This window comes from Amblyomma americanum, chromosome 1 (genome assembly GCF_052857255.1).
Source record: "Amblyomma americanum isolate KBUSLIRL-KWMA chromosome 1, ASM5285725v1, whole genome shotgun sequence".
In the NCBI taxonomy this organism is placed as follows: Eukaryota; Metazoa; Arthropoda; class Arachnida; order Ixodida; family Ixodidae; genus Amblyomma; species Amblyomma americanum.
In genome coordinates this window covers 76,192,955-76,481,312 of record NC_135497.1, presented here as the reverse complement: position 1 = coordinate 76,481,312, position 288,358 = coordinate 76,192,955, and the positions used below count along the sequence as shown (strand labels likewise).

The following is a 288,358-nucleotide window of genomic DNA, read 5'->3' as shown; positions in this document are numbered from 1 at the left end:
TAAACATATTCATTTTATATTTGCCTAGATATTGTGGTTTTGCCGTGGTCGTATTTATGAAAGTCAGCGGTATATAAGATCGCTGCCAAATATTAGAAAATTTTCGAATATTCGGAAATTCTTGAATGGGAATATGAATTGAATGTCTAACATATTCGATCCATATTCACAATTTCGAATATTCGTGCACCTCTACTTTTGGCTTGAGCAGCAGGACTAGATGCCTTAAAAAAAATTTGCAGGCACGTACACCCTTCATGTCAACATCAACTGAAAAGTTTTACATTCAGTGAACCTTGTTAAACTGGTCACCAAGGAATGGAAATCATGTAGTTATTAAGAACTTTTCATTGAAGTATTTTTATGTCTTCTGCACATTGGGCATACATATCTCACACATAACTTTGTACTTTGAAACAAGACAGACCTATATGTGAAGCATATGGAGACAAGCTCACAGTCGACCACATCTTATTGTTTTGTGCAAAACTTAAGAAACTAAGAGAAAAACATTTATTACACTTCTATGATGAACACATCCTCTGCCACCCTAGCTTGCTACTAGGAGAAAATACCCTTATTGAGTTTTCACATGTTTGCACATTTTTATAAGAAGCAAAACTTCTAAACAAAACTAACTCTACACTTTTTAAAAAAGTTAAACTCAAAAACACTGAACCTTGTGTTCGGCACATGGTGGCCTTAGTTCCTTATGCACCATAAAGCCCACGACAACACATTCAAATTAAAGTCTGCAATGTCCTGTTTCCCAGGAGCACATCAATTTTCAGTGTAGTCCTCACCGGCAATGAATGCACATCCACCTCTCGTACTCTTGTCTCTGCATGTCATCTAGGGACCATGAAAGTAGCTGTTTGGGCTCATCCTCCTTATAACCTAGACCTCACATGATCACATTTCTGTCTGTTCCCCATGGTAAATGAAGACTGTGAGGGTGTGCACCTTGTGTTCGATAGCAAAGATTCTAGTGCGTCATTACTGTCATCAGCAGTCACCCTTTTTCTTGTGTGACACCATGCATAGGCTAGCGCAGATTGGTGGAAGTGTACCCCTCATAATGGGATTTATTTCAAAAGTGATACGCTCCTAGAAAAACAGGAAATTCCGTACTGTCATTTCAATGCAGCATCTTTCATTTCGATCACTTGACCAAAAGGTTACAATGAGACCAAGCTTTTTGAACACTCCTCATTCTACCTTTACCAAGACAGCACTGGGAAGGTGGATTTTTTTTTAATGCACGAAATGTATTGTATGGTCACATTTGGCTTTCCCATGTCTGATCTGCTGCCCTCTGCTCTCCCTCTGTCTGGTCTTCCATGTTCACTCTTTTTTGTCCATCCATCCATCCATCCATCCATCCATCCATCCATCCATCCATCCTTCCTTCTATGCAGTCACACATGTGCAAAAGTCATTTAGCACTGCACTGCACCTGTGCTTATCCTGTGCACCTGTGTGGGTGCAGAATAGCAGTCCAACGTCCCTATAATATAGCTAGCACTATGATACATGGCCTTCACTGGGAGCCCACCTCACCAATACTGGTCTCAGATCACTTGAATAACAGAGCAGTACACATGTATTTAACAAGTGTGGATTATAGCCTTGAAAAATATATGGGCCTCTATGGGAGCTCCTTTAAGAGAAGTGCACTGAGAAGGTACAGTCGCACTCATTATGACCTGCAACGTTCTGGTGGCCACCTTATCCTCGTTTCCACTTGATAGCAAAGTGAATGCGCCACGCTGCACAGCACCAAGTATGCGGGCACACCGCTGGGCAGCTATGTACAGAACTTGACAGCAGTGCCTGACTCGCATGGCTTCATAATGTGAGCTGGTAGCGCCTGATGCTTGTTGCAAGTCATACCATGCGTAATAGTACTTAGTGCAAACAGGAACATGCTACAACTGCACTTCATGCAGTAGAATAACCTATGCATAGCTTAGATTAGTCTACAAGATCCTTTTCTTCCTTGTCCAAAATTATAATGACACTTTCTCTCATTTTCGTTCTGCATCTCCTGCAAGTGTAGCAAGTGGCATCCAAGCGTACTGTTAAGTCTTTGGTTGCCTTTTAACTCTAGCGTGCCTTTCTCACCTTTTGCTTCACTTCATTTTTTCAGAAGCTCGACCTGAATAAGGATGGTGTTGTCACAATTGACGAATTTATGGATTCTTGTACAAAGGTAAGGATGTGCACTTTTAGCTCACTGATCTTGTTTTGGTAGAAAATGCATTCATCTAATTGCACTGTTCTTTTGTTTGGCACTATCATTTTTTCCTAAATATGGTGTGTTAATTTGCCTTACACAAAGTACCAGGCACTGAGAGAATGTAGAACAGGATAATCTGCATGGGTATTAGGTAGTAATTTATTGTTAGCTATGTATACCGTAAAGTTCAGAGAGAACGCGTACCCAAACTATGGAGATATCAAGGAAAATAAAAGCACTGGGCGAACTTTTGGGTAAAGTGATTAAAGCTACAAAAAAAGTGGCCAGATTGACACATCAGCAGTACATCCATGTTTATTTTCTCACTCATCATCACTGAACCCATCGAAAGGCACCTCACTCTCAGTATCAAAAAGGGGTTGCAGCGCTTCATCCACCATGCTTACCCGAGCTTTGGATCCTATCACTGGTTTGCGGCTTACAGAGGCCAGGCAGTAGTTGAATGCCCTGTCTTCACAGCGTCTGGGGATGCCGCACCACTTAAAGCATGCCAGGACTGTATCCTCTGAAAGAGCTGCTCAAGCCTCAGACAAGAAGCTTATAACATCCTGGCATGACGGCTTCTTAAAGGGACCCTGAAATGATTTAGATGGACATATTCTAGTGCAACAGACCTGCAAAGGAGGTCTTTGTTGGTATTCGAGTCAAATTTGAAAGCTCTGCGTGAACCCTATAATTTAGAAATAAGTTTTAAAAATTGCTGCTCGCAGTAGCTCGCAACCGATTAGGGCGACACCTCACCGCCGTGTGTCCCATACCCCAATGACGTCAGTGGGCAGACAGGGCGAGCTTGAAGGCAGGCCCGTCTGCCCACTGACATCATCAGGGTAGGAGACACGCAGTGAGGTGTGTCGCCCTAATCAGTTGCGAGCTACTGCGAGTAGTGACATTTTAAAATTATTTCTAAATTATAGCGTCCATGCAGAGCTTCCAAATTAGACTTGAATACCCGCAAAGATCTCCTTTGCTGGTCTGTTGCACTAGAATATGCCATCGAAATCATTTCAGGGTCCCTCTTAAGTTCCTTCCCGCAAGAACGGGGCCAGCAACTAATCATGCCAGTAAACTTTCCTTCCCTTTATAGGAAAACCAATACACCCCCCCATCTTACCACTGAAATTGAATAAGTAGTAGGGTTGATGCTGTCAACGTTTTTGTTCGAAATGAGTTGCCGGCAGCGTTTGCAGGCAGGTCGTCTCGGGCCATCATACGTTTTCGCAAAGGGAGCTTCCCGGGCTTCCGAATGGATCGAAGTTTTTAGGGGATGGGTGATGTTTGAGGTCTTTTAGTAAATTAAATATTTTGCCCCAGAAGGTGGGTGAGCGATATTTTGGGTGGGGGCATTGTCTTGGAACTTTACAGTAATTACTTGCCTTCAGTCCCACAGTACACATTTACAAAGATCTTGTGCAGAGGTTAGGCTTGTCACTTTTTGTGAAGAAAATGCTTCTCTTTTGAAAATACAGCTTATAAGTTCAAGTGACTTTACTGTGAAAAGCTGAGCAGTGCAGCACTTCTCCACTTAATAACTCGTGCATCAGAGATGGCGTGGCTTTTATCAGTACTCCATCACTTGTTTGCTTGAACAGTGCAGGGCACTGTACAGCCTTCACGTTTGTTTTTTCTTCATGCTTCCTTGGTCAAGCACATTTTTTTGGCCTCGTAAGTGGTGTCAGCAGGTGTTATCATTGTTGCTGAGTTGTTGTTTGGCCAATTAAGTGTTGCCAGAAGCAAGCCCTTTATTTTTCCCGAAATATTTCTCTGTTCATTTCGATTGCTTATACTTTTGTTAATGCAGTCTGGCACCTAAACTAGTAGAAAATGGCTTAGCTGTTAGGAAAGTCAGTGTCGTTATTAGAGAGATCTGTAGGCATCAAAAGTGAGTTTTAGACATGGAAAATAAGCACTGAGCACCTAATTTCGTTCAGAAATGTGATGGAGTGATATGAGAAAAACAACAGGCATATCCAAGGCGTGTGCATATTGCTACGTCACTGGGCACGTGAAATTCCATGGTACCAGCAGTTTGCACATTTCAGCCAGTCCACTGTTTGCATAAGAATGTGCTGAATAGAACATCACCAGGGACTGCATCTTCAGTAGTGCTCCACTTGCCAACTTAGAAAGTCTTAGAACTTAGAATGTTCAGTTCTCATTTTATCATTTGGATCACTATTTGAAACTGTACTAGAATTTCTATAATCACAAAATTGCAGTTTCTTTTATTTCAAATCTTTTATTCGATATGACATTTCAATTTATTCGATATGACATTTCAAATTTTGTTATTCCTTTCTTTAGGACACACCAATTGTCACAAGATATTCTTCTTGCATATCCAGTACTTGTGAGTAGTGGTGCGCGAATATTTAAATTTTTTAATATTAATCGAATACGAAGAAAAAATGCCTTCGAATGTCGAATATATGTTCAGTATAAAGTAATCATAATGTAAAGAAGAAGGTGACACAGGCAAAGCAGATGACTCGTAACAAAGAAGAAGGTGGCCCTGCTCCTCAGCGGTATTGCCATCGCCACGAATGTCTGCGCCCGACATGGCTGCCCTCGTACTGTTTTCACCGCTGCTCCCGTCCTCCCAGCTCTTTTCAGTACCCCCCCCCCCCCCCTTACAAGAAAAAGATAAATAGGTAAATGTTTTTGTTGTTTGTTTTTTCAATATAGGGTATGGTATTTGCGATTGCAATGAACGAATCTAGACTGACTCAGCACCATACAAAAAAAAAACGACATGCAAAGAAATGTATGCTGTTTGATTAGACAGCATAACAGTAGGCAACATGCACTGTGGTCATGCAGAATGAGTAATAAAATGAAATCCATGAATGGAAGCATCACTGGCAACTAAAAATAACATGAGGAGTAGTAAAACCTCATTAATGCAAACTTCACAGGACCGGAAGAAATGCCCCAATTACCTGAAGGTCGAGTTATTAAATGCCTCCCACCCAAGAAGACAACAACTGCCGAAAATTCGAAAATGCAATGAAGCCTTATGTGGAGGCTACATCGCACAAGCAGCGAAAAGCCGGTTACGAACACATAGTTTCGGTGTGTTGGAAGAACAACGTGGACGTAAGCAATAAGAACGCACGTTGGTGTCGGAATGGCCAGGCTGTTTCTAAAAATAAACATAAATAACCAGTAACGCTGCAGTGAGTGCCTGAAAGCAGTGTGCAGATGGGTTCGGACAGCTGGTGATTGCACGGCCTACAGCCGCCGTTGTCGCAGGCTGACGGTGAAGCTCAGAAAGCAAAACTAGGAAGCCAGTCTATTTTTTGGCTTGGCGACATAGGGGCTCTCCTATCGTTGCCATGCCTGCAGTTACACGCACGTCAAAAGGGCACGGGTTGCAATACACCATGCAATAGGTGGGATTTTTACACAATAGCTTGCCTTGCCGGTGAGACCTTTTCTCCGCCCCCCCCTTCGGGAGTCTCATGCAAAATTCCACAAGTGGGCTTTTCCGCATATCAAAAGTGGCCAAAATGAGTTGGCGGAGTTCATTCTAGAAAATTTGTGAGGTGTGACAGAGCAAGTGCCATAGATGTAGGCATTATGTATGTAACGCATTATGGAAGGGCCAGGCTAACTAGAAAAAAAACTGAGTTTTCGTATCGATTGTTCGAAGCGGGGATCAGCCATCTTGTTTTCATCAAGCATGGAATTTCGTACACGAGATCCAAGCCTATCAGCGTCCGAATGTGGCTGGTCTATGCTACAAATGACGGAGAAGAAAGCGAAGAGGATTCCCTTTGTACTGTTTTTCTTACACTTTATACTCAATCCTCGGATAATTTGCCTATATTTTGTGGTTCTGCCGCTGTCGAATATTCTGAAATTTTCTAATATTCGAAAATTCTCGAATATCTGTTTTTCGAATCGAATATGAACCACATAACAAACATATTCAATTCGTATTCTGAATTTCAAATATTCACGTACCACTAGTGTCATGGCTTTGCAGCTCTGTCAGCCGGGAAACAGCAGACTCATTGTTACATATTTCACACCTCAGAATATCAAAAAATGACACTAATTGGTGGATGCTGCCAGTACCAATCTAAGTAGCGAAATTCTAGCCTTACTGTGAGTTACCTGCATTCTAGCCAGTTCGCTTTCACTTCTTCCAGTAGTGAACCAATCATAAAAAAGGGAATGCCAGACTTTTTGCAGTTCAAAGGTAATGACATTAAAGCATAAGTAAACAAAATTTCCATCGTACATCTAACGTTGCAGGTTTTCAACGGTCACGGTGCTTTGACACTGTGCAATACACCCTCGCATGTGTAAAGGGGGTATTTTTGCATTAAAAACCAGCCTTATAAACCTGCCTGTTTTTAGTGTTTGTTTCATTTGTGTAATCTTTAGGGGACTGAGTGCTGCTACGAAATGTTGCCTGACTGTTCAAATGCATGTAAATTAAGAATAGTCTGTAGGCTTGCAGCAGTGTGCTGTGCTGTGAGTGCATCATGAAATAACCAAGCCTGCATATTCTGAGTTGCATCTCTTTTCACTAAAAGTACGCATATTTGCCAGCAAGGGCTCATACAATTTATTCCTGAGCAGTGAGCCTATTCTTTCTGACCAAGACAGTCTGAAACTTTACATGCCAGTAAGGGCTTCGGCATTCTCTGGTGCCACATAGATGCTCATTACACACCTGTTGCAGCATTGGTTCCTGTGATGGAAGACTAGATACGTGTAGGAAGTATAAAAGTGATCCTGGAGATATTCCATGCATAACCATTTGGCCGCTTGGCCAATCCAGGGACATCCCTTGATGTCTGCAAGGAGCTTTATGGAAGTTGCCTGAGATATTATCTGGTCAAATGTACAGTTTCAGGAAACAAATTGGGGTGAGAAAAATTTGAATTTATGATTGCCAAGCACCAAGAAAAAGTGATCGATAGTTGCCCGCAAGTTCTTGCGCTTTGGTGCAATTACATAGATCGGCAAGTACGCATCCCATCTTCTTCATTATCTGCCTTTATTGTTGTCCGTGTTCTACCATCAGTCATGCCATCACTGTGCAGAGAATGCAGCATGGCAACCACTTTCATGCTCTCATGTTTGGCAGCTGCACCACTGCACTATCGTCAGCATGTTGGAAATGAGAACATATGGTTGTCCCAAGTCCAAATGGGAAATTGAACACACTGTGCAAAGGGTCTAAAATGGGAAATCAGGGGCCGTGAAAGAAATTAGAAAACAGAGCTGTCAAACATGCCTTGGCAACCACTACAGCTGCATTCACTTTCATAATATAATTTGGAACCAATCTTGAAGCCAGCAGTAGGTTAATATTTACGCATTGTGATTCAGATAAGAATGTGTAGCTGACATATCGCCGGAGTGGGCAAGCTGTTGGTTGGAGTTACTCTTTGCACTCGCCGTACTCTCATTCTTATGCAAGAAATGGTTGCCAGTAGAACCGACTTGTTCATTTTGTGCACTTTAATGGAACTTACCAAGGTGCCTTATGACTCTCTGCAGGATGAGAACATTTCAAAGTCCATGTCCGTCTTGGACACTATTCTGTGATGCTGCAACTGCATAAAGAAATGGGCAGCTGAATCCTTTGTTCGACAGCGAGTGAAGGGTGCACACGAGAGCGGACGCTGCAGGCGGTCGGCAGGCACAGCCCATGCCCTGGTGGCTCCACTCATCGGGACCCACTCCCAAGCCTGCACTCCAGTGTAACGAAAGCAGCAAATGGCAGCCCGTGACTCATACCTCCTCAAGTGCCAAGTAAACATTGTGGGTCTCTGCAGCGGGCTGCTGTGTGTCTGGGGACAAGATGAGGCTGGCCGGTGCCTGCTGCCAAGCGTCCGAAGCGTGTGGAACTGTGTACGCTGTTCTCGGTTTTAATGTTGTCAGGGTCTGAGTAGCCAGATTGTGGAACTGTGACAAAACTTGCCAAACAGGCAGGCTTGCAGCCAGCCTTGCTTGGTGGGGCAAAATTTCTCCTGTGCAAATTTTGTGTGTGCAACTTTATCTGTGGACTTTTGCTGTTTGCCATTGTCTTCTTGCTGTTTATTCTCATATTGTTTACTCTGTCGTGAAATTCTATCATTTGATTATGCATGGTTCTGCTTTTTGTTAAATTGACAGCTTCAAACATTTCTGGCAAATGAAGTTTTATTTTTACTACCAGGCCACCAGGCTCACAGAAACCATGAAACGAATAATGGTGGCTGGTATTTTATGTAGTTACTAGCAAGCGAAGTTATTGCCATTCGAACCAGTGAAATTCAGCATGACAGGAAGACAACATCCCGGTAAAGAAAGTAGCGAGTCCTTGTACCTGATTCATTGCATATTCTACAGTCACCTGCTGCTCGTGCTTCTACAAAGTTTTCTTTTTGGCTGGCAAACATATGCTAGTTTTCAAGAAATCGTTGCTGTCAGAGAACACAAGCATCAGGTGCACCTAAATGCTTCACATTGGTCGGGGACCCTTTAGTAACAATGACTGTACTATTCCCCGCTTTATTGTCAAAATCTAGAGGCAGTGATTGATTAGTATTTTCTTTTCTTGGGACAGCACTAATGATACTACACAGACTTTTTTTATTGAAATACATTCCATGCATTATATGCATATTGGTATTGCTTTACTTTTCTCCCAAGTTCTACCTAGATGGGAATTCACTGATGAAATTAAAAAGCTGCCAGTCCCTTTATAGAGCTTGCACTGCTGCCTCAATTCTACATGTTGTTTTCTCTTCTTAAGGGACAACTAGCAACCTTTTTGGGACTTACTTATTATTTAACTGTGAGGCTTTACTTATATGCTAGGTGGCATGCCATCGCATGGATGTCTTTCATCCTGCACACACGCTACGTGTTCTCTGGACACAATGGGAGCAGAACCCGCTCAAGGTGTCTTCACATCTGTTTTCTAGAAATCACAAGAGACTACAGGCAGTCCTGACAAGGTTTGTCCCGGATTAATTTGTGACCTTGCTTGGATTACAGTGGGCTGCCAGTAATAGTTCCACCAAACCAAGCTGGTATTTTTTGGCCCTTGTTATGATTTGAACACTGCTGTTATGTGCTGCCCACTTCCTTCTTTCTTTTTTTTTCTTTTTGTGGGCAGCTCTGTTGTACTGAGCCATTAGTATGTTTCTCGGTACTTGCATTGTGCTGTTTTCTTCTTCACTTATTCTCTGGATGTGCATAGCAGTTGCAGATCAGTACTTGATGCTTCCATGCTCTTTCCTTTGTGAGGGCCCCACTGAGATGATGTCAGTGCTGAATCCATGTGCCATTTCAACCGAGCAAGCCCATCAGTGGTGGGCGTGCGCATCACAGGCGCTCTTCTTGATAGCTGTTCCTTGGGCAGCATTGCACACTCTACATATCTCACTTTGTTTGCGCAAAGTTTGCTGGATTGATGTATGCAGACGTGTTGACACCAGCCAACAGCTGGAGAGCTGCAACACATCCTTCTTGGTGATTTTCTCTGTCAAGCATGTTGAAGTGCAATGAAAGGTTGGCTTGACAAAGTGCAGTGTCATGACTTTGCCAGGCAAGCCTTTTCATTTGGATGACCCTGCAAATACTCTAGTTTGTTTCACTTCCATTTTTAGACTTTTAAAAATTGCTTTGATGCAGCTTTTACGCCCAGCTCAGCATAAGAATGAAAGTGTGTTGTTACAAATGACCCAGCAGCTGTTTGCTGATACATAGTGGTTACATTGTTTTGAAAGCTCGAATGGGTCTTGTTTGTACACACATTGATATATATAAATATATATATATATATAAATATATACATAGCAGAGCAATCATACAGTGGGCCAAGGACTTTGTTTGAGAGAAGAAAATGCCACTGTCTGCCAAATGATGTTTCTCCTGTGAAATACTGGATTCCAGTGAAGACATGTTTTATGTTTTGCGCGTAGATAGGTTTACAAATGTTCCCCTCTTCAGCCTTGTGAAAAAGTTGGTCATCTGCAGATCTGATTTGCAACTAGAGGTGTCACTGCTGTTGGAGGACCTCTCATGCCATGGAGTATGTTTGTCATAGTGCAGCTGTTACAGTGTGAATGTCATTTCCCATGTTTCGTCGGCAATCAGGAGTACATGCTCCACTCTTCATTAGCCAATTTTTACGTAAAGAGGTTGATGCGTATAAACTGCTCCCTATTTCTCTCTTATATAAATGCTAAATTTTAGAACTTTTAATCTTTTTAGCTGTAGGAGAAGACTTGTTTATTTCTATGCTTCGTCTATCCAATGCAGCCTTTCTCAAAGCTGGCTGGCTGGCTGAATATAACCATTATTTTTCTGTGCACATACCTTTAACTCAAGTCTTGTGCAGTGGGTCAGCTGAGAAAAGCTGTACGGGCATGCTTTTCATGTTGATACCATATGCTCAATTAAGAATTATGTGACTTCTTTTGATTTCTTTTAACGTGCAGGAAATTGGCTTGATTCTGTTAAATTTTTTTTCCTCTCTTCATGAGTGTGAAGCAGTCTCTAGTTTCACACAGACGCTCACTTGAGATACTTTTCTTGCGAGTGATGATGACAACACAAAAACTGGAGCAGTGTTTCTTTCAGCACTTCAGCCATTTGTATTCGGTACATTTCAATTGTAATAAATTCAAATGTATATATGATACAGCTAAAAAACAGACTGCAAAAACTGTGTGTGATAAACTTGTCTTACTTGAATAGTCTGTGGGCTGCCACTTAATGTTTCTAGGGCATCCATGCTGCCTCAGTCTGCATGCTGCTCCAAAAAGGTATGTCAAAACTGGTCTTTCCTTTTCTGTCCAGGCACTGGTAAAATGATTTTTTCACTAATGTTGTGCTCACTGCGCTGGGTGCAGTGAGAACAGCATTAGTTTCTTGTCTTCCTTTAATGCAATAGAATTAATTCATTTTAAGCTGCTTATTTGAAATTGATGACACTTGCAAAAATCTTCCTTAAATTTCAAGTTTTGTAGCGTTGAGGACCTCTCCCATCACCACACATCAGCTAGTTACACCAGCATTTACCAGCAAAACCCAATTGTGTACAATAATTTTCTGCATCATCACTCAACTCTTCACATATGTTCCTGTTTTAGGGGGCTACTAAACAACTTAGGAGGGCATAGTTGCAGGCCAGGTGGGACATGCAAGCCATTTGATGGGACTGCCCTATGTCGTCGCCTGCCTCTGTTCCGCCTCTTTTTGCGGCTTTGTTCTTGATAATACTAAATTCCCTGTGGTGCTGCTTTGTGTATGTGCAAGGCATTGCAATAGCACAAGTTTGTAGAATTTTGGGAGTGCCTTTTGAGTTGCTTTATTGAGACTGTTGAGCAATCATAATTGGCTTTCATATCTGCGCAGTGTAATTTTGGAGGCACGTTTGGGTTTCAGTGCGTGCGGCAGCAAAATCTTGGAAGCTGCAAATTAGCATGGCCGTAACTATCCTTTGGTCATTGCATATTGAACTGGAACTGCAGTGCAAGCATGGATTTAACAAAGAATGTGGCAGAATTTGATTAGACAAGCAGCTGCTGATCATTGTGCCTCTGAAAAAGTTCTGTAAAATGACAATCTTCAGTTGATTTCTTTATTTGTTTGACACATGCCAGCTCATCAAGAGCTGGCATGAGGTGAACACCTGGCTTGTTACACCTTGCAGAGTTTGATGGGTGAGAATTAATGCCATTGCCAATAGCAGGGACCACCACACAATCAGGTTTTCTCTTCAGCATGTGCTCCAGAACTACTGCATGGTGAAGTAATGATAAATGTGGATGTAGGTGAGCAGACCAGAGAAGGTGGACTGGTCATTTTTTCAGTTCATTTCAATCAGTTGCTAGTAGCGCTGTATAGAAGAAAAGGAACAAATGTAAAATTGAACAAAGAGGATACTCCGGTCAGGACAGGAGTGATTACAGAAGACTACATGTGCAGAGAAGGTTCTCAGAATCGAGAAGTATTCACAGCTTGCAAATTTTTTTACTCTAATGTCGGCTTCCCTGCTCAGCGAAAAATCTCCACTGCGGTGGCATGGTCCGACTTGGGGCTGAAGGTGCAGCATTAGAGAGCCAGATATAATGCCGCACATCCTTTCCCCGAGCTTACATGCTAGAGCTGTAGTTGTTATGCACGGAGTAAGCACAGATCTACCAAATCATTCCTTGGCAAGTGCATGTTGCAGCAAAAAAATGTGCCCCGCCTCCCTGCATGCACCTGCCTCATGGTGCAGTCGCGACGGGGGAATGAGCAGCTCTGCCACTATCGGTCAGCAGGTGCATACAGAACACTTGCAAGAGATGTTGCCAGTGCTGCACCCAATTTCTGCCCCAAGGACAGGCTCTGCCGCCATTGTAAAGGGATATTTGCTTTGCCGATAAGCCGACTTTCAGAGTTTTAAGTTATAAGCTGGTGAAGTCATTCGTATAAGAGCAGCAAGTGTTGACCAATTCATGGTGAAAAATTCAACTCTCAGCAGTTTTAACATCTTGTGGCAGGAACAGCCCAGCACAAGACAAAGAAGGGACAGGCGGGACACGACGCTGCCTGTCCCGCGTCGTGTCCCGCCTGTCCCTTCTTTGTCTCGTGCTGCGCTGTTCCTGCCACTAGATCATGCACCAACCAGCCCAATTTTTCACCTTGCTATTTTAACATGTTCTTTTAAGCTACACTACTACGATGATGCATGATTACAGGCCACGCACTCATTATATGTGGGATATGTTACTGCAAGGAAATCACTCGATTCTCAGATACAACCCATCATTATGTCTGGGGATAGTCTATAATCAAGGATAGCCAGAATTCGATATATGTCCCATGAAATGGCTTCTGTGCTCGATTTTCAGGATCTCACCACGTCAAAACGCGGAAGCATTTGTTTGCTCCTTTGCGAGTGCTTCGTCGGCACGCTCAGACGTTGCCAGTTCTCCTATAAATATATAGGCGTTTTTCACTACGTAGCGCCACACAGAGCGGCCGCGCTGCGATCCCGTGTACGGCGAACTCTCCCGACAGATTCGCGTTGCGTGCTGTTGGTGCTGCGTATCAAGCACATTCGGATGTCGTCCCCGGAACGTCATGCAAAAAGAAAGCTCGGCAACACTGCTGCGCACCTTTTGTACGTTAACGTGACGGAAAAGCCGGGAGATATAATTCCATTGCTTAAACTCTTCTGTCAGCCCAAAGACGGCAGCTTTGGGTGCAGAACGTGCGGATTGGCAAGCCAGTCACAGCGTCGATGGCCGTGCGTTCGCGGCATTTTCAGATAAACTTCGTTCTTCCATATAAGAACTCGGTGCCATTATAGATTTCTTCGGTTTGAATCGGACGACTAGGGTGTCAATCGTAGCTAGTCGTAATTGCGGCCACGATGGAACCGTATACAATGCTCGCAAGATTGTACCTCGTTGCAACCCAAGCCGCAACTAAAGAAAATGAAATAATAATAATAATTGGTTTTGGGGGAAAGGAAATGGCGCAGTATCTTCCTCACATATCAGTGGATACCTAAACCGCGCCGTAAGGGAAGCGATAAAAGAGGGACTGCATGAGAGAAGAAAGGAAGAGATGCCGTAGGGAGGGCTCCGGAATAATTTCGACCGCCTGGGTGGTCTTTAACGTGCCCTGACATCGCACAGGTCTTTAACGTGCCCTAACATCGCACAGGTGCCTGTGCGATGTCAGGGCACGTTAAAGACCACCCAGGCGGTCGAAATTATTCCGACCGCCTGGGTGGTCTAACTCGTCTAACAGCGATGTCAGGGCACGTTAAAGACCACCCAGGCGGTCGAAATAATTCCGGAGCCCTCCACTACGGCATCTCTTCCTTTCTACTCACAGCACACGGGCGCCTTAGCGTTTTTTTTTTTATGGAGGAAAAACGCTAAGGCGCCCGTGTGCTGTGCGATGTCAGTGCACGTTAAAGATCCCCAGGTGGTCGAAATTATTCCGGAGCCCTCCACTACGGCACCTATTCTTCCTTCTTTCACTCCCTCCTATATCCCTTCCCTTACGGCGCGGTTCAGGTGTCCAAAGATATATGAGACAGATACTGCGCCATTTCCTTTCCCCAAAAAACCAATTATTATTTATCCCTCTACCCGCCGCGGTGGCTCAGTGGTTAGGGCGCTCGGCTACTGATCCGGAGTTCGCGGGTTCGAACCCGACCGCGGCGGCTGCGTTTTAATGGAGGAAAAACGCTAAGGCGCCCGTGTGCTGTGCGATGTCAGTGCACGTTAAAGATCCCCAGGTGGTCGAAATTATTCCGGAGCCCTCCACTACGGCACCTATTTCTTCCTTACTTTCACTCCCTCCTTTATCCCTTCCCTTACGGCGCGGTTCAGGTGTCCAACGATATATGAGACAGATACTGCGCCATTTCCTTTCCCCCCAAAACCAATTATTATTATTATTATTATTATTATTATTATTATTATTATTATTATTATTATTATTATTATTATTATTATTATTATTATTATTATCCCTCTTTTATCGCTTTCCTTACGGCGCGGTTCAGGTGTCCACTGATATGTGAGGCAGATACTGCGCCATTTCCTTTCCCCAAAAACCAATTATTATTTCATTTTCTTTAGTTGCGCCTTGGGTTGCAACGAGGTACAATCTTGCGAGCATTGTATACGGTTCCATCGTGGCCGCAATTACAACGACTAGCTACGATTGACACCCTAGTCGTCTGATTAAAATGAAAATAAAAATTGGTTTTCGGGGAAAGGAAATGGCGCAGTATCTGTCTAACATACCGGCTGACACCTGAACCGCGCCGTAAGGGAAGCGATAAAGGAGGGACTGAGAGAAGAAAGAGATGCCGCAGTGGTGGGCTCCGGAATAATTTCGACCACCTGGGGATCTTTAACGTGCACTGACATCGCACAGGTTCCGGAGCCCACCACTGCGGCATCTCTTTCTTCCTTTCTTCTCTCAGTCCCTCTTTTATCGCTTCCCTTACGGCGCGGTTCAGGTATCCACTGATATGTGAGGCAGATACTGCGCCTTTTCCTTTGCCCGAAAACCAATTATTATTATTATTATTTCATTTTCTTTAGTTGCAGCTTGGGTTGCAACGAGGTACAATCTTGCGAGCATTGTATACGGTTCCATCGTGGCCGCAATTACAGCGACTAGCTACGATTGACACCCTAGTCGTCCGATTAAAATGAAAATAAAAATTGGTTTTCGGGGAAAGGAAATGGCGCAGTATCTGTCTCACATACCGGCTAACACCTGAACCGCGCCGTAAGGGAAGGGATAAAGGAGGGACTAAGAGAAGAAAGGAAGAAATAGATACCGTAGTGGAGGGCTCTGGAATACTTTCGACCACCTGGGGATCTTTAATGTGCACTGACATCGCACAGCACACGGGCGCCTTAGCGTTTCGCCTCCATCGAAACACGGCAGCCTCGGTCGGGTTCGAACGCGGGTACTCCGGATCAGTGGCCGAGCGCACTAACCACTGAGCCACCGCGGCGGGTGCAACTAAAGCGCCGATACTTAATTTTTTTTTTCTCCCTCTGTCTTATATTTTCGTTTTGGTATCTGTCCATCCTAAACACTCGTGTTTCACGGTTCGCAAATTTTTCAGTAGGTACGGTGTTTCACGGCCAATGCTCGCGCTGAAGCGCAGCTGCATAGAAATGAAAGCAAGAAACTAGCACAATGCCCTCAACACAGCACTTGAGCGCTGTGCATTTGTTCCGCACCGCACCGCTCCACGCTCTAAACAAGCTTAAGTCTGCTCACGGATGGCATTCAAGGACGTTGCATGCTCGACCCAAGTGACATGGCCACATGTAAATGCTACTGCGGTTCTCAGAAGGTACTCAGAATATCCTGTTCGGAATGAGGTCGTTCTGATCATTTGAGGACGTCCTCAGGACGTTTGATGTTGTCTGGGAGGCTTCAGAACATTCTGTCCGCTATAGATGCTGAGGTGTTGAAGTCCACACACACGCACACGCGCGAGCGCGCGCGCACGCGCGCACACACACACACACACACACACACACACACACACACACACACACACACACACACACACACACACACACACACACACACACACACACACACACACACACACACACACACACACACACACACACACACACACACACACACACACACACACACACACACACACACACACACACACACACAACACACACACACACACACACACACACACACACACACACACCGAGCTTCGCTGGAGTGGGCGTACCTTGAACTTTTATCTCGGATTAAGTTCGTGCAGCAGTAATATCACGCTTAGCTGCGTATCGCGAGGTGAGCGCTGGCTTGAATGATGATCGCGTTAGCACCTGATAACGATTGAGAGCTCAAAAACAATTTATTTCTTGTCTATGCCGTAACAAGTCATATTGGAGTCAAGCAAGCGCGGTCGGTAGCTGCAGATTCATTGTGTCGAAATAGAGCCCAAGACGATGTAGTGCCTATAGAACCTCCTATAGGTACTGCCTCCTATGCGCGTTCAAAGTTCGAATTCCTGGATTAAAATAAATTACAAAGAGCAATACACAAGAGTTGTTTTTGCACATGAATTATGCGGCCAGGAGGACGCGAACTGTGAGAGTAATTTCCATCGTAATATTAGTAATTAGCTGAATTCAATAATTAACTTTTTATTCACTGCGGTTAGCATATATGTTTATATTGAAAACTAAGAGGCAGTGGTATTTTATGACTATTCTATTTCGTACACGTTTAGTAGCACGCCTGCGTCCTGAGATATGCACGTCTGAAATTTGAGCCTAATCCGTTAATTATGCACGCGAGACAGCGGCACACGATCGGCGTGAAGCTTTTCCCTATAGTGTGACGCAGCTGTTGTGTATGACGCTCCATGTGGCAAGAAAGTGGAGTGACAGACGGCGGTGATTTCTTTTCGTTCTTGGCCGACGGAACTGAAGAATGACTGTGCGGGGCGGCTTGGCCGAGCACTTTTTTTTTTATGGACGTCTTGAAGAGCTGGCGACGAGGCCCAGGTGGTGCCACCGTATACTGCGGATGCGATGAAATGCAGGCACACATTACTGCCTTGTGTTTTTGTTGTTTCTGAAGCGGAAACTGTAGAAGCTTGGGCAAGTTGGTGTGATCTCATGAATAATAATAATAATTGGTTTTTTTGGGGAAAGGAAATGGCGCAGTATCTGTCTCATATATCATTGGACACCTGAACCGCGCCATAAGGGAAGGGGAAATGAGGGACTGAAAGAAGAAAGGAAGAAAGAGGTGCCGTAGTGGAGGGCTCCGGAATAATTTCGACCACCTGGGGATCTTTAACGTGCACTGACATCGCAAAGCACACGGGCGCCTTAGCGTTTTTTCCTCCATATCTCATGAAGAATAATAATAATAATAATTGGTTTTGGGGGGAAAGGAAATGGCGCAGTATCTGTCTCATATATCGTTGGACACCTGAACCGCGCCGTAAGGGAAGGGTAAAGGAGGGAGTGAAAGAAGAAAGGAAGAGAGAGGTGCCGTAGTGGAGGGCTCCGGAATAATTTCGACCACCTGGGGATCTTTAACGTGCACTGACATCGCACAGCACACGGGCGCCTTTTTGCGTTTCGCCTCATCGAAACGCTGCCGCCGCGGTCGGGTTCGAACCCGGGAACTCCGGATCAGTAGTCGAGCGCCCTAACCACTGAGCCACCGCGGCGGGTGTCATGAAGAGCAAAACCGCAAAACAGGACGGGACTGAGGCAGGCGACAACACAGGGCGGTACTGACAACTGAACATTTATTGTAACACAGCAGAGCTTATAAGGATCAGCCGCGCGTGTAATCTGGACAGCAATCATAAATCATAAAAAGAAAATGAAGCATGTAGAAACAGTTCAATGACAACCATGACGAAAACATGAATGAAACCGAGCAAGAATGATACAACTAACCTGCGCAAAACCAAGCAAAAAACAACCTAGTGAAACGCTGACAAAAATGCTAACTCTTTCTGAAACATAGACACATAAGGCGTGCTGGCACACTTATCTGGCTCCGATTCCAGGATGGCAACAGCCTCGACAATTTCCCTTTCCAACTACCCCTTTCTTCTTCCCATGATCTCTGTACAATTAAGCTTAGGATAGCAGCCCTTACAACTGCGACAATGAACGGGCAGGGCAGGTACGCCGGGCCTACTCAAGGAGCGCGCATGCTCTTGCAGACGAATGTTTAAACATCTGCCAGTTTGTCCGATATAAAATCGACCACAGCTGAGGGGAATCTTATAAACCACCCCCGTCGCGCATGAGACATACTTCTTCGAATGCCTCATGCCGCAAACTACATGCGTTGAAGTCTGCTTCCTCACCAAATTGAAGAGTTTTGAGAGCTTGCAGGGCGCAGACATGACCACGTCAACGCCATATCTGCCTGAGATCTTCTTAAGATTGTGGGAAATACTGTGAAGATATGGTAGGACAACACACTTATTTCGACTAGGTGGCTCATGGGAAAAGGTGTCTTCTTGTGCCGTCTGGCAAAGCTTTTTGAGCAGCGATTCGGCCACAGATCTTAAAAGGGAGCTTGGAAAACCCGCCTTTTCGAGTCGCTCAAGTTGAAGAAGAAAACTGAGCTGCACTTTGTGATGGCATGATTTCAAAAGCGCAGACCTAAAAAAACAAGAAGCCATGGCCCGTTTAACGAGCGTTGAATGGGATGAGTCGAACGGCAATAAAGCTTTCTTCGATCTCGGCTGAAAAGCCCAGCATACATGGTCATGTTGATTAAAATCTAATTTTAAGTCTAAAAACTGGATATATCCATCTTGCGGAAGCTCAAGGGTAAAATTTAGAGAATGTGAACATCCAGAGAACACAGCCAAAAGCTCATCTGCTACGTCAGCTAATACATCATTAGGTGAAAGTTTTAAAAGGAGAAGAAAGTCATCTACGTATCTAAAAACGCTATAGATATGAAGGCATGGGTCAACTTGCGTTTCAGCACTCGATCTAAATTGGCCAGAAAGATTTCGCACAACAGTGGGGCAACGCTGGAACCAATACAGATGCCTTTCTTTTGAACATAGTGTTTACCATCAAAAGAGAATATGGTTGAAGTTAAATAGAACCTGAGCAGCTCCAAGAAGGAATCCACAGACACACCGCAGGAGTTCTGGAAATCAACCACGTCACCAGCTTCGATGAGCTCCCTTACAACACTGAAAAGTTCTCCATGCGGAACAGAATAAATTAACTCTTCGACATCAACGGACACCGCACAATTAGCACCAGGGACGGCTGTTTTTAGCAATTCAACCAAATGATGAGATCCGTCAATCTTGAAAGGGTCTTCAGGCTTTAGGTTTTTAAGATGGGTTTGCAGAAACCTGCTGACTTCGCCCTGCCAACTTCCTCTCTCTGTAACAATCGCCCTGAACGGACAGGCATTCTATGGGTCTTTGCCGTAAAAAAGATGTTCAGGACATCAGACTTGCTAACCAAGACCTGCTTTTTCAGCATCTGCAGGTTCAGTCCATCTAACATCGCACAGGCGCCTGTGCGATGTTAGTGCACGTTAAAGACCACCCAGGCGGTCGAAATTATTCCGGAGCCCTCCACTACGGCATCTCTTCCTTCCTTCCTTCTCACAGTCCCTCTTTTATCGCTTCCCTTACGGCGCGGTTCAGGTGTCCACTGATATGTGAGGGAGATACTGCGCCATTTCCTTTCCCCAAAAACCAATTATTATTATTTCATTTTCTTTAGTTGCGCCTTGGGTTGCAACGAGGTACAATCTTGCGAGCATTGTATACGGTTCCATCGTGGCCGCAATTACAACGACTAGCTACGATTGACACCCTAGTCGTCTGATTAAAATGAAAATAAAAATTGGTTTTCGGGGAAAGGAAATGGCGCAGTATCTGTCTCACATACCGGCTGACACCTGAACCGCGCCGTAAGGGAAGCGATAAAGGAGGGACTGAGAGAAGAAAGAGATGCCGCAGTGGTGGGCTCCGGAATAATTTCGACCACCTGGGGATCTTTAACGTGCACTGACATCGCACAGGTTCCGGAGCCCACCACTGCGGCATCTCTTTCTTGCTTTCTTCTCTCAGTCCCTCTTTTATCGCTTCCCTTACGGCGCGGTTCAGGTATCCACTGATATGTGAGGCAGATACTGCGCCTTTTCCTTTGCCCGAAAACCAATTATTATTATTATTATTTCATTTTCTTTAGTTGCAGCTTGGGTTGCAACGAGGTACAATCTTGCGAGCATTGTATACGGTTCCATCGTGGCCGCAATTACAGCGACTAGCTACGATTGACACCCTAGTCGTCCGATTAAAATGAAAATAAAAATTGGTTTTCGGGGAAAGGAAATGGCGCAGTATCTGTCTCACATACCGGCTAACACCTGAACCGCGCCGTAAGGGAAGGGATAAAGGAGGGACTAAGAGAAGAAAGGAAGAAATAGATCCCGTAGTGGAGGGCTCTGGAATACTTTCGACCACCTGGGGATCTTTAATGTGCACTGACATCGCACAGCACACGGGCGCCTTAGCGTTTCGCCTCCATCGAAACACGGCAGCCTCGGTCGGGTTCGAACGCGGGTACTCCGGATCAGTGGCCGAGCGCCCTAACCACTGAGCCACCGCGGCGGGTGCAACTAAAGCGCCGATACTTAATTTTTTTTTCTCCCTCTGTCTTATATTTTCGTTTTGGTATCTGTCCATCCTAAACACTCGTGTTTCACGGTTCGCAAATTTTTCAGTAGTACGGCGTTTCACGGCCAATGCTCGCGCTGAAGCGCAGCTGCATAGAAATGAAAGCAAGAAACTAGCACAATGCCCTCAACACAGCACTTGAGCGCTGTGCATTTGTTCCGCACCGCACCGCTCCACGCTCTAAACAAGCTTAAGTCTGCTCACGGATGGCATTCAAGGACGTTGCATGCTCGACCCAAGTGACATGGCCACATGTAAATGCTACTGTGGTTCAGCTTAATAATAATAATTGGTTTTTTTGGGGAAAGGAAATGGCGCAGTATCTGTCTCATATATCGTTGGACACCTGAACCGCGCCGTAAGGGAAGGGATAAAGGAGGGAGTGAAAGAAGAGAGGAACAAATAGGTCCGTAGTGGAGGGCTCCGGAATAATTTCGACCACCTGGGGATCTTTAACGTGCACTGACATCGCACAGAACACGGGCGCCTTAGCGTTTTTCCTCCATAAAAACGCAGCCGCCGCGGTCGGGTTCGAACCCGGGAACTCCGGATCAGTAGTCGAGCGCCCTAACCACTGAGCCACCGCGGCGGGTTGGTTCAGCTTGCTGATTTGGAATCCATACACACGACGGTTCAAAGCGAAACCATCGCTAACCATTCTTTCAGTGCTTTCAACGATATGCAATGATTCGCAGAGCCCTGCTTACCTTAATAATGCAATAGGAAACTCTAGACGTGCTTGCATTTTTCTTACTTCACGTCCTTACGCGCCGCGGTGGCTCAGTGGTTAGGGCGCTCGACTACTGATCCGGAGTTCCCGGTTTCGAACCCGACCGCGGCGGCTGCGTTTTTATGGAGGAAATACGCTAAGGCGCCCGTGTGCTGTGCGATGTCAGTGCACGTTAAAGATCCCCAGGTGGTCGAAATTATTCCGGAGCCCTCCACTACGGCACCTATTCTTCCTTTCTTCTTTCACTCTCTCCTTTATCCCTTCCCTTACGGCGTGGTTCAGGTGTCCAACGATATACGAGACAGATACTGCGCCATTTCCTTTCCCCCAAAACCAATTATGATTATGATTATGATTACGTCCGTGTAGGAACTCTCAGCGCTCGAGATCTTGACACCACTATAAATGTCACAGGGTGGACGTTTGCAGACAGAGGTAAACGATCTCCAATTTTTCATCGGTTCTGTGTTTTAGACCGACTAATACACAGTGTTTAGATAAAACTAGGCGCTCACCTTCAGTGAAAAAAAAAAAAACGTGACTCAATCGTGCTGTCAAAGAGTCCTCTTTACGGTTGCCATCTTGGCTCGACTGCGGCTCCGCCTATATTTCGTGAAAATCACCGTTAGACAAGATTTAATAGCTAACAGTTGCAGTTAAGTGCCGGCCAGTAATTACAGGTGAGTAGCTGCCTGTTAAAAATTCTGCCCTTTTCGGTGTGTGCCAAATCAAAAGCACGTGGCCTTTGAGCACGTGTAGCCATGCACACCCACAAGTGAATGTCGCTATAGGTGGCCCACGCTTCTCTCCCAGTGAAGAAAGGCACGTCCCAAGGATATCCCACAGATATCTTATCTGGGCGGTCAGATATCTCGCGAGGTGCGAAAATGTTACCGATGATGTCCTGCATACCTTTATGGCCCCTTAATGATGATGATAATGTATTTTATTGCGCAAGGACAGCCTCGATTGGCCAAAGAACGTCATAGCACAAGGAGTTTTTCGTCTAGTAAAGGTGGGGCAAAATGCTTTTTTCTTAAGCACTCTATTCCAAAGATGCCGATCACCAGGCAATGGGAAAGCTTGTACCCAATGTATCACCGGTGGGTACCCGGCGGCGCTGGGTATCGAACACCGCACCCCCGCATGCGAGACGGATGCTCAAATCACTAGGCCACAACTGCGTTTTTTTTTTTAAGGTTGCTTGCCGCGTTACCCAGGAAGATCCGCACGGCACTGCACAGCGATCAGGGAAACAACGCATATGTTGGGGCTGTATATTGTTTTTTTACTGTGAATTAAGTTATGCCGCGCGGATATATTACTAGTCTCGAAGCTGGGGAAGTTCTTGTGTCCTTTGCCAGAAAGTGCACGTAATTCATCAGGGGACGTATTCCACATGTTTTCAGAACCATTAATTGACACACAACACAGCCATCACGCGGCATGAAATAGGCTTAACGCCCGATCCTTTAATTCGTTCAGGTGTTGTGATAAATTTCGCTCCGGAAATATCAAATAGGAGACAATAAAAGATGCACGGGAAACTCATTCGGCGATCACAACACGGACGTAGCGTCAGCGGACGATGTTGTTTCGCCAAAAGCTAAGTATTATCCCCTTAAAGGGTTAGTGAACAAAAGATCTGCCGCGGAGATTTCTAGCTGGTCCAAATGATAGTTAAGCCCCTGAGAGTGACCAAAACAACCCTCTTTTGAAACGGAGATGAGCAGAAAGTACTTAATTTAATGAATATTGCTCAAACCTTCGTACCTAGCTGCTGCAAGTGAAAGCTCGCACAGTATGGGATGTGACGCCCGCAAGAAAGTGAACGCCTTTGGCGTGCTTTTGCTTCACTGTACAATTCATTTCATTCAGCTTCCTCGTTTCCATGCTTCAAGATTCTCTGCCTGCATCTTGTGGTTGTATATTCTGGGTGACTACTTCCCTGATTCGGTCAGAATTAATCGCAAATCCCCATCGCCTTCAGCAACAGCGAACCAAAAAAGCAACATTTCGCAACAGGGGCGCCATCTTGTTCCCGCCAGAGGAACGAGAGGACGGAGATTCTTGAACTGCGCACTGCCAAGCCAGCTTGCCCACGGCGCTGCTGAGGGTAGACGTGACGTCATGCCCGCCAACTCATAAGCAAGCGCTCACTGAGTGCGTCCCGGCAGCCGCTCTCAAAACGCCAAAAATACAGCTTTCCGCTCAAAAATAACCGGAATGATGACTGTATACTTGTGTAATCGCATCTTGAAAATGAAAATCTAGCGCTTTCGCAGTACTTCCAGATTTTTATTCAGTACCCTTTAAAGGAACTTTGAAAGCCGCTCTTAATAAAGTGTGGTGTTCCTGGGATGCCAAAGATGCTGCTTCAGGAATATCGTCCAGCAAGAATTTTTTTATTACGTTTTGTATAAGCTGCGTAACACCTTAAAAAATGTAACCAATACCCATCTCTGAACAGAATTACGCAGTGCCGTGCGACGGAGGTGGCCCCAACATGAAAAAGTGGCCGCAAAGAACTCGCCAACATTCCCGCGCGATTGTGGGTTTTCTGCTGCGTGTAGAAGTGCATTATTTGGCTCGGGTGTTTATGATGAAAGAATATATTGATTGAGTGAGTTTATGTACTCTCCTGAAACGGTGTTTCAGAGTCCCTATAACAAGGGACCCGTAGTGGTCCCGAAACGTCATATTTTAAAACCCATTTTTGGCGAGTGTACATTTTATTTATCCACTATGTTTCCCCCTCGCCAGACAGGATTCTGTCGAACCCTTGACTGCATTCCCTATAACTCCTCCGACGCCGTGACGTCATCACAAAAGCGTACAAGTCCTTTATGGCAAAAGCCATTATACCATATGGTTATACGGAACCCACCCTGGGCCTTCAGGTGGATGAAGTCAGCAGAATTTGGCATCTGCCCGGAAATTTCTCTGATCCGTTTGGGTTGCGGTGGGGTGAAGCACAGACAACGCAAAGATGTCCTGAGTATGACCTCGGGACGTCCGTGTCAGGATATTTAGACGTCATCAGGTTGTCTGTAACAGCTCCTTAAGCAGTCCAACTGAAATCCGTTTGTCTATCCGCTGCGCATACTCAAGATGTCTTGAGGATCATATTTAGGGACGTTCTCGGTACTAGTTCAGGTTTTGTATCAATACCTTTTTTTTTTTCATGGGAGTACCATATTCAAAGCTAGTGTAATTCTACTGCCTAAATGGAAAAGATGAGTGGCCAGAAAATCAAAGCAGTCCAACCCCATCAGAAGCATGCGATGCACAAGAACAGGCGTAAAAGCAAAAGTATCTTAAGATATATCTCCTCAGGGCATATAATTTTTGGAGTCACAACGGTTTCCTTCATTAGATAACTATTGTACACACATATCGTTTAATAAACATTCAGTTTATAATTAGAGTGGAGTGCGAGAGATAATGCTGGCTTTATCTCATATCGGTTCAGCAGTACTATCCTGCGATAAGACGATTGTAGGACATTTGAGGAATTTTCATCCTCGAGCCGTCATGCAGAGTACGAACTGAGGACATCCTCATGAGGACATTTAACCATCGGTGCACTGAGAAGGTACTCAGAATATCCTGTTCGGAATGAGGTCGTTCTGATCATTTGAGGACGTCCTCAGGACGTTTGATGTTGTCTGGGAGGCTTCAGAACATTCTGCCCGCTATAGATGCTGAGGTTGAAGTCCACACACACACACACACACACACACACACACACACACACACACACACACACACACACACACACACACACACACACACACACACACACACACACACACACACACACACACACACACACACACACACACACACACACACGCACGCACGCACGCACGCACACACACACACACACACACACACACACACACACACACACACACGCACGCACGCACGCACACACGCGCGCGCGCACGCACACGCACACACACACCGAGCTTCGCTGGAATGGGCGTACCTTGAACTTTTATCTCGGATTAAGTTCGTGCAGCAGTTCGTGCAGCAGTACAAAGGCACAATCCAAGATACAATACAATACCAGACAAAAACCAATTAAAATATCATACATCTCAACAGGGTAGTTAATCATGTTTTATCCAATAAGAAATTTTTAACTTGTCTTTTAAAACTATTTACTGAGTTGGAATTACAAACTGTTTGAACTATTTCCTGAAACATGTTTAAAAGTGCAGGTATTTGAAAGTTAACCGACTGTTTCCCATAAAATGTTCTGATCAGGTTTGAAGTAGACATTACATTTCTCAACTCGTAGCCACAGTCTGCGCGTTCATATGTTGCGAAAAAAAACTGGTTGATCACGTTTGATTTCGTTATATATTCTTAGTGCTAGTTCTTGGCGAAATATGTTAGTAAATGTAAGAATCTTGTTTTCATAGAAAAAATCTTGAGTATGGTCACGTGCTGGTAGTTTTTCAATAAATCGAATCGCTTTCTTCTGCATGATATGAAGCCGTTCAAGATTGCCCTTTGAAGTCGTGCCCCATACCAATACGCAGCAATGTAGTCGTGAGTAGATCACTGCATAGTACAACTGTCTTTTGAACCACGCGGGCAGTATGTACCTGAATTTGTTTAGGATACCTAAGGTTTTCGATATATTGGTGCAGATGCTATCGATGTGTGGTGTCCAGTTTAGGTTTTCCTGAAAGGTCACGCCTAAACATTTCTGCTTGCTTACTTGCGTTATCACTTTTTTCTGAAATTCCAGCTTTAGATAACAATCTGCTGCCTTATTTTTGGGTCGGAATATCATGTAGTTTGTTTTTTTCTGCGTTGAGGACAATCTGATTATGATATAACCAGATAGATAATTGTTCAAGCCATGTATTTGCCTCTGTTAATATGCTCATTAGGTAGGTTCCTAGAAAAAAGATATTTGCGTCATCGCCGTATAAAATAATATCAGGAGTTCGAGGAATACATACAATGTCATTAATATACAGAATAAATAAATGGGGGCCTAAGATAGATCCCTGCGGGACACCATACTGCATCAGTTTAGACGTTGATGTGAAGCTATTGATTTTTACAAACTGGCAACGGTTATGCAAGTAACTTTTAATTAAGTCAAGCGCGATGCCACGGATGTCATAGTTATAAAGTTTATTATATAATATATCATGTTTAATCGAGTCAAAAGCTTTCCTAAAATCTAAGAATATGTCTACCGTGTACATCTTATTCTCTATATTAGTTATTATTTTTTCTTTGATGTTCAGCAAGGCAGATTGAACTGTTTTTCCTTTCTGAAAACCATACCACTTACCACTTCTAGCACCTCGCTACCAATTGTGAACTGCTGTTCCCTTGCTAGACTGTTGAACATTACTTTGGTTTTCTGCATGTTAATTTTTAGACCCACCGTTCAGCTATGCCTGTCTAACTCGTTGATCATGCTGTGCAGTTCATTTCCTGAGGGACTTATCAAGGCAATGTCATCAGCGAATCGAAGGTTACTTAAGTATTCTCCATTAACTCTTATCCCCAACTGATCCCATTCCAGGCCTCGGAATGCCTCCTGTAAACAGGCGGTGAATAGCATTGGTGAGATCGTGTCTCCCTGCCGGACGCCTTTTCTTATTGGAATTTTATTGCTGATTTTACGGAGGACTATGATAACTGTGCAGTTGCTACAGACATCTTCAAGTATTTTCACATAAGGCTCTTCAACACCCTGATTCTGCAATGCATGCATGACTGCTTAGGTTTCCACAGAGTCAAATGCTTTCTCCTAATCAATGAAGGCTGTATATAGAGGTTGGTTATATTCTGCGCATTTCTCTATCACCTGTTTGACAGTGTGAATGTGATCTAATGTGGAATATCTTTTACGAAAGCCTGCCTGATCACATGGTTGATTGAAGTCTAAGGTTTCCCTGACTCTATTAGCGATAACCTTAGTAAATACCTTGTTGGCAACGGACAGTAAGCTGATCGGTCTGTAGTTTTTCAAGTCATTGACTTCTCCTTTCTTATGAATTAAGATGATTGTAGCAGTGTGCACCGTCAGTTACACGCGCGCACAAGGCGGTCACTGCGCATGTCTCAGCTCAAGAGCTGGTGGTATAAATACTGGCGCACTTCGTAATAAAATTCATTCCTCGTTCCCACATGCTTGCGTGCTACATGGTGTCAGAAGTGGGGCGCGGTTTCGTACCGTAGTTTGTATGGCAAACGTAGCCTCGCAGTCTGAAACTGTCCCAGCAGGAACGACCGCAACAGTTGGAAAAGAAATGGCGTCATCGATGCTTCCCCCACCGAAACCGCTTGACACAACGGGAGACGCTTTTTACAGCTGGACCGTCTGGAAGAAAGAGTTCGACCTATATGCAACGGCCACGAAGCTGAGAGAGCAAGCAAATGAGGTTCAAGCTGCCACGTTCCTTATGGCAATTGGCGAAGAGGCCAGGCGATTGTTCTACACTTCACGTTTGGGAATGACGCCGACAAGCACGACATCCAGATTGTCACGCAGAAGTTTGAGGACCACTTCAAGCCAACAACGAACCTGACATTCAACGAATTTCGCTTCGGCTCCAGGAACCAGCAAGAGGGTGAGTCGTTCAACGATTGGCTCACAGAACTTCGGACCCTTGCAGAGCAGTGCGAGTTTGGCGCACTAGAAGATGTCAAAAGTCATTGTCACGACCGCGCAACAAAGGACGAAGCGTACAAGAAGTTCACCTAACACAGGACGAAGAACTTTTTCTTCAAACGCTTGAAGTCCGTGCCGTAGATCGGGATGATCGCTGGTCTTCAGGAGTCGTTATCGCAAGCATGTATGTAAGGTGCAAGATTGACACCAGTGAAAACTGCTGTGTAATGTCCGAGGCGATACTAAGGCGTATAACATCCCAGCCTGCGCAGCTATGCTCCGCTACACTGCGCACGTTTTCGGCCACAAACGGATTGCATCAAAAAAGATTAAGCTGCCCGTTAGCCACAAAGCACAGAGCACTGAAGCATAATTTTATATCGTCAAGCCTGAGGTCCCAGTGACACTGAGCGGCTGCGTTGCTGAACGTCTTGGACTGATAAGCCGCATAGGTCATAGGTTCAATTGATGCGGTCGGTTGTAGTGACCCCCAGGAATTTGAAGACGCCTTTCTAGGCCTAGGAGAACTTAAGGGTGTCGCCTACCACATCCAGCTGAAGTCCGGTGCTCAAGGCACCGTTAAACCCGCAAGAAGAGTCGCTCTTTCACTTCAAGAACGCGTGAAAGCAGAGCTCCAAAGAATGGAAAGTGAAAGAGTCATAGCAAAGGTAACCGAACCAACTTCGTGGGAAAGCCACATGGTGGTGGTGGTGGTGGTGGTCAAAGGTGAAAAAGTGCGCATATGTCTAGACCCATCAGATTTGAACAAGGCTACCCTTAGGGAGCATTACCAAATGCCAACCCTGGAAGACATAGTACTGCGTCTGCCTGGAGCAAGGTACTTTTCTACCTTGGACGCGTCATCCGGGTTCTGGCAGGTGAAGTTGGACGAACCGAGCTCGCTCAAATGCACTATGAGCACCGCGTATGGCAGATATAGGTTTTTGCGGATGCCGTTCGGCATAGCGTCGGCTCCAGAAGTTTTTCAACGAGCAATGCACGGAGTAGTAGAGGGGCTTGCTGGTGTAGCCGTTGTTATGGATGACATTTTAGTCTGGGGAAAAACTCGCGAGAAGCACGATAGCAACCTGTCAAAATTTCTCACATGGTGCAGAGAACACAACTTGAAGCTGAACAGAAAAAAGTGTCACTTCTTGCAGCCCCGAGTACGCTACATGGGCCATGTACTCACCAAAGAAGGACTCTGCCTGGACCCTGAGCGGGTGGACGACATCCTACAAGTACCACCACCAAAAAATCTTAAGGAGCTTCAAGTGTTTCTCGGCATGGTGAGCTTCGTGGCCCGTTTCGTGCCAAATATGTCCACTCTGTCTGCTCCACTTAGAGAGCTTTTAAAGAAAGACATAGCATGGATTTGGTCAGACCAACAGGAGATTAGTTTTCAGCAGCTTCGTGCCAGCCTCATGCAAGCACCAGTCCTAGCATACTTTCAGCAAGCCCAACCTGTGGTATTATCCGTTGATGCTAGCCAATACGGTGTGGGGGCCGTGCTTTTGCAAAACGGACAGCCTCTTGCTTACTCATCCCGTTCGCTGACCGCAGCCCAACAGCGGTACGCGCAAATCGAAAAGGAGACTTTGGCAATCGTCCATGGCTGTACAAAGTTTCAAGATTACATATTTGGACGACCAGAAGTAACGGTCGAATCGGATCACAGACCACTAGAAATTATATTCAAGAAGCCTTTGTGTGAATGCCCGATACGCCTCCAACGCATGAGGCTAGTACTTCAAAAGTTCCCAATAATCGTTAAGTACAAGCCAGGCAAAGAACTTCTCTTAGCTGACGCCCTCTCACGTTTTCCGAGTAAAGTGGAACTGGTAGAAGAAACTGAGCAGTTTGAAGTCAATGTTGTTTCTTCCCTGCCGGTTGCAGACGAGCAGCTGCGAAGCATCCGGGAGGAAACCGAAAAAGACTCACTTATGTCGCAGTTGCTTTGTTACTCCAGCACAGAGTGGCCCGAGACAAGGCTACAAGTACCGGATGCCCTGCGACCGTTTTGGGCCTACCGCGACGAACTGCATGTCGAGAACGGCCTACTGCTTCGGAGCAACAAGCTGGTCATCCCGCCAGCCAAGCGCCCGGAAGTCCTCCACTTACTGCATGCGGCGCACGGGGGAGAAGAGAAAATGAAGGAAAGGGCCCGGCAGGTGATGTTTTGGCCCAACATGAATTCTGCTATCCGGGAGATTGCACTTTCTTGCCCCGTATGCCAGAAATACAAAAACAGAAATGCAAAGCTTGCAATGCTTAGTCATCCAGTGCCCAATTTACCTTGGCAGTCTGTTGACATGGACTTGATCTACTACGGGGGCAACTAGTACTTGATTCTAGTAGATTTTTAATCGTTTTTTTTTTTCGAGATACGCAAGCTTTACCACACAACAGCGCAAGCGGTTATCCAAGCATGCGTGGAAGTTTTTGCAACACACGGGATACCTGCCAAGATATGGAGTGATAACCCCCCCCCCCCCCCCCCGTTCACCAGCCCAAAGTTCAGGTCATTCACATCTCATTACCACGTCAACCATGTCACGTCCAGCCCCCACTATCCCCGTGGCAATGGCATGGCAGAGCGTGCCGTTCAAGAGGCAAAAAAGATGCTAAAAAAAATGCTCGTTTGGCACGTTTGAATTTTGCAGCGCACTGCTAGAATGGAGAAATTCACCGAGAGACGACCTTCTGCAGTCCCCAGCCGAAAGACTGATGGGCCGCCGCACCAGTACGAGGCTGCCAGTGCTGGACTGTCATCTGGAGCCAAAGACTATTCCCACCGAAACAGTCCGAAGCCGTCTAGCAGACATTAGGAACCGACAACAGAAGTGCTACAAGTCGACCAGACATATCCCGGATCTAGACACAGGGTCTACAGTGTCCGTTTATGATACTGTGCAGACAACCTGGGCCCCTGCAGTGGTTTGTAGGTACTGCAAACACGCCGCGACCCTACATAATGGATGCTGGCAGCGGACATTTGCGTCGCACAAGAGAACATCTAAGAACTACGAAAGTAGAAATACAGGACCCTCCTTCAGAAACGGAACCACCAGGCGATACTTCGATTCAGCCGGTAATGCCTGAAGACGGCCTTCGTAGAAGCACTCGACAGCATGGGGAGCCACAACGGTTTCCTTTGCCGGAACGCCGAACATAACCTTCTTTTTTTTTCGGTGAAGAGAAGATATAGCAGTGTGCACCGTCAGTTACACGCGCGTACAAGACGGTCACTGCGCATGTCTCAGCACAAGAACCGGCGCACTTCGTAATAAAATTCATTCCTCGTTCCCACATGCTTGCGTGCTACGATGTTAGCGTTCTTCCAAGCTTCTGGTACGGTTGAGGTCATAAGGCATTGCATATGCAGGGTGGTTAGTTTTTCTAGCGCAATCTCTCGTCCATCCTTCAACAGATCTGCTGTTACCTGATCGTCACCAGCTGCTTTTCCCCTTTGCATTGCTCCTAAGGTTTTCTTTACTTCCTCGTTCGTTACTGACGGGATGACGCATTGCTGTTCACTGCTGTCTCGCTCATTAACGTTCCGATTACATTGGCTACTGTATAGATTTGTGTAGAACTCTTCGGTTAAACTATCTTATACATATTGCTAATTACATTGCTCTTCTTGTCTCTTAACGCATACATCTGATTTTTACCAATGCCTGTTTCCTCTTCGCCGCTTTTATGTTACCTCCGCTCTTTAAAGCATACTCGATTTTCCCCATATTAAACTTCCTTATGTCCGCTACCCTTCCGCTTATTTATTAACTTCAATAGCTCTGCTAGTTCTATTTTGTCTCCAGGGTTAGACGCCCTCATGCTTTGGCATTTCTTAATCAGTGACCGCTGATCCGGGTCATGAAAGGGAAGTAACTAGAATAATAAGAATGGGGTGGAGCACCAAGGATGTTACGGGGAAATACTATTTACATTTATTTACAAACGTTGGAGGTTAGAATGAAGAGTTGCTAGCATGGAGCACCAACACGAACAGGGAGCTGCATAAACCTCTTCTTCTTCGTTCGTCCTTCCACGCGAGAGGCCACTTCGTCTTCCACTGCCACTTCGTCGTAACATGCATGAATGGCAGTTTACCAACATCCCTCAAGAGCAAAGTATACAACAGCTGTATCTTACCAGTACACACATACGGGGCAGAAACGTGGAGGCTAACGAAAAGGGTTCAGGTTACGTTAAGGACAACGCAGCGAGCCATGTAAAGAAAAATGAAAGGTGTAACGTTAAGAGACCGGAAGTGGGCATAGTGGGTGAGGGAACAAACGCGTGTTAATGTCATCCTATAGTCGAAATCAAAATCTGAATATTACCAACCCAAATTTTACAACTCTTTGTGTAACCCTCAGAAAGCTTGGGAAACGTTTCGTGAGCTGACAGGAAATAACGCTACTTCCATACCACCTGAATTAGAAATAGATGGCACACGCTATTGCGGTAAACCGTTAGCAGATATATTCAACACTCATTCTGTGGAAGCAGGCGCAGGAAACTCGGCACCTCCTCCGTGTCTCTGTAGTACATTAGAAGAGTATAGGAGCAAGCATATTCCTGATTCAATTTTCTTGCCCCTACCTCTCCCGAAGAAGTAAATGCTATACTATGCTAACTCGACAATAGATCAACAGCCGGCTATGATGGAATAAAAGCAGCACCGGTGAAGGCCGCTTCGCATATCTTATCTGAGCCACTGACGTATATCTGTAACCGCATGCTTGAATCTGGTATATTTCCTGACAAGATGAAAATAGCCCGCGTTGTTCTAATTCATAAGGGAGGTACGTATAATGACCTAAATAACTATAGACCCATTTCGGTCCTGCCGCTTTTCTCTAAAGTAGCGGAGCGATTCATATACAAGCGTTTAAATGACTTCCTTCTTTTGAATCATGTAATTTCAGAGCATCAGTACGGTTTTCAGAAAGCAAAATCGACGGAAAAGGCGCTACTACTAACAAAAGATAAAATTATCAAAAATATCGAAGATTAACTTTATACAGTTGGGATTTTCTTAGACTTCCGTAAAGCGTTCGACCCTATTAAGCATCACATATTGATTAAGAAGCTTGATGTATATGGTATTAGGGGAATAGCCCTAGCCCTTATTCGTAACTACCTCTGCTCAAGATTTCAGTTTTGTATATTACATGGTTCCCAATCTGACATGCAACTTGTTAAATACGGCGTGCCACAAGGATCAATAGTAGGTCCCTTGTTGTTTATACTATACATAAACGACATTGTTAACATTCCAATGACTCAACAGATTGTGTTATATGCCGATGACACTAATGTTTTTTTTTTCTCTGGCGCTAATCTTAAAGAAATAGAAGTAAAGTCAAACGCTTCGCTACACGAACTAAATACCTGGTTGTATATAAACAAACTTCAACTGAATACAAAGGAAACAAAATTTATTCTTTTCCGTGCCATAAATAAGCCGACTGGTTATGATATCACACTGTGCTATGCGTCGACTACACTAGAACAAGTGGACAGCCATTCATTTCTTGGCGTCACTTTTCACAGAAATCTAAGCTGGTCTGATCACATAAACAAGGTTCGTGTAAAAGCAGCACGGTCTATAGACATGATATATAGACTTCGCTATCTTCTACCCACTTTGTTCAAGAAAGAACTGTACTTTTCGCTTGTTCATTCATATTTCAACTACTGTTTATTAGTTTGGGGCACCTGCGGCCGAACTGAAATGAAAAAATTGTTAGCGCTCCAGCGTAAAGCGGTTCGATTATTGATGCCCTCCAGAACCTACATCAGCGCAGGTGAACTAATGAAGCAGCTTGCTATACCACCTGTTACAATCTCCTACACTATCAGATTATGCCTTTTTGTATACACAAAAGTAACACAGGACTACAACAGCTTCTATAATCAATACCTTAGCAGAGATACATGTTACTTTTTCCGGAAAAACCTCAGTTGTAGTAGAGCGCCCTCGTACAATTTATTGCAAGGAAACTGTGGAATATCAAATCATGCTAATCTGTAATGCACACCCTAAATTGATTGATATTGCAAAGAAATGTAAAACAGCTCGCAAATTTAAGCGTGAATGCTGGAATTTCATTTTACTGTCTGCATGATTTTTGTAATGCGCGGTCTTGTGATCTTCTCTCGTTTTTCTTTTCACTTCTTACTGCCACCCTGAACAGAGCATTCTTTTCACTGATTGCCTTTAAATTTACTAACCAACTTTTTTTTACTTTCCTTTTGCTTTTTTCACAGCACTGTTACATTATGTTTTTCGTATGTACATTCTGACACACTACAATATTCTGGATAATGTTGCTTGTTCTTGTATAACTGTTGCTGTGGAGAGCGACAGCTGACGCGCCACTGTTGCTGCACCGTCGGTGCCCTCCGAGGCCAGGGCCTAGTCAGGAGAATGTGTTCCCTCCTTTTGCCCTGTCTCAAGGGCAAGAACTATGTATTACCTCAATACACCTCAAACCTCAACCTCAAGAGGAAGAAATGGGTTTGGGCAGGGCATGTAATGCGAAGGCAAGCTAACCGCCGGTCCTTAAGGGCAACGGAGTGGATTCAAAGAGATGGCAAGCGTAGCAGGGGGCGGCAGAAAGTTAGGTGGGCGGATGAGATTAAGAAGTTTGGGGGATATGGTGAGCGCAGCTGGCAAAGGACAGGGTTAACGGAGACATGGAAGAGGCCTTTGCCCTACAGTGGGCGTAGTCAGGCTGATGATGATGATGATGACGACGACGATGATGTGAAGCCACGTGATGACATCCGATGGGGGCGTCGTAAGACCATGCGATACCACGTCATAGCCACGTGGTCGTGTGGGTATATATATAACGGCTGTCGCGAGCGTGTAGCGGAGGTGCCATGGACGAGCCTCAGACGCTTAGCAAGCGTCCTTGCTTTTCGCTGAATTCCAGGGTTAGCCAGGTTAAGCCACTGCCATTTTTTTTATTCTGTGATTGCGCAGGCTTCAGAGAACAACTGAAAATCTTGCAAGCGCGAAGCATAAAACGAAAGTGACAGCTGCCAGGCAGCACCTTATAATTAGCAGCTTGCGGAGTTTCAGGGGCGGCGCTGTGCATGTCGGTAGTGCGTAATATGAGGGCCCGGCATTGCCTTCGCCTGAGAAAGTCCTGGGAAATCTGAGAACGACTGGGAACTGGCGTGCGGACTGCGCTTCATTGTGGCATCACTGACGATTATTTTTCTTCGCGGTTTCGCGAAACTGACGAACGGATCGGGCATCGTCTTGCAAGCGGATCGCGTGAACCTCTTAGCTTCCCCACTGTGTGTTTTTGCCACTGACTGTCTCTATTAAGCGGTGCCATTGTAAGAAGCAGGCGTCGCATTAGGACCTTCTCCGTTGGCTGGCTGGACTGGATCACGGTAATATCCTACCACAGAAAAGGCAGATGTTGTGCTGTCAATGGCCGCGAGGAATGGCAGCGCATCATTAGCAACGAGTCTCTGCAGGCGTCTCGCCATCCAGATCGGCGAGTTCCAACGAGACCAACATTTGTCAGCATTTTCAGACGTTTTCGCACAACAGCCTCTGTTCATCAAGAAAGACAGCCCAAGAAAAGCATCATCGATGAGGACTTTGAAATTGACGTCCTTGCCTGCTCGCACGTAATGCCAAATATAAGCATCAGATATATTTCTAAACGATGCGGAAAGAGCGTGGGAACATTGCTCAATGCTCAAAAAATGTACGAATTTCATTCATACCAAGTAAACCTTCACCGGGGCCTAAATGGGGCAGACTTTGAAAAGCGAGCAGACTTCAATAAATGGGCCCTAAGAAAAATTGACCAAGTTAAGGATTTCCTACAAAAAGTTATTTGGAGAGATGAGGCTTGATCTTACAGGAGTGGCAGTAAACATTCACAACGCTCACTACTGGTCGCAAGAAAATACTCACTGGCTGCGGCAACACAACCAACATATTCGCAGGGGTGTAAATTCCTGGTGTGGCATACTCGGGGACACAATCATTGGCCCACACTTCTTTGAAGATAACCTGAATGGAAAGAAGAATGTGCACGAAATTCTTGCTGGTGTCGTCGAGACATTTTCCTCCAACCTCCCTCTCAACGAACTGCGGTACGTTCGGTTCCAGCATGACGGAGCCCCACCACGTTTTTCCTTCAATGCAAAGAGCTGATTGAACAGTAACTTTTCACGGCAGTGGATTGGACGCGAAGGAGAGATGTTTTGGGCGGCGCGATTACTGGACTTCTTTTGCTGGGGATATGTGAACGATAACGTTTACGCGGTTGAGCCCACTGATGTCAACGACGTGAAGAACATATTAGTTGCCGCCTGTAGGAGCATCGGCCCGGAATTGCTGCGCAGAGTCGTCGATTCGACGCGAGAGCGGCTCACGTGCTGTGTTACGCCTGAAGGCAAGCATTTCGAACATTTTTTTGAACCGTTGGTTTCATGAAAAGTGTAATAATTCCAAGTCGAGTAAGACTAAATAATGGTATCTTTTAAGCAAATTTGTTGAATATTTGTCTGTTTTGTTTGCACATAGGTCATGGACTTGTACCACACAAGTTGTTTTGTTGTTTTTATGCCCTCTTCCCCCACAGTAGTGCCGTAAATGGAGCTGTGGGTAACTAACTAAATATTAGCTTGTGCCCTTTGGCAGAATGTAGTGCTCCCTCATGAGCACTTGTATATGCGTTTTTACTTCAGTTAAAAAAGATTACATGGAGAATACGGGACCTTCATTCCAGGGTGTCGAACAAAATTTTTTTCTGGTTCGGTTTGTGTTCGGGTTCATGCCTTTGGGGTTCAGTTCCAAGTTGGGCTCTGGATCGGCATTCCGCACCGGTTCGAACCGGTTCGAAACAATTCGAACTGGTTCAAACGGGCTTACGACAAAACAGAGTTCTGAAAATATATGGGTTTCTAATCAATCTGGTTATGCTGTTTATATTTCCGTGTGGAAATGGTATATAAATCAAGAAATACTAAAATTGTTTCAAGCCAGATGATTTCACACTGCCCGCAGCAAAAAAAGGTAGAAAATTACGGCAAGGGCTACAAAATCAAATTTACTCAAAATTAATGTAAATCGGCTATGTATACACTAGAATCCATCTGGTTAAGGACATAAGATGAAAAGCTGGTGGATTTCGCATCTACAAAACCTTCCAGCTTCAGCAATTTCGGAGAGTCCGCTGCGCGAGTGATGGGTCTCCCCTGAAGCTTCCGCAAGTCGGGAATCTCTCTCACGCCGAGTACTTACGAGAGCACCGTTAGAACCGCCGCATGCGCCCTCTATCTTACCGCACACTACGAGAGGAAAATTTGTCCTGCAGACAGGCACTTTTCTGCCCCCCCCCCCCCCCCTCACAAAAAAAACCAACTGCCCTCACCGCACCGCCAAACCCCAATATATATCGTTTGCGCAGCCCCTTCCCCACCCCCTACCCCATCCCTCCCTCGACCCTCTACCACATGGCATGAGAGTAGGCGAGCTCCACCTCAACCGCCCATCCCGCATCCAACAAGAGCCTCGTGGGAACACTGGCTCTCCCTAACAACCAAGAGCTTGCCAAACATATTTTTCTTAGATCGCCTGTTCGACAACGCCATTGTAATCCGTTTTTCTCGAGCCCCTATCGCTCACTGCGCTGGAAAACAGCTAATCATGGCTTCTTACTAGTGCAGTGTGATATTAAAATTTTGGCCTATGATGATGACGTCGCCCTTTTGGATGGCTTCGGAGCACTTCGTGTCTGCACGGCCACAAATTTGCAACATCTTCGTTGCGACGTTTTGTTGCGACGCTGTGCAAGTGCTGCATTGTACGAGAAAGAAGGTGCATAGAGTTTTTGTGGCTTCTCAAAGGGAGCCTATGCGTCGACAGGTTTTTATTTTCTGTCGTGATATATACAGTCTGGTGTATCTGTCAAGCCCTTTTTGTCCCGCAGCTCATTTTAGGGTTTTTTTATTTTTCGAACCTCGACAGCTGTGATTAATAGGCGATTAAGTACTGATCTGTCGTTCCTGGACAGGGACGTGAGAAAGTTTTGTGCTCATGCATTCGGTTTCCTCAGCCTTCGCTTTTCCTGTGAATATCTGTACGGCCTCTCTATAAGGCAGATGGCAAATGTTCTGATCAGCCATTACATCTGCTGCCCATGTATCTGCAGCCTTACCAGCGTATTCCAGCTAGTTCAGCGGAGGTGTGTTCAGTTGTCCGCAAAAACCTTTTTTAGACACTATAGGTGGACCTTACTCGTTAAGACGTCCTTTCACGCCCACCCACATGTGCTTCAGCCACCATCCTCTTCAATTCACTCACCCACTCACTCACCCGCAAGGGGACGTTTGTGTCGTCAGTGAATTGTTACTAGTGCAAGCAAAGAGAAACTATTGAACAATGCTCTCTAATGAGTGGTGATGCTGTGTTCTTTAGAAACATACTTCAGCAGACTCTTAAAAAAGACATTGAGGTCAGGCTTTTTACATAAGACTTCTGCCTGTAATGGAAGATTGCGCTCATAGAACTGTTTAATGTTTAGAAAAGCCGCACGATTGATAAACTCGCAGAACCACAATATTCAACGAACTCGCTGTTCAGAGAACAGTGCAGTGCAGTGAACAGTGTAACCTCCACGGTGGTTGCCCTTTCTTGACGTGACGAAAGAAGAAGGCGCCGACCAAAAGAAAAGAATGGAATGACGTTTCGCCTCCCGGATTTTTATATGCGGGCAGAGTAATGGATGGATGATGGCGCCAGGCCATATGCCCAGATCGCTGCATTTGACCTGGTCAAGCAGGGCACGAAGAATGTAAGGGAGGTTCCTGTTATTTAAATGCAACAAGATAAATAAGTAGCTTCGGTGGTGGCTGAGTAGCCTGAAGCATCGCCTAATGAGCTTCTCTGTTTGCGCCGCCACTGGTTCGAGTATCTTTCATGGTTAGAGTGTGTTAGCTTTTGTTTCTTTTTTTTCACTAGGATAGCAGAATAGCCTTCTTTCCGAAAACATGCATGGTGCGTGTGCGTCAAATAAGCGAAAAAAAATTAATGTAGATTAGCCCAGCTAACCCAGGATATACGAAGGAAAGCGAGATTGAGGTCTCCACTGACCCACTGAGCCGGTTGTGCGCCTTTCCTTTCGGGAAAATGAACGGTCTTTGCAAAGTTGTCAACGCCAATGAACTCTATGAACGCCGTCGGCTCACTTGTTTTGCTTGGTTTTTGAGGAAAAAAATGGCACAGTAACCGTCTCACATATCTCGGTGGACACCCGAACCGCGCCGTAGAGGAAGGGATAAAGGGGGAGGGAAAGAAGAGAAAACTGAAAATTGAAAGTTGCATTTTGAGGAAAGGCGCGGCGCTGCGCAGCGACGGAACACCTGTGGCTCGGTGCTATATTAGTGGTGCATAAGCAGTTGGGACTAGGGAGCGAGAGAGAGAAATGCGCCGTGTGTCGTCACTGCTTCTCAAGCATGCGCAGCACGGCTCTCCAGGAATCACGCGAAACTGCTCAACCTGCTGCCAGTAAAGAAGCGAGATACATCATCAGTGACTCCAAAGTTGCCATACTAAATTTCAGCAGGGGCCGGGTCTCCCCTCTAACGAATACAATTCTAAGCCGTCATGTAATAGACCGGAAAATTACGCTAGTCTGGACACCAGCACATGCATCCCTGCCTGGTAATGAGACGGCCCACGAGTTCGCCCGAGGCTTTACTTTCCGGGCGGACCCGAGCGAGGTGGTCTTTACGGACAGGGATCGCATGGTGACCTACAGAGAAATTACACAACACTATCGTTTGCAACGAGCTAGACTTCCTCCAGCGGATAGATCCTTGTCCAGATACCAAGCCATCAACTGGCGCCGGTTACAAAGTTACACATTTCCAAACCCGGCCCTCTGGAGTCTTATGTACCCAGGGCAATTTTCAGAAAAATGCGCGAACTGCGAACTTAGGGCCACCTTGGACCACATACTATGGGAATGTCCTCATGCTCCCCGGGAGGGACGAGGTATTAACACAAAAGATCATGGGAGACCTTACTACTGAGCTCCGACCCGGCGACTCAGTTACAACTCGTCCGACTGGCCGAAGCCGCCGCCGAGAGTCAAGACCTTTCGGCCGTCGTCTAGGCGGGTAGCCCTCTGGCTACCCTCTTTCTGTTGGATATTAAACGTTTTCCTATCCTATCCTATCCTATCCTTTCGGTTTAAAAGGACTTCACTTAGCACCTTGAAACGTTTCTCACGAAAACATTCTGCAATGGCTGGATGTCGCGGCATCCTGCGCTTCGGACTAGGAGTAGCTGCGGCAGTTATCACACAGCCGCCAGCGGCGACGTGGAACGTAACTGGCTAAAGGAAGGAAAGGCTAAGCAACTGTCGCACTCTCGGTGCACACCAGAAATGGCTGTGAGAGAAGGGATGAGGGATGGAGTGTAAGAAAGGGGGGAGGGGGGGGTTCCGTGCGAAAATACTGGTTCGGTTTCGGTTTCGGGCTCAGGTTCGGTTCCGATTCGACACCCATGCTTCATTCGCGTTTCCACGGCAGGGACATAAAATTACCTTTGCGCATGTGCACGGCGCCCCGGAGAACTTCAGTGGTTACTGATCTACTGTATGGCAGCTGTCACCGTTGCTTTATGCTGTACTATCGCGATCAAAAGTTTACGGGAGACGAGTGTGCGGAAAATACTTTTTTCGGCGCACTGACATAATCCAGTCGCCTGAAATGTCCCAGGGTATGTGGGGGCATGTATGCTCTATCCACTGGTAACAGTACCACGCGTCCCGTAATATTTTTATCGCGATAGCACGCTTGCATTATTTTCGGCCGTTCTGCAATTCCGCAAAGCCTCTGTGGTTCAAAAAAAAAAAGTAGTACGGTATCGATACGCTTAACCGCTTGCGAAGTCCTAAGCGGCACAGCGTCTTATCACTCGCTCTACTAGGAATCGCTTAAAAGAAACGGGGCTGGCCTCACGTCGCTCGCATAGTAATTGTTCGGTTTCGCCGGCTCAGAACGAAACGTAATCATCGTCGCTCCACATTCTTGTCAGACGGAGCGTCATACGCAACACTGCGTCACAACAGGGAGGAGCTTCATGCCGAGTGCCGCACTCTCGCATGCGTAATTAGACGGATTGGGCCGAAATTTTAGACGTGCATATCTCAGGACACAGGCGCGTTACTAAAATTGCACACTACAGAATAGTCACTGCATCTTTAAGTTTTCAATATAAACATGCTTGCTAACTGACGTGAATGAAAAAGTTAAGCAGTGAATTATTCTCTCAGATCATGAGTGGCAGTTTACCAAATTCCCTCGAGAGAAAAGTGTACAACAGCTGTATCTTGCCGGTACTCACCTACGGGGCAGAAAGGTGGAGGCTAACGAAAAGGGTTCAGCTTAAGTTAAGGACAACGCAGCGAGCCATGGAAAGAAAAATGATAGGTGTAACGTTAAGAGAACGAAAGCGGGCAGTGTGGGTGAGGGAACAAACACGGGTTAATGACATCCTAGTCGACATCAAGAGGAATAAATGGGCTTGGGCAGGGCATGTGATGCGAAGGCAAGATAACCGCCGGTCCTTATGGGTAACGGAGTGGATTCCAAGAGAAGGCCAGCGTAGCAGGGGGCAGCAGAAGGTTAGGTGGGCGGATGAGGTTAGGAAGTTTGCAGGCTTAGGGTGGGCGCAGCTGGTATAGGACAGGGTTAATTGGAGATACATGGGAGAGGCCTTTGCCTTGCAGCGGGTGTAGTTATGCTGCTGCTGATGATGATCATATTCCGAAAACAATTATTCTCACAGTTTGCGCCTGTCCGGCCGCATAACCCATGCGCAAGATTGCTCCCTGTATTTGTTTTAAAAGTCCAGAAAGTCTAACTTTGAACACCCTGGATATGCGAGACGCCCCTGACTGGAACATCCACAACATGTCCCTATCAACTGTGCTGCGGTACCAGTACATTCGGAGCTTTTTCGGATATGCGTTAGCTGCTCACTGCTCCAGCTCTGCAGCGTTATGCAGTCGATTCGATGCCCGAGTTTCATTCTGGTCTGGACAGTAGCGAACGAGAAATTCGAATTTAATGTAGCACTGGTAGCGCACACACGTCTCCAAGACATCCCCGTGAAGGCAGTTTTTGACAGCAAATGATGCGAGTCCGGATATATCGAACCCGGATATTCCGAATTATTCACTTTATCGAATGCACAGCTTATCCCCTTGAAAATCTTGTGTAAAAGTATAGGCAAGTAGAACAGTATAAGTCTAGTTTCTCCGTTGATTCGATGTATCGGACTGCGCGCCGCTGCCCCTGCAAGTGGCTCTTCTCCTAATGGCACTCTTCGACCACTTTTCGCGCATGGATACGGGTCGGCTGCGTGGTCTTGGGCACCTTCTGGCAGCGCTATAGAGCTGTGAAATCGTTTGACGGGGGGAACGAAGGGAGTGCTTGAGGGTGGCCGTCTATCTTGTGTACTAATTTTTCACGCCACGTCGCTGTCATGAGGTGAAGCCAACCTAACTAAAGCCTAGCGTCGGCCCTCAGCTGGTATACTTCGCTCGCTTCGATGCCGAAAGCGCTGCGTAAACCAACTGTATTTTAAATTATATTCAGCGATTATTCTATTTGACCCGCCGCGGTGGCTCAGTGGTTAGGGCGCTCGACTACTGATCCGGAGTTCCCGGGTTCGAACCCGACCGCGGCGGCTGCGTTTTTATGGAGGAAAAACGCTAAGGCGCCCGTGTGCTGTGCGATGTCAGTGCACGGTAAAGATCCCCAGGTGGTCGAAATTATTCCGGAGCCCCTCCACTACGGCACCTCTCTCTTCCTTTCTTCTTTCACTCCCTCCTTTACCCTTCCCTGGTTAAAATGTTCTCCGATATGTGAGACAGATACTGGCATATTTCCTTTCCCCAAAAACCAATTTTCATTTTATTTTTTTTATTCTATTTATAGTGTACTGGTAGCAGGATTATACATCTTATGATAGGCAGGGGCTAATTTCAAAGAGCTGTTCGCTTGACTAGCGCACCTGTGAACTGCCAGCGCAGCTGCCAACTGGGCCATTTCCCGTGGTCGCATGCTATCACACACCCCGTCGACCAATCAGCGCTCTTCGTGAGTACAGAAGTGCCTCTTTTGGAATTCGTCGCCGTGGTAGGACTGCTTTTTCCAAAGATGTATTAATTCAATGATTCAGCCACTGCTGCGCTTATGTGGTTGATGAGTAATTCTTCCCTTATTCATTGATTTCTTCGAAGTTAGAGCCGCCACTGTAGCACAGTCGGCGGAACATTTCAAGCCACATGCGTACATCACGGGGTGTACATCCCTGCTTTCCTTCAGTCAAATTGTACTGAAATATTTTTGTCTGATAATATGACTAAAAATCCCCAAGGCTTTTCTCGCTTCCAAATACTATTGGCTTCTTTCGTGTATAGGGTGTTTCACAGAAGACTTTACACAATTTGTAAAAATAGGCTTATTGAGTTCGAATAACGCTTCTTTCAGTACAGCACTGCCAGCGGTGTAGTACATCAGAATGCATCTAAGACATGCTAACTAGCAGGCTGGTTAACTAATATTGAACAGTTAACTTTTAAACTAGTATAGTGTTAGGCTCCTTAATTATCGAGGGGTGTGCAGCGGCACATAAGTAATGCCTGTATCAGTTTTTAGGATTTCGAAAACGCGGTTACCCTCGGCGCTATGACCCAACAAATTTCGACTTTTTTGACGAGTTACGTGCACTGGAGAGGTTGCTTTGCCTGCAAGCTTTTCGAAACCGCATGTATTTTGGCGCGATGTAGCCATGATTGGTTGGGACACAGCGCCGAGGGCAACCGCGTTTTCGAAATTGTAAATACTGATATGGATGTTACTTAATGCGGGCTACACGACCCTCAATAATTAACTAGCCTAATAGTAATAGTTTAAAAGTTAACTATTAAATATTAGCTAACAATCTTGTTAGAGCCGCCGCGATGGCTGAGTGGTTATGGCGCTCGGCTGCTGGCCCGAAAGACGCGGGTTCGATCCCGGCCACGGCGGTCGAATTTCGATGGAGGCGAAATTCTAGAGGCCCGCGTACTGTGCGATGTAAGTGCACGTTAAAGAACCCCAGGTGGTCGAAATTTCCGGAGCCCCTCACTGCGGCGTCTCTCATGTCTGAGTTGCTTTGGGACGTTAAACCCCCGTAAACCAAACCAAGCCTGTTAGTTAGCACGTATTAGGTGTATTCCGATGTACTAGACCACTGACAATGCTATGCCGAAAAAAGAGCTCTTTTAACTCGAAAAGCCTATTTTTAAAAATTGTGAAAAGTCCTAGGTGAAACATCCTGTATACCTGATGAGCACCTCGGTTACTCTATCCCAGTCTTCACTTGAAGATGGGAACAGTGTACCGGGCTTTTATTTGCGAGCGCTACCAGCCCCATAAAAGCAAAGCACTTCAATCTGCGCAACTGAGCAATGCCATCTTTTTTGGCACAGTATTTGTGTTCTTTAAAGGGCTACAGATGGTACAGACACAAAGTTTTTGAGTGTTAGTTTTTTTTTTCGCCTTAATTGAAAGAGGTCTACGGGCCTAATAATCATGAAAATGAGCTCAAAACACCTGTGCGCCGCGTTAATAACTCATTACAAATGATTTTGTGCCTGCAGTTCATGTCTCGGTGGGAACCAGCGCTGAAGTGCACCTTAACGATACGGTCGACCGGCACCACACCTGGACTACCAAAATGCCGATGAGCCTTATGGGGAGTACGATCGAGGAGAAAAGCCTTTAGGACCCGCAGCTGCCGATCTTGGCGCAAAGATGCAAAGTGTGCCAATGTCCTTAAGCCCACCAATTAAAATGCACCTCCCGGCACCCACTGGTAACAATGCATCTCCAACGTAAGATGTCCAACACCCACAAGTAAAACTGCCTTTTCGGGCGCCCGCCGGTAAAAGCTCAAAATGCAGCTTCGGCATACGGGGCCAGCACAACCCACTACCTCCCTAAAACGATGCGAATGACGTAACGCTTACGCCACTGCTGCGGTGCTTTTTTAGAGGATCCACTTGAACAAATCAGCTCTAGTATGTCTCCATTCCTTCGCGATTTACAAGCCAGCAAATTATGAGTCATTCGCGTTATGAATTCGTAACCATCTTGTGACTTTCTGGAATTCGCCTCCATCGAAATGCGGCCACAAAGGCCGGCATTCGATCCCGCGACCTTAGGCCAAGTAGCTAAACGCGAAAGCGGCGGGTGCGCCATTGGCCGGCGTTATACACACGAGCATGCAAACTCGTTCGCGCCATACGTCAGAACATTTGACGTCACTGTAGGGCGACGTCGAAACCAGTGCGTGCTCTATACTGTCACACAAGGCGTTACAGCATACGCTGTTCGAACCACCGGCCCTTCCCCTACCGCCGTCTTCGCTACGCAAACATGGCGCCAAGCAAGCGCTTCACCCTCTCGCCTGTGCTATTCCTTCTCACCCTCCTCATTTGGCTCCATCCGTGATCTTTGATGCGATCGAGGATGAAGATTATGATGTGTCTATTAAGGGGAAAGCCTTTAATGGCTCATTCTCCCATCCAGCGCCTGGGGTGACTCATCGACGAGCGCAGCTGCCAAAACATTAAGGCGAAAGCCTTTAATGGCTCATGCTAGCGTCCGTCTGTCCGTCCGTTACGCTCTTCAACTCGATAAGAAAAGAAATCTTTATGGACGATGAGATTCGAACCGCCATCCTTACGTTCCGCAGCCGAGCGTGCTAACGACTACGGTACTACCTGCGAACGCACATGTACCTCCTTGTCTAGGGCGCTGGAGAGTGTTTGCGGAAAGACGTTGAATCAGACGGATGCCTCCCAAGCGCCCTCCAGTGTCTCCAGCATTTAAGATTCACAAACAATTGTGTACTTAATTAAACATCATCACCCCACATCAGTGACACAAGCAGCAACACCGCGTTTTTCCTTTTTCAGCGGGTGGGCACAAGTTTTGAACTCGACGGACGGACGGACGGACGGACGGACGGATGGTTTTGGATGACTGGAGCGCCCGCAGCTCCGAAAATTTGGACCAGCGCATGCAAAAAAAACCGTGACTGCTGCGACGCGTGGCCCTATAGTGATACGCCTCCCATAAAGACCCTTCGCTCCGAAACTATTAGGTCAGCTATACAGCAAGGCGTTGTCATGTTTACTTTTCATGCACCTTGCCTGTCCTTTCTCTCTATGGCTCCTGTCTGTACTTCACCTCGATACCTTCTCCCTGTCCCTCTTGTTTCCGCCGGTCGCGGCTTGAATGCTTAAAAAGCAACGCCGGCGTTTTTTATACCTCCTCTGATTTTATTGAAACTTTCACGGCACGTTCTCCTCAGTTTTCTGGCCTTTGTGCCAAGTTTATCAGCAGCAGGGCTTTGTTTTGTTGCAGCGCAGATGAATTTTGAATATTTTTTTTCATTGCGTGTCCTCAGTCGAAGAGATTTCTACGGGCAGCCTTTAGTGTGTGACGTCACTGTATGCACGGCCACCAATATTCGCTTCTGTATTTACAGAAGAAGATTTCGAGCTGGCTTTTGGCCATTTCAGATAAATAATGACCCAAGCTCTCACTTGCAGTCGCCAGTTTAGCCACTCAATGCGCACACGACAGGTTTTGTGACTATATCCGTGATGCCATAGGACGGTCTATAGTGACGTCATCGTTTGCTCTAAGCCAAGTTTTGGTTTCGGCTTCCTGGTTTTTGATGTTTTTAAATGTTTCTGCTTGGTATTATGAAAAAGTTTTTTTTTTTGTACCGGAGCGAGGGGACTTAAAGAATGTGATGTGATTATCAACTGAAAATGTTGCCTCCCCCCCCCCAAATCTAGCCTTTAAGACATTAGTAGGAATTGCCGTGGTCGGCAACATGTTATTATTCGGTTTTTATTTTGATTTATTTATCAATAAACTGATACCACCGTCACCGCTGCAAATCTCGTCAGAGCAGCGCATTCGACGAAGAAAGGTGCTCTTCGGCGGCTCCTTCCGGTAATTCTGTCTCTTTCCTTGCTCGCTGCTCTTTTCAAAGGGACATTGTGGACAATTCAGACCAGTTTTTGTTCTGAGTGAAATCTGACTGGCTTTTTGTGGCCTTGTTGACGTTCATTCGACAGCAAATGACGCTTTTATTACTGAGAAATTTGGAGTCGACAATGGAGAATTTTTTTCCCGCCCCTTGATGCGAACGCGTGACACGGACGCCGAAATAGTTATGCAGTTATCGACGCTGGTCGACTAAAGTGCCACGCCTAGAAAGTTATGCACTTTGACAGCTATCTAAAGTTGCTTTTCGAGACAGTGCCGGAAATAGCGCAGGCTCTTCCGTGTACGCTCCGCGAGTTCTACCTTGAACGATTAATAACTGGACGCCCCACTCCAGTTGTAGCCAACACAGTGCTGTGCGCGTGTGTGATTTAATTCCTCTAAAATGAACTAATCACGCGCACAACCTGGACACATTTCTTGTTGTGTAAATAGTTTGTACATATTACTTCTCCCCCATCCTCTCTTCCTGTCCCCTCACCTCTTTCATTTCACTTCTCCATTCTGCCTGCTATCCTTTATTTCCGCTGCCCCAACTCAGGTGCTTCAGTATTAATGGCATATGCCGGGGCTAGCAAAAATCTTTTCCTTCCATTTTACTATTATTTTAATAAACAACCACTACCAGCACCATCTTTCGCGTGTGACAATGTTATCCCTCTTTTTCAAAAAAAAAGGAAGTAATTTATGACGTCCAGGCCTGCTTTCAGGCTCGACAGGATTAGACTCGCACTTGTGCCACATGCCAAGATACAGACTACGAACAGTGAAACCCCTTATGAAGGCTTTCGTGGCAAATCCGCCTTCACGAAGCTAAAAAAGAAAAAAAAACCTCGTCAAGCTGCCCTGAAGCACGCCGTGTGCGAGATCATGGTCTGTGGATTTTCCTTTTTTTTTTTTGCCTGGACGAATATTATTCTGGCATTTCAAAAGTCAGTCGCCCACCGCAATGGTTTTCCCTCACAACTGGATCCAGTAAGTTGAGTAGGACACCGATGTTATTTAAGGTATTGAATGCGCTCAATGGGTTCCTTTTGTTCATCTCACGCGCCTGTCAATATGATGCGTTTTTGGCGCTCGCGCTGCAACGCCCATCATCACATGTCACTTTGTAGCGCACGTGCCACGTGACCCTGCCTATCCGGTCCGCGTAATCGCGTTTTCGAAATCCTAAACTGATATGGATATTATATATGACGGCCAGCTACAAAACCAGCCGCCTAACTGTAATACTTAAAATGTTAGGTAGTTGGAATTAGTTAACCAACTTAAAGCTGTTGTTTACATGATCTCACTTGTTCTCTGATGCCCGCCAAGATTAGTATTGCTGTGCCTCGGAAGCCATCTTGATATTTCATAAAGCCTGTTTTTAAACATTAGTGGCGGGCTTCGCTTAACCACCCGCGGTGCACTACACAGGCCACAACCTCTAGGACGTCTAAATCACTCCACTAGACAAGGCACGCACGCTGGTGGGTCTTGTCTGGCACACAACGTCGCCGAAGCCAGTCTGACTTGCAAGTCGCGCAGTTCGAGATAGGAAATCGTCATTCACACCATCTTCATATACGCAGCGCACACAGAGATTATGCAGCGCTAGTCGTCTCCGAAAGTCTGCCCTCTTGGTTCTCAAGCAGTTGACATTCCACAGGAGCGCTGCAACGTTGTGATAGCGGCTATTCCAGAGAGCTTTCCGTAGGGACGACCCAGGTAGCTGAGCCAGCAGAGGTTACATAGACAGCAGAGGTTTCACGTCTGCAATGTAGGGTTTTTTACCGGCGGGAGGAGCATTTTATTTGCTCGTACTGCTGCACACGGTATGAGCAGCACAAAAGTGTGTTGATTTGTGCCAGTTGGTGTAGCATACTTGACAGGAAGCAGTGCAGAATATATCAACGAATGAAGAGGCTAGCACAGGCGCTACTACTGAATACAACAGAGATAACGAACAAGCTGCCTGCTCCTCATTCTTCTGTATCAGTTTTCATGTTCCTCTTTTGCTGCATGAAGGTGGAAAATAGCAGGCCTACAACGCACGTAAGCTTTTTAGCTATCAATCCAGACACGCCGCTTTATTAACGAAAAAAAAAAGAGCTAACGCAGACTTCACCACTCTTGCTAATCACGAAAGCTTCAAAAACCTATTGCGTCCCCTCCCCACGACGCCACTTTAAATCCTCCGCGTCATTAAATTCAGGCCTACAACAACGTTCCTTCGAGTGGGCACCCAAATCGCAACCCATACCAGATGTTAACGACTTGGCGTGCTCTTTCAAGCGATCGCTGGCACATCTGCGAATTCGGCCAACGTATACGTTTTGTCGCCAGAAAACAATACTTCATAAACCGATGATCAAAGTTCAATAAAGTGAACAGCGATTTGTTTTTGTCTTTTTCATGCCAACAGGTTTTGAAAGAGAATTTTCCGTTAAACTGTCTGCGCAGGGCGTTGAGCTTGTATGGCGCAGTGACTGTTGCATATAGATTCCAGCTCTCGCCGCTACGTTCTTCAGCGTATGGAATGACTGCCGTCTGGGAGAGTTGTTCTTTTCTCAGCTGCACGTGAAAGATCTTGCGAACCGCAGAGAATAAGGTTTCCGTCAAAACTGCCCAGGAGAGTTAGCGAAAACCCCGCAGTGGTTACACGCGAAACCTATGTCCGGAAACTGTGATAAGTATGGTGATAGCACGAACTGACTAAAGCTTTCTTAAGCGCAGAAAAAGAAATATTTTGCTAAACTTTTCGTGTCTCTGTGAGACTCCCATGGCGCCCCTAAAGCTCTTTTTCCCTGTAAGACAAGGAGAGCGTTCGCCTTCACCTTTCAAAACATTTTGGTTTCAGGTGTGTCGAGTGCACCATAAACGGCTGAAAAAAAATGGGGAGACCGATTACGATAGTCGGTAATGCGGAATTTGAGCGCAACTCTTGACGTATATTCACGCACCACCTGCCAGCGCTGGCAGGTGGCGTGTCACGCTGTTAGCCGCCCTCCTGGATCTTCAGGTGGCAGCCAACTTCCGGTTGTCCATTCCTCTTCTCTCGCCGTGGCAAGTGGCGTTTCTCTCTGCTACCACCTTCCAACAGGCCACCTGTCACACACCTACACACGCTGTTAGGTGGAGTGTTGCGCCGAATACGCCACGTGGCCTGAAAATTTTTAACCGCGGCTGTAGTTCTCAGCATCACAGAACTGCATGGGCTGTCAGGCTAGTATGTGCCGCCGATCACTAGTCAACCAGCAGAAAGCAAGGTATAAGTCCTAAGTAGCAAATTCCTTCCTTTTTCCACTGAGGTTCATTTAAGTGAGTGGCGATTGGGGCATGTCTTGAAAAGCGAAGGTGGAAATTGCTGAGTGTCACCTGGGAGAACAATTCCGGCAAACATTACGTTAACACAGGAGCGAGAGGTGTTTCGTAAAGTTTAGGACACTAATACACGTCCATTTTCCACAGCAGGACATGCACAATAGAATAATGGCGTTCTGGCGTGCTCAAGCAAGAATGTGCTCGAACTATTGGCAAAAAGAAGGGGTACATTATTTGGTCCTGACTTATATGTCAAAAGTAGCCAGAAAGTAACCAAGTAGTCGAGTTCAAATTTTTGTCGCCCAGAGGTCCCAAAAGTAACCAGACCTGGCAACCCTAAACTGTGCGACTTCACAACGGAAGACCGAGCGTTGACCGTCGCTCTGTGTGCGCCAGAGACGTGATCCTAAAAACATGATTCTCAAATAGCACTACGCAAAAATGGAAAAGTCATATCGGGAAGGAATGGTTCCATGATAATTTTATTAAAATGTGGTAGTATCCATCCGGATGCCGATGCAGGCACAGTCCAAGGAGGTTTGGCACAGTCACTATCCCCGAGGCCGATAACATCGGCAATATGAATGAATTTAAGTTAGGCGTTAGTAAAAAATAAATGGCGATTGAAATATTGGTAGCTCAAGAGCAAGTCAGTAACGTAGAGAAACAAGCTCAGAATTTCAAATAGGGGTTGCATAAAAGTGAATGAATTTTTTTTTCATTTTAGAAGGAAGACTTTCTTCTTAGTACCTCTAAGCTGGACAAGTTCGTTAGATGAATATAAAGAAAAAAATGTGCATGATGGCGTCCGCCATCACTCCGTCCCAAAGGGACGCTCCTAACATCCGTACTTTTCCTTTCGGCTACCATGAATGGCCGGCCGTCTCGTTGCTGGAAATTCTCACTGGCCGACGCTCGCGGGCCGGAAAATTACGCGTGGCGTTCCCACCAAAATTCGGTCAGGCGACGGATGTGGCACGTATGACAATTCGCCTTCATCCCATTCTGTTCTCTTCTTATCATCCGGCTTTCTTCGTCGATACCAACGGTACTGGGGTAGTGAACTGCACTGAGTAAATAACGCGAGGCAAAAAAGAAGCAGAATTGAATAGAGTTGGAATAGAATCATCACCTTGCTCTCACACAGGTGTGCCCAAACCAGCAGAAATGACACGCGGAGGAGCTAAGAACGTCGTTATTGTGTGCATTTGCTTTGTGTACTCCGCCGTTTAATAAATCAAAAACTTACCTAAACACTTATATACATTCTTTCATAATCAAATCAAATATTTATTCAGAGAACTTGGTACAGTTAACTAGAGGGCTGGCAAAAAGGCACAGACATGACTGACAAGTGTCAGCCCCCCCCCCCCCCCCCAACTTCTCTCTCCATATGGCAGAGCACTCGGTATATCAATGTACAGGAAAGCCGAAAAGAGAAAGTGAAACCTGAGTACAGAGGCTAATGCACAACCTGAATGCAAAGCCACATGCCAAGCAACAAAGTTTATAAAACCGGACTTAGGCAGAAAAGAAGCAGGATTAAAGCAGTGATTAAAGAATACAAGCAGAAAAACTTCGCAGTATATATGGCTCCAACTTGTTCTTTTGGAGGGACAATAAATACACAAAAACTTTCCATCTAAAAGCTTGAAGTTTCCTTGATCGTGGTGAATATAGCAAGATGATTGTTCCGGAAGTCAGAGATTTAATATGTCAGTCCCTACCATAGTTTGTTCGTACTCTTTCTTTTGCGCAAGTTTCGTATCGCACATTGTATTGAACCGATGTTCATCGTAGAGGTATTTCCAGGTTCACAGCGCTTTTGCATGCATACGCACAGTCGCCAACTTCGTGTGCTTTCATTACAACGCGGGAGATGCTCTAAAAAAATTTACTATTCTCGGAATACGCACCTTCACGCATTTCCTTTGACATTCTTCCACACGCTGAATGAAATTACTCGGCCGCCTGGACTACGCATGACAAGGCCGTGTTAATGGGGCTCATCTACACCTCGTGCAGACAGCGCAAGGGAAACAGACGTCCCCACGCTTTGAACACTCCTGTGCCTACGCCGCTGAACTTTTCCGACGCATCCTTCGGTGAACCACTCCAAGAGCGCCTCGTTGCTGTTGCGCAACTCCCCTCGGAAAGCGTCTGCGATATCACTCTTTCGCATCATGGCGCGCTCAAATGAAAACCAACACAGCTTTTGTCAAAACGTAGGCGACGCGTAATGTCAGACGGTGCGTGTATGACGTGCAAGAATAAAGCATCCGTACACGAAAGCAGGTCAGTCGTCACGGGGACCACTCAGTGACGTAAATGGCACATCTTACGCGTTCCTCGGCGCGAGAAATGCTACAAATCTGCCTCTTAGTCGCTCAATCGACCAAAGGGCAAGAGTGCACGCGATAGCACATTTCTATACTCGGCCAAATGGCCGCTCTCATCTTCGGCCCGGTGGGCCTCGAAATAAAACGGGCGGCCCGCACTGCGGCCGAGGCGTCGAACCGAGTCGCGGGCACGTCCGGCGCCCACGTTCGAACGGCTCTCGATCCCCATCGAGCCAGCGGGGCACGCCACGCGGCTCTCTTCGGCATCACTCCGTCGGCCCCTCGCCCTCGCGCGCCGGCGCCAAGTGCTCCCGCCGCTGGATCACGCCGCGCCGGTCTCCGGGGCGATGCAAAAATATCGCCGCCCGGAGGCTTTCGCTGGCGCCTAATACCTGTCGCCCCTGAAAAAGCACACTCCGGCCGCCGCGCGCTCGCAGCCGGCGAAAAAAAGGAACGTTGCGCGACTCGCATTAAAAGTCACATGCGCGCAGACGCTGCTTGCAATTATTCCGGCGTCGCTGTCTCCCGGAGGAAAAGATTGCTGAGGGTTGGAACGAAAATAGCTGCGCGGTTGTCGAGGTGAGGGGTAGTTGCGTAACAGTTCGGTGACGTTTGCACTTGACGGACTGGAATATGTGTTTGGACTCATCGGAAAGAGCCAGTGTCCACGGCTACTCGTACCCTGACACTGCGCGCTGATGGCTGCTGATTGATACACGAACCAAAAGACTCGCTGTGGTGGCTCAGTGGCTTTGGCGTTTGGCTGCTGACCCCAAGATTACAAGATCGAATCTCGTCTGTGGCAGCCGCAGATCGATGGAGGCGAAATATAGAAACGCCCGTGTGTTGTGCGATGTCAGCGCACGTTAAAGAACTCCGGGTGGTCTAAAGTAAACCGAAGCCCTCCACTACGATGTCCCCCATTGCCCATGAGTCGCTTCGGGACGCCAAACCCCAAAATCTACAATTTATAACAAAGAGCGCGTGTAACAGCTGTTACGTAGGCGCATCTCATCTCCCGCTCGTCCGTTCAGAAGTCGTCCAAAGGAAGATTCCTTACGTCTGCTTAGGAAAAGAGGCATCGGAACCGAAAGAAAATTGCACCGAACACTCCGCATCAACCGACCACGACGACGACTGGGGAGGGCACACGGGCTGGCAACTGAAAACAATCTGTTCCGTCGCCTTCCCCTCGAATCAGCATTCATTCAAACGACCACTAGTCACACCCTCAGTCGCCACACTGGAAATCTGACCCCTGTATACGCACGCTCCCTGCGCCCTCTTTTCAAGCGTGTTTAATCCCGATGCACTACCTAATTCTTCTCATTGTGAACAAGGGAGCCTGTACGGGAGCCGAAAAATCGTTTTTTGTTTGTTGCTTTTTCCTTTGGTCGGCGTCCATTTTTAAGTTTTAATAAGCTTGCATGTGCTTCGGTTAACGGTCGTGGGTCAATTTGCGCACCACGGCTCGATGTAGTTCACAGACTACCTCATGAAGAATTTTGTAAAGGAAGTACCCCAGAAAGTCAGCACAGGAGTTGTGTTAGGAGTCCATAAATTAAACAAATTACTTCGTCAGAAGCGATAATTTCACATTCAAAATGAGTACAGAAAAAAGTAAACGAGAGCTAAAAACAACCAGCAACATCAGAACAATGCGTCCAAGTTGGTATACGTTTTTGTTATACTACTTAGAGTTGAACTGTTCGAAGTGCTAGTTTGTATGGACAAAACGATGTATCCGAAGCAACAATATGTGGTAGCTTATTCCACGGCTTTGTTGCAGAAAACGAAAATGAAAACGACCAGCAATCTGTTTGAATCTGTGGGGCAGATGAAGTGGTGGATGAAATTGACCGGAGTGCGGATGTTCCTGGGTGATTTGTGAGCGTTATGAAGGAACTGCTCACAGTGCGATGAATGAGTTTGTGAACACTTGTAATGTTGTCACGTGTACTGCTCTGTGTCGCTTCAGGCGCGTCCTCACGTCGTTGTGCCCCTGCGGCGGTCGCATGTTGTTAAAAAAGACATTTGCACGGAATGCGAGGACAAATCTTGTAATTCCACAAAACCTACGTGCAAATACCTTGCACGCTTTGCACGACGAGCTTACCTCTGGACACCTTGATACTACTGGCCGTGCTTAAAGGCGGACGTTTTTCATTATCTCAGAAGCTGTCGGGCTTGCCAGCGTCGAAACAGACCACAGAAAACACCAGGCGGACTCCTGAACCCTATACATTCACCAACGTGGTTTTTCCAGGGAGGTTCCAAAATTCACCTTTAAGGCCCGTTCCCTGCGTCAGCGTCCAACAACAAATGGATTTTATATTGTAGCAACAGACTACCTCAGCCTTTACGCCTGGCTACTGGCCGTGACAATATCTCACATGCCTTGCGATAACGTACGGAGGAAAAGTGTGCGCAGAAAAAAAAACAAGCCCTTAAGAAGGAAATGGGCGTTCAGGTGCGCAGCCACGATTCTGCGATGAGGAAAACGGTAGCACCTGCGTGGCCATGACAGTTTGCCACAGCAGCAGCAAACACAAAGAGAACCAGGAATCGCTCGACACACTGCCAACTCTACACCACGCAGATAGCGCTGCAGGTCATCGACAATACACGAAACACTGTGAACAACAACGTTCATGTATACAATGACAGCATCAAGTTTCGGAAACTTCTAAGCGATCGATCCCACAGGAATGCCCTAGCTCATGCAATCAAGACGATGTGCCAGAATACTGAAATATAGCAAAACATAGACATCCTCGTTCACCGGACGCCCGGGTGCAATCCTCACAATCTGGGAAATAGGGTCGCGCACGAAGCATCCGGATAGAGAATGCAACGAGGCCGGCAGGCGCGTCGATCTGAACTGACGTTACTCTGTGGCCATTCATACACGCACGCATTTAAACCAGGCATACCTAACTTGATGATTCGCGCCGCCAAGTTTATCCAGGAACAAGAGTTCAAAGAGCACATTCTCCTTATAGAACCCCCTCTACCAGACAGACTGCCCATGGCAGCACAAATACTGGCCCACAAGGTCAGAACAGAGGTCGCCCTGAATACCCGAACAAGTTTTTCTTGAGTGTTGGGGGCAGGGTTTTATTTTGGAATGTCCTTCAACCGACTTTAAAAAGGGCTTGCCGTTGGACGCCCGTGGCATCAGGTTTCCTTACAGAGAAAACAATGACGCGCACCTTCCGACATTAGTTGCTGGACTTGCGCAGCATAAAGATAGCCTATAGCACGGCGACATGCTGATGCTGACAGGTGTCTGGTGTGTAAATACTTGTTTTGGTCCATTTGCGTTGTTGTGGAAGCGCAAAGCTCTAAGCGCCGTCGCGGTGGTTAAGTGGTTATGGCACCTGGCTGCTGACCCGAAAGACACGGGTTCGATCCCGGCCGCGGCGATCGCATTTCGATGGAGGCGAAATTCTCGAGGACCGTGTACTGTGCGATGTCAGTGCACGTTAAAGAACCCCAGGTGGTCGAAATTTCTGGAGCCCTTCACTACGGCGTGCCTCGTAGCCTGAGTCGCTTTAGTACGTTAAACCGCTCATAAACAAAGCTCCTAGCGGAATGCGTCTGACTGGTTTCCCCTAATAAAGTGTTTTTCATGTGAGAAAATAAAGAAGCGCCGACTAAAAAAGGTGTAGTCAAGATGACGGAGACGTTTCGGTGACAGAGACGGTGAACAAGGCTTCCGTGTGGAAGTCGAAACGTCTCTGTCATCTTGACTACACCTTTTTTTGTCGGCGCTTCTTTATTTCCTCACATGTATTCACCCGACCAGACAAGATTTCGTCAAACCTTAGATTTCAAAGTGTTTGTCACGTGTAAGCAAATTTTGAAGTTCTGCCAGCAAGACGTTGCTAGCAATTTGTGTAAGCTGCAGGTTATGAGTAAAACCGGTGCAACAACAAAATGTAACAGCGGCAGGATGGGTAGAGCAGTGACATATCGCAGTTCCCTGCAGTCAGCGTGCCTGAGTTTTAATCCAGCACGTCGATGAGCGTTTCTAAACTTATATATGCTTTTTCTTTTTTCTTTTTTGCCGCTGCATATTTACACTCGGGATTTTTTAACGTTCGGCCGTAAGAACTGCCGCGCCGACGGGCTTGAAGGTATCATGACTTGCCGTAGTCAGAAGAAAAGAGGACTTGGCGCCTGAAAACGCCATGACAGCAAATTCCATCACCTGCAGGGACTTCCCATACCGCAACCGACTTCGAAAGCCTCTGGGCTTTCCTACAAATATCATTGCTGAAAAAATTATTGCCTTCCGTTTATCATGAGTGTCCATTCACGTTGCCTCCGTAGTTCGCTGTGTCAATTACGCAGAGTTTAACCTGACACTTATAATAACGACGTTGCAAAGGCGGCTAGACAGGGGATCCACGGATGTGACTGCAGTGCGGGGAATATCATTCAGGGCCAACCATGAAGGTTCTAAATTCAATGGCGGGGTAAGGAGAATCGCGGTACTCTGAAAACTTATCCCGTGGCTAAATGACTCGAGGCGCCATCTTTGGGAAGAAAAAAAATCCCTCCGCGATTACGCTTTTTCGTTAAAGCGTTTGACGAGCCCAGCTGTTGCCCATTGCGTCATCCAGGTGTCGTTGCGCCCCATGGACCTCTTTTCTCCTGTTCTTACCCCGTCTTGTTGTCCTTCTTTCAGGATCATTTTCTTCAGTGCTTCCTTTTCGTACGCATTCTAATCGCTCTAGTAGGCGACGCGCTTGCGTTAAGCGCAGCTTAATCTTTCAATCTACGTTTTCCCTCGCGGCGCGTCTTCTCGAACGCCGCAGAAGCAGTGCGTATGCATACAGGCGGCTATAATAAATGAGGTTTGAAAGACTCGCGTGAACATGTTCTCATCGCAAACATCGGTCTCGGAGGGCTCGGGAACCTGTTTTGTCAAAAGCAATTTGGCCGCCCGCAAGCGACCCTTTGGTGGAACCTCCGCTCGTGCGGCCGTCTCTCTTTCCCGCTGTTTCTTTGCCGAAGCGGGCGGCCCGAAGCGAGTGACCGCCGCCGGAGCGGTCGGGACGCGGTCACCCCTGCGCCGGACGGTGTTGCCGCTTCGGTCGGGCTCGCCGCGGTGTCTGCGTTCGCGTCATCTACGCTCGCGACTGTCGGCGGCCGCCCGAGGCGCCTCCCTTTCCCCCTTCGGGACCACCTGGGCAGAGGAGGGCCGCACGGATTCCAGGCGCGACGTAGAAAAATATGTGCATTCCTGGCTTTACGTGTTTGCCTATATTAATCATCGGGGTGCGCGCTCTTTTACATCCCCATGAAAAACGCCGCCGCCGAGGGTTTATCGTCCCTTGCCGCGCGCGCGCCAACTTGCGCCGCGGTCGCGCGTCGGAGCCTTTAATTTTACAGCGCCAGGTCCGACTTTATGTGGACCCTTCCTGCGGCAGCCGTTCCCTCGCACGCGCTGCGTGTCGCGCGCTGACCAGGCATGGCGGTCACGTGCGGGCCCGACGTGTCGGGGTGGAGCAGGCTCGTCGTAAACGCACGGGGTCGCGATCGCTGCGCGAGACGGGTCACGGCGCCCGGGAACGCGCCGCCGTTGACGCAGCCGCGGCGCGAAACGTGGCTTTTCGGAACCCGAAATGTCTTAATTCTCTGCGGTGCATCGATTCAAATGGAGCAATGACAGCTCGTCTGGGCTGATACTATACGCCCGGCTGGATGATGACCAAATCTAGTCCGCATTGTTCATTCGTCCGTAGAAGGCCAAGTCTCTATCTTAGTCAAGCTTCACACGAAGGGTCTGTATCGTGTACCACGTGCGATCACTCGGACAGCACGTCGGCCTGCGCTTTCCCACGCAGTAGCGTGGTAACCAAGGTAAATTGGCACGACGGCTTTCAACAAAACTTTCTATTGTTTGCTGTCCCAGCGACAAAAATTAAGTTGTTTTTCTCGTGTGGTATACAAACAGCCCAGTGGCATCTTAGCTGCGGCAGTCATATTCCTCCTTTCGTAGACTGACTAATGAGAGCAGGGGAGAAGGGGTTGGCGGCGTTACGTTGTGTTGTTCTTGTAACAAAACTTAGAATCTGTTCCACCTGACAGCACAAGTGGCGCAACGCATCCCTTGGTAACGGCAGACGCCTCAGTAACGTTTCGTGCCATCCGTGCCCCGCGCTTCTCCTTTTACTTGCGAAGAACGAGAGGCGTCGTTGAGATTTTCTTCACGTATCTCTGCTTACTTCTACGTGTACCTGATACATGGGGAGAGCAAGAAAAGTGCAGAATTAGCTGGCTGCTTCTGGGGATCCAGCCACTTTGTCGTTCTCGGTTCAAATTTTTTCTTTGATATACTTCACTCCATCGTTCGCATCTGGCGGAATCGATGAGCTAAGACTGCAACAGTCGAAGGTCCGCAGGTGATGACGCCGATACACGTGACGGTGCTCTTTTATTCACTCGGAGGAAGGAACTTCTCGCACTGCTACTTGGTATTCAAACGTGCCTCACTCCCTTGTACAGACAGCCGAAGGCCTCCGTCCTATCACTGCGCCTCAGTCTTCAGATGCAGCGCACGTAAGACTGGCAAGACCGGAAATATTTCAGCCCGCGTGCTACGCTATCTCCGTGCATTCGTGCGGGATGAGGCGGGCTAACGGGTTTCGCCTGTTGACAACAGACAGCGAGTGCGTCATGGTGGAAGCACTCGCAACACCGTCTGCACTTCCAAGACGACTCAGCCTCGTCGCTGTATCGTGAATCACGCTGTTCGGGACTGCTGCCGAAAGGAAACATGGTTCCACTCTGCGAGCGCGAAAAGAATGGCTCGTCGGTGTGTATTTGCGACGGCCGAATGACGTCACCCGCAGGGCCGCTCTGTCCACTCACCGCGACCCGGCGTGACGGCGGCGGCGTGCTCCGCCGCGGCGCCCGAATCCAGCGGCGCGATCGTGTCCAAAATAAAAGGCGTCCATTCAATGCACTTCCGGCTGCGGCAGCCGTGACGCGGAGTTCCCGAGCGACCTCGTTCCGCCGGGTGACGTCACCGGGGGTATTCCCCGCTCGTGAGCCGCGCTTATTATGCGCTCGGCTTCGTGCCGCCGGCTGCGGCGGCCGTCTGGTGCCTCCGACGACCAGGAAGGAGCGCGCAGTCCGGCCCTAATTGCCGCCTGGGGGGCGCTCGGATCCTGCCCGCGTCCACAACTCTTCGCAAAGCCACAGGGACGGAGGATCCCCTCTGGGAATGCACGGTCGCCTTCAGCTGGTCTATACAACTTATTGGACGGGTGCATTTTCTTCGCAGTCATAAAAGGGTGCCACTTTTATTAATAATGGCATTAGAGTCCAACCGCTGAGCGTCGCACTCAAATGATGCGCGAGAAGGGCTACTCTGAGGGCGCCTTCTGCATGAAGCAGAAGTAACGATTTCACGGCCGCCATCTGAAGTGCAAGCCACATTGCTCAAAAGACAAAACGTCGGAGATGTCTTACTTTTTAGATATGCAGACCCAGGACGAGCTAACTCGGGTGGGCTATAGAGCCACTCGAAGTTCAATGCAGCCGAGCCTATCATAGCAGTACGTCTCAACAAGGCGCTCACTATGCGACGTGCTTCGCGCCATCTCTGCTGGTCAGGAAAGACTGCTGTCCAGCGGGAAAAGCGAGCGGTCTACTTAGCGCGGGTTTTTCTCGCGTCGACCACAGGACTTGAAACACTGCATGCAACTATTCCGGCAATCTCCCGACGGCTACTGAAGAGCAACCTAAGCGCGGGAAATAGCGAGCACCCTGAAACGTATCTTTTGCTTGGTTTCTTTCTAGAATTGAATCACGTTGAAAGATCTTTGAAGCAAACGTGGGCACAATTATGAGGCTACGACCTCACCAGGTCGACATCAACTTGTGAGGGGCCTCAACCTCAAGCCATGCAGTTAAGACGAGGAGTCGTTTGGTTGATATAATGTGACTAAGGCCAGTGAATGCAACTTCATTTAAACCCTGTGAGGTTGATGCCTGTAGTGATTGTAGTACTCTGAAATGAGGTTACCTGAACAGAGCTAGCCCTCAAACGATAAAGTTGAAGTTGAGTAAATCAAGCTTGAGTTGAGGTCGAGCGTTCGAAGTTGATTTGTCCGTGCCTTTGCTTGGAAGTCGGTTGAATAATATACCACTGCTGCACATGCACTGATAGTTAATCAAGTTAACGACAACAGGTAAAAACAAATGCTGGTGGTTTAGCATTGCTAAGCGCGAAATATTGTGCGAGAGCTGTTGTTTTTCTTTTTCTTCCAGGTGGACACCTCCGCCACGCGCCTGAAAGCACGATTGAGATGTCGACTGACCCAGGGAGTTGGTGAAGATGACGATGTGCAATCCACAGCGCGAGAGTGTGGCAGTTTAGCACGAGGTGTGATACGCTGCGGCGATAACATATATTGCTCTTGTGCAGTGGCCAGCGTAGCTGGTCTGTTCGCGCCGCCCCCACGGGTTCGAAACCGAGTCGCGGCGATATTTATTTTATTTCTTCAGGCATCTCAGAGGCTTTAGACGGACATCGCTTTTTTTAGGATTGCTATTGAAGTAGTGCTTTCGCGCTGAAAACACACCGGCGTGAGCACGGTTCGAACTTCTTGATCGGCAGACGAAGGAGAAGACCTCACCATAATTCTTTCTCATTCACGAGCTGCAGTTGGCTCTTGTTCAGTCACTCGATATCTTATTAAAGGAACATTTCGTCCTGACGCCCGTCTACAATCTCCGACGTTTATGCGAAGGCAGGGGGACCCTTGGTCCACTACAAGGGGCTGAAGCCCGGGAGAGACCTTCACGACGGCGATCTAGCTAAGCGACTAGCTCCCGTTTCCTGAATATCCGTGACTCTTGCATCCTCGGCGTAGAGGAATTGAGCTTCAGCGGAGAGAATAGATCGACTCCTTGGAAGGCGTCAGAGTCTCCGCTCTCAGCTTAATGCCATCTTGGGCGAAGTGGATTGAGCGCTACGACGGGCACCAGATCTTCCTGCTGTCGGGGTCGAAGTTCTGCAAGGAAGGCTTGAAGCTAGCGTTGTGCCGCCAGGTTCAGACGCTCCACGAAATGATCCTCAAAGAGGCGCCAGGCAACCTGGTCAAAAGAGAGACGGTCGAAGCTGGGACAGCGACTTGGCGTTTCAAGTTAATCCGACCGGCGAACCCCAGCGCCTTGGCATACTATAGCGACCGCACCACGGCTCATGGCAAGTGAGCAAGACCTTGCAGCTAGACCTCGTAAACTTCGACGGGAACCGCAAGTCTTGGGAGTGTTCTGATTGCAGTTCAAATCGGTCATCCACGAGAACGACGCGCCCAGCGCTGCCGATGAGTTCGGTTGAACAGCCGTGTGACCGCACATGCGGAATCGGCCATTTCAGGTCTGCAGCTCACCGAAGCGTGCTATAAGGACGCCATTGACATTCTGCAAAAGCGCTTTATCAACAGCTCATCATACAGCGCCATCTTAATAGCCTATTGGACATGAAGCCGGTATCCTCGTCACCTGACGTTCGACAACTGCGACATCTGTAAAACCAGGTTCAGGTGCTCATAAGAAACCTGCAAGCCCTCAGCACGTGCTCAAGCATGTACTCCTCAATGTTGCGCGAGATCTTGCGAAGAGCTCTTCCGATAGAGCTGGACATCCAATTTCACGAGAGTCGCATGTCATCGAGCTGCATAGCTACGACGGAACTGATTCGCGAGAAGAAGGCAACTGTATCGAGCGCGGGACACAATCGGAACAAGAGCCTCCGAAACTTTTGTAATTGGACCACCAGCTACAGTGCAGAGAGACTCTGGCGGGAAACCCACAACAATAAGGGCAGCTGGTCGTCGCCAGGACATCAGACACCTGATTCCGCATCAGTGTAGCCCTTCGAGTGCTGCCGAACTTCATAGTACATTGGGTAATCAGAAGCAATCCTCATTTTGTAAATCAGACAAACGCTACGCAGACGATTGCGACGCTCACAGAATAAGCGTATTCAATAAGAAGGAGCTTCTCACTAAGACGGGCCGCTGTTTTCGTTGCTTAAAGCGAGGACACCTGGCGAAGGATTGCAGAAGCCACCGGAAATGCGAAAAGTGCTCGAGAAGGCATCTCACATCTATGCGCACGTCTGACACCGCCAACAGCGAGAGCGAGAAGGTCACGCCTGCGCCTGTCAGCCTTACCTCAATGTAAACTGGATAAGCTGTGCTCTTGCAGACCTTGACTGCCAAAATAGCAGGGACCATACCATTTGGTCTTTATCGAATCATCTACGATGGAGCAAACCAACGTAACTTCATTACCGCTGATGTTTCACAGAAACTAGGAGCTCAATTTTGAAGAGTCATTAAATAGCTATAGCACATCGTTGCCGTGTTTACGTGACTGTTTAGCGGGCTCAACTGACGACATCTGCGCATGCGAGGCCATTACCGGGGTGCGAGCACTTAGCGTAGCCGATAATTAGCGTTCACGCGTAAACGAACATGGCGGAGCTCTGCACGGCCGCTTCGGATAAATACATCATTGCATTGCTTCCGCATTCTTCGGCATGATTTCTCGCTATAAATGAAGGCATTTGTTTTTAATTCGCATACTCTCACTCATACGTCGAGGCATAAGTGACAACTACCCGATTTGTTTCAGATAATATGACAATTTTTGAGCTGTTAAGCCTTACTGTATACCGTGTACGTCCAGTGTACGTCCTGTACATAGCTAAAATAGCGACGAGAACCGTTCAGCTTTGTGCCACCTTTAACATTTTGCTCTATTTTCATAGTTTTCTTCTTTGAAAAAGCAAAGGCCGGTAATGCTTTCACCTCATTCACCAGTAAATGCAAAAAAAAAAAGTTTCTTCAGCCCAGAGTTGAAACGCTTTGACTTTGACTGCATGACGTCACTCTGTTTACATCATGCATCCAAAAAAGTGGCGCTGCGGCACGGCGAACTAAAGGTGTCGTAGTTGCGCTGGTCACAGCGTTCGCAACTAAGTGAGCGCTGTGTACGCAAGCTAGCTGCATTCTGCGTGCTGAAATTGTCTGCTTGTCAGGGTGGGCGAGGTGGCTACCTTCTCCGGCTGCGTTTGAAAAGCCGCTTAGCCGGCTGTTGGCGGAAAGGCAGTGGGTATTTCTTCATATGCAGAAGTAAAGATTATTAAAGTGCGTGTAGCGTCTCACTGCATGGAAATGCTTGCAATGCTTGTGTATTTATGTCTGCAATAAATAGTGAGGCATTCGCCATCGTCACCACTCGTTTTCGCCTTGCGGTAACTTTTTACGGGAGAAACGCTATGCTGAAACGTCTTCTGGCGTTTAACAGCGCTAACCGGAAACTCTGGCGTCCGGTAACATGGTAAACGGTAACGTAGACACGGTAACGATATGGTATAACTCTCTATTGATTGTCTGCGTTTTTGGAGGTCTACACGAGGATACGGTGCTCATAAAGGTAAGGGTGCTCCTTTTTGCAACCATAGCGAGTGGCCCATACTCATCGAGGCCTTAGAAGTGAGAACTCTATGCAGCGAGCTGATCCCCATTCCAGATGACCGCGTCATTCAAAATAATAGACAAGATGGGCTTAGACACTCGAGCGCTACAGAGTCAATATAGGAAGATGGCCAATTATCGATCCTTGTTGGCGCAGACATTTGTTGGAACGTCGTGAAAGGAAAAGTTAACCCTGTCATGAATCTGCTAAAAGCCATCGAAACAAGGTTAGGATGGGCTGTTCAATGGCCGTTGCCTTCACAAGTTACGGTGGTTCACCGCGCCAGAATGGTTGTTTTAAGATGTGACGTTCCTTGTGTGTGCTACGAGCGTCCGCGTTCGACGGCGCGGCGTAGACGGAGCCCCCAGTGGCGGCGAAAGCACAACCGGACCCCCTTTCATGTTTCTACTGTATATGGCTGCAAGCAACTTGAGTGGGATTGCTTTCGGGCCTGCCGCCGTGGCCCGCACGGAGACGACCAGAACGAAGGGGTTTAAGCACAACCGGACCCCCTTTCCATAGTGTCGGCACGAGACGAACGCCGCCGCCGCCGCCGCCGCCGCGGGGAGACGGGCGTTATCTTCCCCAATTGCCGTGGCCGTTCCAAGGGGCCCCTCGTTTCGGCGGGCCTGGCCCCGTGGCAAGACGGCGGGCATCATCAATCAACCCTTCCAAGCACATCCCAGGACAAGGGACCACTTTCCCGGCCTTTTAGTGACCTCGCGTTCCGGCCTTGAGGGGGGAGTGTCATTTGATGGAGAACGGAGGCCGGTGACCCGCGGGAACAGTCAGCGGGCCAGAGCGCGCCTTACCACAGCCGACGCTATGCGCTACCTCGACGACAACCTTCTTTCCCTCGGACTCAACACGTGAGGGGGGGGGGGGCGAGATGTGTTTGTGCGCCCAAGTGAAAGCCCTAGGCCCCCCCCCCCCCCCCACTCCGGCGTGGGTGTCCTCACCCTAGGGAGTGTGGGGAGAAGAGGATATAAAAATCGACAAGCAGTACGGAAGAAGGCACGCTCAGGACGACATCGTTCGCCAAGGGGGCCTTCAGCGCCGAAGCCCGACGGCGTGCAGCTTCTGCCAGCAACCGTTCGAGCTCAACTCCGGAGCCCCTCCATCGTCCCCATGAAGTCGTCGGCACGTAAGCTCGGACGCCCCAGCCTCTGATGTATAATCTTAATCATGTGTAATTATTGAATATATCTGTTTGTTTAAACTGAGCCATACGGTGTCTCTTTGCCTCTCCGTCCCGTGTGGACCTGCGCATTATGGGGGGTCATCACACTGGTGTCAGAAGTGGGGTCTCAAAAGCAAATGTCCTCTGAATGCTGCGACATTCATGACTTCAAAATTGTAATCAAAAGGGAATCACGGGACTGGTTGTGGGACTTTTACTCCCATTTGAGAGGCTTGAGGCACCGGAGGGCTTGATCGAAAAAAAAATGTCTGTATCTGAGGGAGCTCCCACTCCACAGCCGTCGCTCGGAGCAAGCATGTTGGCATTAGGAAGCGTCATTCCGACGTTTACGGGAGATAAGACAGGGGTTCCAATCTGCGATTTCTTTTCCATGCTAGAAGAGATTGGGAAAATGGGGGGATTGTCCGATGCTCAAATGCTGGGAATGGCGAGGTGTAAGATGGCAGGAGCTGCTCATGATTTTGCATGGCGAGACGAAAAGGTAAAATCCACAAAATCATTTGCGGAATTTAAGAAGCTCGCGTTCGAGCATTTCGACACTGAACCACGTCATGTGCGGGTAAAGAGGTACCGTGACGCCGGACAGATGGTAGGGGAAGACGTGCGAACGTTTGCGTCGCGGCTTCAGCGCCTAGCACGCGATACGTTAAGCAGGGAGGAGGAAGGGGACCAGCTAAGGAAGAAATACGCGGAGGATCTTCTTAAAGAGGAAATGACCGCTTTGTTCGTGGCTGGTCTGCAAGACCCCGTGCGCCGGTTCGTGCTCCCGCGCAAGCCGAGCAATTTCGACCAAGCCGTGGCGGCCGCATTGGATGAGGAACGAAATGAGGCGTTAACGACAGCCGCAGCGAGAGTACGCGTCATAGAGAGAGCGGTGCTCAACCCTGAGGTTGCTCTCTTGACAGAGCGGTTAGATCGCTTAGAACAGCTGCTATCTCAGCAGGTGGAACGCCAGGTTGAAGCGCGCGCTCAACAGCGCCCATTCGCTGGAAACCGGAGACCGCCACAAAGCTACAGGCGCGGTATGCGAGATTTTGAAGAAATCGTATGCTTCGCTTGCCAGGGTCGCGGACACATCGCCAGGTTCTGCCAAAACGTGCGCCGTGGGGAGCCACAAAGAGAAGCAGGCGAGACACGCCCTAAGCAAGCCTACAGCGGGGCTCCAGATACCGAGACAAAAAACTAGATAGTCCTCCCCATCCTGAGGAGCATGGGGAGGGAGCAGTGGATGATGAGGTGGTGGTAGTTTGTGTGGCCGACGAGGCATGCCCTGTTGTGCGTTGCAAGTTAAATGGTTGTTGCATGGAATTGTTGATAGATACGGGGTCAAAGGTGACATTGCTTAAGGAGAGCAGTTTTAACACGCTTCGAAGGAAGGGGGACCGTGAGGTATTGGAAGCGTCTGGTGGTATGGCAACCAAATTTGTAGGAATAACGGGGGATCCTCTTGGCATAAGTGGACTCTACCGGTTACACTTCTCTCTCGGCGGAATTGCATTGGAGCACCCCTGCTACGTATGCCCGGACACGGTGTCTCTGCCAAACGGAGTGTCAGGTATATTAGGGCAGGATTTTTTCAGAAAAGGGAAGGTAGTAGTCTCATTCTCTGAGGAAGAGGTTTATGCGGGCGGCTCAAAAGTTCCGTTTTTGAACAGGAGAGGGGCTGAGATTCGCATTACCGATATTGACACCCGTCAAACAGTGGGATCATTGGAGAAGGTATATTCGCGGTTTGCCGTCAGGCTGGTCGATGAGGCGGTCGTCCTTCCTTGGTCGGAGCACATTTTGTACGCGTTTGTGCCTTCAGATGTAGAGAGCGGCGCCGTGGGAGTGCTTGAGCCGGTCGACTCTCTCAGCAATGGCCTGAAGGCAGCCGCGTGCCTCGTGACAGTTAATGACGCCCACAGAGTGCCCCTACGGGTGGTTAACTGTAGCCAGCAGCCACTGAGCCTTCCCAAGAACAAAACATTGGCTTTCTTCACCTCTGCGATAGAGAAACATGAGCCCACCGATACGGTACTCGCAACTGTAGAGCATGCTAGTCCTTCGGCTGCTCCAAAGGTGTCGTTCGATCTTTCTCACGTAAAATCCAGGGAGAGGGAGGCTCTGGCTGGTTTGCTGAACGACTACTCGGAGGTATTCGCCGCGTCCAACCTGGATTTGGGCTGCTGTGGCGTTATAAAGCACAGGATAGAAACCGGCACTTCATCGCCCGTTTACCAGCGTGCGTACAGGATTCCTTACTCCCAACGTGAGGAGATGGAGCGGCAGGTGCAGGACCTGATTGATCGCGGCATTGTCGAACACTCAAAGTCACCCTGGGGAGCACCAGCACTATTGGTGGAAAAGCCAGATGGCTCGTATCGATTGGTAGTGGACTACCGCAAACTAAATGCCGTAACTCGCATCGATCCATACCCCATCCCCAATATACAGGAGACGCTTTCTCAGCTGGGCTCTGCCAGGTACTTCACGGTAGTGGACATGGCGGCGGGATTCTGGCAGATAGCAATGGATCCGGCAGATGCCGAGAAAACGGCATTCAACACGCCCTCAGGGCACTATGAATGGAAAAGAATGCCGATGGGTCTGGCCAACAGCCCTGCTGTCTGGCAGAGAACCGCTGATGTTATCCTGGCAGGTCTTCTGGGGAGGCTGTGCTTCGTGTATATGGATGACATAATCATATACAGTGACAGTTTTGAGAACCATTTGCGCGATATTGAGCAGGTTTTGGTGCGACTAAGAGGAGCGGGTCTCAAGCTGAAGCCCTCTAAGTGCCAATTCCTCAAAAACGAGGTGAAGTACCTCGGGCACGTTGTTTCAGCTGACGGCGTGCGACCGGACCCTGAGAATCTAAGGTGTGTCTCGGATTTTCCATCCCCGACTAGCGTCCGCCAGGTCCGGCAGTTTTTCGGCCTGATCGGTTACTACCGAAGGCACATAGAGGAGTTCGCCAAGCTCGCTAAGCCGCTCACCGCCTTAACAGCCAAAAATGTCGCCTTTCGCTGGGACGAAAACGCGGAGGATGCTTTTGGGGCCCTGAAAAGGAAGCTAATGAGTGCACCGCTGTTGCGCCACCCGGATTTTAATTTGCCCTTCGTTATGGCCACAGATGCGTCAAAGTTCGCAGTTGGTGCCGTGCTATCTCAGGTTATCGAGGGCAAAGAACATCCCGTTGCTTTTGCTAGCCGACAGCTGAGCCCCACAGAGCAAAAGTACGGAGCTACGGAAAGGGAGTGCCTCGCCGTTGTCTGGGCAGTAAAGCACTTCAGATGCTACCTTTACGGCCGCAAATTCAAGCTAGTCACAGACTGCCATCCTCTGAAATGGGTGATGAGTGTCAGGGACCCTAGCTCGCGACTCGCTAGATGGAATCTACACCTGCAGGAATACTGCTTTGAAGTTGAGCACAAGTCAGGAAAGACACATCTGAATGCTGATGCACTCAGCCGCACAGCTGCCGTGGCAGCTATAGATGAGTTTGTCCCCGTAGTCGACCCCGCCGAATTACGCACAGAGCAGTGCAAAGATCCTGACCTGAAGCGAATAATTGAAAGCTTAGAGGGCGCACCGTCTCACCCCGAACAGCTAGGTTATTTCATTGGCAAAGACGGCACCCTGTGTCGGAGCACGAGGCCAACCAGGAAAGGGAGACCAGAGAAAACCCCTTGGGAGAGAGTCGTCATACCTCGGTCGTGGACAGAAAGGGTTCTTCGCGCGTTTCACGATGCGCCATGCGCCGGTCATTTTGGCGTAGCGAAGACACGCAGGCGTGTCGAGCGTTTGTACTTTTGGAGTGGCATGCGACAGGATGTTAGAGACTACTGTGCGAAGTGTCATTCCTGTCTCGTAAGAAAAACACCCAAGGGACGAAGACCAGCTCCAATTCAGCCGTTCCCTGAGGTTTCGGCTCCCTTCGAGCGGACAGGTATGGACATAATGGGCCCATTGCCCACGACCACTTCCGGAAACCAGTACATTTTAGTATTTGTCGATCACCTTTCAAAATACGCGGAAGCGGTAGCACTCCCAGATCAGAAGGCAGACACGGTTGCAAGAGCATTTGTCGAACAGATCGTGCTCCGACATGGACCCCCGAGGCAACTCTTGACAGATCGGAGAACGAACTTCGTGTCGCAGCTAATGAGGAGAGTTTGCGAGCTGCTTAAGATCGCTAGGAAGCAGACAACACCGTACCATCCGGCTTGCAACGGCGCGGTGGAGCGACTGAACCAAACCGTGGCCGGATTCCTGTCGCATTTCGTTTCGCGCGACCAGCGGGACTGGGACTTGTGGCTCCCGTATGCAATGTTTGCCTACAATTCCGCAGCACACGAGAGCACGGGCGAATCGCCATTCTTTCTTCTCTACTGCCGAGACCCGGACCAGCCTAGTGAAGTGCCAGAGGGCCCCGTCGTGTCCCATACGCTTCACTGGACGACTATAAGGTTGAGCTAGAATCGCGCTTGCAAGTGGCGAGGGACATCGCAAAGGAGGCCTTAAAGAAAGCGGCGAAGCGCAGGAAGGAGGTGCACGATCGCAGTGCTAGAGACGCGCCGTTTGATGTGGGGGACAGCGTGTACATTGAAAACTGCCAAAGGCAGATTGGGCTAGCTCGTAAGTTCCAGACGAAGTGGAGAGGACCGTGCGAGGTTGTCGAGAAGCTTTCCCCGGTAAACTTCAGAGTCCGAGACGTGAACCGGCGCTTGATAAGGATACACGCAAATCGCCTCAAGTCGGCACCGGTTCAGTATTCACGAAATGAGGAAAGGGAAAGCGCGGATTTTGATGGGGACAGAAGTGAAGCGGAGCGCGCAGATAGTTCGCAAGAAACGCCCTCTCCTGCATTTGTTCGGCAGGCGCCAGAGGTGACGGCCGGAATGCCACCGGATTTACTTCATGCAGTGCTAGAAGAAGAAGCGCGCGAGGTTGCCGCGCAGATAACGCCAGGAGAGGCTCCTGCCACGAGCCCTCGCGAGTCCCAAAGCAGACAAAGGGTCACAGACTTACTTAGTATGACTCATGAAGGCCGATATCCGCTGCGAAATCGGAAAGCTAAGTCGGACTAATGGCGTAAACAGAGCGGAGTTGTGAGCTGGTTAGAATTGTGTAATGCCGCAGCTCATAACATTGCTACGTGCTTATGTGTTAAGTTATCGGAGTTGGTAGTTAAACCTTTCTGTCATTAAGTAACACCTTCACAGGAGAGCATGCGGAGCGCAGGCAGAACCTGCCCTACTTCCTTTCCTTATCTATATTTTTGTCTGTGCCGTGATCGTGCTAGAAGTGGGAGCTCCTTTGTAACTGTGGTAAATTTATTTCGTCCAGTTTGGACTAGAAAGGAGAGGCTTGGGTGCTGAGTTTCATGTTTATTTGTAAAAGAAGATCAGTGCTGCCCCTGGAGACGCCAGTTATGACAGCGGAGGCATATGGTGTTGTGCAGTGGTGTTGAGTGCAGCGATAAGTGTTTTGTCGGACGCACTGTGCGAGGCGACTCAGAAAGACAAGGGGAGCTGCATGGACTCAAATGTTCGGAGAACATTCTTCTGGAGGGTGAGCGAGTGTGACGTTCCTTGTGTGTGCTACGAGCGTCCGCGTTCGACGGCGCGGCGTAGACGGAGCCCCCAGTGGCGGCGAAAGCACAACCGGACCCCTTTCATGTTTCTACTGTATATGGCTGCAAGCAACTTGAGTGGGATTGCTTTCGGGCCTGCCGCCGTGGACCGCATGGAGACGACCAGAACGAAGGGGTTTAAGCACAACCGGACCCCCTTTCCATAGTGTCGGCACGAGACGAACGCCGCCGCCGCCGCCGCCGCCGCCGCGGGGAGACGGGCGTTATCTTCCCCATTTGCCGTGGCCGTTCCAGGGGGGCCCTCGTTTCGGCGGGCCTGGCCCAGTGGCAAGACGGCGGGCATCATCAATCAACCCTTCCAAGCACATCCCAGGACAAGGGACCACTTTCCCGGCCTTTTAGTGACCTCGCGTTCCGGCCTTGAGGGGCGAGTGTCATTTGATGGAGAACGGAGGCCGGTGACCCGCGGGAACAGTCAGCGGGCCAGAGCGCGCCTTACCACAGCCGACGCTATGCGCTACCTCGACGACAACCTTCTTTCCCTCGGACTCAACACGTGAGGGGGGGGGGGGGCGAGATGTGTTTGTGCGCCCAAGTGAAAGCCCGAGCCACCGAGCCACAGCCAAGGTGAGCATCGTGTCTGACGCTTCTTCACATGAGAAGAGTGCAAAGTTTGAACGAGAATCTGAAGACAGGTCCTAATCTAAATCCTGACGTCGTGACGCTACAGCTTCGGTTCCGACGATACAAGATAGACCTGACAGCCTGCGTTGAGAAGGCCTTTCTTCTGAGATAGCGTTGCGTTTGCTCTGGTTTAAATCTCCACCAAAGAGCAGCGAATGCCTGCCCGACCAAGAGGCTTGGAGGATGACCTGAGTTCCTTTCTGAGCCACATCAAGTTCCTGCTTGCTCAGTGCTACAGCATGAAGCATCACTTCCGGTCTGTTGAGAGCCGCTACCCCAAAACAGCGCGACTACAAGATTCCATCTACATGGACGATCTTCTTATCAGTGCTGACACTTCTGAAGACGCAGTTCGAATGCAGGAAGAAGTCATCTTCCGGTGATGCGTCTATGAACATCCGGAAGTGCATCTCTAACGACTGCGACATGATAGTGACTTTACAAGAGAAAATGACGTCACAAGAAAAGGTAGTGTGTTTCCCATCGGAAAATTGAAAGTATTGGGACTCGTCTGGAACACTGCGACGGACACGTTCGCATTCAAGCCTCACAGTAATCTCCGTTTCATGGAGCAACACCAAGTCATACAGCGGTTCGCACTTCAGGCTGTCGCCAAGTTTAGCGACCCGTTACGGTTTCTTTCCCCATTTCTTGTTCTAGCGAAGATCTTTGCGCTGTTGTCTCTGTTCATGTGAGCTAAACCCAATCGACACAATTCTGTCACAACCACGGTTGTTCGCAAACTGGGGTGCTCTCTTAGGAACGGCTCTCAAACAAGGAGCTGTAACTATACCCATAACTGTACCTTTCGGGCATAAAAATAAAGTTGGGTCTGTTTCTATGTTAACACCTAGAAATGCAGCGCGACACACGAAGCAAAGACGAAGGAGGAAGGCACAACGAGCGCGGACTACTGAAAATGTCGTCGCTGGTCTGCGCTCGTCGTGTCTTCGTCTCTGTCTCGTGTGTCGCGCTGAACCTCGAGACGCTCGAGGATTTATTTCTGCCACCAAAAATCACCTGGCTATGACGTCACGTTTTAATGGGAAAGCATTACTAGTCCCACTACGAGAAAAGCCTGTGGCGTGTGTATGTGTGTACCCTCAGATGGCACAGAAAATCCCAGCAATGGAAACAAAAATAGGGTGACGCCATAAAGCGGCCGTATGACGCACACAGCAAGTCGAGCACCGCCACTTCAGACAATCCTATACATGTCTTTCGCCTATATATGCTGGCCACTGGCCGAACTCTATGTACAGCCAGTTTTCTCGACATTCGTACCAAAATTGTAACGTGACGGAACCGTTTGTCGTACAGCGTTATGGGTGATGTCTTCCGACTTCTTGTTGCATGTCGTTTACATGTGCTAGTCAAGTTATAGGCTAGCTTGCGTCAAGGATTCGAACCGATGACATATGCACCTTCATATGTATGCCTTCCCAGACTTTTCGCCTCTTCCCTTAAGGCGCGGTTGATATGTCCATCGACATGTGAGACAGTGACTGCACCACTTCCGTTCCTCAAAAGCAATTTTCGTATTAAAATTGTGGCGCAGCTGTTGTTGTGATGTAAATTGAGGCTAGCTTGCGACAGGGATTCGAACCGGCGACATGTGCACCTTGAACCGTATGCCTTCCCAGACTTTCACATCGAAATTGTGATGCAACCGCTCGTCGTAAAGCGTTCCGGGTGGTGCCATACGCGCGCCCGTGTATGTGTGTGTGCGTGTGGGCGTCCCAAACAACCAAGCGTCTACGTCTTGCGTCCACGACACGCAAACTCGGCCGACCTCGTCGCCTTGCAGCGAGAGGGTCCGAGCGTTTGCGGTGTGATGAGCAAGCAATACGCAAACACACAAACTCGTAGGAAAGAACTTTAGTGCATGAACAAACATTACGCGTAACCAATGCACCCAGAGACAGTAATGTTTTCGCATTCCCACACGTAAGCAGTCTTAAGTGGCTCTGCCGAATGTTTTTAATTATGACGTCATTAGTCAGTTGTCCACTGACTTCGAAGAGGGCGCTGGCTCCGCAGGGGTACGTATGCTGATACATCAAGGAACAAATTGGCAAAGAATAAAATAAACTTGCAAAGAACATGTCGGGGTATCAGGAATATTTGACGGTAAGGGTCGGGGTATCAGGAATATTTGTCGGGGTATCGGGAATATTTGTCGGGGTATCAGGAATATTTGCCGAATATTGCCGGAAAGGACATGGCTAGGGGTAGTTTATTTGGGGACAGGGGAAAAATGCAGGCAAGAAAACAAGGATACAGTTAAGTGTCTCAAGGCGACATAAAAGTTTGGAGACGGTGCCCATATTATTCTGCTGGGTGACATGAATTGCCACATCGAGGATCTGGACGGATACACAGATTGTAACGGGAAGTTAATGCTGTACTTCTGTGAGCCACACAACCTAGTTATTGTAAATAGAGAAACTAAATGTGAGGGACAAATTACGTAAGAATCCCGTAACAGGCAGACGACCATTGACTATTGCATAATGTCGCAGGGTATCTATAGCAGGCTCGCAAAAATGGAAATAGACGAAGATGGGGAGTAGAGTCCGGGAAGTGATCATGAGCGTATTAGGCTACAGTTGGCAGCCCTGATCAACAGAGAAATGCAGAGAAGTAAAAAAGAGAACGCAAAATTAAATGACGAGCAAATAGTGCTAATAGCAGCAGGTGTTGAGGAAGCAATAGAGAAACGCCCCATGGAAAAGCGGTATTATAATCAGAACTACTCATCAGTACGGAAATCAAGCAAGTAAAACGGTAAACCTCTGGAAAGGAAAGAAGAAGCCACGAAGTTGGTAGAATAAGGAAATTAACGAGGCCATCAGTTGAGTTTCCCCTTCAGGTGGCGATGAGAGGAAGCACCTTGTTGATGATGAAATCGGGGTTTCTTGATGACTTGGTGGTTGTAACTCGCAAACATTCACGTTACTCGAGGAAAGGAGAAGGTAAACTATTTATTTACAACAGAAATAAAACAAGAAGAAACGAGCAAGGAGAAGGCTATATACAACATGGCTAAACCGTTGATCAGACGAATGCATTCCCGGTTCAACCCACAGAGCGCTTACTTTTAACCCCTCTCTCTCCGCCCTCAGCGGGGACCGCAACCAATAAGGTAACAAGCGGCTCTCCTCACCAATCAATGGCTAATAATAGTAATAATAATAGAGAGAGAGAGAGAGAAAGAGAGAGAGAGTTTTACTTTCACGTACGTAGAGGCTTCACGTACGCAGAGCTCTTACGGGTGACTAGTACGCATGCGCAGAACGCAAAGCGTATGCGCGAGTCTCAAGTACGGAAGTGAGATTCGGATTTTTACGTTGCGGTCTTTGCGTTGCTTGCGTACGTGGCATTGACAAACATGGCGGCGCCCTGCCCGCCGCTTCACAGCGATAACAGCTTCGTCGCTAAGCCCTCGACGCGATATCGTGTTCTAAACTGTTGTATTCGCCTTCGATTTGCCCATTCTTACCCTCGCATAAAGTCTCAAGCGACAAATAGCTTTTGTTTTTCAGGTATAAGGGCGATTTCCCAGCTGTTAAGCGTAACGAAGCAGCGCTCAGGCGCAGTTTGACTGGCTTGGCTTTGACTTCTCTTGTCTTAGAGTGGCTACAGCAGTGTCTTCATCTGTCATTCTACTAGATGGCGCTAGGAAGAACGCGCGGCTAGTGTTCCTATATATGCTCCCTGCGGGAGCATATACAGGAACACTACGCGTGGCTAGGGTGCCTCGATGCCCGCTCGCATCAGCTTTCAGGGTGAGGACACTGTCCGCGGCGGCAACTTGTTGGGTCACACTCTCCCGTTCGGCTGCATAGAGCGCAATGCGGCGGCGGGCCGTTCGGAAGACAAAACTGCCACTACCGCGTGAAAATCCGGAAACCTGGTATTCTAACAAGAAAGTGTGGTACCAGAGATGTTTCAAACAGTGAATCGGAGTTAGTTAAGCTAAAATATGCCATGTTTCGCAGCTCATCTGCTAAGAAATTCGGCGCCTTGCGAACATTCGTTACATTCTCACAGCGGTTGTAACATTTCCAGCGCTATCTGTACACCCGGATACTCTGCATCTCGATTGCTTTTCCAACAGTCAGAATTGCTTATTTAGAGCTGGAGTTTCATAATCGCCAAACACTGCCACTCGGGCACTTCTAATGAGAATATCAAGCTTTCCTGTCAACGACAGTTTCGAGGATGTTTGGGCATTAACTTGCTCCTCTGTGGCTAATGCGACAAAGCGGTGGCAGTATATAAGAGATAAATATATGAAAGCATAACAACTGTCAGAAGATTTTGACGTACACTGATCACCTCGTGTTTGGGGTGTTGTTGAAACAGACCAGTGAACTGTGTAGGAGTCTCGCTGTTTAATGGTAGCACAAAATTGACTCACATTATTTTATAATTTGTCTTGCTTTCAAGAAATGTGTGAAACGGTCACCTTTGTCGAATGTGCTACTGCGTGGTTTTCTTTCGTAGTCTACAATTAACTTGTGCATGTGTATGACTTTGCACAAGAGCGTGATAGCCACAACCACTGCTTATTCGCCGTGAAATTTTGACTTCAGTTTTGGGAAGGTTCAAGGCAATGCCAGCTCGTAATGACCAGCCTGTCCACTTCAACAAAACCAAATTAAAATATATATTTTGTGTGTCGCTACTCCAAGCCTCCGCACTTTTCGCCATCGGAATACGGCGGACATCAAATGCACTGACCATAGGAGTCGGTGTTGCTGAGTGAAACACAGCCCGTAAATATCAGAACAGCAAAGAATAATTCATTTATTTACAATATACATAATATTGAATGTACACATTCCGCTCTGCGTTCGAAAACAAAAGGCAACTTGTATTTACTGAAGGCCTGCGCCTGCTACTGTTTTGCTTCCATAGGATCGATCAGGAAGTTGAGGTGTGTTCAGCCATCGTGCGAAAATACGAAGCCTAAAGGACACAAAACGGTCAAGTTTCTGAAAAATTTCTGAGTGCTGTGTGCACGAAACTTGTGGGAGGGCCACACTACTGATAATCATTTGTGTTAGTGTCTTCATTGGCTTTTTGACACGACTAATATCCCTTGTTTCAGAAAAAATTTAAATGTCCTTTCGCACTGCTCAACAATTGTCAGAACTTCTTGGCTTGCGTAAGTTAAATTTTTCCAACCTTGTACAAACTCTTTCAGCTGAACGAGTTTGTGCTGTTCGCCGGGCTCTTCCGCGGTCAGCATGCGCATGCAGACCAAGCAATGTTCCATAGTAGACAAAATTGGCCTAACTAAGAATCCTGCTAAATGAGAAAGTATGTCGCCCTCGATAGAAGACACTGGGTGCAGATCGACATTAATGACTTCCTCATTTTCGTCAGATTCGCATGCTGTATTTCTGGAGAGAGGAAATCAACTAGATAATCACTGTCGTCAATTTCGTAGCCAGATTTTTTTGGAACTTTTAGAAACTGGCTCACTGACACAATTTTAAGGGCATTTTTTAGATCATATGAGCTGGGCACAGGCGCCCGCATTCGGATTACGGAAAAATAAATTCTCCATGCCGTCTTGGACAAGCCTGCCAGTCAGGACAAATTTGTACCCGCAGTCTTTCAGGTGGTAAAGGTGTAGCTTCAGCACAACATCTGTCGACATGACTACGCCTGACTGGCAGGGCTTCCAAATTTTTCGCACGCCGATGCCCAGTTCCGAGACAACTTCTGGCGCAAGGTTCAAAACTGAAACTGCTCGCTCATACTTCTCTTTGTCAATCATGCTTAAGGCGGCCAACGGATGGCGAGCTGTCATTATCGTGTACCACTTGAATAAAAGTTCAAAAAACCAAGCAGTGGTTTCAGCTTCCGATGGTAACGCTCTTTGATCTGCAAGGTGCCTAATTCCTGCAGGGGCTTCTCTGAATAGCTGCACAGCGATTCCGACCTTCATTTTTGTGAAGTGACCATCTGAAAAATGAATTTCACCGAGGTTTGAAGCAACCTTGAGCTGTTCGTCGTGCTGATTCTCAATCAAATTCTCAACATGCCCTATCAAAACTTAAGTGCTCGGCAAATTAAATCTTGACACAATCTTTTCACTAAGATGCATGACCTCCTTCATCACAAGATGTCCTCCAATATTCTTAAGTACATGAGCAGGGTCGGGCATAAAGTAAAGCTCTCTTGCATGACATCCTTCCTCACAAGATGTCCTCTAATATTCTTAAGTACATGAGCAGGGTCGGGCATAAAGTAAAGCTCTCTTGTATCACAAGGGTGGGGAACACTGCACACAGTCACCGAGTTGCGTTAGCTCAACAGACTTAAAGACCTCCACATGGCTCGGTTGGAGGCACCCATGTCACAGGTCACACAGAGTACGCGAAGAGAGATCTCCGAGCAGAGTCGTATGAGTTAAAACACAAAATCTCTCAACGTGTCACCAGAAATGTAAGCGCCTGTGAAATGATAAGCTATCATTTGCTTCCAACGGCTGTTCATGCCTCCAACCATGAACACAAGAGCATGATTAGTTGGAAAAACATCAGAACTGCGATCTAGCTCTAGCCCTTTTCTGATCTCCATTTCGTCCAGGAACAATATGCAGTCTCTTTCAATATCGGTCATCATGGATACCTTGGTATTCATTATTTCAAATATTTCAGTGAGCACGCCTGGTTGAAATGGAAGATGCTGTAGCCTTCTGCAGAGTGTTCTCCTTGACGGCAGCGGATTGCCTTGCTCAAGCAGAACATCGTATCCTGTAGAGCCACAAGCAAACTTCAGCTGCAAAGCCTTCTTTACTGTCGCTGGGCTCCATGAACAGCCCTTTCTGTTGTGCTTCTGAAGGGCGACTTTTTGATCTTCGTTCAGGAAACTGAGATTTGAGGTCAAAGTAGACATCTCTTTCTGCAGGCGTTTTGTAGTTCTAATTTTTCTTTCCATCTTTTTTTTTAGTCAAGGATCATGGTTCCTTCAAGATCTAGTTCTTATTCTGAAGGTCCTGAACTTGTTTCACGAGCTCAGTTGCGGACATAGAAAACACACCTGCTGTTCGTGCTCCACTCTCCCTTGCATCTTGATGCTCTTCGCTCACATCACTGTCAGCGCTCTCAGAACAGCATACTTCTGCGGCTGATGAGCTCTGGTCACTATCACTGACAATGGTAGCTGGGAACGTTCGTTGACGAGGCGGCTTTCTGTATTTAGGTCGAGCTGAAAATGTTAAAAAACAGAAACAAATTACATTGAGGACACGAAGCACTGAACTTGTCTTGAATTTCGCATATGCTTTTAAATGGTTCCCTTCATCGGATTTCGAACGACATGCGTAAGCTAGCAAACACAGATCAGTGATCAGGACCCGACATGCTTAATTCTGCCATCTGAACTGGAGGAATATGGGGCAGATCAGCGAGAAAATGTCACTATTATTTCTTCCGACTTTTTTATGCCATCAGCATTTCGTCATAGAATCCTCTCGCAGTACATAAAGACACTGCTTGGAGAGTATTTAAATAGCATCAGCATAAGTAGAGGTTAGAGACCCGACGTTTCTGAGTCGAAATGTTTACTTTCGAGAAAGTATATACCGTATTTACTCGCGTAATGAACCCACTCGCGTAATGAACCCACCCCCCACTTTCTTAGACGAGAAATGAATTTTTTTTTTCCGTCGCCGAAATAACGCGCACCCGCGATGATGATGATCGTGCACGTTGCCGAGTGGCTTCCATGAAATCGAAAACGAAACCTCTGCTTATAGCGCCATGCCTGCGCTGCGGCGGCAGTGCGAAGTAAAGACAAACGCACTTCAACGGCGCTGGTCGCCATTTCGCTAGCACTTCGCTTTGTTGCTGTTGGAGTTGAGTGCGCGCTACGGCCTTGGCGTTATTTCGTGCGTCCTCTGCATTTGCTGTGCGTTGTGTACGGCCTTGGCGTTATTTCGTGCGTGCTGTGCGTTGTGTGATGGGGCGTTACGCTAGTTACACGGCAGCTTTCAAACTCAAGGTTGTGGAGCATGCCTTAGAGCATGGAAACCGTGCGGCTGGACGGCATTTCAGTGTGGACCCCGTGCGTGTGCGCTACTGGAGGAACCAGCAGGACGAACTGAGAGCGACGAAGAAAGATCGCCGCGCCTTTCGAGGGCCGAAGCAGGGCAAGTTTCCTCGCGTGGAAGAAGAAGTCTTGAATTATGTCAAGAGGCTCCGCAATGAAGGATGTGCCGTGTCCCATGAGCTCATACAGAATCACGCGCGGGCCACTGCAAGAGGCCATGGCATTCCCGCAAATGAATTTAAGGCCAGTTTTGGCTGGACGACGCGTTTCATGCGACGGAACGGGCTGTGCCTCAGAAGGCGCACAACGTTATGCCAACGGCTGCCGGCGGATTGCGACGACAAAGTGCGTGATTTCCACCGCTTTGTTATTCGTGTCCGTGAGGAGAAAAAGTTTCTGCTCTCGCAGATCGGGAACGCGGACCAGACGCCTATCTGCTTCGACATGCCAAGAAACAGCACGGTCGATACCAAAGGTTCTAAAAGTGTGCTGGTGAAGACGACGGGCGCTGAGAAGCAGCGGTGTACCGTGATGTTGGCGATAACAGCGGACGGCAGGAAGCTGCCTCCGTTCGTTATCTTCAAGAGAAAAACTCTGCCAAAGGGAGCTCTTCCGGCTGGTATCCACGTTCGCGCACATGAGAAGGGGTGGATGTCGGCTGATCTGATGTCCGACTGGCTGAAAACAGTCTGGGGACGGGGGCCCGGAGCACTGCTTCTGCCATCGCTGCTTGTTCTCGACAGCTTCCGCGGTCATCTCGAAAAAAATGTCCGCCGCCGAATGACCGAGTTGCGCACGGACCTCGCTGTCATCCCAGGTGGCCTTACATCACTGCTGCAGCCCCTTGATGTGTCAGTGAATAAGCCCTTCAAGGACAACGTGCGGCGGCTCTATGCTGAGTGGATGGCCGCGGGGAACCACGACCTGACTCCCGCAGGCAAGATCAGGAGGCCCACCATCGACATGCTGTGCCGATGGGTCCTAGAAGCGTGGAGCATGATATCCACTGAGGTCATCATCCACAGCTTCAAAAAGACCGGCATCTCAAACAGCCTTGACGGCACTGAAGACGACGCACTGTGGGCCGACGCCGATGCTGACGATGTGGAAAGCGACATTAGTCGAAGTGACTCAGATAGCGAGACCGAGTGAGGTCTTAAGTAGCCAGAGGCTTGTGAATAAAAATGTATTTTTTATTCACATTCATCGCGTACGTGTTTGTACTATAAAGGTAAGGTTGTGACCGCGATTTTCCTCAATGTGACATGAAATTTCGACCTTCTCAAAAATTTCGAAAATTTTTTTCCCGCGTAATGAACCCACCCCCTAAATTTATGTCAATCTATGTGGAAAAAAGGTGGGTTCATTACGCGAGTAAATACGGTATTTCCTTACGCCTGAATTCAAAAATCATCAGCACAGCTGTGGATTTAAGCAGGCGCCGTCCATCCTGCCGATTGGCTTCATATTGGCCTTGGTCAAAATGAAGCTGAAATAAAGTAATGCATGGTAATACGAGGAACCGGAGCCTTTCATCAGTCAGATGTAAGGCTCGTGGCGTCATCAGCTCGACAAAGGGCAGTGATGCCCAGCAGCAGTTGTGATAAATATAAATAATCTTAGGGTATCGTGCCAAAACGCATGCAATAGTAAATTCATAAACAGTACGTTCACTATTAACAGATATATGCACCACCTTGACATGCTCGCAACACACACACACACACGTGTGTGTGTGTGTTGCGAGCATGTCAAGGTGGTGCATATATCTGTTAATAGTGAACGTACTGTTTATGAATTTACTATGTGTGTGTGTGTGTGTGTGTGTTGCGAGCATGTCAAGGTGGTGCATATATCTGTTAATAGTGAACGTACTGTTTATGAATTTACTATTGCATGCGTTTTGGCACACACACGTGTGTGTGTGTGTGTGTGTGTGTGTGTGTGTGTGTGTGTGTGTGTGTGTGTGTGTGTGTGTGTGTGTGTGTGTGTGTGTGTGTGTGTGTGTGTGTGTGTGTGTGTGTGTGTGTGTGTGTGTGTGTGTGTGTGTGTGTGTGTGCGCGCGCGCTCCATCCCCTGTTCTTTTGCTTCGTTCGCCAAGAAATGAAGACCGACAAGTCGCCTTTGACGACTGCTTACTTCAGTAATTATGAAGGTGCAACTTTTCAGCTGTGCACTATGCCTTCGCCCCAGCAAATGTTGTTCTGAAATGGAAGCGTTTCGCATGCCTTACCTCGCATACTTTGGAGTTGTCTGTTGGCTTCCAGCCGTCTCGTTTGACCTGCGTTTCCCACTTTTTTCTGCGCGCACTGTCTCGAGGAAAGCGAAATAGCCGCTGTCCTTTTCTAGTGCTGGCAGAACTCCCGGGAACACAACAGCCCGTCATAGCTTGATATGCGACTGCTTCATCACACACACAACACGAGCTCACTTCAAGCAGCTGGATCGGTTGTGCCACGAACAGAGCAAGGCCCCATCCGCTGACTTTTAAATCGACGTCTCCCGATTGTAAATACCGTGGCGCCAAAGGGGCGCAACATGACGCGCAAAATTTTTCACTACCCCCTTGGCTTAGCATGTTTCCAGCATTCCCCGACCCCTTTATCCTCCCGATTAGAGACGCCTCGGTACAAAATGCACCCTCTACCCCACTTTTTCGGAACTCACTTTTTCGAAACCCCCCCTCCAACCTCCCCCCCTCTCGTCCCATCTACTTCTTGGCGCCAGTTCACCCCGAATATCCCGACGCCGTACCTACCTTAAGCGCGTCAGTAAGCAAGAGAGCATGCGTGACGAATTACGCTGTCGTCAAGAAGAGGAGCCTTATTTTTGGTATGGCTTTCAGTAAATCCCTACTGGGGAAAATATGCTACTTTGGTGGCCGTCACGTATAGCCACGAGATAAGTAAAATTCGTCACGCGTGCTTCTGGGCAGGCATATCCTGGAACTTACTTTTTTTTTCTCTTTCTTGATGACAGCAGCGGGGATGAGAACTTGCCTGCCGCGCGTCTTTCTGCTCAACATTAGTCAAATCCTCTCCTCATGTCCCTTCACCTCTTTCATTTCTCCATTCTGTCTGCTATCCTTTATTTCCGCTGCCCCAGCTCAGGTGCTTCCGTATCGATGGCAGATGCCGGGGCTAGCAGAAATATTTTCCTTCCTTTTTATTATTTTAATAAAACCACTTACTACAACTAGCCCGGACCAGTACCTAATGAGAGGTCTACTACTGCCTTGGCCAGCGACTATGGAGTAAGGCGGCAAGCGGCCCGTGTTGCTCCGACTCCCCTTAGTTGAGTTTGGCGTGAATAGTGGCATTGAAATGAAGCCGTAATCTAGAGTTGAATTTTTCAGGTTTCTTTGTGAATCGGTCGCTTTTATTGTTTCTCTTTCATGCTTTGAACAGAAGGAAAAACTAACGCTTTTGTATACTTAGCAACTGAAATTTGTTGTTGCTATGTTGCCTTATTCAATTACAAATTTCACTGAACCGTTTATTTTTAATTCTTTCGAAGAAAAACCAATAAAAACGACAGATGTCTTGCTGAATAATCAGCCAGGTGTTGCATCGTACTATCAATCAACGTCTATTCAACACTATTCAGAGGGAAGCTCTGACCATGTGCATATTTTTTTTTTGAACAAGCCTTTAGCAAACGAGAAAATATGAACGTATTGTTTCAGACATGTCCTCAGTTGTCCGCCCCAGAAGAGTGTGGCGACGGATCCTTTAAAAAAGATATTTCCTACTACTGCTTGGAATCCTTTACATATGGCGGAGTAATAAGACAAAGTCATCCCAGTTAATGTTGGACAAGTGGGTGTTAACCATCATCCTCCGCGCTGCTGGCATACCTGAGAAACTTGGGATATAGTAAACAGTTTTTGCGTTAGAACAGCAAATGTAGCATAATCCAACAGCATTCGGCGACCCTGATGCTGTAAATTCCGACCACGAAGGAGGCGCCAACAACCGCAGGCTCTTTTTCAGTGCAGCCAGTGAGGGGGGAACGGAGCGGCCAGTCATAACTTTTCGATCGGCGTGCATTCGCAGCGACTGCATCATGTAAAAAAACATTCAAAACAGGCAGAACATTGCTGCCACGAGCGAAACAACCATGTAACGTCAATTTCCAGTTTATTCGCATCATTGTAGTCGCCACGCAACCGCACATAAACGACGCCACATGCATAGCGCGCATGACACAACATGCCGCTGCGAGGGGGAAACGGCGGCGCGGGATGCTACAAAGGGTGTCCTCACACTGAAAGCAGAGGCGAGGCGAGCGGGCACCGAGGCACCCTACATACGTGCAACTAAAAATGTTTGAAACGGCATGCGCATATGCTACGTAGTCTTCTCACGTTTGCGTACGTGAACTCTGTACGTACGTGAAGCTAAAACTCTCTAATAATAGTTTATTTCCAGGCAATTGTACATGTAAGTAACCAGCCCGCTTAAGCACTGATACGTGTGAGCGTGGTTGGGCAGTATATGACTGCACCAGGACAAAGCCGTGCACAAAACAAAAAAAAAGAAAACACAATATTGAAAGCTCATAAATGTTCAAAAGAAATGAACAAACACATGTATGTCGCACAGTAGCGAGGCTCAAAACTAGGTATTAGTACTGGCATAGTATATGAACAAGATTGTATTTTCCTCAATACACATAAAAAAAAAAGACCAGGCAGGGCATTTTTGCAACTGAATTATCCTTTGAGCAGTACATACCAATAAAGGGCATTGTTCCAAATGAATTGTCTAATAAGGGCAGCATACGAAAAGCACATGGTGTCATTCATTTGACTGCACAAATGACCGTATAAATGCCTTAATTTTTCTAACAGAGCTGAAGGTGTTGACGGTTTCAAATTTGTTGAAACATGAAGGTACATCAAATGCGCGGGTTCTCTTTCCATAATTTGTGCACACACGTGGAATACTAAATTTCTCTATATGGCGTAAGGGTCGTGGTTTTATATTTCCCATTTTGAAAAACATGAGAAATAATGTTTGTATAAAATATCAAATAAAAACTGTTTTTCTATGAATAACATATTAAAGCGATCCATGCAAAATAATACATGTTCACTATGACACTGTGTACCATATGACAGGCTTCATGCAATTTTTTAAACACTATTTATTACAATTAATTCGCATGTGAATGCAGAACCATAAATCGTAAGACCATATCTTAGTATAGATTCACTTAAGCTCTTATACACCATTTTTCGTATAGGTGCATCACATAACGGCCTCAGGGAGTAGAGATGTGCACATACCATTCTTAGTTTCCTTGAAACTTCTGCGATATGAATATTCCAAGATGATGTGCTGTCGAATGTCATTCCTAAGTATTTTGCGGTGCCTATTTGTTGTACTGGGATACATGAAATTGAAGTAAATTGGCTTGGTATTTGTTATGACTTTATGAGGATTGTGGAAACATATAAGGTCTGTTTTGGCTTTGTTAACGACTATTGCACTGCTTGAAAACCAAGAGAGCACGCGCGCTCTATATCTGTTTTAAGTATACCTCCGAGTTCATTATAAGACGTTCCTGGTAGCACAAGGGCCGTGTCATGTGCGTACAAATACAGCTTGGATTGCAGCGGTAGACTGGCAATTTCATTCAGGGAAAGGAAAGTAAGGTTTCCGCCAACTAATCACAGATTGGGGAAAGAATATCGACTAAACAACGGTCGGGGAAAGGAAAACCAAAACTCTGCAACTCTCTCGACCAGCCAAACATTTGGGAAATGAGAGGCTGCAACCAAACACACAAAACAGCGCAAACACCACTGCCATTACCCACCGCACAGAAGTTACTACTGCTACTACATTGCTAACTGTGACATTTGTTTTCTCTTTCGCACACGTGCATGCGAGACAAATGTATGCCGAAGGAACGATCACTCAAGACGTTCAGTTCTCTATACAGTCAAGAGAATCAGCGCGTCACGGTCTCCTGATCCCACGAGGCGCCTCTGCCGCATGCCCGAAGCCTCGGCAACCCACTGGCGCCGCACACATGTCGACCGCCGTACCTGCCTAAGCTTCTTCAAGACGGGTTGTGCCCTTGACGGCGCGAATGATACAAAGACATCCGCTGCAAGATGGGAAGATGGGGACGGAACGGGTCCCTTTCTTGGCGACGCACTGACCACAATACAGCCGACGCCGAGCTCCAGTCTGGCGTCCCTCTTAGGGACTCCGCTGGTGCGGCATTCCACGCGAGCACAAGACCGACTGGCGCCACGGAAAGTTCAACGAACTTCACACCATCTAACAACGACGGGTGGCTTCTTCAGAAGAACAGAGAGAGGCAAATAGGGCGCAGTTATCTCAAGAGGAAATAGACCAAATGCAGGAATCTTATCGACAAGAGAAACTGGAAGTACAGGTCCTCTTTCAGGGTAAAATAAAGCACTCCACTGATAGCTGGACGGCTGAAGTTCGCGATGCAACTTTACAGCGATATTAACTGCTTGGGTAAAATAATCTAAGAAAGCAGGAACGGATTCAAGATGCCGAGGAAAAATGTTTAGGAGGCGTCGCTGTGAACTACATTACACGAGTTATAGCTTAGTCATTTAGGAGCAGCATAGGGTATTCTCCCAAAATTAGGGAGCAACACAGGACCGAATGATAGAAAGCAGCTTAGAGCGCAGTGGCGAACGGCGGCGGCTGTGCGCTTCTGCTCGGGCGTGCGGTAGAAATGGCGCCAGGAGTGCGCGCAGCTATATCAGCGCGCTGCCCCGGCTGCGGAGCTGGCTACGAGGGAGAACGGCGACGCCGAGAGACGCAGGAGCGGGCGCCAATGAGCTGCGCTCTAAATCTGGATCAGTTCAATGGAAAAGGAGGCAGATCCGGAAAAATTCGTTCTATGGCAACTCAAGAGGCAGTGCCCTCTCTTTGAATCTAGAACAGTGTGTCTTAGAACGCGAAACTACAAAAAGAAATTTAACGAAGAGGACGACACGTGCAGTGTGTGGCAAATAGCAATTGAGCACCTTATACTCGATTGGGGTGGCATTCATCCGGATGTCGATGCAGGCGCTCTCACTCTCCCTGTGGCCAAAGGTTTACTGATAACAAAGGGTCATGAGAATCAATCTGCGGTGGAACTTAGCAAAAAGCGACTGGGAGAGTGGTAGCTCAAAAGCAGAGAGGCGACATAAGGTTAGAAGTGTGCAGCTAAAAATGTATTTAAATAATATGGAGAATTTATAGACTGGTTTATTGCACTGATAAATAAATATAAAGAAAAAAAGCGAAAAAGGGTGCAACTCCCACCACCCCGTTTCAAAGGGGACGCTCCCATCCATCCATCCATTCAACGTCCATACGTCCATCCATTCATATGACCATCAGTCCGTCCGTCCGTCCGTCCGTCCGTCCGTCCAGGCCTCTATGTTTTGAACGCATGGGCTTCATGCAAGCTGCGCTACCACTCTGCATCTACCTTGCATGCACGACCGCTGCTTACGGCACCGTCCCTGTAGCGCAGTGGATAGCGCGTTGGACTTCTAATCCAAAGGCCCCGGGTTCGAATCCCGGCAGGGATGCATGTTTCCTGGTGAACGCTGTTTTTGAAGCAATTGATTGTTTTATTCGAATGTGACAGAATTCAGCCAGATATCGATACAGGCACAGTCGCTCTCGTAAGGCGCTAGGGTTTACAGGCAACAATGGCGAAGTGAATTAATCTGCCGTGGAAGGTAGCAAAAAGCGATTGGAAGATTGGTAGCTCAAAAGCAGAGAGGTCTCAAAAGGTGCACGGGCGTTTCGAATCCCTTTGAACCGAATGTCATTCGACTCGACTGCCGAACTGTTTTTCAACGGCATTCGATTCAGATGATATTCGAGTCGACGGAATTTGGCATGCCTTCGAAACGCGAACACAGCCGTAACCGACCAATAGGCGTCGCCGCCGTCATCGCTTCGCCCCGCTCACAGCCCCGCGACTGCTTTCGGTTCTGTGGCTGCTCATCTCGATACCCGCTCCTCGCTTTTTCTTGATGTTTGTTGAGCAAATTGCCCCTCTTCTGTCTAAGTAAGTGCTTGCAGATAATAGTACACCAACGAACATTTACCGCGCGAGCATGAAATTTCCCCAAGAGTGCGCCGAAGAGGACGGTTGGGTGCACTGATACTGTTGTTTACATCGCTGCGTACGAACAGCTAGCGCTTGTTTGCATGACATAAAACGCATTCTGCGCTTTAGTTCTATTAAATAATCTCTTTTCATTTGTATCGGTTGTGGCCGTGCTTGTTTACGCAGTACGGCAATCTGTGGGAAGCGCCGATACGATCGCTCGCCTGAGAAATACTTGACAGCCGGGCAGCTGACATCGCGTACGACCGGCGCTTGTCGCTTATTGTCCCGACTTCTTCCGGCGTGACCAGTACTTTAGTAGCGCACTCTTGGGGAAATTTTATGCTCACGCGGTAAATGTTCATTGGTGTACTATTATCTCCAAGCACCTACTTAGACAGAAGATGGGCAATTTGCTAAACAAACAGCAAGAAAAAGCGTGCAGCGAGTATCGAGATGAGCAGCCACAGACCCGAAAGCAGTCGCGCGGCTGTGGGCGGGGCGAAACGATGACGGCGGGGACGTCTATTGATCGGTTCGGGCTGTGTTGGCGTTTCGAAGGCATTCCAAATTCTGGAATGTCTCCGCGGAGCTCCGTCAACTCGAATGTCATCTCCTCTCTTTCTTTCTTTCTTTCTTTCTTCCGTCCGTCCGTCCGTCCGTCCGTCCGTCCGTCCGTCCGTCCGTCCGTCCGTCCTTCCTTCCTTCCAAGGCTCCATGTTTTGAACGCATGGGCTTCATGCAAGCTGCGCTACCACTCTGCATCTACCTTGCATGTACGACCTCCGCTACGGCCTCGTCCCTGTAGCGCAGTGGATAGCGCGTTGGACTTCTAATCCAAAGGTCCCGGGTTCGAATCCCGGCAGGGATGCATGTTTCCTGGTGAACGCTGTTTTTGAAGCAATTGATTGTTTTATTCGAATGTGACAGAAGTCATTCAGATATCGATACAGGCACAGTCGCTCTCCCAAGGCGCTAGGGTTTACAGGCAACAATGGCGAAGAGAATGAATCTGTCGTGGAAGGTAGCAAACAGCGATTGGAAGATTGGTAGCTCAAAAGCAGAGAGGTCTCAAAAGGTTAGAAGTGTGCAGTTACAAATGTATTTAGAGAATTTATAGTGCGATTTATTACACTGATAAATAAGTATAAAGAAAAAAAACGAAACAGGGTGCAACTGCCACCACCTTGTTTCAAAGGGGACGCTCCGATCTTTCTTTCTCTCTTACTTCCTTCCTTCCTTGCTTCCTTCCTTCCTTTCTCTCTCTCTCTCTCTCTCTCTCTCTCTCTTTCTTTCCTTCTTTATTCCGTCCGTCCGTCCTTCCTTCCTTCCAAGGCTCCATGTTTTGTACGTATGGGCTTCTATGCAAGCTGCGCTACCTTCTCTGCACTCTGCATCTACCTTGCATGCACGACCGCTGCTTACGGCACCGTCCCTGTAGCGCAGTGGATAGCGCGTTGGACTTCTAATCCAAAGGTCCCGGGTTCGAATCCCGGCAGGGATGCATGTTTCCTGGTGAACGCTGTTTTTGAAGCAATTGATGTTTTATTCGAATGTGACAGAAGTCATTCAGATATCGATACGGGCACAGTCGCTCTCCCAAGGCGCTAGTGTTTAGGATTATTACAGGTATACTGTGAATGAATATTCGGTAGACGTTAGCAAAAAGCGATTTGAAGATTAGTGGCTCAGAAACAGGGCGGTGACGTAGCGATGCAAGACCGGAATTAAAAATTTAGATTGCGCAAAACTTCACATAATTTGTCTTTATGCGAAGAAGAAAACACACACACGACACAGTTTGCGGTTGTGTCGTGTGTGTGTGTTGTCTTCTTGTGCCGCTTTTAGCGCATTCCTTCGCATAATGATCAACCAACTGGCCCCGGTAATAGCTTAGCTATAATTTGTCTTCCTTTTAATAATAATAGCCTTTATTGCCCTTTTTGTGTTCATGCATACGTTTTCTATCACACCTAACCTACAGTGCTTGTGGATGGGTAGGCAGGTCCGCGGGTACGTACCGGGCAAACATGTGTTATATAATGAAATAATCACAAACAAGACCCAACGCGGATATGAAACAAGATTTGATTACACTTGTAACAAAAGCAATCACAATCAACAGTAACCGACGATAAAGAAACAGGCACTTTCCCGATACAAAAAGCCAACACAGGAAGGACACAAATGCATTAGTGTAAACAGCACTTACATAGCCATGAAGAATGATGGTGAAAGAAGAAAGCTTCAATTGTTTAGCACCTTTTTCACCTCTTTGATGCTGCTGAATTCCATGTATTCTTTGGGTAATTTGTCGAAAAGGTGGGGATTCTAACTCCTCTCCCATCAATTTATTTATTCGTGTATACTGCAGCCCCGCCTGAAAAGCGTATTATATATGGTCATACATGCAAGCGTGCATACATAAAAGTACAAACAAAATACACTATAAAATTAACAAAACAAGATGTCAGTAACGTTCAATGGCAGCCAAAAATTGCGGAAATGGAAGTGAACGAATTTCACCGGACAGGGAGTTCCAGCACTCGATAGTACTTTGGAAGAAGCTGTATTTATATGTGTCAGTCCGCGCATAAAGTGGAGAAATGTTTAAACTGTGTTGGCGCCTAGTTGATAAGGGAGTAGAAAAAGTTGGTGCACACTCTGGAAATATGTTATCTTTCTATTTCTCGTAATGTTCTTTCTTTGTTGACCGTTTTTCTGTATTCATTATTATAATATCGGGAGGTCAAAACAACGCAAACATACAATTCATAAAAATTTAGCGAGGAAGTTTTTTTTCCATTATTTCTTTACGTGCCTCGTGCAGGTTTGTTCTATATACTATAATTTTACTTATTCTGTGAAGACATTTTTTAATTTTTGTTTGTCGGTGGAGTGAACAATTTTCATATACAGACAATGTCGAAGAAAGATCTCTCCTAAAGATTGATACACTTCATAACGGGATTGCATATTGGTTGGTTTGGTTTGGTTTTTTTGGGGAAAGGAAATGGCGCAGTATCTGTCTCATATATCGTTGGACACCTGAACCGCGCCGTATGGGAAGGGATAGGGGAGGGAGTGAAAGAAGAAAGGAAGAAATAGGTGCCGTAGTGGAGGGCTCCGGATTAATTTCGACCACCTGGGGATCTTTAACGTGCACTGACATCGCACAGCACACGGGCGCCTTAGCGTTTTTCCTCCATAAAAACGCAGCCGCCGCGGTCGGGTTCGAACCCGGGAACTCCGGATCAGTAGTCGAGCGCCCTAACCACTGAGCCACCGCGGCGGGTTAAGGATTGCATATTTGCAACATCACGTATTTTTTTTTGTAAATGCATGCTGCTACGGTTCTTAACCTCTTACACATATGCATAGCGTGTTCTTCCCAAATGAATAATTCATCTATATAAAAACGTTAATACTTTTGAAGTATACTCTAGCGGAGGGTACGAGCAGTTGTCTCTGCATTTGTTATGAAGGAAGAGATTTCAGACAAGTTTAATCTGTTTATGTAGGCTTCTAAAACGCATGATGCTGGTTTTATTTTGATTACAAAAATATAGTTTCGATTCATCTAAGATACAATGTTGCTTCAGTCCATTTGCATTCTTTCTGGGGCGGGTTTGTAGACTTTTCCTTAAGAACTAATACAGTGTCATCGGCTTACTGAAAGAGGTGTGATAACAGCGTAACAAAACTTGGGTCTTTTGTATAAATTGTAAAGGGAAGTGGGGTGGTACCCGATTATTCATTATTCTTTATTCAATGATTACCCCGCTTAGCCTGAAGATACTACAGCAGGGGGGGGGGGGGGGGGGTTGCAGAGTTGAAAAAAAAATACGCATCTTCATTTACACAACACCGATTCCATTCGCTGATGGAATGAATAAAAAAGGAACTGACATACATATTAGTTATGGAACGATATTCCAAAATCCTAAAAAAAAAAGATCAGTGCGGACAGGTACATAATGTGGCTTGTGTAAGTATATTTCCTTTCGAATGCCGGTTTTATCGCTATATATTTCATACAGGAGTTTCAGTCGTTATTTCCTTCGTAGAGAGGTAAGAGCTTGCCGACCCAATTTATTTATGTCGGTCCACTATCAGTTCCCCAGTACCGACACAGGAAAAACCTTGCTGCTCTGTTTTGAATTATTTTTTTCAATTTTATTTCTCAGTGTTATTTCCCAGGGGTCCCAAACGGCGCAAGCGTATTCGAGCAGTGGTCGAACGTATGTTAAGTAGGCTTTTCATTGCGTAACTTATGTTTCCAATCCTTACCATTTGATACCTATCTGTGAGATAATCTTGAAGCAAGACTGCAAATAATCCTCAAAACCCCATTGTTCTTAGCTTTTCCATCAATAATCTGTGGTCAACTGTGTTAAAAGCCCTCGACATGTTCAAAAACAGTGCCAAAGCAATAAAGTACTAAAGCTAAAGCAAAGTATCGACACGGGTTCGATACCGGCCGCGGCGGTCGAATTTCGATGGAGGCGAAATTCTATAGTCCCGTGTACTGTGCGATGTCAGCGCACGTTAAAGAACCCGAGGTGGCCAAAATTTCCGGAGCCCTTCACTACGACGTCCATCATAGCTTGAGTCGCTTTGGGACGTTAAACCCCCTAAACCAAACCAATTCCATTGGTATCAATAACAGTGCTAACATTAATGAAGTTTTCTAGAAGAGTTATAGTGCTTTACTTTTCCTAAATCCAACCTGTGACTTAGAGATTAGCGAATGTTTTTTGCAAAATTTTACCATAACATCTGACATTTTTTCCATTATGTGTGTAAGAACTGATAAGTATTGGCCTATATTTATTTATATCACTTTTTTTGCTGTTTTTATGTATTGGACGTATTATGGACATTTTCATTTGTGATGGAATTTTGAAGGTAGTAAACACGCCATTTATAAAGCGAAGTACTGGCACTAGTTTCCCGATTTTGACTCGCAGATCGCGAGGCCTTATACTGTCATATCCTGAAGGCTTACTATCGGGGAAAGTCGATATAATGTACGAGAGCTCTTTATTATTTCAGGCATAAATAATGACGCTAGAATAGTTGGTAAGGATAATGTAATGTTATTAGCGTCTTTAATTCGCTTCCTTAATTTTAATCGTACAATTATAAATGCAGAATTAAACTTTTTGCGCAACGCCGGGGAGCCGTACAAGTCAGGGAAACCTCTTTACAATGATCTGTCTGAATCCCTGTCGGAGTTAGAACCATTAATTCATTCAGGTAGGACCATGTCTTTTCTGCATTGCCTCCTTCATGACCTAATTTAGCTCACAAATTATTTCGCCTTGCTGTAGACGGATACAACTTAAGAACGCAGCGGCTTTTCCCCGTCATAGGACCTCCTTCCAGCCAATGGCGCCGGCCGATTCTCATTACCCTGCTAGTGTGACAATAAAGGGAGTGGCAGATGAAAGGAGATAGTCCCCTCCCTCCATGGTCGGGAATAGATTCCTCTCTCCATTGCGGGCGCCGCTCCCTGCATTTCCATAATAGCAGGGTCGTGATAATCGGCTGACGCCATTGGCTGGAAGGAGGTCCTATGACGGGGAAAAGCCGCTGCGTTCTTATCTTTCCTGTTCTTGATTGCGGAGCATACAAAACTCCTCTAATACCCCTGTCACACGGGCACTTGTAAGGCCTTAGAAATTAAGGTCCTTTGCCCCAAAGGCGCGTGACGCGCATCTACACGGCAAAGCGTCGAGGCCTTTGCGATAAAGTTCCGTAGCAATAAAGGCGGCCGTCAGCGGCCTTAAAGTTGCTTAAAGGAGCAACCCAGACGGCAGCGCCAGCTATCGAGCTCAAAGAATAAAAAAAATGACGCAATTTTTAGTTTTGAAACCGTAAAAAAATATCTAATTTATCTTATTCAATGGTTAATTTTGCGTTACAGTGCACTTAACCGTAGAGGAGGCTATGACTAAAGACATCCACACTGCTAAAAAAGGACTTGAACGCTTTTCAGCAGCCGCATCAACACACACGTGCTTGCGCATCTCGCTTTGCCGTTTTTTCTTCGTTTGCTCTTTGTTGAGTGCGTGTTTTGAGTTTTCTTGTGTGCACAAAGACACAAGCAACAAAGCACGCTTCTCGAACACAACAAGGAGCCGAACGGAAAAGTGCGCCTACCGTGGTCGGACCGAGAACGATGAAAAAAAAAAGAAACTTTGTTTCAAAAGATCCGTTTCTCACCGTCAGAACGCTCGTTTATTATCGTGATAGCTACTTTTTCCGACATACACGAATGCACTCTTAGCTGAAGTGCTACCGTCTGCTTTAATTTCATAATGTTACTAGCGCCGCTTCACACACAGCGGTGACTTTTGGCATTCACGGAGGCCGCGTTCTAGCTCCTTTGGATTTGCCGTGTAGCAGCGTCGCTGCTCTTTTTCGGTTTTCCTCCTTTAGTGCAATAAGACAACTTTACGGCAAAGGCCGAGAAAAAGTCCCGTGTGACAGGGGTATAAGATGCTTATCTTCTGGATTCGGCTTGCCTTTTTTTTTCCCCGGCCTCCTTTTTTAAGCAGCAAAGTTTTAATTCATCCTTACATATCCATTTGTTTTATGGATTTCTCTGCTTTACCTTGATGTTCCTTTTCGACCTTTGATATATGTTATTAAATTCTTCCAACGTTAATTGATACGATTCTATATGATTAGTAGTGGAAAAGGAATCCCAGTCGTATTTTTGGATCATATTATCCACCTGCTTCTTGCCAATAATGATAATGTTATGGTCTAGGACTAGGAAAAACATTAGCCCCGAGAACTGCCGTAGTAGCACAGTAATGATCCGCTAGTTTGCTCGTCACTGTGCCTAATATTTGCGTCATATGATTAGTTCAAAAAACATTGTGATGAATGCATGATTTCGTAAGCTCATATTTTAAAATTTCAGCTGTAGTCATCCCTATAACAGCATTTTGAAGGCAAAATGCAGCCATTATATCTATATAAATCCCGACTCATGTTTTGGTTGGATTAAGTGTATACCAATATTCAGTTCACCGGCTATTATTAGGTTTGTTGTGCTGCCAAATTTCTTTTAAAATGCTTCGAATTCTAGGAGGAATTCATTTAAAAATCCAATTGGTGGAGTATAAATTGCGCAAAGCTTTTGCTTTGCTCGACATTTCGATAACTACAATTTCTGCATTTTCACAGGCAACTTGCACTTGCTCAGTAATCCAGGTTTCTTTTGCATATATAACGACACCACCTCCTCTTCTTGCTTCTCTACAATAATAATAAGAATGATGGCCTGGCAGTATGTACGTCTCACACGCGGCTTGATCAGTATTGGTCTCAATGAAGATGAGTATATCTACATCTCCCTCAGACTCGGAGGAGTGGACAATTAATTGGTTCCAATGTTTTCTAGTACTTCTTATGTTAACGTGTATCCCTTCGATGTACTTTGTGCACACCTTGGTCTTTAAAATTTCATGTTAGAATGGGTAGGTGATGTCCTCTCTGACAATGCAAAGCTTAATTTTATCTGCTTTCTTTCGTCTATCAGGAGCAAAATTTTATATACAGAAATGGGAGAGAACTGAAATTTGTCCAAAGCGTGTTAGCATCATCCGAGTCGAATGAGCGAATGAATCTTCTAAATAATGGATAACTCTTCAATTATTATCCAAAGTTTCTTATGGTGACATATTTTAGGCAGCGGGGTTTAGAAAGTATCCGAAGGAGACAACTTAAAAAAGACTAACTTATGGTCTAACAGTCCTTTGTATGCCTAGGTATTATAGTTTTGTATAGTTTTGTATACTGTTTGAACATAAGACAGCATGCAGAGTAGAAACCTCAGACACGGTTACACGTGTGGGTGAAAGAACTGTTTGGGTAAGATCCAACTCGGAGAGCATGTCAAACAAAGCCTCTTCACTTTTAGTATCATGGGTTCAAGAAGTCACTCAATCCCAGCTGACATGTGGCAGATTGAAATCTCCAGTTATTATGAAACTATGCTTTTTTAATGACACATAACAGATCGTAGAAACGGGACATGCATCCATGATGAGCACCAGGTGTCCTGTATACGCCTACAACAATGACATAGTCTCCGAAGAAATAAACTTGACACATGACATTTTCGTGATTATCCCCAACAAAACAGCGCTGACTGCCGTCGCGCAAACTCCGGGAAAAACTAGGGTGAGCGCAGACCTCGGGGCCCCTTGCGTAGCAGTCCAGTTCATAGCTTTTGTGACAACAGACTGTAGAGATGAAATAGCGCTGTGTTGATTATTGGCTTGTAGTACGAAATAAAGCTAGTAACACGATACTGTAATACCCTCGCGCCCGCCGCGGTGGCCCAGTGGCTATGGCCAGGGGCGTAGCCATGGGGGTGGCTTACGGGGCCTAAGCCCCCCTCGAAATTTTTTCGTACTGTTATGCATCGCCGACCAAAACAACCACCGGCGCTGGAAATCATGCTGGATTTTGTCTACAATGTCTTTTTCACACTCGAAATGACATTTCGGCGCGAACATTGCGAACTCGGGCTGTATTTCGTGGCAATTCACGCCCATGCACCTGGAGTCACATAATGCAAAGAGCCCCTTCCGAGCACACAGTTTGAAGGGCGTTTCGATGACGAGCAGGCTCGTCGCGGCATCTCGCGGCGGCCGCGGAATCTACGGAGGGCATAGATTTCAATTCCGAAACTTTGTGCTATAAATTTCTCATAAAATTTGTCCTTTACGTAGCGAAGCAGCAAAACCAATGCAAGCAAAAAGCCCGGTTCGTTCAGGTCCATAAACGCGTAATTAGGAAAGCGTATGAGTATTCATTAGCCTTTAAAACCGCAGAAATTTTTCCCGTTTAGTTGTCCCTTTAAATACGAAAATTACGAGGACATCAATAACCAATATGACCGACTTTGCTCATTGAAAGCCCAGCCCACACGGCGTTTCCCAAGAAATACTCTCTGATATTTGGTAGTTCAACTTGTCGCATCATCTGTGGCTTTCGTTTGTCTTTTTCTTTCCTTTTTTTAGCTACTGCTTTTGCTTCTTTTTTGAACCAGACCAATACCCTTCTTTAATTTTCTGTGCAGAATAATTGTTGCCACTTTGCAGGCAGCTAAAATACACATTTTCGTATTGATTTCTGCATTCTTCCTCTGTTATTTTATCCATATTGTGCTGTGGCGACCGCAGCATGGCCCAAGTATACCTTACGGTTTCTGCGATCATAGTTTTATTCTTGCAGGATAGTCCGTCTTTCTATGCGTAAAGGTAACTACCTCTGATTGCGCAACATGTTTATTTTTCTTGTTTTACATATTACATAGAGCAACTTTAACTTAGGTATGTAGATTTATTAGAGAATATACGTTTATTTAAATATCTTCTTGCCATGTTTTGTGTATGCATGCAGTGAACTTTGTTTCCAGCGGCGCTTTTTTGCCCTTTCTAAAGCTGTATGTTCGGATTTGCGGTATTCCATTGTATCTTCGCATTTCTATTGTACATTTTGCAGAACCCCTGCTTTTTATATGTGCTCTCTGTTGCGACTATAATTTCGGTGCAATTACTTACAACACTCGACCGTTGACAGTTGCGCCCGCGCAATACATTGGAACGAAGGACAGCGTCACTGAGATTTTTTCCTGGCCATTGCATATGTAGAAAATTGTAAACAATGTTCTTGAATGACAATGATTTGTAAAAATATTTGTCCTCAACTTAATTGATTATTCATATCAGGGACATGCACTACTTTGGTGGTTTCCAACTGATATAGTCCTAAAATTCCTGAGACATTTTCTGTACTTCTTAAATAGACTAAAAAGATGGCAGCATTGATATCAGTTATTTCTGCCACAATTTTTGTGGCATACGAATGTATTATTTTATAAAAAAAAATACATATTTTACTTGTCTCGACAGTGCCTAGCGTTCAAGAATTCGTTTGCAGCATCTAATACGCAATAGCATTGGCAATGGCAATGCAATTATGATTAATTTATTCGATACCTCTACAAATTTTATAAGGAGGAGGCCGCGCTGCAACATGAGCCCCCCTCGAACAAAATTTCTGGCTACGCCCCTGGTTATGGCGCTCGGCTGCTGACCCGAAAGACGCGGGCTCGATACCGACCGCGGCGCTCGAATTTCGATGGAGGCGAAATTCTAGAGGCCCTTGTGCTGTGATATGTCAGTCAGAAAATATGTCAGATATGTCAGAAAATGCAGCGATGGCGTAGAGGTAGAACATCCGCCTCGCGTGCAAGAGGACCGGGGTTCAAATCCTGGTGCCGCGCAATTCTCCACCGGGTTAAAAAAAAACGCGTGTCGATGGAATTGCATAACCAGGCCCGGGGTGTGGCCTGATCTCTGTGACCAGAATTGACAACGCACTCCCTCACCAGAACAGGACTTGGCCACCCTTGTGTAGTACTTGGCCACAACCTTCTGTGAACAAACCAACTAACCCTCAGTCCCCAGCGGCTGTGGAGCAACTGACCACGGTGGCGGTCAGACCTGTGACGCAGCGGAGGGTGCTAAGAATTTCTGGCTCCGGACAGGCCGCCATTGGAATCTGAACCTGGCAACGTTTAACGCTAGAACTTTATCTAGTGAGGCTAGCCTAGCAGTGCTGTTCGAGGAACTAGTGGGAATTAAATGGGATGTGATAGGGCTTAGCGAAGTTAGGAGGACAGGTGAGGCGTATACAGTGCTAAAGGACGGACACATACTGTGCTATCGCGGGTTAGAGGATAGACGAGAACTAGGTGTGGGATTCCTCATTAATAAGGATATAGCTGGCAACGTAGAGGAGCTCTACAGTATTACCGAGAGGGTAGCAGCTATAGTAATTAGGCTGAATAGGAGGTACAAGCTGAAAGTGGTGCAGACCGTTGAAAGTTTCTATGAGGACGTAGAATCGGCAATGAATAAAGTAAAATCGCAGTACACTGTACTGATGGGCGACTTCAATGCGAAGGTGGGCAAGAAGCAGGCTGACGACCACGCGGTAGGTGACTATGGGATAGGCTCTAGAAATAGCAGGGAAGAGTTATTAGTCGAATTCGCGGATAGAAACAATTTACGGATCATGAATACCTTCTACCGCAAACGAGAAAACAGGAAGTGGACCTGGAAGAGCCCCAATGGTGAGATTAAAAATGAAATCGACTTCATACTATGCGCGAAACCTGGCATCATTCAGGATGTGGCCGTCCTCGGAAAGGTGCGTTGTAGCGACCACAGAATGGTAAGGTCTAGAATTAGCTTGGACTTGAAGAGGGAACGGAAGAAGCTAGCGAAGAAGACCGTTAACGAGTTAGCCGTAAGAGGGAAAGCACAGGAGTTTAGGATAGCGCTGCGAAACAGATATTCCGCTTTAACTGAGGAAGATGATCTTGATGTTCATTCAATGCACGATAATCTGACAACAATAATTACGGAGTGCGCAGTAGAAGTAGGCGGTAGGACAGTTCGACAGGATACCGGGAAGCTATCTCAGGTGACGAAAGATCTGATTAAGAAGCGCCAAAACATGAGGGCATGTAACCCTACAGATAGAATAGAACTAACGGAGCTATCAAAGTTAATAAATAAGCGCTAGGTAGCCGACATAAGGAAGTTTAATATGGAGAAAATCGAGCATGCTATAAAGAACGGAGGTAGCCTAAAAACAGTGAAGAGGAAACTAGGCATAGGTGAAAACCAGATGTATGCATTAAGAGACAAGCAGGGCAATGTCATTAGCAATATGGATAAGATAGTTAACGTAGCCGAAGAGTTCTACACAGACCTGTACAGTAGCCAATGTATCAGAGCGTTAATGAGAAAGACAGAAGTGCACAGCAATGCGTCATCCCGCCAGTAATCAAAGATGAAGTAAAGAAAGCCTTAGAAGCAATGAAAAGGGGAAAAGCAGCTGGGGAGGATCAGGTAACAGCAGATCTGTTGAAGGATGGAGGGGACATCGTGCTAGAAAAACTAGCCACCCTGTATACGCAATGCCTTATGACCTCGACTGTACCAGAAGCTTGGAAGAATGCAAACATTATCTTAATTCATAAGAAGGGAGACGCCAAGGACTTGAAAAGTTACAGGCCGATCAGCTTACTATCCGTTGCGTACAAAGTATTTACTAAGGTAATCGCTAATAGAGTGAGGGCAACGTTAGACTTTAATCAACCAAATGATCAGGCAGGCTTTCGTAAAGGATATTCCACAATAGATCACATTCACACTATCAATCAGGTGATAGAGAAATGCGCAGAATATAATCAACCTCTATATATAGCTTTCATTGATTACGAGAAAGCATTCGACTCAGTGGAAACCTCAGCAGTCATACAGGCATTGCGTAATCAGGGGGTAGAAGAGCCTTATGTCAAAATAGTGGAAGATATATATATAGCAACTGCACAGCTACTATAGTCCTCCATAAAGTTAGCAATAAAATTCCAATAAGGAAGGGCGTCAGGCAAGGAGACACGATCTCGCCAATGCTGTTCACCGCATGTTTACAGGAGGTATTTCGAGGCCTGAATTAGGAACAGTTGGGAATAAGAATAAATGGAGAATACCTAAATAATCTGCGATTTGCTGATGACATTGCCTTGCTGAGTCACTCAGGAGGTGAACTGCAAATCATGATCAATGAGTTAGACAGGCAGAGCAGATCGATGGGTCTAAAAATTAACATGCAGAAAACCAAGGTAATGTTCAACAGCCTAGCAAGGGGACAACAGTTCACAATTGGCAGCGAGAGCCTAGAAGTTGTGACGGAATACGTCTACTTAGGGCAGGTAGTGACAGCTGATCCGGATCATGAGAGGGAGATAACTAGAAGGATAAGAATGGGGTGGAGCGCATATGGCAAATTCTCGCAGATCATGAGTGGCAGTTTACCAATTTCCCTCAAGAGGAAAGTGTACAACAGCATAATCTTACCGGTACTCACCTACGGGGCAGAAACGTGGAGGCTAACGAAAAGAGTTCAGCTTAAGTTAAGGACAACGCAGCGAGCCATGGGAAGAAAAATGATAGGTGTAACGTTAAGAGATCGGAAGCGGGCAGAGTGGGTGAGGGAACAAACACGGGTTAATGACATCCTAGTCGAAATCAAGAGAAAGAAATGGGCTTGGGCAGGGCATGTAATGCGAAGGCAAGATAACCGCTGGTCCTTAAGGGTAACGGAGTGGATTCCAAGAGAAAGTAAGCGGAGCAGGGGGCGGCAGATAGATATGAGCTAATAGTTTGAAAAATTATTTCCCCCCCCTTCAAAATATTATTGCAACCTTGGCAAAACATTTTCGAGAAGGGTACGCAGGAAAACGCCAGGCTTATAACGTATTCCAATAATATCGCACGTATGTGGAATGTATACTTTGCCGGAATAATTTGAAAGTCATCAGTTTCTTAGCTTTTACTATTTTTTAAAGCCTAGTATCAACACAACTTCGCCGTTTCGACCACAATGTGCCTGTTGGCTGATTTATGAAGTTGACTAATGCGTTAGCCTTTAGTATAACACATCTCTTGTTGAATATTTGACATTTCAAGGAAGTTTATGCTCAAGTCCTCTTTTAGTCTAGTTTATGATCATTTACCCAGATAAAGTAGCCTTTTAGAAAAGAGAGAAAGCTGTGACGCTTCCGCTGGGTGGGCGGTATGACACTGTAAAAACCAAGGAACTGGACCCCAATGAAAGCACTTTAAATCATCAATTGCAGCAGAGAAACTCTCGTGTAATTCGCAACGTAAATACTTTTTGGAAAGTATCGCAACCGCCTCGTACCTTAGAGACACAGTTAAGCAAAAATTTTGAGTAACCGGGTGTATTAAGGACATCAGATTGGTGATACGATGTCTCAGGAATCATGGTTAGCTTAAATGTACAGCCAAAACTGGAAGCAAATGCAGAGACGTCATTGTTTTTGTTTTTTGCTGATCGCGCATAGAAAGGAAGAAAAGAAATATTGCTTGCTCTGCTCTGCAAGCGGATGCTCAGCTCATAAGGTTTCAAGAAATCGTTGTTTGAGGGCGTCAGCATCACAACGATTTCCAAGATTTAATTCATTCCACACTATTCATTGCAGCCACACATGTCAGCCAGAATGATCAGCAACACTCAGCGTTGGGGAAATATGAATGCAAGCTTCAATGAGCGTATTCATCACACAGCACAAAAGCTAATTTTCCAAGCAGTACATGAATAGTACAGCGTATAATGAAAAGTGCAAAAAATTCGGAGGGCTCTTAGGGCTGCCTGCGTGCTGTGAAGGCGAAATCATCAGGGTGTCATCGTGAGCGTTAATTCGACCTCGACGCACTCAGAACTCAAATGAAGATGCGATTCTGAACGCTGCTTCCACAAACGCTGAATCCTCAAAGGTCAGGGTGAAACACTTGGACACTCGGTTCGAATCGTTGTCTCGAGCAAGCCTCCTACCTGACTAAGAGGCGTATGCTACATGCATTTGAGAAACAGTATGACACCACCCATAGCTCTGTACGACGAACAGTTACGCCACAATTTTAATAGGAAAAATTGTTTTTGAGGAAAGGAAGTGGTGTAATAACAGTCTCACATCTCTATGGACACCTCAACCGCGCCTTAAGGGAAGAGGCGAAGAGTCTGGGAAGGCATACAATTAAAGGTGCATATGTGGTCGGTTCTAATCGTTGTCTCGAGCAAGCCTCCTACCCGACTAAGAGGCGTATGCTACATGCATTTGAGAAACAGTATGACACCACCCATAGCGCTGTACGACGAACAATTACTCCAAAATTTTAATAGGAAAATTGTTTTTGAGGAAAGGAAGTGGTGCAGTAACAGTCTCACATCTCGATGGACACCTACCGCGCCTTAAGGGAAGAGGCGAAGTCTGGGAAGGCACACAATTAAAGGTGCATATGTGGTCGGTTCGAATCATTGTCTCGAACAAGCCTCCTACCCCACTAAGAGGCGTATGCTACATGCATTTGAGAAACAGTATGACACCACCCATACCGCTGTACGACGAACAGTTACGCCACAATTTTAATAGTAAAATTGTTTTTGAGGAAAGGAAGTGGTGCAGTAACAGTCTCACATCTCGATGGACACCTCAACCGCGCCTTAAGGGAAGAGGCGAAGAGTCTGGGAAGGCATAGAATTAAAGGTGCATATGTGGTCGGTTCGAATAATTGTCTCGAGCAAGCCTCCTACTCGACTAAGAGGCGTATGCTACATGCATTTGAGAAACAGTATGACACCACCCATAGCGCTGTACGACGAACAGTTACGCCACAATTTTAATAGTAAAATTGTTTTTGAGGAAAGGAAGTGGTGCAGTAACAGTCTCACATCTCGATGGACACCTCAACCGCGCCTTAAGGGAAGAGGCGAAGAGTCTGGGAAGGCATAGAATTAAAGGTGCATATGTGGTCGGTTCGAATAATTGTCTCGAGCAAGCCTCCTACTCGACTAAGAGGCGTATGCTACATGCATTTGAGAAACAGTATGACACCACCCATAGCGCTGTACGACGAACAATTACGCCACAATTTTAATAGGAAAATTGTTTTTGAGGAAAGGAAGTGGTGCAGTAAGTCTCACATCTCGATGGACACCTCAAGCGTGCCTTAAGAGAAGAGGCGAAGCGTCTGGGAAGGCATACAATTAAAGGTGCATATGTGGTCGGTTCGAATCGTTGTCTCGAGCAAGCCTCCTACCCGACTAAGAGGCGTATGCTACATGCATTTGAGAAACAGTATGACACCGCGCTGTATAACGAACAGTTACGCAACAATTTTAATAGGAAAATTGTTTTTGAGGAAAGGAAGTGGTGTAGTAACAGTCTCATATCTCGATGGACACCTCAATCGCGCCTTAAGGGAAGAGGCGAAGAGTCTGGGAAGGCATACAATTAAAGGTGCATATGTGGTCAGTTCGAATCGTTGTCTCGAGCAAGCCTCCTACCCGACTAAGATGCGTATGCTTCATGCATTTGAGAAACAGTATGACACCACCCATAGCGCTGTTCGACGAACAGTTACGCCACAATTTTAATAGGAAAATTGTTTTTGAGGAAAGGAAGTGGTGCAGTAACAGTCTCACATCTCGATGGACACCTCAACCGCGCCTAAGGGAAGAGGCGAAGAGTCTGGGAAGGCATAGAATTAAAGGTGCATATGTGGTCGGTTCGAATCGTTGTCTCGAGCAAGCCTCCTACCCGACTAAGAGGCGTATGCTACATGCACTTGAGAAACAGTATGACACCACCCATAGCGCTATACGACGAACAGTTACGCCACAATTTTAATAGGGAAATTGTTTTTGAGGAAAGGAAGTGGTGCAGTAACAGTCTCACATCTCGATGGACACCTCAGCCGCGCCTTAAGGGAAGAGGCGAAGAGTCTGGGAAGGCATACAATTAAAGGTGCAGATGTGGTCAGTTCGAATAGTTGTCTCGAGCAAGCCTGCTACCCGACTAAGAGGCGTATGCTACATGCATTTGAGAAACAGTATGACACCACCCATAGCGCTATACGACGAACAGTTACGCCACAATTTTAATAGGAAAATTGTTTTTGAGGAAAGGAAGTGGTGCAGTAACAGTCTCACATCTCGATGGACACCTCAACCGCGCCTTAAGGGAAGAGGCGAAGAGTCTGGTAAGGCATACAATTAAAGGTGCATATGCGGTCGGTCCGAATCGTTGTCTCGAGCAAGCCTCCTACCCGACTAAGAGGCGTATTCTACATGCATTTGAGAAACAGTATGACACCGCTCATAGCGAAGTACGACGAACAGTTACGCCACAATTTTAATAGGAAAATTGTTTTTGAGGAAAGGAAGTGGTGCAGTAACAGTCTCACATCTCGATGGACACCTCAAGCGCGCCTAAGGGAAGAGACGAAGAGTCTGGGAAGGCATAGAATTAAAGGTGCATATGTGGTCGGTTCGAATCGTTGTCTCGAGCAAGCCTCCTACCCGACTAAGAGGCGTATGCTACATGCATTTGAGAAACAGTATGACGCCACCCATAGCGCTATACGACGAACAGTTACGCCACAATTTTAATAGGAAAATTGTTTTTGAGGAAAGGAAGTGGTGCAGTAACAGTCTTACATCCCGATGGACACCTCAACCGCGCCTTAAGAAGGCGCATGCTACATGCATTTGAGAAACAGTATGACACCACCCATAGCGCTGTACGACTAACAGTTACGCCACAATTTTAATAGGAAAATTGTTTTTGATGAAAGGAAGTGGTGCAGTAACAGTCTCACATCCCGATGGACACCTCAACCGCGCCTTAAGAAGGCGCATGCTACATGCATTTGAGAAACAGTATGACACCACCCATAGCGCTGTACGACGAACAGTTACGCCACAATTTTAATAGGAAAATTGTTTTTGAGGAAAGGAAGTGGTGCAGTAACAGTCTCACATCTCGATGGACACCTCAACCGCGCCTTAAGGGAAGAGGCGAAGAGTCTGGGAAGGCATACAATTAAAGATGCATATGCGGTCGGTCCGAATCGTTGTCTCGAGCAAGCCTCCTACCCGACTAAGAGGCGTATTCTACATGCATTTGAGAAACAGTATGACACCGCTCATAGCGAAGTACGACGAACAGTTACGCCACAATTTTAATAGGAAAATTGTTTTTGAGGAAAGGAAGTGGTGCAGTAACAGTCTCACATCTCGATGGACACCTCAACCGCGCCTAAGGGAAGAGGCGAAGAGTCTGGGAAGGCATACAATTAAAGGTGCATATGTGGTCAGTTCGAATAGTTGTCTCGAGCAAGCCTGCTACCCGACTAAGAGGCGTATGCTACATGCATTTGAGAAACAGTATGACACCACCCATAGCGCTATACGACGAACAGTTACGCCACAATTTTAATAGGAAAATTGTTTTTGAGGAAAGGAAGTGGTGCAGTAACAGTCTCACATCCCGATGGACACCTCAAGCGTGCCTTAAGGGAAGAGGCGAAGCGTCTGGGAAGGCATACAATTAAAGGTGCATATGCGGTCGGTCCGAATCGTTGTCTCGAGCAAGCCTCCTACCCAACTAAGAGGCGTATTCTACATGCATTTGAGAAACAGTATGACACCGCTCATAGCGAAGTACGACGAACAGTTACGCCACAATTTTAATAGGTAAATTGTTTTTGAGGAAAGGAAGTGGTGCAGTAACAGTCTCACATCTCGATGGACACCTCAACCGCGCCTAAGGGAAGAGGTGAAGAGTCTGGGAAGGCATAGAATTAAAGGTGCATATGCGGTCGGTTCGAATCGTTGTCTCGAGCAAGCCTCCTACCCGACTAAGAGGCGTATGCTACATGCACTTGAGAAACAGTATGACACCACCCATAGCGCTGTACGACGAACAGTTCCGCCACAATTTTAATAGGAAAATTGTTTTTGAGGAAAGGAAGTGGTGCAGTAACAGTCTCACATCTCGATGGACACCTACCGCGCCTTAAGGGAAGAGGCGAAGTCTGGGAAGGCACACAATTAAAGGTGCATATGTGGTCAGTTCGAATCGTTGTCTCGAGCAAGCCTCCTACCCGACTAAGAGGCGTATGCTACATGCATTTGAGAAACAGTATGACACCACCCATAGCGCTGTACGACGAACAGTTACGCAACAATTTTAATAGGAAAATTGTTTTTGAGGAAAGGAAGTGGTGCAGTAACAGTCTCACATCTCGATGGACACCTCAACCGCGCCTTAAGGGAAGAGGCGAAGAGTCTGGGAAGGCACACAATTAAAGGTGCATATGTGGTCAGTTCGAATCGTTGTCTCGAGCAAGCCTCCTACCCGACTAAGAGGCGTATGCTACATGCATTTGAGAAACAGTATGACACCGCTCATAGCGAAGTACGACGAACAGTTACGCCACAATTTTAATAGGTAAATTGTTTTTGAGGAAAGGAAGTGGTGCAGTAACAGTCTCACATCTCGATGGACACCTCAACCGCGCCTTAAGAAGGCGCATGCTACATGCATTTGAGAAACAGTATGACACCACCCATAGCGCTGTACGACGAACAGTTCCGCCACAATTTTAATAGGAAAATTGTTTTTGAGGAAAGGAAGTGGTGCAGTAACAGTCTCACATCTCGATGGACACCTACCGCGCCTTAAGGGAAGAGGCGAAGTCTGGGAAGGCACACAATTAAAGGTGCATATGTGGTCAGTTCGAATCGTTGTCTCGAGCAAGCCTCCTACCCGACTAAGAGGCGTATGCTACATGCATTTGAGAAACAGTATGACACCACCCATAGCGCTGTACGACGAACAGTTACGCAACAATTTTAATAGGAAAATTGTTTTTGAGGAAAGGAAGTGGTGCAGTAACAGTCTCACATCTCGATGGACACCTCAACCGCGCCTTAAGGGAAGAGGCGAAGAGTCTGGGAAGGCACACAATTAAAGGTGCATATGTGGTCAGTTCGAATCGTTGTCTCGAGCAAGCCTCCTACCCGACTAAGAGGCGTATGCTACATGCATTTGAGAAACAGTATGACACCGCTCATAGCGAAGTACGACGAACAGTTACGCCACAATTTTAATAGGTAAATTGTTTTTGAGGAAAGGAAGTGGTGCAGTAACAGTCTCACATCTCGATGGACACCTCAACCGCGCCTTAAGAAGGCGCATGCTACATGCATTTGAGAAACAGTATGACACCACCCATAGCGCTGTACGACTAACAGTTACGCCACAATTTTAATAGGAAAATTGTTTTTGAGGAAAGGAAGTGGTGCAGTAACAGTCTCACATCTCGATGGACACCTCAGCCGCGCCTTAAGGGAAGAGGCGAAGAGTCTGGGAAGGCATACAATTAAAGGTGCATATGTGGTCGGTTCGAATCGTTGTCGCAAGCTAGCCTCCAACTTGATAAGCACATGTAAGCTACATGCAACAAGAAATGGTATGACACCACCCGGAATGCTGTACGACAAACGGTTGCTCACAAAATTTTATGGAACGAATGCAGCAGGGAAAAGTGCCGTCACAGTGAGGTCAGCTAGTTGGGGTATATATAGGCGAACAAGATGTATATGATTATCTGAAACGGCGGTGCTCGGCTTGCTGTGTGCGTTCTACGGCCGCTTGATGACGTCACCCTATTTTTCTTGCAATGGCTAGGATTTTCTGCGCCATCTGCGAGTACACATGCCAAAACACGCTGCAGGTTTTTCTCGTAATTGGGCTAGTAAGGCTTTCGCCATGAAACTATGAAATCGAAAACAACCGAAAGGCGAGAACTACAGATTCCTCCTGCAGAGACATCGATCAAAGAGGAAATTTCATTAACGATGTACCTGGTATCACAAGCAAAAACCATAAATAAGGCAGCAAAATAATGAAAACATTTTTTGACTGCCAAAGCGGTAAATTCCTTATACACGCCAACATACAAGCAACCAGAAAATGCAACAGTTACAAGTTTCATTTTCGGGAATCGTGAAGAGACATGATATATGTGTGAAGGACTGCAGTGTGCCGATATCAGAACGCCTATGCTGCACTCGCCAGACCCGCATCACAGGTTGCATGCATAACAGGAGAGCTCTCACTTTTCCGCATTAAAATATTTTATGGGGGCACCCACACGCATTTCCAAGTCACTTCTCTCTTGACTTTTCGTGCTTTGCCCAGCAACATCTTGTGCTCGGCACACAGGAGTTCGTTTATATATACCGATCATTTCTATCAAATCGAAGGCGATTTGCATTTAGTTTTTCCTTCCGCGCAGCAGAGCGCAACTTTTCAAGGGTAGTTCTTGAAAAGAACTTTATTGAGACATTAGGCTTCTGCTTATCCTTCGCGGGCACACGACGGGCTACCTCCGTGTCAGCGCAAGTAACAGTAGTACCTGTAGGCACCCTTAGTAATGTCCTCAACAAGCCTTGCCCATGTGTTCGTTAGCTGTTGCCGTAACAACTTAAATTTAAAGGTTGATACTCCTCCTGCACTGTTTCAATCCCCTTTGAGCCTTTCTCTGTAGCACTAGACGTCTTTCTTGAATTGTTCAAACCCTTCATTTATGAATCTAATGAAGTGACGAATGCCACCAAGCTCAGTGTGAATTTCGGTACTTCAAACATCAACCAACCTTAGCAACATCTTTTATTATTTCTGATGTAAATGCGCAAAGTTTGAGCGCGAGCTCCGTAAGCACCTTCACAACTTCTTTATCAGCATTCGATTTCTTCTCGGCAGCCTTGGAAACGTCACTTAAGGCTCCCTGGCTTTTTCCTGACAAAGCAAATGTACGGCAAGCATGTACGAAAAATAAACAAGGCAATGGACAGTGCCGTTCCTGCGCTTCTGTATGCATTATGTCGCTAAGCTTGCATAGATCAAGCCAAAGTATTATACCAGGGGGCGTGCAGTTCCGACCGATACTGCCCCGTTCAAATTGTAGATGACGCCGTAAAGTGATTCGCAAGAAATTTACCGAAACTCAGCAAAACAGAGCAATGGACTTAATTTTACGCCGTTTTCCGATCTGGTTCATTTTCTTAAAGGTGTTGAGACACCAAATTTTTGGTAGTGTGTTTTTGCTTCGGAGTCATGCCATTAGTAAATATGGATCCCCACGTTGAGTTCCCCTGCGCTCAGTGAATTATTTACAATTGAATTTCTTCTCATGTAGAGTTTCAATTTCCGTTCCCAGAGATCACGTGAATAATATAAAAACTGCAACATAATCGCTACTTTCTAGTTATAATCCGGATTAACTGTTGCGCTAACCTGGTTCAGAAGCCGGAGTGACATCTAGTGAACGAGCAGCTTGGTGTACTGCAGTTTTTGAATGCTTCACGTGATCTTGTACTCTTTTATGACAGGATCACCATTCAACTGCTGAAACGGAAACTTAAACTGCGCATGAGAAGAAATTCAGGTAAAAACATTTTGCCGAGCGCTGGAAAATTTCACGTGGTGATTCATGTTTACTAAACTGTTACGCATCATTCGAAACCAAAAGCGCACTACGAAAGGGGGTGTCTCTACCCCTTTCAGTATGTGTCATGCTCAGATTTCAGACTGTTGAAGCCTGCTCCATAGTAAACATGGCAGAAAACAGCAGGCACAGGCGGGACAAGACGGGGACAGCGCTCTGTGTGCGTCGTCTCTTTTTTGTCCCGTCTCTACTGTCTGTTATCTGCACTGTTTACAATTCACCAACCAGCACAACTCCAGACTGTTACTAAGTATATTGTTCCGCCTTACCCACTTCCTTAATTCCGCTTCCATTGACGTTTCTCAAACCACGAGAGACCGGTCTTGGACATTTCCAGGGCATTTCGCATTCTTCCTTTGCGCCCAGCTAAGTAAGCCTCACCCCCGGTAGCAGGGGACGATCTCTTCACTGCTGCGCACCGTCTTGCGGCAAAGCTACCCACCTTGCTTCAAACCGAGGGAGACCTGCGGCGGAAATTTCCGCATCTGAGTCGATCGGTCCGTGCGGTCAATGACTTGCACTATTTGTGGCCATTGAATAAGCGTTAGCACCTGTACCCCAGTTGACTCAAAAGTGCTTGCGCGCCTCTCGTGATAGTAAGACGAACCGTGCCGCGGAAGGCGCGCTGTAGGGCGGGAAAACACTTGCGCCAGAGAAGTGCAAGCTAGTTAGCTACAAAGCAAAGCGCAAATGGTCAGTTTCTGAAGGGCCTTAATGGCAGTCTCCTGAGGAAAAGCTTGCTCAGGAAAACACGTGGAACACGACCTTCCTGCGAACGCGATTTTAGCTCGACTGAAAATTTCTGGAGGCTAGGATATGATGGTCTTATTTATTTGCTTATTTTAACACTTAGCCTTCGTGGAGTCAACCTTAGAGCTTTCTGATTTCCAGTGTCGCTTTGGAATACAATGCACTCAAGTGGGCTACGAAAAGAACCACAAGAAGAGAAAGAAGCGATCTTCACAATTGGCCACTGCCCTGGAGTAATATTACGAGACAGAAGATGACGATGCGGGCAGTGCAGGCCAGAGATAAGACTAGATGATGATGATGATGACAACAATACCATTCTTTATTGGGCTTAAAATTGGTGGTCTGTCCCTCTATTCCGGGAGTCCGTTGTATTTTGCAGCCGCTCTTGCCCTTCCCCGGGTCAGATTCTGCGGAACTTTCGGGTCTGAGCTGGACAGCATTTCCTCCCACCGGTCAATCGTCGGCTCTTTTATCCTTACTATTTCAGTTTTGTCTTGGCAGCCCATACCATGCGCTAAAGGTCCGCCTCTATGCCACAGTGTGCACGTTGTGGATCATAGTCTTCTGGGTAGACAGCGTGAAGTCTTTTTGGGCTTAAGTTCATGTTTGTTTGTTTTTCTCAGTGTTATATCTTGTTCCCTGTCTAGTAATTCATCCGCTGGCACGTATGTTCTCCTCTGCCTAGTCTCTAGTGCTGAAGGATTTCAGAGTATGCGGTCAGCATGTTTGAGTAGTTGTGCTCCTGCGTGGGTTAGGGCGCCCGAGGTAGGAGCGTTCGGGATGCGGCGTCTGAGCCTTCGCTCCACTGTGTACGGGCTGATGCGCTGGTGATAACACTGCAATAAATGCATGTCCTTATATTATACGTTCAATTAGGAATACGTCTTTTGCGTAGATTAATGGACCTCCTACAACTTGCCCTAAACGTGCACCTGCCGGAGGCTTTCGGCGTTGGGAATACTGCTCCATGTTATGGCTCGGGTAGCAGCACCCCACCGCTGCCACCTGTTGTTACGACTCTGGTAGCAGTTGTCTGGATACAGGGTAGCGTGGTTGGGCCGGAGAAGGGACGAGGAAGGATGGGACTTGTAGTTTGCGAAACCGATAGCAAGCGGGTTCAATGGCACTTTTAGGAACCTTATTTACACTTTTAAGGAAAGAGCAAACGGTCAAAAATTACTAGTTCATGCGTCGAGCGACTGGATGAGCCTTGTGGCCAGGGCCCAAAGCGTTCCTTCTCACTCGGCTCCGTGTCCGGGTCAAGTCACCTGTGAATGCAGGCGCTCCGCTGGCCTCAGGCTCCCTCCGGTCGGGAGGGCTCCTGTCGGACACGGTTAATTACTTGACGTGCCGTCCTTGTATTCCCCCGTCCACTGTCCCTCTTCTGCTGCGGCTCCGGGCGTCCTTCTCCAGGAACCAGTCAAAGGGGGAAGGTCACTCCACTGGGACAAGGCGTGGGAAAAATTCCCCAGGCTCGTTCCCACGCTCTTTTTTTTTGTGTGTGTGTGCGGTCGTCGGCCACCTGCGCTTCTGTCGCCGCCACCGTGGTCATCCACAAGTTTTTCCAGTGTGGAGTCGACCTGCCGTTGGCCCCTTTGCAACTTTGCGATCTGAATAACAGCAGTTTTTTTTTCTATTAACGGACAGTCACATTTTGCTTATGAAGCAACTACATCTGTACCACAAGTCTTTGCTCTGGGTCTGCTCTCTTTTTTTTTTCCAGTTTTAATGAATGCGTCAACAAACTTTTTTTTTTCCTTTCTTCCCTGCGCCGACGGTGTTATAAGATTTATAGAAACCCCAGACATTCGCGACTGCGGAATACTTCAGGAGGATTTAGCGGCCTTTGCTGTTTGGTTCAAAAAATTAGGAACACTTAACACTTATTAATAATATACAAAACTCAAGTCCTTCACACGAAAAATAGAGCGTGTATTCTACTCCAGCAACGTAAACGGAGCTCATCTGCCATAAGTGGACCAAGTGACCACATTTTTACTTTTTCCTACAGTGTAATTATCTACCCGTGCTGTGCTTACGCTCGGCGTTGTGTGCAGCAATTATTTTGCATGTTAGTGAAGTAGAGGTTACCTAATACGTATATAAAGCGTGCATCAAATTCTCATACCAAACTTCTTGCGGCTCTCTTCCTGTTACAATATAATTCTCTCGCTAGCGGCGTAATGTTACGCATTTTATTTGTTGATTTTTATCAACATTGCGCCTCAATATCCTGTTATACGTCATTCAATGGCTTACAGGCGAGAGAATGGAATGGAGAGAACTACGAGTCAGCAAACCATACACAAAAGGTTCTCCTCAGTTTCGTATACTCGTATACTCAGGCTCCACCAAATGGTGCCCCACCGTCCGAGTATATCTGGGACCCGTGGACTGCGACAGACATAAAGAAACTAGAAAGAGTACAAAGCTTAGCAGCCCGTTTCGTGGTTCAAAACTATACTAGGTATTTTAGCGCATCCCAAGCAAAGGAAACATTAGGCTGGAATACACTTCAAAATCGTAGAAAAACATTCAGATTAAAATTTTTGCACAATATATATCATTCTAAAACCGGCCTCAATCGTGATAGCTACATAAGGCCACCGGAGTACACTTCTGGCAGGCGCGATCACCCACTTAAGATTAAAGAATATAGATGCAGAACGGAGCTTTTTAGGATGTCATTTTTTCCTAAGACGGTCAGTGAGTGGAACAGGTTGCCCGGCGATGTTGTATCACTATCTTCAAATGATGCCTTTGCTTCAGCAGTATGACTTGCAATTTTTTTTTCTGTACTTTGTGCTTGCGTCAACAGAACCGCTTTGTTTCACTTCGCACATGTACGGTTATGCTCTGCTTCTTTGTTCCTTCTTTTTTGTTGTGACGGCGATTTGCCCTGATCTGTATCTTTCATGTATTCTATATAAACTGCTGTTTGTCAATGATATATGTACTTCTCCCCCCCCCCCCCCCCCACTGTAATGCCAAACTGGCGCTGTGGGTGGTACTGTGATAAATAAATAAATAAATAAATAAATAAATAAATAAATAAAAACAGACGAGATCCGGCAACAACTGACTTGAGGGAAGGTAAACTGAAGCTTTATACAGAATCTACGTATTTACAACAGAATAAACGGCGAGCATAATTACATGGAACTGGCTAAGGGAAAATCTTCCCTCCTTGGCATCGCCGAAGATGCAAGGGATCGAAATCTAGCTCAGAACCATTTTTCAGGCTCCGGGGCCCGGTTTTAAAGACCTAGGAGCCTGGCCTACACCTTGCATCACCCAAACACGACAAACTAACACATGTTTGGTTTTAAAACTGCATGGCATGTCTTCCAGGTTCCGCAAGGTTCAAACCCCTCCCCCTAAAATACTCAGCACGATAAGAACATCAAAATTGTTTTAAGAACATGGCATTCCGGGAATGGACCCTCAAAATGATTGGCCCACTAGGTTTACGTGCCACGCCCCATACTTCCACGGCATTACTCAAACTATCTCCCTTACAATGTAAAAAGGGAAGCACATGATAATACATCAAAAACACTCTCACGTGTCGCCGGCTCCCTGAGAACCCGTGACCCTGGCGGCTGCCAGCATTAGGGCAATTATAGATCTCAACCGAGCCGCCACCGCCGCGAGTAACAAACGGGAGCGTTTAACCCTGTTCCTAACTACTCGTCTTCGTCTCATGACGACTGTTGACAGGCGTCCCCCGAGATCCGGAAAGTGGCGCCAACCATGTCGTTGCTGCCTCTGAACGTGCGGCGGGATCCCTTTTGTCCAGCTACCGTTTCGTTAAGCCGGCCCGTTCCCCTCCTTGCTCGTCGGAGTCGCCGCGGCGCCTGCTAGACGCGTCCGCGCCTACATTACGTTACGCTCAATTGTTCTCAGTCAAGCGCGAGCGCCCGGACCCGTCTCGCCCGGCGGTGATGTTAGCGTCATGTTTGTAAACAAAGGTGGCGCTGCGGTCGGCAGCGACGCGGGGTGTAGGCAAAACGCAGCACGCCTACACTGCGCCAAGCGACGCTGCCTTCGAAACCAACTGGTGTATGCGAATATTTCGAAGCGTGCGCGTCGCTTGTGGCGAGAAACATTTTTGTTGATGCTCGGAGAGTACTTCTGTACTTCTTCAGCCTGTTCGCCAGACTAAATTAGTAGGCGTGGCGCTTCATCGGGTGCTTGCTTCTCCGCCCCTAGTTGGCCATAGAGAAACATACTTACGTAAGTATGTTTCTCTATGAGTTGGCGACAAGTAACAGCGCCGCGCTACGGCGGGTAAAAGCGTGAGGTATGGGGAGGAACTAATCGTCCACAGTTCTCAACTTATGGGCCGATAAAGCATATCCGATTGCTAAAGCATATCCGAATCAGCTTTCTCGCACGACGAACCTTGTAATGTGCTTCCTATTTTCACCGAGCCGCTTCACTCCGGAGACCTTGGAAATTAAAGAACACTATAGCTGCTTTGAATAAGGCAAATGCGATTCTAGAGCTCCTCGAGCGCATGCATAGATGTTTTTCTCGAGCTCCAAACGAAATTTACGCTCACTCCGCTAAGCTATAAAATTTTGCTTATTTTAATTTATTCATGTGTGCGCATTCTGCTCGATCGGAGCTGCTTTTGGCGTGGAATTTCCTGTGTTCGCCAGGTTCTGACCGATTGTAGGCCTACAACGTGAAAATTCAAATAATTTGGGAAATAGCACAGCGCGAATTTGTCGAGATCCTAGCGTTGTTGGACCGGAAACGACACACTTGTTGAAATTCGCGAAAATGAAAACAGAAAAATACCGTCGTGCGCGCTACTACCCGAGTCAGGTGCTTCTTCACCAATCCCTTACACATACTCACTCTCAAAAAAAAAAAGGCTTAAATATACCTCAATCACAGAAGGCGCGACACACGCCAGTATAGCAGGCTATCATGATCAGTATTTGTTTGTTTTTTTTTTTTAATTTCCACGTGGTTACGCTGTTATGCATGTATTTGACATGTCTGTGCAGTTAACACTGGTTAAGTGCGTGCCTTGCTTCTCCTGTCTTTTTTTTTTTCCTTTTCCCATGTTTCCTTGCGCGGCTGCGCTACGCATTCTGCTACTTATCACCCGCGACACCGAGTTTAAACAAGCGAGTAATTTTCTGTTCTGCTCACAGAACTACGGGAATAATGAACATAATCGTACAAACTGGCTTTTCCAAAATATTTAAGGAGTTTGCTTTTTTAAATTGAGCCAAATGGAGAAACCAAAGCTAAGTCACGAAGCAATCATTAGCCCCGTCGCCAATGAAACAAGGATGTGCCTCTGCTACACTGAACGTTAAACTGTTTGGGCATACAAGGCAAGGGAAAGGAGTTGCTCGTTACGACATACATGACGGAAGCCAACAGTCACCGAAACCAAGGAGCAGTGACTGATGGCTTCCGCCGTTAAAGTGTTGAATTCGGCTAGTTAGCACCATGGCTTCCTAAATTCATTATTACTAGCGAAATGGCAGACGCAGACAGGAAATGACAGACATAGTGGTTGTCCTGTCATTTTGTGACCTGTATTCGTCTACAATTTTGCTGTTAGCCCTGAATTCCGGATGCTATACAGTGAAGTAGAATGCATGCTAGATCTCATACATTCTAGCTACAGCTTACTTTTCCTTTGCCAACGTGCGAACACAAGAAAAGGAGGCTGTCATGTCAGCGCTTGTGACCGAAGCCTTCCATTCATATTTACTTGGTTATGTTGCAGAAGCACAGCAGTGCCCCTGATTGCACACAATGAATGTTGTAATTGTTTCTTTTCTGCTGCGTTCAGCGTTCATATTTAAGGGCTGTGTTCAAAAGCAGAGCTTGAATTTCTGCTGTAGAAATAGAGTTTCGGGAACAAAACTGGTACGTATCTAGAGTTTAATTTCGAAATAGCAGAATCCAAAGTTTGCATGCTGATATTGACCAAATTATTTACATTTTTCATGACATATTGGAGTATAGTGGCTCCAATCAACATGTAAAGCATATCATATTACAACACTTTGGTTTATGCGGATGAGAAACTTTCGCGTTATCCTCAGTTCCTGCAGAGTTAGGTGAATTTGGCTCATTTGGAAGAAAAACTCATTTATCAAAGAAAGGTCTGCGTGTCAGCTGCCAAAGGTTTATCAGGCCTGTTGAAAGATAAATTCATGCAAAAGCTACCCTAACGATAAAGTTTCCGGTCATAATGCGGGTGATGGCGCAGTTTTGAATTTTGTCCTTGATTTACTGTATGCGCCTGTGTATTACACGCATTTTTTATCGTCTTTACCTGCCAAAATTTTCAAAACGAGATTAAGTTAATTATGCTATAATCATCCTTATCTTAGCAAATCTCCCATTCTTTTTTTACATTTCTGCACTTAAGAGACCATTAGTGACCAAATCCTGAAAGTTCACAAATTTCATCCCACGTTTTCAATGTCTGGACATTGCAGATTTAAGGTACCATCAGAGACTTCGGCTCTCTCATGTCACTGTAGCATAGCTATGCAGAAACTCTTCAAGCTGCTAGTGAAGTGTCAAGAGCTTCATGATCTAAAAAGATAAAAATGGCACAGTAACTATGAAAAGAAATTAAGTTGCTGCGAAAATGCGAAACCTGTGGAACTGACGGTGAATGACACGCACATAAATGTTAACCTGCAAGTTTTCAGAACGATGTATACCCCTGGCTAAATATATGCTTCGATTTACATGCCTCAGACATAAGAAGTCACTGGGATGGCCCACATTTAATTTAGTGTGTTTAATCATCTGACTGCCAGACTGAATGTGTTGTATGAGTCATGCAATAATGCACTCCTATTATAGCTTGTCCCACTGATAAATTACGTGACAGGATCGGTTGACGACTAAGCCTCAGTTGTGTAATGTTTCTTCTTGTTCCTTTATGTTTGCATTCTCAGTGCAGGTTGTCATCCAGTAGTCCCTGAAACAACATAACGACTGCGAAAGAGGAGGCACTCTAGCGATATGTGCAATCCATGGAACGCATGTTTCTGGGAGAAGGGCGAGCAATTATAAGATCATGGGAAGGGAAAGCAAGTACAGCAACCAGCCGCGGTGGCTCAGTGGTTAGGGCGCTCGGCTACTGATCCGGAGTTCCCGGGTTCGAACCCGACCGCGGCGGCTGCGTCTTTATGAAGGCAAAACGCTAAGGCGCCCGTGTGCTGTGCGATGTCAGTGCACGTTAAAGATCCCCAGGTGGTCGAAATTATGCCGGAGCCCTCCACTACGGCACCTCTTTCTTCCTTTCTTCTTTCACTCCCTCCTTTATCCCTTCTCTTACGGCGTGGTTCAGGTGTCCGCCGATATGTGAGGCAGATACTGCGCCAGTTCCTTTCCCCAAAAACCAATTATTATTATTATTAACCAGCCGAGCGCAGTATAATGAGCAGCTCCACAAACGGTTCCACACTCCCGACGCATTGCTGCATTTACGTAATCATCTTGCGCTGATCTTGCCATCCCTACTAAATATGGCGGACAACTTTTCGTCTTCAATTTTTGCGTTCGACTAATTTTATTTAATTTTTAGTTTTACGGAGCAGTTCGATTCTTACACGGATGGAGAGGTAGTTTTCAACGCTGCGAAGTGATACCGAGGAGAGTGCTTTGTTAAATGGTAAATGCTAAGGAACGGAACCCTCTCAAAGACTTCTTTATTTTCACCTCCGCATCTCCCCCCGTCCCTGTCGCTCATATTCTCCTCAGGACCTTTTTCTACTGTCCTTAAAGTTAGTTGCACGTTCGATTCCTCGCATCGGCGACTGCAGTGCGATGCTTTGCGTGGCGCAGTGTCGAAAAGGGGAAAAGACGTAGGTCAGTTTTTCGACGCAGATTCCACCTGTCATTGCTTTTACTTGTAGCTTCGTTGCTGGTACGCCTAAAGGCAGGCTGGCACGTAAGCGACTGAGAGAATTAAGCGATTGAACGCCACGTCGCAGTGAAAAATTTGGAACTTGTTGGAACCTCGTCGCTCTGGCTGCTCGAGCCGCCGTGAAGGCTCGAAACAGGTTTTTGCGCTGCGGCGGCAGAAATCGAGACTGTTTTCGCTTGCATGTGGAGTAGGCTTAACAGATGGCGCTAGCGGGAAGATGGGAGTAGTAGTAAGACTTTCTGATGGGCTAGTTGGTACATGATCTATTTTGAAAAGTCGTTCGCAGAATTGACGGTCACAGGAAAAAAGGTGGAGACGAAAGTCGTCTCTGCATTTTCCCTGTGAACGTACATTTAGCGCACAGCTTTTCAAAAAAAGATGAGAGTAGAGTCACAGAAAAATCTGCGAAATTTTCTGATTTATCCAGTGACTCTATACTTGTGTGTAACTTGAGGGTTCTTCTTGTTTTACAACGTAATGATTCCGCATCACGTGGGATCAAGTCCAGCTTTCTCGGGCAAAAATTTTGAAGTTTGGAAAATCGTAAGACATTGTTATGGAAATATTGAAGGTAATGGTCCATTGTTCTGATATGTAGCAAAACATTAATTTGAAAGTGTTTCCAGCGATCGCATCGAACAGTTAAGACTGCCATAGAAAACCAGTGGGGAACGCTCTTGACGATAGCAAAAACTTGAATAGAAAAAAAAAACTACAAAACTGCCTTTGGGTGATCTACGGATATATTGCTTGTTGTCGTGAAATCTTACATTATATGAAAACAAATTGCATTCATAAACGGTTTCCCGCTCAAAAATGCTTTCGTCCAGAATTGCCGGGTATGACCCGTTACCAAATCTCTTACCGCCACCCTCCGAGCCTCCACCCGAGTGATTCACATTCACATGTCCTTAGCTTAATTTTGTGTTCCTCTGTTCCTGCTTATTGCAACGGGCTTACTTATTTTTGCTTTGTTCCGTTGTAGTATACTGTACTGAATTTGCGTTTACAATGGCTATGCTCGCTGATTAATGTTATTTCTCCTGACGCGTGTGCTGTTTTCTATGTTGTGTACGGTGTATATTGCAGGTTGTGTTGTGCTCTGTCCATGGAGCTGTATAACGTCAGTACAAGTCGTTTCTTTAACCTTGTGAAAAAGAGTAGTTTGCAGTGAGCTAGGCGAGCAGTGAGGTGTTTCGTCCGGAGGAGAAAACAAACTTGGATAATTATGGGTGCTCGACCTACTGCTGTGTTTGCCAATGTCATAACAGCTATCAAAACACTGCAGTTAAGGTACCGAATTTTAACGCTTTCCTTGGAGATCGTGCACGCTTGATCATGCACAGAGGGTCTACTGGAAATGGGTGCATTGTGGAACTAAATTCATGAGTGTGGGCTGAGAAGGGGTTGCCACTGACTTGGGTCTTTTGAACGTGCCATCCCTAGTAAGAGTGAGAAGTTGCTTTATGCATTTATGCTGAGGGAAGGAATGCGCTCAGTGAGTCACAAGAAATGGTCTACGGTGAGGTTCTTGGAGCTATAGCATCTGAAGATTCAGTCTTCGTTTGTTATGCTCATCTGTGGTTCAGTGCGTAGATTTTGTTTCTAGTTTTTTTTTTTCGTGCGTGTGTGTATGCTCTGGGAGCGACGTCGTACTTCTGAGAGTGCTTATGTCGTTTTTCAATTTGTTTCATCTAAGTTTTTGTATATTTATTTGCATCATTTTAGTTCCTACAGTGGGTTAAAATTCTCTATCTTTATTTGTTGCATTCAAATTTATTTGTTGCGGTTCAACTTTCCCTATATATATATTTCTTGGATTTGACAATATCGCTAAACCCTTAATTTCTGGAATTAATCTTTTGATTTTAATGGGGTTTATCGTCCCAATGCAACGAAGACTATAAGGGGCGCCATAGTAGAAGGTTCCAGATAATTTCAACCACTTGGGGTTCTTTAACGAGCACTGACATCGCGCAGTACGCGGGCCTCTAGAATTTTGCCTTCATCGAAATGCTACCGCCGCAACCAGGATCGAACCCGAGTCATTTGGGTCAGCAGCTGAGCACCATAACCACTGAGCCACCGCGGCGGTCTTTCTACAGTTAAGTATTTACCAAAATAAAAATACGACCAAAATAATTCATGTAATTGATGCCTTCATGAAATTCCTGAAACGAAAGTCCTCTAACTGTGGAAGATACTCAGCAAGAAAACCATAAACAAAGTAAAGCAGTGTCGATCCTGCAGGATGTAGAGCACTATCATCTGATATGTATATGTGTAGTAAGTTTGTGTTTTTCGCAATTCTGGCCGACCATTCACATAGTGGATGTCACAGCGGCTTTTTTCCCCGACAAAGGACCCCCTTCCAGCCAAAGGCGTCGGCCGATTCTCATGAACCTGCCAGCGTGACAGTGCAGGGAGCGGCGTGACAATGCAGAGATGGGACTATTCCCTTTCATCTGCCACTGCCTGCACTGACACGCTTGCAGGCTCATGAGAATCGGCCGAAGCCATTGACTGGAAGGGGGTCCTTTGTGGGGGGAAAAAGCCGCTTCTTTCTTGAGTTGTATCTGAGGGAGCATTCACCGACCTCACAGCGGCCGCCAGTTCGTTGTCTGTGAACCACTGCTAAAGGCCGCGCGCGTGTCTAATGAGACTATCGCCTCCTGCTCCGCCGGACATAATAATAATAATAATAATAATTGGTTTATGGGGAAAGGAAATGGCGCAGTATCTGTCTCATATATCGTTGGACACCTGAACCGCGCCGTAAGGGAAGGAATAAAGGAGGGAGTGAAAGAAGAAAGGAAGAGGTAGGTGCCGTAGTGGAGGGCTCCGGAATAATTTCGACCACCTGGGGATCTTTAACGTGCACTGACATCGAACAGCACACGGGCGCCTTAGCGTTTCGCCTCCATCGAAACGCAGCCGCCGCGGTCGGGTTCGAACCCGGGAACTCCGGATCAGTAGCCGAGCGCCCTAACCACTGAGCCACCGCGGCGGGTTCCGGCGGACACTACTGAATCCGCACCCTGGACAACAAAATGGCGCCCGTGACGTCATGTGAATATCCCCTATAGTACCGTCTCACAACTTGTTCGCAGCGGAGTAGGAGTCGTACCTTCGAGCTAATAGGTTCCGTTCATATGTGAATAAGTCGTGAGACGCAGTATATAGGTATGTGGCTATAAAGCCTAAGCTCAGAGCGCAAGTAGTCAGCTATTAGACCTGCGCAAACCGCTCTAACAGCGTATCGAGAAGCAAAGTTGCGAAAGCTGTCGTCCTATCTACTCAGCCAAGAAATTAAAGATAATGTGTTCCGCGGCTAAACGCTCAGAAAATTAATTAAAAAATAGCCTTAAGGAAATAACTTTCATGTAGGAGCACAAATGTGCGAGCACCACATAAATACGAGGAAAATACTATGTTTAGGTTTTGGATTATGGGGGTTGAACGTCCCAAAGCGACTAAGACTATGAGAAAGACGCCGTAATGAAGGGCTCCGGAAATTTCGACCACCTGGGGCTCTTTAACGTGCACTGACATCGCACAGTACACGGAACTCTAGAATTTCGCCTCCATCGAAATTCGACCGCCGCGGCCGGGATCGAACCGGCGTCCTTCGGGACAGCAGCCGAGCGCCACAACCACTGAGACACCGCGGCGGCGGAAATTACTTTGTGACGCGTGTTTACCACGATTCCATTACACGTATTGAGGTGTGTGGTAATGAAGCATTTAAATGGCACAAGGCAACTTGGCCAGAGAGCGCCATGGCACAAGGTGTTTTTGGTCTACACAGGGTGGGGTCAGAGATCCATTTTTCATTTTCCAAGCAGTTCACCCCAGGAAAGCCGAGCACCAGGCGTTTGGAAAGCTTGTACCCATCGGAAAGTCGGTGAGTACCCGGAGTGACAGGGGATCGAGCCCCGCACCTCCCGCATACGAGGCGGGTGCTCAAGCCGATTGACCACCGCTGCGGTACGCATCGAAATACAGCAGTCTGCGCTATTGGGTTGTTGATTGATCGATTGATTGAATGATTGATTGGTTGATCGATCGATTGATTGCCTCAGTTTTTGAAACACGCTGTGTTGGGCGCCACGAGGAAGAGTAATTTTTGTTTATTTATTTTTAAACAATTTTGCCTTAACATGTACTGTTTCGAAATTCTCCCATCGTTCAAACTCGAATGCCAGTGAAATTTAGATTGTTCAGAATTGGACTCTTAAAATCTCATCTGTAGGTCACTTGCCTGCTTTTAAGCCACCAATCTTCCAAGTGGTTTTTATTGACGTCTACGACAGACAAACACGTACTATCGCGATCAAAGTTTTATGGGACGCTTGTTCCCGAAAAAAAAAAAAGTTGTCTGTAGCTCTGCCCTGCGACCCAGTCTGGAATTGTTGCGAAGGGATGGGGCATGCGTGCACGTCGCCTCGTGCCTACACATTTCAGCCGACTGGATTACGTGAGCTGCGTCGAAACAAATGTCTTCCGCACAATCGGGTCCCGTAAAGTTTTGATCGCGATAGCATCTTCGCTGTCCCTGCACCCTTCACTCCATCTCAGTAGTTCCTTGCAGCACTACCAAGGCTGCGACGAGCGCACAGGCGACTTTCCGACGCTGCAGAATGTAGTGCCAGTATGAAATACGCATACGGGTATATGGGATGGCGTGTTTTAACGTGCGAATGCGTCAAACGCTGTTTCGTATCGAGCCTTAACGTACGCTCCCGTTACGTACGCAATTTCCCGAGTTTTAGCCTGCGCGATTCTTGCGTGTATTCAAATCATCTTTTCAGAAATGGCGGCCCCTTCGGAGCAAAACCCCCCGCCTCGGACTGAGTTCGTCGTTGTTACTGCCGTTTTCAACGCGTTCACTGGCCCTAAATGGGCCCCTGGGCTTTCTCTTCGTCTCCTCTCGCCTATAACAAAACATACGAGCGATAAATTCGCTTTATTTTTTTTACTCAAAGTGACGTTTCTGCTGCTTATAGTCCTCGCAGCAGTGTCGGTTTGTTGACAAAAATGGTTGTGGTTCTAAAAACCAGACTGCGCCACTGGGCTGAGCTTATCGTTGCGTCTTCGTTTACATGTGCTGAACTAAAAATACGAATGCGAAAAACAGCATAACATCCCGCAAAATGCTTGCGTTTAGCATACGCGAGCGTGCGTGCGCTTATGGTACGTTCAAACAGCGTCGATTTAGGCTCCTTTCTAACTATATCTGTGCACGCCGCAAGCATACGACGCACTAGTGGCGCAGGATCCCGTTTAACGCCCTCTCCTGATTGTATGAGGAGGTCTCTGCCTTCCGCGACGCTGTAAGGCACTTACGAGATGCAGTATAGTGCCTCAGAGATGCTGATCTTGCCGCCATCGACATCTCGATGGCTACTGCTTAAAGAGCGGGAGGCCAGCTACAGGTGCCCCGGGGCAGCAGTGCGCACACCAGCAGTCAGAGGCGCAACTGCCTCAACTAGAGCTCTCTACCCCGCAGAAGGCGAGAGGTAAGGAGTTCTTCATACAAGCAGTGGAACGGCTTTGAGCATGCACAGTCCCGCCCAGGCTGTTGAAACTGCCCTGCATCGTGCCCACCATTAACACTACCTCGAAATTTTCGTTTCGGCTGAGCTGAAATGCAAAAACGTAAAAGGCAGGGTACACTGCACGCAGCGGCGTCTCAGCGACAGACCTTAGCTTCCTTCCACCCGGAGAAAAATTTCTGCCTTGAAAGCAAGTTGGCAAACAGTATGACAAGTGAGCACTATGTGGTCGTTCTTTTTCTCAGAAGGTTTTCTCTTAGATTAGCCCTCAGTGCAAGAAGCGCCCGCGAGTCAGATGTATGACCCTGCACAATGTGATGCGCTCGACATTGCGACATATGTGGCTCTTAAAAGATTTTTCGGCGCTAACTGAAATTTCCTTGAGAGCCAGAGCGCTGTACGGGCATCAATGAAACAGCAGCTTGACCGGCTGTTCGGACGTTGCGCGGTTAGCCACCGAAAGACGTTCGCACATTCGGCCTGAGAGTTGGCGCCCCACACAGAATAAGGCTCACCCGCCACCGCTATGAACAAGACTGCTTTGCGAGCGCAAAGAGACACGCGGGCCTTTCCTTCGAATGTGAGCATGACAGCCTCTCGCGAAGCGGCATGCGCGAACGCCACCAAAGCGAGCCGCGGAGGCGTCGTGCACCACTCTCTGCCGCCTTGCAGCCGAGGTCTCGTTGTGCCTCGCGGGGGCCTCGTCAGGTCAGCCGGCGTGGCTGTCTGCCGCGCTCTTTGAGAGCGATGTAGTCAGTGTGGCGGCGGGGGGAAATAAAGAACGCCAGACAAGAAGCGGCGCAAAGGCGTACGGCCGGCCCATTGTCGGCGGCGACAATGGGCCGTGGGTGCATGCATGCGGCGCGCATCACGTGCTTGGCAGAGCGACGCGTTGAGCAGACCGTCGGACAGACTTCATAACAAGCTGTGGATCGTGCACTGTCATGTTCGAAGGGTGACACATTATCCCTCCTTGCGCGTGCGCAGCATCGCCCTGCCTTCAAGGCATCCGAGCGGGCAGTTTCGCGGAACACCCGCGCTCTCTTGTCGGGGTGGAAAACTTATAGGCAGGAGATCTACAGTTCCGTTATTCAAGTGTGGGTCTTGCGCAAGCAGTGCCAGGGCCTGGACGCCGTGTCGCAAAAAAGAGTGGCGCAGCTCAGTTCACTCGCACTCGAAGGTCGATAATTGGGCGGCGGTGCTGGTAGCACTGGCTTCGCAGTCCCTAGCAAGCGCCCAGGTCACGCGTGCAGGAACAGCCGTCAGCTGGGCCTCTGCGCGTGAATCAGTGCACGCGGTAGCAGGCGGCCCGCGCGACGGTCCCCCGGTGATGCGGAAAGCCTTCAGCAAGCGCATAGCCCAGCGTTCACGTCATCAGGCCCACCCACGCCGCATCAGGCGCGCCAAGGCGACGGAGGAATAGCAATGACGGGTGGTGGGGGTCAAGCCCCGCCGTCCTTCGGTGCATCGTCGGCCGACACTCACGCCTCGCCAGAGACCCGCCGTGGCCCCCGCGTTTCGGGCGCCGCTGACGCCCAGGAGCGGCCGGAATCTAGAGTGGTACCTGGCTTCCGGATCCACGGAGGGCACCGTGAGTCAGCAGCCCGGGGGAGGAGCGCTGGTGCGGCTCTCATCCGGCGCCGCATCCCGCGGAGGCTGCTCGCGCGCCGAAGGTCGAAGGGCGACTGTCTGATCGCGCCGCGGGCCGGACGTGACGCACGTGGAACTCCCCGCGGTCCTCTTCCTTTGTCAACAATGGCCGGCCCTTTGTCTTTGCTCCCGCCTTTAACGCGTGCGACGCCATTAATCAGCGTCGGCGGGCCGCGCGCCCCGCGCGGCGCCGTCCGCCCGAGCGCGGAGCCGTTGGCGGCGGTGGCCACCGCTGGCGGTCGGCGGCCTTGGAGGAGTCCGAACGTCGGCCGGACCCGGGGGACAAAGGCCGGCTGCCATGACGTCTGTCCGGAGCCATTGTGGCCACGCTCGGCTAGGCGCTTGAAGTGTATTAGGCGAGTTCCGCCCTCGTATTCATAACGGTGAGGAACGATCGCGTGTTTAATGCGGCATTGTCTGGCCCGTGGTTCGACTCTCCGGTCGGCCGCGATGTGTGTCAAGTGGGCCCTCCAGCCGGCGTCGGCCGGGGCCGCACCGAGCGGACAAGAAGCACACACGGAGGGGGCCGCTGCTCAAATAAAACGCATTTCATTTATTCTGAAGTGCTCATCACATAGAGGCAGCCTCAGTGTGCAACAGCGGGGGGAGAGAGAAAAAAAAATGAACGAAAACTAATTACTCGAACGCTTTGCACTAGGTATGTACAGGTGCTTCTCCGCCTCTCGACGGAGCCGCACGAGCTTGGTTCGCTTTGTGGCCGCGGGTTATTTACAGCAGACAACGTGCGCCAAAGAAGAGACGCGCCGCTCCCCCCTCCTCCGCCTGGCGGCTGAGAAGCGCCGCCGCGCTCATGTCGGAGCCAAACGAGCACGCGTTTCTGTCACCTGCGTCGCCGGCGTGAATGGCGGCGGCGGCGTCGCGTTGCCGAGCGACTGAAATGCACGGCTCTCCTCGGGCACTCTCTTCACCTGTCCCCGTGGGGAGGAAAAATAAAGGGCCCAATCCTGCGTCGTCGACTTCTCTCTTGTGGATATGGAGAGCGTCGGTCTGGATAAATGACTAATACGTGCAGATGAGGCGCTTCCGCATATTCGGAAAAAATGAGAAAGGAAGTCTTCGGAACAGACACTTGGCTGATGTAAAACAACGCTTTATATTTCAATATTTCTAGTGAGCCGTGAATGAAGAAAAAAAAAACAAGAAACGAAACCAAATAGAGATGTCTTTCACGCGATTCCTCGCTTTAAGTAGAGCGTCAGACGCCGTTGAACATATGGAACATAGGACTGGTCACACCAGAAATCCTACGAAGTAACACATCAGTGTATGTCCTGCATGCCATGTGGTGATGAGTATTAAATAACAATGGGCAATAAAATACAGAACGATAAGGTGGCGCTGCAGTGACAGCAAGTGAACAATGAAAGACAAAAAGCAACGCTTCGGGATTAACATGTGCAGCAGCCTTGCTTTCCTACGCGGAACAATTGTTCACAACCGCAAAAAATACAGTGTATGTGGCAGTTTCGTCGTCCGAGAAACAGCAAAAATATGGTACAGTGCCAATGCTTCATGTGTACAGAGAGAGCTCGCCCAGAACCGCGAAGACTAAGATAAACTGCGCGCGCCGATGGCGGCGCGGCCGAAACACCACCGGCCACTCGGCTTCCCGTCCGTTGTGTGCGATTATTTCTATTCCCATTTGAGATTCTGTTTGAGATTCTATTTAAAACTCCTCGCAAGGTACCGTCGTCAAACCCGCGAGTGAACGTCCTGCAATGCTCAGTGAACGGGACGAAGCAGTTTGGCACAGCAACTGCAGGCGAGAACTGCTTTCCTCCTCCCATCGGCCCTCGAGAGAGAGTTGCCCAGCAGCGCGTCGTCTCACTCAAGCCGGGAGGCGTCTCGCGTGAACTCTGGTCGCAGTGAACCAGCTATGGCCTCGCAGTACATTTATTTTTGTCAGGAACATAGTTCATAGGAAGAGGGGGCAAAATTACGACGGGCGCATCTTCTATTTTTTTTTTGTCTGCAGCCATACTAGTGACGAGAACATCTTTGTCTATTTTCCCGCTTTTTTTTTTCTTCCTTAGCCTTCATAGCCAACGAAGAAATCTCATCTATCCGTCTTTCTTTTTGGTACTGCAAATATAGGCACGTCGGCGACAGTGCAATATAGAACGAAAATGGTTGATGCAGTAGCCAAGACGTACGATTTCGTGAATGCCCGATGAAACTGTCGTCAGGGGAGACAAATTACAAATGTGCGCAGAAATGCCTGGCCCCATAGCCGCCTTTCGATTTGCCGGAGCAAGAGGTCTGAAGGCCGACCCACATGGAGAGATTTTCCCGCGAAAAAGTGGCGGACGGACGACGGCTGTTCGCCGTTGATCAAGCAGGGATGGATATGTTCGCCGGGAGGTTAGCCGCTCGCCGGAAGCGGCTAAACGTGGGTTGTCAGCCCGCCGCATTTGACTACTAGCCAGCTTGGGTGTACATGGCGCCAAAAGTTCCTCGCATCGCGTACAATGATAAAGTCATCGCAGCCGTCCAGATGCGACGACTATTTTCGTAGAACGCAAAAACGCTGAAACTCCTCGCACAGCAACACGCCGCGGCTAAACCAGATCGCGATTACCACTGCACAGTGCGGGCCACCTTGGAGATTTCTCCGCGTCCTCCAGTTTATGTTCCGATGAAAAGGGGAAAAATTTTTGTCGAATTAGCATTAAAACTAAATAATTCGTCCTCTCTGCCGGCATGGAATAAATAATGGCTTAAGTGTAAATGCAAACCAGCTCTTTTCAGCATTTTACTGCGTACATAGAACCACGCCGTTTTTAGCAACACTGAAATCACAGCGGCGGCGAAGTTCGTCGTGTAAGTTCGCTCCATGTGGGTCGGCCTTTAAGAGACGCGAAGTAGCGTTCCCCTCGTCATGCTAGAGGTACGAAAGAAGAAGAAGCAATGTCAAGAGCTTTGTCAAGCTGCTATTGTGCAGCTTTTTCTCCTACCCTCCTTTTTCGCAATGTACATTTTATTTTGGTGAAAATAAATTGAATTGATTGAATGATTGATTGAAAAAAAAGTGATTGGACAGACACCCTTGAAAGGCTCAGCCGAACGCCAATTCACCCCCACAAATTAAGTGCAGTTGCCAAAACGCACGCAGCACGTTTGGTTCCAGTGGCTCCTATGCCAGCCACAAGTTGGCCCAAATTTTGTTTCGTTCGACGACGGCCATACGTAATCGGGAGAAGTTTGGGTGAAGAGAGGCCCCCACCCCCTCGCCCATCACCATGCTTCTGCTGTCTTCGTTCTCGCTATTCATTCTCTCACTCTTTCTCTTGGCTTCAAGCATTATTTCTCTGTGAACGCTCATAACTGACGTCACTTAATGGCCAAAGAAACGTGGGTGCAACTGCACCTCCACAAGCTTTTAATTTTTTTTATTTCACAACCCAATGCCAATTTTTAAAAGCGGTTAATTTTTTTTGTGTGTTAATCCTCCTTTTGCTCCCCTACCAATCCGGGTTAGGAAACCGCCGTGAGGTATATTCGTTTTCTTCATCAAGCTATAGGGAAGACTATCCCGCGCACTAGCAGCTCTGTGCTCCCTTCTTTCCTTTGCAGGGAAGGCTTTTCGCCCAACTCGTGTTCAATTCTGCCCTCGGCAAGCTGGCTCAACTGATGGACTGCCGATGGCTGGCGTGGCACCAGCGTTCGGCTCGTGTAATGCGCGAGGGGCGCCGGCCGGGCGCGGAATAGCTGCTCGGCGCATGCGCGGTCGCATGCGAGGACTGAGGTAGTTTCTCCGGACTGGTCTCTCGTTCAGATAGGTGCACGTTGCAGCGAGTACAGGTGCGAGACTAGCGTGCATGACCATTTGCTGCCGGACAGTTCTCCTTAGACACTACACACAAACATGCACAGACGCCCACAAACATCCTTATATCTACAACTCCAGCGCAGGAATGTGTTCTGTTGCTTCAACAGCAACGATAAAAGCGTGCAAATAACGAAAATAATAAAAAGTTTCAGTCAGATCTCTGGCCTCGTAAGACAGCTTTTCGAGAAAGACTGATCGGGAAGTCACATTTAATTTGGTGTTGTCAATAAAATCGAAAACAGAGAAGTTGTCAAATGCATTTTACGATAATGTGACAAAAAAAGTAGACTGTCTTCGCTGAGAAAGCGAAAAGCGAGGTCCATGAGCATGGCGTCGGGAGCACCCGCGTTACACCCCGTAATGCTTCCACCAAGCCGTTAGGCGACCAGGTAATGAGCCTTCAAAGACGGCTCTGTGCGGGGCCTGCTTAGTACGGACAGACAGTTTCAGAGTTCAATGATTTTTTTTAGGCTTTTTTTTCTTCTCTCTTTTCGATTGATTTCCTAGACACTGTACGGCTACAGACGAGACCTACAATGGGGAACAACAGCGCGCGCGCCCTGCCTGCCCACAGACGCACAGGCAGAGGCGCGTGCACGAGCGCTCGGGCGTACACGCACACACAAACACACCGACACACATACACACACACACAACACTGCGCGCACTGGTGGTCCGTCCTAGGAAGTCAATTCTTTGGTGCTGGAGTCGGCCGAGTTCGCGGGGCGCACAGTTCACGCCGCACCACGGTCCGCCACACGTTGCGGCCTTCGGGCGACCGAGTGTCCCTCGACGATAATAAATTAATAAATAGGAATAAATTAGGCGGGGCGGCGCGGGCGGCACTGTACGAGCGTCCGCGGCGGCGCCCTTAGGAGTGGTCCCGCAGGTAGGCGAACAGTTCGGAGATGTACCGGGTGAGCCGGATGTACTCGCGCAGGATGATGTAGTCGCGCAGGTTGCGCTGGCTGTCCTGCTTCAAGTCGCGGTACTCGTGAGACATCACCTCGCGCAGCACGTCGGGGTTCTTGGCCACATTGAAGTGCACGATGCCGATCTGCAGCTCGCACAGCAGCTGGCCGAGGTTCTCCTGGATCTTCAGGAAGAGCGGGTGGGAGGGCCCGTTGTGGAAGATCTGGTCCAGCACCGCCTGCTCCAGGCCCACTGCGTAGTACTGCACGTAGCCGAACGTCGTCTTGTACGCCTCTTCTTTCTGCGCAGCAGCAGCAACGGGGGAAAGCATGAGTACGCCGCGATGCTCGACCACACACTTGCGCACTCTGTAAATTGGCCAACGATAGCCGACGGGATCCGCGTTAAGTGACGTACAGAGGGGGGAAAAAAAGCACTTGGCCCATTTCGACGCGCTCACAAGGCAAGGCAAGCGCCGCCGCATAACACTGCACAAAAACAATTGTGTATGACAGGCTAAAAGCAGATTCATGTAGCTGTCACAGGCACTCGACGTTCGCTTTGCTCGGCTTTTTAACGCCCTGGCGAAGGCGGGAAATTGTCAGCAAAACAAAGGTGCCGGGACCGATGGGAATGAATGTGGCTCGTTAAGCGGCGGTCGCTCGTAGGGCAGGATGTCGGCGATTTATGAATCTCGCGTCTCGAATTAGCCACATGTTGCTGCTATTCCGCGGCCGCCAGCCGCAGACGCTCGGGTCCCCCTAATCTGATTTGGTAAGGGGATAAACGGGGACGTAGTGGTATACGCTTGAAATACGGCCGGCTGTACAACAACACCCAGGCCGTAACGTATAGGACGATAAATCTGGGCCACTGTCTTTCAAAGCGAGGCCCCGGCTGGCCGAGGGTCCCTTGAGATGGTGCCGCTCGGCGAGCGTCTGCTTGGACGCTCTCCAAGCGGCCAGCGTCTCGGGCAAACCGGGCAGCCCCCTCAGCGGACGTCACCTGCCGGCGGCTGCGCGCCGCCGACAGTGTCCTCGCCTTCTGCCGCCTCCCTTGCAGCACCGGCGGCGAACGGGCGCGGAGCCGTTAAAGAGCCGCGTTCGAATTAAACAGCCCCGGTCCGACACCGCACCATCATTCACGGAGACAAGGCCTCTGCGATGCGCTGCTCGAATCCCGAAACTCGGCGAGCAACGAGAACGAAACAGCGACTAGCGGCGACTGTTTGGGACTCCAACCTCGGAAAAGCGGTTTCCAACGTTTGCTCCGTTCGGCACGGTTCGACGACAGCCTCGAGAGAAATAAAAGTCGGGGCCACCCGGGGCGCGCTCCGCGGGGTTCCAAGAAACAAAACCTGGCCCGCATTCCGGCCCATTGTTCCGACCCGGATGACCACCTCGGGGCACCCACGGCCGCACAAGCGTGGGAAAAAACTGCGCGCCGCGTGGGCCCTGCGCGCTTTCAGCCCGGCCTATCTGCACACTTTATCTCCGCTGATCGCCGCGGCCTCCCTCGGCGGGTCCTGGTGTCAACAAACTGCCGCGCTGTCAACGCCGTGATAGCCGAGCGATGTCTTGTTCTCCGCGCGCACACCGAGGCCCCTCGGTGGGGCTATTCAGAGTCTTCCCCGTCGCCTATTAGGGACACCCCAGGAGCGGGGATTCCGGGGCTTCCGTCCCCTGCCACGCTCGCATCCCGACCGGGCCTGCCATGCACGCATTGTAGCAGGCCCGACAGGGTGCTCATCTCGCGCATTCATCTTCCCCTGACAGATCTGCGTCCTCGCGTCGTTAGCGGCACCACTGTGCAGAGGAGCGTTCAATTAGGTGCGATGTCCAAGACCACCGCGAGGCCGCAGGGTCAGTGGCCGTGCCGCCGAAACACAGCGGACTCCCTTTGTGTGCCCGGCGAAGCCCTCGGCACAAGTGCCGGCCCTGGAGTGGCCCGCGGGAGACGGCGCGGACCTCTTGGTAGACAAAAGGCGGCTCGACGGGCGCGCACCTGTCCGCGGGGGCTGAACCAGTTCTGGCCACTCGTGGCGCCGCCTTTTGTTCGCCGGCACGAGAAGACGCGCTCCGAGAGGCCTTCCCGAGCACCGCGCATTTCTTCCGGGGTGTCCGCTTCTACAGCAGCCGAGGGACCAGTCGCGGACAGGCGACAGAACAAGGGCGCGCATAAAAGCGTACCAAACTATACCGTATTCGGGAGTCGCTAATGTGTTCATCACCGGCCGAAATTGGCGGTGGTTTAGCTCTGGTTAAACCTGGAGTGACGCGATAGCTACAGCTCGCCGAATGGAACTTGGTCACGTGACCAACCCCGTGATCAGCCACGGCGCCGCGCCGGCGGCAGCTGCTCCGCACCACGTGACCAGCCACGCTGAAGGCTCTAAATGCTACCGTAATGTAGCTATCGCTACATAATCTACACCCTCTGTCACCCATCTTGCGTTTGTTCTCTCAGCTGTGACCGCACAACAGCGCGAACATGCGGCAACTAAAAATACGCGCAGAAAAAAAAAAGGGGGAACAAGAGGCAGAGGAACAAAATTGGGGCAGACGCAGATATGCGCCCATATGCAGGCCTGCATGATCCTCCCTCTTCCCCGACTGGCTACGCGGCGGCATGCCCAGAACAGAAGCGCATACTCACTGTCATGGACTTGAAGTGCTCTTCGGACGGCGTTGTCACATTGGGCAGCCAGGGCAGCCTGTAGGAGGCCACCGAGTCCTCGAACTCGGAGTCCGAGAAGGTCCTCTCTACCTGCACCACGAGAACAAGAGGCGGGCGGTTAGTCGGGATGCGCGCCACAAATCCGGAACTTCCCTCAGAGGCTGATTGCAAGCGCAGCAAAGAGGAAAGCGCTCGCCGGGCGGCCTGGGGAAAGGAGGGGGCCGCAGCACAGAGGTCGGGAGGGGGGGCAGCTGGAAGCGGATGGAGAGGGGGAGTCAGCCCGAGCGGGGCACCTGTTGCTGCCTATACGCACGCACGCATTGCGCTTTACTGTGCGTGATATCCAGTGCAGGGCAACGCTGGTCGGGGAACCAGCCACCGATGGAGCGAGCCCTGCTAATTACAGGGATGGGTTGGCTGCTGCATGGTTGAACTGTCACCTCCTCCCCACCACCTTCCCGCTTTTTGTGCCAGCGGAGCCAAGCTCTCGCTTTTCCAACGGGGAAAGAATGTGAATTGAATATTTGGAATGCCATTGCTGGGGCCGCCGCGGCTCCCGTCTCGGGTGTGCTGCGCTGTTCCCCGCGTCTCTAAACTGCAGCAAACCATGTTTGCGTGCCGACACCCAAGGTCAGCTGGCGCAGAGCCGTTAAGACAGAGCGCCCCGAAAGGCGAGCGCTCTTCAGACGGCGGCTGCTCCCCCCAACCCCCCTGACGTGGCCGGCTCCCGCGCGTTCGACAGGGGCCTTTCCAGCCGGAATCGCTAATAAAGCCCGTCTTTAAGAGCGGTTCTTTGGCGTCTGCTCACACCGACAATCACGGCTACTCTGCAGTGCGCGCGTTTAGAACTGTAGAAGTCGCATAGTACAGTTCCCATTCGCGTTCCTCCCTCATCATTCGCGGCCTTTTTTTGCCGTTGTCTAGAGCACAGGTTCACGCCAGATATTGAAACGCCGAGGGCTTGCACAGAAGTGCACAGAAATAACCGATTCTATAAACCTTCACAGCAGCTGAACGTTGTTCCTAGCGTGTAGCAATGGTCAGCTTGCTCCACACATTGTTCCTCGCTCCGAGTGCAGCAGTTTGTCAGCTAAGGACACACCGCACGAGCAAGAGAACCGGGGCCACAAGCATGCGCCCTCCACTTTCCAGAGACGCTGTTGCCCTTGTCCAACGGCCAGTCAAGCGAAGCGGCGCTGTATACATCGGGCGGCGGTGACGAAACGCTGACCCGAGGCAAAAAAAAAGCCCGCGAATCCGCAGCAAGCGCGCCCTGTCGCCTAAAAATATACGATCCGACTAAGCGCGCGCCACTCGAGAGCTGCGCAGGGCGGATGCTAAGCAGCCTCGTACGCAGGCGAGCTGGCCGATTCCCCGCGGCCCGATTGTTGTACGGACGATTTACGTCGTCGCGGACTGGAGGACCACCGGGGGGGGGGGACACGGACACGTGCAACTGCCGTACGCTGCTGGGGGTGGCCCAGTGCTCACCGAAAGGCGAGCGTTCGCCGCCAGCATCGCGACTGACCTGACGTCGCTGCCTCTCGCAGCGAATGTTTTTTTTTTTTTCACAGTTGCCGAGCAGTTTGTGAAGGGAGTCGAACTGTTTCAGAAGCGCCAGGCAATGTTTGGGACTTCTTTTTAACGCGACAGCGTTATGGCTCCCGTTCTGCACAGAATCGGGCGTCGGCGTTGTGAGCGAAAAATCCGAGGAGAAGCAACCTGGGTAGCGTGACCTTGTGGCGTCATCACAACCTGTCCACGGGACAGTGAGCAAACTGACCATCGTGGCAGGTGGCTGCTAAATTAATGATCAGTAGCAAGAGGTTGCTCGGCGAGAGAAACCTGGGTGTCACTATAGCCTGCCCACCAACCGCTGGCAGCACCTGCCATCGCAGGGCAGTGGCGCATCGCTTAACCGCTGCTCCAGGACTGGTTTGAGGACTCCCAGGGACGCTAAGTAGAGAATGACGAAATCCGCATATATGGGCATTAACCCATTAACGGCGTCATACCCTTCAGGAGGAACTTAAGCGGCCCCTCCAATTTGTTTTCTTTTTTACATCTTCACTGAACAAACACGCATAGCGCGTGCAAACAGAGGCGATTCTGCTATATGGGTGACTGCAGCGATATTTGATTTTCCAAACGAACAAATTCTTTTCCTGTGGAAAAACGTGGTCGAAATATATCGATCTCCGAAATTCGCCCATTTGGTTGTCCAGCTTCAGGTAGAGCAAAACGGTGTCAGCGTCCGCGCAATGACTTCGTTCGCAAACGACACAAGAGCGAACAGCTAGCCATCACGGCGCTGTACTATTTTGGCTGCTGCTTCTCCACTTCCGAGCAAGTAGGCATAACACCCAGTAAACACGCTTCCAGCCGAGCATGGATAAAGTTGACCCGGTGAACTGGCGCGACGACCTCTCTCTCCAACAATATTTTACCTCATCGCCTCGACCGGCGCCCACGAAGCAGTTAATGATTGTCCTCCGAGCGGCGGCTATTCGTGGTGACAAAAGGAGGCGGTCCGCGGAGAGGCGCCGTGGTGACTTGGTCGGGAGGCAACGCATGCGTCAGGCCGGTGAGGAACGCGCGGCGCGCAATGGAGCGTGCGCTCAGACTGTCACACCTGAAGGAGTTTAATGAGAGTGTGACCTCATCGGCTGCTCTGCGCGGTGACAAGCGAACACCTGCGTCTCACTTCCCGGGGGATGCACAATGGTTACAGACGCTTTCTGCGCTCCGCGGAAGCAAAACATTGCCGGCTGCTCGCTGCTTTGTTACCCCTCGCGGGCGCCCTTGCCTCTCCCCGTTTCCGAAGACGGTAGCTGGGCGCTGTGCACGCACGAAGACAGGCCAGGCGTGCTTGGGTGCTGCTGCATGCATGGTTCTATGTGATGTCCGTTTCCAACAACAAGCCTAATGCTCCGTGTCAGTCGGCATTCATCCACACAGATATCTTGGGAATGCCCCAGCCAAAGTTTCCACACGAGCCAGTGCTGTTTCGAAAGCTACCCTCCTCGCACAACGGCGCGAGCAACGGGCGCGAAATTCTCCGCGGGGCCACGCTCACTACAGGAAGCCGCCCGTGAACCGCGCGCGTCCTTGCGCCCAACTCCTGGAAGAGCAGTGTTCCGCGCATGCATCTTATGCGGGGCGCGCCCAGGTCGTTCCCGTGCTCTAGACGTGACGGCATGGAAGACGGGTAGCTCGACGCCTCGCGACCGCGTCTGGCGCGGTGCGCCTTTGAGCGGTGAACGTGACGGATTTGCATAGAGGCGCCCATTCCGTGCCTGCCCCCACGCGCGACGCAAAGTCGTCCCTCGGACCGTTCATGCGGAAGATCACGTCGCTCGCTTCGTCACCGGCGGCAGTGACTGTCTCCCCTGGGAGGGTTGCACGCTCGATTCCGGCGGTCATCCGATACAACGGGCGAAACCCTCTGGTATCAGCGCCGCGTGCAGGGCGGTTGAAGACGGCATTCCCCGCGGAGCCGGTGGCATGAGAGCACTGGCGCGCGGATCAGCTCACACGCACCGATCATCCGACAGCGAAGGCGGGCTTTTCGCCACCACGCAGGGTATCCTGCTCCGACGCGGATCCGATCGTCGCGGACAAACTGGGGGGAAGGAGGCGCGCGCTGCGATCGTCTTCCGAGCAACCGTCTCGCGATTCCAGGGTGTGTGCGAGCGCGTGACGCGGCGCCGGTGTTTCTGCCGACGGGGCCAAGCCTCGGCTCCCACGCCGTTGCGCGGGGCGCCGCCGGAAGGCTCACGCGCAGCATCCGCCTGCCCTGCAAGAGCCCGGGGTTAACGTGCCGGTGCTTGCCCGACAGCGTGGGCCCGCTTCTGGAAAGTCGTGCGCCGTGGGTGGACGATTCTCGCCAGCCCTCCTGCCGCTCACCGCGCCCCGTGGCGGCCGGCGACGGGCAAGAAGCGCAGGATGAGAGAGTGGTTGCTCAGCAGCGCTGGCGAATGCCTCCAGATTGATACAAGCAGCGAGGAATAACTGAAATTCCGCAGAGTAAACATAGCGACTGTCGCCGTCGTTTTTTGCTAACGGGGGCTAAAATCTGCCCACGGCACGCCTCGTCCCGAATCTTCTCGCCGGCCAAGGGTCGCCTCCGGGGAGCAATGGCTGGCGTTACTACCGAACGGATGAAGCATCGCGCAGCGCGTAAGAGAACGTCTCCTCTGGACGCTTAATATTCGAACGTCTAACATGACCTTCCTTCAAGAATCAACGCCTAACCGAACGCGCGCCCGAAGAAAGGTGGATTGCGTGACTTTGTAAGCGTTCAGCGCAGAAACTACATACATAGCACTCGCACATGCGGCTGTTAACGTTTCCAAATGTGGCGATGGCCTGAAAAGCAGCGGACCAAACCTCTGCGTGGATAATGAAGGACTCGGTACAGTACGCCCGACAATCGACAACGATGGGTGCCAGTCAGAAAACAGCACGAAATCCGGCGGAGACGACTGATTACACGCTGCAGACGACAAAGCTGGTTCCTCTCGCCTCCACAGCACTCCCCACCGGTCGCTATACCAAGTGCCCCACCGCAGTTATTGCACGAAGACAACTGCAGCACCACTCAGTGAAAACAAGCATGGCAACGAAGATGGGAAAGTCCTGGCTGCAAACGGGAGCCTATACGCCCCGATGAGCTGCAAAGAAACGAGCGCTTTCCCTTTCCTCTTGGGCCCAGACGCGGTTACCCATTTTAGAAGCCTCCGGTGCTGGCTGCGTTGCCGAGCACCGGTTCAGCCTCAGCCACGCGCAGCAGCAACACGAAGCGCTGTCCGGGAAATTTCGAGCGAGCACTTTCGATATCCGAACGCGTCGCGAGCCCCGGGGCAACGGCGGCGACGGGCTCTAATGGAAAACGCGTCACGATCGGCCGAAATGGGCGCTGGACGTCAACGAGCGCACACAGCCCGGAGGCGGCACGGGTTATGCGTCCGGCGCGCTCCAAGTTTCCAACCACCCGGCGCTCCCCTCCAAGGGCGACTGGGTCGACTCGAAACGCGTCGCGCAAGGGCGTTGACCTTGACTGCGTCCACTTTGAATGAAAGTGGGTTACGACTGAGCCCGGAGGAGTTACGCGCCGTCGCTCATTGTTTCTTTTCGTATCCCCAATCACGCGCGCCGCCGGAGACTTTTTTTTCTTGCTTACTTCTCCCGGCATGAGTCAGGATGCCGGTGCCAAGGCAAGCCTGGCACATGCCGCCGATAGGTTCCTGGCTGTAGCGAGAGGTGCATCATAGCTGGGAAAAACAGCGATACGACTCGGGAACGAGTACGGCGCAGCGAGTAATCGGTCCCGTCACAGCGGCGTTTCATTTTTTCCTGCAAGAGGGGATTCACTCTGTGTGCCCGACAACCGCAACTTTCGCATCGAATGACGCGACCAACCGCCCGAGCTGAAACGAACCCGTGGACTTGAGGGCACTGGCTCTCGCCGGCTGTCGCCGCACGCAAGGCGGCAACATTTGACGGGGCCCTTCCGCCGATTGTCGCCCTTTCCTGCGGTCAAAAGCCGCCGGCAGAGGCGTTCGAACCCGCATCATTGTCGCATCCAGGCAGTGCGTTCGCACCGGCGCGCAAGTGAACTCGCGCCCCACGGGCCGACGCTCGCGTGCGCCGCGGGGCGCGACGGCTCCCGCCTAACCCGTTCCTGCTGAGATTGAACAACGAGCGCAGGCTCCCCGGCTTAAAAAAAAAAAAAAAGATGACTGCGCCGGGAAGTCGGCACATGCGCGGCTACATGGGAAGATTGCAGCCGGACTATCTTCCAGAATTTGTGCCGCGGGAGCGCGACGATCATGGCCTCAGATTGTTGCCCCGCGCAAGGGTTACTTGTATCCAAGTTGCGCTCTCCAGTCAGATCTGCGTCGCCGATACGGGTCGGGAAGAAACAATATAAACGGGCTGCGGACGTTTCAGCCGCGAGGACGATTTGAAAGTTTAAACGGCGAACAAGAGGGCAGGCGATAAACAGCGCGCGCAGAGGCAGTGTTCGGCTGCGAACGACGAGAGGCCTCAAGCTCGTTTTTATAGCGCGCTTTAACGAGCCTCTGAATGGTGCGGAGTCGCGCCCGCCCCTCGCCCAGGTCGGCGCATTCACAAACAAGGCGGAAAAGCCTCCGTTGGACCGACCACCGGTGCGATCTGGCGCTTTGTCGTTCGCGCCTCGAACATGGTCGTTAAAATTCCTCAAAATCACTCCCGGCGCACGTCACCGCGAGGATTAGCGACAGAGTCCTTGAGGGGCGCTTTCTCCACGGCCCCCTTTTTTTATGCGCGCCCGAGACTCTTTACTGTCTCGTTGGCGGGCTGCACTGCGCCCATTGGGGGCGCACGGGTGCGCTGAGAGGATTACTGCACGCGAGGCGTAGAGAATCGCCCAGGTGCCCTCCGGGGGCGATTCACGTTGACTGCTGCGGCGCCTAGACAGACCAACTCAGTGCACGCCTGTAGCAAATGCACCGACAATGCGTTGTTTGGTTTGACCGACGGCGCTCGATTGATGCAGCTCGTGGTCGTCGCAGGGGGAGCAAATGTGGACGCTCAACGCAAGTCCAGCCTGACCCTTCAGATTCCGTTCGGAGAGGCAAAAAGCCGTAAACGGGCGTCTCCTCCGTGTTTTAGAGGATTTTTTAGTGGTCACGTCGGCTGCTACGGCGCGTGCAGAAATTCCTCCGCGCCTGGCACACAATGGTTCGCAAAAGGCCCCTGCGGTGGCAGCAGACGCGCGTGGGCGAGGCAGCGTCTAGGCCGGAAGAAAAATCCGACCGCTGCCTCCCCGAGTTCACCGCCGCCAAGGGCAGGCGGAACCTAATTGCGACTTCGTCAACGCGCAGGGCAGCGCCGGATTGAGACGCCCAGCGCGAGAAAGGAAACGGTGGCGCGGAGTCATTCTGCCCCCCTGCGCGCCCACGCGTGTTTTTACTACAAGTCACGATCTCATTGTCGGCTTTGTCAGACGACGGAGAGAGAGCACAAAATGGGCGGCAAAAGAGGCCCGCGCACGAAAACAAAATGGCGGAGGCCAGCGCGCAGCAGCGGAGCCCTAGAGGAGCGCGCGTGCTTTGGTCGCCTTGAGCAGATTCCCGCGCCCCATTGAGGCGTCGACAAAGCCGCCGCTGTTGTCGCGCGGAGCCCGCGCCTGGGGCTTCGGCGCGGAAGCCAGCGGTCCGCGGTGCTAGCGACCTCAGAGGGCCCGCAGTAAACACGGGGCATTGTGCGTATACGGCGGCTATATTTGGCCACGGCGACCCCCACGGTTTTGGTGGCGCGCGAGGTGAATGGCAGAGCGAGCACCACGCCAACGCGGCTGACCCGGTGCTGCGCGCCCGTTCACTGCTCGCCGGGAAACGCGTGCCAAGCCGGTCAATGGCGGCAATTTTGGACGACATCCAGAAAGGAAGTGTTATGGTTCTCGCACCCGGCGCGTTTCGCAAACGACCCCTTCGGGACTCTTCCGCGCCTCTCTGGTGGGCCGCGCTAATAAGCGCCGACGACCCGAGGTTTCTCTACCGGCCCGACAGCCGCGGGGGCAACGCGACACTGGGGCGCACGGAAGCCGGGAACAATTCCGGCATGTCCCATTCCGCAAACTGATCCTTCACTCCAGGCGCGCCCCCTTCCTGCTGGCGTGAGCGGAACTGGAGGCTTCCTTCCCGTCAGGTGTTTTTCTCGAGCACTTCTAAAGAACCGGCGGTGTTAAGTCGGACAGGTTGCATCGAGAAACAGTCTTTACTGCGTGCCTTACAGCACTTCCTCGTCGTATTCATCGGCATGCAACTCCACACTGCTTTTACTGCAAAAACCTCAGGAATAGAGGCGACCACGTTATTAAATATGCTAGACATCTGAGACTACCATGACTTGGCGTTTCTTTCCACAGCTGATTTACAACACTCCTAAGTCGTATATTAGGATTTCGCCCTTTTAAACTGTTAACGCTGCACATGCAACGCAAAGAGTCGGTCAAATTGCGCAGCGCGCATTGCGACTGGCATAAATGCAATTAGGACAGTGCTGCTTTGAGACTTTTGCAATGCTGTTTGAGTTCCGAAGCTCCATGCAGCAAAACGTACACCTCTATTTTACAACCTAGAAGCGGCAACAGCATGCCAGTAGCTCGCCGGACCCTTGGCGAAGAGGGCTGCGTATTATTGGCCAATACTGAACCGCTTCGCTTCGAAAGATGTCTAAAGCTTAAAGAGACCACCGGCGCACGTGGAACGGTGCAAGCTTCTCGAAGAGCAGGAAGTCCCTTCGCATGGCAGACGCTGTTTAAAGCTTTCCCGAACCATATGCGCCTGAGGCAGAGATTTGTTTGTTACGAGTAGAGGACCATCCACACACGAGTGAGTCGCGGACGTCGTGCGAGCCATTTAGGCGGTTGTTTACGCCCCCGGTGCCGAAACAAGTAGCGAGCGAGCGTAACGAACGGGCGTAAAACATTAGCGCGACTTGCTGATGTGCTTTAAGTGTCACGATTGCAGGTTCGTCAATGCCACCTTCGTACTGCCTGGCAGAAAACGGCTTACAGCTGTAACTAGAGAGCAGCCTTTAACTGAAGAATTAGAAAATACACTAATCTTACTGAGAATACTTAAGAAGGCCTCCCCTTGCGTCAAAGTGCACACACAGTCGCTGTTTACTTCTCTGTTACCTCCGTACCTGAAGATGGTTATTGTGGCATCGTGACTCTCCGCGTAGGCGACGCACGACACTTCCGAGTAAAGGGGACGAGAGCGCGTGCAGCACGTAGCGAGTTTTCGTTGTTTTTTTCTTTCTTTTTTTTTTCTTACGCGCGCGTCCGAAAATCCCTCTTCAGCTCAATGGGGCGACTGTCGCTCGCTCTGGTGACTCTCGCTGTGTGGGGCGCGTGCCGATGTCTGCAGCTTGGCGGAACGAATCGCAGGGAAGCCCCCGGCGGGCCTCTGCGGTGGCAATCGCCAATGCCAGCCCCAAAGGATGCGCTCGACGCGTGCATGGTGCAGCCTCGCACGCATCGCATGAGTGACGGAGGTAAAGAAGGCGCGCGAGGCGACACACCGCACACCCTCTGCGAGCAATAACGAGATCAGCGAAAAGCTGGCGACGGGAACGCTCGGTCACACCCTCCACTCTGCGGGGCGAAATTGATCGCACGGGATAATTGTGCTATTTCGCCGTCTACTTGATCGCGCGGACTAATTACTCACGGGGAGCTTCTCAGTGCTGGTCGATGCTTTTGTCAGAGAATTTGAGGGACACCGCGAATGAAAAAAAAAAAAAATCAGCTCTACTTAATTCGCGACAACATGGGAAGACCGTTTTTTTCAATGGATCTGGCACTGATTGAACAGGTACAATACGGCCGTGGTCGACGTGACTGACATTTGTACGTTTGAGTGGAGTTGATCGACTGTTAACTGCCTGGGGAGAAAAGGTGGCTGAAATGTCCCTAGAACGTATCAGCAGAATCTGCCCTCTGTGACTTGGGTTCTCGTGAGCAGGTGCCAAGCAATTTGTTACCTGGTCGAGACAACACTGGCGGTCAGCATAGCGGCCATCGAAACACAACCATTTCAGTCCCTCTTTCGGCGGCGGTTCCTCCCGCAGCCGTGAAGAGCGAGCACATGCACCACGCGAGACTGGCGTCACGCCCCCTTCCTCTCGTCCGCCGTCTGTGCATGTCGACGGGAACAACAGAAAAGGGGGCGCTCCCGCGTTCCGGGCATCACGCGGAGGCTCGTTCTCCACGGCGCATGAGATGGTGACAGCGCCCTGACGCACATAGCCCCGGTCGCGCCTCTGCGGGCAGTAATTGCCCCGGCCGACCAGCGCAGCTTCCCCGAAGCCCAGTGCGGCGCGCTAATGGCATTCCCCGAACACAGTGATCATCTCTTATGCATGTGGGTCTTGAAGGGCCCGCTACGCGCTGGCGGGATGAAAACAAGGCGGTCGCTGACACGCTTCTGCTGCGCCGAAGGACGCCCAGAAGAGAGCCGATTTCGGACGCCGAGGCGCTCGCGAGTCGTGTGCCTCGGCGTCCGAAATCGGAAAGACGGGGGGGTACTCACAAATTTGCGCTTGGCCTCCTCGGCCTCCTCGCTGGCGACCCGGGCGCGGTTGGCCACGGCGTCGAGCATGTTGCGTACGTCCTGCGGCCTCAGGTGGCCCGCGTGTCCGCTGGCGTCGTCGGGCAGGTTGCACGGGTTGACCCAGAGCGGGTGGTCGTTGTTCTCTCCGGACCGCGACACGGGCGCACTCATGGCGGAGTGGAACAGCACGGCGAGCACTGTGACCCAGGTCCGGGTATCTGCGGGCAGCAGAGAAGATGCCGGTCGGTGGTGGGCCCACCTGGGCCGGGGCCGCGCGGCGCAGCATGGCTCCTTCCCGGGGACACGCGCTACTCTCGATTTCATGCTGCCATGACGCTTATCTCAAACAAATGGCGTGCATGTTTCCCGCAACTTGTTCATAAAAAGATAAGGGCCCATTTTCCCTCCCCTCCGCCCCGGATGTGGATGTGACGTAGGGGCGCGGCGCCGTCATTGGCCGGGCCCCGCAGGTAGGGCCGCCCATTGGACCGCCGCGCGGCCGAGCCCGCCCCGCACGTGGGCGGCGAGCCTTCGAAAGAAGAGCGCGCTTTTTTTCCCCGTAGGTGTGTTCATTGAGCTCGCGCGCAGGTTGGCGACGGCAGCGCCACGCACGGGCCGCCGCCGCCGACACCGCTCGCGCAGACGGCCGCGCGCCGCCGCGCGCGCAGGACGCGCAACAGGTGGCTGCGCGCGCGGGACGGCCCGCGGAAAGCCCCGCCGCGCGCGCGCCCAGTTCCGGGAGGTATTATTGCCCATTAGCACCGATGGGGAGCCACGTTTTTGGCCCGCTTCCTCGAACATTGATTTCGCAACGCGGGACTCGGACGCGCGTCCTCGCCTGTGTTTCCAACAAGTCTGCGCTGCGGTACCGGGACCAGATCTGCAAACCTGTTCGTAGGTTTTCGAGCGTAAGATCGGTCCCCGAACGGCCATCGCGTTGGCGGATTGTGGTGTATGACGAGACGCTTGCTTAATCGCGTGACGCGAGTAGCCCGAGCGGAGGCCAGTCACAAGCGGCACGATCACCAAAGCGCCCGCCACCCAAGGGTGACATGGGCGCAGAGTGCATGGTGCTGTACGAACTGTTTAAAATGACTACGATCTCGCTTTTAGTTCTCTTCAGTTTCGTTCTTTTTTTTTTTGCTCTCTTCGCAACTGTCCGCTAGGTATGAACCAAGAATACCTAAAACACCAAATTTCACAACCACCAATTTTTTTTTTTTTCAATTCAGGGTAGATTTTAGCACAGTGGTATTTTTGCTGCGGGACACACTGACCCTTTAGCCAATTGATTACACAAGAGGGCGGCAAGGCAAACCCCACTCTCTAGAACAAACGAAAATCATGTACTACACAAAAGAGAAAACACGCGAACACAATGTACACCACATCGAACTCACCCAATGGAAACATGAGCCCAGCGAAGCGTATAAATGACGCAGAAAAATGTGTCCACGCAGCTTGGTTCATTATGCACGTACGCAGCGTATGCGTCATGACTGACATAGTTGCCATCCGCAAGAACGGCAAGCGTGATTGTACACTACACCGGGTTGACCGTCTCTCTTCCTCTGGAAAGGGTCGCGAGACGAACCGCTTGGCGGCCAGGGCCGGCAGTGAAAGGGCGGCTGGCCCGCGACAACGACGCACAGCGTCCGGCCAACGCAGTTCCGCCGAGATGGCTCGCGCTGATCTCCGCGGCGGCAGAGACAGAAATGGGGCTCGGCCGCTGGGCGTGTGCGCGGGTCGAGGTCTCCGACAGGGCAGCCCCTTCGGCGGCCTCCTCCGGAGAAGTGGCCCTGGCGGCGTCTGGCCCTCCGATGGGCCGGCCTGACAGCTTTAGCATCCAGCCTGTAACACCTGGTCCCGGTGCCGATAAATAACGGCATTCCGCGGGATCGGCGGGGAGCGCGGTGCTGACCGGGTGTCCCTGGGACGGTTCGGCCGTTGACAAGCCGCCGCTGGCGTATTTATTGGGACCACGGGCTGGCGCGCGTTTCCCGTATGGCACCGGCGCAGCGGGGGCGAGCTCCCTCCCGGCGCACCGTCCGGCGGTCGCGTGCAATCGTAAAGCGGCGGCGGCCCTGACGTCACTAATTTATGGCTTAAGAGGGACGCCGTCGAGGGGACACCGAATCGGGAAGCGGCACTTGGGGAATGACAGCCAATTGTTCGAGCGCCGATTCTCAGCACCTTCGCGGCATACCCTCTAGGGCCGTAAAGCCCCCCGGTATTACCGAGTAAAAAGAAACAAGTCCCGAAGGCGATACGGGACACTTGCATTAGGTCATCGCTCGTTTTGCCACCAGCGCAGAAAATGCAGCTGCAAAAGGCGTCTCTCCCCTGCTCGTGCTTTGTCGCGCGCAATCGACGGCGGCACAGTACTCAGAAATGCCGTCAGTTTTACAGGCCGAAACGGCGCTGGGAAAACACCGAGTGGCGGCCGCACCGGTCGCGTGGGTTTCCTCGACGGACTTGAGGAAGAGCACGCGCTCGCCGTCGACGGGTTCAGAAACGGTGCGCCCTGTTGGTCAGCCTCGCTCCGCGATACGCGGCCGAGCGCGGGTTTCGGAAGGCAGCGGCGGACGACCGCTGGCACGTCGGAGAGGGCCGCACTTGTCGCTCGGCCACTGTTTACGGCCGTTCGCCCGGTGGATGCCCCTCCACGCACCTGCGCTGCTCAAGGCTGCGCGCGCGGCGACGCAGTGAACCCGAAAAGTCTCTTGGCCCAAAACAGCGCTGGTCGACGGCCACGCGCCGCAACGTGACACCGCTAATTGGCGACACCGGCCGCGCACCCAGCGACGGCGGTCGCCGAAGGTCGCCTTTCGGATCGGAAAGTTAGCGCCGTGTGTTTCCCCGCGCGCGTTGCGTCACACGCAATGCCACAAAAGAAGTCCGATCCGGGATGTACGCGCTCGGTTTATTTTTGGCCCTCGGACAGCCTCCTCCTTGCAAACCAGAGGCGCCCCCGTCCGGCGCGTCCCGACACGCCCTCTTCTTCGCAGCTGTCCGCGCTTTCTCTTCTGCCACTCGCGCCGCCACGGCTCACTGGGCGCGCTGACTAAGCTCGCCTTCTGGTCGAACCGCTGCTCGCATACGGGTGGGCAGAAAGAATCCGCTACGCACAATAGCGACGTGGCGAAAGGCGCCTTCCGCTCGCGGGACAGCGCGCTCGGAGCCCATAGCGCCACCATAATGAGGTCGTTGCTTTCGCCTGCCGACGCGTCTGCCAGCCCAACTGGGTGACTAGATCGCTTGGCGCACGTGCCACGACTGAGGTGTGGGAAAAGCGGTGAGCTTTTTGTTTCTCTGCGATAACAATGAGGTTAACGGAACTCGACACCTTACGACATGTGTTGGGATACCCCAGGAAACGGACTGGGACCGTGTCATCACCAGCTCGGTGGGTCGGCCGGACTCCTCATTCAAACGTATTGTGTAACCATCATCTTTGCCCATCGCTTACCAAACCGTCTGAATCCAAACTTTGTAGTCTATCAAATTCCGGAAGATGAGAAATTTTGGTGAGGAAACTTGAAACGGTTAAAGCCTCACAAATCAATTTGCGATGAAGCATAGCGGATCAAGTTTGACTAAAATCGGGACTCGTGTTTAGCCACCTTCTCCTATGCGCTGTCAGTAAGCTCGAGCAAGATACTTGAGCGCTGTTTGGGCGAAGCGGATCGACAAAGCTTTGGAAATAGCATGACGATACAAAGTAAGGTTCCAATTCTGAGCGGGAATTTAGCAGCAGAGGTCGAATGAAGCGCAGTGGTGCGCCTTACTGCACTTGTCAGTGACGTGGACAGATCGCTTTTCACGGTCAATCAGTAGCTCTGAATAGGCGAACAGGTGAATTTCACCGGTACAGGCAGCCTTGGTGCGGGTTAAGGACGAGTAATCGAAACCAGAGAGCGATGACAAACGCAGAAGGACGAAAAAAACTGGGTAATTGCTTTCCCACACGCTATTTTCCTCCCCCCCTCGCCGTGCTTCGCAATAGGCTCGTATTCACAACCGAATTCCTCGCTCTGACCCGCGCTCGCCCAGGAGGGCCCGCCTCTTTGCATAGATAAAGCGCGTGCCTGCTACGGTGGCGTACTCACTCAGACCTCGTGGCTCTGGCAAGACCGGATTACAGAATCAAAAAGCGAATAAGGGGAGAGGAAAAAAAAAATCGGAGCGCAGCACACGCCAGCAGTGGCGCGGCCGGTAAGGAGCGGCTCGTTTGGGCGCCGTGACGATCGGGAGAATGATTGGAGCCATATATCTTTGGCGCGGCCAGCGAGACGGGCGCAGTTTCGAAGCGCTGCAATTAGGCACAACGGGAGCAGCGCGCGGCCTTCGCGCCCAGCGTTGGTTGACCGAATCGAGGGGGGGAGGGGGCGAACGTTTCTTTCGCGTCGCATGCCCGCGCCTCACGTCAGCGCGGTTATCGGCACGAGATCGCGGGTGCATGCGACCACGCCTGCAGTTCGCGGCCGGCGGGCCCCGCGCCCGTCGCTTCGCCCATTCGCGGCGACCACTGCATTGTTGGAGCACAGCGCAGCGTGCGTCTGGGTGCCCCGCGTTGTCCGCAAGCTCCGAGTCATTAACGGACAGCCCATCGTGCCATGTTCGCGTTTCTTCCGAACGCCAACCCGGCTGCGATACTAACTCGGGAGCTCGCAAGAGACGCGCTCATCTCTAGATTCACCTGATCAATCAGTAGAAGGAACAAAACAACGCGCATGCGGCGTTTCATAGGCTACTGGTCTACTTGACTCCCTTGATGAAGCATGTCCCGTAGTCTTGTTACTCCCCAGCTCGTATCAACACACTTCCCGTTGCACGGTTCGTGCGTCATTACATCCCGAAGAGGCATTGGCGAATGGCCACTTTAGAGCCTGCTCGGTTTGATCTTGCGAAGTACGAAGCAATATCAGAGCTCCCTGGGAAGCCATATCACCTGCCGCTTCCTACAGCGCGCACAGGTGTGCGGCGATGGTAACGTCTATATCCAGGTTCGTTGGTTCAGGCAGAGGAAAAACCGGACTCCCAAGCTGAACACCCCGCAGAACTCACTCCTCAAGACCAGCAGATAAAGACATCTACGATTGCCACAGTACTGAAGCAGCCCTGCAGTTAGTGTCTTCAAAGGAGAAATCGACCACGACGACTAGCTGGTTAACTCATCACGTACTACAAGCTGCTCGATCGACGTTATCGCGCGGAACAGAGTTGCGAGTGCCGTCATTCCGCAGCGTTCCCCTCCGCTAATGCCACGTTTGTGCGTGCAGCAGCGCATCGATTTGCAAAGCCTACTAAACGTTCCGAACGCGAAACGATACGGGGACCTCGCCGATAGAGCCGCCGCACGTGATCCACGAGCCAGCTGACCGTGGGGAGGGGGGGACGTGCGTAAAGTGAGTAGCCGCCGGAGAAGGGCATGAATCGCCGAGTGGTTTCACGCGCGGCGATCGTGACGCTCCCCCCCCCTCTCGCTATCTCGCCGGCGAGCGCACGCTCTGTGCGAAATGAACGTCGTGATTGAGCCCGTTTAGCCGCCCCTAAACGCTTTTAATAAAGCGCCTCTCGACGGTGCGCCCGCAAATGCATGGGTTCAGTGCCTGCGGCGCTTCTGCGGCCGAGGCGCGTACTCGAGCGCGCACTCAACACGTGTCCTCCGTGGCAAGGGTGGGGCCGCTGTCTTAATGCGCTCGGGGTCGAAAGGAGGCTTCGTCAGAGCGCCCAGCAGCCGTTCCGCTGCAACCCTTGTCTCGCTAGCGCTACAGGAGACGGCCGGGGCCGGAACCACGCGTTTCCCACGGCGGCCCCTGGCAGAATAGGCGGCCGCTTATCGGCCCCGCGAATCGGAGCCCCGACCCGCGCAGTCTAATTTGGCGCCTAATGCCGTCGGCGGCGGCGCGGGGAACCAGTCGCCGCGCGCTCGTTGCCGGTGCCCGCTAATCGGCCCCTGCTGCGGCGGAGGTGTCCGCGGCGGCCAACCCTTTCGCGGCGACTGCGAAAAGTACAGGGCTTCCGCGCTCGTTAGTGCGCTCGTCCCTCTACGGTGCGCCGTGGGACGTCGCCGTCTCGGCCTAAGTGGCCGCCGCACATCCATCCTTCCGCGTTCTCATCGTGTGTGCGGTCTCGCTGTTATTGTCGGCCCAGTGCACCCTCCAGCGAGCGGTGCCCATCTCGTCCACACAGGGAGCCCCGGGAAGAAAGCGAGCCTCCGAGTCCGGGTGCCGCCACCTATTGGAACTGCTGCGCATGCTGTACCCGCCGTTCTCAGTCTGAGCTCATTTCTTGGACGCGATGGCGACCACTTGGCGGGATTAGTCAAAGGGATGTCTTCACCAAAAGGTGCAATTGCCCGGCGACGCCTATATCTCCGTGTTCTGCTAGCCTCGCGTGACGTAGTTGCTCTACTATTTAGTCAGGCCGACAATAGTTTAGGTCATAGTTCTATCAAATCCAATCATATGCGCGACAAAAATTAGTGCAAGTCAACGAGTGAATCAAAAATCTCGAGTCTAAGCTCCAATCTTCCAATTAGCTATACCGTTCTAACACATGAACAGTTTGAAAAAATTGTCTTAGCCAAAAAGTCTCCATTTGCTATCTTATCGATTACAGACAGACCCAACTGTACAATTAAAATCATCTGAACGGGTGTTCGGCCTTCTCATAAACAACGAATCTGAATGCGACGATCCGTTACCAAAGTCAGTCTGAGAAAGAGAAAGCTCGAGCCGCTGGCTCAGTCTTTAGCTTTTCTGAGAAATGTGTTATGTAGTTCATGCATCCAGTATCTCGCATTCAAAAAGCGACGACTTGAAACAAAAGCCCTCGGACGAAGCACTCGCGCTCGGTCCGGTTGCTTTGGAGCCCTTGAGAGACGAGAACGCATTGGTTGCGTCAAGGCTGATTCGTAACAAGGGCCAGCGAGCAGCCTTCCCGCAAGACAAGGCTGTTCACCTCGCAAGCGTAACTTCGTTTCGATAAAGGGGCTCACGTATACGCACAAGGTAGATAAATGCCCATACCATACTCTCGCAGGCATTGTTTGCAGAATGCGCTCTGAGTTAACCGAATCGTCACCAAAGCTGACAGAACAAGGGACCAAACTCCTGTTCGGAAGCTTTGTCGAATTGGGAGGCGCCAAGTAAACAAAGTTTTCGACGAGCGGGCCTTTGCCTCGATCTCGCTGCGTGAGGCGTCGCCGCTCATCGACATAGCTTTCGAATGGAAAAAATTTTCAGGCATTGAAATTAGTTGCTCTGCTTTACCACCGGGGTGATATGTCCAAACAATGACCAGCGTATACGTATGAGCACATCGTCTGCTAAAGCTATACGGGCGCGCACACATACCCCGTGTGTGAGGAGCCAGCCGTACTGAGCTGTCCTGTTGCTGCCTTCTTTCTTTTTCCATTAACAAACAATTCAAGTCCTATGTATACAGACGAATGCCAAACGCGTACTGAGCCAAAACAAAGTTAACGCAAAGCTTCATGTTCACTACAACTCATTTGATCGCTTGCAACGACGACATAAAATTCCATACGGGCAAGAACAAAATATAACAGATGGAAAATAGCCACTACACGAAACTAACAATGACAACAAATCTGGGCCGAAATTCTATAATGAATGTGGGCAAGATATGCGCAGAATGAAGATACAGCAGCTGGTGATGCTGCTGCATCTTTCTTCCACAGGCGGCGTAGAAATCGCTCAGAATGAGCACTCGTTCATTCCCGCCTGAATTTGGGAGTCATTCTTATGTTGTGGTGCATGGCAAGAAGGCGGGTGCCGGCTGACGCAAGGTAGCGGTGCTATAGCGAATTAGTCCGCGGTGCGCACTTGCTGTGTTCATCCCGGGCAGTGACCTGCGCGGTTTGACAGCTGAACTCTTTTCAGCCGGCTAATTCGAAAAAAAATCTAGCCTGTCTTAGATTGCGGCGGAATAACGTCCCCAGTTCGTGTTTTTTTTTTTCTTCCTACAACTGGCTTACCGCTAGAATATAAAATATACGAATACCTTGTCGGCACAGATCAGAACCAATCGCACGTCCCACAAATATGACAGTCAAGTAAGGCACAGTAACTCCTAGATAGCCGGTACCTACCGAAATTCCAAGACCACAGTTACGTACTAATCACCTGTGTTTGCGCCTACCACATAAACTTCCGAGTGAATCAACAAATAAAAGTTCGGGTAGTTGACAAGTGCTCCTCGGAGAACAGCCAGGGAATATAGATATCGCGCTTTCTACGGACGGGAACCATCGCGTTCACAATACGACCAATCGATCAAACAAACATTGGGGCAGAAAGATACACCGGAACGTATTCCCACAAGCGACGACACACAGGAGGAACGGCACGTACCGGCGCACTTCCCCTTCAGGCGTCGGCCACATCTTGAAGGCTTGTCATTCAGCACTGACATCTACGTCCACTGATATCCACCGGGAGCACGTCGCGAACCACAGAAACGGCGCTGTGCGGCCGGCCTCGAGGCGACTGCTGATTAAACCGGCGCGCTTTCGCACTCGGCTGAGCGGTGCCTCGCATTTGATGACGGGCCCTACGACGCGCTCTCTTTGCCGCATCATCGGTTTATCAGTGACGCTAAAATGACGTCGATCTCCTAAAACCGGCTCCCGCGTTCGGGCGCTCCCGGCGGGCACCGTAAACACACGCGGGTCCCAATGTGCACCGTAGCCGGAGAAGAAAATCGAGTCTTCCTGGACAGAATCGGCGCCACCGTCCCGGGCAGCGAAGGCGGCGCGCGAGCACGTGCTTACCATGATGGGGCCTCATCGTCCGCGCACCATCGTCGTCGAGTCCGGTGCGTGCGGCAGCGGCGGCGGCGCCGTGGCAGGTGGCGCGGGTAGTAGCCCGAGGAGTGCCGCTCTCTCAGAGGCGCTTACTCATCGCGGTCCAGCCAGCCCTCGCTCGCGCCCTCGCCCCGATCGAGCGGCGCTACGAAATGGCCCCGCTGGACGCATGCATGTACGGGCGCGAGGAAGGACGCGCGCATGAACGGCCCTCTGTCGCCGCGGGCCCCGGGGCGATCGGCAGCACCAAGCAGTCTAGAAAAGCTGCCAGACAAGCCAGCCTCCTTCCCAGTCGCCGCCAATCTGGCCGCCGCTCCGTCTGCGATCCCGCTCACGTAAGCGCGCGCACAACCCCACCCCTTTGACGGCGCCGCACATCATTAGCCGGATTCCTGCTGCCGGTGGCCCACTTGGCTCTGGGCTTGGGCCACGAGCCGGGTTTCCGGCCAAGGTCGCGCCTGGGGATGCGTCCAGGACAGCGACCCTGTCCGTCCCTGAGCGGGCCCGCCGGGGCAACGGCCGGGACACGGATACAACCGCCGCCCTCCGGCGCGGAAGGCCGTCGGCCGACGCCGGATTGGCCACCAGGTCGCAACAGCGCGACGGACCGATTGAAGACCCACAGCCGCAGCGGACATAAACATCGTCGGTTCCCTTGGCTTCACATGAAAGCCAGACAGACGTTGCCTGAAACGCTTCCTCTAAGGTCGTTGCGATGGCACAAGGGTCTGCATCTTGCATGCCTAACTGATCGGACGTCTTAAGGACGCGGTTTCGGACTCTCTTGTGCCAGCGAGGATCTACAAAGAAACAGCGCACCTGGCACAGTTCTATGGCACGCAGAAACCGCCTTGGGCCATCCTTAGGTGATTTTGCTTAAGAGCCGTGCAAGGGGGTTTCCCGCTGCTATTTGCGCGTGATAGCGCAGCACCATAAATAATGGCCACTGCAGCTTGGGACGCTCACTAATGCGGCAAGCAGAGGTGCCGCCTTTCATTGCACTCGGGCGATGGTTCGCCGACGGCACTGGAACAATGGCTGAGGATCATGTATGCCGGCTCTCGGCTCGATCGGAAGCTACGCCAGCCGCTTATCGGTCGTGGCAATCTTCACTGCAGCGGGATGGGAACACAGCCCTCATCGTCATTTGTCTTTGAGCGCGCCGAGGCCTTGAAAGCTGTGGGGCAGGGACGGCGAAACTGCGCTGCCTGCGAGTACACCAACTCGGTATCGCGTGTGCGCTCCGATCGCCCGGGCCGTTTGCGAACAGCAGATCGTAGGTGTGGTCTACTCTTTTCATTGCGGGAAGCGCTTAATGGGCATTCAGGAACGGCTCTCGCCGACAAAATGTGCAGAGAGAGAGAGAAGGAGAGAGTTGCTCGGGCAACAAGATTTTCCTTGGACTCCCGACGCTCGCGCCGGCGTTCTAAAAGCGTGAGATTCTCGCAAATGCGCAGGAATGCCTATCGGTAAGCATTCTAACGCCGAGAGCGTGCAACCGAACGCATAGACTGCCGAAGCGCTTTCGCCATTGCGCGTGATCCATCTGGTCGGAGGGGCGACCATCGAGAGCGATTGGCGCTGCGTTCCAGCAGCGCTTTCGCGCGGTCGTTACGGGGCATACACACACCGACGGGCATCTCGCGGCTCCGTAAGATAACACCACTTACGCGGGCGGGCGGCTTTTCTTGTTCACCCCGGCGGCAGCGCCAGACGGCCGGCAGCCTCGGCCGCGTTTCCCCGGGGTCGGAAGCGTCTGTTGCGAACGGAAGCCGTCGCTCGGCACCGAAGGGTGCATGCACGCGGCCACAGCGCCGCGTGGCCCGAGTCACGCGATGGCACGTGGCCCCGTGAGCCGTTCTGGCCAAGCGAACACGCCCCGCATCTGGTGATCTCCTTCTCCCACGGGTGCGCGCTGGTTACGCGCGCCGCACGTTGGAGAGAACCCCCCACCCGCGCGGCGGCGCCGATTACGAGCCGCGATTAACCGTGGTGCCTCCGGGGCTGACGGGTGTTCTCCGCCCACGGCCTCCTCCCAGGCGCTGACCGCGCGACGCCCGAGAGGCATGCTCCCTGCGAGAAAGAGGACCCTTGCGCACTCAAGGAGGGATAAACAGCAGAATAAGCACGCTTGTCTTGGACACTTCACACGCGCGTACAAAAAGTGAGGGCGGCAGGGAAGGGCCTCGCGCAAGCTGGGCGAGTCGGCCAGACGGCGTGACACCGGTAAATCATCGCGAACGGAGGAGGGCTATAGAGTAACTGGCTAACGCGGGCCCTAAACGGCCGAGCTGCAGCAAAGGTTCACTCCCTTGTCCTCGCCTCTCGACGCTAATCGGCGTTGTGTTACAAGGTGCATGCACACGGACTAGACGATTTCCGAGACTCAGGGCCGCGCATGCAGCTACGTGCTCGGCGAGCCGTTTTCTGGCGCACGAGGCGTGCAATTTCTTTATTTTTATTTTTTACACCAAAGAGTTAAGGCGATGTCGGAATGCAGTGATTTGGATGGCACCGCAGAGGACTCTTAACTATCGAAGGCTGGAGGATTCCCCTCGATCTCTGCAAACGACAGCCTCTGGACGTCTCAGGCATTCAACATTTCGCAGATAGTGTGCTCTACTCCTTTTATTTTATTTATTTTGTAGCGATAGCTACATTACGGTAGCATTTCGAGCCTTCAGCGTGGCTGGTCACGTGGTGCGGAGCAGCTGCCGGCGGCGCGGAGCCGTGGCTCATCACGTGGTTGGGCACGTGACCAAGTTCCACTCGGCCAGCTGTAGCTATCGCGTCACTCCAGGTTTAACCAGAGCTAAACCACCGCCAATTTTTTTTTTTCACTGTCTTAGTGCGAACACCACCCATGTTGGCCACGACTTGATAAGATTTTGTTTCGCAATGGCGACGGTAACGCAAGTAAAGGCGTTTCTTAAGCGAAGTGTTAACGACCACCGCGGAAGTGGCATCACTGTCCGCGCCACGTGGTAAATCCTGTACGTGCGCTCGCGTGCGACAGCTCCATCGATCACTGCCGTTTCGTCATCGTGTCTGGTTGTCTCGTTCATTAGGCACACGGCGAGATAGCAGACCGGGACGGCAGGAGCCATCCGGGAGGCGCACCTCCGACGACGAAGGCTTGCACTGCCTTGGCAGTCACGTGTCACTTGGGCGTGCAACGCTGGCCGCCAACACACTCCGAGCGACTCGTGAAACAATCTTGCAACCCCAATCGCCGATTGGGCAACGCGACTTTTCCGCTTCTGTCTGCGAGCCGCTTCACTCTCGCGCTCTTCCGAGGAAAACCTTTTGATCGACTCCTGAAAAACACGAAATCGGCCGCACGGCTCCAAAGAAAGAAGCCCCATGCATCACTCGATACACGCTGCCTACCAGCATTCGGGCATTTCAGACCTGTTTACGTGCGGCCCACGCGCAGTATCACATGACAGCTGGGAGGGGGAGAACGGCGTGCCGTTACTCCCATCCTTTTCGCAACTCGTCCGGACACTTGAAAAACATCCGAATGCAGTGCTTCTCCTCTCCTGCGCACGCGCGTGTGGGAGGTGTGGGTTACTAACCCACCTCAGGCCACGGGCGTTATTTGCCCATGGCGGTGCCTCCGGCGCATAACAAGGCGGTGCCAGAGAAAACAGCGTGACTCTCTTCTGTCCGCGACTCGTCGCAAAGGGCGCTCATCCCCACAGACCAAAGGAGCGTCCCCAGTGAAGGGCACTTGCTCGGGGCTCAGCGCAACCTGAAACGCTTCTCGTTCCAAGATTGCGCGCATAATTATCCGCAGCTCCCTCTTCGTTCCCCCTCCTTGTCTCCGATTGACTCCATGGGATGGAGAGACGCCGCGGTGAGGCACTGGTACCTGCACACTCTGCCTCGTAGGCGAGTTAGCGCGTCCGAGGTAGCGAGAGAACTACGATGCATGCGAACTATTGGTATTCGGAGGCAAACGACGCCCATAGAGAAAAGGAAGCATGCGGGAGCATTGACCGCGAAGTTGGCACTAAGCTTGCGCGCATATTCGCTGCAGCCATGAGGGTGCCTTCTTCAGTTGACGGGCATGCCACACGCCTCACGTGGGCCATAGCCGTTTTTTTTTTCCCTCCGGGTGAGAAGTGGAATGTGAGAATGTTTTGACGACGCTGGCCGTGACAGTGCTGCACACTCAGCGCCTTCTTCCTTCGTCGGGTGTCAGTAAGTTGGCGATCGAGGGTGAGGAACATGCCTCCCGGCGGCAGGCTTCTTACGCCTGGCGATGCGCCGGTGGACCTCACAGAGGTGAAAGGGGGCGAAAGCGGCTTTAACCAACACCCTCTGTCGGTGTTGCCTTAAATCACTTCTGGTCCCCAAGAGTGATGCCCAAAGGGCCAACATACGTCGGGACTAGTATCCCCCCCCCCCCCCTTCATAGTACCAACCACCACCACTCACTTCGTATCCATGTGAGAGAGAGAAACAACCTATTCAGACTGGCGCGCGTTTTTGCCACTGCTAAGGGTTCATTCGCTCCTCGCACAGGGGTGACAGCAAATCCTCGTTAGCCGCGACTTCCCCGTGCTGTGCGAGATTGTTCCGCTGGTGGCCCTTGGGATGCAGGCCCCATTCAGCAGGTGTAATTCCTTAAAATGCGGGAAGGCAAAGAACCAAGCACTGAAAGCTCCTCGTGGCTCTGGTGTTCCTGCGGCCTACAAGTCGTGCACTAAGTGGTTTTCGGGCGTCGCAGGTCTTAACGACTACTGACCGAGCACTGGCGCAATAACCACCCACTGGTGGCATGGCTTCTGGCTGTTCGGTGGCCACCAGTGACCCGATAAACCCGGCGGCTTGCGCGTGTGCCAGTGGGCTGCGCGCACAGTCGCGGCGGCTCGGGTATCCGCGCAGAAGAAACTGGTTTCCTCGTTTCGGTCTGCCCGCAGCTACTGTCGTGTCGGAGACGGCGCGCGGAGGCGCTGATGGAATAATGAACGCGTTCGCCGCCCACGACATCGCGTCGGGCTCTCTCTTCTCGGCGCTCATTACGGCCGCGCTGTCCCCATTCATCACGGCGGCGGCGATGGCTGTGGCGCTGCGCGACCGACGGGGGCCGCCCTCTTCGGCGCTTTCTTTTAGCGGGCGCTTTCTTGGCCCCCCTCGCCGTGATCCAGATGCGGCTGCGCACGTGCGTCGCGTGAAACCGCTTGATCGGCCTGCTCATGATCCTCAAGAGACTGAAGGCACAACTGGTTGTCACTCTCACAAGGCTCGTCCTATCACTCAACTACTGGGGAGAGAGGGAACACTGACCGGGGTAAAGGTTCTGCCCTACACTGCGGGAAAAGGGACGAAAGACATAAAGGGGAAGGCGAACAGGGAGCTACGTATAAGAACTGCGTGTATGGAGAAATCACCCCCAGAAACGGACCAGTGCCTGGCAGGCCTTCAGGGCCTCTGCCCAAGAATCTTTGTCTCAGCGACCCAGGATCAAGACGGTCCAGTCAATGCACGGCGGCATAACGATTCCGGTATAGCGAATAGAAGCCATGCTCCCCACGTACTGAGCGCCATCATGTGTATTTTGACTTTTTTTTTTTTTTTGCGAAGATCACCCAGAATCTTGTAAGTCACGTTTCAAGTTTCGAGAGATTGTGCGAAACAGAACGCCTATTCTGTGGGGAACAGGAAAGGTGTAAAAGCGGAAGGTTTTTAGGAATGAGCAGCTCTCAGACCGAAAGATACGTAAAGAAGAACGACTTCCGCTTGATAAGCTCGTTTCTCGGTGTAGTGATTAACCAGCCAATAAATGTACAAAACCAGTTTCTACGAGCCTTTTTTTTTTTTTTTGACCACGGTGATCCAGAGAGCGGACCCGAGAGACGACCGAGGCAGTCTCGTCCTCTGTGGTGTAGCTGCGCTGACAGCATGCAGACCTGACGCAATCGCACGGATGATAAACAAGCAGGGAAAGTTACTTTGAGCACTCGATGTGGCGGGCAGCGGCGACACGTTCATTGCCACTGCACGGGTGCATACATATACGGGCGACCTTGAAAAATAACTTTTCCTCGACATCGGCCCCCATTTTTCCGCAGTCAGCCTCCCCCCCCTCGTTGTTTCTTTCCTTATTTCATTCTTCCGCCTCTCCGCGGCGTGCCCCCGCATGCGCGGACAGGTGGGGTTCCCAGCGGGGGGGTGCGGCGCCGCTTGTGCCGCATTAATCGTGCATGCGCCGTGGCGCGCGCGATGCATCAGTGGACGAGGGAGTGCGCCCTTTCCTCCGGCGTGGGCTGCTTGCGCAAAGACCGCCCTGGCTTTGTTTTGGTCTGCAGTGCGGCCTTGAGACACCCGCGGCAGAGCTGTCATCCGCGCGGCCACTGCTGCGAGCCGTTCGTCGGAGCTGCCCCGCGACACGCGGCCCGGCTGTCTGCGGGGCGCGCACCGCCCGCGACGGGGACCTCCTCCCCGCTGCAGGTTAATTGTTGCCCCTCGCGCGATCCGCGGCAGCAGGTACTTGGCACTGACTCCGCGTAGAATCACCGCGCCGCTTTGGGCCTCGATTATGGCGCGCTGGCTGTTATGAAGCGCTAAACTTTCCAAATGTGGTCGCCTAGTAGTTTTCGCGGCTCACGCACGGATTGACGGACAGTTCAGGCCTGCTATCAGAAAGGAACATTTGCTCTGTCGTAGGCTTGCGAACGTGAGGCGCTTATTCAGCGTGGCGACTTGCTCAATCACCTCATCGCAGCAGCAGCCGTGCAAGAGGCTCAGAAGTGTTTCGACAGCCTCGGTGTATACACGACGCCTGGAGTCATCGCGTGTCGCCAGTGCTTCAGAAAGCGGCGGTATTGAATGGTTCCAATGGCTTCGCCTAAGGGAGAGAGTTACAATTTGTCTGTACCTGCAGCTTATCTGTAAAGTTGCACGATAACCTTCGCGAAACACGTGAGCGCACTACGGGCGACATCGCTGTCCTGTACTTCAGCACCTGCTGTTTGCTTCCTGCCTATTTTAATTCCTGTAATGCATTTTTATGAATAAACAAAAAATTGTTGGTCGTTTAGCTCTGGTTAACCCTGGTCGCAAGCGAAAGGCTGCATCTCCCTGGCTAAGCTTGTGGTCGAGCGACTGGGGGTTTCCGTAGATAGCCATACTGACGCAAACGCAGTACTAGGATTTTTTTTTTAATATTTGTTAGACATCTTGTTTTCTTCGAAACGACATTAAATGCGCTCACACAAGGCGGTATATGTTTAATGTACCTTCGGTGATATTTACAACTGTATTATTGCTCGTTGTATGCGGAAACAGGCGTCATTTCCTTTTCTTAAAACCAACTTTCATTTTCCTTCGCTTACGGCGCGGTTCTGTTGTCCACCGAGAAATGTGAGACAGGCGTAATTTCCTTTCCTTAAAACCAACTTTCATTTCACTTTCCTTCCCTTACAGCGCGGTTCGGGTGTCCACCGAGATATGTGAGACAGGCGCCATTTCCATTTTTGACCTCTAGCTACATTCAAGGTCAAACTTGCGGCCCCGCTGACGGCTCGAAAAGCTGGCGTAGTGAAGCTTTTCGCTGCAATAAGTGAATTTGCAAGACGCCCGTCCATAAGCTAGGGAACTCAAGTACACGAGGTGTGTACTTGAGCTGCGGCCACACTGTTTCCAGGAACTTTCCAGCTTGAAATATCCTTCAGCTGGCATTGCGCTTTCCGGGTGCAAAGAGACAGACCTACATATAACGCTGACGACACACCTGGAACAGGACGATGCCATATGCAAGCATCTGGAAACCGGCACATTCTGGGAGTCGTCATCGCATAATGCAGTCTACCACGGGGACTATAAACGCTGTGGCCCATCGGCTGCAAGTTCGAATTCGGAGCACGTTAATGAAATAACATTCCTGCAGCCCCATCTCTCACGAAATGTTCCGCTTCTGTGTGCATTTTTTTCAGGCCTAAACATGCGGGGGACTGACCACGCCAAGTACGTATACCACGTGTAAATAAGGAACATGAACACTACAGCCACGACGCCTGTGACCCGAGTTGACCTCAGGAGTGGCGAAAGTTCATTGCTTACGTGTTAAGACTGAGTAAGCCAACCAAATGACGGCTTAAACCTTTTCCAACTCCGCAAATTATGAATCAGACGCGTGAAATTTGGCCACGGGCAACGCAGTCACCTGATTTCCAGAGTGAATTACTCGGCTGCTGCCCGCTGTATGCATATCCATGGTTCTCTTTTTGTACCGTGCACCGTTGAACGCGCGGTGCCTTACGACTGGGTTTTACGAGGTAGATTAATTCCCTTGTCACACACTGGGGCAAGCTTAGTGTCGCTTTCACGAAGTGCACTTTCCTTGAGCGAGCAATACTTTCAGTGCACGCTGTCACACGGAAGAAAGAAGTGATATTTGGAAATGATGATGGATGTTGCAGCACCTTGTGCAAATTGATTTGTTTTCTCCTAAATACTTAAAAATGCAATTTTATCTCAAATATAATTAGTCCAAGTTAATTTTCAGAGCTTGATTTCCACATCTGAATGAATGTTGTCGACTACAATAAGCACCACAATCCGAGGCAAGCAATACTATACGGGCGTTTCGAATGTCATTTGACTCGACTGCCGCGCCTTGTGCTGCAACACGAACTTTTTAACTGAATTCGGCTGAGATACATTCCTGTCGACAGAGTTCCGCGAAGACATTCTGGATTTCGAAATGCATTCGAAACGCGTAAACAGCCCGCACAGACCAATAGCTGTTTCTATGGCTTCGACCCACCCGCAGCAACACCGGATGATTACTTCGGTCTCAATGGTTGTTGATTTTCACATCTGTTGCTCTCTTTTTTCTGATCATTGTTTATGCAAATATCTTGCGCACTCGCTAAATTAGGCCTTGAACATCATAGTACACCGCTGAGCATTTACCGTATAAGCGCGAAATTAGAGAGATTTAGCGTACCGGAGACGTATTAGCGTATAGACATATACGGGCTTACCGGGAATGCGTGCGGCCAGGCGGGGCCAGTGCGCGTGAGCAGCCGGCACACGGTAAACCGGTATACGTCTCCGATATGCTAATACGTCTCCGGTAATACGTCTCCGGTACGCTAAATCTCTCTGTCTCCCCAGGAATGCACTGATGAGGACGACTGCACTCCAGTTGGCTTGTTTACATCGCTGTGTACAAACAGCTAGTGTTCGTTTTCATAACATAAAGCGCAAACTACGTTAGCAACATTCAATAATATCTTCTCTTTCGTGCCGGTTGTACCCTTGCTTGTTTACGCAATGCGACAGCTCTGTGGGAAGCGCTAATGCGATCGCAAGCCCGGGAAACACTTGGTAGCCGGGTTGCCAACATCGCGTAGTACCGGCGCTTCTCGCTAACTGTCCCTGCTTTTTTCTGCGATGTGACGAATATCTAATTTTAAATCGCTTTATCCAGAAGTATGCCGCCTAAAGCATTGCGCGGTAATCTGAGTTCCACCGGCGCTTTCCGTTCATTGCATGCGCGTCCTGGGATGTAAGAAATAGTCGATTTCAGGTCACTGTTGTCAAAACTGCACTCGTTGGCCATTTGCATTCGCTTAAACTTGCGAATTTGCTCTCCACAATCGCCGAAATTGCGCACGCGGACCCTGCGGACTCGTTAGGCCTACTCGTTCGCGGAAGGGGGTCGTCGTCACTTGGCAGGAGGAAGCTCCACCCTCTTTTGGAATTCCTGCGTGAAGTTAGTGATGTAAAAGTCACCTTCGACCACGCTATAGCTCTGACCGGGAGAGTAGCTGTTAAAGTGAGCGCATTATGTTTAGATCCTGATGATTTGTTCCAAAATTCAAGAACAAATTCTCATTAAAGGCACAATCAAGAAAATAACAGAGTTTTTGTTTAGAATTTTAATGCCTTTTTATTCTCAAAACATTTTTTTTTTATGTCGGAGCGCTACACACTCGCCTTGCCGGACCAAGTGGAGTGAGTTCGCCAAACACACTTCGGGGCAAGTGCGTTCTGCAGCGTGTGTAACTAAAGCTCATCGTGTGACACTGCGCGAATTACATTGTAGGCGAATGTCACTCGTTGAAAGTGACCCTAAATGCACCCGTGTGAAAGCAGTATAAGAACTCTTCAGGGCTTTTTTTTTTTTTCGACATTATAATTAGAACGTCGAGTTGCTGTCGAGCGGTGCATAATTGAAAAAAAAAAAAGAATCAAGTCTGTCACCTACAGCTCAACTTGTAACAAGGTAACCACGTGGGCTAGTTGGTGTATTTCAGACATAACTTCACCAGCGAAAGCACGAGACACCAGTAGAAGAACACGTTCCAGCGTTGTTCTGTGTTCTTCTTCTCCTGGTGTCTCGTGCTTTCGCTGGTGAACTTATAGCTCAATTTGGTAGAGCCTGCGTAATAGACCGAAACTAAAGGGGTTCGAACGATCTCCAAGGAGGTGTGAGGCATTCCGAGCCGCGCACACGATTCGAGGACCTCGAAGAATGAAGTATACTTCGCCGTTGTCAGTTGATGCCACGGCTAACCCTACTCCTCGCACCGAGGTCTCGTTTCAGCCGCGACTCGCGCCGCGAGACACGCGGTCTGCTGGGGAGTGGGGTGGCGATCGGGGGGCGGCGCTCCGGTTGCACAAGCCATCCATCAGAGTCAATAATGGCGATGGCCTTGTGGCTCCTCCGGGGCCGCGCGAGGAGTTGATGCCCGCGGCGGCGCGCGCGTTTCAAAAGCGCGCGAAGGAGTCGGCGCTTGCGCAACGCGCGCTGTCTGGCCGCCTTGCTGTTGTTCGCCTGACAAAGATGGATGCGGCCCGCCGGGATGCGCGTGCTGCTGACCAATGTGTTTTTCAGGCTCGCCGCTGGTTTCACGCGTGCTCTGTTTGCTTTCTTGGCCAAACACTTGTGTCCCGCCGAGGTGTGCCTAATTAAAAGGCCACGCGGGAGGTGTGCTACCGCGAGTGCGCCGTTCCCTTCGCTACGTCGTCGCGATCGCGCTCGATCGGAGCGGGCCTCCTCCCAGCAGCGGCTCCGTGTAATGACACGCGCCCGTCTTCGCGACGCTCGGACGAGGGCGCGGACTCGCACCGCGACGGGTGCAAAGGATTATTTGCGCGGCGATCGAGCGAATGAAAGCGGAGCTGTGTGGGTGGCCGTCCCGGCCATTTAATTATTAAGGTCATCAACGCTTAACACGGTATTCGGCAGCGTCGGCCAATCAACAGCTTCGCAGAAAGTTGAGCGCCGCTGCGAAAACAGCGCGGAATTCGTCGGCGTGGTAAAATGGGGGGGGGGGGGGGGGACACGACATAACAGCACTAGTCAAAACAGCATGCGTCAAAACAGCGCAGTTCAACACAGCACATGAAAAAAACGGCACAAGGAAAAAACAGCATGGCGAGAAAACAGCACAGGAAAACAACAGCACGCGTCAAAACAGCACGCCAGACAAAACGGCACAGCGACAAGACAGCAAACCAAAAAAACAGCATGACGACAGAAGAGCGCTGGTAAAAACAGCACGACGATCAAACAGCACATCGGAGTACGGTGCAGCTGCTGGAGGGGTGGACTACCATAGCCATAACCGCAAAGGGTAAATCACAGCACATGCGGCAGCGACCTTTGCAGTTAGCGAGTGCTCGTTTCGCTGCTTCATTAAGGAACAGAGCAGGCTCATTCATTGAGTAACAGCGTTTCTTATTTATTTATTTATTGGTGACGCTAAAGTTGCCACACGGGACAATTTTGGGCCCTGGTGGGTAACAGCGTTGCGTGAACGGTGCACAGTGGCAGAAGTAGTGGCTAAGTAGCCCTTGCTTGCTTGGCTCCCATGAAATAGTTTCTTTCCGTATTACATGTAAGAAGAATCTGGGAAACTGAGAGATTAAATGGCCCGGGCTTCCGCTCTTTGGTCAAATGCCCCGGGTAGTTTATCTTAGTGCACTTGCTGTTGCCGCGGGGTTTCACGACGCTGGCTGTATATTGCTTGCTGATAATGTGTTTACAGAAGCTCGCACACATTCGGTGAAAGAATATTCAACGTTGTAGCTACCATTTAAACACATAACGTCATTATAGCAAGAAGTCGTTGTGTTTCTATAGGCGTTGATACGATGATGTCAGTAACGCCTCAGGTCAGTATTTTAGTTCGGGCGGCTTTTTCTTTTTAACTGGTAGTTTTTAAATAGCCTGAAAGGAAGCCCTGCGGTTGGCGGCCCTTTTTGCGAGTATCTACCAAAAATGTGCTCAGCCTGTAACCCTTGGCTGAATAAATGTCGTATACTACTACTTCTACTACTACTATCAGAGCTGGAGCCACCCCATCGGTATAATTATGACCAGCTGTCCTTGCTGTCTATAATGAAGAAAACCATAGCATATTGCCAATTCGCTTTTCTTGTTATTTTTTCTGCTGGACGCTCCCAATCTTCAAGCCCGATTCGGCAATAAACATCCTGTGAAACGAAATTCCATGCGTTCATTCTACAACTCTGCTTCAGTAGGCTCCCACCTGCGTTTGTTAGGTTAGGTGTGTTTCTTGTGGTTCCTGAGCAAAAGAGCCAAATTTGGCGAAAATTTATGTCTTATTAAGATTGGCTTCCAAGCGAAAACAGTAGCTTTGGTGAAAGTGGCGAAAATTGATGTTTCGAGATAATTCTGTTCGAAGTGAAAAAAAAAAGGGGGGGGGGGGGGCCTCAATATAAGATTACACTCAACAAATGTGCGCTGATGCATCAATTTTCTGGTCAGCAGCGCAGCCCATTTCGCAAAGTAAAGTAACCGCTGGTCAGCCTGATATATAGCCAGTGGTCAGCGTCCTGGTTAAACAACAAACAACCTGAAAATGTCAGCTCGGGCAATCCTGCTTTCTTTAAAAGTAAGCGTCGAATACTGGATATTTTGAGTGTATATATGAAGGCCCTGTAGCTCGCTCCAAACAAAAATGGTGAGGATTCAATTGACGACAGCGAAAGTTTTGAAGAATGGGAACTTCTGGTACACCCAGAGCCCTGCGTCGGGCGTATTTGCCAGAATTCAGCACCAAGATGGTCAAGCCGCAGTATCGATGCTTCCAGAACAACTTCCTCAGCGTTATTCATTCCATTACATGCCATAAAAAAAGCCAATATTTGAGATCGCGACTATTACCATACCGTGTTCCTTATCGATTCTGTGAAACGAGCACTCGCTAATTCCGGAGGCCGCTGCCGCATGTGTTGTGATTTACCGTTTGCGGTTACGGCTATGATAGTTCACCTCTCCAGCACCGCTGCACCGTATACTCCGACGTGCTGCTTTGTCGCCGTGCTGTTTTTTCCCCGTGCCCTTCTGTCACTGTGCCGTTTTGTACGGTGTGCTATATTGACGCGTGCTGTTTTTTTCGTGAGCTGTTCTGTCACCATGCCGTTCTTTCCCTGTGCCGTTCTGTCGCTGTGCCGTTTTCCCCCTGTGCTGTTTGTCGCTGTGCTGTTTTGTGTGCGCTGTTTTGACGCATGCTGTTTTATCGCGTGCTCTTCTTCCATGCATGGAAAAACGCCAACTGTTGTGGCATCCCAGCAGGGTTGTCACATCCACGCCTTAAGAATGTTACTGCCGACGCTGTTAAAGCCGACGCTGGCAATGAAGAAAAGCTGAAGTTCTCGTGTGGCCACTCGGGCGCAGCATATGCAAAATAGGCAGGGCGATTGAAGCCCATCCTTGTGTGCCGTGGTACTAACCGCAGCAGTAGGCGCGAGAGGTCGCTTCAAAGAACGAGCCCTCGAACATTGGTGGGGGCCTGTTTTGAGCTTATTGGCAGAATTCGCAGTGCATCGTATACAGGCAGTAGTATAGGTGCGCCTTACAAACACCTGCCCCGTTCCCGAATATAAGGAGAGGAGAGTTTGTCACAGAGTGAAAGCACGGAAGGCTGCTTGAGTGAAAAAGCACGAAGCAGCATTTATGGTACATATAAAAAGAATTTCGCGCGTCGGGTAAGTACAACTTGCTCCTCAGATGATGCAGAAATGGTACGGGCTACAATGACGACTAACGGCGATTAAAAGAGAGGGACGGCCGGTGTCCCGGGTTAGTTCCGCGCCCCATTTCTTGAAAGTAAGGTATGAAAATTTGGTACGCTTGCCACGCCAGTATAATGTGCAGCCTTAGCGAAAATTGGTTACAAAGCCGGATAAAACTTAAGAATGCAGCGGCCGATGCCCCTAAAGGAGACGCTGTCCGGCCAACGGCATCCACTCAATGTCGGGACGTCGCACGTGCCCAACAATTTCGGGCAAAAAATTTTGAATACTGGAAAATTGTAAGATACATTTACGGAAATATTGAAGGTAATAGTCCATTCTTCTGATATGTAGCATAACCTTTCTTTTAAAGTGTTTCCATCGATCGCATCGAGCAGACTCCCTTAGAAAACCAATGGGAAACGCTTCCCACGACAGCAAAAACGTTGATAGAAAAAAAAATAAATTAAAGGCTGCCGTCGGGGTGATCTGCGGATATATTGATTGTGATAGCGAAATCTTGCATTATATGAAAAAAATTGCGCTCATAAAAGGTTTCCCGCTCAAAAATGCTTTTGTCCACAATTGCTGGGTATGGTCAATTAACCACCTAGCGCCATCTATAGTCACCTGTGATGCCACGCCAGCATGTGCCAGACGGTAGAACCAGTAACGATAGGTCAACGCTACATGTGGCAGAGCATTCTTCGAGGGGCATTTGTCCTTGCATCCAACTGTGTGTGTGTGTATATATATATATATATATATATATATATATATATATATATATATATATATATATATATATATATATATATATATATATATATATATATATATATATATATATATATATATATATATATTCAGTAGCACTTATTCCTGATTTGTTGTTGTCCGCTGTTGGCTGATTGGAACCAGCGAAGAAAAGACAGAGCGCGCACGCAGGAAGTGCCATCGTACACTTGAACCAATCACCAAATACGAAAAAAAGAAAAGAAAAATGTAACGGAATCGAAATGGAATTCTTATATTATACACCGTGCATGGTCTGCATACTTTTACGGGAATTTATGTGCTAGATGCAAATGCCGAATATGGCCGACGTCAGCGGGCTGTGCTCGCGAACAGCAAAGCTCACACGAAGACGTGATGTGGTCAGTGTTCTAGCTGTGCCAGGCGTGTATAGATTTTGATCTCGAATAAAGTGTTCATGAGAAATTCGACCTTGATCGTGCGTTATTGCTGTTGTTTTTCTTCCTGAAAAACGAGCTCGTCTTCACGAATTCTGGATGCCGCAACACCTTCACAATGCGCCGAGGACTGCGTATTCAACTTGGCGCTGTTGGTAACAGCAGTCAACCACAGCAACTGCGTTTCAAGCGAGTTGCTTCAGTGCTAAAGAGACGAAGGGAAGTGGAAAAGGCTCCAGAGTGGAGAGGATCCTAAGAAAACATTTCATCGCGTGCAGGAATGTCTGTGCTGCAGTTTATAAGGTTTATGATTTATGGGGGTTGAGCGTCCCAAAGCGACTCGGGCTACGAGGGACGCCGTAGTGAAGGGCTCCGGCAATTTCGACCACCTGCGGTTCTTTGACGTGCACTGACAACGCACAGTACATGGGCCTCTAGCATTTCGCCTCCACAGCATTACAACCGCCGCGGCCGGGATCGAACCCGCGTCTTTCGGGTCAGCATCCGAGCACCAGAACCACTGAGTCACGGCGGCGGCCGCAGCTTCAAAGGATATCGGGATTTTGGGAGCAGTGATGAAGCATTTCGCTTCTCTTTGCCTCTTTTTTCCACTTGGTTCATTCCAGTATTTAGCTTTATGAACACGCGCACGCACGCCCACTTCGATAGGCGGCGCACCCCGGACAAACGTGTCCTTGGAGCGAATCCAAGCGAAAGCGACTCCGGAACTAAACTGACTGCACAGACGAATGATAAGGCAACGTGTGAAGGGAGGCAAGAGAAGAAAAAAGAAAAACGCTAGCGCAGAAGGGACCGCCAACGTTGGCCGGCGACACTGGCTTCTCGCTCTCGCCGCTACTGCAGGCATAGTCTGTTGCAAAGAGGGGCGGAGGTTGCAGTCGACGAATGCTTTTGACTGATTGCAAACGTGCACCCCTTACCTAGTGCTACTTAGGCGCAACGGTTGTGGTCGCGTGCAAATGAACGTAGGAAAAAGAAAAGTTTGAAATGAGCAAGTCGACGCATGCGCTTGTCTCTGTAGGGTGTCGTTGCAGCAGTGCTGTCTCCAGCGTACTGGTCTGCCCAGTCGAGTCTCTCGCGCTACGCCTTTCCGCCATATTGCTGAACAAGCAGGGACTCCGGAACTTTTTTTTATTTGGGGGGGGGGGGAGACTTCGAGCTTACTTTGTTATTTATTTATTTAATTTTCATTTACATAAATTCATCATCAGCATCGTCACCACCACCACCACCACCATCATCATCATCATCATCATCATCATTATTATTATTATTATTATTATTATTCATTTTTCGATGGTCAAAGGTTGATGCAAACTGTCACGTTGTGGTGACCACAACCCAGCAGTCAGGGAGACAACGAAAAGGCTTCCAAAAGAAACTGTTTAAGGGGCTGACTCGAGGCCCACTAAGAACTGAATGACTCGGCGGCGGCGATAATCACAAGCGTGCTCGGCGGTCATCGAAATGAATGTCTGCAGTTCTTGGCCGCGCTCAATTTAAAGCTGGCAAGGAGCCTTGGAGATAAACAACGAAAAGCAACTACAACAATCTGGAAAAAATATGGAAGCATTTGCACGTGGCCACGACCTATGGAGATAAGTCTAGGCGCATCTGGCATTACAAAACAAAATGATAAAGCCGCGTGCCGGTGGTTTTGAGTGCGAACGATCAAACGGTGCAAAGATTCACGGCAATGTAAAACGAACTGAAATGGGCAGCTTTACGCACGAGGAGTGATCAATTGCATTAAAAACGTTCGTGCATAGTTTGTTTAAATTCTGCTAATCATGATCATGTACACTGGTCAGACAGTCTGCTTCTGCATGTTGGGACATGACTGGTTTAAGTTACTCATAAACGAAACGCTTTACAACTGGCTACGAAGCCAAGTAGCTCAGCCCCACTGTGCTTTGAAATAAGAGAGTCCTAGAACTGAAGTGCTGCAATTGTCAGAAATCTCATCCAAGTGCAAGCAATTGGAGACTGGAGGGGGCGTGCCCCTCTGGAAAAATGTTAGGGGGGGGGGGGGGGGGGGGGCGACCGCCGCCCTTGCCCCCTCCTGTACCGGGGTCCCTGTGAACGAGAACCATCCTAGCAGGAAAAAAAGCCCCACCCACAGCTCTCCAATTAACCCGGTCCTGTGCAAGCTGAGGCCACCGTATGCCCGCAAACTTCCTACTCTCATCCGCCCACCTAACTTTCTGCCGCGTCCTGCTACGATTCCTTTCTCTTGGAATCCACTCCGTTACCCTTAAGGACCAGAGGTTATCTTGCCTTCGCATTGCATGCACTGCCCAAGCCCATGTCTTCCTCTTGATTTCGACCAGGATGTCATTACCCCGCGTTTGTTCCCTGGCCCACTCTGCCCGCTTCCGGTCTCTTAACGCTACACCCATCATTTTCACCTCTATAGCTCGCGGCGTTGTCGTGAATTTAAGCTGAATCCTTTTCGTTAGCCTGCACGTTTCGGCCCCTGTAGGTGAGTACCTAAGTAAGAAACAGCTGTTATACACTTTGCTCTTGGGGGATACTGGTAAACTACCATTTATGATTGGAGAGTACCTCTGAGAGTATCTGACAAATGCGACCCACCCCAGTCTTACTCTTCTCGTTAATTCACCATCGTGGCCCGGATATGCGGCCACTGTTTGCTCTAACAAGATGCATTCCTTTACACCACTCCCAGTGCCTCGCTGCCTATCGTAATCTGCTGTTCCCTTCCGAGACTGTTGATCGTTACTTCAGCTTTAGAAGTAGTGGCGATGGTTTATTATTACAAAAAAAAAACAAATAGGAATGAAGCGACGTTCCCAGCTGCAGCATCTGCTACCTACTATCTTCAAGCACCCGAGCTGCGGCCGGCGGAAATAAAGGGACCGGGAGAGAATAACAAGGAGAAGTACAGAGGGGAGCGATAGCGATAAATTAGAGATTTTCTGCATATTAATTTTTAAACCCACCGTTCTGGTTTGCCTCTCTAGATCATTGATCATGCTTTGCAATTCGTGCCCTGAATTACTTAACAAGGCAATGTGATCAGCGAATCGCAGGTTACTAAGGCATTCACCATTGGATATTATAGTAGAAACTTGGGGCGGGTACATAACGCTCAAAGTTAAAACTAATAATACGACATACGACGTCTTCCCCACATCGGCTGCGTGCCACCTAGCCACTACCGCAAAAAAAAAAAAAAGAATATTGATTTGTGAGGGTTTAACGTCCCAAAGTGTCTCAGGCTAATAGGGACGCCATAGTGGAGGGCTCCGGAAGTTACGACCACCTGGGGTTCTTTAACGTGCACTGACAACGCAAAGTACATGGGCCTCTATAACTTCGCCTCCATCGAAATTCGACTGCCGCGGCCGGGATCGAACCCGCATTTTTCGGGACAGCAGCCGAGCGCCATAACCACTGAGCCACCGCGGCGGCTGACAAAAAAAAAAACGAATATAAAACGGATACGCAAACCCTACGTGTCTGAAAATTCGTCGCCTTTCTTGAACACTCAAGTTTTGCTTAGAATGGTGAAAAGAAGAGCTGCTTTGTACAAAAAAGTGTGGCAGGCAGGGCCGGCACTGGCTGTAGAAGTTTCGCTGCATGTGTAGAATGGCCTTGCTGCATGTATCCGACGCGTGCGCATTTTACAGGAGTGCAATAGTAGCGAGTTGCAGTTATTCAGAAGACAAACAGCATGTCACATATTTTAGGAAAAATCCGACCTTTCGAATGGGGCGCCCATAGCGCATCGCAGGCAACATCCCCAACAATGAAATGCATTTCCTGCTGAGTAGCCGGCGTTTACGATGACCGCGTCACCCCCATAAAGAGAGGCGGTGTTCAGCACCCGTGGCTGCTTCTCCCACGGCTTTGTTGGGCACTGGAACGTCCGGGAAGTATCTTTTCCCGACCTTGCGCCGTTCGCGCGACCACTCCTCGCCTCTATCGGGGCGGACGTCTTGGGAGCGCGCTAGGAGCAAATTGCTCTCCCTCGCAGCGCCGCCACTGACGTTGTTTGCTCAGTACCGCAACCTCTTACAAGAGCTACTATTTCCAGATCTTTACAGCCGCCCCGTGTGAGCCTTTAGGACGAGGATACCGGACGCCGTGATTGCCACCACGGAGGCTCTAAATAACGTTCCGGCTTTGGAAGCAGCCGAATGATAGCAGTTTCTTTTTTTTTTCGTCTCGCGTAAGCAGAGTAACGAGCGGCAGACGAAAGCGGACGCACCGTGCGCTCTGCCGAGACACGGCCGGAGCTCGATTCCGACGGGGCCTGTCGACGAGCGGTTTCGGCGCCTCGTTCCGCGAAGAGACGCGGGCCGAGGCTAATCCGCGCGCGTAAGAAGCGACCGGGGGCTGCGCGCACGCGAGCGCCTCGGCCGTCAAGCAGGGTCCGCCAACCCTTGCGTCTCAGCCCTCGGCCGCTTCCTTCCTGGGGAAAGGGCGGGATTCCTGGCGTGTTTCCCGCTTGATGAATGCCCGGCACCGGGGTCAAAGTACACCGTTCGGCCGGCGTGTGGTGGCTGTCGGATCGTTCATTACCTCGCGTAATGTGTACAACGCGGCGGCGGCGGCGGCGGCGAACAAACGCGAGACGCGCTCCGCTTGACTCCTGGCGCGCACTGCTCCGCGGCGTGGCCGACCCGGTGAAACCCGATCGTGCGCGGCGCAAGCGCTTCCTCCCTGGGGCGTAGTTTTCCCTCGTTATTCTCCCACCCGGCTGCAAAGGAAACCTGCCACCCGCGTGACGCCTGTTCTACGCCGCGGCGCAAATATCGCTAACCATTACTCCGCCGCCTCGGCCCCCACCTCTGAATGCCTACGCAGGCGAACTTAAATGCGCCCGTGGGCCCTGACCTAATCACACATTTCACGGCGCTCAAACTCTCGCCGGGGAAAGAAATCGCCCGCGGTCTCTCCTGCTTGGCCTCTCTACCCCTTCTTTCCTTCGGTGCCGTCAGGCGGACAATGATTCCGGGCCAGTGCACAGCCGCTCGGACGTAGGCGAATATCAACTCCGGTGGCGACAGGCGGCCGCCGGCTACCCGGGCTCGGTTAAACAAGCGCGCGGGCCCCGCGCTGACTGGTGTCGCGGACCAAATTGACGCGCGTAATGGGAAAAGGTTGTCGTTGAGTCTCCGCCGGGAGCGAGGGGGCGATCCCGCCCACGTCCTCAGCGGCGGCTCCCCGAGGCACCTGTTGGCACACACGCGGCGGCGAAGGTCAGCTGCTCTGCTCGTCCCGCGCGGGACACAGTGGTCCGGCCGCCCACGCGCTTTGACAGCCCCCTGACACACAGCTCAGCCCTGTGACGTCACACCACGGCTGACGGCCTGTCCGCACGCCGACCAAGTTTAACACGCGCGAGCACTCAGCCAGAACTCTGCGGCTCTTCTGAGGAAAGTGGCACTTTTTTTCGTACGTTTTTCAACCCCCCCCCCCCCTCCGCTCGGAGTTGTGCGTGAGAGTCCTGGACCGGGCTCACGAAGGCCTTTGTACGGAAGATTGGCAATCGAGTGCCCCGCGACTTGGCCGTCGTATGGTAGAGTTCATTGTGACCGTCAACACTCTGCCAGACACAAGGGCGCCAGCGAGTCACCACCAAAGTCGCGGAAGAAAAGCTCTGTCAGTCAAGCTCCTCGCCCTTACGCAGACATATGTTTTTTTATTAGCAAGCGTAGCGCTGTTGTAAATACTGGACTGCCAGCGGAAATCTGAGGTGAGCGTCGCCGGACTTTGCCGATGGAAAAAAAAAAAAAATAAGCTGCGTGCAGTGTTCTGCGTGAACAGGCTCAGACACTATTGTTTTCACAGTTATCGTAAATCCTTCTTTGTCCCAGAGCAATGAGACACCACGGAAACAGCGCTGGATTTGAAGAGTAGCGTACCGAGCCCATTCCTATGCGTTATTACCGTCACAGTGGAGTGCAGGACAACAGACGACGCCTGCTTCAGGTCACAAGCTTTTGCACGCCTTGCGGTGCGGTCGCAGCTGTCGGAGTTGGATTCCGCCGCCTCCATTGTCCGGTATTCCGTGTCACCCGCTCAAACTCGGCGCGTGGGTCGTGAGCGAGCGGAAGTGGGTGTCCTTGCACGCCAGAAGACGCATGTCCCTGCTCCAGTTTTGTTAGCTAAGCCGGATGGATAGCAGCAAGTGAGGCGACAGCATTGCTCGATTAAATCACCGAACGATAGAAGGGCGTCCTAGTTTATTTATGAATATCTCCGCAAAGTCAGCCCACGTACTACGTGCGCTATATTGGACCTCACGTATACATACAAAACCAACCGGAGGGAAAACACGCGAAAAATGTTTTACGCCGCCAGTGAACAACGCAGCAACGCATCAGTGCCCAAGAAATGTAAGTGTCAACAAGAGCGAGAAAGCGAACTGGATTGTGTCAATGCAGATCTAAATGAATGGCGTAGATACCACGCGTCGGATCGAGGCAGATCTGACAGCATACGCGGGATGGATCTTCGCTCGTCCAGGGCAGCGCCCTGCAACGGAACACTGCCATATACTACCGAAAGGAAGAAAAGAAAGGAAAAGAGTAAGAGAGAAAGAAAGAAAGAGAGAAGGAAAGAAAGAAATAAAGAAAGAAAGAACGAACGAGGGAAGGAAGGAAAGAAAGAAAGAGAAAAAAAGAACGGCAGAGAGAAAGAAAGAAAGAAAGAAAGAAAGGAAGAAAGAAAGAAAGAAAGAAAGGAAAGAAACTAGTCCGAGCTAATGCTCCTCATCACAGGCGTACACATTCACCGCCCGGAGTGCGAGCCGCAGAGCGGTGGCCGGTGCGACCACCGTCGTTCGTGCTCGCGGGCATTCCCAGGGCCGCAGGTAGTGCGGCAGAAGCGGCGGTGGCTGCCGATGGCGGAAGGCGGCCGCATCACGCGATGGCGGCGGCCGTTTTAATCGCGGAAGCGCGCTGGTCTTCCCCCCGCGGCCGTCGCCACTAGGATTCCTCGCCCCTCTTATTTGCATCGGCCGATGAGCGCGGATCACGGGGCCACCGGACGACAAGCGGCACCCATTACGACCGACGCCCAGGCGGGGAACCAGTTTCGGCGGGATCGGGTTCCTGCGTTAATTTCGCCGCCAGTTGGGAAGTCATGCGATTGGCACGGCGCTTGCTTTTGCTCCTGTCCGCCAAGAGAGGAGGCCAGTGAGACAGGCTGCTGCGCCCACTGTGTCGTTCGCGTGCATGCCACTCTTTGGCCGCCTAGAGGAGGGGGGAAGAGCAGGTTGCCCTCTCCAACGCCCTTTTCTCTTTGCTGGGCACGGGGCAGCTGCAAGCCAAAAAAAGTTCATCTCAATTGCGTCAGAGTAACAGCCAGGGCAAAAATTTTCCTGGCGGAAATAAAGTTATTCCGTCGGATGAGTGGTCGCGTAACTATTGCGTCATATTGACGTCGGCACTTTCGAGCAGATTTATGATGATGTAAGCCCACGAAACGGAAAAAAGTAGTCGCTGCGGGAGGAAAATAACAAATTGGTGCCATTACGTCTGTGCGCTTGCAGCTAAGAAAGTTTGGCCTGTAGGTCTTGGCTTCTACCCCTCTACGAGGCCCTGCAAGGATACACTTGCTAATAGGCGGCTCTTGCAACCGGGGAAGGTTCACGATTCGCCAACGAGACTTGGAGTTAAGGAAGCTCATCCCGCAGGAGGTACGGCTGGCACGTGCGATAGCGGTATTTCGGACGAGGAGGAAAAACTTTGAGGCCAGCCCTAAGGCTCATTGAAAAATCTTCAGGTGATTAGGTGAACTTGTGCCTGTAGTAGTGGCGCTCGTACCCAGGATATTTCAGTGAAAGGGTGGGCAGTGCTCGTGCTGCCGCGTGCTCAACATTTCGGTGCACTCTTACAAACTGAAAAACAAGTATATAAACGCTAACAGCTGAGCAAGGGATATCGTGGTAGTTGGCACCTATGCTTAACGACGGCCCAAGAGGTTCACTGAGCACAACAAAGTACTCCAACCAAGTACTGGGGACGGACTCTCAAAACTGTTCGTATGTTGGTCAGTATGTTGGTAGCCGTATGGCTGCGCTTGGGTGGATGCCAATGAGTAATTACTCCCTTATTACTGTTCGTATGTCTTCATACAAAAAAATCGACTTTTGTTTGGGCAGCACGTGTGTGCCGCCTTACTACAACCGTCAGTGAGACAGCGCGGCAATATTGGCTGGCCCGTGCGTTATCCAATCCCGATAGCCGGTCAGGCAGTAGGTAAGGCACTGACCAGTCATGACCATACCTCGGCAAAATCAAGATTGCTCACTTAGTCTCAGTCACAAAACTTTGGTCAACCGACGGGCCCACTCAAACTCGCACTCACAGAGGCCCGGGCTCACTCGAACTCAAACTCATTTAGGCTCACAAATAACTTGGGCTCACTCAGACTCACCAGTCATCCGGGGTCATCCCCACATAGCGACTCATGTCGCACTGAGACTCAGAACTCATCTAGCTCACTCATTTCAACTCACGACTCATTTAGGCTCACTCACTCGTTTCGACTACCGACTCATCTGGGCTTACTCATTTTGACTCACGACTACCCTCGACTCACTCATTTTGACTCGATACTAATTTGGGCTCACTCAATTCGACTCGCGACTCATCTGGACTCACTCATTTTCACTCACAATTCACCTCGACTCACTCATTTCAAACTCACGACTCATCTGCGCTCACTCATTCGGGATCACTCGCACATTCAAGTCATGACTTACCCAGGCTCACCTTGACTCGGGACTCCTCCTATAAGCTCACACTTTGGACAGCTAAATCGTTCTTACGCCCAACGGCCCAAGTTGCGTGCCTAAAATGCTAAAAATGTTGCTAAAAACACAGTTATGCGACAAGACCTTTTAACTGCAGCTAGCCTGTAGGCAGGCCTGCTGAGAGGCGTAGAAGCCTGTATCTGCCGCTCGCGGTACGTAAGGATCTATGGTCGCTGCATGTGTTCGGCAACAAATTAAAAGAGAGGTATGGAACAAATAGAACGACCGCGATACGGCAAGCCACAGCAAATGCCCAACGAGGCCAAGAGTGGCGACTAATCAAGTTTTCTCGCCTTTAAGTAATGTTCCAGAGAGCAGCAGCCACAAAAATTACATGTCATGAAACAATAAAATTGCTCTACATGATCTCGACCAACGCTATTCAGCATTACGAGTTCACAGGAAACTCGCGTTTATAGACGTTACAAACTCATGCCCGATCGTCATCGTGGATTCACTGGGGATCATGGGATTTTTCAACCTCACATCATGGACTTATTTGACGGACACTCTACCGGACTGACCAGGAGGACTCAGATCGTGATCTGCATGTGAGCCAATTCGCACCAAGACTCGGATCGTGATCTGAGTGCGAGTTCGGACTCACTGACGACTCAGATAATGATCTGAAATGTGCCTGAGGGAGCCCGAGTGAGTCAACTCATGAGTGAGTTTGCCGGCCTATGGTCATGAGGAGACCCTTTGTGCAAAATAGGCACGAACAAATCTGTGAGTGCGAACGGTGACTATCATGGCAGCCTATAAGCACGCGGGCTACAGAATCGACAGACGTGGTCGGGGCACTTGCGTGTCGTCAAACTCAGAGCGCGCGTTCTTTCCAGCCAGCCAGCCAGCCAGTCAAGGCCACCAGGACATTGTCCCTATCACAGCTAATGAGCTCTGTAATTTTCTTGAGGCTGATAACAGATAAAGAAGGGAACACAGAATCCATGACGAAAAAAATAAAAACCTTACTGAAGCCACGCTCACCAGCCAGGCCTCCCACTTTATTGGACGGGCTTCTTCTGAATGAATTATGATCTCTTTAAAAGAAAGATCAGTATACTGCTCAGAAGAGTAGATATACGCTTCCTAAACAAATTTATTTCGCTTTTTTTTATTCATTCATCCTTTTTGATTCCTTAAAAGAACATCCTTGGAGTCAGAAAGGGCTAAACCGGGTGACGCCACCCAAATTTTTTTGCAGGTTTGCTTCATCAAAGTGCACCTGCAACACTTAGCATGCCGTACAGTTTTGTCGCCGCTGAAATGTGATCTAGCTTTGTCAGATAACACCGCCTAACGCAATTCACGGCCACTGGGCTAACACGACGCTAACTCCTCACAGAACATTTTTTTTATTCTTACAAATTTGCGATGTGGGGTATTGATCACAACGTTTTCCGAGCAAAACTGCTGTACAACTAACAAATGAACGACAAATTCAACGTTACTGCTGAATTACTAACGCGTGGACATGCACAACACGTAAAGGTTACCTCTGCGAAGACTTTCTGCAATAAACCAAAATTCCTTTTTATCGGTCGCTTGGCATTCGAAAGATAACATTTGTTTTGTTTAGATATTTATTTGCTTTCTTGCCACGAAAACCACGAGGAAGCGAAACAGTTTTAACTAAGTGAGTCTGTCACTCCAGTCACGGGACTATCACTTGGCCACTGTGCTGAAGCCATGGTTCCCTTACAAAAAATTCTTTAGACAGTCTTCAGACTGCCCATAGACTTCTGTCTATAATGTCTATAGTCTCTCTATGAACAATCCGCAGAGAACAGTCTATAGGCAATACAATTCCTATAGAAAGTCTATAGACAATCTATAGATTCACGGCCATAAACTTTTAGTACACTTTTGCATGTAGACAGTCTAAAGATAGCCTATAGACTATGAATAGGCAAAAAGAAATATCTATAGGGAGGCAATAGAGTCTATAAGGAGTCTATAGACTGTCTATACACTATTTTTGTAAGGGTTGGCTGCATAGACGTATGCATCAGCGGGGCATTATATAGTTCAGATAAATGTATGAAAAAAAAAAAGGGGGGGGGGTCTCACAGCACGATTACGGTACGAGACAATGTTTCGCAACGCAGCTGCTGTTGTCTTTACAGTGCACTGACGTCGCAGGAGCCCCGTTATCGTCCCGCGGTATACCGCTATCAGGGCAAATGCAGGACAAGGACTGCGTCGGTTGGCAGCCATTGCGTGAAGCGCGGTGTTACGCCTCCAGAAGCAAAGCCGGGCGCTCCTCCGCCGTGTCACGGCGGCGAGTTCGCCGGGACAACCCGTGTGGATGGGGCGGCTTCTGCTGGCGACCTCGCGCTGTGGTGCGTACCTGTGTCTGGAACCGCGACGCGAGGGGAATCCCGGGCCGCGTCGGGGGAGCGTGTCCGGGCGACACGCGGCCGCTGCACGTGTCGAGCGGCGCATCTCTCGCCGTCGGGCGCCAATCATCGTTGCCCGCAGCGCGGCAAGCGGACGTCGCGGGCCGCGCAGCTCGACTGAAGGGCGACCTTGCCGCGCGCTGCGGAGACGCCCGAAAGCCGAAGCGACGCGGCGGCACTTTCCAGATCCATTTCCTGATTCGCTGATTGGACGCATCGCAGCGTTTCCACGGGCGTCCTTTCTTCAAAGCACCGAGGGCTCGATAAAGTGCACGCCATTCAGTCGGCCGGCGACAGAGGTCAGCTTCGAGACCGGGACGAAGAAAACGAAGCTAAAACGGCCGGAGTTGTTGCCAGTAGAACTAGAGCAAGCCAGCGCGCTGACAAGTCCTGCTTTCACCCAGACGCTCGTAGCGAATACACGCGAAGCGTTCGTTGGTTACGTAACAATGCGAGACACCTTCGCGCCGCGTCCCACCCTTCCGGTTGCGTCGTCGATAGCGCGTGCTTTGCACTTCTTCCGAGCAGATCCGCCGCCCACAAGTGAGCGTCCAACAGCGCCGTTGCGGCGAGGCTGCGTCGCCCAACCGTTCCGCGTTTTCGAACCTGAAATCACGGCCAGCTCTTTTCTGCTTCTGTGCGCGCTCTCGAGACCGGAGAGAGCTTCCGCGTGCCAGTCGAGAAAAGAAAACCGTTTTAAACCGGTTCTCGAATTGTTGGGACGAAGAAAATGAAGGGTGTGTTGGCGGCGCCGCGTGTACGTACACCATGGAGGAAGTGCAAGGCACTGTAAAAAAAAAAAAATAACGTCTTCTGCCGGCCACGTGGTATAGGATGCGCATACCCGTAGAACAATTCTCCGCGTTGAGCAATTGGACTTGGTTAAGGCGACCCCGTGGCCAAGGCTTGCACGCGTAGCCGCGGGCAGGCCAGCTGTGGTGAGCCCGCACTCAAAGCCAATCGAGATCGAAGGAGCACCTCTTGCGGCACGCCGCTGACGCAAGAGTATTTCCGCAAGCCAATTCGCTCAGATGCCGGCGAGAGGGTGAAGGAGGGGTTCCGGACGTTCCAAACAATTAACCAGTTGGCGCGCGCGCGGCGCTTTCCATTTTTGTTTTCCCCCTTTCGAGCAGCGTCCATTCCCGTTCTGCGCCTGCTGCCTCGAGCAGCGCCGAATACGTCCGCTCGTTTTTTTTTATACGTGATCGGAATCAAGGTCGAGACGCGGCAGGCCGCGCCGGCGAAAGCACCACGCAGCCACCTCTGGCACAGACACGCATACTTATTCACCGATCTCCCATTCCTTCGCTGACTACCAAGCCGACAGCAAAGTGGCCCAGTATACACTCGCCTGCTTGTTTTTTCGGCGTAACTGGAACAAGTGGCTGCTGCGAAGTGAAAAACGATGGGCACCCGCTCCTCTGGGCGTCTTGAAACAGTTCAAACACCGCAAAAAGGTAGTCACTGCTGATGCAGCGTATACTGGTATTCATCTGGATCAAAGCACTGCATCTCATTTGGCTTTAGCACCAGCAGCCGCGGTATTGGCCTGTGGCAACGCAATAACTCGGGGCATCACACGTTTGGATGATGCGCTGTACTTCCACGCCACGCTTCGATTGGTTGCGAGAAAACAGCGGCGATTTCAACTGTAAACGCGCGTACGCATGTGAAGCTAATTGCTATATCGTTTTGCTGTCTCATTTTTCCGGAACAAAGAGCACACGTGCGTTTGCGTCATCCTGACTTTGCTTCTTCATTCTCATTGATTACGTCTGTGCAAAAGTTTCTTTGTGCTGTTAATTGTTACTCACTTTTCCTTTTTGCCTGCATTGCGTCTTTGGGTTGGGCAACATTTTACCCCTCTTCGCCACGGTCTGTTTCTTATTGACAACTGTGCTCTGATCATGTGTCTCTTAATTCTTGCCGCCACGTGAATTGTTTTGCGCTTGTTGCCTGGATGTATCTTTAGACTGAGTGTCCAAATTGTGCATGTCCACCTGCTAGTGCCTCCTAAAGCGGCCTGCAGTATTGAAAATAAATAAATAAACTGGAGGACTGCAGTTATCATATGCCGGTTAACACGGTTATTATAAGCATTCAGGAAAAAAACTTAAGCAAAGAGGGAACGTAAACACATGACAAAACAAGTGACTGTCGGGAACTGTAAAAAAAAAAAAGTCCTTCTTGCTCTGGAAATACCGCATCATCTACGAACTACAGGCTCTCAGAGGTGGCTTTATCTTACCCGACACGTTACACAGAGTGGAGCGACAGCACTACCTACCGAAATGCTACTCGCTTCTGGACGCAATCACGAACGCCTGGTATAGCATCTAAAGCTCAACCGCGAGTGGCGAGGTTAGATTCCCAGTGCCCACTGGCTTTCCGAAGGGTATAGAAGCTTTCCCCTTGCCTGGTGTTCGGCTTCTGGTGGGTGCAATTACAGGGTGCTCTGCTTCAACAAATGGGTCTTTGACTCCACCTCACGCAGACCAAAAACATGTTATTCATGGCGCTCTTCGGCCACTCTGGCCTTACGCCATTAGAATAAAGCCATCATCATCAAAGCTGAACCACCACCACAATTTCCGCTCTGTGGTTCGCTAAATCGGGTCTCGCCGCCCAGCAGCGACATTTGAAGTGCTGCAGCAAGCGATGCTCTTTCGCGCACGTGTGTGTGTGTGCATGCTCTCGGAGTCAAGGTCTGGTCACGGCCGGACGTCAACAGCGCAGGGAATTTTCTGCGAGCGTTGCCCAGAGGATGCGCAAGAGCACAGCTGCTTCCTTCCAGTCGCTGTGCTGCCCACCGACCGAGCAGCTATGCTCACGCGGAGCGAGAAACGACGCAAGCAGAATATGCGCCCCACGAGCTGCCACGCCGGCCCACGGTTGGCGCATAATAGAAACCGGGTCGCAAATAGAGTCGCCGCTCAAGTTAGCGCTTCACCCTGGACAGACACGCCAGACCGACTGTCGAAAAAGGAGTGTTTGCACTCGTTGCTACACCACATGTAACACCGGGAGCAGCGGCGACAGGTATAGCTCGTTGCGGCTTCACGAGCTATGCCTGCGAGTTGCGAAATTGTTCAATCAATGAAGAGCGCGCTGCGCGTGGTGAAAATTGGCTCCACTATGTCACCACCCACGGATCGGCACCAGCTCGCGGGGGTGGCGGCCGCCTATCAGCCAACAAGCCCCCCCCCCCCCCCCCCTTCCCCTCCGTACCGTGCTGGAGCGCGCGGTTGCGCGCTTGTCTCCGTTTGTTCCCACGCCGCGGTTTCGAAGCCCCCAGGCGTTGTGCCCCGGTGTGCTGCGCGCGGAAGTTAGCGCCGTACGTCACGGCAGTCCGCATCGACGTCAGTGCGACGATTTTGCGCGAACGAAAGGAAAATGGAAAACGCGGGAAGCGCGTATGAAAAGAAAAAATAAAGCGGGCTCGGATCTGCATTTCGCACCGACGAGTCGAATGCCTCCGGAAGAGATAGCAAGAGGCCCTCGGTTGCTCGTAGCGTAGAAAAACCGGAGAACGACGAGGAAGTCGGACGAGAGTCCTTTTACACGCTGGTATATTTAGTAGGGCATCGTACGCCCCTTCGCGTGCAGGGGGCGGAACACCCTTGCTGGGCCTCTAAGGAACGGGGGTGGAATAGAAGGGCAACGAGGAAGCCGTCGCTCAGGCAAAATAGGTCTAGTCAGAGGCTAATTAAAACGTCGTAGTTTTATTCGGTCGACAACTGTTAGACCCGTATCTTTTTATAGGCCAAACGTTCAATTTCAAGGAAGCGGTGTGTGCTAGAACAAAAGTAGTACCGAAATGATGTACTTAGTTCTGTGGGTGGTAATTAGGTTACGCGGTAATTTTACTGGCGGACTAAACGGAGGTGAGTTAGGGAAACAAAGTCGATGACAAGGCTAGGGGAACGTCGCAGGGGGTTTGCAGCTGAGTATGTGGGCAGATGACGCAAAGAAATTTGCTCGGGCGAGGCTGGCGCAAAGCAGCTCAGACCGAACGGGAAGAGCACTTGTGCTGCAGTGAACATCGTCATTATCGTGGCTACATTTACTGAAAGACAAAAGACACAGTTCTTTAGTGAACCCTGTCCTGGAGAATGGTGGTCATGATGATGCTGACGTAGTTTTACGCATTGTTCGCCAAGGCATTCTGCAATATCTCCGGCAGCCATACGAGCAGGCATTCTTTGAGGCTCACCGGAGATCTCCATCTTCATCACCATGCTTTGGAGGGTGATGAAGTTGAAATGAAACTCTCACCCAAGACTCACGCTCACACACAGAGGGAGGAGGCACGTCAGAAAGTATAGGGATCACACGAAGACCTGAACATCGCTGATAGCGCTCTACGGGTCTCGCTTGCCGCGTACAAATGTGGTCACATAGGCGCGTATCGCGTGCAGTGCATCGCTAATTACGCGATACACACTCGCGGGCGCCGCCGCGGCCGTTTTCAGCTCGAAAGAAAGTGTACACGTCTTCACGCACAACCGGCGGGAAATCGCTAAAGACGAAAACGCGAAGCCGAGTGGGGATTCAGCGGTGGTCACGGTTTAACGGCCTATAGATGTAATCTCGGCCGCGATTCCAAATTGTTCAAGTGCGGCGGAAACATCCATCGCCCGGGAATGCGGCCCCGGCCATCACTCAAGCCCCGGCGGCCGACGGCGGTGATGAACTCCGCCTGCCGCAGCCGAGCCCGGCGTTTCTGGCCGCGCCGCGCCGCCGCTCTGTCTGCCGCGCGCGCATGGAAGCGTTCACTGAACATATTAATTGGCAATTTGTTTTGAAACCGGTCGAGGGCACGTGAGCAGCGCGGGGCGCGTCGAATGGGAGCAGCGACATCGCCGCCCATGCGCAGGCTGCGCTTATCGCGCTCCGCGAGACGCCGTGATTAATGTGACCCAAAAAAGTCGGACAGGTGCCGCCCGTAGCGCCGGCTGCCCGCCTTTGGTCCCGGCGGTGATTCCTGCGCGGCTAATTTAGCCCCGCGCGTTAAGCGGCTCGCGGAATGACATGAGCCCCGGCAGCCGCCGCCCGTCGAAATAAGGCCGCAGATGGACGTGCGTCATTATCCCCGGCGCCCAGACTGCACAGGCCTCGCGAAGCCCCAGTGGGCCCCGTCGCGGCTGCTGCTGTCCCCTTCCGTGCCGGCCGTGATGTCACCCCGTGCGACTCAGCGGTCAGCGGCGGCCGAGCGGAACTATATGCGCGGTGTGCAGGCGTGAGTCAGTTGGGAGAGGAGACATCTTTGTGAGCGCAGCAGCACAACGTTCGCTAATGTTTGCGACTGCATGCAGTGCTCGCTCACGAAGGGTGCACACGGATGCAGCGCTCGCACGCGTACACAGTGAACGCGTCCTTACCGGACTTACCGTACTTCTAGCTTTATAGTCTCAGCTCGGGGAGATGAGTGACTGCAAAAGCAGGTAAACTACTCAGCAGTATATATGAGGAGGAAGTGGCTGTCTATAGGCGGTCTCGCGCCTCAGAGTTTCATTCAGCGACCCAAGTGCGAGCAGTTGGGTGCAGAGCTAACGACGTCACAACACTCAGCCTTGTGCTGTGAGGAGCAGTACTTTGGCGCAACTGCCTTTCACGCTTCACTTGTGACTGCAGTGGGGAGGGTATGTAGTGCCTGCAAAATTAACAATTGGGAATTGAGCCCCTTTATCGCGACAGCAACAAAGGGCAGAAGCATGCAGGAAAGGGCTGTGGCGTTAACCTGACAATAGATGTCTCCAGTGCTGCACCCTATTTCTGCCCCCAAAATCGGTTTGGCTGCCATGGTGAAGGGCTTGCTTTGCAGAGAAGCTGACTTCCAGTTTTGCAAAGGGTCCATCGCTTCACTCTGTATGCTTCTCCTTGCTGTCCACTCCCTGCATCTTTATTTCCATCGGCCGCTGACAACATTCCTTCCGTCCTTTCTGTATTTTGGTAATCTGCTCTCAGCACGTCTTGAAGGCCAAAAGCCGGCGACATGCGCCAAAATCCCCGGAGGAGTGGTCATAAGAGAAGCTTCTCGCTCGGGAACAATTAGCTCGCATGCGGGTGTTCTAAACGTCTAAAGCTGCACTCGAAGAAATACACCAAACATACGACGGACGTCAACGGCCTCCCCATGATCGGCATGGTTGGCTTCGATGTTTTCACCGAGCTGTTGACAAAACAGTTTCATTTCTCTGCAGTGCGGGCGGCGTCTTGTGAAGAAGATACAGCTAAGAATTTACAGCCTCATCATTCGACTGAGATGCAGCCGTGAAAAAGAGCTGAAGGCTCTGTTACGCAAATGCTAGTCTCTTCGGGTACGTGCAGAGTAACAGCTGGGGGACCACTGCAGGGACGCGTCCTCCGTCTCGACCCCCTTTACGACAGCCGGAAAGAAAGCGGTCGCTCTCTATTTTACGCCTTTCATCGCGCAGGCTGTCTATCGCCAGTGACAGTGACAGAGGGCGCTCAATGTTTAAGGCTTTTCGAGTGGCCGTATATCGGCGGAAATGTTTTTGGCTGATCTTAGGGGAGGGGGGGGGGGGATATAGAATTGCTTGACTGGGTGAGACCGAGTAGACTCAGTTCTAATCAGCGCCAGCCTCACTTGTGCAAGTTGCGCCCGAGCTATATTCAGGCTAAATTAATTACGAGACCTTGCCCATACGAAGTCTCCCTCATTTTTTTTTTACAGCTTGCTACATCCAGCAATGCATTTCTCATGAGCATGCGGCAAGTGCGGTCCGCAGCTTAGCTGTACTTTTCTCAAGTCTGCTGTTGTATGAGAGCGAGCGTCGTATTTGAGATGATAATCTCTGTTTGCTGGTTTGATTCCAGCGATGCGTCATAGCACTGTTGCTGGTTGGTTTTGAAACACACAAGCGCTCTTTAGTGGTGTAGCTTCTCAGTACCTGTAGTGCAGTCATCGAACTGCGTGGCCAGGAGTGAGTAATAATAAAGTGTAAAGGTGGTTTCGTTTGATAGTATGTTGTTCATTCAGTGATATTTAAAGAAAATAAATCTGTGCATGGGGGGTGTGCGCTTTGCGCCTCACGCCTGAATATAGCAAAGCAAGTAGTAAAATAGAGCAACAGAACCACAACCAATTTTCGATGCATGCGCCAGGATGGACGAGACTCGCTTTTCTTAATGACTTACTCTTTTACAACGGCCGTCTTGGTCTGGTCATAGAGTTTCTCAATATTACCCAGTGAGAAAAGTGGCGCCACCGTCTATGCGTGTTTCTTAAAGAGCACTTCATCCACCGCGGAAATGCCGGGAAGACGAGGTTTCGTATTTGGCTTGGCTGGTGTTCGGTCGAAAACGCGGATTCTGTATCAGAATCTGAAGCAGCGCCGCGATACTCTCCTGTGCGCGCAGACTTGATTGTTTTAGTTGTGCGTGTTCTTAAATAAATTTGACGCATGTGTTAGGTTTACCTTGAGAAGTCGAACTGTTACATCTGAGTTCACGTTTCGTGCCCAATAATAGCCAAGCTAAACACGAAACTTCAGCTTCCCGGAATTCCTGAACCTTAGCACAGTAGATGAACTATAGCAGCGCCACTTTTCTCTAGATAATGTTGAGAAACTCTACAGTTCTGGCAAAGTCTCTTGAATCATTAATATTCAGAGCGAGATGAGTTGCCTCACCTTTGCTCCATTTCTTTCTAATCATTTAATAGCAGTGACACGAGCTGACGACGGCGCCAAGGCTTTTACGAGCAAATAAATCCCGAAATTACGTATAATGTCTCATAAATGAAGTTGCTGAGTATGTCGTCAGTAGAAAAAAAAAACATATGAGACCCGAAATATCTGGCGTATAAAAGGATTAATCGAATCAGATCGAATTCATTTCCAAGAAAACACAGCAAGTAAGTTTGTACGATCTGCATTTTTTGTATTAAAAGCCCCGGTTGACATGCGAGCAGAAGCGATTCGTTGTAAACGGCCACAACAGTGTATTATTACATTTTTATTGAACATTGTGCTGCCAATTTTTGTGCAAGATAATGATAGCACTCACGTTATATACCAGGAAGTTTGAAAATAATGGAATCATTAAGAGTGTCATTAAGACACAGAAAGCAACGTATGGCAACCGCAGATTTACTCCGTCAGTATAATTATTAGCGTTCATCGACTTACTGGACCCCCCCGCCCCCCCTTGCCGAAACGAGCACGGACGGGTTAATTGGATAAAAAAAATCATTGAATGAAGTACATTGAAACATACACTGAGTGATGTTTTCATGTTCAACATTCTTGGACAAAAATTTTGAATATTGCAAAACTGTAAGGTATTGTTGTGCAAATATTGAAGGTAATGGTCCATTCTTCCTATATGTAGCAAAATCTTTCTTTTATAGTGTTTTCATCGCACGCATCGAGAAGTTAAGACTGTCATAGAAAACCAATGGGGAACGCTTCTGACATAGGAAAATCGTTAATAGCAAAAAATTGCAAGCCTGCCGACGAGAGATCTGCGGATATATTGATCGTTATAGTGAAATCTTACAAAATATGAAAAATTGCACTCATCAACTTTTTCCCGTTCAAAACTGTTTTTGTCCAAATTACTATCTTTTCATGCTTTCGTTGTATCTTTACGTTCTGATTCCCGAAAGGTTCTGCTTCGCGTACTGAACTGTATGTGCTCGTTGCTTTCTATTGGTTGGCGTCCGCTCATAATCCTTGCACTGACTCAGCCTTCTGTGTAAGCTTTTTAGTTTCCTAATGCCGGGCACTGCTCGGCATCTCCTTTCTTCCGTTGTTCTCGGCCTGCGGTTCGCGCCCGACGCGGGTCTCGGCGCAGCCGGCGGCACCTTGGCGCGCGGCTTGATCGACGGCCGGCCGGGTTCCCTCTGCCCCCGCCCTTGAACTTGGCAGCAGCGGCGTGCAGCGATCCCAGCGGCTGCTGGAACCTGCCCGTCCGGTCGTTCCCTGGCGGCCGCTTTCACCGGTGGCGTGCGCGGCGGCGCCCCGTGTGACAGGCCCCCATTGAGCGGAACCTTCACCTCCCACGTGGCGGCGGCGCAACTCTCTCGTGCCGCCAATTTTCGACCGGGGTCACTTCGCTCAGCCAGGAACCGCGCTGCCCTGCCCCCTCACCTCGGCCCCCGTTCTGACAGCGCCGCCGCGGTCGTTCATCCAAGCGCGCGCGCCAAAATCGCCCCGCGTAATGGCTCCGACGGCGCGGACCGTCACCACCTGTCGGGCGCGCTTGCAGAAGCGGTCAGCGATGCTCAGCGGTCGCAGCGCGGTGGGAAAAGAAAAGAGAAAAATAGCGCTTTTCTACTGACCGCTTCTTCAGTGGCGTGTAGTTTGCGCTGTCTAATAGGTGCATGCGCAGCTTCCTTTGGCGCATACATGTGACCTTGTCGTCGGCTAAATAGCATTCGGAGAGCCCGGCGAGCTATATCCTGTACGATTGGCAGAGTAACATGTGATCTAGGCGAGTGCGTTCGCGATCACATTGGAAAGTTTTCTTCGCGATAAATGTTTAATTTTCGCGATAAATATTGGGTGTTCCAAAAGCAGAGGCAGCCCTTTATTGCCTTGCCCCCACCTCCCTTTTTTTTTCTGTTTTTGCGCTATGGCACAGATTTCGTACTGTTGGCCACTAGTTGCATGTACCCTACATCTAGTCTTAATTTGCAGCTGCAAAGCAAGTCGAGACGACGTTTACTTTAGTAGTCTTCCTTGTCTTCATAACGAGATGAAATCTCAAAAGCATACGACGACATAATTCCAAGTTATGACTCGACGATCTTACTTTCCAAAGCCATTAGAAGTTTATTAGGCGTGCTGTTTTGAAGTCATTTTAATTAGTTACGATTTAATAGATTAACAACACTACCCTTACTGGTTTCACCGCTTCATCTACTGCTGCGTGCAGCGATGGTTTGTCCATAGGGGCACGTAGGCACCGCCACTTAGCATGCGTACGCCGTGTGTGTTGAAACGTGATTCCAGCGCGGCATGCGTGACCGCCGGAGCCCCCGTGACCCGGCTCAGCCATCAACAAGGAGTGCCCCCGTGTTTGTTTTCCTGCGTTCTTATCTGCAACGGCGCCGTTGCCTGCAGCACCTGCGTCAGAGCGTGGCTCGCTTCCCATGTCACGTCAGTGGAGCGCGTTGCCATCTTCTGTGAACCGGCGCGTTCTGTCGTAATTATGCATCCGCTCAGGAAAAACGCGCTCCCCGGCGCCATTCAGCTGCGGGGCGCGCGGAAGTCGTCGAGGATACGCCCGAAAACAACCGGTGATGGGGGAGGTCCGACTGACGCGCTGCCGCAGCCAGAGCCTTGGCCAAGGCCGGAACCGACGACACAGGAATCCGACGATGACGCTCGGCGCCCTTACGCCAGGCGTGAACCCCGCGGAGGCATCCCTTTGGGCGCGGTTCGTTACTCCTCTACTGGGCCGCTTCAACAATCGCGGTGATCACGCTGCCCGTCGTACCGACGTGCTTCTCTCCGGGCCCGTTACACATGGGCCCAGAGACGCGAGTGGCGGCTCCGGAAGCCGTAGCCTGCGTCAAATCGACGGCGCGCGGCGGCGAACGATTCCCGTCGATGTCCTTTTTTTTTTCGCGCACCGGGGAATCACTTGGCGAGTCCGAAAAACAAGCCTTCGGTGACGTCGGTGTTGTGATCGCGGCGTGGCAGGCGTTGCGGCGCTTTGTTTCACTCTCGCTGCGCGAATCGAGTGGCGCTAAACACTAGCGTTGATGACCCACATCCACGCGGTCCTAGCGTCGCGTAAATGCAAATGCGAACGCCGGTTACGGTCATGAGGTGGCTGAGGACAGTGAGAGCACCGAGAGGAAACGCGTCTCGTTCCGTTGAGACCAAGGCCGCAGAATCACCGCTCGCGAGGGGGGGTCGCAGTGACGCCGAAATCGCCACGCTTCCTTTGAGGTTGAGAAGCAGAACGGTATGCATGCATTGCCGCGCACTCCTGTCGAAACGCTAATGAATGAAGCTCGTGGAGCCCGGACGCCGATGACAGAAATCCGTACAGTGCAAACATTCGTGAAATCTCATTCTCCCGTGAATACGGCGCTCGAAGAATTCTGCGCTGAATAACTGCGCCGCAGCAACGCGCAGGTTTAGATGACACGCTCCTGAATGCCGATTTTTTTTTCCAGTCATCTCGTACATGGGTGGATTCGGAGCAAAGGGTTTGGACGAAATTTCAACTCCTCGGTGACTAAAGGTTTGAGTCGTGCTAAATATAATTGTAAAGAACTGGTGAGCCAAGCAACGACAATACTCCCAGCGGCCGGAGTTGCGACGAAACGGCACGCCTACACAAATCCTAAATGTGACTTGGGCTATGCGCGCAAGCTTTAATATGGAAAAACCTAGTTGCGCGCGATATTTTCTCCTTTTGCATTTCAGCCGGTTCTCCATTTCAAACACATCCGCACCGACAGCGACCGCGGCATTGGCGCTGCTGCTGCTGCTATAGCTGACTGCTATTCTCCTGGTGTGAGAGATGTCGCACAGTCCGCAAGACCGAGGGAGTTCGTTTTACGCAGCGAATGTCATCGCTGTGAGCCCTTGTGATTTCTGAAGCGGATATTGCGGGACCGAGAAAGAGCAGAGTCCTGAAGCAACAAACATATCGCCATTTAATGCGTTAGTTTTTCACAGGTCCGCAGTGAAGAAAATATTTTTTTCCAACACGACTAAGCGTGCAACCGAACTTCGCGCAGCCAAAAAATGTTTCGTGCTTTATTTTTTTAAACGTGTCCCAGTAGCGCCTCTTTCCCTTGACACTCCGGGATGCCTACTTTGGTCCACATTCCGTCTGATTCTCCAGCCTTCAGCACGTCGTTGGAAGAATCATACATACCGTAGCGGCGCTAAAACACGGGGACGCGATGGGCTGCGATATAGTACATATACTCTTGTGACTCACCGCTGTACAGAGAAGTGAGTCATCATCAGCGCAGCCAGTACTATACTGCCAGTACCCCCCCCCCCCCCCCCACCCCCCCCCCCCCACACACACACCGGTGGCATCTCCCATTTTCCCTTTCATCTTTCATCGCTTACTGTTCCTTGACGTCCCGTCTGTTCTGCGCCAAGTAGTGATGCGCTGTGACGGAACGCTCCCCGTGCACTACCTCGGACGCTTAACAGCTTGGCGCCCCACCCAGCTGTTGTGTGCAGTGTTGTGCGCGTGTGTTTTTTTTATTTTTATTTTATCATTTTCTCTACACGCGCACGAACCTGGACAACTTTATTTTGACTCTTTGTAAATAGTGTATATATGACCTCTCCCTATGTCCTTTCTTGCTGTCCCCTCACCTCTTTCATTTCCCTTCTTCATACTGCCTTCTATCCTTTATTTCCGCTGCCCCAGCTCAGGCGCCGCCGCCACAGTGGTGGCAGATGCCAGAGTTAGCAAAAATCTTTTAACTTCCTTTTTATTATATTTTTGATGATTAAACACTTACTACTACTTACTGTTCCCTTGCGCGAGAACGAGCATGTCAACGCACGGTTGCGTCTTTCCTACAAGGAAAGCACTACGTCGGCGTCCCTGCATGGCCTGCGCTATTCACAGCTGACGCAATCTCGCTGGACTTGGCCGATAGTTCTTTTTAAAGAAGCTGCAGCTATAGGCAGAGTCCGAACTTGGAAACCATTCCGAGTATATTGCATTGCTCTTGTTGTTTGTATTCCGCTGCCCCGCGACGGTTGACCTTACCCACGTGGCCTTACTCGAAGTGGGGCGTCCGGGACTTCATACACCCTGCGGGCGGTTGTTATACAGAGACGCTCTCTCGCCGCGTGGCGGCACTCACGTGCGACAGCTCGGCTGGAATCAGCATTCACGGGGCATTCGAGGGGCGCTGACAGAAAGAAGGCAGCGCCGTCGCAAGCGCTGCCCGCGGCGACGCCAAGCCCGGGGGTCGCGAGCGCTAACCCGCCTAACCTCGGCGCCGCTTCAGGAAGCGCCGACCAGCGGTGGCGGAGAGAGCGGCCCGCGTCTTCTGCCGAGTTGGTATGCAAGGCCGCGCCCAGATCCTCGGCCCATAAAACATAGCCGGCCAACCTCTGGGTCAGCGCCGCTGTGCCACCGGCGCCGATGCGACCCGCGGCGCCATTGTTTCAAGGTTCTCCCCAGCTGGCCGCGTGGCGGAGATGGCCGGATTCGTCGCGCTCAACCGGAACCTCTCGCGCGTGGGTGAAGAATGGCCGGAGGAGGAGGGCCTCGCCACTTGGAATGAATTCATGGGCGCCAGTTAGGAAGAGACCGATGGCTTTCCGGTCGGTTATTGCGGAACGTCTCCCTCACGCACGCGAGGCTTGCTCTGCGTAGACACTGCGGTGCAACTTGAGACCGCGGAGAATCGAGTAAATGGGGGGCTCGCGAAAAGGAAGCGGTTAACAAATGCGCGTAGAATATCGGTCGCACATTCACCGCCCCGCCCCCCCTCCCTCCTCAAGGCTCTGAGTTGTCTGTTTCCTATTTCTTTTCTTTCACTCTACACGTTTCCCTTTGCCCTGCAGCAGGCAGATTTGGCTCACTCCTTCATCTTACCCTGCATTGCAACTACGCATGCATTTTTTTTTTTTGCGCTCTATTGTAAGGGCTACTACATGTAGCACCCTTTTTTTTTCCCAGCAACCAAAGCTCAGCTCTGCTTCGGGAGCATGCCGTTCTCTGTGCATTTTTTTTTTTGAGCTGGCGTGTTATTTTCTTTTTCATGTTCTCTAGCCTGGTTTGCTTACATTGCACACGCAGTAGATGGCGTCTAAGCACAATCCAGGCACAAATGCGAGTAATGGTGCCGTTTAACGCATGTTGACATCTTGCTGTCCCGCGGTTGCTCGAAGAGTATAGTTACAGTCAAGGTTCTGCAGAAAGCATGTTTTCGCAAAGTTGCTTGGTATAGGGAACCTGCGCTGAAGTTTGCCGTGTAGATTACAGCGCCGTAACACACAGCCTAGCGAGAGGAGCAAGAAGTTTTAACGCGATAGCGTTAATAGCTCTGTTAGCAAGAAAATCCGGCGTCGGCGTTGTGAGCGAAAAATCACGAGCATGACTCTGGCAGGTGGTCCCCAGAGAGGAACCTAGGACGCAGGTGGGACACCTAGGTCACGTGACCTTGCGGCATCATCACAACCAGCCCACCGGATAGTGAGCAAACTGCCCACCCTGCCCACCATGACAAATGGCAGTTCAATTAATGATTGGTCGCTCGGAAAGAGCATCCCGCGGGTCGCACAAGGCTCACCGCTGGGAGCACCTGCCATCGCAGGGCAGTGGTGCGTCTCTTAACCGCTGCACCACTGCGCCAGGAGGGGTATGAGGACTTCCAGGGATCTATGAATGGAAAGTAGAGAATAGCCAATTCCGCATATATGGGAAATAACCCATTACTCTATTGCGTCATACTCTTAAGGCTGAGCTTGGGTGTCGCCTCCAATTTTTGGTGCACTCGTAGAGCTATTCCACGCCACCTTAATTCAGGCGCTTATTGGCATGAGCTTTCGCGATCTCTCGAAGCCAGACGTGCCGTGCGTCAGCTATCTGGGCTACGCCGAGAGAAGCTAGGCAATGAACGCTATCAGCCAAACGCGGGCCTCTAATCATTCAGAGTGTGCTTTCGCGTTTGTAGCAGACCAAGCGGCTGAGGGCAGCGGTTTTTAGTCGCCGAATGGAACAATTGCAGTGCCACCTAGGCAGCGCAGGTTCCCCATACTCTGTCGAAAACGGATAACCTCACGGTTACTCCACGTTTAGAAGCGTGTAATGTTCAGCTTGATGTCACGTCATCATGATACCCCGCACAAAATAAGACGAGATTCTAATCACTTATTCTAATTGGTCATCATGACGCGCATTCGTTTGCTTGCTGGCAGCATCACTGTCACTACTGATTAAACAAATGAAGTTCTGACATCTCCCAACAAACGCCGGGTGATATTCAAACCCTGCTGCTGCGAAAAATTACACCCTTTGTCGGCGCTGGTGAAAAGGGGCGTGTAAACGTGAGTTTGCATGCCCATTTGGCTCCACATGACCATGCGGCGCCGAAAGCAAGCCTCGCTCGGCGAACCTGTGCCGGTGTTGTTGTTCCAACATGTCTCAGCAGCCTAGTGCTCAATCCACTGTGCCTCATGGCAGCACCCAAGTACTGCGGATCTCGTGCTATTGACGCGTAAAGAGCTGTAACATGCCCAGTGAGGACTAAATTCACCATCTTCTTCGTAATCACCGCGGTGAGCCTTAGGCTAGGACATTTGGCTGCTAAGCACGAGGTCGCGGGTTCGATGCCGGCGGGCTGTGTTTCATGTGAGGCGAAATGCAGGAACGCCCATGTACGGATATTTCTGTGCTCTTTAAAGGAGCCCTGGCCATCGCAATTAATCTGGAGCCCTCCACAGGCGCTTTCGTAGTCAACAGTGTTGCTGCCCCGTAAATGCGACTTAATGAACGAATGAATGTTATCTGCATTCAAGAACGGTCGCCTGTCGTTCCTGAAGCGTCTGTTCATTCGCACGGGCGCCGGTGCGCTGAACCCCACTTATGTGCCGGCGTAAATACGCCTGACGGCGCGTCCCGTCTCCACAGCGAGCATCTTCCTCGTTTTCCTTGAAAAAAACGCCTTGAGATGCCCCAGAATCAATATTACCAAAATGCGCGGCCTATCTAAATCTACTGATGACTATTGAACCCTCATATGCACTACTGAGCTAACAGCCTCAAGGAGTTGGCATTCAACATTATAAACGTACACGGGTCGAGACAATATCAATGGGAACCCAATGTTCGCAGTCAAAGATTACGCCTCCTCGTACGAGTGACAAGTGCGCTTTTTTGTTCTTGTAGTTTTTTTTGCCTAGACACATACTCCCTTCGGTGCGTTTTGAAGTTCGGTGCAGAAGTAAACACGAATGAGGTTCTTGAGAACTGGACGTTCCATTCATTATTCTTCGCACCAGTAAATAGGCGAACGGATATTCATTTGCACTTATTGATCATACAGTTACAGTGCAGTTAATGCGCGCTCATGTACAAGGACTACTTATTAGAGTCACAGTGGATTAATTATTAACCTGTGGCAACAATGTTCAGTAGGAGACAGGAGAGGGCCGCGGCAGCAAGGCAGGAGGCACCGTGTCTTATGTATGCGTGCTCATGATCCCCCGGGGAAACCAACTCGCGCGCCCACCTTCGTGCTGGGGGTTTCTACACAATGGATTGCAGCGCTGCATGGTCGCTTCATCGCTTGCATGTGGAAGGTCCCAGTACATTGTAAGGCCGCGAGTCTACCTCACCGCTTCTTGCAGCCCCTGCGTGAGACCGGTATTGCACGTAGGTGACGATTGCATCCGGAAACTGATTCCGTACAGCGCGTTACTCAGGCGGATCAAACGCGGGCAGCTACCGTGCAAGGTTAACCCCGCCCTAAGCTTACGACACACGCTGCCGCTGTTGAGTTGTCGATATGCTTACAGGATCTCGATCTCCTGTTTCGTTTTCTTTCTGGCCGAGCTGGAACGAGATGGCGTGGGTGCTCGAGCGTAAAACGATACGAATCGGGAATGCGAACACCGCATCGAGTGGGAAGAGGATTAATTTGAAAAGAAGAAAAAAAAAGGGAACGACGAGTGGAAAGGGCGCTGACGTTTCAGGAATGCTAAAGAGCGGAACGCTTGCGTCAAATATTGCTCCCGCGAAGAACGTGGCTCCGCAACTCGACGCCAACACTTGTCTCCAGACTCCAGGACTAGGCTTAAACTGCGTCGTAACAGCGTAACTTAAGAAATGACATCGGCATACGTGTTCGATAACCCGCCGCGGTGGCTCAGTGGTTAGGGCGCTCGGCTACTGCTCCGGAGCTCCCGGGTTCGAACCCGACCACGGCGGCTGCGTTTTTATGGAGGCAAAACGCTAGGGCGCCCGTGTGCTGTGCGATGTCAGTGCACGTTAAAGGTCCCCAGGTGGCCGAAATTATTCCGGAGCCCTCCACTACGGCACCTCTTTCTTCCTTTCTTCTTTCACTCCCTCCTTTATCCCTTCCCTTACGGCGCGGTTCAGGTGTCCACTGATATGTGAGGCAGATACTGCGCCATTTCCTTTCCCCAAAAACCAATTATTATTATTATTTTATGGAGGCAAAACGCTAGGGCGCCCGTGTGCTATGCGATGTCAGTGCACGTTAAAGGTCCCCAGGTGGTCGAAACTATTCCGGAGCCCTCCACTACGGCACCTCTTCTTCCTTTCTTCGTTCGCTCCCTCCTTTATCCCTTCCCTTACGGCGTTCAGGTGTCCGACGATATGTGCGACAGATACTGCGCCATTTCCTTTCCCCAAAAACCAATTATTATTATTATTATACGTGTTCGTCTGCGCAGGCTTACGAATTAGGATTCATTGCGGAAGTTGCGAACAGTTCGCGCGCTACGCTGGTCGGAACTGAGCCCTAGTCGTAGTTCCTCTGTTTCTAACAGATTTTGCCTGGTCCAACGCAGAACAGTTTCGTTAATGAATCGTGAAACGAGCAGGTGGGTAACGGTGAGCGACAAATCGTGAAGGTCACCGAGCTTCCTGCCTGTGCACCAATTCCAGCGAGCGACGAAGGAATGCGGCACGCGTTCTCGCGATGGCGACTGGCAGCCATGGAACGCACGGAGCGCCGGCACCAGTCAGCGGCGAGTCACTCGGGGTGCGGGACGCGGCTGCGCCTGGCACGGCACGAAGGGGCTGGCCGGCCTTGTCACACGCTCTGGGCTTCCCTCGCTTGCAAGCACTTCCCTCCACCTCTCACACTTCCTCCGCTTTTTTTTTTTTGTAACCGCAGTTGAAAAGTGGCGGGAAGCTGAGGAATGCACAGCTGATTCAGCGAGCAATTATGCCTTGGTGTCACGGCGAGGGCAAAGGCGCCGACTAGTAACCAGCCTCGGTGGTGCCTTACGGAGAGGCACATTTTTCGCGGAGCCGTTGTGCAAGAGTGAGGACACCTGTCGCGGGTTTGAGCGCAGTACTCACCAGCTTCGGACTCCGATAGCGGAACTGCTTCGCACGCGCACAATGAGATGGCGAGAGCGAACGTCTGGAGACCAGTGCCGAACTAAATATAGCACCGGCGATTGCCGGTTTTACGCTTGGCGAGCTTAGCGGATCAAAAGATGCAGGCGTGCAGGGTCGGCCGGTCTAGTTGGCACGGTGTCAAGGCGGTTTTCGAATGGCGCGCGGTGTTTGGGCGTGCAGCGACTTGCCGAGAGAACGCTTTCCCAGCGTTCGCTCCCCGCGCCGCCAAGATCGGGGTCAGCTGGGAGCGTAAGCTGAGGTCGGATGCTCCGGTTTTTGCTTGTGATGCTCTTCGCCCGAGGGTGAATCAACGAAATGGTCTATTCACCTTCGCGTCCGACTCTCCGTACGAGGGGCTCCAGGAAACCCTTTCCCGCGCAAAACCGAGTCACGGCAAGGGGCGGGAGAGCACGACCGTCGTGCCCTTCTCGCGAGCAGCGAGGGAGGACGCGTTCTTGCTCCGGGGCGTGTGCCCACCGCGCAGCCCAAGAATCGCGGCGGCGGCGGCGGCGGCCCAGTGTTTGGTCGTCTCGCTTTCGCGAGCAGGTTTCCCTTTCTCCGTCTGGAAGAAGCGCTCGGTTGCACCCTTGGGGCCGCTGCCGGCGTGCTGGCGGTGGATTTTTGCTTTCGTCCCGTTACACACTTACGAGGAAGACTGGTGGACGCGCTGCCAACGACCGGGACAGCCCTTGCGCCTGACTCACGGCGCCCCACATGTGGGCGAACGGGATTCGGGCAGGGCCTCGCTTCTCTTCAATTAGGCCCCGATTAATGGCCGCCTGTTGCTCTCGGCACGCTAACAAGTTTCGAGAAGGTGTACCCGGTGGTTGCGGATAAGACGAGAGGGGGTCCCCGGAGGGTCGCCAGACAGTGCGCTGCTCCCGGGCCCGCCGGTCGTCGCCGACACGACCCCTGGCCCCCGCCGCTCATGCGGCCAAGGTTCGCGGCCTGCAACGCGTAACGAGCGCTGGCCTAACAGATACTGCGCCCTTTGACCGTGGGAGAAAATAAAGACAGAAAAGAAAAAGCAGCGTGGCTTGTGAGGGCGCCTGGCAGGGAGTTCATGAGGCTCAACTTGTGCACAGACACGGACTTAACGAACGGTCGCGTTGAAACGTTTACGTACTTTTTAGAGCGTTCAGCTCTACTTCCCGCGTTTCGGGTCTCGCGTTATGCCTTATAACGCAAATCGTGACCCAGTGGTTGGCATGGTAACCAATGTGGCTACAAAATGTAATAAAATAACAGGCGGCAGCGTGATGCCCGCGTGCCACAACTCGCGGCCTATGTCTGTCTGTCAGTTGTTGCCAGGAAGAAAGAAAAGGAAAGTGCACAGGCCTGCCCACTGGCTCAAGCTGAGCCACAATTGCTACCACGTGCAGATAGCAGCAGAGTTCGAAGATGGGATAGGAAGACAGAATAGTAAAGACGCGCTAAAGACAAGGCCGATCCAGGACGTAGTGCAATACCGGGCCAACAGATGTCGTATGTCGAGTCGATATATATATATATATATATATATATATATATTCCTGTCTGGCAGGCATCAAAGTCGGGCCACTTAGTCCTGACACTCGTGTAAAATTGGTGGGCCAACCATTTGCCGCAGAATGTTCCGGATGATGTCATACGATTCAGCGTTTCGTGCAGTATAAATGTACTAGTTAAGGCATTCGAACCAGCGAGCCATGCAATCCCATCTTTACGCCTTTACGAATCTTGATATGAACATTGCGGCTCAACCGTTTGTTGCAGAGTGTTCGGGGTGGTGGCATACGATTTCGCGTTTTGTGCAGCATAAACTTACTAGTTAAGCTAGAGTCTAGCTCGGGGCAGGGATTCGAACCGGCGACCTACGTTAGATGTGTTAACGCTCTATATTCGATCGCTGCCTCAGCGTCGGCTCATTTTGTTATTCTTGTCCACCTGCATATCTTGGTATGATATGTGCTTAACTGAAGTGCAAGTCGCATGCTTTTGCAGGAACACAATTCTCTTGTTGAAAATGACCGCCGGCGTGTACAGTTCGACCGAAAAGAACGCTACAGCAGGCTGAAACAGTTTATTATATCATTGCCTTCGCGATGAATGAAGACGCAGTATTGAACACACTACTACTTCAGTACTGTGGCGCTGTAATCATTCCAATAGACTTTCATTCACATTAAAGGGCAACTCCGGCGATTTTCTGTCCGTACCGAGTTAATGGCTGATTTATATTACTGAAGGCTTTCTCATCACAGTACGCGATTTAATTTTTTTACAATGCGCGAACAATAATTTTAACTTAGCAAAAATCTTGAATCGAAATCGAAACTCCCGCGCAGTGCCCGGAGGGTTGCTTTGCGTGACGTCAGGGATGACGACACAGGTTGGCAAGCGAGACGCATGCGCCCGCTGTCGCCCTGCCGCGCCTGCGCGAAAAGCGAATCGCTGTGGAAGCACCACATGTTGGAGGAAGCATCGAAAATCGCCGATTATTTTTCAATGTCACCAGGAATGTCGCCACGGAAACGAAACAGCCGACGGCGCCGCCCCCGCGCTCTCTCTCCGGGCATTTCCCACGGGACCCGACGCTGACCAGGACTCCGATTTCAATCCGGTTTACAATTTTAAGGAAATGTGCGATTATTACAAATCCACGCACCAAACTTTTCCCACCCCGTGCAACGGGCTGGGGAAGGCCAACGAGCGGGTACTCCTGCGCCTGCTCACTAACATGCACGATGCTGGGGCGGTGCTCGCACTGTGGGGAAGTGTCTGACACCTACCACATGGTGTGGTCCTACCAGCAGAACCCATCCCTACCCCCTATCCCAAACCCCACCCGAGAGGACTGGGAGTCGACCCTGTCCGGCTGCTGCACCCTCAAGGCCCAAAGGGCCTTAGCGCAGCGCGCCCGGGCTGCGGCGACCGCCAATGGGGTGCCTGACTAGGCATCCCACCTAGTGGTTGTGAGGGCGTGGCCATTCAGGTCACGACTCTCAACACCTCTCTCTATGATTAATAAATGTTTTCACCACCACCACCACCACCACCACCACCACCAAGCAGTGACAGTAACGATTCGACAATAAGTTCAGCGCAAGCGATTACCCATTTGCCGACGATTCGCCGCAACGACAGAGGCCCGACCGTGGCGTGTTGTGTTATTCAGCTTGACGGTCGCGGTCATCAGCTTTGCTGAGAACTTCACTGACAAGCTGGTTTAAATCACGAAGCTGGTTTAAATCACGAAGAAAAACACGAAGCTGTGAGCCCATAGCCAAGCAGAAAACTGATCCAGAAATGCAGGGGCCGGATACAGGTAAAGGTACGAAACAAAAAAAATGCCGGTGTTGCCACTTGAAAAAAAAAAAAAAAGAACACAATTGTAGCCTGCATGCATGGCCAACGAGGGCAAAACGAGTGAAAAATCTGAAGTGAGGCTAAAATACTGCCGCAGGAAGCTTATTAGCTAGAATTTTGTAGTCATTCATATGCTCTGACACCTTTATGCAAGTGGCATATTTCATCAAACAACGATGCTGCGATTATAATGGCGGCTGAACATTACTGCTAGTGCACATTACTTTTTCTCGCATCGATATCGACTCAACCACCTCAATTATCCTGAACTATTTTGGTTGCGGTTCCTCTCCTTGCAGTAATTTTAGGAATCCAGGTTTAATTAACTGAAAGAAGACTCTCTAATCTACTTACCACAGCTCGCTTTCTCTGCATTGCTGCCCCTCGGCATATCGGTGGCTTTGCAGGCGTCGCGTACGGAAGCAACGTCGGCACAGCATCCGACTCCAACCACGGCCTGCTACTCGAGAGACCAAGCTCCTCCATCATCATCATCATCATCATCTTGTTCTGCTAGCAGCCCCACGTGAAATGTTCAGAGCACACACCCGTTCGCGAATTCGGGGGCCATTTGAGGCGCCGGATAGCATGAATCCATTTGTCTCGTACCTCTTTGTCGTTGGGAAATTTGCGGTAAATCCCTGTCTTGCTTTCCGCTGAGTGATTCGTGCATCCCACAACACAGCACCAACTACCACCCATTGCTCCAAAGACCTCAATGCACTAAGTGCGAGCTGCAACAACACGGCGAAGCCGCCGTGCTGGTCGCAAGCAGGCCGCTGTCCGTCTGCGCCTTGACAGGCAGTTGCGAGTATATAGCGCCGCCGTGCCCCAGCCCCGTGCCGGGCAGTGCCAAGCATGAGCACAAGGCGTAAATCTATTTCCCGGAACTGTGTCGACTTCACTCTTCTTGGTAACAACCCATGCCGAGTAGGGCCGCTGCACTGTCGCCGTCGTCTGCTCCACGCTACTTGCCAACCTGTGACGTTCACAACCTGTGACGTTGGCTGTACAGGCTCACGCCTTTACAGCCTCTGTCAAAACCTTATAATGCCCAAGGGATTTACTTCTGGGCTATGCTCTGCGGCTTCTTATGCACCGCCAGATTTCAGAATCACTAAGTTGAGAGGAACTGTCTCCCCCCGAAAGTCAGGATTGTCGCAGATGCTACAAGAGCCAAGCTACAGGGCTTAGAAGCAGACTCCTTATAACCTCGAAGGCTGGGCAGTGGAGCTACCCAGGGGAATCGCCTCCGTTCTTATTTGTCTGCGCCGCCAGTCACGACCGTCCCTCTGCACTGTTGCATCCCGACCGACTTGCTCGCGCCGCGGGACAGACATCGCGAGTGCAGGTGCACCCGGGGACCGGGACACGAGCAAGCGTGACGAGATGGCCGGCTGCCGCGTCCAGTCCATTTGTTTCGCGCGTCGTCTTAGGGCGCCCCAGAGATGAGCGGATCCGACCTTCTCTTGCACGGTCTGCCTCACAAGATGAGGAAGGGCACAATTTCCTCCTGTCGACGTAAATGGACCAGTTCATCACTGAAGCCCCGTTAGGACCGATTGCGGTCGTGGCCCGCAACCCAGAACGGCAAGTGCAGCTGCACCGAAACGACACATGGGAAAGCCAAGCGTGACCGGATTAATGCTGTTGTATCGACTATACTGCGAGACTGCCACTCGACTGGCGCGCGGCCTGAAAGTACGGATGCCGATGCTATCTGTCTTGAGCGACGTAACTCGGCCGCACAGGAGGAAGAGAACGATTTCTCGAGCGGGACTTCGTTGTCGGGAGCTGAGGTGCCCGGAGAGAAAACGCACCAACTTGTGCAGAGATGCCGCAAAGCCATCACGGCACAAAAACGCAATAACTTTAATGTAAGCGCAGGCAGGTGTCCTTGCTAGGGCTCAGAAGACACAAAAAGCAAGTCTTAATATCGACGTCGAGGGTGAAAACCGGCCGTCCGGCCTGCGTGGAATCGCGACAAAGAGGCCAAGCGCGACTGTTCCCCCCAACACGTGCCTTCCATAAAACGCTCGCAAAAGTATGCAGGCTCGATGAAGCAGGGTATCCGAATACCGCACAATCACCTGCTCGGCGTACGATACTCACGGTGTGACAGACGACGCAATCACGCTCTGGGAAAGCACTGCAACAAAACATCGCTCGGTATGTGACACGAGGACATGCATTTGATTCTGTTCCATTCATATCACGTAGACTGGCCGCCGGTCGTGTTGCAAGCATCGACGCGTCGGCGACGTGCGAACCAAAACATAAGGAAACCAGGTCAACTGGTGCTGCAGTTCTCGAAAACTGCACAGTCCGAAAGAGATTAGACGAGAATTTCGCTCTGCGTGAGCGTCAGATTCTCCTCTCGAGCCCCGTCTGTTTCGCGCTGTCCACTCTTCAAGGAGTCCGACCGGAATATGGAATGAGTAAGAGATCCTTCACAGTATATAGCGGCCACGGTATCGTTCCGCCCAGCAAGGGACCGTGGCAGCCACTTCCCGCCCTCGCCTTCGATGCTCCGACTCCGCGATCGCCCGTCGCACGTACTGCCGCGAGTTCGCCGAGCCGGACGTCCTGCGCGCGCGCTCGCGGAGTCGGAGCTCGGGGGGCGCTCCTTGTAATTGCGTGGCCCCGGCATTCCCATTCGCGACCTCGCGGTCCGCCGTACACGGGCTGTCAGAGGAGGCGTCGTGATCGAAGTGGCCGACTCCGCCCCTCGCCCGCCGACGGCGTCTGCTGTCGCTGGACGACGACTCCGGCTGCGGCGGGCTGAAAGGATCCGGCCGACGCATCCGGTCCGGCCATGCGGGTCTCGCCGAGGCCTCCGCCGGTGGCTTCCCTGTCCTCTCCGGCATTTCCTTCGCGCGTCCCGTTCGCCATTACGCCGGCCCGCGCGAGGGAAAGGCCGGCTTCCTGCGATTGTGCGGTGACCGTCTTCGTGATACCGAGCGCACGCATCGGCCGGGGCGGGAACCGGCCGCTGGGCGGGCGCCGGAAGGCGGCCGCGGTTCCTCGCGGCATTCTTCCTGTCGCGTAACATGCCAAGAATTCGGCGCCGGTGGGAAATCGTGAGCGCGCCTCCCCTCCCCCCCCCCCCCTCCCCCTCTCCCCGCCACCATCAATATCTGGAGTACTACGAGCTTGTCCTCCCCCCTTTGCCCCCCAGCGTAATTGTCTTACGCTCCTGTGTTTGTGCGCGGTTGCAAGTGTGGAGCGCGCTGATTAAGGGAGAAAGCCATTGCGTGCCGTAAAAGGATGCGCTCCCGCCTCTTTGGCCGCCAGGAAATGGCTGCTACCGTCGCCTGGTTCCGGAGGGAGCTACACCTGCGCTAAGAATGCCGGAACGCATACCTCGGAAGTCGCCACCTGGCAGCCCCTGGCGCGCCACTTCATTGCAACTTTAGGCAGGCGGAACATGAAAGGCACATCCGTGTCACAGCTCTCTGGGAGCTAGACGCGGTCCTGCTAAGTGGGCGCCCTTTTCGCGGGAGACGGCCGCGGACATGTGTAATTTTCCACGGCATGTTAAAGTTATGTACACAACGGAGTATCGTGCAAAAAATAAGCAGCTGTAAAATGCACTTTAGTGAATGTAAAACACATCAGTAAGACTTGTACCTAGCTGACGGAAACTCAGGCGCGATATAGTCGAAGGCGATGGGAGAGTGCACTTTCAGCAAGGAGGCGTCGTGCAATACAGGTTGAGAAATTAACTTAAGTATCATTTAGGTATAAGCGCCATGGGCCGCTTTTCGTATATACAGGTCTGCCGTGTCTGTGGTCACGTTTCATATCACTGTGAAATGATTCAATGATGCTTGGGCGACTTTGTCACATACACAGTGCGACAATGTGCGTCACAAAGAGGCCTGCCACGAACTCTTGAGCGTTCATACGTCCCCCGCCGCGGTGGCTCAGTGGTTAGGGCACTCGACTGCTGAGCCTGGAGATGCGAGTTGAATCCTGGCCGCGTTTCGATGAAGACGAAACGCAAAAGACTGCCGCGTGCTGTGCGATGTTAGCGCACTTGAAAGAACCCCAGGTGGTCTAAATTAATCCGCTGCTTTCAATCCGCTGCTTTCCACTACAGCGTCCCTCATAGCCCATGCGTCACTATGGGACCTTGAACCCCATACAATATACTACACCATTCGTAGGGCACGAGGAAAAAGTTGGGTTTATGGCTTTGCACATGTGTGGTTGCCTACTCGCTATCGGCCTTTCCACCCACAAGTCGGCGACGTGTTACAAATCAGCCACGAAAGCACGTGAGAAGTCCGCTACTTGCGAAGCCTTGGCGAGGTTTGAGATTCAACTTTCACTTTTCAAAAACTCCATGTGCGCATTTGTCTCTCCGCCAGCAGCCAAACCTGTGAACAGTTACCACAGTTAGCATACCAGGCAAAACTAGTATATGCCACGGCCCTTAAGGAACTTACGTGCGAGTAATGCGAAAGCATCGCAGTTCTATTCCAATTCTATTCTAATTTTATTCTATTATTTTGTAGGTAGCGCAGTTGAAAGTACCAGTACTGACTATTACTGGGTAACATTTCGTATGCTCCCGCCTTTGATGACGTGACATCGTTTCGACCAATCGCGAACTTCGTAACGCCGCCACGCCGAGCTTCCGTGTCGATGAGCCATCTAATGCTCTCGCATTACTAACCGCAGCCGCCGCGGTGGCTGAGTGGTTTTTGTGCTCGGCTGCTGACCCCAAAGGCGCGGGTTTGATCCCGGCCGCGGCGGTCGAATTTCGAAGAAGGCGAAATTCTAGAGGCCCGCGTACTGCGCGATGTCAGTGAACGGTAAAGAACTCCAGGTGGTCGAAATCACCGGAGCCCTTCACTACGGCGCCCCTCATAACCTGAGTCGCTTTGGGACGTTAAACCCACATAAACCAAACTAAACCAGCATTACTAACCCTCATCAACAGCCTCTTAACAAGCCCGTAAGACACGGCGCGCCGTTGTTGCCACGCCGAGCCCCCAATTGCGATTCCACTCGTATCGGCGTCAAGCATGAAGCCTCCGTCGCCAAATCCACGGTGATATATAACGCAGGTCAACGCAATTTTACGGACATACATCACTACGAGCGCATGCGTGGCGTTAATCTAACAACAAACACCGAGCGCCGCAGGGCGTGCTTTCCCTTTTTCCTGTCTGCCGCCCGAGAAAGTAAAGCTGTCTCTCTCTCTCTCCCGCGAGCGAATCGGGTCCACCAGCGAAATGGGAGCTGTAGTGCTGGCGCGGTAGGAATGGCTCCACATTGAGACTCGGCCATCCTTACGCGGTGACGTATCGAGGAAGCGCCAGACAAGGACGCTAATTTGGGAAGGGGAAAGGGAAGATAGATAGTAACTTTATGGCCGGGCAGCAGGCCAGAAAGAGAAACCGCGTCGGCCGGGCTTTCTGTAATTGCGGCGGCGCGGTCGGCGGATGCGTGGGCCTTTTCGGAATCACGCAAGAAGCCGCTTGCGCCTCATTTTTCTCGCGGCGCGCCGGCTGCATGCTGAGCGGCCGCCTCCCTCGGAGCTCGTCTGCCCAGTACGCGCGCGCGCTTCCGTTCGCCGCGGCGGCTGCCAGCCACGGTCAGACTTGGTTCCGGTGAAAGCTCGCGCCGACCCTGCCGTGCATTTGTGACGAGGGCAGACGACGCGTGTCTTCAGAGCGAGGAAGCGAACTGAGCTGATTGGAGCTGTGTGCACCACCACATGAGCTCGTACAGGAGCTCACAGGTGTGGCGTAGCGCGCGCCGCATGTCGGCGGTTATATCCGATATCTATCCGACTATCCGATGGGTTGGGACCCGTAGAATATCTGATACGGGTCCCATTTGAACCCAATATATTGGACTTATTTTTGGAAATGTGGCGGAGTGCTTGAAGGTTCCTTCACATCCGCCACCGGTTGGCCCGGTATTGCACTGCCTCCGGGATCGGCCTGGGTCATTATAGCGCGCGTCTTTGCTACCATATCTTTCTATCCCATCTTTGAACTCTCCTACTATCTGCACGTGGTAGCGATTGTGGCTCGGCTTGAGCCAGTGAGCAGGCCTGTGCACTTTCCTTTTCTGTCTTCCTGGCAACAACAGACAGACGGCGGATGAACGAAATGCTGAGACTTTGGAGGTAGTGAGACGAAGGATGAATACAGTGGAGCTGATCCCAGCTCAAGTTTCAAGCCAACTCGTGGTTCTCTCCGCTTCCGGGTAAGGGATTTGGGCTGTTAGCACTGATACTTTTCTTAAAGTATAACTTACTACCAATTACTAAGCTTTATGACTATCGTCTGAGCAAGTGTGTGAAAAACGAGGTGTTGAAGAACATATCTTTTCTATCAAAATTAGCTGGTTTAGAAAAACGAGATGCAATGTAGAGCACAAGAAATATAGCACAATGGAACGTAAAATCATACAGAACTTTCTATGGTAATCAAACATTAGAAAATAAACTACCACGACTTCTTAACAAACTCGCACAAAACGATATTGATCTCCAAAACACAACACGCCACAAACTGTTCGAGTATTTTTTTTTTACACTACACCTAACCTTTTTTCTGTGATTTGTCTACCTAATTCTTCTTTCTTTCACCATCATTGTAAGTTTTCTTTCCAGCCAGGACAATGCTGTTGATTTTATGCTGACTACTGTAACCAGATAACAGCTCTGCTATATGTATTTTTTTTATTTTCTTTATTGTATTGTATTGTATTTTCTTTATTTCTTTACTGTATTGCTGTCAAAGTGGGGGCCCGTGGCCTTGTCAAGCTGTCAAACGGCAGCTTTTACTACGGGTCCCCGCCATCATCCGTACCATGGTGGCAAATAAATTTGAATTTGAATTTGAATTTGAATTTGACAACGTTGCCGTCCATGAGCTTTGCGGGGTGTACGGCTTCGCCGTAGTCATAGTGGTAATAGCGGCAGACTAAAATGCCCGCTTGAACACACTTCAGGGGACCAGGAGGAAATGTGGGCTTCAGTGGAAGTTCGCTCAGCCGACATGAGCACGCTATATGGCTTATTTTCAAGGGCCGAAGTATCAAGCGTTCACGTCGCTTTCTAAAAGCATTTATTTCGCAATACTTAATCATCTGACAACTATTCTGCGATATAATCAAACAGAACATCGTAACTGCTACACCATGCGAGGCAACGTATACCACGTGGATAAACCAAGTTAAAATTGTTACCGCTGCTGAACTGGTGCCGCTGCTGCTGAAACCGCGATGTCGCGAATGCGCGACACTACCGCCGCGGTGGCTCAGTGGTTATGGCGCTCGGCTGCTGATCCGAAAAACGCGGGTTCGATCCCGGCCGCGGCGGTCGAATTTCCATGGAGGCGGAATGCTAGACACCCGTGTACTGTGCGATGCCAGTGCACGTTAAAGAACCCCAGGTGGTCGAAATTCCCGGAGCCGTTCACTGCGTCACTCATAGCCCGAGTCGCTTTGGGACGTTGAAACCCAATAAACGAAACCAAACCGAATGCGCGACACTGAGCATTTTGTCCGTTTTGGGCATCGAGTCCTTTCTGTGCGGAAGACCAAATTGAAGGTCTGTATTCGAAATAAAAATTGTACAAACGGTTGCTTTTCCTTAGACAGAGGTGGACATTGCATTTGTGGCAACGGAAATCTATCTGGTCATTGTAGTGCGGTCACTTTCTCCCTGCTTCTAGTCTATGCGACGTTTTCGGGGAAGTCTGTTCTCGTCCACCTCAAACGAGAACAAACTGCCATTGACTGTTACCGCAGATCTCTCTGAGAGCACCTCTGCTGCTACCAACAGTGAACAGCTCATCCTTATCTAAAGCGCGCAAGCTGCCTCATCATCGCTCTCACTCGCGCACCAATTCGCGGTGGAAAAGTGCAAGGAACATGGTTCTCGATGCTAAGATTCGAACAAAGGGAGGGAGGGAGGTCCACTGAACATCAGCAGGTGTCCACTGCAGGACAAAGGCCTCTCCAATATGCGAAATTATTTGCGGCGATGGTGGCGCCACACCACCTTGGTGTGAGATGATGGAAGTTCTCGGCGGCGATCGAGTTTGCCGCGTAGTTGCGGCGCAACTCCTTCGAGTTCCATAGCGACTGCGAATCTCGAAGGCTCTCAACTCGATAGCCTTTGAAAATGCCCATGCGACAGGCGTATAAAATTCTGCGAGTCGTTTTCTTCAACGCGGAACGCCTAACGGGTTGCAACCATTCAACTCGGGCCAATATTGAGCCAGTGGTGTCGCTTATCAATACATGTATGTGCATGAGCACCGATGTGTTCCCATTTAGCCCTCGAGCCTCCCAGAACCACGCAGAGCCCATTGGCCACGACGCTATACCGGCTCCGGGCTGACGAAAGAGGCATTTCATCACCACCGTGTTATGCACAACCGTTCAGACTCGAAAGTGGTGCAACTCGCACATGCACGCAGTCCAGCTACACTGGCGCCTAATGCAGGCCCGAAGTTCTCCCATCCGCCTCGGGTGCGTACGCGTAGTGTGACGTCGGGGACCAACGACGGTTCGCTGCGCCCACGCCGAAACGATGGGAGCTGGCTCGTGCAACGCACGCCCGCCGCTTCGACGGCTTCTCGGCGGGGATCCATTAATGCTAATACGGCACGACGGCTGGCCCTCCTCAAGGTGGAGGTCCGCGTGCATGACGTGGACGTCAAGTCGGCGCCGTTACGCGACGTGCGAGAAATCGAGAGCGAGACCCGCACTCTCCCACGCCTGCTTCGCGCCGGCCGCGCGCCATTTTCGCAGGTTCCCTGCATGGCGTTGTTCTGTACCCGGAATGGTGACAATTAGAAGCCGCGGGCGTGTTTTCCGGGGCACGCGCTTTGTAGGGAATCCCTGCGCCGACAGAGCGTGACTGTGTTTTCCTCCCTGCTCGAAGACGCGACCCTCAAGGGCGCAAGCCGCACGTGTTCTCGCGAAGACGCACCGACGGTCGCCGTGGCTTACCGGTCAGCGATGGCCCCCCAGCCCCCCAGCGCACGTGGCCACCAAGACTGCGACTCGCGCTGTCCTCGCTGCACGAGTTCAAAAGCCAGGCCATGCTGTTGCTCGGACATAGGTCCTCCGACAGAAAGCCTCCCCTCGCATCCAAGGTGCGCAGACATCGCCCCAGGTGTATACAACCAATGCAGCGTCGAGCAGGAAGGCTGATCGACAGCCGGCTGACGCACGGGCTACATATCTGTTAGCCGTGAGGACCAACCCTTACAAACATTCCTCTAGACAGTCTGTAGACTGTCCATTGACTTCTGTCTATAAAGTCTATAGACTGTCTATAGACAAATCCTAGAAAACAGTCTATAGGCAATACAAATCCTATGGACAGTCTGTAGACAATCTATAGGTTTATGGCCATACACTTTTAGTAGACTTTTGTCAATAGACAGTATATAGACTATGAACAGACAAAAATAAGTATCTATAGGAAGGCAATAGAGTCTACGAGAAGTCTATAGGCTGTCTTTAGACCATTTTTGTAAGGGAAGTGCGGCAGTTAGTCCCAATTCGCTTGGTTTTAGCTAACATTGTGCTAACATTCAGATCCACGCCAAGGAACCCTGGCTCCATTTTTGAGCCGGCCTCGTAGACCATGATCGTGTTGCGTTCAAGCAAATCATCCAACGTCGGCTGGCTTCGCTTCCCCGGCTCTGTCAGCAGTGAAGCGGGGAGAGTCGAAGCGGCAAGGGCGAGCGCCCGAGTCGCCTGGCGCTAGCGTTCCATAATCGGCTCCAGCGTAGATCTGCCCCTTGAAGGGACCGGCTTTTGCCATCGCAAGCGGAGCGCAACGAACACGAACGGTGAAAAAAAAAAAAAACTCCCCATTTGGTCGATGCACGCATCTCGTACGCAGCATGCGAGCCTAATGAGCGATGCTTCCAGCTGCGAATCGGTGTTCTGCGTATTAAAAGGCATTGGTATCAGCAGTGAGAACTACATTTCGCAAGTACTTTCCCGCCTAAAGGCGACAGTGAAAAGGGCAGTCGACCAAAAACGCCGCATCTCGAGCAGAATTTTCGCAAGCTTCACAAGAAAAGGCAAATAAGACAAGTAAGCAGTCATCAGTGCTCTTTACTGCGTAATGCGCAAGTAGGCCGCCGCGGTGGCTCAGTGGTTATGGCGCTCGGCTGCTGACCCGAAAGACGCGGGTTCGCTCCCGGCCGCGGCGGTCGAATTTCGATGGAGGCGAAATTCTAGAGGCCCGTGTGCTGTGCGATGTCAGTGCACGTTAAAGAACCGCAGGTGGTCGAAATTTCCGGAGCCCTTCACTACGGCGTCCCTCATAGCCTGAGTCGCTTTGGGACGTTAAACCCCCCATAAACCAAACCAAACCAAACCAAACCAAAGCGCAAATGCGTAATGCTATGTTTATCGTCATCGTTGCGACGGAAGATAGAAGGTATCAGCACGATTAAAGCAACGTCCCATGGTGCATACGCGGATCCTCATGCGACACATATCAGCAGACGGAAAAGCGCAGTTAAAACCATTTCATTTCTCGATCAGGTTGCCATGTGCCACTCGTTCATGCTACTGAAACTTTATTCAGCCTTGAAACTCATCGGTAAGGTTGTATTAAGGGCAAATTCGTGCCGCAATACCTTCAACTAAAGTTGACATTGAAGGTTGTACGTTAGCCGGATTAGTGCCGAATCGGTTGTTCCTGAAAATCACATTTCTCGAACACTTTTAACGCAACTACTCCAAAATTTGCGATTATATATCCCTTGCTGAATTCAGGTGTGGTGTGTTCCGATTCCTGCTCTGCGAAGCTTAATGCCGAATTACGGCATTACACCGACCTACCGTACGAGTTTGTCAACTTTATCACGCATTATTGGGAGTTGATGTATCAGCTCTAAGTTACGCTTTTTTTTCAGGAACTTAGGAGAAAAACCCACGCCATTGCCCGCACCTTACTCATGAGACACAACTTGTAATGTCAAGAAAGGTGGCTGGAATGAAATCATAGTTTTCTAGAACACCTTCGCTCAACGCACAGCTTTCTACCCGAGCGATTGAACACCCATAAGGCAACACGCCTGCATGCCATTAAGTTGCCTGGCACTTTTAGGAAACGCCTCTTCAGACAGAGTTCTCTCGTCGTTGCTTGATGACTAAAGCGCCTGAGAGCAGATCCATAGCAGAGGACAATTATGCCCACACAGCCACCCGGACTCCCACTCCTTGCAAATCATTGCAGGATTGTTACCGTAATTTAAGACCGGCATAAAGAAAAAAAAAGTTTGTTCGTGTAATTGTGCTCTGCATTACAGCGATTACAAGAAAGTAACCCCCATGCGGTACTTTTTTTTTCTTTTTCTCCCTGGTTCTGAGAAAAAGGCCTCCCAGGACCCTTGTAAAAATGGTCTATAGACAGTCTATAGACTTTCTATAGACTTTATTGCCTTCCTATAGATATTTCTTTTTGTCCGTTCATAGTCTACAGACTGTCTATAGACAAAAATGTAATAAATGTTTATGGCCATAAATCTACACATTGTCTATGAATGTCTATAGGATTTGTACTGCCTATAGAGAGTTCTCGAAAGTTTGCCTATAGACAGTCTATACACTTTATAGACAGAAGTCTATGGATACTCTATAGACTATCTAAAGAAATTTTAATAGGGGGAGGGAAGGCCGGTGCGTCTTTTTTATCAGAGCAGGCGTTCTTTAACCGCGCTCCTCAAGGCTCTCTTGGGGAGATTCCTGGTGGCCGCAGCTCATGTCGGATACGGTCGTTTTCCTGAGCCCACAATAGATTGGTCGGCGCGCGATTATTGTTTTCTGAAAATGGGAGGCTGTCGCCAAGCCACGCGACGAAACGCCGAAGCTCTTCTTCCGCCCCTTTCATTGAGGGAATTTTTTCTGTCTACGCCCGCCATTCCTGTAGCTGGGGTGCACGAGTAGTGGTGGAACTTGGAATTCACTACGCCGGGGCAATTCACGGGAGGGGAAAAAAAAAGTGCTCGCCGCTGTCAGAGGTCGGTGTTTTGATGCAGCCAGACTTGGCACCGGAAGAAGGGAGTGAAACACATTGATTAAGCCGTACTTGTTGGCTCCGAACACCTCTCGGACCGTACATAGGCCTGGGCGCACCGCAGGTGATCTCCCCATTCTCGGGACAAAAGAGGAAATGGCCGGGCGTGTACAATGCGTTGCAGACTTAAGTGATGCCTTTCGAAAGCAGACAGGGCGTTGCGCGACCTCTACGTGGCCCGCACTCTGCCCCACGCTAATCGTAATCCACCGGGGAAATCATTCTGTCCCATGACTCAGTTGCACGCGCGGGCGCCAGAAATTCGGAACACCGAGTGGGCTTCCAGCTTCGTCACTGTTTAGCCCCCATCCTTCCCCTCACTTATCGCGCGGAAAAACCGAACGGGCAATTGGGAGGCAGCTAAACCGCACTGTTATAAATTTATCTGCGCTCCCTTCCCGATTTCTCGGTTAGTAATAACAGCGATGACACCGTGACGTACACTTCTGGCTGCCTGTCGCCCCCGTCGCCACGACGCCGCAAACAGGCTCCGCGAACCGCCTTACTCGCGGAAGCGCAATTGTAGTACGCGCAACGGGTCCGCACGACTCGGATGCTCGCCGTGCGCAGAGCTGCCACACACAAACTCGCCTGCCCGGTTGCGAAACATTCCCTCTCTCCGCTTGCCGAGCCGTCTGGTCCGCGCGCCGCACAAATGGGAATCTCCCACAGAGCCGCATTTACCGCTTTCTTAGCGCGCGACCAAGCGGTCCGCGGTGGCAGGCACGGCACCACACGAGGCAGCACAAAAGTGTCGCTACCGGCCGCCGGTCGCATTTTCCGCGCCAAACGCGAGGCCTACGTGCCGCGCGTGCGCGCCGCTCTCCCCCTCGGCTCCACCCGCTCTCCGGATGGCGTCACGCCGCGTCACGCCGGCACGCAAGCGTCGATTACGTCACTCCGATGAAGTCGGTGACGGCGCCCGACGACGCAAAACGGAGGGGGGACGCTAGCGACAGGCGAGAGACACCTGTCGGCCGCACGGCGAACCGCAATGCGTCTCGATCAAAGCGCCGCTAGTTGTCTCGCCCCTCGCGGAGGAGAGCGGCGCGTACTGCGCGTCTTGCATAATGAAGGGGAAGGCAATTACGGACGCAAGAAACTCCGCAAGGAAACGTAGACGGAGCGGAAAATAAACCCGGTGTCGTCACTTCGTTTTTTCCACTCGCGGGAGGGCTCCTTCCAGGAAAGCAAAGATGCAAAAGAAAAGACGCGGGAAGCACACGCCGATTTGTTTATATTTTGCACGCGGGGGCTGCGTCGAAACCACGCGTCACGCCTCAACACGCGTAAGTGAGCAATGGGAAAAGTAGAACGTGAGAGCTGGATGCGCGCGTCCGCTGCGAAAGAAAAATACTCGCGTCACCTGTTGAGGGCATAAGGAGAATGTGTGCCAGAACGGGCCGTAAAATAACCCGCAGTACTACTGGCCTCCGACGCCGCGGTGATCGAATGGTTTTCATGTACAGCATTCTTGGCTTCCAGCGAGCACCCGACATCATAGTATAGTGGAACTGTGAATTCATTTTCCTTATCTCTCTCTTCCTCCATCCGAGAGTCATAAAGGTCGCCACAGCGGGAATTTTCTTCACCATACTCACCACCTCTACCACCTCTTCGATTGACTGGGGACAAGACTAGCGTTGATAATTTATGAGAAGAAAAAAAAACGGGGAAAAATGGAGCGAAAAACTACGGGGATATCGGCATGTGTGCTGCCTCTTCATTTGTGAGCTCGAAGAGGGCTTTCAGAATGTCCGGCTCATTATACCAGGCGTTTCAGCAAACACTTTCAAAAATTTGCAAAATTAGGCTTTTTAGGATGAAAATATGGCTTTTGCGGCGAAATGTTACCAGCGTTGGCGGACACCAGAAAACCAGTGGGTCGTCATAAGTAGTAAGCTGGTTAACTATTTTTTAATAATTAACGTCTTAACTATTAAAGTTAGGCGCCTAGTTGTTATTAGAGACTTGTAGCCGGTCGTTGGTAATAGCCGTGTCAGTTTTTATAATTTCGAAAACGCGATTACCCTTGGCGCTGTAGTTCGTCAAAATTTGTTTTTTTCGACTGGTTACGTGCACTGAAGGGGTTGCTTTGCTTGCATGCTTTCGAAAGCTCATGTATTTTCGCACGGTGCAGGCAAATCTTGTCGAGCCACAGAGACGAGGGTAATCACGTTTTCCAAATTCTAAAAACTGACACGGCTATTACTAACGATCGGCTACAAATCTCTAATTGCAAACTAGGTGCTTAACTCCACTAGTTAAGAAGTTAATTATTAAAAATTAGTTAACCAGCTTACTGCTTAAGACGGTTCACCAGTTTTCTCGTGTCCGCCAACACTGGTAATACTATGCCGCAAAAGCCATAATTTTACCCCAAAAAACCTATTTAAAAAAATTGAAAGAGTCCGCTGAAACACCCGGTATAACGTTGCCTGCCGCGGTGGCTCACTGGCTATCATTTTCGGCTGCTGATCCCAATGTCGTACCATGGAACCCGGCCGCGACGGTCACGTTTTGATGGAGGCGAAATTCGATCCCAATAGCTGCGAAACGTCGGCGAATGCTAAAGAACCCCAGGTGGTCGAAATTAATTTGTGGCCCTCCACTATCGCGTCTCTCATAACCCTGAATATACATCACATGAGGCTGAACACTACAGCCAAAGCACTGAAGGGCTATGGTATAGCTTCCATGATTGGTTTGGTTTGGTTTCAAGGGGTTCAACGTCCCAAAGCGCCCCAGGCTATGAGGGAAGCCATAGTGGAGGGCTCCGGTTATTTCTCCGACGATGTTTCCCCGAGGGTATGCAGGCAGCAAGGCGTGTTGACGCTGTGACGGCAATGCCTGTACCCGCGGCGCCAGTCAGTCTAGACTTCGATCGTAAACCCGACTCGGGCCGCACTTGTTTCTTCTCCGTCGGGAGAAGTGACGATGAACGACGGAGCGTCGAAGAAAAGAGAGAAAGGAGTAAGAAGGAAAGGAAAGAGTTGTTCTCGTCCGTGCTTGAGTACACGACTCGCGGCTTTAGACTAACACCACCAGCGTTTTCAAAATACGTCGCATGGCAGTAGCAACTAGCAACCTCCACCTCCTTGCTCTATATGCGCACGTTTCCAGACACACGGGTTTTAAAGCGTGGAATCATGTAAGTGGAACAAATGAGGCGGAAAATCAACAGCCGCCGTCAGGATCACGAAAAAAATGGTAGCAGTGTCTTTATTTTTTTAGCCGCCGCGGTGGCTAAGTGGTTATGGCACTCGGCTGCTGGCCCGAAATACGCGGGTTCGAACCCGGCCGCGGCGGTCGAATTTCGATGGAGGCAAAATTCTAGAGGTCCGTGTGCTTTGCGATGTCAGTGCACTGAAAGAACCCCAGGTGGTCGAAATTTCCGGAGCTTTCCTCTACGGCGTCCCTCATAGCCTGAGACACTTTGGGACGTTAAACTCGCATAAACCAAATCTTTATTTTTTACTGACCCTGCAATATAAAGTTCCGGCTCAATCAATTGTTTTCACCGAACAACCTATATCCATATTTACATTCGTTTTAGGCGATCGTACTGTGTGACTGGACCACACAAGCGTTTTCCAATCATGAATTAACTTTTGTAGTGCAGTGAACACTACTGATGAAGATTAGACTCCTTCATACTTTTTTAATCACTGCGCTCTGGGCGCATTTATTTTCCATCAGAAAATCTTCACCGCACAGCTGTTCCTTTAACGGCGACCGCCAAGACTGGAATACTACGTGCGACGCCACAAACCGATACCTGCCACTGCGTCTTCTGACATACCGGCTGCTGACACAATGCGCTGACACCATCACTTGGGCAGGAGTCTTCACGACTCTTGCCAACCCAGTCTAGACAAAGTAGCTCACGAGACGTTGAACGAAAACTCTGGTTCCCGCTCCGCATTCACATTCGACAACCTATATTTTTTAGCGTTGCCGAAATCTGATGACACGATCGATTTAGCATTTCGCCCTGAACTCCTGCACAGTAGCAGAACGCCATAGCCGCACAAGCAATTACGTTGGTCAGAAAGATTAGTTAGAAGAACGCCACTTTTGCCACGGTATACATCAAGCAATAATAGAACGTACCGCAACGTTTTCCAGCAGCTTCTAGCTGGATAGAACACAGGACTGCCGATGAAACAGGTACTGCCAGCTGCGGATTCGGAGCACTGCCGTCGCCATGTGTTATCTCAACATGCACACGCGCACCAGCTGTGCACGTAGCTTTCATTTGCATATCAGTCCCATTTCCACATGTTGCTAATTCATACGCTCGTAATAACGGCTGGGCACTTTGTAAGCACTTCATTGAACTGAATGTTTGTAATAATAACGAAGTGCTATTATAAATATTTAAGTGCTATTGCGAAGCGCGAATCATTGTGCGTAAGCACGGTGGACACCAACGCCACGTGCCTCAAAGCATGACTGAGGTGTTCACTGACTCAGGGAGCCAGTTATGTGCTTTTCCTTTTCGGCGGCTGCGTTTTTATGGAGGAAAAACGCTAAGGCGCCCGTGTGCCGTGCGATGTCAGTGCACGTTAAAGATCCCCAGGTGGTCGAAATTATTCCGGAGCCCTCCACTACGGCACCTCTCTCTTCCTTTCTTCTTTCACTCCCTCCTTTACCCTTCCCTTACGGCGCGGTTCAGGTGTCCAACGATATATGAGACAGATACTGCGCCATTTCCTTTCCCCTCCAATACCAATTATTATTATTATTATTTTCCTTTCCTCAAAATCAGCGGAGTATATACTTTCCGCTGATTTTGAGAAAAGGGAAGGCGCATAACTGCCTCAATTTGTAGGTGGGCGCCACCCCTATTAACAGCACGATTGAGGTGTCCACTAACCGTGGGACCCAGTTACACTTGCCATTCAGAGGCGTCACACACACCGCTGAAACCCGGGGAGTACGGCAGGAAATGCTCTCGCACTAAAAATCTTCAGACGACCACCCAAAGTGTGCTGCGCCGTGGCATGGCTGAGAAACAGGCTTCGAATGCACGCGCCGCAGAACATGCCCCTCCTGGTAATGTTTGGGAGCGACCAGAGTCTTTTGGGCGATTTTTTTTTCTTTCGTTCCCTCCTTCATCCCTTCCCTCATGACATGGTTGAGGTGTTCACCGAGAGTGGGACAGTTACTACGCCTTTTCCTTTCCTCGTAACCGGTTCATTTAGGGGCTGCGCTGGCTTGAACGCGGTCACCCGCGACTTTTCGACGCGCGCGGCCTCTACACGTCAAGACAATAAGAGGGGAGGAAAGGCGCTGCAGCTTTCTCACCATTAGAGGGCACCTGAACTGCGCCGTGAGGGGGAGGGACGAAGGAAGCAATGAGAAGAGACAGAGAGAAAGAGTCGCGTATCGAGGGACTCTGGACTTCCTTTTGTGTGTGTGTGTGTGTGTGTGTGTGTGTGTGTGTGTGTGTGTGTGTGTGTGTGTGTGTGTGTGTGTGTGTGTGTGTGTGTGTGTGTGTGTGTGTGTGTGTGTGTGTGTGTGTGTGTGTGTGTGTGTGTGTGTGTGTGTGTGCGTGTGCGTGTGCGTGTGTGTGTGTGTTTAACCTGCGCTGGGGTTGCACTTCTCACGAGCCTTTTTAAGCGCTTACCGTACGTCGTTCTATTATCGGTCAAAATGCGGTTATAAATTTGTTATGATTCGGCTATAGTGTTTTTATTGTTCCCGTAATAGTTTTTTGTATCGCCACGGCAAGTGAAGAATAACTTTTCTTCACCCAACAAATTCCTGCACGAAACACACGGCCCTGGATAAAACCTCCAGAAGGTTGAGCTGCTGTAGGCACTGCTGCTATAGACGGCGCACACTGTGATGTGCATCGGCTGGAGCGGCGGCTCGGAGGCTACATACAGCATTCGGCCGCATCACACAAGGCCCCGTCATCGAATCCAGGCTATGGCGGCCGCATTCGCACGAGGCGAAACGCAAAAGAGGCCGCGTGCTGTGCGATGCCAGTGCACGTTAAAGAACCCTTTAGGTGGTCAAAATTGATCCGAAGCACTGCACAATGGCACACATCTCTCTCTCTTTCTCCTTGCACACCCTCCTTCATACCTTCTCTCATGGCGCGGTATACTGGTGAAAATGATATGCTGCAGTGACAAAGTGCAGTGATATGAAGGTGAAAGCTATCTGCACAACTGGTGTGCGTGTGCGTTCGGTGGTGATAATTTGGTTGCAGCAGCGCGTGGAATCGGCGGCTTGCGATAAATCTACGACAGTTCTGAGTCCTCTCAGCAAAAGAAATGAAATACTTCACAGTTCGAAAGCAATTAACGCAGTCGACTTTGCGTGTACAATGAATGAAAGAAAAAAATTAACCACCACGAGAGACCTTTTATAACAAAATCTTTGTTCAGGTTCAAGCCTCGCTACGAGTTTAATAATTAACCCCGTTTCAATAACGATCATTCATAAACGCGAGTAGTAGCGGAAGCATTGACGCGGAGGTCGCGGTGTTTGCTAAGGAGCGCACTTGTAACGACAGAAATTGACCCGTAGCCCTCCCGTTTCTCAACGCTAGTCATACTTCGAGGTGTTGCCTTTGAGCGTCAAAAAAGCGTTCATTCGACCAGAGAAGGCTTGTAATAGCGAGTTTATAACAGCCATTGGAAGACAGTTCAGATCGGTGTAATTGCAGTCAAGCAGTGCACGACTTTGGCCGACAGTACAGATGCCACTGCCCGCGCGACTGAAGCTGCTCCACTTAGTTTGCCCATCAGAACAATCAAGGCGCTGCAGTCTCTTAAAACTAAAGCGATGTGCCGTATGAACGAAATGTGAGGGGCACTGAACGTGAGGGGTATCCTCTGCTACCTACACAATGCTCCCGAACTGAGGTAGCTCCTGAAGTAGGTTGGTCACTTTCGACAATGACCAAAGTATGCGTAGCTATCATGTATTACTTCAGAAGCGCAGCTGATCACACTTCGCATTACAGCGAGCATGTAAGCTGCGTACTCTCGGTGCCTATATTGGCGTCAACCCTTACAAAAACTTTTTAGACAGTCTATAGACTATCCATAGACTTCTGTCTACAAACTCTATAGACTCTCTATAGACGTACCGTAGAGAACAGTGTATAGGCAATACAAATCCTATTGACAGTCTATAGACAACCTATAGATTTATGGCCATGCTCTTCTAGTAGACTTTTGTCCATAGACAGTCTATAGACTATGAGTAGACAAAAATAAATATCTATAGGAAGGCAATAGAGTCAATAAGAAGTCTATAGAGTGTCCATAGACCATTTTTATAAGGGAAAGGGCCGCGACAATCGCATAATACCAATTGTAAGATGTCAATTCGAGATGGAGGAACCCCGGCAGTTGAACAGGAGGGCTCGGTACAAAACTTCGGTCGGTTTCCTATTCGCCTTCTAATATTACTTTTTTATTGTCATTCTGATTACAAGTCCGAAGAAGATTGAGGTCCAGTGTCATCGGCGATTCCGCAAAACTGCCTCTTGGGCGCTTCTCCACGCTGTCTCCCGGGAAAGATGACTCATCTATCAAAAGTAGCGATGGATGAATGAATGAATACTCTGGGCAGCGAACGAGGAAACGTACTCGGGCATAGTGACTAGTGGGGGAGTTTTGCCGGCCGCTCAACTTCCGAGAAGCGAGTCTAAACAGAGGCGTGCAGATTCGGCTCACAGAAAACCCACGAAGAAAGCGAATGCATGACCGGCCCACGGAGCCAGCCATTTCACGCCTGCTGCGTTTAGTTACCGATCCAGTGTCCAGAGAAGCGGGACAGGCCGAGTGTCACAGCGTCCGCCTCATTCACGCAACGGCTGGATTGTCTTGCCGTCTGAGGGAAACACTGCGCGGGAACCAGTATAAAAACACAGATGGCACGTCTGGCGCGCCTCAGACGCGGTGGGAAAGCCCGACGCGCGGTATTTCTGCATGCACGTGACGGTCAAGAAAGGCCGCGCACGGACGATTTGGGCCCCTCAACGCAGCGGCCTTGGCGGCCTTGGCTGATTTTCTTTTATCTGCGTTCAGTTTTCGCCGTCCGCAATCGGAATAGGCGGTCACGAAGGTGTATTTATATCCGCGAATGTTTACCCCGCGCACGGGAAGCGACGCCAACGCAAAACACAGGGCGGATTTCCTGTGCGGTCGCTCCGTTCGCCTCTAGCAGCGCTGACCGCGGCTTCACTGCGTTTGAAATTGCGCGCTTTCCTCCCCACAACCTTCAGCCTTAAACTCCGTGGTGCCCGTTATATCGCATGTGGCGCACTATTTTCGGTGCTAGAAAAAAAAAAAAACCCGTCTGGTATGTTATATCTTTGTCTCGGTTATACGCTCTCTATGAACCGTGCCCTTCAGTGCGCCGAGGAGAAAAAAAAAACATCTGAGCAAACGCAGCTGGCTGCGCTAGAAGCATCTATTTTGCTCGTAATCCAGGCGGTACGTTATGTTACACAGACGTCCAACTTCTATACAATTTGTCTTTAATTTTTCTCCGCTTGATGAAGTCATTTCCCTGCCATAACTGTATCACAGAGGTCGACCTTCATGTGTGTTGTGTAGCCCTGTCACTCTCAAAACGCGTTTAACTTACCCAATGATGATTCATGCTGCTGGAATCTTGAATTTATCCTTGTCGTAGTCTTCATTTATATCCTTTTATGCTCTCGAACTGATGTTATATCCTGTATGAGATGGACTTCACTTTCCCCATATCAAAACACATGCATGTGTAGCCCCCTTTTTTTATAATCAGTCAGGAACGAAAATATATTGAGAACGATTTTTTTTTGTGCAAAATTAAGATTCCAAGAACGAAAATGGTACGATGATAAGACATCGCTCAAGATGCCGTTTAATTCTTGTTTAATATTACGAGACGCGACGCTAAGGTGAATATTGGTTATAGCCGTATGTTGTAGAATAAGTTGCATAAGACGCTGTATTAGGCGTTTAGGTCATGCTGCAGATCACTGTTTGCTTAATAATAATAATAATAATAATAATAATAATAATAATAATAATAATAATAATAATAATAATAATAATAATAATAATAATAATAATAATAATAATAATAATAATAATAATAATAATAATAATAATTATTATTATTATGGGTTTTTTTGGGGGGAAAGAAATAGTGCAGTATCTGTCTCATATATCTTTGGACACCTGAACCGCGCCGTAAGGGAAGGGATAAAGGAGGGATAAAAGAAGAAAGGAATAAAGAGGTGCCGTGGTGGAGGGCTCCGGAATAATCTCGACCACCCGGGGATCTTTAACGTGCACTGACATCGCACAGGACACGGGCGCCTTAGCGTTTTGCATTCATAAACACGCAGCCGCCGCGGTCGGGTTCGAACCCGGAACTCCGGATCAGTAGCCAAGCGCCCTAACCACTGAGCCACCGCGGCGGGCCACACTGTTCGCTTATTAAATACGGAAATGGAGGAGACTCATGGACCCGCCGCGGTGGCTCAGTGGTTAGGGCGCTCGACTACTGATCCGGAGTTCCCGGGTTCGAACCCGACCGCGGCGGCTGCGTTTTTATGGAGGAAAAACGCTAAGGCGCCCGTGTGCTGTGCGATGTCAGTGCACGTTAAAGATCCCCAGGTGGTCGAAATTATTCCGGAGCCCTCCACTACGGCACCTCTTTCTTCCTTCTTCTTTCACTCCCTCCTTTACCCTTCCCTTAAGGCGCGGTTCAGGTGTCCAACGATATATGAGACAGATACTGCGCGATTTCCTTTCCCCAAAAAACCAATTATATATAGGAGACTCATGGCGGCCCCTGTGACGCTTGTGCGAACTACACACGTGACGCAAAAACATCCCTCGTGTAGATTTGGTCTCATTGGCGTGAGTATGCTGGCTTAAGCCAATACGGCCGAGCCGAGCGAAGAGCATGGCTCATTTAACAAGGAATACAATCCAAAACCATTACATCGCGGTTCCTTTGACGACGTCACTGATGACCTCACATGTGGCTTTGGAGAACGGGAGATATAAACAGGTACAGTGGAGGCGTTCTTCCCGTGGAGGAAATGCGCCTGAATGAGCAGAAAAAGCATCGAGCGTGGTCTAAGAACGCTCAACTCCTATTCAAGCAGCTAGATGAATATTGCATGGAATAGTCTTCACTGCCCTTTCATGCACCAATATAATTGTGTGTGTTTAAGATCAGGTATAATATTTAGGTGGTCGCTAATGAGTAATTACTCCCTTATTAATTGCCGAAAGGATCAGTAGCGTCCAGAACCTCAGATGGTTACTTGACCCGAGCCTATAAACACGGAGCTGACAAAAAATAAAACTGAGTTGCAGCAAACAATCATTCAGGGCAACTTCCTCCGCCCTCTGTCAAACTAAGGTCATCATAAGTCCAACGTGTGCATAATAAATAATAATAACACACGTTGTATGGGGTATTACATGAGATGATCTGCGCCCCCTAACACGCATGCGCCGTAGCATCGTCCTTACAACGCATATGTACCCACTGCAGGCAGGCCATTCAAGAAACAAACGGCACAAAAAACAGTGGGGGGGGGGGGGGGGGGCTTTAACTTTTCTTGCGTACACGCGTACATCTGTTCTTCAATAAAGCCAACGCCCTCTCAGCGAGCCGAGTTGTAACGCTGGCACGTTCCTCTTTTTGTTACTGTTTGCTTTCCTGCCTGTGTTGGTGGTGCCAGGACAAAAGAGACGAGGTTGTCCTTGCAGACTAATGATGCAGCCGGGCTCGCTGAAAGATTGGGCAGGCGCGGAGAGGGGGCAAGAAGAAGCATTTACTCTCCCCGGGCGGCTACCGCGGCCTTGACCTACAGCGCGCTCGGACAGCGGAACGATCGATCCGACAAATCGAAGATCGAGTCTGTACACGCACTGGTCGGCACTCAGTAAAGGGGGGCCGCGGTGGGCTGCTCTGCGCAGTTCAAGTCGGCGCTCTCGGTCGCTTACTCGCCGACGGCACCGCTAGACCTCAACGTATCACTCTCTCCCGCCTTTCTTCCATACTAAGACCGAGGAGCTTAAGAGCGATGCTTCAACCATTGTCTTCACCGATTTGAGGCACATAATTCGTGGACGCTATAATTTGCGCTGCGCTCAACACGACACGGGTTCTGGGCGCCGGCGCTCTTTTGTACTTCAAAGAAATAAAGTTTTGGCTTTAGGGGGGTTTAGCGTCCCAAAGCGACGCAGGCTATGAGGGGCACAAAGAAATAAAGTGATTTCAGTGGTTTCGTTTTTGTAAAATGTCGACTGTGCGCACCAGGTTCTGCACTGGTGTCTTTGTCGCTTTCTTCCTTTCTTCCCTTCCTTCTTTCCTTCTTTCTTCCCTTCCTTCCTTCTTTCCTTCTTTCTTTCTTCACTTCCTTCTTTCTTTCTTCCCTTCCTTCTTCCTTGGTTCCTTCTTCCTTCTTTCCTTCTTTCCTTCCTTCTTTCCTTCTTTCCTTCCTTCTTTCCTTCCTTCTTTCCTTCCTTCTTCCCTTCCTTCTTTCCTTCCTTCTTTCTTCACTTCCTTCTTTCTTTCCTTCTTTCTTTCTTTCCTTCCTTCTTTCTTTCCTTCCTTCTTTCTTTCCTTCCTTCTTTCTTTCCTTCCTTCTTCTTTCTTTCCTTCTTTCTTTCGTTCCTTCTTCTTTCTTCCCCTCCTTCCTCCCTTCTTTCCTTCCTTCTTTCCTTCCTTCTTTCTTTCCTTCTTTCTTTCTTTCTTTCTTTCTTTCCTTCCTTCTTCCTTTCTTTCCTTCCTTCTTTCTTTCTTTCCTTCCTTCTTCCTTTCTTTCCTTCCTTCTTTCTTTCTTTCTTTCTTCATTTCCTTCCTTCATTTCCTTCCTTCATTTCCTTCCTTCATTTCCTTCCTTCTTTTCTTTCTTCATTTCCTTCCTTCTTTTCTTTCTTCATTTCCTTCCTTCCTTCCTTCCTTCCTTCCTTCCTTCCTTCCTTCCTTCCTTCCTTCCTTCCTTCCTTCCCTTCCTTCCTTTCGTGCGGCATCAAGCAAGATGACAGTTCTCACCTGAGGAAACTGTATGTAATTGGATGACTTTCTGTTGCCGCGCCGGTTTTACCGGGCCTAAACGAAGACGGGTCCCCGGGGAGGGCTGCCAACGATTAACGACCCATGTTCTGAACTTGCACGCACTTGATCAATGTCCCTGCCGCTTTCCAACAAACAAGTCTCCAACTGCTCCACACACTGCGGTATAGGGAACTGCGTCTTCCCGAATTAAATCGAAGGCTAAGAAACACAGAGGGATGCGACTGCTGCAGAAACGAGGAGGAAGCACGACTTGGAGGCACTTAGCAAGCTGTCATTTCTCATCGGTAATTATACACACAACAAACGTGCACACTCTAGCAAGCAGACACTGCCTTGGCTTTGCAGTACTGTCAACTACGGAGACACAGTCGAAATGGAACGACACTTTTCCTCGCATGTAACACAAGTCACCTGTCGGGTATTGGTTAGTGTGCCCCGCTCGACCCCGCTTTGTGTTCGTCTTCTTTCAGTTTTAAGCGCGAATGATATGCGTACGTGAACCATCGCATCAGGCATCGCAGCAGCCTCGCCGGCGATACTCGAGGAAATTTGTTACGCATGACGTGACCGCAGCGCCCTTGTGACCTTGTGACCGCAGCGCAGGTGTGCTAGCTTTGATCCCATGGCCTTCTATTAAGCTAAGTGCTTCACAAATGCCTACAATCTGAACCCTGGTCCGCCTGTATGCAGCATGTGGTCTCTTTCCTCATTCGCCGTAAACCTGCGGAATGTGGGCCGCAGCTGCATATGTCTGTATTTTTTTAAAGCGTGGAATCAACAAGTACCCGTCGGCGGGACGATCACTGTACGGCGCACAATTGGCTAATTTATTTATTTATTTATGTATTTATTTATTTATTTATGCATTCGAATGTCCCTGCAGTGCCCGAAGGTATAGTTGCATCGGGGAGGATGCATGACTAATGCTGCAGGCTAGTGCAATAATAAAGCAATACAAAAGAAAAGAAAAACAACGCCCAATTGATGTAAGCACAAAAGAGGACAACTTCACGCGCCTTTAGCAGAACTTCCCAGCACAGGTGATAGCAGAGCTTCGTTTCAAGCCACTAAAGAACTCGGTGCGGCGATCGATTGTAATCGTTTATTGTGAGATATTGCCCTTTCAAATGTGCTAGTACTGCATTTCACTTCCACAATTTTTCCACTCGTGATCCCGTCTACTCGATACTGATCATGTTCCCAAAAACGCCAACGAGACTGTTTGTTGCGCAAGGTTGCGGCGAAACAAGAGGGGAAGTTTATCAGTATACACCCGCAGTAGAGAGGCGTTGGCGCCGGTGTTTGTTCGCGAAAGCTCGGACGAAGGGTGAGGTGAACGCGCTCCGACGACCTCGGCCGGACACGGCAAGATCCTAAAACGAATTGTACTCGCGCCGGCAGACAGCGTCGCTCGGATCGCTCCTCGCGCAGCTGAGAAAGCCGGTGAAATAGCTCCGCGAGCCAGCCTCGTCCGGATGCAGAATACAGAGCAGTCCACTTGTGCGCAACGAGTGCCCGGCAGACTGTTGCGCCACAGCCCGCCTTCTCACGCAGCGATCGGAAGCTCCTGCCAGGAGCGGTGCCTATTGGTGCTTGCGCCCGGGTGTAGTACATACATAGGAGGCTGCAGGCAGCGCGTACGCTCTTCTTCGTTTCGAAAAGCTACGCGCACGTATACACGTCGGCAGCAAGACGCAAGCAGGCGCGGCCGAGGAGCGCGCAACATCGTAAAGATTGCGGAGAAGTTGTTATTGGCCGACGGCTGGCGTCTCGAAGCGGTGATTTGTGGTGGCATGTGGACGCCGTTTGGCTGACCCCTGTCCCCAGCGCCCGTGCCGCAGGCCGCCATGCGCGCGCGCGCATAGGGGGCGCTCGGGCGCGGCGCGTGATTTGTGAAGGCGGAACTGCGGCTGAAGCGGCGAGCTCTCGGAGACCGGGGCCCGCCGGCGGCGAGGCCAAAGACTGCGCGTGTCCCTCGAGGCCCGCTCAGACGACACGCGCCAATCGGGGGCGTTGAACGGGTCGCACCGTTCTGGCCCGCACATCGGAGGCGGTTACGCTTGTCGACGCAAGGCGCGTCACTAGGGTGTGCAGACTGTGGGAGCCAAACAGATATTTGTGCTACATGGAAGATTTTATCGAGCGGATGCTTTTTACAGCGATTGACGTTATTGACGAGGAACCCCATAGCGGACGCGCGTATGTTCGCGTGACAGATCCGGGACACGAGACAGGCACAGCCGTGGAGAGTTAAGGCAACAAAATTGGTTACGAGGAAAGGAAAGGCGCAGTAACTGTCTCACTCTCAGTGGACGCTTGGACTGTAAGGAGAGTAAATAGGCGCCGTAATGGAGGTGTCCGAAATTATTTCGTCTACAGGATGCACTAGACATGACACAGCAATACCATATCCAGATTCTGGACAGACGCATTTCTTGAACGGGAAGTTGTTTATGAACGCAATTTTCTCGCATATCGTAGGACTGCACCTTATAACAATCAATATATAGGCACGACCCTTCTCTGGACACTTGCAGCCTTCTGCTATTGTCAAAAACCCCACCCATTGGTCTTCTATGGAAGTCTTGAGTACTGGGTGAGAGCGCAGGACAAACAAGCATCGGAAGGTTAGAGCATTCCCATCAATATGCTCACAACAGTATCTCAATACATTCGACAGCTGCTTCACGATTGAAAGCGACGTCCCAGAAAGCTAGACTTGAGCCATGACTTCTGCCTTGACCGAAACGCGGCCGGGAATGGATCCCGTGGCCTCGTGGACAGCAGCCGAACGCCGTAGGTAGCGACTTTAGCGACTTTGAACTGCACACGTATAACGCTTAAAAAACCGATACGAACAATTGTGCAATGTTGGACTTGGTATTTGGAAGGAATTTTCGTAATGTCTACTCCCTAAATTTAGCGCCACAGTTCAGTTATCATCAACCTATTACGTGTGTCGTGCGATAAATTTTGATTACTGCTGGAGAATATGTTCGACCAGCGTGACTTAGTGTACTCTGCGGCATCAGAGCGTATTTGCAGCGCCTATAGGCTGTCGCCGCTGTTCCTTTGCATGACACGGCAAGGACCGGGAATTTTTCATTTTGTTCCAGTGCTGTCTTTTCGTTGCAATGAAAATCGTTTGATGTCCTCTTTCCTTTCTTTGTCCCCGTTCTATAGTTTATTTCGGGAAGGAGGGGTAACTCGAGCTCGACTTACCTCTTGTACCTGTTGGTATGTGTTGCCAAGCAGATGAAAAAAACACCTGATGCAGGCTAGGCCCCAGCAGCATGATGAGGCAAGGAAAAAGGAAGAAAGGAGGCCGGTGCTAGCAAAACCGTATATTCACAATGTTTCGCATCGCCTGAAAAGCATTGGTCGAAAAGCTGGCGTGGATGTCGTGATGACTGTCCCTAATAAGCTGAAAAGTCTTTGCAGACGAGTGAATCCTAACCCGACCAAAAAGAAACAGGGATGCACGATTAAGCACCGAACCCCCTTTGCGGAGTGTACCGAAGGCCTCGCTTATTCGTTGCCGGTGACATGGGGGAAAGAATACACAGGGCAGACCGGCAGGTGCATGAACGAGAGACTACTAGAGCACAAAACGAATTTCGAGCAAGCTTGCAGAAACCTAGGAATTCATTGCAGAGACTGCCCCTCAAAAACTTGTGCACCTGAGTTCGGCAAATGTAAAGCACTGGCTAACCACAAAGAGCAGTTAGTCCGTGAAATAATCGAGGCAGCTTCGATAGCGAGGCTGCATGGCCAGTGCATCAGCACACCGTCAGTTGCTTTAGCGAAGAAAGAATTGGACATGCTAGAAATGTGAATACAAATCTCTGTGATTACAAATCTTTGGTTGTCATTTTAGACTGCTTGAACGATATGGTTGTGACGCCTGTGTTTTGAGGATGTGAAGATGTTATAAGACGCCATGTTTCTTCGAAATAAACCGAGCTGTAAGTCAGCGCTTGTCTTTTGCCCCGTCGTTCTGCGCTGTTCCGCCCCCCCCCCCCCCCCCCAAAAAAAAAAATATGGACATAGCACGTTACACTGAAAACCTCCTATAAAATCAGATGTTTCTTTTTTTTTTCTCATTTATTGTAAATTTTCCCCCACGCACATTCTCACCCACTGCGCGGCGCTTCAGCGTCCGTGAAACACCCATCTGCATTTGCTCACTGCGATAGCGTCAATTAAACGTCAATGCGATCATTTTAAACACAGAAGAGCCTTACAGCAGGAACGCCGTTAGCGTGGGTAGCGCTGGGCACAGTGATGCCAGTGGGACGTCTGGTCAGCACCCGCGCTTTCGCTTTTCGCTTCCGAAGCGTACGGTTTTAACTTGGCCTCAAATTAAGCACCGTGGTAAGCAAAAAGCCTTAAAAGAATTTTAAAATGACCACTTGATTTGAAGCCCCCCTCTGCATGCACGCACAAGATGTCCGCTAATTTGGTTGCAGTGTCTTCAGCTTTTCTTCACACGGAAACTAAGTTTCCTAGAAGGCTTCTTTTCGGGTCTAAATCGGGTGTAACCCGATCTTTAAGAAATTTGCTCGTAGTGCAAAATTCGGGTAAAACTCGAACGAAGGGCCCTACATATAGTATTAAGGTGTCAAAGGTCACTGATTTCCTTTATTATCCACTGTGCACCAATATGTGCTACCCTGACTAACATCACATTTTTCTGCGCTTCATAAACTAAAACCTAACACGAAACGCGCAGTGGGAGCGCTTCTACTGCAGTAGTGCCTGAAAGAAACCATGCCTCGCAGGAATGACTTTTCAACTGCTGTATACAGCTGCCATTCACTGCATAGCAGAAACCTTGCGATTTCACAGAAACACAGGAGTAAGTACACACTTCTCGTCGTTTTCCCGCTTTTCTTCTACTCTAATTTTTTTTTTCTTCATTCGGCAGATCATTCTATATGTAGAAGGTATTCTTATGAGCGTGATCTGCCTTAATGGGTGCAGTTCCATGCCAACTATAGCCGTCAAGACTTACTGCATTTGCGGGACTTGCATTACTTCTGCAGAACCCTCTCTTCGTTGCAGGGTATTACCTAGGGTTGGTGATACGCCATGGTGTGTGAATAGGCGGCCAGATCAGCGTCACCAGTCAAAGCGGTGTCAGCATGACGTATCACAAATAGAAGCATTTATGGGATAAAACTTGATTTTACGCAACTCTTGCACCTCGAGCACATTCTTAAAAAACGGGTTAAACCAGGTTTATACCCGAACATGTAACCTTCTAGGGAATGCGGTTTTCCAGCGCGCAAAGCTGAAGGCACAAAACAAAAATTAGAGGATACCTTCTACTTGTTCCAGAAGGGTGCTTTCAATTAAATGATGATTTTAAACCTCTTCCAACACATTTTTTTTTTCATAACGCGGCGTAAATTGAGAATATGTTCGAAAAGTGCGTTTTGAGCCTTCGCCACCCGAATTTTAAACCCGAAATTCCGAATTATGTACCCTTCTATTCATTAACCCTATTTTTAACCGAATTTGAGGTAAAAAATATCGCCCTCTTTTATACCGCATGAAGTCCAGAAAAAATAAAGCCCAAAATAACCAACGGCCCAAGATGTAGTCCGTTGGAATAATTATTCCCTGGGCTTCGCCATATTTCTCCCTGGACTGTTGTGCGCACCTGGCGCTAGCACGGTGGAAGCGGCAGAGGGGGCGTGACAATAAATGGAAGAACATCTACGCAGCTTGAGCTCCATTCCGAGGCCAGGACCTTTACAAAATTTTCTTAGACAGTCTATAGACTGTCCATAGACTTCTGTCTATAATGTCTCTATAGACAAACCCTAGTGAACAGTCTATAGGCAATACAAATCCTATATACTGTGAATAGACAAAAAGAAATATCTATAGAAAGGCAATAGAGTCTATAAGAAGTATATAGACTGTCCATAGACCATTTTTGTGTGTGGAGGTTGCATGATCATCACTGCTCTCGTTCTCATGCAGAGGCAGAAGCAACACGAAAGCGAGTAGGCAGGCCCCGGCGATTGCAGGCCGATCGCGTTCTTATGACTGTTCTGAGCATTGCAGGCGCACCATGACGCTATTTCGTGCTGTCTGCACTATAGAAAGCGCTGTTCGCGCCAAAGTGCTCGTTCAGTGCGTACTCGGCTTTTGAAACTGGAGGAACTCTATTTAAAACTCTCCCCGTTATAAAAATTTATGGCACGCCCCGTCGTACGTGCTTGCGACGAGGCGTGCTTCCAATTCTTTAGAACAGCCACAGGCGCGCGATCGGTCCGCATCGCCCCAGACCTACGTGTTCCCTTGCATATTGCTTCCACTTGTACGTTCGTTATTACTAAAATAATTCGAGTTTGGTTTTCTGGTCATTATTAGGGTTTCAGTGAATAGTGAACGCTCGCGCACCTTCGTCACTATCACGCCCTCTGTTAGCCTTCCTGCATTTGCTGACTTTAGCAAAAAGTTAGTCATTGTCGACTGCGTTGAGACGCGTGAAGAGCATTGGACTTTTAGTTTAGACCCTGCATCTTCAGCGCACGGTTACCGCGGCTTTCTTTTCGTGATAACCTCGACCTCCTCTGCCATGGCGCTGGGTATTTCATTTAAGCGCTTTACAATGGCCATTGCGGACTTTTGCACATCACTGAATCCATTTAAAAACGATTGCAGCCAATTCCTTTCGCTTTTCAATGATATAATTCGTGTCAAAGTTTGGTTAGGTCTACTCGGTGCAAAACTGTGTCGACAGATTCGGCAGACAGATTTAGCACGGAGAGGACAGAGAAATAGTGTACGCAGCAGTTTAAGGCACGAATACCTTGATTAGTTGTGCCACTACACGTTTTCACTGTTTAACGGTCCACATGCACGTGAACGTGCACGTAGACTGTGACATGCATACAGAGTAAGTTGCTTGTGAGAAATCCGACAACCTCAAATCCGCTGCCACGGCCCCGTGGTATTATCCACGGCTGCGCCCAGATCGGCCCATTTGAAAGGTGTACGTATATATAAGCGTGGAGAAGAAGTAGCCGTCGAACTGATGATGAGTAGGTATGCTTCGAACACCATATAGTAAACGAGAATTTTGCTTTACTTATATCCATAACGTACTGACGTAGTGCCGCAATGAAAAGATGCGTGAGCTGCATGCGACACAGGGATCTCCAGAAACGAAACAGACACGTGCGCGTTGATTGCTGCTAGCGGGTTGTGCAGCTATCACCATTCACCTGTTCGAAGGACTGCGATCTATAGCGTTACACGGGGCACGCGCGTGCAGCACTGAGACTGCATACGGCCTTTACAGCTGTTTCCATTGCCTAATACACACACAGTGCACAACGCTGCCGCCCACGAAGACAAAAAAAAAAAGCCCCCCAGCGGAGGAGACTTGTTTCGGTTAGGCTCCTGGAGGGGCGTTTTGTTTCGCCGTTCGGGATTGCATCCGTTGTCTGCCATTTACTATACAGCAACGCACCAGTGTTGAGACTGAACAGACCAGCGCGTGTTTGGATCGAGAATACGCGTAAATCTGAGCTGTATAAAAGAGAGCCGCTGTTTTGTGGGCAGGCGACCGACTGCTGCTTGCGAAATGAACGCAACCGAGCGCAGTCTCCCTTTCTGCAGACGGTAATATGCGGTGTTTAGTGAGCAGACGTTGCAGACGCGGGAGCCAAAATAGCCCTCCGAGAGTGCGTGCTGCCCAGATTTGACGCGTGCCTTGGAGCAGTCGCCGACTAGAGGCGCGTGACCGTACGAAGTATCGAAAGCTGAGCGAATTGGTGATCTGTCACAGCTAGCACGCAATGCAAAAAAAAAAAGCCCAACCTGAGAGAATAGAGGGGACAAGTGCCCGTCCTCGATATTCTGACGTTTTATTTTTTGTTTCTTAAATTGCGCTGTTTGCTCGTTATGAACGCTAAGTGGTCACGCAGAGTCAATACTTATAAACGGACAGTCATAGGCTGTTATCATGAAGTCTGTCAAGGACAGCTTCGTGCCGTCTCCCCTCCCTCGTTTCATTGGTTAAGGAATATTCCCACTATATGTATACCTACGTACGTACGACTCTTCATGCGTAGTTCGCAGAGTAAATTTATGTGACCTATTTTTTCCCACCCTACCTTTCTCGTTGTCTCTCTCTACAGGACACCAGCCCTGTTTCATGTCGGGAAACTGTGAAACGGAACAACAGGGCGTCTAACCGTTGAAGCAACGGCCTCAAAAACAATCGATAAAAGTAGCCGGAAATGCTGGATGCACGGAGCAGAACAGATATAACTCGTGCTCTCACAGGATGACACAGCGGTAGAGTTGGGCACATTTTAAAAGCAGACAGAACTAGAGCTAAAAGTAGCAAAAAGTAGCCGTGACATTAAACCTTAGCGCAAAATTTGTAGCCAAATGGAACAGAAGTGATACTATGAATACAGTTATTGAATAAAAATAAATAATAGCATTTTGAATAAACGCAAACAACAGAATAACCGAGCACAAAATTTTGGCCCTTTCGCTTGGTCTTCAAGCCACATGTCCGCTGCAAATAAATCAATGAATTAATAAATGATCAGTGCGCGCAGGTAGTCACCTTGCAAAAGTAATTTTGTCACATTCTATCCATCAACTCAGAAGGACGGTGAAGCTGTTTTGGCTTGAAGCCGTACACCTAACTTGATTCGTGGAATCGCCATTATGCAGTCCATCTTCATTTTGTTGCGCAGCTGTTTTTTGTCAAGTCTACACGGGAGAACACGGTCTCAGCATCAGCATTAGAATCTAGAACTGAAAAAAAAAATTTCAGTGTGTCTTGCGCCAGGTGTGGAGAAGGGCGTTCGTCGGAAGTGTCTTTGTACAATACCGCTGCGTACGATAAACTCAAACATAATGCGCGATCAAGTGAACACTAATGGTTTGCATTTGCCGTATTTCTTACTCCTGCTTGACGGAGGAAAATACAAAAAAAAAAGCGATGCGACAGCTTCAGCGCTTTCCCGGCTCTTCGCGCTTCTGTGTCATCAGGATTGATGGCACGCAGCCTCTGAAGTGCGGACGAGGCATTTCGAAGCCCCATGTAGGTGTATCTCCTTTTGCCTCAAGAACTGGAAGCAGCGCTCACTTACGGCTCCTTGTTCTAGTAAATTCTCCTCTCGGAAGATGCCACCTTCTTTAGAGTCGCGCCGCGAGAGGCCCCTTAGCAACCCCAGCCGCGCTATAGGGGTGCCTCGATGCGCACCATTCCCGCCGGCGGGGATGGTGCGGCCTAAAAAAAAATTAAAAATGCCAGTAAATGCACCAAAATAGAAGCTCAATAACGTTAAAACAGCGCTAAGCAACAAGGACGAAGAACGAAGGGAACACACACAAAGGCGTTGATGATTTCAGCGCCTTTGTGTGGGTTCCCTTCTTTCCTTGTCCTTGTTGCTTAGCGCTGTTTTAACATTATGGAGCACTTCCAACTCGCCCAATCCGCCGTCCTTCTATAGAAGCTCAAAGCAGCCAGAGAGTAGCCAGGGAGCCGACCCGAAATTTTTACCGCCAGACGGGGTCGTCAAGTGGCCAATTTGGCGCAAAGTATCCCCCAACGGCAACCCTGCACGGCGGATACCACTAGAAGGGAGACAAGAACAGCAGAGGCATGCATTGAGTGACGGGGTCAGGAAGTTTGCTAATATAGGGTGACCGTGGTCGAGCGCAAGAAAATGCGAGTGAAAATTAGGTTAAGTCCTGCAAATTACTTAACCTAACAGTCATGATGATGTCTAAAGTCTTTAACAACCGAATTATGCAGGAGTGCACAATAAGTCATGATTGTGGCAGTATATGGGAACTTATGTAAGTACTACCTACAAAGGAAAACCAAGTCCAACAGCTTGTTAACACCGCTGAAGAGTGGGAAATCGATATGTCGTGAATTAGTGCCAGTGGGAATTTGGTCCATTTTCGGGAAATAGTCCGAGTCGCGTAGAAAACCAAATTGAGGGTGCGTCTTCGTAATGAAAATGGTACAAACAGCAGTTATCTCTTAGAGAGAGATGCAGATTGCATTTGTAGCAACGGAAATCTATAAGGCTATTATAATGCAGTAGCTTACTTCTTGTTTTCTTTTTTTTTTTTGCTGTGTGACGTTTGCTGTGCGACAGAAGTTGTCGCGACATCTTCTGACAGGGCTAGTGCCCTTTAGTCAACTCGACTCGTAGCAGCTGGTGCTACACGTCATACATCGGAATAAACGCAGCAGTTCTCCAGCGAAACGAGTTTCAATATATTCTCTCGCATAGACACTAAGTGGCGCGAATGTCTAATGTCTCGAATCGGAGAATCAAGAAACGACAAGTTATTCGTCAAAAAGAAAGTTTCAAGCAAGAGCCTGGGTAGAGCAAAGAATTGTATCGCACAAAGTAATTACTGTTCTTCCTGCAACAGCGCTCGCAAACACAAAATGAGACACTCCAGACCACAGCTTCCCCACAGTAGTGTCAAACATTTCCACCAAAATGCTCTACCTACTGGCATCATATTGACACCAGAATTCGCATGCAAGCACCTTGCAGAAATGAGTACACGGCTTACAGTTGGTATGTCGGTAATTCGTCTCACAGTACGTTATAGGTATAACAGTGACGGAACATAGAATACAATGCCTTAGGTCTTCACGAAAGGACAAGTGAAAGAAACTGACGCGAAGAAAACTGGACGTGTGGCATTTTCACCGTCTTTGTTCTCTCTGGTATCCGTCAATTGGAATCTCTTTCATTACAACAATTCTCTGATGAATGGAATAATCATGCTATCGGCATTGACGTTACGCAGTACAGACCATGGTAGACACCAAGCGAATCAGGGTTCCAGACAAGTATTATTCTTCATACAGTTGTTTTATTTCTTAATTTATTGCACGAAAAAGTAGCTATTGTGGAGCTTAGTGATAACTAACGCAAAACTTTTGGATGCCCGAAGATAACTATCGCGAGGTTTTTCGATTATTTTTTTTTCAAATAACTTGACGGCATCCATTCAGCAACATAAATGACGGGGCATACAGTTCCATCACTTTTTTTTCTTTTTTTCCAACTGCACCGTTCTTCATAGAACATTTTCATAGATTCACAGTTTTCATTGCTAGACCTATCTCCCAATCATATACAGGCTTAGTATCTCAGGAAGTTCGATTACAAACAATACCCTTTCCATAAGAATAGCCGAAAAGAAAGTACAAGCGTGCAATGCCTATTTCCCACTCGGCAGCGTTTCCCGACCGCCAGCGGCGCTGCGGTTCAGCACCTTATGCGCGCATACTCCACGAAGTCCTGCTGCGTACAGTATGCGCTACAGCTGCCTATAGGCGGCCCGACCCACGTTGTCTGCGCGCGCACACACCCGCCCAGGATCGCGCAACGCGAGGCCACCTGCGACGCGGCTGGCCCGGCCGACCTCGTCCGTTCACCCATACCGCTCGCCCATCGGCGTCAGCCCCTCCGCTGGCGCGCTCTACTTCTGTAAACCGGTGACTTGCGATGACAGCCGCGTTGGCTCAAAGCGGCCGCACAAACGCTCCCGACGACAGGGGTGAGCGGCATGACAGCGCCTCTCGCGCACTTCCTCAACGAGCAGTCGTCGGTCGCCGCGGCGGCCGCCGAAGCGCGGTGTGTTTTGTCGCCGGGGTCGGCGACAAGCGCGGCCGACCTGCGGGGGCCCCTCGCGTTCCCTGCGTGGGCGGGGGCGCAAGATTAATTCGTGCGGCGGCAGCAGCATCGCGTCTCGCGGGTGGCGGCGTCCCGCGTGTGGGAGCGAGGCCCCGCTTGCTGATCGCGATAGCGCCACGCCATGGGCTTGGCGCGGGAGGGAGTCGGCGCTGGGCGCGCTGCGCGTTCCCTGGCCGCGCGTGGCGTTGACCTGCCACTCTTGTGGCCGCTCCGCGCGGACCCGCGGCTGTTGAGAGGCGGTGCCAGTGCGTGAAAACGAGAAAGCTCGAGCGCCTTGACTGTGGAAAGCCGGTGGCATTCACCTTAGCTCGCATTTTTGAAATTGCGTTGAGTACACCTGAATCGACTTCCTTATTTCCAGCCCATAGTTTTGGACGCACAAAACGGTGGTACTTACATTATGTGTCGGTTTAACGTGTGGTGGAGAACAATGAGTAGAGGAAAGCGTTGTTTACAGCCGCAAATCAGTTGCGCACAAAAATAATTGAAACTCCCACCACAAGCGTCAAGTGCCGTTTCTGAAGTAATATTAAGCGTCCTGATATCATATTTGCACTGTTCCTCTCAGCTAACTTCGTGTGGCATTCTCTGAAAATTAACCGCGCTATTTAAGAAAAAAAAAACGCAGACAATATTCGTTGAGTAGGACACGTTAGGTGGCTAGTTGGTGCATCTCAACAGAAAAAAAAAAAAAAAACTGGCGCCAAATCAGACAACACCCAGCAAGAAAGACTGGGCAGGCGCCTGTCCAGTCTTTCTTGCCGTGTCTTGTCTGATTTGAGTTTTTTTCTGTTCATAATATTCGTTAACGCAACTCGATACGATAAATTATGCGCTCATTAATTCTCCTAACCGTACGCACTATCCCTATTCTAGAATGCCGACATGGTTTGTCACTTTAAAGACTCACGACACCTGCGGACAAACCGATGCAACCAAGAACTGCAGCTTATTGGCCTCACGGTCCTCCGAGTCAAGCCGGTTAGGTCGATCGACGATAATGGCCTCCTGTACAATGCCCCCGTGGGTACAGTCTCGCACTGAAGTCACCGGCTTCAGCGAGAATGCGACCTCAGCAGGCAGTCAACATGCCGAGGCCGCCGCCGTCAGCAGCGCATGCATCATCAGCGCATGAAAAGTGATTTACGCGAGGCGGCAGAGGGCTCGCTTCCCTGTCCCTAACAACGTGTTCGCACAGATCGCGCTGTTCCCTATCGGTCTGGGGGTGTCGGAAATGGGCGCCAAACCCACGTCCGCCCCGACATTAGGATTCGGGTCACGCCCGGTGTTCTCTCGGCGTCGTCGCCAACGCAGGCAGCGCCTTGCATCCTCGCAGTTTCACTTGTCTCGGCGCTTGTACGGAACCGAGAAGAAATGCTGCGCGCACCTCTCATCGAGGGAGCACAGGGGTCACTGCGTCGCACAGTTTACTTTCGAGATCCTTGGTCTGCGCTGCTTTGTGCATCGCGCATGCGCGGTATGGTGCACCCAAAAGCGGCCCCGTTCTTCGATGAAGGTGGTGGGAGCTGCTGGTGGGATGCTGGTGGGAGCTAGTCGGCAGCTGTGCTAATGAAGATCTTCTCAAGAACAGTTAATGCTCAGTGGCATGACCATCGCCGTCGCCACCACCAGTTTATTCCCGGTTCAAGGCCTCTCCCATTGATTTTCATTTAGTCCTACCCTGCACCATCTGCGGCCAGCTTAATTACCCCGTCAGATATCTTGATTTCACCTCCCCGCCTATCACTTACTGGCCCATCTTCCCACCTAACGGGCACATACTTCGTGAATTCATCTCCTGCCTGAAAGGCGCTGCTCCAAGGTCTGCAATACAGCCAGTTGCAATGAAATTTACTGCAAGAATGAAGAGGAGAGCGCGACAGAAATGGAACGGAAAATGCATAATATGCACTCACTCATCACGTCTAGTCTGTTCGGGTGCTCCTGGCAACGTGGACGCGTGTGTTTGAGCTTCATTGTGCAGCTCTACTTGGATTCTGTCTATCACTTTTATCTCTAAAGCGTAGTGTTCAAAATCGCGAGGCATTTTACAAGCCGAATGATTAAGAAAAGCAAAAATATATGCCGATTAGAAGTGGTTTGTCACGGACCGAAGCAATTGATTTCGTCTTCACCATTGTTTAAAAAAAAAAAAACTGCAGGTTTTTTTTTGTGTGTGTGTTGTCATCTTTCGGAGAGTTCATCCGGGTTGGTACTGTTTCTGTCGGCACGAATGAAAAAAATGCACTAAATGAGGGCGTCGAACACACGCTCATGATCTTTCGACACTGTAGATCTTTGAACCGTCTCTCAGTATGACGGGACAGTAAAACCTTTTCTCCAACCTGTACTTGCGAACAGCACGCAGTGAGATTACTCCAACGCCAAAACTGCTCGCTGCGGTGACAAATTTTGATTTTTTTCTTTCTAAACGTGATTAAACGCCACCCGGAAAAGAATAGGTTTCCGATAATGTGGATGCAGTAAGTCAACTGGACGTTTCTAATATATAACTGTGCATTAACATTACGTATACCTTTCAGAATTCTGCAGGGAGGACTTATTTCAGTAAACGCTGCACTTCGCGTCCCTCCACTGCTTCGTATCTTTGCACAAGCACCGCCAGCAGCCGGAAATCTTCAAGATTAAAGCACAAACGAATAATCAGCAATTGCCACTGCTCCCTAGTTGATATCAGATTCACGAAGAGCTAGCTCGTAGAGGGGGTGGTCGAATGTTTAGGGGCATGTCTGCAGGGGAATATTTATCTTTAGAACTGCTCTTGATAACATTTGAAAAAAGAAGCTTAATCACAACTTATTCCCTAACTAAGCAGAGGGTTACGTACTGTTCGTATGTAGCAATTTAAATAGTGTATGACTACTGCATGGCGCCTAGTATCTTGCTGCTAAGTGCTGTTATCTGTTCGAGTTCGTACATAGCACTGTGGGTCCTACAGCGCAGGCGGGCGTGCCATTTCCTTTCATTGGCCCTCTTATCTCGCTCAGGACCCCTTGAATGACGCCTTCCGCCACATGGTATGAGCCAATTTTTGGCGAGAAAAAGAGTCAGATAGAAAACCAATCCCAAAACAATTGCCAATACCCTGGACGGGCAACACGAAAAAGGCACTTAATATTACCTCAGAGCAATAATCACATGCGTGAGTAAAATTTCGAAGAGGAATTACCACTGACAGCCCATTATAACTCATTCGACCAATAAGCAGCGACCCACTATAACTCATTCGACCAATAAGCAGCGACCGCACGAGCTTACACCCGTTACAGTAAAGACTGAATTATGCCATTTTACACCAATATGCAGTACGAGCAATTTTGTTCTTGTTTATTGACCGAACAGTACAGTAAAAAAAAGGAAACAAGCACAAAGGTCGTTTGCCACGAGTGAAGCTGCATGCAAGCCTGGCTAGTTACGAAAGCGACTGACTTCTATCAGTCGACGCCAATCCAAAATACATGAAAGTACAAATGACTCAGCAAGACCAGTCGCCTCCTCCGTGACACACCGTTATGGCACACAGAGGGAGCGAACAGAAATATGGCAGGAATTCGGGGGTGACTTAAAGCAACACAGACTACCTGCAAACACTTGTAAATGCGCCATCGTCGACAGAAGTTGCGTTACAAATAGTAAGAATGTTTCTACTGTACAACGTTCCACATGATTTGGCACAACTGCAAAGGAGAGCGTGCGCTTGCTAACGAAATCATTCACGCGAAAGCAAAAAACGGAGTTTGAAATGTATAAGAAACATTTTTGCACCCAGTACGTAAAGCGCTAAAGCGCACAGAAACGTTGCGTCTTTGCTTTCGAAACTGCAGTCAGCAAGCTCTTCCTCACAACGTTTGCACATGTTCTCCTGCACGTTCGAAGTTACAAATATGCAAATATGCGCGGGCGCCCAGCTCTAGACATCTCTTTAGGGAGAGTCTGTACCTCACACGTTAGCCTAGGGAGCTTTTAGGGAAACCGCGGCGTCGACGAGTCGGCCGTCACGGAAGGGTAGTGGCACACAAAAGCCGTGCTTTGATGGGACGCTGTGGACAAGTGTCACGGACCTGCAATTTCGATTCGGCTTTGTTGTGACACCGGGCGAGGTCGCTCGTTTCAGCCCTTCAAGTAGAAGCCCCACGATATGGAAGCCCCTCTCTCCGGCGTGCGGACCGCTGGACATTGTGCGGGGCTTCAAATATGAACGAGGTGTCTTCGGGCGTCGCTCCACCCGGCGGCTGTCGAAACGGGCGTGTGCCCATCGGAGCGTTAAGTAGGCTTCGATCGATGAGGGCCGGGACGCTGGATGTGCGCGCCCTTTCCCGTGTTGCGCCTAATGCTCCCGTCCTAATTGCCACTGCTGCCATCGCGGTCTAAATAGAGCGGTTGCGTATAAAAATATCTCCTCGATTGTTTCTTCTTCTGTCTTCTTTTTTATTTTTTATTTTTTAGCAGAGGTTAGCGAGCCCAAGCGCACGGAAGACCGGTCCTTGCGTGCGCCGATCACGAACCTTCAGGTCACCTTCAAACGCTCATGGCTGTGTGAACGAAGTTATCAACTTCGGCGCAGAAACACAAATGCGCGGAAATGGCCCTTCTCGCTATTAGTATCCTTTCATTGCGGCAGCGTCCTGAAGTTTCTCTAATGTAAAAATGATCAGACAAGTGCGCGTAAGAAGAATAGAGAAGAGCGCACGATGTCGTCAAGGGAACATCCTGCTTGCAAGGAGGACACGGACAAAGATATTTATAACGAAAAGAACAAACGTTATTGAACATCTAGAAAGCCCGAAAACTAAGGCCGGTAACAATACGTAAGCAAACCAAAACAACAAGCTCGGGTGAACTGGCAAGGCTAGCAGAATTTCCGAATCCATTAAGACATTTTAATAGAGGCCAAATCGGCTGCAACGGTAAATGTGGGCTGCTGGCATATTTGAACATTTATTTTTCGCCCGAACACTTTTTTTTTAATCCACGAGAGGTACGCCAACGAGCAGAGACCAAGGCTTCATCTGTGCAAGAGCAGCTGTGACTACTCTGCGGAAGCGTCATTACTGTGCGCGTGTGGAAGTTTCACGCCACGTAAGCCCGTGAACAGCGCATGCTCTGCAGGCAGTGTTGCCTCATACTTAAAACAGCGCGAAAGACGGGACAGAAGAAGACCAGACAAGCGCTGACTGACAACTGGCCAGTTGTCAGTCAGCGCTTGTCTGGTCTTCTTTTGTCCCGTCTTTCGCGCTGTTTTAAGTATGAACCTTCATCAACAAGCCCAGTTCGCCACACTTGCGCAGTGCTGCCACGGAGGGGACACCAATCGCAAAATTCGATATCAACCAGTTCTCGCGTGTTTGCGAGCATGGGCGCAGGGCCTATCCTGGACCCCACCCTGGCCGCCAGGAAGTGCGTATCTTTGGCGTTAATTCCCAACTAATTCGTCAGCTCAGTGCACTTGAACCGTTAGTGGATAATAAATTAATTGCAAGCGCATGAATGTCTTAGTTTGCGAGGAAGCCGAGGAGCTGGCGTCGCCGACCTCCGAGTCTGGACCATCGGTCTCAAAGTTTGCTGGATTCATGGCGTTCGTTCTCGTCGATCCAGACCCCACCGAATCATCGAAGCTTGCTGATTTAATGGTCAAATTGCGCTCGTCGAAGACAGCCAACGACGGATCATGACACGCTGTAAGCAGCGTGCCTACGAGCGATGGAGTTAAAAAAAAAAGGGAATCTGCCGCCGGTTTCAATATAATGCCTTCCTAGATAATCGACGCTGTCTCGAGAGCCCGATTCGCACAGCGCGGAACACGTGCTTACGACACTCCCGTCACGTAGTTTGTTTTCTTCCCCAGCTCCGAACGTGATGCCACAAGCGTCGCCTTCCAGTGACGACGTCACTGCGATGCAACAGGTGTGTCGCACATTCGAAAAACGTTTTGCATAGCGGTTTCGCGGCGACTCCGAGTGCCCCCCCCCCCCCCCCCCCCCCTCTCTCTCTCTTCCTCGGGATGGTTTCCCCGGAAGAAACGCTGGCGGCCGTCCAACGATTAATGCTCCTACACGGAGACGCGAGAAAACCAGAAGACAAGATTTTTTTTTTACCCATAAGAAAGCGGGGCTCAATGTCAGTGGAATTGCTCCACGTGCGTGCTTTATTTTGTCTCTCCCGTCTTCCTCTCCCTCCTTGCTTCGAATGTGGACGACGAAGAATCGTCTCCGAGTCGCTGTCGCTTATGGTTCCTTTCCGCTAGCATAAAGCGACGCGGTGGAATGCGACATCGCTTGCTGTTTATCGCTGAAACCTTTAAGAAGACTCCGCGGACGTGTTGCACGTAGCGTCAGTCAGAGCGCTTGCGTGCGCCTGGGTGCGTGCTGAGTCGTACACACAGTTGAAATACGGCCTTACTCATTCGATGGTGATTGCCAAAACTTCCGTAAAATTGAGGCACACACACAGACAAACACAAGAAAAAAAATGCCCCGAGGAAATAACGAATTCATTTCATTGCGAACACACTGATATTTTCTTCATCTTAGCTATCTTGTGCGCGATCGCAAGCAGATATGCTACGGAGCCCTCGCAGTTTGCCAGAGCAATTACAGCTTCCTCCGTGGCAATCGTGGCGACAGGTCGTCGGCATAGGCAAACTCGCTATTTGTCGGCACACGGTATGGAGGAGATTCACATCATCATCTTTAGGCACATTTTCCTCGCCGACAACAAGCTTCAGAAGCGTTCCCGTCGTCAAAAGTACCCGTTCCGCCAATGTTCGTGGTGCCATCATCACCTACGTAATCGCCAAAGTTTGTCTGACAGGGCCGGTTCAGCACAGAACAAAACAAACAATGGCTGGGATGGGAGCCTCGGTCCGCCGGCCAACGTTTCGGCAAGATGACTTGCCTCAACAGCCGGCCTGGGCAAGGACCGGTTCAAGTTACAGAAGCTGTTCACAGGACCTCGGTAGCGATGGTATATAGCCTCGTCAGACCAAAGTCCGCCGGTGTGAGCGTGATGTCACTGACCGTGCATAACGTGCACAGATGTCTCTTCATTTCTTCAAACATTTAGCTCAGCAAAGTGGGCGATGGTGGCGCTGTCCACTGCCGGGCACCCACCGGTAAGAGTTCACCTCCCACCCAGCACGTCCCTCGTACGGGGCGGATGCCCTCACTCCTAGGCACCTGCTGCGGTGGCCTAATTATTACAGCAGTTATTTCCCAAGTTTTGCGCCGTTATAGCATCGGCGTCCGCAAGTCCACCGCCGTGCATCCGCGGGTAAAACTGAACCTTCGGGCACCCACTAGCGAAAATGCACCTCCAACATACGAGGCCAGCACCTCCTGAATGCGGGGTGTACACTCTAATGACTAGCGGTTAGAGCAGCCACTTCAATATAGAAACCCTCACACGTCTCCATTCCTTCGCGATCACAAGCCAGCTAATGTTGGATCGTACGCAGTACAAAACTGGTAACCATGCTGTGATTTTGTTTTACTCCCTTTTCGGTTTGCTTGGAAAGGATTCGTAAAGTATGGGGTCAGCAGCCAGGCTTAGTTTGTAAAATCGAGTCGCGAATACAATGAGCCCAAACTCAAAACTCTACAGTCAAAACTCTATGTAACGAAACCCAATTTTACGAAGTTTCCGATCTAACGAACAGATTCCCCGGCAAGCACCCGTAGGGTTAAACGTTCTCAATAACCCGAAATAACGAAACAAACGTCCTCTAAACCCAATTTAACGAAGTTTTTCCGGGAAAAAATTCGTAAGAAAAGAGGTGATTTCTGGCTCATTTCGCCCGCGCTGTCTCGCAGCTTGTTGGCAGCGTGACAGCAGTAACATCTAGGCGCCCAAGTCTCGGGCCTGGTTTAGATTTAAAGGCACTGCAAGCTGCGCAGTCGGCAGTCGGCGAAGCTTCCCACCTTGGCATTGAAGTCGTTTTGCCTAATGACACTTTCACGTACAAGTGATTCGGCCCACTTTCGCAGACTAGTCATACGCGCAAGCGCGGGTTATCGGTAAATAGGATGTCGCGGTAGATTTTTAGCGCAGCTACGTTGAGATTTTAGATTTCGAAGGGCGACAAAATTCCTTCCTCGATTATACGAATTTCCAAATTTAACAAAATAATTCGCGGCTGCTCTTCACTTCATTCCACCGCCCAACGTAAACATATGGTTGGTGATGCGTTCAGGTGCCAACGATGTCCCAATGCTGTAAGCTGCCTCGCTCAGGCCCGATATCTTGCGTAAGCTGCCATGTTGTTTAGTAATGCACGCCGGTCCGGCGAAAGAGAGAGCAGAAAGGTGGCATGCAAGTGCGCATGCCCATCGTCGAAACTGCGCTTGAATTCGGGCCCGTAAATGACGCCACAGTGTACCATGCCGCCGCGTAGAGGTGCCCACATACTGTTACAAATTTCCAGTTCCAAGCACAATAGCGGCCATTGTCTCGTGCGTTTTCCAAGCCCTAGCCAAGAAGGCAGGCACAATCGTCATCACGGCGCTGCTGGGCGGCTTGCGGGGCTTCAATTTAGGCGCTGGAGTGTATAACACTCGCCCCCCCCCCGCTTCATATCGATGTTCCAATGGCCCATAATAGGTAATTTCGTGCCCTCCATACTTCAAGCAATACGCCACACGCTGTCTGAATACAAATTCTCGTCACAGTATACGACAAGTAAAAGGTACAGTCTTCGTCAAAAATATACGGCCCAAGGGGTCTGTTTGCTTCCAAGCGCTGTAGCCGGGCTATTGAGCACATGTGACAGTTCTAAGCCTGGGATGGTTGAGGACTTAAATTTCCTCCCGCCTTCGTAAGATTAGGGTCCCTGAGTATGCAAGAGGAGCCAAACTGCAGTGCTCAGAAGCAGACCACTTGGGCGGTATACTTTTGACAAAGACTGTACACTGATTGTTGATGTGCGATATCAATGGAGTCTGATGCTGGTGATGATTACTGAGCAACTTTTTTTGTGTTTGCTTGCTAGTAAATCCTCCAACGAACATGCAGCTTTAACTTCTGCTATGCAATCCCATCACTCCTTGCGCTTGCAAGCATGAAGTTGTGACACATCACGGCGGTGACACAGCCTCAAGTGCGGGTGTTTTCGTCATTTTATGACGCAGGGAACCTCATGACTCACTCGCGCGTGCGTTTTCGTAGTTTTAAGCTCCTCGCTGTTACGTTATACAAATATACTGTGAACACACACCCATGCGTTCCTTCTGCCGTCGGAAATCGCAAGCAGTAAAACCAACGTTCCTCGTGCGCCTCACTAATCCATCTTTAAACGCGCGCAGCGTAGTTGCGCTGCTGACGAAATCCCTGCCTGCTGCGGGACTGACGCCCATACACCACCGCACAGAGGCGCTCTTTGTCAATGGCGTCTTTCTTGCACTCGAGCACGTAATCGCCTGACGGAATGGCCCGGGGTGGGGCCAAAGAGATTTCGCAGAGGGGTGAAGTAATGGCATCCCGATGAGTCCAAACGCGCCGAACGCCGTCTACTTAGCGCCTCGTTCGTCTGCTGCGGATATAAAAGGCCGTCAGCTCGGTGTTTCTTTGTTCTCGCGTGAGAGAATGAAAATGTGTTATCTTTGTTTCTTTTTCCCCCGTAAGGAAAGTTATTTATATGTCTGCATCACACCGGCATTCAGAAGGCCCTTGAATGTGTAGTCGGTCGATTCAACACCCAACTGAGCCCTGCTACACGGGTGGCTCCAACGGCCGTCAGCCTGCCTAGTCGACGGGGCAGCGCCGAAGTCTATGGAGATTTCTAGGGCCCTCGCGTCGCAGCAGCAGCGGCAGCGTGCACTCCCGAACGCCGTGCGCTCACAGCTACGCGCCGTAAAATTACAACTGCAACAGCGCGCTCAAATTATTGAACTGGAGAAAGTAGCTCATTTAGCAAAACAAAACGTGGCCCATTTGCAAAAGCAGTGCACGCCCGCACGAGTTCACTCGGGCAACGTTGCAGCGCGTCCAAAGAAGAGGAGCAGATGCCAGAAGCAATGATAATTACATTCGAAGAAAGAACAACGTTCCGGTTTTCATTCATTTTGGTTATAGTAGCAGCTTGCTTGTTTATGTATGCACAAAACCATCGGTAATGGCGGTGACGCCAGAAGTGTCTGCTGAGAGACAATCGAACTGGCCGTAAGCAGCGACACAACTCAGTTCAGTTCGATAGACTGTCGACTGAAAGCGCCTGTGCGACACGGGCGCTATTCGCTGGTTGTAAACGATTCCATGCCCGCAGTGTAATTCCTGAAAGTGCGATTGAAAGCAAGCATACATGTGAACTGCATACTTACTTTCAATCGCGCCGTCACAGATTTGATAGAAAAAAAAGAGGACCACAGTGAGGATATGGAGAGGGAGTAAGACTCCATCCCCAGCTTCTGACAACACAGAAATTGTACTTTCCTGCTCTCGTGCCCCCCACAAAAAAGCCTCATACGTCGTGCCTAACCTCCTGATCAAGAAGCGCTAAAAGATAATGATAACAGTAATACGACGACAGTGATGAATACCCGGAAGACCTTGACGAGCGACTGGATGCTTGCTGCGATGCAAGCACCCAGGGGTGCTCCTTGTAAGTGTACGGAAACGTGTCACGTGGTCCGAGGACACCCGCAGAGCAGTGCGGCGCCGCGGTGGCTCATTTGCGTCCACCGTGCGGCGGCGCTTGTCGGCGCGATCAACTGCGCACTTGATGCCAGACCTCCCTCGGCCCACTGTAAGCGTTCCGCCTGAGCGCAGGGCTGCAGGGTCCGCTGACTCCCAATGGCAGGAGGCACGGATCGCGGGCGCCCCTACGCATACTGCCGGCAGCCCCCGCTTTGTCGGAAGAATGCCGGCGCTCGGCGTACGGGAGTGCGCGTTCTCGCCCCCATCTCGGGCTGCACACCGAAGAATGCGGCACCGCCGCGTTACGAAGTGGTTTAATGCCATTACTACTGAGGACACGGCTGGTATATGGGGACCCCAACAGGTGTTTAACCGCGGTGACGTTCGCCGCGACGCGTGAGGCGCATTGAAGACGAAAAAATGGAGACAAGCTCTTGGATTTATTCATTTGGCTTGCTTTCCGTGCCAGTATTTCACCTGTAGATTACTGAAGAGGGGTATTACGAAAATATAAGCCATTAATACGACCGCAGACATAGAAATACCGTATAAAAGTGCAACCTAGGTGTAAAAGCGGGAGAAACCACAAAGGTGAGAAGAAAACAGGACGAGGATGAACCACGGAAACGAAAGCGCAGAAAAAGAAGTCTACCGAGCGATGGCGCAACCCAGGTACAAAGACTAAAAGTTTCTTTATAGGTCTGTCACTCACGCGCGAGTATCATGATTGCTGTTCGGTGCTGTAAACTCCAGGCCAGTGCACGCTGGCCTGGAGTTTTGTATTAAAAGACGACGGATTTCCGTTGTGATGTTGTTGTTTCGTAGACAACTATTATAGAGAGCTGTTTGGCGCTGCACACGACCAGGAGCTTTGTAGACTGCGCAAAAGCAGATGAACAGGCGGCTTGTGAAGGCTTTAGTTTTCCGCATGGGCGCAGTCTACAGCTAAAATCCTCAGGCGCAGAGTTTCTCGAAGTACGGAAGACTTCCTACTTAGGCAGAAGCAACCAGCTACACTGCGGTTTAGGGCCGCCTTTGGGGCCCGTATGTCAAGAGCATGAAGCAAGTACTGGCTGTAGCCGGCTCGATGCGCTTCGGAAAGGTCAAGGGCACCAGCTTTGCACGCAGAACAACCAGAAGCCGGCGCGGCAGCCACTGGTGCGTCATGTGCCAGTGGAAAAGGTCGTTCCGCAGTAGAACGAGTGAGTCTGGTTCCTATCGATGCTTCTGTCTCGCTTGGTTACAACCTTAATTTGCCGTCTTTTGCTACTTGGTGTTCTTTCGCCGTACACCATCGCATCTGAACGGAGAAGTCCCATCGTTAAGAACACGTCTAGTACTTAACAAAACAGAACAAGACAAAAACAAACAAACAAAGGAAGGCCTGAAACGAGGAATTTCCGGTTACGACAAAGAACAAGTTCTTCCAACTTGGGCGATGCGTTGAGGCGGGAAGTAACGGTGTAGACAGACCTTAGCGGAAACTCGACAGACGACGTCGAATGATAACTTTTTTTTTAGTTTCCGCAACCCTCTCTCTCTTTCTCTCTATGAAGAGCCTGATAAACCGTGCAGCTTAGTATCACGCTAAACAAGACAAATCACGAGATAGTCTGTGTGGTGTGAGCACCAAGAGGCGAGCGGTAGAAGTTGAATGTGTATTCCAACTGTTTACTTTGTTGTTAAGGGAGGTAATGAAAACAAACTTATGCTCCAGCGACCCGACTGCCTGAGATAACCACACGAAGAAAGCGCTAAGGTTTAGTGTAACGTGCATTAGCGCATGAGACCCTCAGTGTCATATTCCGTGCAGTGGTCTCGAGAGAGTGCTTGCAATCCATCGTTGCTCGTAAATGTCAAAGCTTGTCCAGGAGGATCTAGGCAATAATAAGCACGATAAGGCTAAATTTCACTTACAAGCCACTAAATGATTGATTCCCTTATTCAGCGAGGAAAACAAGGGAACGTTACACTCAGACTGAGTTGTGGCGACAAGAACACTCAGCATTTGAAGTTATCGATCTCATGCTTGTTGAAAGAGAAACTAAGGAATACGGAAGGATTAGTGACATCGAGAAACACAAAGGGTTAACTTTCAAGCAGGCTTTAGAAGTGAAGCATCTCCAGGTTCTAGACGCCAAAATCGAGTCCATTTTTGAGGAACCAACACAATGAGAAGCCACGACGTGCGTTCCAACGTAACGTCAGTGCTCTCTTGAGAGCTTAAGTCTAGAACTGAGGCAGACTTTTTACTTTTTTTTTTGTCTGTGCGGGACCAGTACCGAGTCGCACGCTGCTGCATCCCGTACCGAGCCCTTGCCCGCTTTCGAAACTGCATGCTCTCAGCTCATCGCATTGTGGCGTACTCTGAAGTTGCCTAATTTCGCAGCGTTTGTGACGCCACGCGGCATCGGCGCGCCGGGCGTAGCGAATGTAGCACGTAGTAAAACACGTTGCGGGGCTAGTTGGTTATGCATATTCTTTCGTTAAAATTTAAGCAGCGCTAACTTTTAGGACGAATACACAGAAGACATGACAGGACGGGCGCTGACTCCAACTATGTTTATTGAACACGTTTTTTCGTGGAACATATAAGACAAAACGAACCGTGAGCGCATGCGCATCTGCGACAGACCACAAAAAGAGAAGGCCAAGATGACAACGATGACAGCTAAGGTAGATTAATGAGGGCGGCACGCATTTCGTCCCATATTTTTAAGCAATCTGAATTCGCTGGCATGCAGGGAGACAGAAGTGGTGCTGACACACGTGTCGCCTTTTGCCTTGATGAAAAATGCTTCGGATAATTCCCGAGCTAATCTATCTTTGCTCCTGGTTAGAATTTTGATTTTGTCAAGCCGTGGCTCACAGTTCTCATCGTTTTGGTCCTTGCAAGAAAGGCAATGAGCGGGTAGATTCAGGCATGAGTCTGATGCGTTTCCCAAACTTCGTTCATGTTCCCTGGCACGGTCGTTAACACAACGCCCTGTCTGGCCAACGTACACTTTGCCACAAGAAAGGGGGATCTCATAGACCACACCCGTGGCACACCGGACAAAGGGCTTGGCGTGTTTTGTTCCACAGCCGGATGTTGCAGGGCCACTGCTGCTGACCTTAGGGCACATCTTAGCCAGTTTACAAGGCGCAGAGAACACCATCGGGACGCCGTACTTGTTGCCCACCCTTTTTAGGTTATGGGACACCTTGTGGATGTAAGGCATAACCACTGGTTTGGCATTCCCGGGTCTTTCTTTTCTACGTGTCTTTTTCTGCCTTCCCTTGAATTTCTGTAGGAGTGCTTCGGTCACAGCTGTCAACACGTGATCAGGGAACCCTGCTTTTCGCAGTCTTTCTACCTCGCCCCGAAAGCTCTCTTGCATCATGTGAGGGCACGACTTAGCAAGTGCGGATTCTAGAGAAAGGGTCGCAATAGCCCTCTTAACAGTTTTTGACTGGGCCGAATCAAAAGGCAAAAAATCTTTCTTGGCTCTAGGGCGGTAGCACCAGCATACACACTTTTCTCCGAGCATGATGTTCAAGTCCAAAAACTGGAGGCGGTTAAGTACAGGTAACTCGTAGGTAAAAGAGAGCCCTTTTCCATGTTGTACAAATTGTTCTAAAATATTCATCGCAATTTCCTCATACCGGCCTTGGTCACTTTTCTTTAAAATTACTAAAAAATCGTCTACGTATCTAAAAATCTTCAGGACATTGCCTTCGTCAGTTAGTGAGCCATTGTGGACTCTCGAGTAAACACCTTGACCGTGTTCTTTGCGGTGAAAACTCACAAACCCGATGCACCCTTCCGGACGATTGTTAGCGAGAGAGGTACCTGGCAGCAACATATTAGTAGGTTCATGCTTAAGCACTTAAATAATCTGGTTCTTTCTGATCCCTTTGCCACCAAGAATTCATTGGAAGTTGCCAGTGTGTTGAAAGGAGAGCAGATTGGATATGCCTTTTCCATAGATGTTGAAGATCTTTTTTATTCTATACCACATAACGACCTGTTTATTGCTGTCAGACAGTGCATTGAAGCAAACGGTACTATCGCATTCCAGAATACAGCCGGCTTAAGTGTAGATAACTTCATGTCACTTTTAGAATTTTATATCAACGCTACTTTTATCGAGTTTGACAACCGGCGCTATCTACAGCGCCAGGGCATTTGCATCGGATCATGTGTCGCTCCAGTTTTGTGTAACATTTTTCTTGCATCATTCGACAACGCTTTGGCTTCACTAACTGACGAAGGCAATGTCCTGAAGATTTTTAGATACGTAGACGATTTTTTAGTAATTTTAAAGAAAAGTGACCAAGGCCGGTATGAGGAAATTGCGATGAATATTTTAGAACAATTTGTACAACATGGAAAAGGGCTCTCTTTTACCTACGAGTTACCTGTACTTAACCGCCTCCAGTTTTTGGACTTGAACATCATGCTCGGAGAAAAGTGTGTATGCTGGTGCTACCGCCCTAGAGCCAAGAAAGATTTTTTGCCTTTTGATTCGGCCCAGTCAAAAACTGTTAAGAGGGCTATTGCGACCCTTTCTCTAGAATCCGCACTTGCTAAGTCGTGCCCTCACATGATGCAAGAGAGCTTTCGGGGCGAGGTAGAAAGACTGCGAAAAGCAGGGTTCCCTGATCACGTGTTGACAGCTGTGACCGAAGCACTCCTACAGAAATTCAAGGGAAGGCAGAAAAAGACACGTAGAAAAGAAAGACCCGGGAATGCCAAACCAGTGGTTATGCCTTACATCCACAAGGTGTCCCATAACCTAAAAAGGGTGGGCAACAAGTACGGCGTCCCGATGGTGTTCTCTGCGCCTTGTAAACTGGCTAAGATGTGCCCTAAGGTCAGCAGCAGTGGCCCTGCAACATCCGGCTGTGGAACAAAACACGCCAAGCCCTTTGTCCGGTGTGCCACGGGTGTGGTCTATGAGATCCCCCTTTCTTGTGGCAAAGTGTACGTTGGCCAGACAGGGCGTTGTGTTAACGACCGTGCCAGGGAACATGAACGAAGTTTGGGAAACGCATCAGACTCATGCCTGAATCTACCCGCTCATTGCCTTTCTTGCAAGGACCAAAACGATGAGAACTGTGAGCCACGGCTTGACAAAATCAAAATTCTAACCAGGAGCAAAGATAGATTAGCTCGGGAATTATCCGAAGCATTTTTCATCAAGGCAAAAGGCGACACGTGTGTCAGCACCACTTCTGTCTCCCTGCATGCCAGCGAATTCAGATTGCTTAAAAATATGGGACGAAATGCGTGCCGCCCTCATTAATCTACCTTAGCTGTCATCGTTGTCATCTTGGCCTTCTCTTTTTGTGGTCTGTCGCAGATGCGCATGCGCTCACGGTTCGTTTTGTCTTATATGTTCCACGAAAAAACGTGTTCAATAAACATAGTTGGAGTCAGCGCCCGTCCTGTCATGTCTTCTGTGTATTCGTCCTAAAAGTTAGCGCTGCTTAAATTTTAACGAAAGAATGTAGCACGAGACGCATGGCAATGCAGGCGCCACAGCTGAGTGCCTATTTCAGCCACAAAGGCTTCATCAACAATGGGCGTCGTGTGGATAGTCGCACGGTGCTTTCATCACACAGAACAAAACGCGGGCCCTGGCGCAATCAGCTTGATGAGATTTATTTCCAAGCGAGCAATCAGTCGAATTTATTTAGCTGGCATGCTTCTGCGACTGCCGTTCTGTTCTTGTATGGCGGAACATTCCGAGTTTGTACGTACATACGTTGTCTCAGTGATACAGAGCCGTCTTTTGAAAGGTACATATGGCGCCTCCTAATTATAGGCCAAGCTCAGGACGCTGTGTTGTTTCGTTTGGACAAAATATTTCCAGTACCTTTTAAATTCCTACAGAAGAGTGCAGCAAAATAATATACGGGCGTTAACGATGCATGGACGTGTGTATTTTTTTTCTTTCTCTCCCTCTCTTTTTCACGGAGCGCTATAACTCCATACTGTGTAGCAAAGAATATGTGCCGCAGCTGAATTGTTTGCAAACACAATTCTCGTGGCGTCTTTCCCATTTATTAGTACCGACAACGAACAAAAGCTCTCCTCGTCAAACTCGACGTCTCTTGAAATTTATACCTCTCGGCTACATACCGACAATTCTGTTTTGTAATTTATTTCACGGAATTGTTCGTTTTGTTATCCCAACTGCGGCCTCTGCTAGATCGTTCTGGGAAGTCCTGAAGTGTGCGAAAATAAAGTATGCGCAGACGTAGCTATATGGAGAGGAAGTCCCGAGCGCGAACCAGCTGTTTCAGCAGGTTTCTCCGCGCCCTAGAGCCAGACGAGCAAAACAAGCGTTAGTGCTCTTCTGCCAGGGTTGTTTGGAGCCTAGTACACCCATAGCTGTGCCCGGGATATTCGACGTTTCCTTGGCTCTCATTCAGATGATCATACGGTCGTGCGCGAACCCCTCAATTCACGCACCTTCCGGGTGGCTAAGGTGAGAAATGCTTACACTCCAATCTTGAGCGAACTGCGACATAGAGCTTAAATAGTTTACTGTCGCTGTTATCCCCGATGCCTGGCTATCTTTTCTCGGCGCAGTGTTCGAGGAAAAGAAAAAGTAGTAACAACAGCGACATCAGCAAGAAGCTAGGAATGAATGTTTTCACTGCAATTTTTGTCTTTACACAGCCTTCAGCAAGGCTGGATAAACTGCAGAAAGCCTGCCGCAGTCGTCGTAAGAAACGCCTAAAAGAGGAATATTAAGTTGAAAAAGAAACGTCCGTAATACATGAACCGGCTGACACTCTCAATAATTTCGTTAACGCTTGGCTTGCTTTCACTGCACTGCTGCCACAACAGAAGTTAACTGGCCGGACTGATTTAATAAAAAGTTTGAGTTGCTCACAACGTCCTCAGGGGGACTAGATTTAGACTTAGATTTAGATTTAGTACGCCACAGTGAGTGGCGTACTATGTGCCATGTGCATGGTTACGCGGGAACATTAATAACAATGATTGGTTTTGGGGGAAAGGAAATGGCGCAGTACCTGCCTCATATATCGGCGGAGACCTGAACCGCGCCGTAAGCGAAGGGATAAAGGAGGGACAGAGAGAAAAAAGGAAGAAAGAGATGCCGTAGTGGAGGGCTCCGGAATAATTTCGACCACCTGGGGATCCTTAACATGCACTGACATCGCACAGCACACGGGCGCCTTAGCGTTTTGCCTCCATAAAAACGCAGCCGCCGCGGTCGGGTTCGAACCCGGGAACTCCGGATCAGTCGCCGAGCGTAACCACTGAGCCACCGCGGCGGGTAACAGGAACATGAACAGATGCGGAATCCGGATACAAAATGCAGCCCCAAATTGAGTTATGGGAATGCCGTCGACTTTCCGACAGAATATCGCGTGGTAGCTAATACTCGTTCGGATAAGAAGCACGAAAAGTTCTCTGTACAGCGGGCCCTGCTTGGTCCGGCCGCGCCCGTTTCGATTTGCGGGACGCAGTGTTTTCTTCCGAAGCCTTGCTCCTTCGCACTCGAGCGTGGAGACGACCGTGTGCCTCGTATTAGCTCCGCGGTTGCGAAGGGGCCCCGTAGTCGCGTCCGGCCTCGCCCGCAGGGGACTTGGCGGCTAAGGTCGCTTCCGCGTCCGTTCAAATCGGCCGCCAAGTTCAAGCGCGGGGCCACGCCGGCGCTCTCTCGCTCGCCGGCAGCGGAAGAGGCTGGGCCTTGGACCAGCGCCAGGCCGATGCGGGAACCGGCTTCACCCGTTCCGGCGCCGCTAAGTGCGCCCCGCCGCGATGCTCGTGCTCCGTTTTGGGAGTTGTAACTTCGACGCACGCACCGCGCTCCCAGAGGCTGCTCGCCCGATGGCCGGCCGACGAGCACCCGGCCATTCGGCGTTTCAATGGGATCTCTTGGTTTCAGTGGGACCGCTATTGGGCATCGTGTAAAACGCTCGCAGGGCGTTCAAGAAAGGTTTTTACTAAATGCTGCGGAGTTAAGAGCCCGCATCAAGTGCTGCAGCTCTACGCGGTTGAATATCTTCAGCGATCAAATGTGTACTGCAGCGCAGCGATTTTCGTCTCGCTGCATCTACCAAATTTCTTGCAACACACTGTATTGCAGCAAATTCCTCACAGATGGCTCCGCGCGCCTTTTGAACGTTGCACGCTGCTGCTTTCGCTAGCTGTCTGCGGGCACCCGTTCGCAGAGGCATGCACGGCGGCTCGGTTACCTGTAGGCGGGCTTCTCTGGGCTTCCTCGCCGCTCGACGGTGAAGCCTGTTGTCAGCAGCCGGGGCCTGGCGCGTGCAGACGGCGGTCGGTCGGAGGGTGGCGACTCGTGCACCGGCGCGCTGCGGCGGGACGCCCTGTAGCCTTCAAGTCTCGCCGGCTCTCGCAGTCGCTGCTGACGCCCGGCGCTCTTTTCCCTCCCTCGTTTGCTCTCTTTCGAGCGATAACCTAGATACCCACGCAGTGGCAGCGGTGTGGACCGTTAGGATTCCAACTGGTTGGCAGCAGTCGGGGTGGCGAACTAAGGCAGCGCGTTCTAATCTTCCCGGATTTTTTTGCGCAATGGCAGCAGGGCCTAACTGCACGGCCGCAAGAACAACAGTCCAAGAGTGCGGTGGGGGGAAGGAAGAGGGGGGAGGAAGAGAGAGAACCGCGAGCGCCCCGAGCGCACGCGGGGAAGCGGAGGCAGCGAACGGGGAAGGAAAAGCGACCTGTCATTGGCGGAAGTGTGTCACGTGGCCCCAAAGGTTCACTTGTGCCCTAGATTGAGCGACGCCGCTTCCCCAGCTCTAGGGAGCCGCGGTGCCCAACTCTCGGGGCGAGAGTCCGGGGGCGCTGGCGCGGATTGATCGGGCCGCTTCGGGCCGCGGGGCCGGCACCGCGGTCGTCCGGCGGGGCGGAACGACCCGCGCCGGAATTTACCGTCGCGGCGTCCCAGCGGCTCTTGGCCGAAAGCGGTGCATAACGATTTTCGAAGAAATTGGAGATAGCATCGATCCTGTGCCCGAGCACGGGGCTCGCTCGCGGTCATGCAGGCTTTGTTTGCAACACGCAGAGTCGTTATGATGTCGAAGCACGCTCGTGGAATGCTTTCGAAGCTAAAAGAAAGCAGCACTCTCAAAGAACTGCTCACGAATATTACATGCCATGAACTGCTCGAGATGTCGGCGCTGAGGGGGATTCGGCATTAGCGTGTCTGCGGCTGCGCTTAACAACGGCGCGCAGTTTCGCAAGTGAACCTTCTTGAAATTCTCTACTTTGCTCTCGATGTCCTTGGTCACGGAAGGAACGTGCGGTGAATGTCGTTTGTGACAAAGAAACACGTTTCCGACTGCGCTCTCTCGTTGCACAGTTTGCGCCCGCCAAGGTGGCACTTCGGAAAAACTGCCTTTTTCCCAGGCACAATTTCTCTGAATCGCCAGCAGCACGAAGGAGGTCTCCGGCGGTGTTGTTGGAAACAGTGGCGACAGCTTTGTTCTTTTGCCACCGAGAAAAGTTGCATTTTTTCTTCATTTTATTGTTAAGCTACAAAAGAAATACTGCGTGTATTTGAGAGTTGCGCGACGTAGAGGGGTAACTGCCAAGCGAAAACAACAAAAAAGGGTGCGGTCATTGTTGTGCTGCTGCCCTTTCCTTAGTCGAGGGCGCTACAACCTCAGTGCGGACAGGAACCCTCAATGGGAATCGGCTATCGATTTCTCTTTCACTGCAAACAAACTAAAACGCCCCTTATAGTGAGCCCTGGTTTGTGCTTTGTGTATCTAGTACAACTGGAGACGCTTCAGCGCTGGACCAAGCTGAGCTGGCCTCAAATATACGCGACACAGCGCCGAGATCGGGGCGCAATAATGCACAAATGATCCGTAGTTCCTTTGAAGACAAGGTAGGTGTTTGCAACCGAGAAGTCCTGTCAGGTTGCTCAACCCCCTTCGTTAATTTAACTAAGTAAACCTTGTAGCGATACCGGGGGCATTCAAAGACTGATAAAGGAGCTACAGGGCCGACCAGCCCGTACCTAATCAGGCGGGTTTCGGAGAGAATTAGCAAGGAACTCTGTTCCAAGCGCTGAACTTGAGAACTACACATCTGTGGAGCACCTACATGCCTGTTTCGGTGAAAAATGTAACAAGCGTTTTGGGCTGTGAGGTGATATCCACTAAGGTGAACTATTGCTGCTGTCTCTTCTGTTTTTGTTTACACTCCATATGGCTCAGTGCTGTCCTTGTACCCGAAGCCCTAGCAATTGAGCACCTTTATTTATATTTTCAGTCGTGATCGCGATAAAAGGAAATGCAAGCTATTCTCAAACATTCTTACAGCGCGTCGTCCTGTCGAATTTTTTCGCGTTCGTTTTATGTTGCGCTTTCGGAAAAACCATGACTAATTAGCCCCAGCAACGCGTTCTAATCAAACAGTCTTTACTTTTATCCCCTTCTTATTTTTTGCTCACCGGACTGCAGTCACCACTTCGTCATAATATCTTTTCGTCATTTCAACAGGAAAAACGGACCGTATGCGACAGCCAGGGTAAGACGCTAGTTGGAAATCATATATGATATATGCCATAAGAATTTACAGATGCATACACAGTATACAGATGCAGCATACGGACACACTTCACAGTATGCAGATACAGTATGGAGATAGAGTATACAGATACAGTACGGAGATACAGCACGCATATGCAGTGTACCGAATATACAGGTGTGAAAGGTGGGCTACAAACACCTAGCTAATATATTAGCTGGCAAAACCTCATTCTAAGCCACTTAGAGAATACTTTTTGACACAGGTCACTACTGAACGTGTCTTGCCTCAAGGAGCGTTTAGTGCTCATTTACCATATCGAGTGCTCACTCATTCAATGTATTCAGCAAGAGCTAATTGGTATGTGGCGCGTAAGCGATGGGCGCTCTGCGGAGTAAAACACAATATGATATGAAGTGCACAGTTTTAGTTTCGTCCTTGTACCATTTTCAGCGTTTATAGCGAGTACTTTCGGAGCGAACAGGTCACAAAAGTGGTCAGTCGTCGTACGCTGTTGCAGCTGCTCAAACAATTCAAGAATTTAAATTCTTGCAGCAAATGAACTTCACTGAGATCCCGTCTTCCAGCCGGACGTATGCTTTAGTGGGCAACTGTAATGAGAGATCTCCATTGAGACGAGGTCTCTCCAGTACTGAAAAGGTCGCAGTCAGAGCTAACTAATGTTGAATTCCAATGGCAGATCCGGATAAAGTTTTTCTGCTCTGTTGGGAGCAATCGTATTCCAATGACAAAATCGGAGTGCGAGTTGTCTGTTCCAATGGCAGATCGGGATCAGACGTCGATTCCGGATCGCTCCGTGGAGCAGCGATATTTGCTCCGCCGAAATCGGCAGATTTGACCGGAACCTCGCGCGACGTTTTACTTTCCCGCGTCTGCTTCCGGTCATGACCGGCTGCATCCGTCCTGTCGCTACGCGGTGATCCGGGAAACGTACAAGCAGTATTTTTTACTTTTTTTTAAATTGAATTCTCCCAAATGTAATTATTTTTCATTTTGTTCGCGTCCGCACAAGTTAAAACAAAAAATTTTCTTAACGGGATGTCAATTCCATCGCGGTCAATTCTTTGTGACCGCTTTTTAGACCAAAATCGTTGACTTGTTTGAACCTCCCGCGCTTTCTGACGTTAGACGACGCGTACTCTCTAAGCCTAGCAGGTCGGTAAATAAGGAAGCAATCTGAAAATTTGGCGCGTTTCATCACTACAATTTTGTGGTGCGGGCATCATCACACAAAGCGAAAGCTTCGTGGGCCTTTTGTTTGCCGTGAACGTGAGAGACAGTGTGGCGGCAAGGACGAATCACTGGCGAAGCGAGAGGCCGTGCTTCGAAGGGCGCCGCCATGTTGCCTGAACTTGGAGCTATTCTTGCGCTGAAGTGCCCCCGCGGGAGCGCATGCATTCCATTGGCAACATGGGAGGGAGTGATCTCCGCCTGAACTACGCGCTCCGTTTGTGATCCGGCGGAGCGCTCTCGATCTGCCATTGGAATTCAACATAATAGAGTAACCAGTTATAACCTCCCGCATCTGATGGTCATTCTTCGTATAAGTGGACACGAACTGCCCTATTATTTGCCCTCTTTCGATCAAATCTTTCCCTTGGTCCCTTGATTAGGGCCGTTCAAGATACATTTTCCAGCAACGATGGTGGATATATTCTTACACAAGCGGTTACAGTTCTCGCTTAATCGATTTTTACGAACAAATTTACGGCGCTGAGAAATTTGGTGCTAATCGCATGTAGACTTCACGCCATTCAGGACTGCCATGGCGCCTTGCTGTTTATCCGGCAACAGCTAGTGGCCAAGGGCCACATGTCCGCGCAGAAAGCCGTACTTTCGTGACAAGCCTAACTTAGAGTCATTGCTAACGACCTTCCGGCGTCCAAAAAAAGCACGCTCGCCTCTGGGCGTGCGTGCGTGCGTGTTTGGGGGGGGGGGGGGGTAAGTTGCTGGAGGAGGTCTGCGCGTGCCAGGAAAGAAAAAATATCTTCCACCCGCTAAGTAGACGCGCGGGCAGGCTGGTTGGTTCGACATGACAGTAATGTCCAGCAAGAGAACGGGGATACGGACAGGACAGCAGCACAGGCGCATCGCATCCTGCTTAAGTCTCACTGTTACCCCCCCGAAGCAGTAGTCCCCGTGTCTGCTTGCTCTACATGCCGTCCCAGGGAGATCAGCGCCCAGTAGGCGGCGCTACAGGTAATATGGGTATGTGTACTCCTCGCCTTGAGTTGGGTGCACACCGTCACGGTCAGCCACGGATCACGAATGCATTCCCTGACGTTGTGAGCTCACGCAGCAGTAGCTTGTCAGTGTTCGGCTTCCTGAGTATTTTGTATGCGATCTCCCATGAACCAGGGAACCAGGGGCGAGAGCAAAGTGCGCAGTCCAGTTCGACTGACGTGATGGGACAGCCGTTGCTGCTCTGTAATTCCGAGTGCAGTGGTTTCAATGGGTGCTTGGAGGAACCGCCGTGAGGGCGCAGACGGCCCGTAACGGCCCCCGAATACATCAACAAGCTCTCGATAAGATGCGCTGCTTTGAACGGCGAGTGCTGCAATTAAGCTGGAGGTGGTTCGTTTGAGGATGCGACACCCAGCGCAGCGTGCTGAAGAGCCCTGCCTCGGATCGCTCTTTCTCGTTGGTATGGCGGCGAGTCGAAGCGCTCACGCGACTGTAGAGAGACTTGGCCCCTGCGAGCGACGAGTCACTCGTCCAGCAGCTGTCGACTCGCTTCGTGGCCTCCTGCTCGGACCAATGCGCTGAAATCACCCCAGCTCGTCGCTGTACACGTGGCCGTGTGCCGCGAGCCAGGAATGCGCGGAGCGATTCGTGTCGGACAGTGGTCGAAGCCAGGACTGGCCTCTATGCCTCGGTCGCTGTGAAAGAATATGCGAAGCTCAGGCTGATGACGATTCCCGCAGTGCCGGGGTTAGATAAAGGTCGCTTCCTCCAAATTTAAAGTGGAAAGCCCGAGCCGATTTCTGGTGTCAAATGGTCCTGTCGCTACAAATCGCTGCGACGTCTTACACAAGCTACGCGGTGGGCCTCGTGACTTGAGCACGAGCTGTAGAGGCGTGGAGAGTGCGAATAGGCTCGCCAGCTGGCTGATGTTGCGGTGAATTCCATGGCGCACGTACTCACTCGGCACGTCGTGATACCGAACCCCATCAAGTGCACGGTCCTCGCACACCTCTACTGCGCACTCCTCGGCACCACTGCTTATCGACGTGGTATCACTTGCTGCATGTGGGTGTCGCGTACGCAACCATACGGGGGTCCATTACCTCCGGTGACGGCGTCACTACCCGTTGGCAGATGCCGGGGCTAGCAAAAATCTTTTCCTTCCTTTTTACTATTATTTTTAATAAAACCACTACCACCACCACCACCACTACCCGCCACTGCTCCGCATGTGGCGACGTCGCAAGCCAGTGCATCCCCATCATGCGTGCGGACCTCCAAGCCTGCTGCTGTTGCGTCACACATCCGGACCACACTCGAGTTCGTGCGGAAATGGCCCATTTTGCTTCGTGGCCGCGGTTTTCGCGACGCCCGTCGCTCTATCGATGCGCGACGCTGCCGCGCGTTTGGAAACGGCGGGGAAGGAGGTGTGCGCGGTTACCCGTCGCCTCCCGCCCTCAGGGAAGTGAGTGGCCCGTCGGGGATGACGCGCGGCTAATTTTACGCGGCCTCCGTTGGGGGCAAGCGAGTCCCTGTCGGAGAGGGAACAGGCACACGGCTCGCGCTGGGAGGTAGGTGCTCATGCAGCGGCGCGCCCCACCATCCATCACAGGCGGAACCAATTTGCGATCAGCCAATTCGCACGTCTAGGCATACGCACATTTTAGGCAGCGTGTAAACAGCATCACACTCGAGAGGGTGCCAGCGTAATACCGGGGCTTTCTGACGGCGAGAAGACAGCTAGCTTTTGTGGAAGGCTAGCTGCCCCCATACGCGGTCACTGTGCAAAGCTGACTGCGCGTTGTATGGCTATTCATGTAGGCGTTCGTGTGCGTGCGTGTGCGTGCGTGTGTGAGAGAGAGACTCCAAACCACTAAAAAGCACGCTGTCATGATGTGTGGACTTTGTTTCTGTATAACATTGCATTTGTAAAGAAATCAAAAACAGCACTTCTCGATGACAGAATGCGATAACAGCTAACACGCAATAGTAACGTATAAGAGAGATTTAGCATACCAGAGACGTACTAGCGTAGACGTATACCGGCTTATCGGACTCCGGTATACGTCTATGCTAATACGTCTCCGGTGTGCTAAATCTCTCTATTTACAGCCAAACAGTAAGTACAAACGCTTCATTCTCTAGACAGCCGGGGCAAAGATAGGGCATGGTTGCTCAACAGGCGGCCTGCGTCAACAGGCAGAGCTGAATGTAAAAAAAAAAGAGCGAAAGGCTTACATTGCCTGCGAATGTGCAAGCAGACGGAAGTCAGGACAGGCAGCACCATGTCTGGAACAGGGTAAGCTGACCGGCTAGTTGGTTTGGCGTGATATTTCAACAGCGCACACGGACAGAGCACGAGAAAACAGACACACGAGGGCTGAACTGCAACTTTATTTGATAAGGATGCTAAACTTTACATATACGCCCTCAAGTAATCGCCCAACCGGACTAAACCAGAATCAGAGCGAGTATGAAGAAACAAGCGAGATAAAAAAAGAAAAAAAATATTTTAGAAACTGTTAAGCATACAGTAGACAGCGAACCAAGCCCGGAGAAATTACGATGATTACAACAAGCAGCGAAAAAACTTATTTCACTTGCCCTCTTTTCTGCGTAAAAAAGCGGTTGGCACTACATTCTTCTCTGTATCTTATTTTTTTTTTCTGAGTGAAATCGATAAAGACAGCTTGAGCCAGCAATGCCGGTTGGAGAAGTGCGAATCAGTAATGATTATCTGGCTATGCATGGCAAGTATCCATGATAGCTCCATGCCTACATGCGTTCCTACATCAGACATGTCGTTCTCCTCTCCTGTGTAGTGCGTGCTAATCTTATATCCTCCGAATCTCCTCCAGCGCACACGTTTTTTTTCGTGCTTTTTTTCACCTATTACAGTTTCCATGTTCCGAATAAAACGCGTGAGATTTGGCCTACACAGGATTGCCAACTACACATGTATCTCCGCTTTGTGACAGTCGAAATTGATACGGAAATACGGACGTGATAAGCAATTACAAAAACATGTAGCGGTCGAAGGAAACAAAAAAGTTCCGGGTTCACATGAGTTCATCACGCTGCAGACCAGCGCGGTAACACACTTATGCTCGAATGTATCTCGATCCGTGGCAGCAAACTAACCGTATAATGGCAAGTGTGGTATCTCGCTACATCGCCTAGACTTTTTATGGTTTATGGGTGGTTTAACGTCCCAAAGCGACTCAGGCTACGAGGGACGCCGTTGTGAAGGGCTCCGGAAACTTCGACCACCTGGGGTTCTTTAACGTGCACTGACATCGCACAGTACACGGGCCTCTGGCATTTCGCTTCCACCGAAATGCGACCACCGTGGCCGGGATCGAACACGCCTCTTGCGGGTCAGCAGCCGAGCGTCATAACCACTGAGCCACCGCGGCGGATACATCACCAAGAGTGACGTGCTCCACGGGGCCCCACATACGAAAACTGCGGAAGCGAGTAACACGCTATGTTCCGCTGCGGGCGTTCTTAACACCAGGCAGCGAAAAGTGCTTAGTCTTCGCACAGACTACTCAGGGGCTCGCCACTCAAAGCCGGCCGTCTTCCTCTCACGAAACACCGCAGTCGCTCCAATGACGAGCACGCGCCATCTGTCCGGCTCGGAGGCGAAGTGATCTCTTGTTTACGTGTCCAACTGCAGCGCGGTCTAAACTTACGCCTCATTTCGTTCGCGGTTTGAATAAACAGGACACGGCTGCGCAAGCGCGCAGCTGTTGCGATCGCCTTCCGCCCTGGCTTTAGCTGCGTCCCCCTCCGGCCTCGCCGGGAGAGGACTGCTCGGGATGATCGTTTTACAGGCGTCTGAGGAGCTTGCAGCGACGTCCGAGTGCAGTACGTGTGGGCTTTCGCAGAACGCTTAAGTGGCGGTGGAGTTGCTTTGCATATACGCGAGAATATTTCTTTCAAGCATTGTCCCAAACTGACATGTCAGGTCCCCGAAGCACATGATTTCTTATTCCTCGAACTAAGTTCCAGGTTAACTGTAGGTGTTTTATACCGTTCCCCAAGCTCGCTCATTTGTCTTTCTCAAGATGCCTTTGAACCTGCCCTAGAACATTTCGCTTCTATGAATAATCGTGCCATAATATGTGGAGACATTAATACTGACACTCTAAATGACAACGCAACACCATGCGTGAACCTGATTGAGTCTTACCGGTTCCTTAATCAAACAACACAACCAACTCGAGTCAACCCCTCCACAGCGACGCTCATAGACCATATATTATCCAATTTCGATACCTCACCGTCTATCTCTGGTGTTATTGTTGCTGATATTTCTGATCATTTACCAGTTTTCTTTCTAGCATCGTGTTCTCCTCTCAAAAAAGAAACTAAGAAACGCGCGAAAACAACTGTTGATCACAACCTGTTAAGTTCCCGTATACGCACCCTAGAGATCAATGTTGAGAACAGTACGAATATTAATAAAGAATTCGACCACCTCATAAATGTTATCTCATATTGCTTTAAAGAAACAATTATTAATGAAAAATCTCATTATTCTGATCCAATATGTCCTTGGGTAACGACTGAGGTCTTAGCCGCTATACGAACTAAAGATAAATGGTATAGAAAGCAAAAGCAGTTCAAAGATAGTGAATACTATCGAATACAATATAAAATACATAGAAATAAAGCTCTGGCCTTACTTCGAAAATCCAAAATGAAGTATCAGACAACTCTTATAGAAAGCAACCAACATGCTCCGCGTAAAATGTGGAAAATAGTTAACTCAGTCATTACACTTCGAGAGAAGGATCATATATTGCCAGAAATTATCCCACCAACCACAAAAAGCCTTGCGGAAGACTTTATTCAATACTTTTGTAATATAGGTCCAACTCTTGCGAAACAACTAAGTATGCACGAAGCCCCCGAGCTCCCAGCTCCTGTACTTAATTCTTTTGTTTTTGATGACATTACCCCCCCCCCCCCCCCCATGATGAAATCATTTCTACTGTTAAAACAATGACTGATGGAAGAACGCCAGGCAAAGATAAGATCCCCTTACTCGTTATTAAACAGCACATTGACGAACTGAGCGGGCATTTAGCAAAATTATTTAATGCACCCTACTACATGACCACATATCCAGACGCATTTAAAATAGCGCAAGTCACCCTCATATACAAGTCCGGTAGTAAGGATGACATCCCGAACAGAGTACTTAGTGCCCTTAACACAGTATTTGAGAAGTTATTGATGAAACGTTTTACCCATTTTCTAGATAAATATAACGTACTAGTAGACAACCAGCACGGTTTTAGGAAAAGCAGATCTCGTTCCACGGCTGTACAGTGTTCAAGTGAATTCATCAACAAAGCATTAAATAACAAAGAGTATGTAGTTGGCATTTTTATTGATATTAAAAAGCATTTGACACTGTGAACCATGATATACTACCATTAGAATTACATCGGTATGGATTAATTCAGAGGTCAAGCAAAGCAGTTTTTCGAAAGCTATCTTTCAGGCCGCAAGCAATGTGTTAAAATTGGCAAGTCCGTATCAAGCGTTCATTCCATCCTGTGTGGCGCGCCCGAGGGCTCGATATTAGGTCCATTACTCTTTTCTTTGTACATAAATGATCTGCCTGATGCTTCGAATTATGCCCAAACTATTACGTATGCTGATGATACAGCCCTTCTCTTCTCTAGTCATGAGCTTAATATGGTCGAAAGACACGCTAATAGCGATCTTTCTCTGATGTGCCAGTGGTTTTTACAAAATAATTTAACAATACACACCTCAAAGACTAAATACATTGTCTTCTCCAGTCCATATAAAAATTCAAATAGCTTTTATCAGTTACGAATAGGTGCAAACCCCCTCGAACGAATCGATCAACAGGTGTATCTTGGTGTAACTCTAGATTCAGCTTTCAGTTTTAATCCTCACATAATTCGTTGTAAGCAGCAAATTGGGACGGGCTTGCTTTGTCCTAATAAAAGCTAGAAAGTTCTCGCTTCGCACATTAAAAATTTTGTATTATTGCCTTTTTCAAAACAATATCACTTACTGCGTACAGTCCTAGGGACTTACATATAACACGTACTTAAATCGAATAGCAATTATACAAAAAGAGCCCCTCGTATAATAACACATAGTAAACACACATAGATCCGCTTCTCTCTTTCGTGACCTAGGCATTACACCTTTATTTGCTGTGCGGGATTTCAAACTAGCTTGTGTAGTTATACATATACTAAACCTTAACATCCCACTATCATCATCTGTTTTCGTATATCCATCTCGTCCAACTAGAAATTTTTTTCAATTGTCTCTTTAACCTACCAGCTGTTAATAATGTGTACGGTAAAAGAACTATTGCCTATGCCACTGCTAAAATTTGGAACCAACTGCCTGCTAACTTAAAAATAGGTTAATTGTCAATCGCCAATATAAATTTTTTTTTTTTCCGGAGCCAGCAATATTCGACTCCACTATAAATCAGCGTTCTTCTTGGATGCATTCATTCTTTTTTTTTTTATCCTCCAAGCTAGTATATAATTTCTTGAGTATTTAGATTTTCTTTGTATATAACTATCGCATAACTGATGTACATGAATTCTGTGTATAATACTGAGTTGTTTCGCTATAATTATTTTTCGCACTTCCTGCATGGGCCCAAGTCTAGCCGAGAAGGCTAAGGGCCCAGATGATTCGTATGTACTTTTTACTAGCCGTTTGAATAAAACCGATTTGATTGATTGATTGATTGATTGACATCCCCGGAGCCGTGACTGCTTGGAGCAAAATGAAACATGCACACTCATATTATTTGTGCGTGGTCACTTAGCCGACCGACTGCACTGGTTCACTTGTGCTGTGAAGAATTCCATGCAGCATCCAGTTCTTCTCGTGTAGGTACAATCGCTAACTAATTCAGCGACGACCTCTATCTATTTGCTGCTTTTGCAATCCGAATGGAAGGTGGTTGGTATGACGGAAAAGAAATAAAGTTGTGAATGACATTTTTGAAGGTCAGGTTCGAGTGCAGAACTAGTTTACAAGTTCGACTACTTCGTATAACGACAATTAATAAATGTTTACGTGCACTCCTCAGTGGAGTCCGACGGATCAGTCTCGACCAACGGGGATTCTTTGACGCGCACCGAAATAACAGAATCGTTTTTCAAATCATCCTCTATCAAAATGCGGCCACCGTGGCCCGCGGGCACCGTGGGCTGAGTAGCAGAACGCCATGGTCAGTCGAATGCCACGAAAGGTGTAAACTACTTCGGTTAACGCTAAAAAACTCTGAGAGGCCGGTGGGAGGCATTTGAGACGATGCGTGCACAGTGCCTCGGCCTTGGACTCATGAAGTTCTTATATTAGACCATGAATATCACTATATATGTTAATTGCAGCGGCCCCAAGGTCTTCCTCGCCCTGGCAAGAAAAACTTTCTCTTCCTCTCCTTTCCCACCCTCTAGAACGCATGATAATCCTTCCTCTTTTATTCAGAAACGAAAGCTTAATTTTTTTTTCGTAATCTTTAAAAGACATGGCTCTGTATCACTGTTATTGCGCGATTGCGAGCACTACACATACCATTATGGACCCGCGCGAGTACGTGTGCGTGTGCGTGCGTGCGTGCGTGCGTGTGTGTTCAGATCAGCACTTCGAACACGACGTGTTGAAATCCAGGAGGTCACAAGATGAACGCCAGCGACCAGCTAATGCAGCCAACTAGCTGAGTCCATGTGGCAGAGCGCATTCGCGGTCTTCCTACTCCGCCAACGAAGCCAGTAAAGGGGGGGGGGGGGGGGGGGGGCACGAGCTCGCGGCGTTCGAGCGAGACCTACGCCAAAACGGAACTGCGCTTTCCGCTCCCACACACGTGCAGCGGAATGAGCTGGCGACCACGCGGCAATGCTGCGGCCGCAGAGCTCTCGCACTTGCGCTTGCATACCTGCGGCGCGAAGAGGGCGGCTGAAGCTCACGAATCACGCCCAGCTTGAATAGCAAGACTAGCGAGCTGCAGCCAAGCGCAATGAAGTGTGAGAATCTGGCACACGTTGTCTCTTGCGCGTCTTGCGTCTCTGGTGCACTTGGCGAGTATTAGCGCATTAACCGTGTTTTACCGTAAGAGAGCCGTGCTTTTGTATGACTTGGGTTCGGCGTCATCAAAATATTTTCCCACGCATGTCCTATCATTCCCCGCGCTCCGCGTTTCATTTGGAAATGATATCTCTGTCGAAGAGACTTTTAGGCAGACTGGCTGCAAACATTCGTTATGGACATTAATTTCGACATTATAGGTCATGCTCGCACCCAACCGTTTACTTTATTTCTGTCGTGCCTTTTAACTGCAAACGTGTGTTTTGTATCTTTTGACCCGCCTTATTTATTTATTTATTTCACTTCGAGTCAAAGTTGCTAAACATTGTCGTTATGCTAGGCGCACAATAGATTTCGACGGGATCTAAATAACCGTAGCACGTGTCGACTGCCTGCGTGCAGGAGGGGATCGCAGGCAGCTGCTTCGTGATCGTTGCTTATCAAATACGCGAAGTGACTCCAGAGCCTTGTTTTCGTGTGCCTCGTTGTCAGTTTGGATAACATGCAATCGCTCCATCGCTCCGGAGCGCAGGTCCGTTAAAGTAACAAGCGCCTCATATAAGAAATTGTAGCTGCGTGACGCTGTTTGCTGCTTCGTTTATCGCTTTCTTCCCTTCCCCACAGTTCGACCAGCAACAGCCGCAGCGTCGACAACAACAGCCACGCGCGGGCAGCCGCCGAGCAGCGGTTCGCGGGGGCTCCGTTAGCGCGGGCAGCCAGAGCGCCGGCGGCCCTTCTTCGAACGTGGGGGCGCACGCGACCGCGGCTGTCTAGGCGACGTCCGAGGCGGGGCGGCCCGCGCCAGGTTCCGCGAAACGCCGGCGTCCGCGACGTGACACTGCGTTCCCGGGAAACAAATTCGATATCTCGGCCGCACTGTTATGAATGGAGGCCGCGCACGATTGACAGGGCTTCGAAGAAGTCTCCTCCCCTGCGCCAGAAGGTGTCTCGGAGCCTTCGATCTGCGCGCCGCCGTTTGACAGCTCGTGAGCATCGCTGTCGCCTCTTGTCCTCTTTAGCCTTTCTTTCTCTTCCTTCTTCTCTTCCCCCCCCCCCCCCCCCCCCCTCGTTGGCTGTGTTGATTTTTGCCCAGTTCTGGGGAACAACAGGGTGCCTTCCCCGGATTGTGTGTGGACACTTTCTCCCAGCAAGGTATCACCCTCTCTGGCATGTCCCTTCACTCTCGCCCATCCATCCAGTCGGGCACACCACTCCTCCCTCTTCTGTTCTCTCGTCAACGTCGTCCAACTTCGCACTAATGATCGATGCCTCCCAATAACGCTAATACTGCAGCCGCGACGCGGCCTAATCGACCTTTCTCGGCCTGTAGGAGAAACGTTTACTCCTTCGCAAGAAAACGACCCCGACATGGCGTATGTTTCGCGACAGACCCCATGATCGCGAGCTAAGTGCAGGTTATTTTTGAGTGCGGTTATCGAAAGATGAACTGCGGAAGGAAGACTCAAATCATGCCCATGTACGCCCTGATCTGTTGTGCTGTACCATAACAATTTATTAGCGATGTTTAAAAAAAGGTTTCTGGAGACGGCACCAAGCACGCAGCAAACATTCACGTCCACTAGAATTCGTTGAGCCAATATAAATTTAGCGCATGTCGACGCTTTATCTTTATCTTTGGGTTCCTGCATTCTTTGGCCCTTGTTGTCATATCTGTAAATTTGAGACAGTAATGATAAATACATAAAGTTTAAGCTGATTTCTTTCTTCGCCTGTTTTTATACAGCTATGGAGAAGAAATGTTATCTACAACCATTGCGTGCTTACAGTAGTGAGCATTATTTGTGAGGGCAGTATTAACATGAAGAACTTCAACTATAGTTTTAAATGATTGTTTCTGAGCTATGTTATCTTGTAATAGGAATGTGTGAAAATTTCTGTGAGAATTTTTGTGAAACGTAAGAAGACAGGAATGCTGTTTCTGTGATTTTCTAAAAAAAATGTTAAAATTTTAAATGTTGAACTCATGGTCATATTTGATGACGTGCTACTGTTTCAGAATATTAACATTTCATTGATACTGACCTCTGATGTTGTTTTAGCACGTTTAAGTATTATGTGCTCTTTCTGCCTTCTTCACTGCAATGCACAATTTCTTTTTCTTATCATTTCTTTAGCTGTCAATTGTCCTTTTACGCATTTGCAATCCACACAACTAATGACAGTTACTTGGCTCTTGGTTGTTGGATGGGGCCTAAACAAACTTCTTGAAAAAGTCTATTTCTCCTTTTCCTAATATGGTTGATCAAAACCAATTCGGATTTCTCCCTGTGTGCCTCACGGTCATACGTTAACCAAAATCAGGTTTTACACGTTAAATTCGTTAATCGGCGCAGTAGTAGCCTCTTTGGGGTCACCGTATAATCACAACAGAAAGTTATTGCATGCCTCGTCTTAATTAAAACCCTAATCAACAAGACTAAGCTGATTAACGGTGTTGCTTTTACCAACCACTATGCTTTCCGGATGGGGATGGCCGACAGTCCTGCCTGTGAAAGCCGCGGTTGTGAGGAGACCATCGCTCATCTTCTCTGTGAGTGCCCTGCATTTGCGAGTGCAAGACATACACTGTGTTGTGCCCTGGACCGCCTCGATCCTCGCCCATTAACAGAGCAAAAGATCCTCGGTCCGTGGCCACAGCAGTCGACTGCCCTCAAGGCATACAAGACACTCTTTGCCTACTTGAGAGCGACTAGATTGAGTGACAGATTGCGACAGCGTTATGCGTGTGTGTGTGGGTGTGTGTGTGTGTGTGTGTGTGTGTGTGTGTGTGTGTGTGTGTGTGTGTGTGTGTGTGTGTGTGTGTGTGTGTGTGTGTGTGTGTGTGTGTGTGTGTGTGTGTGTGTGTGTGTGTGTGTGTGTGTGTGTGTGTGTGTGTGTGTGTGTGGGTGTGTGTGTGTGTGTGTGTGTGTGTGTGTGTGTGTGTGTGTGTGTTATGCCTTTTTCCCCTTCTCTCTCCTTCTTTTAGCCCCTAATCCCTCTTCCCCAGTGCAGGGTAGCCAACCGGAACCCCTTTCTGGTTAACATCCCTGTCCTTTCCCTCCCCCTCTTTATCTATCTATCTTAACTATATCTTGGGGACAATATGACATAAGGTGGTCTCTGAGCACAAATGTATATCGGTTAAGCTTAGCTTCACTGAACTAAAGCTTCGAGCAACAATAACTACGCGTGCAACACCCATGGCTACGCTGCGCTGCCAAGAGAGACTCTTTTACAAAAGCGACTTATTTTTTCTTTTCCACTGCAGTCAAACAAAACGGAACTAAAAAAGAAACTCTTTTCATTATGTGGGACCAAACATGATTTCGGAACGAAAATGAGATTGGGTTATGCCAAATTTCAGCTTATCGCAGTTAGCCATGTCGTTTAATGATACTGCACGCAACGGGAATGGCTACGAGTACTGGTTAAAACGACATTAGTGTGAAATAAACTCTTTTTGATAGTAAATAACAGTGAACTACGATGCCACCTTTGGTTACCGAAGGAGTGACTACAGGCTGACGAGCTTGGCTTTGTGGCCAGCTGGTTTAGTTTCGTTCCAGAAGACTGAATTCAACTTGCCCTGCGTGTTTACCGAAGTGAATGGGCCACTACGGAGTTGCATGCGTTCACGGTATTGTACAGGTATTATGCCTGTTTTCGCTTGATATAAATATCTGAGCTGCTTATGCGGCCGATACCTGTGAACTCTAAGCAAGGAGATAACTAGCAAACTAACGAGTTCTGGATAAGTGAGTGGATGCGATCAACGATGGTAAACGCCAGAAATAAAGACAAAACATGGAGTTGCGTAGGTCGCTTCGCTAGGTTTCAGATGCTCACATGGGCGCAACCACATGCAGTATTTACCATTGCGAAAACGATTCTAGCAGACTAGAAAAAGCTACAAAAGGCTAAGAATTAAAAGCCATAAGAGTATAGCTACTGTCGACTCGACTCAGAACATAAACGTACCTGTCAGTTATGCACACATTTTGTTGGGCACGTGTAATCTCGAAATTGAAATATCAAAAAAATAATTTTCTGCCTTCTGTCATCTGAAGCTCAACAGCATTTAGTGCTTTCTGAACTGCATCGTACTTTTAAATATAAAGTCGCTAAAACCTCTGCGCTGGCTGTATAGCTTTCCTTTTACACCCCTCTGGGTTCGTTCTAGATTATGTTTGCCTGCGTGTTCTACACCTGCCTGTATCATGGGCTGTCAGGAGAGGTACCGCGAAAAAAAGTAAAAAGTAACTTCCATTAAGTTTTCGAATCTGCTCCAACATGTTTTCGAATATGACCGAGCTGTTTATAGATGGCATATAATTTTTCCAAGATGTTTTTTCAGCACTGGGACGGACATACCATGCTTCAGCTCTCACGTATATTTTATTTAAAAGGCTATTGTGTGTGTCGCGACGCAACACTGTTATGCCGTTTATGGATCGGTGTTGCATTTACCAATTACTATGCTTTCCGGATGGGGATGGCCGACAGCCCTGCCTGTGAGAGCTGTTGTTGTGAGGAGACCATCGCTCATCTTCTCTGTGAGTGCCCTGCATTTGCGAGTGCAAGACATACACTGTGTTGTGCCCTGGACCGCCTCGATTCTCGCCCATTAACAGAGCAAAAGATCCTCGGTCCGTGGCCACAGCAGTCGACTGCCCTCAAGGCATACAAGGCACTCTTTGCCTACTTGAGAGCGACTAGATTGAGTGACAAATTGTGACAGCGTTGTGCGTGTGTGTGTGTTATGCCTTTTTTCCCTTCTCTCTTCCTCCTTTTAGTCCCCTTATCCCTCTTCCCCAGTGTAGGGTAGTCAACCGGAACCCCTTTCTGGTTAACATCCCTGCCTTTCCCTCCTCCTCTTTATCTATCTATCTATTGTGTGTTGGGTGTTGACGAAAAACACCGCAGAATTTATGTTGCAGTTTTTTTGTTTCCCCACATTTGTGCATCCACCACACTTTGTGGCTCTGTCGCACAGCTCCTGAGGACCAAGTAATAGCTAAGCACGCAGCAGCAAATATACAGACTGTCAATCTTTCACTGAGTACATCTACGCTAAGATTCTCTGAAAATATTTTCTCTAAACTGGCTTCTGTAGTAAACAGCACCCAGTAAGACCAAAGCTGTGGTTTGGTCAAGGCGACTGCTATTAAGGGCGATAAGCTGATAATCAAAGGTGGGTGATAGCTTCCGTATGGAGGAGGGGGAGGAGGAGGAGATACTTTAATCCCATTTAAAATTGGTAAAAACAGGGGGTGAACTCAAAGATAAGTCTATACAGTCCATTTTCGCCCAAAATAGAGAGGAATGGAAAAGAAGAAAATAGAGCAAGAATGGAGCACACGAACTGAACAAAAAGACTAGCGGAGGAGACCCCTGAAAGCACTGAGCTCTCAAGTGGTCCGTTGGAGAACAACAGACCGTATAGCTACAGCATTGCGGACAAAAATTCAGGGGGGGGGGGGGGGCACTATGTTGACCTGAAGTACAGTGAGACGAAACCCTTAATCGCGGTGTTCCTGCTTGTGTCACTGATGTGTAGTTAAGATGTTGAGTATGTTCACAATTGTTTGTGAATATGAAATGCTGGAGACACTGGAGGGGGTTTGGGAGGCATCCGTCTGATTCGACGCCTTTCCGCAGACGCTCTCCAGCGTCCTTACGCTAGACATATATTAGTGTGGGCAGAGAAAACAAAAAAGAAAAATAATGTTCCCCAGCCCACACCACCTAAGGCGCAACGGGCTTAGCCTTACGCTAGACATATATTAGGATGGGGTAACCTAAAAAGATTGAAAAATAATAAGCCTCTGTCTGCACCACTGACGTATAACAGGCTTCCTTCAGATAGACAAAGGCTAGATTGGGCTAAAGAAAAAACATTTGCCCTGCCCGCACCGTCTTGCGACACAACGGGCTAAAAAAGAAATTTTACGATACACATATATTAGTGTGGGCAGAGAAAAAAGAAAGAAAAATAATGTTGCCCAGCCCGCACCACCTAATGCAAGGAGAACTACATATGCGTTGGCAAGAAGTAGCGTAGTCATTAGCACGCTCGGTTGCGGAGCGCAAGGATGGTGGTTCGAATCCCGCCATGCACAAGGATCCTTTTCATATCGAGTTGACGTTTTTTAATTGACAGCTATAGTGCGACAGATTTCGCGGGCGGAGGAACGGATGAACAACGAGGAACCATGAAAGGCTATCGCCTTAAAATGATAGCGCGCAACCAGGCGTACATGAAAACGCAAGCAGCGCAGACGTGTACACCCTGAACACGGCAGTTGTTGCTAGCCTCTCTAACGAGCTTCATTTGGATGCTCAATCTGAGAGCGAATTCCGGCAAGCTTGAGTCGCGTAGTCCTTTACGTATGGCCCACAAAACATGTCGCCGCGAAAAACAGAGAAGAGTGCGCATCTTTGTGTGCACATTCTTCTGCGGTGTGTTCAACACTTGCGGACTTCCTTGAGCTGAAACCGCAGGGAGGAGGGCTAGAAACATTTCATGCTTAGATGCTTTCGTCATAGGAAAACCAACCGGCCAATTGAGCATTTAAGCCGTATGATATCAAACTGGGTACATTCTGGCAAATGCCGGGTGGGTTCTTTATGTACATCAAGTTGCCGCATTCATTTAAAATGTGCATGATGGCGGGACTTTAGAACAGACGCCGCCATGGCTAACGTGGTGATTGACATTAACATGGTGATGAACATTTGCACGGTTCAGGGTACAGCTTTTGCCAGAAGTGATGAGCGGTTTGTTTCTAAGCGACGCATACAGTGCGGCTCTTGTAGCATCCGCGGAAGTCCTAACTTTCGGACGGGTGAGGAGAGTTCCTCTCAACTTCTCCCTTCTAAAGATCTCGAACACTGCCGATGCATAGTGAGCCACACAGCGAGTGCCAGGAACAGACCCTTGGGCTCATACGTTTGACAAAGGATGTTCCTCTCACGAGCATTCTTCCTTTAAATTGCAGCTTTATTCGCACTATGTCAAGCCGAACGGAATGAAAGCAAAGACAGACATCATATTTTAATAGTTTACTGTTTCACTAAACATTTTATAGCTCTTCTGGCGTTCGTGAGGCTTGACAGCTGTGCTCGAACACCGCGTTTCGGGGGGATGGGGCGTGTTGTTCTGATTTTTTTTTAAATAAATGTTTTCAAGCGTTCACACAGCCACTGGAGCGAAGAGAAAGACAGCTGGACAGCTCCGGATATAGGAAAAATTCTATTGTACCAAAAATAATTGGTCTTTTAACTGTTTCACATGTTGGCCCCTCATTGTTTTGTTTCTTTAGCTATCGTTGCGTGAAGTTATTCTTTGCAGCGCACTTTAACATGTTCGAGCGCCGAATAGCCTCCAACACTGCTCTGCCTCATTTCTTCTGAACTGTAACCGAAACATCCTTTTTAGAGCACTCAGGTCGAGTGGCAACGGCGCCTTTCCCACACGGCTTCGACCGTGCCCGCGCACCTTTCACGTGTGGTCGCGTCATTAGGCAGGAGCTGCCCCGTGCTCTCAAGGACAGCGTGCACCATTTAGGAATGCCGGAGTCGCAGTGCGCGCGCAATTGGCGCTGAAAGGACACCTCGTATGTCCCCGTGCGTCCCGCAGTCCTCCTCTGCGGTCAGGGAGAGGGACACCCCCGGGCCCGGCGTGTTCCCCCACAGTCCGACAAACCTCTCGACACAAGGGGTCCGCGCGGGGCGCCCTCGGCTTGTGATATTGACCTCGACGCCATTTCCTGTGCTTTGGTGACCGGCTGGCACTAGGCTCGCAGCCGGCCCCCTGCTCATTGAGCCCGGCTCCCAGGCGCATTGTGGAGTGTCCCCCCCCCCCCCCCCCCCCGCACGCCCCGCACCCCGCGCAGTTCTCCGAAGAGCGGCCCTCCTCAATGGGGCTCCCGGGGCATTTACGCCCCGTCACGGCACGGGCGAGAGATGGGAACAGATAGGGCGCCAAGCAAAGGACTCCTCGATGACCCGCGGTGGCAAAAGAGGCGGCGATGAACACGTCCCGGAGGTACACGCAGTTAAGCAGGCTGCTACAACCTGCGCGTGATACATCAGCCCCGCATAGGATGGGAAGGGGGGGCAGGGGAGTTGGTGGCTGGTGATGTTCGGCCGCATCACTTACGGCCGGCCTTTGACGCGTTCTCGAAACCGCGCCCTTTGCGCCCGCTCTGTTTTTTTCTCTCGGCGACAAGTGAAGGGAAGAGGAGGGGGTGAGAGGTCGCTCCGAGCATGTCCACTCGCGAGGACAAGCGGGCCGTGGCAGCTTGCTGTTTTGTACGCCCATTCAAAACGTTGTTAGTGCTGCCACCAGAAAGAACGGGACGCATTCATTAGCCCCAAGTGAGCGTATCCTCTACAGATCTGAACAGCCAGGAACGTCTCACGCTTCATTTTGTGCCAGACGCTTGTAAAACGTTCCTGGCTGGGTCAGCTTTATCTCTTTGGTTGCACGTGTGCTGGTGTCCTTCATGCAGTCGTGTTGCTTCCTTGCTTCGTTAACTTAACCATACTAACAGGTGATACAGTCCCGAGAAAATTTATTGGGTCATGCCTTCATGAAATCATAACTGTGCAATCAAAGATTAAAATTATAGGAATAAATAAATCAACAAATAAATAAAAATAAAGTTCAAACTGCACGATGTCTGACGTGTTCTTTGCCATTATGAAAAAACCTGGCGCTATCAAACGACGACACAGAGGGGACACAGCGCTGTGTCCCCTCTGTGTCGTCGTTTGATAGCGCCAGGTTTTTTCATAATGAACGTGTACCAACTAGCTCAACTTTCTGCCCTGTGTTCTTTGCCACTGTGGTGATCAAAACCAGCGTGGTACGCCAGCTCACAGTTTTCAGAATCGCTTTCACCCAGCCACGAGCAAAAGTCTGAGCTCGAACGGCAAGGTCGAACGAGTTCTAGAGTTCACCCAGCTCCCTGGCTCTCATACTGCGCGTCTCACCCGTTCATGGCATGATGTCCCTGACTACTCAGCTTGCGTTCGCGATAAGAAACAAATATCCACCGCAACTGCACGTCTGGGTCACACGCTATCTTACACGCACGCAACCCGTTAGAGGTAAAGGAATACTTCCAATAAATTACATTATCCTCGAATTTTGTAACGCAGTGATAAATTTTTGTGAGGTGTAACGTTCTTGGTAATCAATTATTTTTTCCATTCATCGATTACTAGTAATCTGCTGCAGTTTTTTTTTCTTTCAGATAACAAGTTGTATCCAGGGGTATAACTCCGAGACCTTGAACTCGGTGGCAAAGAGTGATGCAGCACGGAACTCCATCGCATTAGAACGACAGTGGTCGAACTGAGGAGAAGTCACGCACGCGAGGATGTTCGCACATGCAAGCCCGAGCGACCTGCGTTTGACTAGCCCCATGCTCCGCGCTTCGCATTTCACATTTCATCACGATGGCACCACGGAATGTGATGTTTAGTTAGCTTGGGCTTTGTCTCCTCAGAGCGTGAACAGCAGCGAAGAGCGGCGCTTTGCGTAACTTCGAGGTGATGCGCAAGGTCTTCGTATGTTAGAGATATACACTTCCCTATGGCGCGTACATCGAAATATTCTTCAGTGTCGCTACTGGCGTTTTCACCAGGAAACGTGGAAAAAAAATGCCAAAAGAGAAACAACCCAGGAAAAATTGCTAAAGTAAGCACTGCAACAGGCTGCAGATGAAGGCAGCCGCACCAGCTTTCTTGTCCATGTATATTTGTGCTACGTTAATAAAAGCTGGATGAAAGATAAATTAACAGTAATCGATTACTATTCTGTAATTGTTCAGTTACTTTTCACAGGCTGTAATTGACCACTTAAAACAGTTTCAATTCAGACTAATTAATGGTAATTATTACCGAGTATTTGCTTTCTGTAACGTGTGCAAGACTGCATGCTATCCAGTACATTACCGACTTGAATTTTACAAAAAGCACAATGCAAGAAAAAAATTGTTCTCCTGAAGTAATACGAAAAAGAACAAAGTTATCACCACAGTCATCATCACCATAATCTTAATTAAGTTCAATAAAACAGAAGGTTTTTGCAGTGATTTCCAGTCGCCTCTGTTGTGCTCCAATGTACACCCGGCCAATTCTTTAACAGTACCGCGCGGGCGTCGACCAAGCTGCTTGTCAGCGCCTTATCACTGCGCGGAGCGGCTAAGCCAGCGAGAATAACCGCGTGCGCACAAGTTAGCCCACACAACGATTGTCGTCTGTGGGCAAACTTTTGCGCACGCGGTTATTTTCGCTGGCTTAGCTGCTCCGCGCAGTGATAAGGCGCTGACTAGCAGTTTGGTCGACGCCCGCGCGATACTGTTAAGAATTGGCCGGGTGTACTAGCTTAATCTCGCCATTCGAATATCTGCCGCCCCCTGACAAATGTTTCAGTTTCATCTGTATTCACTCGGCCACCCGAGGGTATACAAGCAGTCTGTTCGGCGCCTAAAATCATCATCATCATAATCATCGTCATCAGCCTTACTACGCCCACTGCAGGAAAAACGCTCTCCCATATCTCTCTCCAATTAACCCTGTACTGTACCAGCTGCGACCACCCGCAAACTTCCTAATCTCATCCGCCCACCTAATCTACTGCCGCCCCCTGCTGCGCTTATCTTGCCTTCGCATTACATGCCCTGCCGAAGGCCATTTCTTCCTCCTGATTTCGACTATAGGATGTCATTAACCCGTGTTTGATTCCTGCCCCACTAAATATCCCTGCCCAAATCCATTTCCTCAGCCTAGTTTTAACCATAGCATACATTGTGCTCTAAATAGAGTCCCATTCTCTCTCTTCTTCTCTCTCTCTCTCTCTCTGAAACCCGCGTTTCTTCCTTAATCGAAGCTGCTTTCGATTTTTCTCCGAAGGGTAACCTCATCGCTCGTTGCGCTGTCCTTAGACACTGCTTAAATTTTCTCGCTTGCCTCGAAAAAGCTATATGACACAGTAAGTAATTAATTGAAACGTCGCCCTTGCAGCCAGAACCATTTTTTTTCTTCTGCCTTCTGCACAGAGGCAGGATATGTTCCGTGGTAGCTTTCTACCCAAAAACACTTATGGTGTTCAATGAGAACAGGTTACCACCCACCAAAAATGCGAAGTTCTTGCTGTTGGCAATATGAGTCGTTTTTTCCTCGCGGCAGCGGGCGTCTTGCGATTAGCAGCTGGAGTAAATTATAACCGCCGTTCTTCATGGAAGAGGGAGAGCTGGAGGAAAGCAGTCCCGTCTATACGCTGCCGACCTCACTGAGAAGGAGCATGTCTCTAAACCCTCAGGCCCCGCCTGACTACGATGACGCATGCAACCATGACGCTGACAAGCGTGTTCAAATATTTTCGCACATTTAATCACGCCATACGGCTGAAACACAGGATATATAATGAGGACATTTAAGGTATGAAATTTTTGAGCAGGCAGTTTTCATCTCCAAGTTTTTTTTTCATCTTAAGTTGATTCGCAACGAGAATAATACTAATAATTAATGTTTACTCGTCACTTAAGAAAACAGATACAGCAAAACGGGCCCACTCAAGCCAATAGTGGTTGGTGTGATGTGGTCCGGAATCGTCAGCGTGATTACAATACACATGCTTGCGTAAATGCAATATAAAGATAATAAACGAAGTGACCGTAATAAACGGGGACATGTTTCACAAGAAATGAAACAAAAATCACTAGGAAGCTCTAATCTGACACCAATAGCAAACAGACACAAGCAAAAAGCGATCACAACAGGCCCAAGGGCCACTTCAGTTTAGACCGCGAGTACCCGAAAAAAAAAAAAACTTCTTCCGGCAAGCCATTAATAACTTTTGGGACATACAAGCAATAAGCAGCGTCTTGCTGTTCAAAACCTAGCACATTGCTTTGGACAGCATCATTATTACTGCTAATATTAATATTTATAATGTGAATATTTACTTTCCTCGTGTTGTTTTAGTGACTGGGCCCACTTTTAATCGTAGGTGGAACGTACTGCGACAACTATTCGAGCGTGCATCCGTGCTGGTAGTGTTTGGCGGCGATAACCGATGGAGGAGAATGGTCTACTGCTGCCTCGTCTTGTATGCAGTACCTGGGATATATTCGTGGTGCGGGAGAGGATCTTTTTTTTTCATTCATTTATCATGCCCTGTCTGTAGCAGGGGGGTGCAGAGTGCCTTGAGATACTGTCAGCGTCTCGAAAGGGGATCGCTGTCAACCGCGTCGCCATCTCTTTTCGAGACGTTGGCACATACCTGGTTCTCACTCTGGACCCTTGTCCCCCTCGCTCGAATCATTTACTCTTCACGTCGCAGGCAGTTAAAGGCTTCACGTGTCCTCCTTAAATTACGGGCGATGTCCAGTAGTTTGTTGTTACTGTGGTTTCACTGTACTGTCGGTTGTAGCATGGGAAATCGAAGCCACGCCACTGATTTTTGCGGTTTTCTCTCCGCACTTGAAAACTATATAAAAATAATTTCCAAATTAAGATAATAAAGAATCTAACCCGTGATGCGCAAGATACCCACATGGCGCTGGAATCATTCCTCGAGCACAGCGGCATCGTTGGCAATTAACCGTGTTACTTGATTTGAATTGCAAAGTGTTAGAGCTACTACCTCTCGTGAGAGTCTCCAATGTCATTAGTATTCACTTTCCTGTGAGGACTTTATCCAAACAGCCATTGTTAATGTTCATATTCATGCATCTGCGTTTAAGTCAGTCTTGAGTGTGTATTGCCCTTGTTTATTTTTATGTTCCTCTGTCCTTGCTTATTACAACGATCTATGCACTTACACATTGTTATTGTTGTTATGTTCGCCTATAGAATATTGTATTGTATTTGCATTTGCACACATTATTGCTCCCACATTAATGTTGTCTCTCCTGACGCGTGTAGCGGGTTTTCTATGCAGTGTACTGTGTATACTGTGTTCGGTTGAGCTCTATATCGTCAGTACATGTGGTTTCTTTAAATTTGTGAAAAAGAGTAGCCGCAGCCGCTACTAAGCACCTATCTCTCGTTTACTGTTCGTGTAAATAAATAAAAAAATGGCGCAAAAGTGAATAATTACACTGAAAGAAACGACGTCGTTAACTTGGTGCAGGCAGTCGAACCATCGCCAATGTCGAAAGCTCGTTTTACACTTTTCCCTTTAGTTCTCGATTGGTTATTACTTGTTGTGTTAGAAGACACTGCGTCAGTACTATTAGCGAAGTTTTGCCTTTAAACTGAGGACGGACGAGTTAAGAGGTTACCAAAAATGCACCTTAAACTCTGACATGCATTTCTACAACACTAATAAGCATTGCAAGATTTTAGCTCCTGTTCTCGGCAAATTCAGGCGAACATCGTCCAGAAACCACAGTGAATGTGAGGCCAAATATGAAGGCGGACATGAAGCCGAACCTATCCGAAAACTTTTAAACTTTTCCGCCAGAATGGTAGCCAGCAGAGAGATAAAGAAAAGAGCAGCCCTGAGTGGATTCGAACCGTCGCCGGACCCAAGAGAGAAGCTTCGCTTTCCTAAGCCTTAAGCCACGCGGCCACCTTCGCACTAGAGGGCGCCCACTTCTGCACGCCATATTTTTCAAAACTCCGCAGCTCCACTGACCAAGCGTCCTCTATTAACCCAAACATTTATTTATTACTATTGGCTATTGGTCTTAACTCGTGCAAAGTTTAAGAATACTTGCGCCATATATTCTTACGATATAATAATTTTAGAAGCAAGCTACAGGTGTGGTAATACGCGACAATGTGGTGCTCGTTAGTGCACCACAAGTAATGATATTGGCTTTACTGCTTGCTCGAAAGCTCTGCCCATGTTTTATCGCTCTCTATAGGACGTCCTGAACGTACAGATTGAAAAGATTGATTGCCTCGTGGCGTGACGAAGACATGAGGAAAGCACTGGAGAGCATCAAGCAGCGTCATTGCCACCAACCATTTCGGTCTCCCTAAAGACGCCCACCACAGAAAAGTAAATAAAGTACATGAAGACAAGGAAATGCACGAACTTTCGTACCTGTGCCGGCGAGCAAGGACAGCTATACTCTCACCGGACGTAGGAAATGGAACGAGCTGTGTTCGGTCTCCCCAACAATCACGTGCAATCACGCTCGTGTTCACGCGCTGCGAATCGAACCAAATCGGATGTCCACTCGAAAGGCAGCAGGCGAAAGAGTGACAACCGTGACACTCGGACAGAAGAAGGTTGCGAAGAAGGCAGAAAACTATGAAAAGAATCTCATAGCCATGGGCTACATGGACAGCCTGGCTTCAGAATTGCCTAGTCTGCAGCGGGTCATCGAACAAAACAGTGCCAAGCTCTGTCTGGTCATGCCGACAGGCTGAGAAAGACTGTGCTGGTTGGTGCCCATTGAGCCAACTTCGCGTGCATTTGCTCCAAGGCTGCGTAATGCCTTAATTTTTGAAGGACGTCTCATTTTGCTCCGTGCACTGCCGCATACTCCCCCCCCCCCCCCAAAAAAAAAAAAAAAAAGTTGGGGATGCCGCGGTGGCTCAGTGGCGCTCGGCTGCTGACCCCAAAGACGCTGGTTCGATCCCGGCCGCGGCGGTCGAATTTCGATGGAGGCGAAATTCTAGAGGCCCGTGTACTGTGCGATGTCAGTGCACGTTAAAGAACCCCAGGTGGCCGAAATTATGCGGAGCCCTTCACTACGGCGTCCCTCATAGCCTGAGTCGCTTTGGGACGTTAAAACCCCCATAAACCATATTTGCTTGTTGATACTTAAGAATAATAAAAAAGGAGATGATTTGCAAATTTGTGCCGCGTTTTGCCTTTTTCCTAACGCTTGCCCCTATTATTGACTACAAGTTCGACTAAAAAGAAATGTTTTCATAAGAAAAAAAAGCAATTTTACTCCGGGCTTCTGGGCATGATGACATTTCTGCGTTTTCATTCGTTCTGCGAAACGTCCTGCGCAAAGCGCCTATTAGATTTTATTTCCACCTGGCTCGTTACAGAGTCCTGCTTCGCACAAATCCCGTTCGGATGAAGCTTGCGAACTTGCACCCAGGTTATGCGGGGTTGAAATGTGGTGCTCTGCGTGTGCGAGCAATTTTTCCAGAGAGAAAAAAAGAGAAAAAGTACAGTGTTTTTGAATCTTTGCCGACTTTTTCCTAAGAATTTTCTGTTATTCAGCGCATTAGTAGCACTCCAAGAAGTGGTGACGATAGCAGCACGTCTGTGAGCGCTGCCTATCGGCGCACTGTCTATTGTTTTTTCAACTAATGATGCGTTGCTTCATTCCTTACCGAATATTCGCTGTGTAGTTCGGGTTGCTTGAAGTGAGTGCAGGTCTCCAGTTTTACCTGACCCATCAGCAGCAGGCAAACGGAGACGACGGTCGTAACGGAACTATCGACTAAATATTGTTTGTTATCTCATGCAGCAATCTATATTTTAACGGTATTGTTATTCTGAACAAAAGGTCACCTTGGAGTTGGCACGCACGTACGCACGGGCACCTTTTCCGGCATGTCAAGGGTAGTAAGAGCCGGCTGCGTCACCTTGAAAAATAGTTGGGAAATGGCGTCGAGTGCGTCCGTTCGACACACCCAAGCCGCACTATGAGCTATTTGAAATTTCTACGTTTTCTGAGTCGCTTCTACGAATAGTTCGCAAATTATTGAAGTTTTCGTTTCGTGATCAACAAGATTTGAAGTTTTTCAGGTTTTATTTATTCGGCCACAAGCTTCGAGCAATTCTGCTTCGAAACATAAATATGCATTTCAATGCCGCCGCAAAAGCTTTAAAACTATAGCGGCCAAAGCATTGCGTCGCTTTTCCCAACATGCAGTACACAGAACAGTACTTTAATCTTACGTTTGCAACTGCGGCACGCTTTGGTCGGTCAGGATACGAAACGTGGAAACACGGACCAGCCCAAATTAAGCAGACGCCAGAACGGTTTCAATAATCTCGATCACTTCGTTGGCTTGATACTGCAAGAGCTCTCGTGCAATTAATTGAGGAGAACGTAGCCATTTTCTTGCATAACCCAGAACAAGCAATGGCTCATAAGTATGAAATGTTCGAAACATTTCCGCTTTTACGGTTGGCACCCAGTTGCTATAGAACGACCCGCCAATACACTGCGATTCACCTGCAATGTTTTGTTTTGCAGTACGGCCCTATCAGACTCAGCGTGGTGCACAGCAGAAAGGTGCCGGTTTTAGCAGTTCTTCGACGCTTTCTCTTTTCTATGGCCTGTACGTGCGCAGATATCTCTGCTAGAGGGAGGCCCCTGAAGGATAGGGGTCAACGAGAACAAAGGTGACCAGCCTACAGCCGGGACGGGACATCCGAACGTTGTCCCGCACTGAGATGTTCGAAAGAAAATCCATCCAAAATATAGAACTACAAAATCGTAGTTTTTGGGATAAACGTTGATTGAAAAAAACTTTACCGACGAGTGTTTTGGGATTTAACCGAAAACACAGGACTCAACATCAAGACGCTAGGGGGGGGGGGGGGGGGGGGGGGGGGGCTCGGGCTGTTTTTTCCACCACCTGGCTTCCTTTGAAGTGTATTTAAATCTCAGTAATTGCAATGACTGATTGTGTTAGTGATGGAGGACTATCGATGTGTTCTACTCAGGTCGCAGCGGTCGGCAGCCCTCAAGGTGTGCAGGCTACAGCTGCGGTGGTGTGTGACTTACAGTGCGTGTGTCATTGCTTGTCGTGCTTGCTACGGACCGCATTGCTGTACTTTTTATTCTTTTACGCCCCCTCAACCCTTTCCCCCAGTGCAGGGTAGCCAACCAGAACTTTCTTGTGGTTAACCTGCCTGCCTTTCCTCTACCACTTTTCTCTCTCTCTCTTTTAAATTTCAGTAAATGGACGTATTTGCATTTCGACCAGATGAAAACTCGGTCGCCGCGGCCTGCGTCGAACCCGCGAACGAATTCTCAGCATCTGGGCACCACAGCCAGAGCCACCGCGGTGGACACACATTAAATGGTGTAACGAAGAGGGCACTTAGCTAGCGAAGAGTAGTGAAGAAAAGGGTGAAACAGACTTAGCGAAGAGTAGTGAGTGCATATGATAGAAAAGCAATAAGCCGGACTTGCATGACAGTCTTTTTTATTGTTGTGCACACAACAAAATCAATTACATAATGAAACAAGTTATAAAGAAATTAAGGTAGACGCAGAAATTGGCTACGTCAAAAAAAACGATACGCGGTGGAAATGAATGCGAAGTACAGTTATTAACAAAATTTTGCGGAACGCGGATTCGAGGAAAATTATTTCCCGAATTCCACGCAAGCCAGTCCCCTTACAAAAATTTCTTTAGACAGTCGATAGACTGTCTATAGACCATTTTTGTAAGGGTCAGCTGGTATTGGTTATAGCGGATGGAGCACGCAAATCTCCTGATGCATCTATCGAGTTCCTTAATCTGGTTTACTTGACCGCGCAGAAATAATTCTTTTCCGAAAAATCCACTTCCCGCGAACTTTTGCCCGTGGCTGTATGTTCTTACACATAGCTGTGCCGTCGGCACTTGGTATACTTCGTACATTTTTTTTCGCTGGCCATAAAATGCTGCTTTCCATGAATGCTTTTTTATACACAGGACATCTTTCATAACCACGGGACATAAAAATGTTTATTCATTAACACCTTCAAACTTTGTCTTCTGCATCCAGACGGGCCACAAGGACTCATTTGTAGTCATAACGTGGCTCCTAAAGGCGGTTAAGTAAGTGGGAAGTGCCACACATTGACGCCTATATAGGAGCCCAAACTAACCCAGCCTGCTACAAATTTTTTCCAACAGCAATCTAGCGTGCTCTTCAAGTATTTTCAATAAAAGTCTCTCCTTGAAAGACCAAATGTTCAAACTGCTCTCTTTTGGTCACAAAATTTCATTTACTTCAAAAATACTTTACTTCAAACATTCAAAAATAATAAGCAGTCCACTATAATTTGTAGAATGTCTTTTGTCCCGACTGAAATTCAAGTCAGACTTTCGAACCTGCGCAACTGTTGTAACATGCGGAACTGAATCAGCAATGCGCAAACATAAACCAAAAAACGCAAAATGCTCAAGAAAAAAGCAACGCGTTAAGGAACGTCGCCAAAGAATAATCATTACGTCACTCGCATACTCTATGCGGCTTATCCAGCGCTTTTGCTGCCACCGTCTTCTGTACTAAAAAAATATAACGGTAAACCTCCAGCGAATCAGTCCTTCACATGCAAACCAAGTGCCGTTGATTTTTTTTGTACAAAGCTTTAATAATTCTCTTAACAAAAGTTAGGAGGACGTTTAAGCTCCGCCTTAAGAGTATCACGTGACCGCGTTAGTGGTTATTTGCTGCTCCTTTCTTACCTAGTAACTCTTTATAAATACTCCCTTATTAGCGTACATCAATAGGCATACTGGACGACGACATGATACACCACAAGACACACAAGGTCTCTCTTTAACCACGCCAAACAAACGTGCCTCAATGGCCTTGTAGTAGAGTGTTTGACTCGCAACCCCAGGGTCATGGGCTCGATTCCCGAAGGATTACCTCAATTCTCTTTTCAGCGTAAATAATTTATTCTATGTACTTATATGTCATAATGGCGTTTCAGTCATGCTGCGAACTCGTAGTCGAAATTTATCTGAAGCTCAACGCGTGACATCACAACCTTCTCGACCAATCTGGAATTCGTGTAACAACGTGCATGGCTTTCCCTCCGAACGTCCGCTCCAACGCTGTCGGGTTAAAAGGCAGCAGTAAAATGGCAGAGGCTCCTGTGGCCGCTCAAAACAAGAACCTCTGACAGGGTCTATCGTAACCATCACCTGCCACGTAGATGCAGTATCCTATCGTTGCATCTGCGCGTGAATAAAGTTCGGCAATTGTGAGGCCCCCTTGAACAGCGGTAAGGGCCGTTAGTCCGAAACAAAGCAGCAGAGACCCCGGCCTCATGCGTCGCCGTCAGAAAAGGCCGAGGGAGAGCAGCAGCACTTTATGAAATCTGCAGGCCCGAGAAATCGATTGTGGCTCTGTTCCATACAGCCTCCTTAATGCAGACCCTAATTCCTCTTATTCTTTAATAACTCAAGGAAATGCTTCCTTTAATAAACCACGAGTAGCGATCGCGCCACAACAAGGGCCACATAAAACTGCCTATAATGGCTGTAGTTGGCACTGGTGGGCCGCTGCCCTTTTCTCAGCACAGTTTCAAGACTTCTTGCCGACGTACTCCAGTAAGTCATGTCCATAATTTACCTGGAGCAGCCCTGGAGGTCCAATCAAGACCAGCACAGTTGTTTAATACAAATAAATTTACATTATTCGTCCGTCTCCGGTTCCACTATAACATCTATTGACGCAGAGAAAACTACACAGCGCATCTGTGGTTATCTCCGAACTATATATAGCCTTTCAAAAATGCAAGCGCTCGTACATTGCGATGACGGCTGTTTGCATAGCTCGAACCACTGTGCGTCATCACACGGGTTGAATGTTTTTTTTCTTCATTTTATGATTTACGCACAGGGCCACTGTGAGATTGTGCGTACTTTCAGAGAGCCAGGCGGACTAATCTACTCGGCAACCAGGACAATCGCAGAGGAAAGCAAAGCGACGCACTTGGGGCAGAAATCCCCGTCCGCAGCCATCAGAAACAGCGAGCCCGTGACGCACGGACTCTCGACACAAACAGGCGCTGCTTGAATACACGGCTCTCGTACTTTCCAAACACGAAGCGGGTCACTGCGCGGCTCTCCCAAAACCGTTAAAGCTCCAAAACTGCCGATCTTTAGTTTGAAGGAATAAATGGGCAAATTTATAAAACGTTTAATTGTCGACTTATAAAACAAAACGCATACGAAAAGATACAGATGAGAAGCTTGAAGGTGTCTGCACTCCGGGGAAATATTAAAAAAAAAAACACGGTGGGAAAGAGGGGCAGCGCGGACAGAAACACTCTCCCTAAGGCGCATTAATCACAAAAAAAAATTTAATTCGCATCGCAACAAAAGCGCAACAAAATTCACAACGGACCAGAAAATCGGAAGAAAATTACAGAACTTAAGCATCATCAACGTACGAGCAAACTAAAGTTTTAAGCAATTCTGATTTCAAGCAGCTTAACAGAGGAGTTTCCCTCCATAAACTGGGACCAAGTCAAATTAGAGTTACGCCCGTTTTTTTTTTGTATTTTCTCTTCCTTTCACCGTGAGAAGTGCCAGCGCGCTCTCCCGAAACGTGGACGCTAAGCGACGTTTGGCGGCGTGCAGAGGTCTTCGAACCCGGCGACAGGGCAGCCAGCCAACGGGCGGCGGCGAGGTGTGGTCGCGGTCCCGACGACAGGATCCATTCCGCATCACAGAGCGCTCCCTCCTCGCCCGCTTCTCCCGGCGCATTAGCAATCAATGGAGACCCAACGGGAGAGAACAAGGGCGCCGGGCGGAAACTGGGTCGGAGCGTGTTTTTTTCTAGGAAGACGTTCAGGGCGCCATTATTGTGCACCTAATGCCACCGGCGACACGTCTTCATCGGTTCCTGGAATCCGCCCCTACACCTGGATTTTCGGAGCGATCTGCGTGTGCACGCGCGCTCCCCTCGGAGGGAAGAAGGGGAGGGGGAAAGAGCCGATATATTGCGT

The 288,358-nt window shown here is 49.5% G+C and overlaps 2 protein-coding genes, 3 non-coding genes and 2 pseudogenes across 13 annotated transcripts in view; 6 read left to right on the top strand and 1 right to left on the bottom strand.

The window, feature by feature from the left end:
* Positions 1-10,952, top strand: part of LOC144113074 (Kv channel-interacting protein 4-like) — a 507,008-nt gene extending 496,056 nt beyond the window's left edge. For all 4 annotated transcript variants that reach the window (XM_077645978.1, XM_077645980.1, XM_077645981.1 and 1 more), the window contains 2 exons: positions 2,150-2,212; positions 7,775-10,952. In XM_077645978.1, coding sequence (XP_077502104.1) covers positions 2,150-2,212; positions 7,775-7,822 — 111 coding nt within the window. In that variant the 3' untranslated portion in view covers positions 7,823-10,952. The remainder of the gene's footprint in view (positions 1-2,149; positions 2,213-7,774) is intronic.
* Positions 10,953-29,349: 18,397 nt separating this feature from the next.
* On the top strand, positions 29,350-31,529 carry LOC144107672 (uncharacterized; annotated as a pseudogene).
* Positions 31,530-87,674: 56,145 nt separating this feature from the next.
* Positions 87,675-87,747, top strand: TRNAR-UCU (transfer RNA arginine (anticodon UCU)). Its single transcript has one exon. It is a non-coding gene; the product is annotated as a tRNA-Arg (tRNA).
* A 1,328-nt stretch (positions 87,748-89,075) lies between these two features.
* Positions 89,076-89,148, top strand: TRNAR-UCU (transfer RNA arginine (anticodon UCU)). Its single transcript has one exon. It is a non-coding gene; the product is annotated as a tRNA-Arg (tRNA).
* Positions 89,149-89,708: 560 nt separating this feature from the next.
* TRNAR-UCU (transfer RNA arginine (anticodon UCU)) lies at positions 89,709-89,781 on the top strand. Its single transcript has one exon. It is a non-coding gene; the product is annotated as a tRNA-Arg (tRNA).
* Positions 89,782-126,665: 36,884 nt separating this feature from the next.
* Positions 126,666-255,422, bottom strand: LOC144113072 (uncharacterized). Of its 6 annotated transcripts, none has more exons than XM_077645973.1 (4): positions 152,484-152,580; positions 143,663-143,901; positions 133,557-133,667; positions 126,666-131,202 (listed from the first exon to the last, which is right to left on the bottom strand). In XM_077645973.1, exons 1-4 carry the CDS (start codon positions 152,497-152,499, stop codon positions 130,861-130,863), a joined length of 708 nt encoding a protein of 235 aa, XP_077502099.1. In that variant the 5' UTR covers positions 152,500-152,580; the 3' UTR covers positions 126,666-130,860. The 6 variants fall into 6 exon arrangements, with proteins under 6 accessions (XP_077502099.1, XP_077502098.1, XP_077502101.1 ...); XM_077645972.1 differs by lacking the exon at positions 152,484-152,580 and adding an exon at positions 152,065-152,204 and having other exon boundaries at positions 126,674-131,202; XM_077645975.1 differs by lacking the exon at positions 152,484-152,580 and adding an exon at positions 255,062-255,422 and having other exon boundaries at positions 126,680-131,202.
* Positions 206,131-206,304, top strand: LOC144116676 (U2 spliceosomal RNA; annotated as a pseudogene).
* Positions 255,423-288,358: the final 32,936 nt, after the last annotated feature.

Bases quoted from the DNA above. Each gene is read 5' to 3' on its own strand.
- LOC144113072 (XM_077645971.1), bottom strand. From the start codon at position 145,198: ATGGCAACTATGTCAGTCATGACGCATACGCTGCGTACGTGCATAATG. The intron at 143,902-145,083 runs GTGAGTTCGATG...TGCTGCCCGCAG, and splicing joins TGGGCTCATGTTTCCATTGG to ATACCCGGACCTGGGTCACA. The intron at 133,668-143,662 runs GTGAGTACCCCC...CTCGTGGTGCAG, and splicing joins AGGAGGCCAAGCGCAAATTT to GTAGAGAGGACCTTCTCGGA.